Here is a 288,358-nt window from a genome sequence, read left to right on the forward strand (position 1 = left end):
GCCCGGCTCTCTGTCGGGACCTTCCTGACGCCACGGTCCCGGCCGGCTCCTGCTGCTACAATGAAAACGGACTCTTAGAAAATGGCTGCCCCCATACTGCAGACAGAAAACTGTCTGCAGTATGGGGGCAGCCATTTTCCAATTGTCAGTTTTCATTGCAGCAGGAGCCGGCCGGGACCGTGACATCAGGAAGGTCCCGACAGAGAGCCGGGCGAGACGCAGACCGCGGGTAACTATAGCCCCGCAGCCCCCCTGGCGGCGCCCCCAATTTCTCTGCGCCCCCCCGACACCGCGGGGGCTGCGGAGCTATAGTTACGCCACTGAATGGGCCCCTAACAATGCCTACTTCTAGAAACACTGAAAAAATATTACATACTAGTTACCAGCCTGTCAAAATGATGGAACAACATAACAGTAATGTCAGCGTCAGCGAGCACAACACTTAATTCCCCTCATAGAGGTGAGGAGCAGCGTAAGCCTTTTACTATATATTATATAGGATATATAACAAAAAGCTATACCGTGTTTTTGCACTTAAAAAGCCCCAGTTGGTCCTGGGTACAACTTACGCTACAACTATTGCAAGATGCGAGCAAAATCAACAATCGCTATAAGGTGTAAAAAAAACCTTTCTGCAATACAGCTATAAATCTCCGTCTCATGTAGTATAAACATAATACATTTAGCTAAAACATGTAAACCCAATAAGATTTAAAAGATTAATGAAGAAGAACAAAATAATGTGGCAGAAAGCTTATTTCCGTGTTCTTTTAAAGCTAAATTTAGCCATACACATAAGAGAAGGAAAGGCTATGCTTCTGTGTTCTGGCATTATGTATCCCACAACACCACATGAAGAATGCAAATTATAATGAGCATTGAATTGGTTTAACTCTTTGAGTGCCAATGCTGCTGCGATAGACGTGCAAAATATCCGCTAAAAATGCCAGGGCGGTAATCTGGGAATATGAATCCCTTTAGTTATTGCTGAACAAATCATCTGACGTCACTTAATTGAAATTTAGTTAAAGATTGTGCCCAAAACAGTCGCTGTGACCAAGGCTGGCATTTTTAGCAGAACATTACCACTCAAAGGGTTAAATAATCTATCATTCCAGTTGTTAATAATATTAATAATAGATGAACGATGAATTACCTTCCATCCAAAGCAATAAAATATGTCAATAGTGAAATAATCCCATTGATTTAGTGCAGCCCATGTTTCCTGCACTAAAATAGTATTTTCAGTTGGCCGGTATTCTGTAGGATCTGATGGTGGTAGACTGGGGAAAGGAGATAAAGCATCGGTTCCAACATCATTATTTTAGGTACTTCATGGATTTTTAATTATTTTCCTAAATTATTAAATGTGTAAATTATTAAATGTGTAACCATTTGTATTTCTTTTTATAGAAAGTATACAACAGAAGTTATGGCCAAGGGCGTAACTACCATAGGTGCAGGGGGTGCAGCTGCTATGGGGCACACGAATATCTAGGTACGCCTCTGGTTATGGCCGTGGTGAATTGTAATAACTGACAGAAACTCACAGAAGAAATGGCACAGAAGGAACAGTAATAAATGTGCTTCTAAACCCGGATCCCTGATCCTCTCTGGCATTGATACACTATTGTCTTGCGGATACCACTTATTCAAGGAAACAAAAAAAACGACAGTATTTATACACTTTTAAAATTGAGCCCCATATGGACTTTCCCTAATGACATAAACTTATTCCAAGCATGGATGATAGGATCAACAGCGGCTCATCTACCCAGAAGAGGGTCTAAGGCCCATACACACTGGGCGATATTGAGCTGAAAGCCGCTCAAACTTGGTGTTTTAAGCGGCTTTCAGTTAAAAGTCGCCCAGTGTGTATGGCCCAGCGATGAGCGCTGCTGTGCGCTCCTGCATCATTGTCGGCAAAGCTGTTCATCTGCTTGTATTACCAGCAGATGAGCGGCTTTGTGGACGGCTTTCCATAGCGCTGCGCTAAACAGAAGCCATCTTTGAAATAACTGTATTACTGGACACAGGTAAAAGCAGTAGCTGACCTTCTATTCCCCAACATAGACCAGTGCCGGAATAGCCCTGCCTATCATTGTGGTTATTGGTCGTTGCACCTTAAAGCATCCAGAAGCGCCCCTTGGGATAAATACTCTGCTTCATGAGAGGTTCCCTGTCCTGTGAATTCAGGTTCCTACCGGGGTTGTAATCTCTAGCAACTACAATGTGCAAGTGCTGAGACTCACAGGTTGTTACCTCTAGTGGCAGCTAGACCTATACTAATTGGAAGCTTTCCAGTCTGGACCATTACAATTCTACTTGTGAACATAACTTCCTAATAGGCACGGACATGAGAATATCAGTCCAGAGATCCAAATATTTTAACATTTTGGTGAATATTTTATCTATATTAGTGTGATTTATGCATGCAATCATTTGAACAGTAATATATTAAATATGTGTTTTTTTTTTACCTGAGACAGTAATTTGAATACTGCAATCACAGCCATCCTTTATTCCTGTGTGATGGGGGTGAGCTGCAGTCTCTTGTTTGAGGTTGACTGATGCCTGGAGAGTCTGGTGAGGAGTCGTGCTGTTTAACCAGCTGCCACTCACAGAGTAAAGGAGTAGTGCATCCCTGCATCAGAGCAAAGATTAGCACCATGAGTAGACCAGTAGAAGATTAGAAGCCAGAGAGGTCCTCTGATTGCCATTGAGCTATCCGAGAAACTGCCTGGCTATGGATAAGTCTACCGATAGAGGATCAGAGCCTCAAGAGAAGAAAGATCTGAGTGGCGGTTATGACAGAAGCAGCAGCTCAGCAGGAGGATTCCAACAACAGTCTCCCCAAGACAAGTCTGAAGTCTCAGTCCCCCCCCCGTCATCAGGCCTCGGAGTGAGTCAACCAAGACCTGAGAGTGAGGCTCCAGTTTAAGTCAATGCTGTATAGCATGTGTGCCCCAAGAATGACACACATGATGCTACACAGTGCTACTTCTAGAGAGTCCTCTGTTTCGAATTCTGCTGTTAAATTGTTTTAATTTGTTTTAAATTGTTATTAAAAATATACTGCACCATGATGATTTTCCATCCTTTTGAGTTACAACGTCTCTAAGGAGGAAGAAGGAGGAGCCTATTGGTGACAAAATTTGTCTCACAATCAAGCGCATTTGTCTTCCGTTAATGTAGACAAATATTATTGGAACAAGTCATTATCATTGTGGCTCTTGCTGTTGCTAATTTTAAAGTGTTACAGTGTTGCACTATTGCATATTTCTCTCTCTTTTTTCGTGTTACTACCTTGGAAACATTACCAAAAAAAATCACCACATCTAGCGCCCTGGGAACTCTCCAATATCTCTGTGGTATTGTATGTGTTACTTGAAGTGGTTCTTAATTTTTGGATGCTGGGACTAAGACTGCTTATTAGCACATAATATATTGGTCTGAAATCTGTTTATCAGGGGGGAAAAACTGCTGCAAATTCACACCCACTCATAGCAGATCAGAATCCATACATTGGGGGGCGCGGGGGGGGGGGAGTTCTATCACTTGGGAAAATTTACTAATGAATGGAAAATACTCATTTTTCTATCCGTATTTTGCTGAACTCTGCACGGTTCAGTCAGATCCATGCAGGCTTCTCTGTGTAAGAAATAGTATAGATAAATAATAAAAAAAACTGTCCAGCGTCATCCCCCACTAGTACAACCAACATTGGGCATACGCTGTCAGAGAGATCGCAGCGGCTACTATCCCAGCCGACTCACGCGCTGCCTTACCGGCAATAGAAGCTAACAGACAAGCCGCTAAACCAGCTTACATGGTACCCTGCAGCAGTATACACTATTTACTTAGCTGACTGATATTATGTGTAACCACTGATATACACTCCAAAGATTTTACAATAGGTATACAGTAGCAATAATAAATGCCAAAACACAAAGATATTTGGCAACGTTTCGGACGCAATGCCCTTTATCAAGACATAAAAATAAGTGAACGGTACTTACATGTATACAGTGAAAGGAACACCTCATGCGACCAGTACCTGACCAGCTCCCGGCGTGTAACTGATGACGTTATCGGCACGGTGAGCGCTCACTGTGCCGGGACTGTACTGTTCACTTATTTTTATGTCTTGATAAAGGGCATTGCGCCCGAAACGTTAGCAAATATCTTTGTGTTTTGGCATTTATTATTGTTACTCTACACCTATTGTAAAATCTTTAGAGTGCCACCTCCGATATTTCTGTATATTTTTCCCTTTGGAGAACTGTCGGGCACCTGGCGTATCTGCTGCTTCCCATGTGAGTGCCGGGACCAATACCTTGTATATGTATATGTGTATTTGTGTGTGTGTATGTGTGTGTATATATATATATATATATATATATATATATATATATATACTGTAATCATCACCTTTTCAGATGAGGGCATTTTATAAATTGCTGGGTTAATTCTCTGGCATCTTACTGTTTTACTAATTGTATTACAGACACCACGCCCACTTTTTGAATAGGACACACCCATTTATGAGGCCACACCCACTTTTCAGGAGCGCGCGCTTTCGGCGCAAGCTTTGGAATTGTAGGGGGTAGATCTCCAGGAATTCATGATGAGTGAGGTGGCAACCCTAGCTGTGACGCAGGACCCTTCTGTGCAATGATGGAGAACCCTGGACTCTTTCCTTCCCATCAGTATAGGAGAGCTGTGAGTGACATGTGAAGAGAAGAGGGCTTTGACAACAGGAGGGAAGAGGGCCCTGCTCGGAGGAGCTTACAATCTAGTAGAAAGGGGAGACAGACAGATTACATGAGGTGCAAGCAAGTGGGTGGTGGTTAGATAGCAGGATGTTAACAGGCAAGGGGTCGGAGAACCAGCCTCGGGGATAGTTTATGCAGGGGAAGGGTATTAGAGCAGAGACATGGGGAAAGCACTAAACTGGTAACATAAAATCAGGGCAAGAGGTGTCCAGGCAAACCCACCTAAGCCACATCAATGCACTGTTCAAGGGCTTCATTTGCCTTTATTTTTTGTAAATACAATTGTGAAGGCTTTTGACAGCCAGTCATTGTTAAAGAGATGTATATGTTATCGATCAGAGAAAAACTATTGATGTTAGTAATATTTTTTGCTTTAAAAATGTATTTTTAGGAAAATTATATCAAGTGTGAATTTTTAGTAACGGGGTAAATGGAGCTTATATAAAATGTAGATGTGTCTATCTATCTATCTATCTATCTATCTATCTATCTATCTATCTATCTATCTATCTTATCCCTGATTGCGTGTACCTTATCCATGTCAACCGATTTGGTAACATCCTCCTGTATGTTAAATATGAATGTATTAATGTTCTTCCCCTGCATCAGTTCTTTTCTCCCTTACTTGCGTTCAGTCTTTCTTTCCACATATGCTTCTCTCTGTTCCTACTTTCCCTTTTCATCCCTGTCTCTCCTTCACTCCCACTCTCTCTCTTTTTCACACTCTCCGGGTGTCTTCTGTAATTATGTTAATTTCAGGTCATTTTCGCCCCCACACACCAAAGTGAGAATAATAATAGAGCGAGAGCATAGAAGAAAAAGAGAGAGAAGGAGGGAGACAGGAACGAAAAGAGAGAAAACAGGAGAATGAGTGAAAAAAAAAAGGAAGGTCAGCAAAATGGAAGGAGACATAGGAAAGAGTGTGAGATTGTCCCCCCAGGATAGAGATCAGTGTCACAGCTTATGTATCTGTCATTTTTCACCTCCCCCCCAGCAAGTATTTGAAGAAAGGGACACCAGCTGCTCTTTCACATACATAAGTATAACCCGTGCCAGCATCCCTGCTGATGTACTGTACATTATATAGCCGTGCCGGCATCCCTGCTTACAGACTACTACACCATGATCACTACGCAGCTGATGTACTGTACATTATATAGCCCGTGCCGGCATCCCTGCTTACAGACTACTACACCATGATCACTACGCAGCTGATGTACTGTACATTATATAGCCCGTGCCGGCATCCCTGCTTACAGACTACTACACCACGATCACTACGCAGCTGATGTACTGTACATTATATAGCCCGTGCCGGCATCCCTGCTTACAGACTACTACACCATGATCACTACGCAGCTGATGTACTGTACATTATATAGCCCGTGCCGGCATCCCTGCTTACAGACTACTACACCACGATCACTACGCAGCTGATGTACTGTACATTATATAGCCCGTGCCGGCATCCCTGCTTACAGACTACTACACCGTGATCACTACGCAGCTGATGTACTGTACATTATATAGCCCGTGCCGGCATCCCTGCTTACAGACTACTACACCGTGATCACTACGCAGCTGATGTACTGTACATTATATAGCCCGTGCCGGCATCCCTGCTTACAGACTGCTACACCATGATCACTACGCAGCTGATGTACTGTACATTATATAGCCCGTGCCAGCATCCCTGCTTACAGACTACTACACCATGATCACTACGCAGCTGATGTACTGTACATTATATAGCCCGTGCCGGCATCCCTGCTTACAGACTGCTACACCACGATCACTACGCAGCTGATGTACTGTACATTATATAGCCCGTGTCGGCATCCCTGCTTACAGACTACTACACCACGATCACTACGCAGCTGATGTACTGTACATTATATAGCCCGTGCCGGCATCCCTGCTTACAGACTACTACACCACGGTCACTACGCAGCTGATGTACTGTACATTATATAGCCCGTGCCGGCATCCCTGCTTACAGACTACTACACCACGATCACTACGCAGCTGATGTACTGTACATTATATAGCCCGTGCCGGCATCCCTGCTTACAGACTACTACACCGTGATCACTACGCAGCTGATGTACTGTACATTATATAGCCCGTGCCGGCATCCCTGCTTACAGACTACTACACCACGATCACTACGCAGCTGATGTACTGTACATTATATAGCCCGTGCCGGCATCCCTGCTTACAGACTACTACACCACGATCACTACGCAGCTGATGTACTGTACATTATATAGCCCGTGCCGGCATCCCTGCTTACAGACTACTACACCGTGATCACTACGCAGCTGATGTACTGTACATTATATAGCCCGTGCCGGCGTCCCTGCTTACAGACTACTACACCACGATCACTACGCAGCTGATGTACTGTACATTATATAGCCCGTGCCGGCATCCCTGCTTACAGACTACTACACCATGATCACTACGCGGCTGATGTACTGTACATTATATAGCCCGTGCCGGCATCCCTGCTTACAGACTACTACACCACGATCACTACGCGGCTGATGTACTGTACATTATATAGCCCGTGCCGGCATCCCTGCTTACAGACTACTACACCACGATCACTACGCGGCTGATGTACTGTACATTATATAGCCCGTGCCGGCATCCCTGCTTACAGACTACTACACCACGATCTCTACGCAGCTGATGTATTGTACATTATATAGCCCGTGCCGGCATCCCTGCTTACAGACTACTACACCATGATCACTACGCAGCTGATGTACTGTACATTATGTAGCCCGTGCCGGCATCCCTGCTTACAGACTACTACACCACGATCACTACGCAGCTGATGTACTGTACATTATATAGCCCGTGCCGGCATCCCTGCTTACAGACTACTACACCGTGATCACTACGCAGCTGATGTACTGTACATTATATAGCCCGTGCCGGCATCCCTGCTTACAGACTAAGACCTGCTTACAGGATTTTAAATCCGCCCATAACAAAAATGAATGCCAGTTAATTAATTTTTATGGTATTCAACAGATACTTCCAAAATGTAGAAGTAATGATATAGAAAAACGTTTATCCAAGGTAGAAATGGAGTGGATCTTTAAATTAAAAACATTAACACCACTGGGACTGAACACCGATTTCGAATTAAAGTGTTTTTTAACTTGAATTGGCTGTCAGGTTTTATTCGTTTTTATTATGTCACTTTTTTCTTATGCAATTATTTGTTTCTTTTATTCACTTTGTAAGATCTAGTTATTCCTATGCTGCTATATTTATGAAACTGATACCCTTATTCTGAGTTCCAGATCGTTCTATACTTATTAAGAACATTGTGGGCAGATTTGCCCTTTTCCAAAATGGAGGATGCAATGTCACATTACAGACGTTTTTTTGAAATGGAACTTTTTGCAGTTATATTAAACTGACTTGGGGAATCAATCACCGGGCAACCACCTCCGCGAGTGACCACTTCCGGCCGGCAGGAATTAAGCCGGAAGCAGTGGTGAGTGCGGCAACTCCCGATGCCGACTCACAGTATAGGAACTAAGGATGCAGTGTCCGTGGGGAAGCCGTTCATGTGCACACCTGGCTACCCATAGTAACTGTGGTAAATGCCGGAGGACGCATTTTTATGACGGACACCCACTAGGACCAATATCCTGTTTCCTGCCATAAATATCGGCAGCATTATTCTAACAGCACACTTCTGAAGAAGGACCACTGGGGTCCGAAATGCATTGAGTGTTTGTGCTGAACGTTTGGATCCCTATTTGGCTCACTGGCAAGAACTCTCCCCCCTTCCAGGACTGGCTGAGGACCGATTCCGGAGTTGGACTCTGCTCAAACCTGGATTAAGGAACATTTGGGAACGTGTGAGCAGTGTTAGCCTTGGGTTACCATATCTTGCTTTTATATCGTCTACCTTTGTGAGTGTTTCATTCTATTAAAACTTTCATTTGTTGTTAACACTACACAATGATGTTTTTCTGATTTCTACCCCTTATGCAAGTCCCCATTTTCATGGTTGGACACACTAGGGGTATTTTCATTTCAGAGTGAACAATCTGCTGGGAATTATCTCCAGGAAAGTTATGTTATTTATGATTTATCACTCATTGGTGTGATTGTCAGTTATTGGGAAACATCCCTAAATAGCGCTATTTGATGTATGCCACTAGACACAGCAGAGTCGGAAGCCGGAACATTACACATTAGATGGTGCCGATGTATGCCACTAGACACAGCAGAGTCGGATTCATGCCGGTTCGACCCGGCAATTGGTGCTATGTGAAAGGGGTTACCGGATCCAGAAAACAGGTACACAGCAATATGAACCGGTAAAAACAAAGGGTTCTTACTGGTTCGTTGCCGTGTTGCTTTGCGGTGTGAATGGGTTATTCGAGTCGAGTGACCCTTTTCCCATTAGCACTATAGAGGAGGCAGCGCTTGGAGCAGTGCCAGTCATGACCCCCTTACTCACACAGGCTGTGGTTAACATTACAGCTACAGTAACTGACACACAGGGGACTGTTACTGAGAACCAGCTTGGCCCTGTTACACATGATGTAGCTGACATAAAACACAGCGTGAAAGAACTCACCTCTGACAACCAAATCTGGAATAAGATGGACGATATTAATAATCATTTGCAATGTAATAATATAAGGCTTGTGGGATTACCAGAATCAGTTATTCATCAGAAATACACTTCCTAACTTGGGATTTCTCAAGAATGTCAAGACCTAGAGATTGAACAGGGGCACAGGGTGGGCCCTGTCCCTACCCCAGGTGGGCCCTGTCCCTACCCAGAATAAACCAAGACCCCAGGTCACTTTGTTTAGATGCCTAAATTATCGCCACAAAATGGCGTTCTGGTCTGCTTAGAGACGCATTAAGGATATGAATTGGGAGGGCAATAATTTGTATATATATTCCAAAACTACTCCGTGGAACTGACTAGTGCCCGGAAAGCCTTCTCCTCTGTTGCTCCAAGCTTGTCGCTGAGGGCCGCAAAATTTGGTTTGCTCTACTTAGCTCGCCCTTTTTTGTCACCAAGAGATGACGAAGCCTATCTACGAGAATTATCACGCACCTCACCCTATGATATCAGCGATCCCAGCCCATCTACAACCTAATTCATAGGAATACTCTGTATGCTGACTCTGGTCGCCTGACCTTACAATAGCCCTGATTTCCTGTTTAACCCCCCCCCCCCCCCCTTCTCTATGCCAATTTACCGGATATGTCTTCCAGCTTCCCATTCCCCTTGACAGCTCACATATCAAAGACAGCCTCATGACTGTATGATATTGCATATTATACCAGATTTTAAATCACCACTGTACTTTGCTGACACTTTTATACAATATCCAATCTCCTGCCGCAACCCCCACCCCCTTCTCCTGTCAAGATGCTCTTTGTTGTATTTTAACCAGGATGTACAGTATCTACAAAATCATGCTGTACACTAGCTGGGATCTATTCCCCCTGCTCGCCTTCTCTCCCCTATTGTTATGCTTAGCAAAACTCCCCCTCCCCCCCCCCCTCCTTATGACATTATACCTGCCTTTTAAAAGGCCAAAGTTTACATATTGTATTATGTTTTATTTGTGGTTTGTCAGTGTGTTCTATGTATGTCTGTCCCTCCCCCCCTCCCCGTCCCCAACCCTTATGTAGAAAGATGAGAGATCCCAGTTTCTTACAACATCCTTTATGTCTGATGTAAAGATCGGTTCCTGGAACGTCAGAGGCTTCAATTCATTGGCTAAGAGAGGAAAGGTATAAAGTATATCTTAACAAACAAAATGTCGTTATTTCTCTCCTCCAAGAAACACAATTGATCCCTACCAAAGTGTCTAAACTGGCAATGTTAGGTTGGTCTGTTCTTGCTTCCAGTCCCTTTACCTCCAAGGCCTGTGGTGTGGTGATTTTGATTAAAGTCTCCATTCCCCACAAAGTACTCACTACACTAACTGACCCTGAGGGTCGTTATGTTGCAACCTCCCTAAAGTTTAAAGGTGTACCACTCCCCTTAGCCAATATATACGCCCCTAACTTTTATTCTAAGCAGTTCTTTCAAAACTCAACAGCCTTATTTACTCCCTGTGTAACAGGAGGTGACTCTAAGTTAATATCATCTGCAATACTAGACAGATCTACTTCCTCCGCCTCCTCCTGCTCCCTTCCTAAACTAGGCATCCCTTATTCCTACAACTTTTAGACATATGAAGGACCCACCGAAAAAGATTACACTTCCCGTCCACTATTCTCCTCTATCACTAACTCCACTAGAGAACCTATAGTTATTTAAGACAATGTATTGATTATGATCTCTCTGATGCTGAGATCCTCGCCCCCTGCACATAAACTATGGAGATTCCTCTCCTACCTAGCTAAATCCTCTTATTTCCCAGCGCTTTTGGAATCCACATAGTGCACACCTCAACTTGGACACTATGCTCTATTAGATGTCAGCAAAACGGTTCTCTGAGCTGTTATTATTTCTTTGGTTGCGCATTCCAAATGTAATTGTGCCACTCAATACCTATCACTCCAATCCACTCTCACTGAGGCCTTCTAACTCTATAAATCCTCCCCATGTCCTACTACTAAAACCCTTTACTTGCAGGAAAAAACACATTTTGAAGATTACAAGGCATCTTTGGACGACAGGCACATATTCTCTATTAATTACCACTTCCATAGATTCGGCAACAAAACAGGAAACCTTATTACCGATCTTCTCCAAGGTGTCCACCCTCCAGCGGCAGTTCATCCTCTTTGCACACCCTTACCACTTCTGATACAAATGGAGCATTATACTATGACCCTCCCTCACCCCGATCAACCCTGACTTCCAACCTCCTCATTCCTGACAATTTTTGGGATGCTCTTCCTTGCCCCCAATTGTTCTGCACTGATGCCTTGTGCCTCATTGCTCCAATAACCTTAGAGGAGGTGGAAAAGACGACCCATCCATCAAAATCTGACACTCTCAGCCCAGGATTCTTTAAAATACTACTCCCACACATTGGCCACAGTCTAGTTAAAGTTCTTAACTCTATTTTAACATAATTAATATCCCCACTCATTTCAATACTGCTTACCTTAAAGTTTTACCCAAACCAGATTGTGATCTCTCCCTACCTGGCTCTTACCGCCCAATCTCTTTCAACTGATTTATTGAAAAAAGAGAGGATTGGGAGGAGTGCGCCACTAACTGGCAGCTGGTACTGGGGTTGTCAGCCCTACTTTAAAGTGATACCAAAAAGAGTGCAAGTGTACCAGCGCCGGCTGTTAATAGTGAATGAATATACTCAATATATAAAATTCATTTTCATTTAATACAAAATAAATATAAAAATGGCATATGGAATTCCATTAGTACAGAGATATTAAATTAAAAGTAGGTAATATAGCATATTACCACTGAAGGTGCTTTTTGGATGGTAATTGGGATGTGTCTCCTTTAGATGTGTAGCGACAAATGATTGACCAGGTAGCCAGCAATTTCCAGTGGGTTATCGGTGGAGAAGTATCAGATGGTATTGTCCACGTCCCCAACTTGTGATGTTTTTGAGGTAAACCTGGATGAACAAGCAGTTCTTGGGTCGCCTCGGATCAGCCTCCGGATATAATTAGGTTTAGGAGATTATATTTGTATTCCCATTACAAAAGTGTTTCTTGTGGATAAAGATGGTATGTCCATATACATGTTCACCAGTTGGTTGGTAATTGCTCAAATAAAACTCTCAAAGGTGGCTCAACACGTTTCCCTGAGGTAGAATCCCTCAGCTTCTTCAGGAGCAGAATGAGGGCATGTAGTTGTGGAGGTGTATATATACCTCAGTAGATAATTGTAGACAAGGAACACCTGTACCTGTCTCCTGATTTAAAATGCATATTATTTATAGACACATATATATCTAAAATAATAGTAGGCAAACCTACATACTGTATATAAACACACTGGGAGGGAAAGAAAAAACAAATGTTACATTTTGCACACATTTGTAAGGATACTTTTTGTCAGATGTAAACCTGATTAATCAGGACCACGTGATCCAGTATTATCCCCATAACCCGTAAATGGGTATGTATCCTGGGTCCCGGACAATTGGGACTCCAGGACACATCGTTCGCCACGGCAGACTGACTCATCCACTTTGTGGTGGATTCTCATGAGAGGCGCACATAGCAGGAAGCCCTGGAAAGGGCGTTTAATAAATAGCACTTCTCAGTGATTCTGCGGTTGTCATGGTAATGATGACGTCCGTTTGTTGTCCAATCGCTATAGAAAGTGGATATCATGTCACTTCAGCGTGTTGGTCAATGGAGCCGTTTCTTTGTTTACAAACAATCGTCATGGTGATATAACAGTGGTCATTATAATGGTCTATATTATTTCAATGTATAGAGGTATTATATAGTATATACAGTAGGTTGTTTTGTTATAACAGAGAGGAGAGGTACTTATCAAATATATACATACATCAATATATTGATTTTATCGCAGAGTTTGTACATACAAATGTGGTAATATGCTCTATAACCTGCTTTTAATTTAATATCTCTGTACTAATGGAATTCCATGTGTCATTTTTATATTTATTTTTTATTAAATGATAATTAATTTTATATATTGAGTAAATTCATTCACTATTAACAACACTGCACCTATGCTTCCATATATCATTGTATGTGGGACTGCAGATACAGACGATTTTTTTCTGGTACAAACTTATGAACTACTTTAAACGTCAACTTAAAATCACTCTTGCTCCAGACCCCGCAGCATGTCCCTTAGCAGCCTTCACTCATTGGGATCTCCCCATTAATCACTCTCATAATAACTGTAGCAAAAAATATAATACAATCCCATTGGTTAGCCGAACGTCACCGTCACTTGGCCAACTTACAGATGGAGCACCTCTCGCTATTGCAGGGGATGGCGGAAGATTCGCCAGCCGCCATCCCCAGCCAGCCGCCGTAAGGGGACGCGCGCGCCCAAGATGTGCGCGCGGCGCCTTACAACACGGCTCCCCCCGGGTCCCCGCCGCCTCGCCGAGGGCCGCCCCGGGTCCCCGCCGCCTTGCCGCCCCCCCTAACCGTGTCCGTCTCCCTGAAGCGGAGACAGACAGGGTTCCCGTCCCCCCGCCAAGGGAAACTGAGACGCGCGTGCGTGTGAGACGCACGCGCGTCTCAGTCAGATGGGGCGCCTCTCCCTAACAAGTCAACAAGTCTAAAAGTTGGTATGAAAATGATTGAGGCAAGTTTTTTTGTGTCATTTTGTGTGTTTCACCATATACTGTAAGAGCTAAATTACTTCAAACATATACTCTCACGGGCTCCCTCTGCTTGCCACAATTCAGACAAGGTGCCACACTCATCAACAACAACAACAACAACAACAACAACAACAGAAGAATAGCAGCACTAATAAAAAATTCTATTAGAAAATTGGAAAGTCTTTACAATTTCAATACACTTAAAATGCACTAAACAATAAAATATCTGCACCTGCTGCTCCTGCACTCAGCACATTTTCCTATTCCCAATCATAGTCCATGTGGATGGTAAATAATGGAACCAGGACCGGAATCTCTAAAACCAGTAGGCTCAAGGGCCGGTCCTGGTTCCCAAAATATGGGGGATAAACTGACTAGGGTCCTTCATATTTTGAGACCCAGGACCGGGCCCAAACAGCCAGCAGGGTAATGCCACACATTAAAACAATGATGTATTGTTGTGGAGTCCCAGCAAGACTCCCCCGCATGCTGAGACTTGGAAAACCACAAGTCCCAGCATGTGGGGCATTAAGTGGCCCACTGAGTCTTGTAGTTCTACAACAGGGCAAATAGTTACAAACACACACACCCACACCAGTGCAGTACAACTTTATTACACACTAAATCACACATACTATATTGTCCACCGCAGGTAGGTCCCCTTCTCCAGTGGTGTCCGTTTGGGTACCTGTGGAAGGAGATATACAGTATACTCACCAAGCAGGCAGTGCAGGCTTGCTGGGATTCATAGTTCCATAGCAGAGCACTACAATCAGCCTGGTGCCCACCGTGGGCTTCAGGTCAGGCAGGGTTCATTATAGAGGAGGGACCCCTTCTTTGGATGGGTTCAATAACACCCATCCAACGCCGGCCGGCACACGGGAGTCTGTACTCCAAACCAGGATATGGTCCCGTAGTATCAAGGCACTCTGGTAACTACACTACAGCCATCATTTCAGTGTGACTGCAAACTAAATGGCAATACATTGAAAAAATACCAACTACGGGTTCACTACTTATAGAACAATTTAAATACAGTGGACTAACATTCAGGCTTTGTTAACCAGAAAATAACACGAAATACCTGCCTCTTTTTTCTTTTTTGAATGTTATTGTTTTTATACATTTTTTATTTTTTTCTATTTTTCTTGCTGTATCGGCCGGTACATAATTATATACCTATTAAATTTGTCATTGTTATTTTTATGTAAATTTATCTAATCAATTAATATAAATGTTATTGATTACATTACGTTTTACTGGCGTACATCATTTTTATTAATTACTGGTTGTTCCTAGCGCTATCTCCACTTGTTCCTGTGTATCACATATGGCTGGTTAGCAAATTAGGAATCACAATTCGAATGAATGGTGATTCCTATTTATATTCTATCAATGGCGTACACATTATTATTCCTGAATAGGAATACGCCTGTCAAAAGAATACAAATGGCATGTACCGGCCATAGTAAATTCAGAAAATATGAATTTACTGTTGTACACGGTGGGCTATGAATAGGCGTATTCGTAGCCATTTCTGCTTAGTAAATGTCCCCCAATGTGTAACACCAGACCTATAATGTTACCTGATATAAACTACATCAGTTCATAACATAAACTAGGGCATTACTATGATTCAGAAGATGTACAAACTGCTGTGGAGAGAAATCTCCCTAGAAGCAATGTGACAGGGGCCCCTTCATTATGTTGCTATGGGGCCAACAAAGTTTCTGGCTATGCCCCTGAACTCAAGTAATCAAATACAGCAGAAAAAAATGGGCAGACAGTGCGGATAATTCAAAGTACAGTCATTTATCAAAAGCTTTTTCATTTTACTCATTTGATTTTTCTGATTATTCACAGCACAAACTCCTCCCCGTGCTGCTAAAAATAAATCTGACATTCAGCCTTAGAATGGCAATCACATAGATTTGCTAAAATGTCTGATACAGTAAGTGAAGCCTTTACAAATGGCAACCGATCCTATGGTAGGTACAGTATCATTTTCTAAACACACTATAAATGTTAGTTAGAATCTGTTTTGTTGCTAATGGACAACACCTCAACTGTTTACATCTACCCCAGATATAGCATTGACATTCTTAGGAGTTTGATACCCCTTTCACATTGCACTTTTAAAACGGTATATTGCCGTTTTTTTCCATTTTAAACGTTTAAGGCTGCAATGTGAAGGTGCCAAAGTTGATATACCGGTTAAAGATAACCGGTATTTCAACACGGTTAAAAAGCAGAGTCCTACACGTTTTAAAGCCGTTTTTTAGGCAGTGTGAATAGCTCTATTTCAATGGCTTGAAACATGTCCCTTGGAGGTTAAACGGGTTGAATTTTGAATGGTATTAATGCTGCTTTCAGACCGCATAACTGGCTTTGACCCTGTATTTGGAAACGTTTCCAAAAACGGGTCTGCCAGATAAAACCCCTTTCACACCGCAGCACTTAAACGGTATATTACCGTTTAAGTGCCGATTTTTTGACACTGGCAGACCCGTTTTTTGAAACTTTCCAAATACAGGGTCAAAGCCAGTGCAGCCTTCAGCCCTCCCCTCCGTGCAGCTCCCCCCCCCCCCTCGCGTGTCGACCGAGAGCATGTCGACGCCCCCCCGCGCATGTCGACGCCCCCCGCGCATGTCGACGCCCCCCGCGCGTGTCGACGCCCCCCCACCCCACCCCGCGTGTCGGCGCCCCCCCCCCCCGTGTCGACTTACCCCGTGCCGGTACCTCCGTTGTGGACTGCAGCTCAGTATGCTCGGAAAGCACTTATGAAAAAAGTGTCTTCCAGAAAATGGCTGCCCCATAGGAAACCCTGTTTAAAAAAACTGTCTTCCGTATGGGGGGCAGCCATTTTCTGAAAGACACTTTTTTCATAAGTGCTTTCCGAGCATACTGAGCTGCAGTGCCGGGAACCACAACGGAGATACCGGCACGGGGTAAGTCGACACGGGGGGGGGGGGGCGCCGACACGCGCGGGCCCGTCGACACGCGCGGGGGGCGTCGACACGCGCGCGGGGGGTGTCGACACGCGCGGGGGGGGCTCCAGTGCTGTGAATACTTAATGAGCGCTCATTAAGTATTCACTGTGCTGAATTTAGGACCCAGCTCATTGGCTGGGTCCTAAATACCGTTTCTGAGCCGATTTTTGCGCTAAAATACCGGTTCAGAAACGGGTAGGACCCTGCATTTTAACCGGTTAGAAAAAACGGCATTTTCTAACCGGTTAAGTGGGACTGGACCTTTCAGACCGCACACATTACCGTTTTAAAACGGTAAAAAAACGGCAATTTACCGTTTTAAAAGTGCGGTCTGAAAGGGGCATATATGATTTTTAAAACGGTTTTCACCTGCAATGTGAAAGGTCTCAAGGCTCAGACCCGTTTTAAAGTCCCATTTAAGAATACCATGTCATTACCCATGTCTGCAATGTGAAAGCAGTATTAGAAAAAGTATCAGTCCCGAATTTCTACGCAATGTACACAAATTTGGAAGCTTTTATATAAAAAAAAAAAAAAAAAAGTAAAATAAATTTGTAGATTAGTAACCAGAACAAATGGGAAGCACTAATGTAGATGTGAGTGACAGAAAGTGTCAGGAGAGGGGAGGGGGGCTCTTCCCAGCATCCTCTAGCAATTGAAAGGTCAATGTATTGGCAAGGACTGTGAAAAGTAACCTTAAGCCTGCACGGGTCTGTGTAGAATTTCATGTCTTTTTGTACTGAGTAATGTAAGGGGACTTGTAGGAAATCCCTATCTACTCACATGTCATGTAACACATCACGATACACTGCTGCAGTATAATTAATAGCACTACAGAAAACCTTCCATTGGCTTCTCGGTCAGTATAATATATAGACATTTGTAGGGAAGAATATTATAGACTACACAAGGCAGACATAATGTACGGTAGCCGCTACTCAGCGGATATGACATTGTAGTGAAATTCTGTGGAACCTCTGATATGAGTAATGTTGGTTTTCTCTGAGGAGATCGGTCACATGTTTCTCCCACTCCACGCTGAGCAGTATACAGTATATGTTCCCAATCTGTAATGTGTGCAAGCATATGTTCGGTATACGCAGCAGTGTCCTCGGCCAAACGCTCACACAGAAATACACCTGGTGAATATATATATCCTTTATTGACAGTAAACTTCACAGATTTCTACAGAAATAAAGTCACAGACTTCAAACAGACAAATAAGAGCTGTAAGCCAGCAGCAGTCTAAAAATAGGGAAAGCCTGAAAAAAGGATAAGTGAATGGGGGGGCCGGACAGTGGTGGGGGGAGAAAGGAGAGAGGACATCGGTGGCAGAGGGAGAGAAAAGAAATCTACTACAAGTAGGCAGACTGGAGGAAGAATCTCCCCTCAGGTCTATCTCCATCTGCAAAGATCTTCATCCCTTTTCCACTTTTCCTTCTTCTTCCGGATTCAGTGTTTCGGACTGGCAAGATTCAAAAAGTGACGAGTGTGTAAATCATACTGAGAAAGATGGCAGGTACAGAGATGTAGAGGAATAAAACAAGAGCGGGGAAGAGAAGGGGCATTGCGGGAAAAGGAGACAGAGCGGTAAGAAAATAAAAGAACAGGCAACAGAAGAAGAGAGAACATCGGTTACAATTTAAGTAATTAAGATGTGGTAATAAAGGCACATTTATTATTTATTACATGGGATATCATGGGAGTATATATTACAAGGTATAATAACATTATAAATGTACTCTAGGGTATAGGGCTGTGTTCTACAGACTTACAGAATAATATGTTTCTAGGATTGAATATCAATATCAGCATGCAGAAAGGAGGAGTGGGGGCATGGGGGCGTGTATGGGGGCTAGGGGCTTTTCACTCACCAGCAGAGGCACGGCATCCTACAAGCTGACATAACGTACAGTGGCCCCCACCCTGCATGCGAGGAAGAAGTGGGATTAGTATGTATGCAGAACGGGAATTGTATAGGATGCTGTGTATTAAAAATACATTATTCAAATACTATCTATTTATCTATCTATATGCAAATATATGCAAAATTGTGTGTGAGACTGTATACAGTACATACTGTTTGTATACGTATCATGGCTTGACAAAAACTCAGATTATAACGTTGCTACTACCTGACCGTGTGGTGTTGATTCATTCCAGTAAGCAGACCAGAGTGCCGCTGTTATAACGGAGCGGCGACCTGCACTCATTCGGAGGCACCCGGCAAGGATCAACTTTATTACAGCAAATGCCAACATTTGAGAAGATATATATATATATATATATATATATATATATATATATATATAGATATATAGATATATAGATATATATATAGATTTGAGTCATGGTCCGGCACTCCTCTCTTTTGTGGGGCAACTGCTCCCGTTGTGGTCTAATCGATATATGCAGGATAGACAGTGGCACTCAGGAGTCTTTTTTTATCAAAAACAGTGTATTGGTACAAAACAAAAAATCAAACGACCATGTCCCCACGGGTCCATGGTGACATGGTAGTTTCATTTTTTGTTTTGTACCAATACACTGTTTTTGATAAAAAAAGACTCCTGAGTGCCACTGTCTATCCTGTATATATATATATATATATATATATATATATATATATATATATATATATATATATATATATATACATACATACGTACATACACACACACGCGTGAGAAAAAGCTCCTCCCTGCCATGTCACAGGCTGTTTTTGAAAAATGACAGATAGGAGCTGATTGATTGGTTGTTTATCACTCTCCATTTTATCACTTCTCAAGCTTAGTGCATCGTCCCCATAAACTTATAATACTAACTGCTTTATTATAAAATGCACTTTTCATTTTCAAGAAGGAAACAAACTACAGGACAATACAGCGCAGTCTGTAACAAGACGTACATATGGAGTAATAGCAGTGGTCTGATGAGGATAATTTGTCTCATATGAAGCACTGAATATTCTCTGAAACGCATTATGTGTCATGTGTCCTGAGTGTTATTGTAGTGGGTGTGCGGGATGAGCTGGAATAAGGGGGGGGATCACAGTGGACACTGAACCCTGGCCCCCCTTTGTCATGGAGTATGAAACATCACCAGCTCTCCCTCTTCTGCAGCAGCAGTAGGAAGAATCTGGGCAACCAGTACCTGAACAATAATGTGCACTGCAGGCAGAGACACAGGGGATGTGGGCAGCATCCTGGCGGCATTCAATATACAGATGCCAGCATCCCGTCAGAAGCACCAGAACCTCGGAAAGGTACAGGATGCCAACGAGGGAGTACCAACAGCCGGCATCCTGATGGGTGTCTATGCTGGGTGAGCAGGCATGTGGCTGGGGAAGGGGGATTATGTTTAGGCACTAGTCGGGGGTCTTTGGTTAGGCCGCAGCGATGGGAGAGTTAGGCTGTGGGGAGGGTGGTTAGGTTTGGGCATCTAGAACAGAAGAGGGTGCATAATATGCACTGGGGTCACTGTGTGGAATAATGTGAACGAGGACATTGTTATGGGGCAGAAGATAAACGGGCACTAATATGGGGCATAAAATAAACTCGAGAACTACTATGGAGCATAATCTCAACTAGGGCACTACGATGGGTCATAAAATGAACAATTGCAGAGGGAGGTGTCTCTCTATAAAGTGCCCATTTTGCATTAAATATTTGTGACTCTTTCCTTGAAAAACCACCGAATTTATGGCTGAGGGACATACATCTCTGGTATTTGCTATGATCCCTTCATTTGCCTCAACAGCCACAACCTTCATAGGTTTTTATTGGGGATGTGATGCTGTGAGATTTACCAAGCTCTGGAATGTAAAGCATTCCGGAGAATGGTCCCCACAGATAATTCCGTCTATGGAAAGTGTTAGCCAATTTTAGCCTATGGGCTACACCAGGGGTAGCTAACTCCAGTCCTCGAGAGCTACCAACAGCTCACATTTTCCAGCTCACCTCACAGGTGCACTCATTACTCACTGACACATTTTAAAAGATCCACAGGTGGAGCCAATTACTTCACTTGTGATTCTGTGAGGAGACCTGGAAACCGTTAACTGTTGGTAGCTCTCGAGGACTGGAGTTGGCTATCCCAGGGCTACACTTTGGAAACATTTCCAGGAGAGGGTTCCCCTGGAAACCATCCCTCGAAAAGGCTGCAGCGCATATGCATGTAAGTAAGTAAGTTTAATTTATATAGCGCACTTTCTCCAACAGGACTCAAAGCGCTTTACAGACATAAAAAAAATGCACATAATACCCTGTCCCCTACCACACCTGACCCCGCACACTCACCCTCTCACCTACCAGACCTGACCACGCACACTCACCCTGTCCCTAACCCTGTCCCCTACTAGACCTGTCCCTGCACACTCACCCTCTCACCTACCAGACCCGTCCAACACACTCACTCTCTCACCTACCAGACCCGTCCAGCACACTCACCCTCTCACCTACCAGACCGGTCCAACACACTCACCCTCTCACCTACCAGACCCGTCCAGCACACTCACCCTCTCACCTACCAGACCCGTCCCTGCACACTCACCCTCTCACCTACCAGACCCATCCCTGCACATTCACCATGTCACCTACCAGACCTGTCCCTGCACACTCACCCTCTCACCTACCAGACCCGTCCAGCACACTCACCCTCTCACCTACCAGACCCGTCCCTGCACACTCACCCTCTCACCTACCAGACCCATCCCTGCACACTCACCATGTCACCTACCAGACCTGTCCCTGCACACTCACCCTCTCACCTACCAGACCCGTCCAGCACACTCACCATGTCACCCACTAGACCTGTCCCTGCACACTCACCCTCCCACCTACCAGACCCGTCCAGCTCACTCACCCTCTCACCTACCAGACCTGTCCCAGCACACTCACCCTCTCCCCTACCAGACCTGTCCCTGCACACTCACCCTCTCACCTACCAGACCCGTCCAGCACACTCACCCTCTCACCTACCAGACCTGTCCCTGCACACTCACCCTCTCCCCTACCAGACCCGTCCAGCACACTCACCCTCTCACCTACCAGACCCGTCCAGCTCACTCACCCTGTCACCTACCAGACCCGTCCAGCACACTCACCTTCTCACCTACCAGACCCATCCAGCACACTCACCCTCTAACTACCAGACCCGTCCAGCACACTCACCCTCTCACCTACCAGACCCGTCCAGCACACTCACCCTCTAACTACCAGACCCGTCCAGCACACTCACCCTCTCACCTACCAGACCCGTCCAGCACACTCACCCTCTCACCTACCAGACCCGTCCAGCACACTCACCCTCTCACCTACCAGAACCGTCCAGCACACTCACCATGTCACCCACTAGACCTGTCCCTGTACACTCACCCTCTCACCTACCAGACCCGTCCAGCATACTCACCCTCTCACCTACCAGACCTGTCCCTGCACACTCACCCTCTCACCTACCAGACCCGTCCAGCACACTCACCCTCTCACCTACCAGACCTGTCCCTGCACACTCACCCTCTCACCTACCAGACCCGTCCAGCTCACTCACCCTCTCACCTACCAGACCCGTCCAGCACATTCACCCTCTCACCTACCAGACCCGTCCAGCACACTCACCATGTCACCTACCAGACCTGTCCCTGCACACTTACCCTCTCACCTACCAGATCCGTCCAGCACATTCACCATGTCACCCACTAGACCTGTCCCTGCACACTCACCCTCTCACCTACCAGACCCGTCCAGCTCACTCACCATGTCACCTACTAGACCTGTCCCTGCACACTCACCCTCTCACCTACCAGACCCGTCCAGCTCACTCACCCTCTCACCTACCAGACCCGTCCAGCAAATTCACCCTCTCACCTACCAGACCCGTCCAGCACACTCACCATGTCACCTACCAGACCCGTCCAGCAAATTCACCCTCTCACCTACCAGACCCGTCCAGCATACTCACCCTCTCACCTACCAGACCTGTCCCTTCACACTCACCCTCTCACCTACCAGACCCGTCCAGCACACTCACCCTCTCACCTACCAGACCTGTCCCTGCACACTCACCCTCTCACCTACCAGACCCGTCCAGCTCACTCACCCTCTCACCTACCAGACCCATCCAGCACATTCACCCTCTCACCTACCAGACCCGTCCAGCACACTCACCATGTCACCTACCAGACCTGTCCCTGCACACTTACCCTCTCACCTACCAGATCCGTCCAGCACATTCACCATGTCACCCACTAGACCTGTCCCTGCACACTCACCCTCTCACCTACCAGACCCGTCCAGCACACTCACCCTCTAACTACCAGACCTGTCCCTGCACACTCACCCTCTCACCTACCAGACCCGTCCAGCTCACTCACCCTCTCACCTACCAGACCTGTCCCTGCACACTCACCCTCTCACCTACCAGACCCGTCCAGCACATTCACCATGTAACCCACTAGACCTGTCCCTGCACACTCACCCTCTCACCTACCAGACCCGTCCAGCACACTCACCCTCTCACCTACCAGACCCATCCAGCACACTCACCCTCTCACCTACCAGACCCGTCCAGCTCACTCACCCTCTCACCCACTAGACCTGTCCCTGCACACTCACCCTCTCACCTACCAGACCCGTCCAGCGCACTCACCCTATCACCTACCAGACCCATCCAGCACACTCACCATGTCACCCACTAGACCTGTCCCTGCACACTCACCCTCTCACCTACCAGACCCATCCAGCACACTCACCCTCTCACCTACCAGACCTGTCCCTGCACACTCACCCTCTCACCTACCAGACCCGTCCAGCTCACTCACCCTCTCACCTACCAGACCCGTCCAGCACACTCACTATGTCACCCACTAGACCTGTACTCCATGCTCCACAAGCAATGACAATTAGCGTGTGACTTGAAGGGACAGCATTCCCTTTAAGACCACTACCCATGTTTTGTGGTCACACCCAAAGGCACGAGCAATATCACCCTCCACCCTGCCCACTTATTGTGGTGCCCCCCTGTCATATTTTCTGGCTCCGCCCATGTACTCCATCTCTGCCATACAGGTGAATCAGTTAGTTGTACAGTTTATAGGAATTTGTTCCACTCAATTGTATTTATAAATACACTTAAAAATGTCATTCCCCCAAAGGACGTAGGAAAAGGGGATTAAGAAAATGACATGGGACAAACTCTTCCATCTACACGGCTCAGTCCATTAGAACATTGCTGTAACTTACACACAGATATGAATACAGTCAGAAAATCTCATTAGAATGATCCTTATATCCCCAATTGCTGTAACTTGTTCTCTTGTCTGTCATGGGGGGGGGGGATCACGGGATCACGGCTGTCGTTCCCCGCCGACAGTCGTGATTCTACCCCATTTGCAGTCTGATCGACCGTAGAACGACAGGCGGGATTCAATGTCTCGCCTGCCGCTCGGCGCAAAGGGGTCGTGGCCATGAAAACAGACATGGATTGGCGATCTGTGGCCGGGATCCCGACAATCCATGGCCGTTATGGGCCCGTCCTGCCTTGATCCCGCTTCAATGCTCTCGTTAAAGACAGCATTGAATAGGGAGCCGCCGCTATTTCCCACATCGGAAATAGCGGTGGCACATTGCATACCCCCTAAGTCTCCTATTGTACATAACTGCTCACTGGCATTTCTCTATAGTTTGTGTACCATTCTTCCTGCTCCCCAGGGCTTATATGTAGCTTACCTGTACAGGTAATAAAAGAAGGACAGCAGGTAGAATGCCAGTTTACACCAAGCTTCCTTCTGGCAGTAATTCAGAATATCCACATTCATTATAGATACTGGGTCAAACATAGCTTCTGAACCATCCGCAGGTCGGTGGAAGTACCTGTGTAAAGAAACGCCAGATATTTACTACTGATCCATTGTCAGATTATAATACACTTTGTGCTCCTGTGAAATCTGTAACATGTACGCTGAAAGTCATTACTATCCTGATGCTCTCACACTGCGCAATGCTGGAGCGGAAGCTTGCAGAGCTAAAACGCTAGATGACTGTGTGGCCGGGGGGGGGGGGGTGGACAGCTGACTAAACCGAATGTCAGCTGCCCGCCCATATCCCTGGTTTTCTTCGCTCATATGTACGAGTGGTCCTGACGACTCATACACGGGCGAGCGCTTTCCACATTCGATAGTCGTCGACCATCGAATGATGGGGGAGGTTCCCACAGGCATGGGAATGGATGTGCACATAAAACATCTGTACGCATGCCGAGCACCTAAACTCGGCGTGCGAATGGGCGGTGCCGGCGATCCATTTGCTGGGCGGGGTTTGGTACATTCGCTTCGGCCCGTGCATGCGTGCGAGCGAAGGGATCTGAATAAGGGCCCCAGTAAAATTTTGGGGGCATGGCCTAAGAGCAGGAGGTGTGGCCACCTCCTGCGCTTAGGCCACGCCCCCAAAATGTTTAGAGGGGGGTGAAGAAAAACTCTCAAAACTCAGCAGCAGCAGCCCACACCTACAGCATGTGCTGTGCTGACAGCAGGCTCAGCATGACCTCTCCTGGTGTTAGACGCTCATGCTGAGCCTGCTGTCAGCACAGCACATGCTGTAGGTGTGGGCTGCTGCTGCTGCCCGGGAGGGACGGAGGGGGAAGGGGGGGATCAGACCAGGGCCCCCGCCGGGCCCCTCCAGCAAGCCCAGGCCCGGGTAATTAGTACTCCCCCCCCCCCCTATTGGCTGCCATGACTGTTTGGTGCAGCAGGAGTGGAGAAATGTTGTTTGTTTCTGAAAAGAAAGAGTTTCCATAACGACAAACCAGGGGGTATATTTACTAAAGGTGGATTTTCATTGATTTCAATCGATTTTAAATGGATCCACACAAATGTTGTGTTTCAGTGGTTAAAGAAAACAATTACTAACATTTTAAAATCAATATCAGCATCTGTTCGTAAATATCAACTACTGTTTGGAAAAAACTTATTCTGATTACTGACAAATGCCCAATAAACTAATTGCACTGCAAGATGAGGGGCCTGATTCAGAGTTAATTGTAGAAGTGTGGAAATTGCTATTCACGGACGAAGCCGATGCAACTGGGGTGCGGTGACTTACCATTTTGGGGGAGCAGTCCAGACAGCACAGGCATGTTTGAACCACTTAGGGGAGAGCCCGCCAGCTGTGTGATGTGATACAAACATGTCCGGACTGCGCTAGGCTGCGTAACCAGGGGGCAGTCGGAAATGTGCAATCACTTTTCTATGTAATGTACATCGCGGGGAGGGACCAAGCAAGCGTGACGGCCATGTCCTGCACTTCTCACCCCCCTACCACAATCATGCGACCTACAATTACAACTGTCTGAATCAGGCCCAGTGACGCAAATATACAATATAACTAGTATAACAACTTTTATGTATATGCTTTATAAAACTAAGCTAAACACAAGCGTAATATACCCAAGCTACACTACTCTTATGTACCCCTTATTAAGGGGTAAGATGTGGAAGTACTTACCTCCAGAGGTGGTAGAATAGTAACGGTATGTTGAGACCCAGAGTAACCCACTCAGCAGCACACATAAACATCAAACAGAAGAGGCCATGGATGCAATACTCTGGTACTACAAGCTGGAGGGGAAACAAAAGCATTGTGAGAAACAGGAGGGTGCAGCAGAAGAAAGACAAAATAAAGAGAAAATGATTCAGAAATGATGATTCCAATATTATATAGTGAAAACAATAATGCTTATCCAGGGATACTACCAGGCTTGCTTGTTGTCTAGAGTCCTTGAGTGGACAAGGAGGGGTACGCTGAAACAGTAGGTCCAGATTGAACAACAGGAGGTGCCTATGCCGTCTATTTGGCCCCATGGCTCCCCTCCTAGTCTGGAATACCCCACTATAGGGCCCACCCTGAATTCCTGGAAGTCTATGCGGAAATCCCCCACTACAGTATTTCATCTGGGTCCTCTCTGCATATGTCCTTTTTGACACACAGCTGCTTCCCCCCTGGGCTGGATCTCAAGGCCTATAGATGTTGGCTCAATGGGGGCCTCTTCCGGGTTGGACAGCTGGGGGACACATCATGTCCTTTGCAAAGTTTTTGGCAGACTGGAACCTATCTGATTCTGAATATTGCCGTTACCCGCAGGTCCGCCACTATCTCCAATCCATGGGCCCCTCCAGTGCTTTCTCTAAGCCCCTTACACCCTTTGAACACCTCTGTAATAACACATCCCCTCTCTCACATATGATCTCTATACTTTACAACCTCCTCTTGGACAACACCAGCAGCAAACTCCCCCACTTTACTGCCACTTGGGATCGGGAGTTGGGTGGGCAGGTCGGTGAAATCAATTGGGGAAAAAAATTCTGCCCGGCACAGACGTGCTCCCCTAGTGTGGGGGCGCGTGAGATTCAATACAAATTATTGTCCCGTTGGTACCAATGCCCAGATGTTCTCTCTAAGATGGGCACCGGGGTTCCCAATGTCTGCTGGCGATGCTCGGGGGCTCCCGGCAACCCGCTCCACATATGGTGGCAATGTCCCCTCATATTACCTTTCTGGTCTGAGATTTTTAAACTCTCTAGGTCTATACTGGGAGACCCGGTTCCTACAGACCCACTGTTCTGGTTCTTCCACCCTTCCCCTGCTCCTCTCTCAAGATAAAAAAAAATCCCTGCTATGCCACTTAAATAATGCCACTAAGTCAGTAATACCGGTGAGATGGCGATCCTCCTCTCCCCAACGATTAGGGACTGGTTTAGGAAAGTGGAAGATATCCTCTCCTCAGTGTACGATAGACACACCCAGTTCAGGGATACTTGGACCCGCTGGCTAGTCTTCCGAGACTCCAGGATTTATAAAGATGATATGGTATCCCAATCCATGTGAATCCTCCCTCTCCCTGTGCCTTGATAGTCCTCTTTCCCTCCGTTACAGTATATATTTGTTTATTTTCTTCCTGTGGCCTATATGTATTTGGTATACTCATTATTCACACCTAGAGGGATCTGGAGTATCCCTGCCCCTACCCCCTGCCCCCTTTCCCCTCCTTCTTCTCTATCTTTTCTCTCCTCTATACTTATTTTCAAATTATACTGGTACAATTTGGTACGCAGATATTCTGACTGTATGACAGTGAAACCAAAGAATGTTTATGTATTTGTATTTAAAATTAATAAAAATTTAATTTGCAAAAGAAAACAATAATTCATTTACCGTTATGATTTTGTGACCATCAGCACAGGACACAACATGTACATGGCAGATCATACAGTAGCTTTCGATGCAAAAGCTTTGAAAAGCTAGTCTGCTACCTTCTGTGTTTGTGCATGTGTGAGAAAGAGATGGGGTGAAATGTAATAGGATGAGAGATTCAGAAAGTGAGAGATTTGGTAAGAAATCAAAACCAGACTGGAAATACTGGAGATTTCTTACCAAAACTCTCACTTTCTGATTCTCTCATCCTATTACATTCCCCCCGTAGTTTTACTCACTGTCAACAAATGGCAGTGTTTCGGAAACAAACAGACACTAGACACATATATATATATATATATATATATATATATATACATATACATATATATATATATTGAGAAAACAGATTATTTTCTTGTTCTGATAAGGCCGATAGGACCAGCACTACCATAGGCAGCTGCGTTGGCTGCTGGTATATGGGTGGGGCGAGGGGAGGGGGTCTGCCTATCATAAAATTAGGGAAATCTATTTAGTGCAGGTGGAAGCTGTGTTACTTCTAAGATGCCACCTTCACAATTCCACTTGAAGGGCTGGAAAGTGTGTTTTGGTGACAGTGTGGGGTTGGGGGTAGCACGTTAAAGTTTTGCAGAAGGGGGGGGGCGGGGGCTACACTGGCCCTGAGGGCCAGCCTGTTTTTTCTGTGTTCATAACAAATACTACATGCAGCCAGTGAAAATGTTTAGAAAATCTAGAGCAGTGTTGACAGCGAAACGAAGAAAGTGGGTTTTGAGGGAATATACCTGTAGCTGCAGAATGGAGTGATCCAAAAAAGGTGAATCCCTTAGCACACACTGCTGTCACTTTTACCCAATAGACAAAGCACTATGTGCATGTAATCAATCATAAGCTAATAAATATAACATTACATTATATCATACTTGCCGACTTTTAACATAGCCTCTCTGGGAGCAGACCGGAGATGCCAGCCGATTCTCCTGGTCGGGGACAGGGCTTATGACTCAAAGCCCCGCCCCCAATCCATGCAAATGCCACGTTTTGCGGGTCCTTGAGTAGGGGGTGGGCTAAAATTATGCGAAAAGATGCAACTTGCGTCATTTTAGTCCGGCCCCTTGCCGCGGACCCGCAAATAACGGTAATTAGTGTAGCACAGAAGGAAGGTGTGGGGGCTGCCTGACAAATGCGGGAGGATTGCCAACCTCCTCAGGGGGGCTGGCAATTCTGGGAGGGTAGGCAAGCCTGCATTATAAAGGATAGAAAAACAGAAATCGGCATGAGCACTGTTTTAGTAGAATGTCACCTTACTAAAGGTTAAGGCTCCATCTACACATTGCGTTCTAGCCGGTTCCCATTTAGCTGCGGCAGCAGCCTCTCTCCTCCGCTCAGCACATGGCACTGAAGCAGTGCTTGGTTTCCCATGAGTACACATCCGGTTCTCTAAATCTATTATTGATGTTACATGGATCTTAGGGTTGACAGTACCCTCATCAAACTCCAAAAGTACAGAGTTCCTTCAGGCAGTCTTTGGCCCTATTTAAATCAATTATCTGATTTTCAGGGACATATCTATTTTTGTACAGTCCATTTTTTTGGGAACACAGTTCTCGCTATTTCAATCAGTATGATACTCTCCCTTCCAAGAAGTGCAAATTTGTCTTTCTAAATTCAATATTTCCAATGCCCCTGATGAAGTCACCTCATTCACGAAACGCGTTGGGCCTACTACTCCATTGGAAAGACTAAAATCCTTTTCTGAAAAGGTGTTGGAGGACTCACTCGTTTCAGTGTAATTCTGGTATAAACTCCTCCTCCCTTTTTCAAGTGCCCCGCCTTTTTCAAGGACCCTTACTAAAGGTTCATCGCCATAAGATCTCTATCTGAGATATTGAATTTTAAAGAAATACAAAGATTCTGGTATTGGTCTTAGACCAACATACTGCTCATTCTTGTGTACCCCTGAGGAAGTCTCTTCGGAGACAAAACGCGTCGGGTTTACACCAGCAGTACACAGGTGTGTTTCACCAGCAGTACACGGGTGTGTTTCACCAGCAGTCAATGCAGTAGTTGGTAACGATCTAACAGCGAGCAATCCACAAGCTACCGGTAGATCACGATCAAATTTTTTGCCACCCCTGGTTTAAACTTAAGGAATAGAATTAGGTCTTTTTTGGTTATGACAGTTAAAATATGTGATTTTCTAAACAAAAAATTGTGGGATGCACTAAAGACCCACCTTCGTGAGTAGAAGCCTAAGGGCTTCCACTGCAACCCACCGCTGCCCCGAACAGACCCCCACCGCCCCACACAGACCCCCGTCGAACCCCCTCACCTGTGTCCGGGCAGCACAGCGCTGTGCTGGCCGGACCAGTGACCTCATCCTCCCTGGAATGTAAATCCTCTTCCAGGTGCATTGAGGAGGAAGAGAGCCCTTCTGACTGCAGCAGCACTCGGCTAAGGTAAGAGAGGGAGGGGGGAACCGCCAGGACCCACAGCGCATCGCTGGCTCACCTCATAGGACAGCTCTTAACGCAAGAGCTGTCTGCGGTAGCCGTCGATGTGCGGGTGCAGAATCCCACCCTAGGTCCTGTAGAAATGAAGTACGTTATTCCTTGGTACATAAAACATAGAAGGAAATTACAATTTTGAGTGTAATGGGAAAGGATTAGAATAGGTTAAAGACTAAGAATCCTGGGCTAAAATATGACAGTTACTTTACATTGGATACTTTACTATAGTGTTCTAGATGACCTTGTGTCTGTCTGCTATGAGGACCGTGTGCGGAATTCCAAAGCATCTAATTTCCATGATACACAGAGCTAAATACCTTGAATAGTTGCATTGCATGCAGATTGTCTGTCCTACATATATCAAGATGCAATTAATAAGATAGATAAAAAAGCAGCACTAGAATAATCTATGTAGTGTAGCTGAGCAGCAGCAAACCAATACAATTTGATATAAATAACTTAGCAATTGAATACCATTCAAAGTATCTATCAAGACCTGTAACTACAGTAGAAATAAATAAATAAAAGGTACTTGTTTCCTAGCACGGCGCCCATCTTATGCCATCGCATACCACTAATTAAGGTATGCGATGGGACCTGATTTTCGGGTCCTAAGAGCCACACTGTACAATTTTAATATCGCGTTGCATCGCATGCCATTACAATGGAATGCGATGCGATTTGTAATTGTACAGGCACCCTTATGGGTGATTTCTATGTTAAATGCACCCCCATTGGTAACACCACCCCCACTATCAAAGCCAACCCGAAACGTGGCGAGCGCAGCGAGCCCACGAGGGGCGGCGGTATGCGTCCTCCGACCTTTTTTATACCCCCACTATCCACGTAGGCGTGGAGTTGTTTTTATATAGTGTGGCGAGTGCAGTGAGCCACCAAGCCCGAAGCGTAGCGAGCGGACGCGGATTACTTCACATGTATTCCGCTTGCCACGCTTCGGGCTCGGTGGCTTGCTGCGCTCACCACACTATATAAAATCAACTCAATGCCGACGATGCGATCAAAACAATGGCATAAGATTAAAATCGTGGGCGCCGTGCTAGGAAACAAGTACCAAATAAATATATATATATATACATACACACACACACAAACACTTGTGATATCGGCACTCCTTGTAATGCAATATTCAGCTGCGCCTGGTGCCTTCCTTACCCTGCTGGCTAGCGGGGAATGTATACTCGTATAGGTGGCGGCACTCACAGACGTCTTCCATAGAACAAGAACCACAGTACAAGACAACAGTGTACTGTGGTTCTTGTTCTATGGAAGACATCTGTGAGTGCTGCCAGCTATACGAGTATATATATATATATATATATATATAAGACAATAGTGTCTTCAGCGCCCTCTAGTTGTAATGTCCATACAGTATAAAATAATTTAAAAAGAATATAGTACACTTCAGGTAGTTCTTTTGAAGAAAGTTTTTCTTTTATTTATGAAAAACCGTGACCAGTCACCAACGCGTTTCACCTACGTGAGAGGCTTCATCAGGGGTTTGTGATCTAAAAACAGTATAATATACATACAAATTACATTCTGGACATTACACAGGTAAAACATTACATACTATGTAAAATTATATATACACAAGTACATGCAAATATACAGCAATAAACAAAGTAATTATATGGATGGGTGGAATATGAACAGACTGAGATAGATGGTTTCATTTTCTGGTCAATAATTGATTGTGACCTTAGAGATTTTTTTAAAAGGTACATACCCTGAGTTTGAAAATAGAACCCATCAGAGTCAGGTCAGGTAAATTGTATTCGGATATGTGTGTCTGAATTGACCCGGATTCTTCTGATGTCTATAAAACCTGGTTAGGACCTGATGGAAAGACAGTTCCATATAGGACTTCAGTTCAGCGATATGTGACATATGTGGCCACTCATTTTATTTAATTGTATTTATATTTTATAGGTACATACCTGATTTTAAATTATAGTATAAAATTTTTTTTTTTTCTTAGAAGAATGTCTATCGGGTAAAATGTGGGGTTCCTATGGGAAAGATTATAAGGAAAGGTGATTCCATGTGAATCCGGTACAAGGTATATATATATATATATATATATATATATATATATATATATATATATAGTCAGGCGGTTGGTAGCTCGGCACTCTGGATAAACCAACAAGGCAATTGCCAGGGTGCCTTCCACAAAAGATAATATAGCAATAGGGCGTCACACACTAGCCAAAGCGTATGTGAAACAACGAGGCAGCACTCCACGGACTTGTAGAAATTGGTGATAATTTATTAAAAAATTGTGTACATAGAAGATGACGACGTTTCAAGACCGGAGCGGTCTTTTCATCAGGTCAATGGTACAGAAGTGAACAATATACAACAGCGTCTTACCTGTGTGGCTATACTTATAGCAGTGCACGCGCTGGATCCCGGTGTACACAGGAGGTAGGGATTTCCGGGGTCTGAGCGCCGCCCCTAAGAAGGGTGTTTACTCTGTCCTCCTCTGTCCTCCCGTCTCCCTGGCAACCCGGATCAGAGAGTTGATAAGAAACCGTTGCTTCAAAAAATTCCATTTATAACCGATTACACTCCTGCAAGCCAATCTCTATCCAAGATCTCACGGACCCTCTGGCCGATAGTTGCCAAAGATAAGGAACTGGGCTGCTTTAAACATTCCCGGCTGATGCCGGCTTTCAAACGTGGACGCAGCATAAAGGACATATTGGTTAAAACCAATCTAACCCCAATATGCAACGAACCTACCCCAAGAAAATTGGGCAGCATTAAATGCGTGTCGTGCACCACATGTAATTATATGGAAGCCGGCCCTTACTTTAAAAATCCCCACACGGGACAACAGTATGTACACAATTTTTGAATAAATTATCACCAATTTCTACAAGTCCGTGGAGTGCTGCCTCGTTGTTTCACATACGCTTTGGCTAGTGTGTGACGCCCTATTGCTATATATATATATATATATATATATATATATATATATATATCATATTTATAGGATGAACAATTTTTTTATTATTTTATATTTCATACTGTTCCCATTACATACAGTACCTCCTAAGATTTATTTGGGGCAAATTCAGCAAAGGTTTCAATATTGCATATTTCGCAGATTAGCCCCCAAATATTGTGGTAATTCCTAACAGAAAAAAACAATATAATACACATTTATTCATTAGCTGATGCCATCCTTTGCAATCCTATGAGTTCAAGTCTATTTAGGTATAGCTTACCCTTTCTAGGGGGATATGTGTTCTCCTGAGGATCCAGCCAGCAAGTCAATGAGAGCTGTACCAGGACTGTGTATATATAGGCAGCTGTCTGTGACATCACTTCCCTTATTAATTATATATGTGAATTTATACATTTAATTAAGTGCTATTTTAATATAGTGATATATATATAATAAAATTATCTACATATCTTCTATTTAGTATTAATGAATAAGTGGGATTAACTAACAGTGTCATTTATTTAGTGCATTAAGAGAAAAGTGCATACTGAGAAATCGCCCCATAATGCATTGCGATTTTGTGATTTTATAGTGCTTAAATTTAGCCTTTGCAGGCATTTCTTATATTCCATATTATATACTGTATAGTGGTAAGTATATGTGTCAAGATTTAAATTGTGCATAGTCTATTATCTTGAAATATTTAGAAATGTTTTTTTTTGGTGTGTGTTCCAACCTAAGCGAGGTGGAATTCACCGCCATTTTCCCTGGAAGTAGACGCGGTCTTAACGTCTTGTATATTACTGTATTTTTGTTATGCGTTTCACCTTCATTAGGGTGAGGTGCACTGTCTGTTCTAACCAGGTATTTCCCTATGTGTATTAGCGATTATGCGCTCCACCTAATGTTAGGTGGAACGCTCCGCCATATTGTAATGAGATTCACGGGCGCGATAATGCGCTAATAACCACTATTAGTAGGATGCTCCTATTTCTTATTATCATATTAGTGCTAATTATATTTTGTGAATATAGATATGTGTATTAAAATACTATATACATATCGCATGCGCTAACTATAATAACTACTGTGTATTAACTCAGGTTTGCAGAACTATGGCTTCAGCTTTACAAATTGATACAATATTCAAACTGATACCCCTTTCACATTGCAGCTGTAACACGGTATATTGCCGTTTTTTGAGTGCTTTAAAACGGTTCCAGCAGCAATGTGAAAGCTACATTGTCAATTTACCGGTTACAGAAAACCGGTATTTTAACACGTGTTTAAAGCAGGATCCTACACGTTTCTGAGTGTTTTCCCTGCAGTCTGAACAGCTCAGAAACAGTATGAAATATAAAATAATAAAAAAATGGTCATCCTATAAATATGATATATATATATATATATATATATATATATATATATATATATATATATATATATATATATACCTTGTACCGGATTCACATGGAATCACCTTTCCTTATAATCTTTCCCATAGGAACCCCACATTTTACCCGATAGACATTCTTCTAAGAAAAATAAAAAAAATGTATACTATAATTTAAAATCAGGTATGTACCTATAAAATATAAATTAAATAAAATGAGTGGCCACATATGTCACATATCGCTGAACTGAAGTCCTATATGGAACTGTCTTTCCCTCAGGTCCTAACCAGGTTTTATAGACATCGGAAGAATCCGGGTCAGTTCAGACACACATATCCGAATACAATTTACCTGACCTGACTCTGATGGGTTCTATTTTCAAACACAAGGTATGTACCTTTTAAAAAAATCTCTAAGGTCACAATCAATTATTGACCAGAAAATTAAACCATCTATCTCAGTCTGTTCATATTCCATCCATCCATCCATATCATTGCTTTGTTCTTTTTATTGCTGTATATTTGCATGTACTTGTGTATCTATGGTTTTACATAGTATGTAATGTTTTATCTGTGTAATGTCCAGAATGTAATTTGTATGTATATTATACTGTTTTTATATCACAAACCCCTGATGAAGCCTCTCACGTAGGCGAAACGCGTTAGTACTGGTCACGGTTTTTGAAAAATAAAAGAAAAACTTTCTTCAAAAGAACTACCTGAAGTGTACTATATTCTTTTTAAATTATTTTATACTGTATGGACATTACAACTAGAGGGCGCTGAAGACACTATTGTTGGTGTGTTGAAGTATTTACAGTTCCAACTAGCAGGGGACTGAGTGTCAACAGCGACCAATACATGTTTTATAACGTAAAAGCGCAATTTTAGAGATTTTGTGTTGTATTTTATATATATATATTTTCACACAGCATGCTGTAGACTGACACTATTGCATATCATAAATGGGATACGGTCAATTGGTCTACAGCATGATGGTTGACAGTCATTAGGTTGAAACCATTAGGTCGACACAGGAAAAGGTCGACGTGGTTCTAGGTCGAAAGGTCATTAGTTTGACAGTTCATTAGTTGCCCCAGTGGATGGTAGGGCATGAAATACCATGCTACCTTTGATAAAGCTTTACAAGCGAAACACATTAGAAGTTGGATTCTAATCCTCAGTGGAGGTGGACTACAAGTCTCAGCAACATCCTGACCCCTCAGTAGCTGCCCGAACCAGCCTGGAAGGACCGGGACCTTATACAACTACCACCATCAATGGTGTGTACCACGTCTTATTGGATACAAAAGGGACTTTTTGGACCATAAAAAGGAACAATTTGCAACATAATTGGATCCAAGACCCCAGAATCCAAACGGTGGACGGTAAATATAATCACCCTCTAAAAACAACATAGAGTTGGTCCATATATTTTCTCCAGGTGATAATAGGAAGTGAGGATATCGGACACTATATGAGTAGTCCTGCCACAATATTTTTATATGCAATTTAAATTGCTTTGTTCTAAACTGTTTCTGAACGCAAGACCATATCTTTGCATTCAATTTTATTTTATTTTATTTAGAACTTTTATGTGATAGGTCCTATCCAATGGTTTATTAAATTGTTTTGCATTTTATGAATAGAAAAAACATATGTAAAGTCAATCCAACATATTTGTGATTTTTAAATCAGCGCTGCAAACCCACCTCCTGCATATTTGGGCATGAAATACCGCCTGTCGGCATATGTCGGCTCAAAAAACCTGTCAAACTAATGACCTGTCAAACTAACGACCTGTCAAACTAATGACCTTTCTACCTAGAACCATGTCAACCTTTTCCCATGTCGGCCCAATGGTGTCAACCTAATGACTGTCGACCATCATGCTGTAGACCAAATGATCCCAACCCCTCATAAACTGCTAAGAATCAGCAGTTGTTGCAGCTGCCAGTGTTTATAATCTGATAAATAGAAGAGTTATATCGTATCCCTCCCTCCACCCACTTTAGGTTGGGGTTACCCCAATACCTCAAATACCTCAAAACGGTACTTCTGTAGTTTCACGGCGCCAGTGAAACCCGGAAATAGCACGGCGCCATGCTGGCGCCGTGAAACTACAGAAGTACCCTCCAAACAGCTAAGTCAGCCTCGGCCCAACCCCTCCCCCTACCTCCTCCTGCACCAAAATGTACTGCCTATTGACTCCCCCTCCTCCAAATAAGTCCTAATGGCATCTAGCCAATGGCCTATAATCTCTGTCATGCAGGCAGGAAGCATTCAGTGTGGAGAATGTAATGTCCATGCGCTTGTAAAAGGGGGCGTGGCCTCATGGGCAAAGGGCCTGGCCTCACAATCCAAACCTGTGTATTATCACTGTGGAGATGGGGGCTGCCCCCCAGAGACCAATGTGACTGCAGTGTCATCTCATACATAGTTACAGGAGCCGAATGCCGCACACAATGGGCCTTATTCTGGTTGACTCGCTTGGATACACATTCGCACATATTCGAGTGCACGCCTCGCTCACTCGCTCAAAGAGCGAAAGCATGCCTATAAAGCCACCGCACACGTTTGGTCAGTCGCACAAGATACGGGGAGTGGCGTGCAAATGCACGTACGCTACCGTGCTCAGACGGATCTCATTCTTACCGCTCGGAGACTGGATAGCTATGACTGCAGGTAAGTTTATTTCTAATGCCTGCCTTCCGTGTGCGTGGGCTGCAGTGACTGAATGGGTTAATGAAAGTGAATGGGGTTAGTATTGTGTGCAGCCGGGAGTATTTTCGATACGGTGCGTGCTGATTGGCCAAGCGAATGCGGTGCTGCTTAACTGGGTGGGCTGCGAGGCATGAAACCCGCTTGTTTCCACCAAACGTTTTGGGGCTGTAGAAGCCCGATTGCTTGGTGAGCAGACCGAGGCCACCCCCCTGCAGTTTTGATCCACACCCATGTGTACGCCCCAATTTACGCCCAGTTTTTCCAAATTTTCAGACCGCGCCCAATGATACGCCCACATTATGCCCATATTGACCGGCCATGCTCGGTAGACAATTTTTATTCGCACCATTCCGTTGCACATGAGCATTGCATATGGTACGCAGCACACTCAGTAGAAAAACGCACTCCGACCAAATGTGTATACGAGCAAGTCAACCAGAATAAGGCCCAATGTGTCACTGCAGAGGGTTAAGCACTTTGGTGTCACCCCTAGGCAGATGACACCAAGGTATGCCCAGCACTGACCCATACACCCATTGTGATGCACCAGCAAGTGGCGTCCCCAGGCAAGTGCTGCTGATGCCTAGTGGAAAATAACTATTTAATCATTTATTACTGTTTTAAAATCTGTAGTATACAATTTTTACGTTATACATTGGCTGTGTGTAGTTATATTTATATGTAAATGATCTTGAATTATTAATAAATGACAATGCTTGTGTTACTGTCCTATTTGCTTAATACTTTTTTAGATTTCTCTGTTGGTTTCAGTAGCCGTAGTCACCACCCCTGACTAATTACGTGTTTTATGGTTTACTGGCGGATTTAGGAGATTTGCTTGTTACTAATAGCAAGCATTGGTGCTGTGAACCCTTTGAGTGCCAAGTGAATTTGTCAAAATAGGTGACAGGTTTATAAAGGGTTAGTGTAAAGCGGGTGTACTGTATTACATTTATATATTCATTCTAAATTCTTAGCCAAAGTGTAGTCTGGACAAACAATAACAAGTGTATAATAATCAGTTATCAATATCTAAACAACATAATATCAACCAAAATATATGTCACAAATAAAATTACATATACTGTGATTTAAAGGGGAAAAAAACAACCAAAAACTACGTACAGTACATCCAAAATAAATGTGAGTATTTGTATAGTGGGTCCACATATACGGTACATTTCTGATATGCCGGTTGGGCTGCCTTTTGAGTAAAATGTGAATATAATCACTTTAGAAAACCAATGCAAGCATTATATATAATATACATGTTAATGAAAAGTGACTGTGACACCAAAACACAAACAGCACAACAAAATAATGTAAATATGTGACTGACAACAACATATACACAGTACAATAATACACAGGATATATTGCTGACCTTTCTGAGCAAGCAGCAAATTCGTTCCACGTTCTTAACCCTCTCTCTCTGTAGAAAAGTTGAAAGGAAGAAAGAAAGTGGAATAGAGGGGGAACATTGAAAAGTAGAAGTGTTATGATGGAGCATACAAGAGGGAAAGAGTAAAAAGAGAGCGAGTGGTAAAGAGATGGAGGTGTATTGTGATGGGTAGGAAGAGGCATTGGACGAAACATGCAGAGAGATATCAAGAAGTTAGTGATAATCTGTGACACCCTACTGGGGCACCTGCTCTATCCCACAATTCAAAATCAGATACCCCAGGTAATAAGAAACACTTACCGCTCTGGATGGATTCCCCTGTTCAATAGGATTCTTAAAGTCTGTTCGAAGTTCATCAAAGGCAATAATCTGCACAGAGACAGACAGACAGTATTAGCATACAGGGGCAATGGATGGATATCAAATACATATGACAAAAGAGTAAGTAACAGATGTAAGCAAGCCAGGTAATATATACAACAATCTAGATGTAGGCCTGATTCTGGTTGGGTAGCAAAGTCCCGGAAATCTCATATCGTATCTTGGGAATCTGCGCATAAGCAAAACCGTGAATGGCGGTCGAGTTTAGAAAAACATGTGACTGCAGTTCATGGCGCGATAGGGGGTGGCAGCAGTGAGGCGATGTTGTGGAGCGTGGCGTCACCAGACCATTGTCCAGCCTGCGTCTGACTTTGGAACTAGTTTGCGCAGCCAGAGATGTGCAAGTAATTGGCTTTATAGCAACACACTCGCATTTTAGTGTTGCACCCGCTAAATGTTTCAGGTGTATCACGTAGAGGGATCCAGCGAGCAGGGCAGCCTTACAAAATGACAATTCATCCTGAATCTGCTTCGTAAAACTGATCTTCTAAAATCCATTTGTAAGTTTACATTTTGGGCTAGTTTAGTATATAGATTGAGAATGAAACCTTCTAGTGCTTCCAGTCTCACAAACTCCATTTACTTTTCTCACATCACCAATTCATTTTAATGAATGGACGCTGACAATTCTCTTCAGTTGTGTCTCTGCATTACTGTCGTGAAGGAAAAGAGCGAGTTGGGTGGGAAATTGGGATCATAAATGATGTTAATAAAGGATGGGAACAGAGGATAAATAAAGGAGCAGATAGGATGGGTAGAAAAATAGACAGGCCTCCACGAAGGCATTAAATATATAATATTAATAATAATAATAATAATAATAATAATAAACAATTGCTTGCAACTGCTGGCTCCTATACAACACTTTGAATGAAGAGCCATACACCCGGGGCTATGCGAGTCCTATGCTGAGCGAGGTGCTTAAGCACAGATTGCTCCTTACACATCCCTGCACACACGCGTTGCACCCGCAATGTGTGCTAAGCCATCTTGCTCCTCAGTTTGACATTATCAGCCTCATAGCTCTCTATGCACCTTCCCAGCTACGTTCTATCAGCAGAGGCACAGTATGGCTCCTGCCCATACACAGCCCCGTACATTCGCAGATCAGTAAAGATATTGTACATCAGTGAATCAGGCCTACAGGATGAGGTTCTAATTCAAAATAATCCTATTCACCCCATATTTATTTATTAATAGTTTCCTATACAGCGCACACATATTCCGCAGCGCTGTACAAAGAATAATTGAACATTAACATCAGTCCCTGCCCCAGTGGAGCTTACAATCTATATTCCCTACCACATGTACACGCACACAAAGAGATTTTAGGGTTAATTTTGTTGGGAGCCAAGGGACCTACCAGTATATTTTTGGGTCATGGGAGGAAACCGGAGTACCCGGAGGAAACCCACACAAGTACGGGGTCCGGGGAGAATATACAAACTCTGCACAGTTAGAGCCATTGTGGGTATTGAACCCATACACCTCAGTGCTGTGAGGCAGTAATGCTAACCATTACACCATCCATACTGCCCTGTATATATAACACATGGTGGGGATAGAACCTATGACCTCAGCGCTGTGAGGCAGTAATGTAACCATTACACCATCCATACTGCCCTGTATATATAACACATGGTGGGAATAGAACCCATGACCTCAGTGCTGTGAGGCAGTAATGTAACCATTACACCGTCCGTACTGCCCTGTATATATATAACACATGGTGGGTATAGAACCCATGACCTCAGTGCTGTGAGGCAGTAATATAACCATTACACCATCCGTACTGCCCTGTATATATAACACATGGTGGGGATAGAACCCATGACCTCAGTGCTGTGATGCAGTAATGCTAACCATTACACCATCTGTACTGCCCTGTATATATAACACATGGTGGGGATAGAACCCATGACCTCAGTGCTGTGAGGCAGTAATGTAACCATTACACCGTCCGTACTGCCCCGTATATATAACACATGGTGGGGATAGAACCCATGACCTCAGTGCTGTGAGGCAGTAATGCTAACCATTACACCGTCCGTACTGCCCTGTATATATAACACATGGTGGGAATAGAACCCATGACCTCAGTGCTGTGAGGCAGTAATGTAACCATTACACCATCCGTACTGCCCCTTATATATAACACATGGTGGGGATAGAACCCATGACCTCAGTGCTGTGAGGCAGTAATGCTAACCATTACACCGTCCGTACTGCCCAGTATATATATAACACATGGTGGGTATAGAACCCATTACCTCAGCGCTGTGAGGCAGTAATGTAACCATTACACCGTCCGTACTGCCCCATATATATAACACATGGTGAGGATAGAACCCATGACCTCAATGCTGTGAGGCAGTAATACTAACCATTACACCGTCCGTACTGCCCCATATTACATATTTGTGTAATTGCTTTAATGTCTCATATGGTGTCCAAGCCATAGTTCAGAATGAAGATTGGACTGAAAATAATCTGCCTTGGACTTCAGCCAGATGTTCCATTCCTTGTTATTGAAGACCATAGAGTAACAGGTCAGGCAATTGAATGTCACCAAAAGTAGTGCCAATGACAATTATGAACTGATTGGCTTAATAATTGTACAGTGCACAACCAAGCACCAATCATTGTAGTATAATGATTATAGTATCTTCCAGCATACACTAAGATGTGATCATACGTGCTTGAATACACTTACTATCAGGAAGTGAGGAAAACTGTCTGATGGTGTATGTTAATGTTAGATAGTTGATGTGTCCGTGACCAGGGGCGGATCCAGGATAAAATGACAGGGGGGGCACCAGGATAAAAGAGGGTTTGGGTGGGGGAGGGGCGGCGTTAGTGGTGCCAGTGTACATGCTAAGAGAGCGGCAGAGAGAGGGTGGGAATGGGATTAAAAATAGGCCCTGGCATTCAGGGGCGCTGGAACGTTTTTAGGTTGGGGGGGGCAAGATATAATCTCATTTTTGCGCCCCCTAAATTGCTATATGTTACCCCCAGGCACTATACACACTGGCAGCGGCATATACACGTGGGCATTATACACAGGGCAGCGGCATATATGCATGGGCATTATACACAGGGCAATACGGGCACAATGCTGGCAATACGGGGACACTGCTGGCAATACTGGGACACTGCTGGCAATACAGGCACAATGCTGGCAATAAGGGCACACTGCTGGCAATACGGGGACACTGCTGGCAATACGGGGACACTGCTGGCAATACGGGGACACTGCTGGCAATACGGGGACACTGCTGGCAATACGGGGACACTGCTGGCAATAAGAGCACAATGCTGGCAATAAGGGCACACTGCTGGCAATAAGGGCACACTGCTGGCAATAAGGGCACACTGCTGGCAATACGGGCACACTGCTGGCAATACGGGGACACTGCTGGCAATACTGGGACACTGCTGGCAATACAGGCACAATGCTGGCAATAAGGGCACACTGCTGGCAATACGGGGACACTGCTGGCAATACGGGGACACTGCTGGCAATACGGGGACACTGCTGGCAATACGGGGACACTGCTGGCAATACGGGGACACTGCTGGCAATAAGAGCACAATGCTGGCAATAAGGGCACACTGCTGGCAATAAGGGCACACTGCTGGCAATAAGGGCACACTGCTGGCAATACGGGCACAATGCTGGCACTACGGGGACACTGCTGGCAATACGGGGACACTGCTGGCAATACGGGGACACTGCTGGCAATACGGGCACAATGCTGCCAATACGGGCACAATGCTGCCAATACAGGGACAATGCTGGCAATACGGGCACACTGCTGGCAATACGGGCAATACGGGCACAATGCTGGCAATACGGGGACACTGCTGGCAATACGGGGACACTACTGGCAATACGGGGACACTGCTGGCAATACAGGCACAATGCTGGCAATACGGGCACAATGCTGCCAATACAGGGACAATGCTGCCAATACAGGGTCAATGCTGACAATACAGGGTCAATGCTGGCAATACAGGGACAATGCTGGAAATACAGGGCCAATGAAGGCTGGGCAGCTCCTTAATTTTGCTCACCTCTTTGGTGGGTGGTCGGGCGGCTCCTTGATTCTGCGGGCGGGAGGGCGGCTGGGCAGCGCCGGGTGGGAGGGCAGCCGGGCAGCGCCGGGCGGGAGGGAGGACAGCCGGGCAGCGCCGTGCGGGAGGGAGGGCGGCCGGGCAGCAGAGAGGACGGCCGGGCAGCGCCGGGCGGGAGGGAGGGCGGACGGGCTTGGCGCGCGCTGGCCGCATCGTCAGCCCCCGCCCACGTGAGCCGCGATGGGACGGTCACTAGTCAGGGGAAGGAGACGTCACGTCTCCTTCCCCTGGCTACCGCACTGGCGTCTGCTTTGGCGCCTCATGAATTTTGGGGGGGGCAAGCTGCCCCCTCGCCCCCCCCGTTCCGGCGCCACTGCTGGCATTTAAAGTACGCAGGCCCACCATGGTGACAAAAGTGAAGGATGTACAGTAGTTGTGCGCATGCCGAAGGTGCGCTCCAGAAAAGGGGGTGTGGCCACTCAACAGGGGGCGTGTCCTTGAGTGTAGTGTGCCACACTATATACAACTTCTACACATTATGCAACAAAATACTAAACCCCATTATACTTGCCCCTTACACATGATGCCAAATGGAATGAGCCAAAATTCACATAATGCCACATGGATTGAGCCAAAATTCAAATAATGCCACACGGATTGAGCCAAAATTCACATAATGCCACACGGATTGAGCCAAAATTCACATAATGCCACACAGTTTAACCCAAAATTCACAATACGCTTCATAAACAGGGGCATTGTCTGTTAAAGGCGCGCATTAAATATTTACACCATAATATCCATTACACGTTAAGTTACATGCCATTATGTCCAATATGTGTTATGCCAAACACCATAATGCCTATTAAATATTTTGCTACATAAGTGCTGCTTATCTACATGCTCATTGCCAAGGGTTCCATGCTCATTGCCAGAGGTTCCATGCTCGTTGCCATGTGGGATTACATATTACATGCTCATTGCCAAGGGGGAATACATGCTCATGGTAAATGGGGGACAGCCGCCGCCAGGCAGAAGTGATAGTCACTGACAGTTGCAGAGCCTGGCTGTATTCAGGTCCTGGCTATTTGAAATAATACCCCTTTCACACCAGAAAATGCATTCCCAGGTTGTCCCCTTTTACACCAGCCTAGTCCCTGCATTTTCTGGTGTGAGGGGGAGAGAAAACCACCCCTCCCCCCTTTAACCAGTTATCGCATTTAACCGGTTATATCTTCGTAACCAACTGACCCATTTACCTGAGACAAGTATCATATTGAAGAACTTTTGAGTGGGCTTTGAAGGATTTGGTCCAATGAAACTGGAAGGTTTTCTGTCCTCAAAGAACATGAACAGCCATGAAATTACATTTCAAAAATAAAAATAATCGGTTTATCCGCAATATCTCTGGAACCGATTGACCAATATGGACCAGCCTGGCATCATATTGAAGGGCTAGTGATTTGGAATTAAATGAGATCAACCAAGCTCCTGTGATGCCAGGGGAGGAACTGGCAGTCGTTGGAACCAGGTTGGGGTGGGAATTAAAGGGTCCCATAATATCTTATGGGGAAAAACGTTACAACTTTGCCAGGCGATATCTCCGGTTCTGGACAGAGAGGGTTGTGGGTTCTGCACTCATTTAGTTCTGCTTCATGCCCTGTATTGTCGGGCTTTTACCGCTATTTTAATTTTATGTAGCGGGAGTGCTATCCTGACCAACTGAGGGTCAGTGATCAAAAAAGGGGGGGAAGAAAAAAGGCAGTTGTTTGTGGATGCACTCCTGATCAACAAGGATCGATACTTATGTTACAATAAATTTTTCTTTTCAGATAAAACCGTGGGGACTCCTGTTGTCTTTATTAAATCGGTATTTGACAAGGAATTACCCACAAATTTGCGAAAATAAGAGGTTAAAATATCCCAACATACATACATACACAAAGTGAGGAAAGATAAAGATTGGTGTTGGAAAGAGTTTTTAAAACGTGAAGCAGATTCTAATAGGATGACGTTAATTTATAATATTTGGGTGATATTCCCTTGTAACGTGTGTCTTGCGGTTTGTGTGTCACACTGTTTATATAGATTAGGTCACTTTTATTTGCCCTGGGTTTAATTAGGAGGTATGTGGATTTTTCGAAAGATCGTAGTGGTATTGAGCTTGCGGTTTTATTCATACACTTTCATAAATTGGTCACTCATATGTTTTGGCCAAAATTTTGGCTCTATATCACACTCTGCTGTGAGTGTATGGTGTGTTCCCCATAGGTTGTTTTAATTTCCTATGGACTGTGCGATTTGGCCGCAGGTTCAGCTCTATGTCACACTTATTTTCAAGGTATATGCTGTATTCCCCACAGGTTACTATTGATGGTATTGTACCTGGGGATTTTATACCGCATATGGTACTGTGAGTGTACTTGTCAAATTCTGTCACATATACACATTCGGCTGTTTATCAACCTTAGATGGTGAATTAGGCGTGTGATAAGGCCTTATCACACGCCTAATTCACCATCTAAGGTTGATAAACAGCCGAATGTGTATATGTGACAGAATTTGACAAGTACACTCACAGTACCATATGCGGTATAAAATCCCCAGGTACAATACCATCAATAGTAACCTGTGGGGAATACAGCATATACCTTGAAAATAAGTGTGACATAGAGCTGAACCTGCGGCCAAATCGCACAGTCCATAGGAAATTAAAACAACCTATGGGGAACACACCATACACTCACAGCAGAGTGTGATATAGAGCCAAAATTTTGGCCAAAACATATGAGTGACCAATTTATGAAAGTGTATGAATAAAACCGCAAGCTCAATACCACTACGATCTTTCGAAAAATCCACATACCTCCTAATTAAACCCAGGGCAAATAAAAGTGACCTAATCTATATAAACAGTGTGACACACAAACCGCAAGACACACGTTACAAGGGAATATCACCCAAATATTATAAATTAACGTCATCCTATTAGAATCTGCTTCACGTTTTAAAAACTCTTTCCAACACCAATCTTTATCTTTCCTCACTTTGTGTATGTATGTATGTTGGGATATTTTAACCTCTTATTTTCGCAAATTTGTGGGTAATTCCTTGTCAAATACCGATTTAATAAAGACAACAGGAGTCCCCACGGTTTTATCTGAAAAGAAAAATTTATTGTAACATAAGTATCGATCCTTGTTGATCAGGAGTGCATCCACAAACAACTGCCTTTTTTCTTCCCCCCCTTTTTTGATCGATATCTCCGGTTCCCAGGGGCCTAGAGACACGGGGCTGGGCTCGTTGGAAAGCCCTTGTCCTCAGCTACAATTTTTTTTACAGGGGACACATGCCCGGGTGCCCCCCCCCCTGAATACGCCAATGTCCGTGACTGTCTGATGGTGTATGTCAATGTTAGATAGTTGATATGTCTGTGATTGTCTGATGGTGAACATGACACTCCTACAAGAGTCGTTCCATGCAGTCACATTTTTGCAGGACCTAAATGCCCCATTTGACGGAAAGACAGACCCAGTCAAGTTTTTTATGACTCAGAGGTATATGTTCCTTAGGGAGACATATAGGGGGAATTTTACTAAGATAAATTCGTGAAAAAAATCGTATTTTCATACAAAAATACGATTTTTGGGGGAGCATCCGTATTTTTGGCATTTACTATGCCAAAAATACGAATTTTCGTATTTGTATTGATGGGACATTCATATTTCTATTTACAAATACGAATGATTACACCATCGATAGAATACGACAGAAATCACCATTCGAAAGAATTGTGGTTCCTGCTTTACTAAGCTGTGACATTACCCTGCTGGCTAGTTTGGCCTGGGGCTGGTTCTTAAAATACGGGGGACCAGTGTTCCCTCTAAGCTGTGCGCGTGTGCGCGCGCACACAACTCGCCGAGCCCGCGCACAGACATTACAACTGAGCGCACAAAGGTTAAAATCTTGTTTTAGTGTGCCACGAGTTTAATAAGGTTGAAAATCACTGCTATAGTCTATATGTGTGTTGTGTGAAGTCTGTAAACATTCAAATTGCTTTATTAACTCAACAGAACTCAATATCTAGGCCTGTATACGTTATGTGACGCACAAAAATGTACATTTCCTTCCAAAGTTGCACAGCCAATATCTTTTTCTGCACAAAGCCTTCGTAAAATTAGAGGGAACATTGCGGGGGACCCCTACTCATTTTGTCCCCCGTATTTTGGGAACCAGCCCCGGACCTGGAGCTCTTTCAGCCTGGTGCCGTTTTTTAAATTTATTTATTTCTCTATTTTTTTACACTCTGCAGCCTGAATGATCTGACTGATATTATGGATCTGACTGATATGATGAATCTGACAGATATGATGGATCTAACTGATATGATGGATCTGACTGATATGATGGATCTGACTGATCCGCGTAGACTGCCTGCACGGCCGCGTATATACGACAAAGTATTTTTGTCCAAATGAAAAACCAATGTTGACCTTTTGAGGTCGACCTTCCCATTGTCGACCTAATGCTTGTGTTGACTTGACCTTAGCCATGTCAACCTTTTCCAAGTGTCGACATAAGCCCTGCTGACCTTCAGTGGTCGACCCAATGACCCTTACCCGTTTTGCGGTTGTGCGTGCACTCTATATGGGGTAGGGATTGCTGGTCTACATACACTCTGGGGGAAATTTACTAAGAAAATTCCGCACAAGAAATTTTTATTTGTATAGTAAAATACAATTTTTTTTAGGCGTATTCGTATTTCCAGGATTTACTATACTGAAAATATGATTCGTATTTATGGCACATTTGTATTTACAAATACGAATGTATACGCCATCGACAGAAACGATTAGGAATCATCATTTAAAAGATTGGTGATGCCTAATTTATTAGGCGGCCATAATTTAAATTTGGCCGCTAATTACCGGCAATTAGCAGGATACGGCCGCTAATTGCCGGCCAAATACACCAGGAAAATACGCTTCATGGCCTATTTGGCAGACGCCTGCACTGATCAGTCAGATCCGTACAGGCTTCAGTGTAAAAAAAAGAGAAAAATAAATAAATTTTATAAAAAAGTATAGTGTGGGTTAGGGTCCTCCTACCGAATGCCGGTATTGGCCGGAGGAGCTGCCGGAGGTAAACAAACATCCTCCAGTTACTTCTCCATAGTCCGGCTTGGTTCGGTAGACCGGTTTATTTTTGTGCCAAGTCCCAGGAGCCTACTTGGAAGAAAGAGGACTCGATCTACGGCGGAGGACCCTTGTAAGTATACTTTGCTTCCACAGGTACCCCCTGTATTTCTTCAGGAATGGACAGAAGGATGGACGGAGGGCTAATTACGGGCTCAAGATAGGTATCTGTATGAAAGGGCTCTGGGTGTAATAAAGCTTTATTTTTCTTGGGTGTCAGTGTGTTTAATTTACTATTTGTATTGCTGTGGAACTGCAAGTTCCAGCGGGCCCTTTAATGCCCCACATGCTGGGATTTGTGGTTCTCCAAGTCCCTGCATGTGGCGGAAGCTTGATGGGACTCATAGTTCCACAGCAATATACAATAGTATTAATCTATTTTTTACACTTTATCAGGCCGGTGGCCACCGCTCTGTGGCCACCAGGGACAGCCCCAGGCTTCAACCTGGGTAGGGAAATTCTGAAAGGGAGGGAGCCCTTCATTGGGGGCCCCACTCCCCCAGGACCTCTGCCCAGGCTTACCGGTCAGGGGGTAATGTTTTGGCTGCGGGGCCTTTTATAATAAGTGTCCCCTGGCTGTGACATTACCCTGCTGGCTGGTTGGGCCTGGTGCTGGTTCTTAAAATACAGGGGACCCCTAGTCATTTTGTCCCCTGTATTTTGGGAAACAGAACCGGCCCTTTTTAATATGCTTATCCTTAACCTCTTATAAAAAAATAAAAATAAAAAAACACATTAAATAAAACATTTATTTAAAAAATAAAAAATAAAATAATACTTTTTTTCACCACCCAAAACTCCGGTGAATAAAAAGACAAGAAAATGACCAAATTAGACGTCTATTAAAAAGTGTGAAAATTATCACCAAACATTTGAATAGGAAGTCAGGGAAGATTTGAATATCACACTAATATCACATCATATAAAAGTTGTTAAAAAAAAGGGAAAGTAAGCGTGCAAAAGGGAAAAACAACAATTGAGTAGCTCCCTATATGTCCTTTTACACTGAGGCAAAAACCCGGATTGGACCCGGGTCTGCTTCAGTGTAAAAGGGGTAGCTAAAAAAAAAGCCAGGTCCATTTCCCCACGAATCCTACCCTGGTCCTGAGGACCCGGGTGGGAGGCAGTGTAAATGGGTATGCTGGGTCATCCGATAGGGCTCCTATTTACAGCAATGAGGAATCCCAACCTCCGAACAGCAGCAGTCTGCAGTCAATATGGAGGTTGGGCTGGGGGAGCACACACAGCCCCCGCTGCTGTTTGCTGTACTGCGCAGACAGGAGCTGAGGCAGGGAGGAGGTGAATGAATGCCTGTGTGCGGTATCCAATCACCTCACCAATCACCTCACCTCACCACTTGGAGCAGATAGGAGAGTAAAAGGAGGATAGGGTAGCCAGTGGAGGAGTGAGGGGAATAAGGAGAGGAGAGTATGTGGGGAGAGGAAGCTGATTACTCAAGCTTTACCATCCAGGTCCCGCCACTGCCTGCCAGCGGTGTAGCTAGGTGCCATGGTGCCCGGAGCAAGGGCATATTTCGCGCCCCCCCCCCCCCCTGTAATGAATTGGGGCGTGGCTAACATGTGTTGGCATTTGAAAAGAAAAAACTTAAAAAATAAGACACTATGGGGGACATTTACCAAAATGGATTCGTAGAAAAAAGGTGTCTTCGTAGGGAGAAATACACCTTTTTTTTACGAATTTGTATTTTCGGGATTTACAATCCCAAAAATACAACAATTCGTATTCCTAAAGATGGAACATTCGTATTTGTATTTACAAATACGAATGTCTACACCAGGGCTGGGCAACACCGGCCCTCCAGATGTTAGTGAACTACACATCCCAGGATGCTTTGCATTAGTTTTGCTATGTGGCCATGCTGAAACTGATGCAAGGCATGCTGGGATGTGTTGTTCACTAACATCTGGAGGGCCGATGTTGCCCAGCCCTGGTCTACACCATCGATAGGATACGACAGAAATCACCATTCAAAAGAATGGTGGTTTCTGATTTACTAAGCAGCCGTACTGATAATACGGCTGCTTAGTGGTGTAAAACAGGCATGCAAATACGACAGGAAAATAGAACACCATTTTCCTGTTCTATTTGCTTTAAGCCTGCACGGATCAGTCAGATCCGTGCAGGCTTCAGTGTAAAAAAATAGAAAAATTTAATAAATAAAAAAAAAAAACCGGCGTGGGGTCCCCCCCACAGCCGAAACCAGCACCAGGCTGACAGAGCCTGGAGCCGGTAATTAAAAATCAGGGAACCCGACAAATAGGGGTTCCCTGATTTTTAACAACCAGCCCCAGGCTCCTGCTCTGGGGCTGGTTCCCAAAATACGGGGGACAAAATGACTAGGGGTCCCCCGTATTTTAAGAACCAGCCCCAGGCAAAACCAGCCAGCAGGGTAATGCCACAGCCGGGGGGAGACTTTTTATGCAAGTCCCCCCGGCCAAAGCATTAACCCTACCGACCAGTCAGTCTGGCCAGGGGCCCTGGGGGAGTGGGGACCCCCCCAATAAAGGGGTCCCCCCCCTCCAGGACTTACCTGACCAGGCTGAAGCCTGGTGCTGTCCTCGATGCCCCTGGGCGGTGGGCATCGAGCTGATAGTGATGTAAAAAAAATAGAACAAACTATTGTTTTTTACTGTGGCACTACAAGTGCCAGCAAGCCTCCCCAGCAAGCTGGGACTTGGAGAACCACAAGTCCCAGCCTGCTGGGCATTAAAGGGCCCGCTGGGTCTTGTAGTGCCACAGTAAAAAAAATAGTTAAATAAAACACACTGACACCCATTTTAAATAAAAGTTTAATACACACATTACACACATACTGATACTTACCTATCTTGATCCCGTTGGTAGGTCGCTGGCTCCGGTGTCGGCGGCTCCGTGTCGGCGGCTCCGGTATCGGCGGCTCCGGGGACGGCGTCCTGTCCGAGGATAATCCATGTTGGACCTGTGGAAGGAAATCCTACTTACCCAGGTCCTCCATGGATGGTCTTCTTTCTTCATCTGTCGACATCCAGGTCTTCTGGCAGCTGCTGACGACTTCCAGCAGCTGCCGGCATCTCCCTCGACGCTCCCCGGCTTTCAGAGCCGGAGAGATCCTTCCTCTTCGGCATCTGGGCTCAGAATGAATTCTGGCCAATCAGAAGCCGCCTAGCCGCCTAGCGGCCAATCAGGAAAGGTCAAACTCGGTTTTTCATATTAGTAAATTTCCCCCTATATAAGACATTGTAACGGAATCTGCTGCGCTATATAAGACACTGTAATGGAATCTGCTGCGCTATATAAGACACTGTAACGGAATCAGCTGCACTATATAAGACACTGTAACGGAATCTGCTGCGCTATATAAGACACTGTAACGGAATCTGCTGCGCTATGTAAGACACTGTAACGGAATCTGCTGCGCTATATAAGACGCTGTAGACACTGTAACGGAACCTGCTGCGCTATATAAGACGCTGTAACGGAACCTGCTGCGCTAAATAAGACGCTGTAACGGAATCTGCTGCGCTATATAAGACACTGTAACTGAATCTGCTGCGCTATATAAGACACTGTAATGGAATCTGCTGCGCTATATAAGACGCTGTAACAGAATCTGCTGCGCTATATAATACACTGTAACGGAATCTGCTGTGCTATATAAGATACTGTAACGGAATCTGCTGCGCTATATAAGACGCTGTAACGGAATCTGCTGCACTATATAAGACGCTGTACCGGAATCTGCTGCGCTATATAAGACACTGTAACGGAATCTGCTGCGCTATATAAGACACTGTAACGGAATCTGCTGAGCTATATAAGACACTGTAACGGAATCTGCTGCTATATAAGACACTGTAATGGAATATGCTGCGCTATATAAGACACTGTAACGGAATCTGCTGCGCTATATAAGACGCTGTAACGGAATCTGCTGCGCTATATAAGACACTGTAACGGAATCTGCTGCGCTATATAAGACGCTGTAACGGAATCTATATAAGATGCTGACAGCTGTAAATAAATATATATGCAGATAAAGAATAAAGACATATACAGCACAGCAGGGCCGGGGCGGCAGCAGAAGCCAGAGATATTCACCCCCCCCCCCCCCCCCCACCCCAAGTTTATTACTATGTTTAATATTAACATTAATTAGCTGTATAAATAAATAAAATAACAATTCACCTTGAATTACAGGGCGGCACGGGCAGCAGCAGAACACCTTGTCCTCCTCCAGGCTACAGCCAGCGCTTGGGATGGCTGATAATAACGCTGCTGTAGCCACGGAGGAGGGAGTGAGTCAGGTGACTCTGGGAGGAGTCTTTAGTTCTGCTACTATGCTGCGCTGCCCGGAAGCCGGACCGAGCAGCAGCAGCAATTTAGAGAAGAGAGAAGATTGTCCGCCCGCCGCCCGGCCACACCATCAGTGACGCTTGGCGGCAGGGACCGGGCGAGAATGGCAGGACGGAGGCAGACGCCGGCGCCGGGTAGGGCAGGCGCCGGGTAGGGCAGGGCAGACCCCGGCGCGCGGTGCCCGTTATTATACTTAACTTGTGCAGGGAATGGATAATTTGCGGAGGGGGGGCGGGCCGGCGGCGCCATTCCACCAATCTGCGCCCGGAGCATGAGCTCCGGTGGCTCCGCCCTCCCTACGCCAGGCAGTGCCTGCTGTAAAGCTGAGCCAACCCAAGGCTTGGCATGCATGAACCTAGACATACCTAGTTTGCTGATGCCTAGGGGCCAGCTGTGGGGGTGGTTGGGTACCAGTATCACACCCTACATGCTCCTCTAACTTAGATCTGCCTCATGCTGAATTTACACTACCTGCTGACAATTTTAACCCTCTAGAACATAAAGGCAAGGTCACAGAATGTTCAGATTCCAAACCGTCATTGAAAAAATAGATTTCCAAAAATGCTGAATTGTTCTATGTTTTCATCTAAAATAAATCTGTATTTGTTATTTTCTCTTATCAAAGATTATTTTGAGACTTTACAGTCTCAAAAGTGACCTTACATTATTGGTGTATGTTTATGTCAAACTGTAATTGAGATGTTTATTGTTAAATGCCCTGACAATACTTTTATAAATCTGTACAAGGTAAAGCACATTATGGTGAGTACACATTGGGGCTTACAAGGCTCACAAAGACCCAGATCTTTGCTTTGGCAGGAACTTAAGTTTCATTAAATATGCAGTTATACTCCTGTGTTTAATGATTATCAAGAGATCATAACAATAAAAACGAATACTGATAAACTGTAACACAGAAGGGGTCTGGAATTTAAAAGGGAACAGCTGGGTGCTACTAATCTAATGAGGGAACAGATATGTGTTACTGGCTAATCAGGCTGCCTTAATTGCACTGCAAACTTTTATCAACAAATGACTGTACCAGGCTTTTGAGAACAATAGAGGTGCAGTTTTTTTATCAACTAGTGGCAAACGCAGGATTTTTAGAGGGGGGTTTCCAAATGTAATCCAAAATATCCCACTCTGCAGGGCATTGAATTAAAGGGGTGTACACACAGAGCGATCCTTCTAAGCAATTTTTACTACATAGTCAAAATTACTAGAAGGTTAGTAAAGATCGCTGTCACGGTGACAAATCGCCCTATAATATCGCTTAGTAAAAAAGTTGCCATGCAGGAATTTTTTTTGACTAGATTACTGGCTGTCTAGTAAAAATCGCTGGTATTCGCTGCTGAGGGAGATATTTACTAGGCGATCTGCAATTATATACCAAACAAGTATGTTAATTCTAGTATAGTCAAAATCGCCCATAGACAAAATCGCCTAGTCAAAGTTGCTCTCTAGCAAAAATCTCTCTGTGTGTACACCATTTAGTACGCAAGTCCAGGAAGAGCAGTAACAGCCCCGAAAATATAGGTATATAGTATAGCATACCCTCCAACATGACCCATTCCATTCGGTACACAATGCTCTGTTCCTGGACGTCCCTGGTAATGTCCAGGAACAGAGCGATGTGTACCGAATGGAATGGGTCATGTTGGAGGGTATGGTATAGGCCTGGGGTAGCCAACCCGAGTCCTCGTGAGCTACCAACAGTGCATGTTTTGCAGGTCTCCTCACAGAATCACAAGTGAGCTAATTAGCTCCATCTGTGGATCTTTTAAAATGTGTCAGTGATTCATGAGTGCAGCTGTGGGCTAGGGTTGGCTACCACTGGTATAGGCTCTGTCAAACAGTTAAATAAGATAAGCATACTCTGCTGCTGGACTTCTCTCTTAATGTATAACTACCATCACCTGTGTTGAAAAGGGTAATTGCTAAGAACGTTCTTCCAACACAGGTGCTGGCAATCATACATTAAGAGAGAAGTCCAGGAGCAGAGCAATGTGTCCCCCTGGGGAGGGTCATGTTGGGAGGTATGGATAAGTAGTCAGGAAAATGTTAAACACAAAAATAAATACATACACAAACATAATAGAAACCCCACTTCATGGTAAGGCTCCTGTCTCTTCATCCTGGCAGCTACTCTCTGGTCCATTGTAAATGTGGTAGAAGAAGCTGGTACACTAGACATGTGCAGCAGCTCCGCTCTGTCTCTTACTAAATTACCGAAAACTGCTGCAAATATTAAGTATCACCTGAATATATCAGGAGGGATCTCAGCAGGAATCTGGCCCCAGGAGAGACGGTAGTGTTTTTTTAAAGGGAGCACTCCCCAAAAAAACTTGTCCAGTGGGGAGCGCTCCCTAAAAAAAAACACTGAAGGGGTTAATATATTTGGCCCTCTGTTCCTTATGCACACAATTTTTTGTATTATCCTCTTTCCCCAAAGAAAAGAAAATTATCGGGTTAAACATTTCTGCCTGGTAATTTGCCGTCCATTTCTTGTGTGAAAGGGTCAACCTGGTCCTTGGTCGAATTTCCCTGGTCTTCAACCCATTCTCAAGGGTTCAAGGCCCACAACATTTAAACAAGGTTAACCCTTTCACACAGGAGAAATAGCTGTGTTGAATCTGCAAATTATCAGTTATTAATGATTGAACAGGTAATTTATCTTTCTGTGTGAAAGGGGGTCAGGCTGGGACCTGCAAAACCACCTGTGGTACCCTGCAGTGTGGGCTAGATGCTCAACAAAGTGAAACTGAGGAAAACTCACTACAAGCGCAGTAAAAGAGTTCATTGAGAGCCCGGGTCCTTGATGATTGACATGTAATAGGAGAGACCCAACTGGCTGCTGGTACAGGGCTGTGGTAGGAGGGGTCAGAGGGATGAGAGACGGTGTGCAGAGGCAGGGCAGCATGGCGCGTGTGAGGAGACGCTGTATGGAAAGAGGTTTGGGAACAAGACGGCAGCTGTAAGAGTGATGTCGTTAGATGGCGTTGGGACCCCGCAACTGTCGGTAATAAGGAGCGGAAGTGGGAGGTGTGGAGACTAAGGGCCTGATTCTGGTTCACTCATAAAAGCAAATTCTATCTCTTATGGACAAAACCATGTGCACTGCAGGGGGGGGGGGGCAGATGTAACATGTGTAGAGAGAATTAGATGTGGGTGAGTTATTTTGTTTCTGTGCAGGGTAAATACTGGCTGCTTTTATACTGCAATATAGATATCAGTTTGAAGTACACCCCCCACCCAAATCTAATTCCCTCTGCACATGTTACATCTGCCCCCCTCCCCTCCCCGCAGTGCACATGGTTTTGTCCATTAAAGAGAGAATTTGCTTTTGCAAGTAAACCAGAATCAAGGCCTAAGTGGTCCAGAATGGTGATGCAGCCCAGAAGACCCAACCCGGCGGTGTGAACAATGAGTCAGACTTCTGTGTCCCAGACTGTAGTGGGGAAGACATTTCCAGGTAAAGCAAGACCACCAGGTACCCCACAGAAACACTGTTTATTGAAGGGGCAAAACCTGTATCTAAATACGCCAAACCACGCTAGAGACATTACTTATATATTACCCAAAGTTGAAGTATATAGAAAAAGCTCTCACACACCACATGTTAATCAGAGGGTGTTGCCACCACCCCTTCCACCCCTAATCTGGATTACACACAATTTATAGCCATTTAAGTACAAGCATCACGAGTTACAGTATATGGGATGATGATGTTGCTGCGTCCGAGGGAGAGACTGCTTGCGGGGGGGGGGGGGGGAGGGGGGCAGGATTACCCTCCAACCTTTGCCAAACCAGCAAATTATAGTGAGGCATCACCATCTTGTGACCGTGCTTGGATAACATCTCAGGTTCAGCCCACTTACCCAGCCTCAGGCCCTGTTTGGGCACTCTCCAATTTGAGTAAGGGGAACCAGGACCATTGTGGATAAACTTTCCTACTCTGAGCTCTAACCCTATAAAATACATATTCTGAAATTCCTGTGCACAGGTTGGGTCAAAGAGCCATTGGCTGGTCTTGGTGGTACCACTGTGTCATACCTAAAGGAGGTATACTGTAAATAAAAAACATGGGAAATTGTCCCAGTGTGATTCAGCGATACCACAAATATCGAAGGCATTGTGAAGTGAAATGTGTGTTAAAAGCAATTGTGTGCCATTTATTTAGTGATCTCAATGGGAAAAAAAAAGTTTCTTCGAGATTCGAATTCTAATAGCATAGACAAGTAGCCTCTTTGAGCCAAAAAAACGTACGCAGGCTCTGTATATTGATGACTGTGTGTCCCATTGTCCAGGAGGTGTCATAAAAAGTCATTTCAGCGCACAAATTGCAGGGGAAACGCGTCAGAGGCCAAGCCCTGGACATTGTCCCCAGCACTTTATTTCCTTTTGGATCCGGACCAGCCACCTCCAGCGACTACCTACCACGCACTCCAGCTATCCACCACCACCACTGGACCTGGCACTTTCACCCATTTGGGAGAGACATTGCTGCTATGCATTCCTAATGGAACTATTCCTCCTGGTGATCTAATTGTGGTAACTATAAACATCCACCCTCCTTCATCACACCGTCCACTGGTGTCCCCCATGTGGGGTTGATTTATCATTCTGGACTGCATTGGAGTCTATGTGGTAACTCTGGTGGCATATATAGGAACGGATCCTGCTGTCTTTATTTCAAGTGTTTTACATGATTTTATGTTATTAAATATTGTGAATGTTCATTGGCGTACTAGCGCTACTTTTTCTTCTTTTTACCCTATTTCTTAAGGGATTACTCACCCCTTTCTAGTAGCTGCTTCACAAACGCAACCCTAACCAGCGCCCAGTTTTTGTTTCTTTGCAACTCCTGTTTTGGTGTCCCTCAATGGGAAATGCATGTTTTGACAGAACAAGGGTGGGGTATATTAAAATACATCGCCGCCCTTCGCCGCCCGCCCGCCGCGATGCTACCGCATATGTACTAACCTGATACCAGTACTGTGGTGTGCGGGGGGTCTCCGTCACATTCCTGCTGCCTTCTGCTCCCCTTCAGCTAAGCAGTCTGTCCCCGGCGCCTCCTCCTCCCCACTGCAGCCGGAAGGACGTCCGGCTGCTTCACTAGGGGGAGGAGGGGTTTACCTTCTGGGGTCCAAGAGGACCTTTCAGGAAGGTAAGCCGAAGTGGGGGTCGGCGAGGCGGTGGGTTTGCGTCAGAGGCGGCGGGTGGCGAAAAGAAGCCCATAGGCTTCTGTAGGGTATCGCCACCCAAAGGTGGCGATACCTTACAATGCGGTATCGGTGCGGCCGGGTTTTGATACATAGGAAAATGCGGTAAAACCAGGGTTTTACCGCATTTTCAGTTTGATACATCTCGCCCCAAATGTTGAAATAATAGAGGTCTGTTACCTCCACAAGATTTCTATAACTTGTTGCTCTTTTGAGTATTAATAAAACTGACAGTTGAACATTGTTGTCCCTTCCAGTGTAAATGATTGCCGATTTAAAAAAATGGGAAACTCTCCCAAAATCTCCCACCTTCTGATTGTCACTCCCTACTACATTTTGCCCAACGACTTACATCAGACAGAGGTAAAGTAGGGTGTATTCCCCGGTCTCCGTGTATTACATAGCCAACACTCAAATGCTGAGTAGAAGTGGGATTTGGGGGCTATTCTGTGATATGAGATACATAGTTAATTAAGGAAAATGTAGCAAATATAGTGGAACCAGGGACGGATTGGGGAGAAAAACCAGCCCGGAACATTTCTGGGAGCAGCTATAAATGGGAGATAAGGTCTGTCAGGGGCAGCATTGGGTATGCTGGTCCCTGTAGATCGAAGACACAGAAAAAGTCAATGGCTGTCAGGGCTTTACTGTGACATGGAATTTCACAACTGCCACTATAGTGGAATTAAGATTTTAGAAATACCATTACCCCTGTATCAACCCCGATGCAAGAAAAAGTAGGTGTTATCAGGACAAAGCAGATTGGACCTACAGTAGGAGGGGGCTCACAATAAAGTGCAACAATAGGGCTGGACCAGTACCAAAAATGTCCCAGCATGATTGATAAATCAGACCAGGGCAGGGGTTTTTATCTCATGAACAAGTGGGATTGCTTTGATCAGTGGACCACTTCTCCCATCCCCTTTCCTATACACTAAGGGGGTCATTCGGGTTAGTTCGCTTCCCCATGCGTTCGCATGGAGGAGCAATGTTTTTATTCTGCGCATGAGCATAATGATTTATGTGCATGTGCAGGGTCCCTGGGTGAAAGGACTCAGTGACTTGAATAGTCGCCGATCCATTCACACGGACCGATGCGGGCGGGGGGTGTCGGAGTCAGATGTTGCCCATTAGAACGCCCAGCATTTCATGTATGTCCCCATGGAAATGCTGGGTGTTGCCATGGGATTGCAGGCAGGAGGAGGTGTGCCGGGGGTAGGCGGCTAATGTCACAGTGAGTAAGCATAAGCACCAGTTGGTGGTTCCCCCAACTAGTGGAATATTCCCTTCTTATAATACACACATAAGTGGAAGTAAAATGCCTAGATAGGTGTGTCCCATAGGAGACATTTCGTTTTATGTTGTATTGTCTTTTACCCTATGTGTGTCTTTAATATACCGGTATTAGCTGTAGAATCATTTTTTGGGGTAAATAATACTTTTTAATTTACAGTGTATTAGTTTTAGGAAATTGTATTAATTTGTAATCAATTAGCCCCCTTTAAAAAAATAAAAAAATACTGTTTTGAAATATACAGCTTATCAGGTTTATCATTATATGCCTTTATAGTAGATAAGAAGAATTAGGATATTATTATATTATAATCTGAAATATAATTTTGAGAAAATATACGAATGCGCTGAGAAGTATTACCCTCGTCCCATTGCAAAACTATTGTACAAGTCTGCAATGGAACATGCTGCGTTATATAAAATAATAACTCAGAGAATCACCGAATACAGAACTTGGAACGTTTCCTATTAATTATAAACACAGAACCCAAACTGAAAATATTTGAAAAAAGTACTGATGCAAGTATAATCCCTGTGGTATAATCCTTATAGCAACACATTTCCAGGAATAACACGATACCAATGTGGCTAAACAAACCGTATTAGAAGTGATTAGGTAAATACGATAAAAAGAGAATGGTTATGTTGTTAAAAATAGAAGGGAAACACAAGACATTATGTAAATACAGGGAAATATGATTGAAGAAGAAAATGGGATGCTCACAGCAGCAAATCTAATCCCAAAACTTTATTCAAGTACATAACAGCAAGATAAATAAAACTGATAATATTGCGACACCGAAGGATAAACAAGGAAGAATTACTGTAGCAGTTGAAGAAAAATCTGATCTCTTAATATGCTTGTTCTATGGGGGTTATTCTGATTCACTCGGAAAGGGACAATCACTCTCTAATGGACAAAACCATATGCACAGCAGGTGGGGCAAATGTAACATGTGCAGAGAGAGTTAGATTTGGCATGTACTTCAAACTGAGATCTATATTGCAGTGTAAAAATAAATCAGCCAGTATTTACCCTGCACAGAAACAATAAAACACCCAAATCTAACTCTCTGCATGTTACATCTGCCGCACCTGCAATTCGTATTCAGTGCTATGAATATGAATTGGCGGATTTTTGGCATAGTAAAAGCCAAAAATATGTATTTGCATACGACTGCCTATGAATATGCCTATTTGAGGCGTATTCGGCTTAATAAATGTCCCCCAATGATTTAAAATGTCCCATGTGGCCCGATTATGTACAGAGTACATTTGTGGCATAAAATGGGCTCATCAGGACCGACGAATATCATGCAGCACTCCTAATATTGGGAGCAGATCCAATGGGTTTGGGAAATACTGTTGGCTCAGGATGCTGCGTACACACTGCTCCACAATCAGTCTTGGCATCTGGGAATTGGCTGTTTTGTCCAATTATTGTACAGTGTGTACTTTAATGCTATACACACTGATCATTTTAAATCTTGTTTTCAATTAAAGAATAGCAGAAAAATGGAATAACAATTCTGGCAGACTAAAATGTAGTAATTAAAAATATAATTTCCTAATTCTAAGACTTGATATCCTTCACAGCAGCTGTAATTGTGGTAAATATGTAGATGGTAGGATGTTCTGTACAGAGAGACACCATAGTGTGTATTGTGGGCAGCATTCCTGGCTTACCAAGCTGTTCTCCATAGACACTCATTCTGAGCAGTAAAGGAGGCAGGAAAGCAACTGGGGGCACCCTTGGATCTCCATTAAAAACCATGTAAGTATGTAAGTTTCATTTGTGCTTTGGAATGGACAGGCCCAATCCACAAGGTATAATTATGCTTCTTCCCTTTATTTAACAGATTCAGATAACTGTAAGTTTTACATGGGGAATCCCCGGACTCTTAATCTGGCCATGTACGTATATGTATGATTTAAGCCCATTTCACCCGATACCGACTGATCGGGCCAAGAAATCGGGTGAAAAATGGCAAATTGTGTTTTGTCTCTGATACTGATCCGATGTGTGGTTCCGTGTACATCAGAGCCGGAGATCGCAGGTGTTGCACATAAGATCTGTCAGATCAGACAGCCTCTGGCAGCACTTGTTGGGGTCGCATATAATACATCCTATGTAAAAGGACTACATACAGTGTAACATATGCAATCCTGCCACCTGGGAAACTGCTGGGCAGTTCAGGGGGGGGGGGGGGGGGCTGTGCGCAACTTCTGCACTCGAAGATCTGAAGGGGAAATATTCAGAGTTTAGAGCTCCCACAATTGTTTTTCTGTTACCCCACCGCCATAGGCAAATCTAGAAATATGGAAATGGGTGGTCCCAGACTCAATTACTTAGTATGTATGACTATTGCGTGGCGAAGCCCTGCCGGCGATATTCCCAGTGGAGTTATTTCCTGGCCTTGTGCAAGTTCAGCCTGCTTCTGTTCTGCTCCGGAGTTCTGGCAGTCTTCTCCAGTCCATCCCAGCCTGCTTCTTTCCATCCACAGCTGCTGGAAATCTCCTGGTCCATTGGAGCCTTGTTCTGTCTCTTTCTTTCTTCTTGTTATCTGGCAAGCAGCCAATTACTTTTGTTGTTCTCACTTACTGTATTTGGAATTATCCTTGTTCAGTCCTCCCCGGCTTGGCGGGCGCGTGATATTCCTTTGTTTTGGTACCGGTTTATCTTTATTGGTTAGCTGTATTTCAGGCATAAGTATTGCTGGATGTACCCCAGTTCTTTTGTCTGAGGTGTCTGCGACTAGGTCGCATTACCTTTCCTAGGCCTGGTGCCATTAGGCAGGTTGTTTTCCTAGGCAGGCCCCTGTAGTTAGATCTCCTCTGACGATCGCCGATACCTTGTCACCACCTAAGATCTGGTCGCACCGGAGTTGGGGCGGACCTAATTTGCCCCTCCAAATGTGGCGATTATAGGTAAAGCTTTAGTACCTGCAGGTATCGGTCATCAGTCAGAGGGGGTCAACAGAGGTAGGGCAGGGTGCGCCATAGCCATCCTAAACAGCGGTCCCAGCTGTGGGTTCATGCCCAAAACCAAACATATTACCAGTCTTTGTGACACTGCAGTCCTTAAATGCATACCTCATAACTTTTCAGTCCTGCACTGCATAGCCATGCACGTTGCCAAAGGGGGCATGGCCTATGTCAGAGGGGGTGTGGCCTTGTGGGTGCTGTGGCACCAAGCCACACCTATGTTTTTCATCACTATGGAGGCATGGCCTGTGCTGTGTAAACTACTGGCCATGCTTCACTGAATAATCATGTGCACAGCGTCTATTCTCTAATTCCTGCCCCCCTCCACGGGACACTGCCGTCCAGGAGCGGAATGCAGGACAGTCCCAAAAATGACAGTCCGGAGGTTTGTTAAATGTGAAGGGAATGCTCATGTAAGGAAGGTATTTTCAAATGCATAAACAATAACAAGGAAATCATTTCTGACACGGATCATTCACTTGCAAATGCAGAAGGATAAACAGTCCAAAACATCCCCCACAGTTTGCACAGTGTCTCTTTAAGGCCCTGACATTACTTAACCTTATGCTTTCAATTATCTGATAAAGTGTGATTAATCCAATCATGGCAGATGATACTGTGAATGTCTGCAAATGAAACAGATATCAGGGTCCTATTACAGAGGAGTTCAACATTATGAATAGTGCTCTAATGACTGTATCCATACTGTATACATACTGTATAACGACTGTATCCATACTGTATAACGACTGTATCCATACTGTATACATACTGTATAATGACTGTATCCATACTGTATACATACTGTATAACGACTGTATCCATACTGTATAACGACTGTATCCATACTGTATAATGACTGTATCCATATTTGGGATAATCATCGCAGTCCTCTGACAGCGAGGATTCCACCGGAACATTGAGTATGGTAAGCACCCGGCACGGGAATTGAACGTCGAGGGTCACTTGTTTTGAGCGGTCCTCGCTGTTTAACCGCCTCGCCGGCCACATTGCATATGGCCCCATGACAGTACCCTGTGTAGAACTACTTACTAACAATGGCTGTACACTTGGGGCTGGTTGGCACTGCAGAGCTAAACATGGGGTTAAATGTAATAGGTAGAACATTTTCAGACCAAGCCAATAATCACTTGTGATTTTTGGTGATTTTTTAGTAACAGGAATGTGAGATTTTTAATAAGGTGTGCTTTTAGTAACGGGAATATGCGATTTATTTAGTAACAGTAGTGTGCAATTATTTTGGGTATAATTATAAAAAATGGCGTGGGGTTGTCATGACTCCCCTCCGCCCACACCCAACCCAGCCCTGGGTTCTTATTTCCCCCAAATACAGGGGGAAAAGTGATAGGGTACCCCCATTTAAGAAATCGGTCCTAATTCCAGAAATAGGGGTGAAAAAAAGAATAGGGATCCCCCATATTTTGGAACCAGCACCAGGCTCCAACAGCTAGCAATGTAAGCGCACAGCCGGTGGGACCCTTTTAACTCAAATATGGGGTCCCTGGGGGAGTGGGGACCCTACAATAGCCTGGGGCTGTCCTCACCACCCTTTGACTGTGTGTGGCGGGCTGATAATTTGGTAAAATAACATTGGGTTGTGCTGTCAAACTAGTCCCAGCAAGCCTCCCCGCATGCAGAGATTTAGAGAACCACACATCCCAGCACATGCACACACGGATTCAAACACGCAAACATACATATACTCACCTCTCCCAGGTCTCCTGAAGATCTGTCATCTTCTCCAGTACCATTCAGGTGCTTAAAAAGATGAGCAAGATCAACCCAAACCGTAGGAGCTGCCTGTGTCATAGGTGGCTCCTCCCGTCAACTGAATTCCCGCACCCAATCAGGGCTGACCTCCAGGAGAGTTCCCCACCTGATTGGATGTAGCCGTCTCCATGCAGATGGCTACACCCTATCAGGGCTGAGCTCAGCCTTGATTGCATGTCTACACTTTATAATGTGTACTGTATGTAATATTAGTAGAGTATACAGGATATTATTTATATTTGCCACAAACGTAAACGACAGCGAGTTCCTAGAGGCAGATAACTTGCATGTTATACTTATATCAGTGAAATAAAATACAAAGATCCCTGAGATTATAAGAATTATCTGTTTGACACATTATTTAGATTGTTTGCTAATTTAAGCATCTTCTTCGTACTGGGATTTAGGTTCAGGCTCATTAAACTGAGTAAATTAACAATTACTGTGCATGTTACTCTAATAATACGAGATGTGATGTCTTTGGCACTGGTACCTAACTATAGGGATTACTACAGGCCCCGTATACTGATTATCAGTGAGGGCACTGACTGCAAAGCTTTCTTTTTTCTGCAAGGTGTTTGGGAAAAATTGCCAAGATGCACAAATTTTATACTTCGCTCTCTTTAATGAATTGTTCCTGTGGGTTCTTATTCCAAGGTCTGGTGACCTTAATAAGACATAATGACTTCCTGCTGCTGTGTACTACACTATTGTTCTATATGCACATACCTCCCAACTTTCCGGCTGCAGAAATAGGGCGAGCGCCCAAAAGGGGGTGCGGTTTATGCAAACGAGGGGCGCGGCTTATTCAAATGAGCCGTGTCCCCGTTTTCGGCCGCGAATAGACGCTGTGCGCATGCGCACAGCGTCTATTTTGTCAAATTGGGGGGCTCCGAACTGCCCCCCCCCCCCCCGCAGCGGGACACCTCCAGCCGCGGGTGGGACAGCGGGACAGGACCCGGTAATCGGGACTGTCCCCCTGAAATATCGGGATTGTTGGGAGGTATGTATGCACAATAAATGGAACTTGAAGCATATATCGTATGCCTATATGTACCCATTTACACATTGTTACTCTGCGGTACAAAAGCTCTACTATAGGTGCTGAAAGCCCTACTAACTAACTAGGTGTTTTGGGGGAGATTCTCTAAAACAGAAATGCGATTTAATATGCAGCAAAACCCGCACCCGGGTTTTCGCTGCAGGGGGGGGGGGGGGTATCGGCAGCAAAAGCTGGCGATAACCCATAGAAGCCTATGGGCTCCTTAACGCGACCCACGCCGCCCCGCACCGACCACCGCCGACTCGCGCCGACCCCCCTCACCTGTGTCCGGGCAGCACAGCACTGTGCTGCCTGGACTTGTGACCTCCACCTCCCTGCACTGAAAATCATCTCCCGGGTGCAGGGAGGAGGAGAGCCTGCCCCTCCTGCAGTAGCAGCAAAATTAGCTGGGAGGGAGGAAGGGGGGAGCCGCCGGGACCCGCCGCGCATTGCCGGCTCACCGCAAAAGACAGCTCTTAACGCAAGAGCTGTCTTTTGCCATAATTATCGCACATTTAGAGCCTATAGATAATTATGTTAGCGGTAGCCGGCGATGTGCGGCGGTAAGGGGGCGCGGATGTAAGAGCATCCCCCCAAAAATGTGTTATCATTACATGGTCTAGACCTGAGAATCACGTCATCTGCTATAGATAAAAATACTTTCTTGTGCACCAGTTTTCAGACATAAATACTTACATGTTACTTAATCATATTTGCTCTTTAGGGCAGACTCATCATATATCTAACATTGCCCTGTAAAATATATTATATTTCCAGCTGTCCAGAATACTGAAGACACCACAGTAACCAACAACTACTGAATTGGTGGATGTAAACGTAATAAGTAGGGCTGAGCGGGTTTGGATTTCGGAAATCCAAATACACTCGATCCGAGTATAGACCCAAGAACTGTTCAGGGATTCCTGCCAGGCTCGGGTCTCAGGACTCGCCAAAACGTCATCATCCCACTGTCGGATCTGAAGATCTGGACTCGATATAAGTACCACGCTGTCAGCTCCATCTTCACTCCGGCATTGGAGAGGGTAGTGGGTGGATGTGCTCTGGTGCAGTGGGGGTCTGTGGGGGCGGCGACCTGGTGTATATAAGTCCTTGTAAGGATTCTGGGAGTATCCCCGGTACCCTAACTCTGTTGCCTCTGACTGGAATCGACGGACGTGTGCGGTGCTAGGCTTCACCTGGGCCCGTCTCGGCTGAAGGGCGAATTAGGTCCGCCCCACTCCGCTACAGGCAGGTCTTAAGAAATGACAACACGTCCGCCGAGGCCAGGAGAGGGCAAGGGGAACCGCTAGCTAAGTCCCTATACCGGGGAACTCCCAGAAGCCCAGAAAGAGGTAATAAGACCGGGCAGGAGTCACTGACTGACAGTAGTGCCCGTGAGCTATAATACCATACAACGGCAACAATGCTAATGAGATGTTAAATAATGAAATGGCAACAATGCTAAAGAGATGTTATATAAGGATAATGGCAACAATGCGAATAAGATGTTATATAAGAATAATGGCAACAATGCGAATGAGATGTAATATAAAGAGATGAGGATAATGCCCAGTGACACCGTGTGTCAAAAACTGCGTAAGAGCAAGACAGGGTACCCCTGACTTATCTGAGAAGATGACGGAGTCCCAGACAAGCGCTTTGCAGATCTCTTGGGCAGATGAGTGTACAGCGGAGCAGAAGCTGAATCTCCGGCACAGCAGGACAAACCCAGGAAAGGCAGGACAGGCGTGGAACCGCAGGAGAACCAGGAACACACTCTGACATGGACTGACAGAACGCTATAACCGGCGTCTGTCTGAGGGAGACGCCGGGTTATATTTCAAATTTGCCGCCCCCTGCGTGACGTCACTTCCGGTCCGTCCTACAGAGTCTTCCCCCTGCAGAGACGGCCGCGGCGGAAGTTCGGGACGTTGCCTAGCAACGTCCCCGACGCCCTCCAGCAACGCATCCCCGGAAGATGGCCGCGGTCCTAGCAGCGCTGATGCTGCTAACGGACCAGGACGGCGGCGGTGCCTGGGACGGCGCCTAACAGTCCTGTCCTGCCTAATTGCCATAAGTCCATTGGTGCATGGTCCACTGGTATAGATCCAGTCCAGTGATACTGTTGTATAATTCCAGTCCTGTGGGAGATGGATGCTGCTGCAAATTTTAAATCCCGTTACTGACGAGTGACGACACACTGGACAGTTATCCAGGCATTGTGGGGAGGGATGGTGCTGTATTAGATATTAAATTACAATGAAGAATAGACACTCTGGAGTAAAACAAAAATGTAGTTTGTGCAAGGTTCAACTGAAATACTGCATCTTTTTCCTGCCATTATGGGGGACATTTACCAAAATGGATTCGTAGAAAAAAGGTGTATTCGTAGGGAGAAATACACCTTTTTTTTACGAATTTGTATTTTCGGGATTTACAATCCCAAAAATACAACAATTCGTAGTCCTAAAGATGGAACATTCGTATTTGTAGTTACAAATACGAATGTCTACACCATCGATAGGATACGACAGAAATCACCATTCAAAAGAATGGTGGTTTCTGATTTACTAAGCAGCCGTACTGACAATACGGCTGCTTAGTGGTGTGAAACACCCACGCAAATACGACAGGAAAATAGAACACCATTTTCCTGTTCTATTTGCGTTTTAGCCTGCACGGATCAGTCAGATCCGTGCAGGCTGCAGTGTAAAAAAATAGAAAAAATAAATAAATTAAAAAAAAAAACGGCGTGGGGTCCCCCCCACAGCCGAAACCAGCACCAGGCTGAAGGAGCCGGGGCCGGTAATTAAAAATCAGGGAGCCCGACAAATAGGGGTTCCCCGATTTTTAACAACCAGCCCCAGGCTCCAGGTCCGGGGCTGGTTCCCAAAATACGGGGGACAAAATGAGTAGGGGTCCCCCGTATTTTAAGAACCAGCCCCAGGCACAACCAGCCGGCAGGGTAATGTCACAGCCGGGGGACACTTATAATATAAGGTCCCGCGGCCAAAACATTCTCCCTACCGACCAGTCAGCCTGGCCAGGGGCCCTGGGGGAGTGGGGACCCCCCCAATAAAGGGGTCCCCCCCCTCCAGGACTTACCTGACCAGGCTGAAGCCTGGTGCTGTCCCCGGTGACCCTGGAGCGGTGGTCACCGGGCTGATGGTATTGTGTAAAAAATAGATAAACCATTGTTTTTTACTGTGGCACTACAAGTGCCAGCAAGCCTCCCCAGCAAGCTGGGACTTGGAGAACCACAAGTCCCAGCCTGCTGGGCATTAAAGGGCCCGCTGGCACTTGTAGTTCTACAGTTAAAAAAATAGTGCACAAAACACACTGACACACTTTTAAAATAAAACTTTATTACACACAAAGCCCACACATACTGATACTTACCTATCTTCTTCCCATAGGTCGCCCTGATGTCCTGTGTCGTCTTCGGGATCCATGTCGACGTCCTTCTTCATGTCGACGTCGCTGTCGGCGATGGTGTCCCCGTCCGGATCCGAAGAAATCCATTTGGGAAGCTGTGGAAGGAAACCATACTCACCTGTCCCAGCGCGACGTAGTCCAGGTAAGGGTCTTTGCAAAAAAACAAACCGACAGCCCCGAAACCAAACCGGACACGACGGAGACACACGGTGTGTTTACATCGTGCGGCTCCGCCTCCCGAATGCCGCTATTGGCCGCCTTGCGGCCTAGCGGCCAATCAGGAGCCGCTAGGCCGCAAGGCGGCCAATAGCGGCATTCGGGAGGCGGAGCCGCACGATGTAAACAAACACACGTGCGTCTCCGTCAGAGTCCGGTTTGGTTTCGGGGCTGTCGGTTTGTTTTTTTGCAAAGACCCTTACCTGGACTACGTCGCGCTGGGACAGGTGAGTATGGTTTCCTTCCACAGCTTCCCAAATGGATTTCTTCGGATCCGGACGGGGACACCATCGCCGACAGCGACGTCGACATGAAGAAGGACGTCGACATGGATCCCGAAGACGACACAGGACATCAGGGCGACCTATGGGAAGAAGATAGGTAAGTATCAGTATGTGTGGGCTTTGTGTGTAATAAAGTTTTATTTTAAAAGTGTGTCAGTGTGTTTTGTGCACTATTTTTTTAACTGTAGAACTACAAGTGCCAGCGGGCCCTTTAATGCCCAGCAGGCTGGGACTTGTGGTTCTCCAAGTCCCAGCTTGCTGGGGAGGCTTGCTGGCACTTGTAGTGCCACAGTAAAAAACAATGGTTTATCTATTTTTTACACAATACCATCAGCCCGGTGACCACCGCTCCAGGGTCACCGGGGACAGCACCAGGCTTCAGCCTGGTCAGGTAAGTCCTGGAGGGGGGGGACCCCTTTATTGGGGGGGTCCCCACTCCCCCAGGGCCCCTGGCCAGGCTGACTGGTCGGTAGGGAGAATGTTTTGGCCGCGGGACCTTATATTATAAGTGTCCCCCGGCTGTGACATTACCCTGCCGGCTGGTTGTGCCTGGGGCTGGTTCTTAAAATACGGGGGACCCCTACTCATTTTGTCCCCCGTATTTTGGGAACCAGCCCCGGACCTGGAGCCTGGGGCTGGTTGTTAAAAATCGGGGAACCCCTATTTGTCGGGCTCCCTGATTTTTAATTACCGGCCCCGGCTCCTTCAGCCTGGTGCTGGTTTCGGCTGTGGGGGGGACCCCACGCCGTTTTTTTTTTTATTTATTTATTTTTCTATTTTTTTTTACACCTTGCAGCCTGCACGGATCTGACTTGATCCGTGCAGACTGCTAGAAATAATTCGTATTAGCGGCCGTATATACGGCCGCTAATACGAATCATTACACCATCGGAGGGTTACAAAGCAGTCGTATCTGACTGCTTTGTAAATCCCCCTCCGGAACACGACTTTGCATACGACTTAAACAGTCGTATGCAGTCGTAGGGAAACAACCAATACGAAAAACTAGGTTTTTCATATTGGTAAATTTCCCCCTATATTACATGATTGTAAGCTTGCATGCAAGGCCCTCCTACCTCTATATCGATCTGTTACTTGTACTACCCAGTTTGTTTTATCACTGTTGTTCCAATAGTAATGTGCAATGGAATATGCTGCGCTATATAAGAAACTATAAATAATAATAAATGGACTGTCTGATATGCCTACTTGGATACTGCCACTGAAAAAATAAATAATCCTCCACCATTCTTTCAATGGAGACCGCATCATATGCAGTGACAGTAGACATGTCTGTCATTGTAGCCAGTGTGTTTAGAAAATGTTGTTTTCTCCTGCAGTTTTCAAAAAAATTAAAGAAGGAGATGTTGCCATGTCATGTCATGAGCTGACCTTTTTCTCAACAACAGCTCTTTGCACCTCTGCAGATTTGTGTATATCAGAAACAAATATACAGGTTTACTATACCTGGGATTATGTACATTGGCCAAAACGCAGTGATCTGATTTCAACAGATTGACCACCATTTTCGGGCCGCCGACATCATCTCCTACATGCCCCTGTCATTTTATGGAATAAAATTAGCCTCCACTATGAAATAAATTGTGTCAGAAAAACATGGACATTTTTTTTAGTTATTTGTCTCACAACATAAATTATCCCTACAATGAATGTGTTTGCGTACAATAATATATGTGGTAAGGGAATACCGATAATAAACTCAACTTTGTCATGTCCACATAAGTGGGTACAACTGCATTTTAGTGAGGACACTAATTACACATTTTTAAAATGTCCCTTGTACAGTCTGGGAATTGCTTATGTGGTGATGTTGAAACAAGAGTGGGCACACAGTACATCAATTAACTGTGTAACTCCCATTGCACTAATGCTGGAGACTGGATGCACGTCTAACACCAGCATATTAGATGTCTGGTCTCCTGAAAGACCCTTGCATCTTTCATCCAGTGCTGCACTGACGTGTCTGGATTCTGAGTCATGGTGGAAGCAAAAGAATTGTCAAAGGATCTGCGGGAAAGGTATTTGAACTGTATAAAACAGGAAAGGGATATAAAAAGATATCAAAGCAATTGAGAATGCCAATCAGCAGTGTTCAAACTCTAATTAAGAAGTGGAAAATGAGGGATTTTGTAGTAACCAAATCACGTTCAGGTAGACTAACAAAAATTTCAGCCACAACTACCAGGAAAATTGTTCGGGATGCAAAGGAAAATCCACAAATAACTTCAGCTGAAATACAGGACTGTGGTTGTGTGGTTGTTTTAAGATGAACAATAAGGAGGCATTTGAAGAAAAATGGGCTGTATGGTTGAGTCGCCAGAAGAAAGCCATTACTACGCAAATGCCTCAAAGCATCCCTCTTACACTACTCCAAACGGCACCGAGACAAGCCTCAACACTTCTGGAACAAAGTCATTTGGAGTGATGAGACCAAAATGTAACGTTTTGGCCACAACCATAAACGTTACATTTGGAGAGGAGTCAACAAGGCCTATGATGAAAGGTACACCATTCCTACTGTGAAACACGGAGGTGGACCGCTGATGTTTTGGGGATGTGTGAGCTACAAAGGCACTGGAAACTTGGGCAAAACTGATAGCAAGATGAATGCAGGATGTTATCAGAAAATACTGGAGGAAAATCTGCACTCATCAGCCCGGAAGCTGCGCATTGGACGTACTTGGATCTTCCAACATGACAATGATCCAAAACACAAGGCCAAGTCGACCTGTCATTGGCTACAGCAGAATAAAGTGAAGGTTCTGGAGTGGCCATCTCAGTCTCCTGACCTCAATATCATTGAGCCACTCTGGGGAGATCTCACAGTGCAGTTCATGCAAGACCACCCAAGAACTTACAGGAACTGGGGGCTGTTTGCCAAGAAGAATGGGCAGCTTTACCATCTGAGGAAATATAGAGCCTCATCCACCACTACCACAAAAGGCTTCAAGCGGTCATTGATGTTAAAGGGGGCAATACACGGTATTAAGAACTGGGGTATGTAAACTTTTGATCTGGGTCATTTGGGTAGTTTCTGTTGTCATTAGGATTTAAAAAGAGTAAACACAGATGTGTGACAATAAATGGCGTCACCCAACCACTGACCATGAGTGACAGAAAAGTGTGTGAGTTATCATTCATATTCCCTGACAAATGGCCAGAAAATCACACATTCTGCTAGGGCATGTAAACTTATGAACACAGCTGTATATGGAGCCAATGGTCAGGACTGGATGCTACATACCACTACAACATTATTGCCCCTTTGACAGATACAGCCATTTTGAGTGGAGAATTGCATAGTGTGTACCCATCTAGTAAGGTAGTGCGTCACACGCGAGACCAAATGGTGCTATATCTCATTTATGGCAAACAGCGCATGCCCTATAGCTAATATGTGCATCTTACAGCAGCCATGAATGGGTCTGAGTTGTAAACATATCTGTGATTTCTCACAAATGACTAAATGAGCTTTAGTGGATGAGAACTGGTTAGGAATGGGGCAAGCACACAAATTGTGTTTACGGCGTGTCCACACCCTTTTCAGTCACATCTGCTGCACCACGCATGGGTTAGGTGTAAGTGCCATTATTAGTGATGACAACCAGAGGTGTAACTATGGCTGTTCGTGCGCAGGTCAAATGAAAAATGGCGCCTTGGTCTTTCCCCAAGCGAGAGACATGAGAGAGAGAAACAGGGAGACAGAGACTGGTGAAAGTCACCCGCTAGACCAGCTCATCCTCTGAACCCGATTGCAGACAAGTTGTGCCCTGGCTGACTCACTGAAAAATGCACTCCAGTTCCAGCTGGAGCTCTTTAACGCTCTACCTATTCCTGTCACACAGAAAAGTGGAGTGGGATGACAGTGTTCAGGAGCTGCAGTGGGATGACAGTGTGCAGGAGTGTGCAGGAGCTGCAGTGGGATGACAGTGTGCAGGAGTGTGCAGGAGCTGCAGTGGGATGACAGTGTGCAGGAGCTGCAGTGGGATGACAGTGTGCAGGAGTGTGCAGGAGCTGCAGTGGGATGACAGTGTGCAGTAGGGTGGCCAATCCCGGGATCGGGATCGGCGGGATCCCGGGATTTGGCCTAAAAAACGCCGGGATTTGAATCCCGGGATTGGATCTTCCAATCCCGGGATTTCGGGATTATATGCGCATGCGCATATCTAATGCCGGGCAGCGTCTGAGCGAGTGCTCAGACGCTACCCAGGAGTTCCTGATCCCCAGACTGCAGTCTGGAGCTGGTATGGGCAGTCCGACCTGCGCAGCGTGACCTCTGACCATCACGCTGCGCAGGTCGGATTGCCCATACCTGCTCCAGAATCATCTCTGACCTGGACAGCGTCGGCCGCCCGCTCTGCTGCCCGCCCGCTGGACCGGACCTGGCAGCGTCGGCTGCCCGCTGGACCGGACCTGGCAGCATCAGCCGTCGGCTCTGCTGCTGCTGCTACCACCGCCGACGCCTCCCGCTCCTGTCTTCCCTGCTCCCGGCCGCTGGTGTAAGTAAATGAATGTGCGGGGCGGCTGGAGGGGGGGGGGACGACGACGACTGGGACTGGGCTTCTTATTTTATTGTTTTTTGGCCTAAACTGACTTAGAGATGCCAATCCCGGGATCCCGGGAATCCCGGGATTGAGCATTTTTCAATCCCAATTCCCGGGATTGAAAAAATGCCCCAGGATTGGCATCCCTAGTGTGCAGGAGTGTGCAGGAGCTGTGGAGCTCCACTGAGTGGAAGCCGTGTAATGGCCAAGAGATGGAGAGGGATGGGGCGCATCTCTGCAGTCTCAGCGGATGGGAGCAGCCCGATGAAAGTCCTGTAATAGTGAATGGGAGCTGGTGACCGGTGCAGAAGAGAGACACAGATCTAGTGCAGAGCGGAGTGGGGGAACAGCGAGCAGGCTAGAAGTGGCCCTGTGTTTCTGTGCAGTCCCTTACAACAGATCCCTTAGTACTTGGTGTAAGTTAGGTTCTGACCTATTATTCCCTTTATATTTTTAGGAGATTTCTATGTACTGTATTTCCTGTCTGTTTGTAACTGTTTTGTAATCATACCTTGGAATATTATGTTTGAATTAAAAGATAAAAGATAATTGTAGCGTATTCTCTGTGTCCTTAACAAATCTATGCGCCTGTGAGGCCAAACACTATTGTGGCAGTCCACCCCTGGTGTACTCTTGTGCCCCCAAAGAGATTTTAATTGCAGCCAATGCTGCTCAGAGGAAAACCTCCTTTGCTTGTGGAAGCTGCAGGTCTGTGAGGGGTTAACAGACTCAGTGTCCCAGCTTCCCTGGACATGAGAAAGGAAGCTGGGAGGTCAGAGGTGATCCCAGCAGCTGTGTGTGAGAGAGAGAGAAAGTGTGCAGAGGGGAGAAGAGCTTGTATCCTGAGCCAGGAAGCATGCAGACAGAGATGCTTTGCAGAGAGAAGCACACACCTGAGACCAGGCACTGGAGCAAGGACCCAGCAGTGAATGACAGCCAGCACTGCTGACCAGACGAAGGGGTAAGCAGCATGTGAAGGGAGATAGAGCCCTGTAGGAGTGACTGCAGAGACCTACAGCACGGAACTAGGCAGAGAGGGACATTGCAGCCCATCTGGGAGTCACCCAGAGGACCACACAGCACCCAAGACAGGCAGTGGCCAGCCAGGAGTCGTGACCAGTAGGAGCTGGCAACTGCAGCTGAGTCTCCAGGTATTGTGTGCTCCCCACTGCTGGCCTGGAAGCTATATGCCCCTTGGCCCCACCTGTGCCCCCTTCTAATGTACCCAGACACCGCAGAGAGTCCTTCTCCCCTGCCTAGAGGACAACTGTTATTGGGGTGCTGATCACCCTGCGACATTAGCAGCCAAGAGACACCTGCAACGCCCCTCTGGCTGCATGCCAGATTTGCCACCCCGCCAAGCCTATATCTACAGCCTGTGTTGTATATCTAGCAGGGAGTTGCCCTAGGTAACGGGGACTCGCCTATACCCCGTTATAGGGGACCATTAATATTTTCTGGCCTTTATATAGTAGTGTGCACACTAAGGTAGGGATTACCGTTTACTTGTGAGGATTACCATCGTGGGACCATTATTTGAATGTAATAACTGTGTGGTTTGCACCAGGGACTACCGTGCAGCATATAGGGTGCATAGCGCCACCTGGCGGACTTATTGTGTTGAAGCGTCATATGTGTAGCAAGTGCCGTAGTGACGTAGTTATTTGTGATTTGAATGTTTTGCTCTTTTTCGTATTGGTATTGATGTTCTACTGCTTTAAGTACTAAATAGTATTAAGTGACTGTTTTGCATTTAGCCGTGAATGTCTTGCAGCAACCGGTTTTCATATATTTTCTAAATAAATATTTGTTGCTGCTAACTGTAGTAGCCTTGTCTTTTGTGGGTTCTCCTTGGGTTGTGCCGTTCCCTGCCACAGGTTCTCCAGCAGAAGCCGCGAAGAATCCAGAAGCCGCTGCCGTCACCAGCTCCAGATTAAGGTACGCCATCTTGCCGTACAGGGGCACTGTCACACTATGCAAGCAAATTTTGCAATTGGTAAGCCTGGATACAGAAAACTGTAAAAGGAGTATCTGATATTGTTATTCATTTTCCTTTTACTGGTGGCATTGGCACTTGCTGGAGTACCCATAAGTCTCTGTGGCGATTCTCAGATTGAGGTATCTGGAGATTCGGTTGTTCAGAGTGTGACCCAGACCTCTACTACCTGGTACCTCTTTGCTGAGCCTCCTCTGCTGAGTGAGAGGCGCCGGCCTTGGCCATAAAGTCTGGTTCTCTAAAAGGAATCTGAATATCAGTTACATTTAATGGACTTTCCAAGTGGGTACATGTCTCCCAAATTACTTCAAATAATTGATTCATATCATGCCAACAAGCCTGGTGTTCTTAATGCCACTGAGTGATTATCAGCCAAGCGATTTCAGCGATCATTGCTGTCCATACACGTTGGGAAAAATTGCCCAGTGTGTATGGACCTTTAGCATACTGCTCATATTTGCCAACCCTAATGGCAGGAATTATTATTAGAAAAAGATCACTGTAAATGCAGCCATTCGCTGTGAAAGCAGAAAGCGCCTACATTCATTGTATATTCATTGTGCCCACGTTCCGATCATTGTGCCCACGTTCCGATCATTGTGCCCACGTTTCGATATACGCTTAAGATCAGATTTATGTAGTGATCATGTTCTAAGTAATGTTTCAGTATTTTTTTGCACAACCAATGATTTTAAAGTGAAAAAGATTTCTCTGGCCATAACTAATTTATCAACTGGGGTAACATACGGTATGTATTCATTCACAATGGTGACAGACATTCACAGTGGTGACAATGACAGAATATCTATATGAAGCAGATTTCCACTACAGTAAGAAATGCGTCCCATTCGCATCTGCAGTATAGTGAACACAGTATGTATATGCCTGATACAAGATGTAGCATCTGCACCAGCTCTAGCTGATGATAGACAGCTGCATAACCTTATTGATTGTCATTGGATGATCAGTGAGTCACTGACACCATTGATAATACTGCTTTCATTAAGCACACGTACAGCTGATAATACTGCTTTCATTAAGCACACGTACAGCTGATAATACTGCTTTCATTAAGCACACGTACAGCTGATAATACTGCTTTCATTAAGCACACGTACAGCTGATAATACTGCTTTCATTAAGCACACGTACAGCTGATAATACTGCTTTCATTAAGCACACGTACAGCTGATAATACTGCTTTCATTAAGCACACATACAGCTGATAATACTGCTTTCATTAAGCACACGTATAGCTGATAATACTGCTTTCATTAAGCACACTTATAGCTGATAATACTGCTTTCATTAAGCACACTTATAGCTGATAATACTGCTTTCATTAAGCACACTTACAGCTGATAATACTGCTTTCATTAAGCACACATACAGCTGATAATACTGCTTTCATTAAGCACACTTATAGCTGATAATACTGCTTTCATTAAGCACACTTACAGCTGATAATACTGCTTTCATTAAGCACACGTACAGCTGATAATACTGCTTTTATTAAGCACACGTATAGCTGATAATACTGCTTTCATTAAGCACACTTATAGCTGATAATACTGCTTTCATTAAGCACACTTACAGCTGATAATACTGCTTTCATTAAGCACACATACAGCTGATAATACTGCTTTCATTAAGCACACTTATAGCTGATAATACTGCTTTCATTAAGCACACTTACAGCTGATAATACTGCTTTCATTAAGCACACATACAGCTGATAATACTGCTTTCATTAAGCACACTTATAGCTGATAATACTGCTTTCATTAAGCACACTTACAGCTGATAATACTGCTTTCATTAAGCACACGTACAGCTGATAATACTGCTTTTATTAAGCACACGTATAGCTGATAATACTGCTTTCATTAAGCACACTTATAGCTGATAATACTGCTTTCATTAAGCACACTTACAGCTGATAATACTGCTTTCATTAAGCACACATACAGCTGATAATACTGCTTTCATTAAGCACACGTACAGCTGATAATACTGCTTTCATTAAGCACACATACAGCTGATAATACTGCTTTCATTAAGCACACGTATAGCTGATTATTGATTGAATGATTGCTTGTTTGTGTGACTTTCTGCAGTGGCAGAAGCTTTCTGACAGGCGTGCGATGTATTTCCCATTGTTTATGCTCATGCGCCTGTCTTGCAAGCTGAGCAATTGCCTTCAAATTGTCCGCAAGCAATTGTACAAAGATATACATAATTAGCAATTACATTGTCAACTTATCTTGCACTACTTGATAGATACTATTGATTATGGGCCTAATTCAGGATGAGTTGTAGTTTTGCGAGTAATTGCAGAACAACAACTCCTTACATAGGGTTACCGCCCATCTGGGATTACTCCGGACAGTCCAGTTATTAAGATTGGAGCGGTAGCGTTCCCGGACTATACCTTGTCCAGGACTAGGCATCCGGTCTTAATTATCGGACTGCCCGGAGTAATCCCGGACGGGTGGTGGTAACCCTACTGGCACCCGATGTGTCCGGATTAAAAGAGGTTCCGGACTATCAGTTGTACCTGTATTTTATGAACCATCATAGTTCACTAGTTTACATGATGTCTCATTGTTATGCTGACAGTATACATTATACATTGTAAGGCTGACAGTATACATTATACATTGTAAGACTGACAGTATACATTATACATTGTAAGGCTGACAGTATACATTATACATTGTAAGGCTGACAGTATATATTATATGACACATTATAGTGTCCTCTGTTCACACTGGGCTATATTAGAGGGCCCTCCAGTCCAAATGATTTCACGTCACAGTACCCCAGTACATATTAGGCACATTATAATTTCATATTGTGCTCCAGTTCTTATTTTTATAACATAGTCCCCTCCATAATAAGATTAGATTATGCCACATTACATTTCCCCTTACCTTTATAACATCCACTACACTCTCCTCTCACGTACAATGTAATGTAGTGGGTAGGGGAAGGACAGCGATGTGCACCACTCTGCATAAGGACATCTGCACACAATGCACAAGCAATTATGGACAAACTAGTTAAAAGCCTGTCAAAATAATGGCCATAAGGCCCATACACACTGGGCGACTTCTAGCTGAGAGCCGCTCAAAACTGCAGGTTTGAGCAGCTTTCAGCTCAAAGCCGGCCAGTGTGTATGGCCCGGCGATGAGCGGTGAGTGCTGCTGCGCGCTCCCGCATCATCACCGGTAATACCAGCAGATGAGCGGCTTTGAGGACGGCTTTGCATATCTCTGCGCTATGCAAAGCTGTCCTCTCCCCGCTGATGGCGCCGGACAGGGGGAAAGCCCCCCCAGCGATGAACGTGATCATCACTGTCCATACACTATGGGCATAGTCACCAAGTGTGTATGGACCTTTACTCCCTATCTGCTTCTACCTTCAATCTCTGTCTTCACCGATCTCTCTGTCCATAACCAGCAAGTTTGAAACAGATCATTTTAGTTTCTGGAGGTACTTCACCTCGGAGGTGAGGAGCATCTAGCCTTATACAGTAGATAGATAGATGCATCGCTACGACACGGCTATAAGATTACCAGTTTTGCTCGGCTACTCAATATCGCTACAAATTAACTGGTTCTTATTTCATCCTACTTCAAATCACCAACCTCGTTATAAAATGAATCGTGTTTTGGGCCTCATTCAGTACCGTTCCCTAAGCAGCGGTCATTTGCTGCTTAGGCTGCTGGGGGAATGTTCGCCCACTCCCTGCTGCCCCGCGAATCCCCTTGACACCATGCTAAGGGATGTATGCAAACACAACCCCCTGCAGCCGGTCATCGCCAACCAACGGATGATTTCTCCTCCCTGACTTCACAGATGAACACTCAGCGTTTCATGGGGATACTTATATAACACGGGACGTTCCACTTCAGCAGCTCCCTGCCCCCCCCCCCCCCCCCTACCCGTACCAATGCACATGCAACAGGCTTAATCCCCCTCTGTATTCGCATGGAACATTTTCGGACGTTCCTCCAAATACAGGTTGAGTATCCCGTATCCAAAACGCTCGGGACCAGATGAATTTTGGATAACGGATTATTCCATATTTCGTAATATTTTTATATTCCAGTGATGTATCAAACACGCAAATATATTTTATTTGTGCATGAAACAAGGCTTCAAAACATGAAACAAAGTTTGTGTCCTATCTCAGGTACTGAATGTGAATGCCAAGCAATCATTTTCTTGCACATATATAGTGCCAGTTACACATCATGTCCCCAGTAGTGCCAGTTACACATCATGTCCCCAGCAGTGCCAGTTACATATCATGTCCCCAGTAGTGCCAGTTACATATCATGCCCCCAGTAGTGGCAGTTACATATCATGTCCCCAGTAGTGCCAGTTACATATCATGTCCCCAGTAGTGCCAGTTACATATCATGCCCCCAGTAGTGCCAGTTACATATCATGTCCCCAGTAGTGCCAGTTACATATCATGTCCCCAGTAGTGCCAGTTACATATCATGTCCCCAGTAGTGCCAGTTACATATCATGTCCCCAGTAGTGCCAGTTACATATCATGTCCCCAGTAGTGCCAGTTACATATCATGCCCCCAGTAGTGCCAGTTACATATCATGCCCCCAGTAGTGCCAGTTACATATCATGCCCCCAGTAGTGCCAGTTACATATCATGCCCCCAGTAGTGACAGTTACAGATGTACCCAGTATATGTTTTTAGCAAGAAAAAATCACTTTCTGGACTGTATTGTTTTTGGAATAATTTGGATAATGGATATTTGGATAAGGGATACTCAACCTGTATATGTTAAATCTGTATGCATAAACAATTTTGTAACCTTTTTAGTATCTTTTATTTATTGGTTACAGTATATAAATGAAGCTGATTTGGTATGTTTTGTTTTTGAGCTAAGAAAGAAGCCGACATCTTAGGCAGTTTCTGAATACACTTTTCGCTGCCGTAGCTTTGTGTTCAACAAGGGTCTAATTTACTGCACAATGGAAAGTGTTCTTTCACTCCCATGTTCTAAGTGCCATGCTGATTCAAGGTGTTCTGGGGGAAGCTACCGGCTGCACAGCCGAATTTGTTAACACTTGCACTAGCACAGCTTTGTCTCATGGCACTTGGCATGCAGTATGCGCACTGTGTGTTCTATCAGACATTATTGATCACGATTAACAAAATAGTATGAGGTAAAAAAAATAGTTTTGATAGTAAACATATTTATAGGATTTATAAATGGTAAGGGAATATATATAACCCTATATAAATATATATATATTTAGATGCAATCAGTTTTCTTCGTGGGTTAAAGATCAAATAACAGCTTTAGTGAAAAGGGAAAAAGGAAAATACTGTAGCCAATCATTGGGCTTAGGGGGCGTCAGACAGAATCACTCAGGTCCAAATTCACCCACGGTCCCGATGGTGGAGGTTTGTGCATACGCATGTGCAAGTGTGTGGAGTCAACACCTTTGGTGAGCCACACACCCGCCGGCAGGGCTATTTTTGTGCAGGCTCCAGCAGGAACTGTGGCCCTTATTCTAGTTCACTCTTTCTGACAAAATATTTCTTAGATGGACAAAACCATTTGCACTGCAGGTGAGGCAGGTGTGAAACCCCACCCAAATCTAATTATCTCTGCACAAGTAACACCTGCCTCTCCTGCAGTGCACATGGTTTTGTCCATCTAAGAAATATTTTGTCAGAAAGAGTGAACTAGAATAAGGGCCACAGTTCCTGCTGGAGCCTGCACAAAAATAGCCCTGCCCGCCGGGGTGGTCGCAACAGGATGGGCAGGAAAGGGGTGGGCATGGGGTGGATGCATGGGGCGGTCCAGCATTTTATGTGAGTGCCCACAAAAACAGTGGGTGTGCCCATGAAAATGCTGGGCATACCCAAGCAAACACAGGCGTGCCCATGCATCCTTTGGGGTGGGCGACTCAAGTCACATGATCTCAGCGCCCACCCCCAATTCAGCGCATAGTGTACACACCTATGTGCAGCGGCAGGGTCCATGTTGCAGGCAGCGGGGTCCTTGCAGTGGGGGTTTAGTGGGTCCTTGTGGTGGGCGGGTGGGTTGCGGGTCCTTGCGGCGGCTGGGAACTAAGTAGCAACATTTGCTGCCAGGCGGCAGGGCGGGAAGTGGCCGCTGAATATAAAAACATATTTTGAAAAGACTGGCCAGATGCTGATTGGCTACAAGAATTTTCTCAGCCAATCAGATGGAAAGCGCTGATCATCCTCACCTGTGATCTGTTTGTTTGTAATCAGTGTTTGTGTATAAAAGGTCAGTGAGTTTCTGGTCTCCTGAAAGATCCTTGCATCTTTCATCCAGTGCTGCACTGACGTGTCTGGTAACTGAACTGTATAAAACAGGAAAGGAATATAAAAAGATATCCAAGCAATTGAGAATGCCAATCATCAGTGTTTAAACTCTAATTAAGAAGTGGAAAATGAGGGCTTCTGTGGAAACCAAATCACGGTCAGCTAAACCAACAAAACTTTCAGCCACAACTGCCAGGGAACTTGTTGGGGATGCACAAATAACTTCAGCTGAAAAACAGGACACTCTGAAAAAAAATTGGTGTGTTAGATTTAAGATGCACAATAAGGAGGCATTTGAAGAAAAATGGGCTGAGTCGCCAGAAGAAAGCCATTACTACGCAAATGCCACAAAGCATCCCGCTTACAATACTTCAAACAGCACAGAGACAAGCCTCAAAACTTCTGGAACAAAGTCATTTGGAGTGATGAGACCAAAATTTATCTTTTTGGACACAACCATAAACGTTACATCTGGAGAGGAGTCAACAAGGCCTATGATGAAAGGTACACCGTTCCTACTGTGAAACACGGAGGTGGATTGCTGATTTTTAGGGATGTGTGAGCTACAAAGGCACTGGAAACTTGGTCAAAATTAATGGCAAGATGAATGCAGCATGTTATCAGAAAATACTGGAGGAAAATTTGCAGGATGCATGGTACGTACTTGGACGTTCCAATATAACAATGATCCAAAACACAAGGCCAAGTCGACCTGTCATTGGCTACAGCAGAATAATTTTACGAAGGCTGTGTGCGGCTAAAGATTTTGGCTGTGCAACTTTGGAATGAAATTTACATTTTTGTGCGTCACTTATATATAACTGGAAAATGACGTTCAGCATATGTGTTAACTTTACTTCAAAATGATATTAAACATTTAAACATTCAAAATAGAGTACACAATGTAGTTAATGGGTGAAACACACATTAATTGAGTCCACAACTGCAAAAAGGACCACTGCTGCTTTGTGCGCTCAGTTGTAATGTCTGTGCGCACACTCATCGAGGTGTGTGCGCGCGCACGTGCGCACAGCTTAGAGGGAACACTGGTTGTGTGACAATAAATGGCTTCATCCAACCACTGACCATGAGTGACAGAAACGGGTTTGTGAGTTATCATTCATATTACTGACAAATGGCCAGAAAAATCTGCTAGGCGGGTATGTAAACTTATGAACACAACTGTAGGTCATTTATAGATGTTTATTGATTGATTCATTGTGGTTTGGTGTGTTCTTTGCCACCATTATTCAAGCTATTTACAGATATTTTAGTTTAGAGTTTATTTACATAAATCGGCTAACATTCCCTGCCAAATTAAGTCTCTGTGTCTTTATTTTAGTTTAGGTTATAAAGTTTATGATTTGATTCTTGGACATGGTCATTCTCAGCTGTCATAATAAATACAGGTGCAGTGGAACAGAAACCAAACATAGCGACTGATTCAAATTCCCCACACCCTTCTGTTTATTTTGCTAATAATAATAGTTGTCCTCAAGATGATCAGTTCTTACTGACCAGGGCACATGGCACCATATTAAACATGCAATCATCATCTTGTTTCACTTATATACAATAAAAAATAATATAGGTAGCATTGTAATCCTTGTATTTGTGGGTAAGAAGGACCCTGGGCGCACATCTTTCTTACCCACAAATACAGCAAATACAAACAGGTAACACCAAGAAGGACCCGGGCAGCACAAAGTGACAACTTCACTGCATCAAAATAGCAATTGAATACTTTTTACAAGCATACATTTTGCTTGCAACATCATTTGTGACAACATTATTTATTGCGATACACAATAAGCGTTGGGAACGAAAACCTGACCGAAGAGGGTCCAGTAAGTTGTGCGAGTTAAGAAAGTGTGTAAGGCGAGTGTAGGCAAGTCAGTAGTTTGAGAGAGAGCTTTGGTCAGAATTGTGTCTCTTGTAATATGGTTTGGGTCATTTACAGTAATGTGCAGTGTCCCATGATATGCTGCAACAAGTATAGCTCATATGCAGTGACCACGATATAATGGGGTGTGGCGCAAATGTGTGTGTGTGTGTGTGTGTGTGAGGGGTGCAATTTATTGTGGGTGGGGACATGGGTAATGTGAGGTACTGAATCATGTGTGTGATTATGTGTGTGGGAGGCCGCTCTTGTCCACCCTCAACAGATTACAAGTGGGAGGATAGAGCAGGTTACGATGGCATGATTCAAGCTAAATGGCATAATTGTAGCCCCTCCCCTGCTACAAAGTGCCTGCATTTTTGGCACTGTATAGCGGAGACAGAACCACAATGAAAAGATCATGAAGCCATGCTCCTGGACAGCACACATTGCACCAGCCATGCCCCTTATGTGCCAACCAAGCTAAGAAGGGGGATGCAGAGTAGGCAGGAATGACTTGAGCCCAGGTTGAATATGTTATAATCATTATAATTATTTGTTCTCTTGATAATATCACATATTTTATGTCCCATCAGTCTGTTACTGTATGTAGAAAACACATTAATTGCACAGATTGATCTAGCTTGACACCTAGACTACTGTGAATCTAGGCAATGTGAGTCTGGCTTAGAGGGAGTGTGATGCGGTATGGTGACTGGTACACACAGCGCTGCCGATCCCCAGGGAACCCAGCACATATATTACATGTATATAATGTGCTAAGCAGTCCCCCCATACCCCCTCCATGCACTATGTGGTTGGCGTTGCAGCCATGGCTGGTCCTCTTGGTGTGCCAGGACCTGTCCAACTCAGATGCATGAAGCATGTCTTTACCTAAAAATGTGCATCTTATTCATATAAAACCCATACAAGCAACAAAACTACTGTACATTGCTAGCTTACACTGATTTGGTTTGTCTGCAACATTTGTACATCTGCGCGAGAGTGAATATATATAAGGGGCTCGGATATGAGTGGTTGTAGCTTTTCCTCACTCTAAGTTCCATTGAAATTCATCTGCTACTTTGTGCACTGGGAGCGGAAGTTGGTCGTGTCTGCAATGTACTGTAACTTCAATGCAAATTTGAAATAAAAATACGGTAAACTCCTCCGCTTCGAGCATCTCAGTGGCGCCATATCGCATATGGAAAACTAGTACAGTATGCGAGGACACAATTGTAGGTGACACAGCTTATTCCTCATGATTGTTCTTTGTTAGTACAATAATTTGTTTCTAAGAAAAAATATAATTTTTTGTCTACAATTAATCAACATACTTTATAAAAAAAATAAAAACGTGTGGTGCGCAAATAACAGCAGCCGGCACTAGGGGTAGTCAATCCCCTAAAATGGTAGGAATATAAATAGTTTTTTTGTGCCAGAGCTGGCTGATAGATACACACACAATGGTATATACATTTATATTTTTTACTTAATAAAATATATCACAATATAAAAGAATAACAAAAAAATGACACAATTGCAATTTAAAAGAGATGAGTTCTTATATGTGGCTCAGTCTCTCAATTTGTGTTAAAGAGTGGTAAAGATAAAAAGTCATATATCAGTTGAACGTTGATATATAAACATTGCCATCCTTGGTCCTCCTCATAGGTATTGTAGAGGGAATTGTATTCCAAGGAACTTGGTTATTAGACCAGCATTTCCCAGTGCTCTATGATTTCAAGAGCTCAAGACTCCCATATTGTGGCTCACCCTGATATCCGATTAAATTAGGGATCGTGTTTTTATCCCACAGCCTCAGCGTTTCTCAGATACGGTTAAGCGTGGTGTGCTCTAAGTTGGGAGAAGTGGGTAGGTCTCCAAAGAAGATGGTCCCCGTCTAAGGTGCTCAACGCGTTTTCCCAGATTAATGGATGTCCACAGTGCCTGATTTTATACCACAGCAAGGATTTGTCTCACCTGTGTGAGTACCACCCATTAACACCATGGGTCTTCAAACTGTGGCCCTACAGATGTTGTGGAACTACATGTCCCAGCATGTCCTAACAGTTTTGACATGCTCTTTTAGGAAAAAATGTGGCAATGCATGTTGGAACATGTAGTTTCACAACATCTGGAGGGCCGCAGTTTGAAGACCCATGCATTAACACAATAAAACCGTATTTGTCGTCTTGTAAAGCACATTTCACTATATAAGTATAGAAGGAGGCAGTCCTATTTATTAGTAATTGTTTGTTGCATCATGAAAAAACATTTATCAAATAATTGAGTAACTTAAAAAAACTTATCACATCTGTGGTGTCATCTTTCTAATGGGTCATGTGACCCGGAAATGCTGAATAACATATTGTGTTGGTAAGCATCGGGTATTATAAGTGAAGAAACATTCGCATTGGTAATCATTATTTACCTTACAGGGCTCCGGGTCGCAGGGAACCAGAACGCCCGCTGCTGATTGCCGGTATAGGCGGTTAGGGCGGCAGGATCACCGGAGTAAGTGTCTCTCCTGTTGCCCGGCGACAAGGTCCGGTCACGTGACTAATCACGCGACCCGGAAATGCGCCAGAGCATAGGAGAGTTTTACCCGCGTTACCTGGTAACTATCCGTCGCGTGATAATCATGGGATTGACCCGAGTCATGTGACTGTGGGCGGAACAGGGATCCAGACTTAACAGTAACACTGACAGCCTCCCTAGTGTTGCATAGCAATACTCGGGTTAGATATACATTGTGTTGTTAGTGTATTAGAATGCTTAATATTTGTAGACACTCCCTTACTAATATGTGTAAGCCTGAATCTTCGGTGATGTCCCTAGGACCAGGGGAATGCTGGGAAGTGGGTGGTCCTGAGGCAGTGTCTGGAGTTGGATGGAATAAAACAGCCCAGCAGTGAACTCACAAGTCTCTCTGTCCTTATGACTGGATTTACAAACATACGAACAAAACATATATACCGCTCAGATGCTCATATTTTATATAGATATAATTATACATAAATTACTATGTTTATTGTGCAAAGATTACCGTAGTCTCATATCAGAATATATTTGACACAATTAAAATTAAAATAGCGCAAGAGAACAAGAGATGAATAATGGATTCATTAGGAGAGATAGAATATAATATATAGTGATCTCATAATGACCATAAATCAAATATAACATTAGCACAGTTAGTCTACTAGCACAGTTCGATCTCATAATAATATCCCATACTGATATTGTACATAGATAATAAAGAATAAAAATATTATTATTAATAAATAAATAAATTAAAAGAAAAAAAGGAGCAGCCAGGAAGACACATAATACATAGGTGAGGAGAGGAATCCTATAAAACTGCATTCAGTTCAATGGTCTCATTCAGACCATCGGGATGGAGTCAGTTAAATATAGGAGTCCAGAAAACCTCTCTCTACATACAGTAACAAGTTAAATCTGTCCTCTCCTCTTGGGGTTTGTGATATTTGTTCTAAACCCACTATTGTAAGATAGGCCGGGTCACATTGGTGTTGTAGTTTATAATGTCAAAAAATTCTGATTATCTATGCAATTGCCTGATTATATAGATGACTTAATTATAATTTGGGATGGGGATCTTCATTCAGCCACACAATTTGTTAATTCACTTAATTGTAATAATGATAATTTATCTTTCACCCACACTTATGATTTGGAGTCTGTGAACTTCCTGGACATGACCCTTCAGGTCAAAGATGATATGATTATATCATCTAATTATGTTAAACCGGTCAACACCAATTCAGAACCAGGCAACCCAAATGTTAGATTCCTTTACGGAAAGGGACTATCCGGATGACGAAGGCACTCTCAGATGTACTCCAAATGGAGAGGACTGATCTTTGTAAACCTAAAATTTGGTACTTGTTTCCTAGCACGGCCACAAAGATCATGATCGTGGGCATCGTGAGGAAAAATCGGGGGCATCGCGGCCATCGCAGGCACTAAAAAATCGGGTGCGATGGCCGCGACGCGATGCCCGCGATTTCCCCATAGGGAACAATGTTAAATGCCTCAATTTAGCCGCGATGCCCCCGATTTCCCATAGGAAACAATGTTAAATGGGTCAATTTACCCAAATCATCATAGGGAACAATGTTAAATGGGCCATAAACCCCCCAAAACACCCCTGAACAGTGAAATGTCCCCCCAAAAGTATTTTGCGCCACCCCACGATCAACGCGAACCCGAATCGTGGTGAGCGCAGCGAGCCCGCGAGGGGCGGCGGTACGCGTCCTACGACCTTTTCATACCCCCACTATCCACGTCGGCGTGCAGTTGAGAATAGAATAGTGTGGCGAGCGCAGCGAGCCACCGAGCCTGAAGCGTGGCGAGCGCACAATGAGGGTACATTGAGCCATTTAACATTGTTTCCTATGGGGAAATCGGGGGCATCGCGTCTGGACCATTTAAGCCTTTTTTAGCCGCATACGACGCGACCGACCCGACTTTGACAGTTTTCAATGCATTTCAATGGGAAAATCGGGGGCATCGCGTCGGTCGCGTCGTATACCACTAAAAATGACACCCGATGCCCGCGATTGTGGCCGTGCTAGGAAACAAGTACCTAAAATTCTCCATGAGAAAGAAAAAGTGCCTAAGCCCAATCGTGAGATGGCCTTCATCAGCAAATGTTATAATTGTGCACATAATATAAAAACTATTATAACACGTAATTATAGGGCACTACAACAAGACAAGGTGCTATCAGAAATAATTCCAAAGAAGCCGTTGGCTCCCTAAAAAACAAATGTTTTTTTTAGATTTGGCAAAACAAGGTGTACAATGTATACAGGTTGAGTATCCCATATCCGGGCATCCCGTATCCAAATTATTCAAAAAAACGTGTGTTTTTTTGGAATAATTGGATTTTTTTTTACCCCCCCCCAACCCTTTTTTTAATACTTACCAAGTCCCCCGGCGTCCATGGCAGGCCTTCAGCATCCTCTCCGTCATTTCCAGCGGTCCCAGGAGGGCATTGCGCGAGTGTGTGACGTTACCGACGCGCCTGGGAACTCGCGCAATGCACTCTGGGACCGCTGGAGACGCCGGAGATGAAGCTGAAGGCCTGCCAAGAACACCAGAGGACCCCATGGCCCCCGAGGAACCATCGGGGCACCACCAGGGGACAGGTTAGTATGTTTTAAAAATTATTCCAAAATCCGGAAAAATCCCTTATCCGGAATGCTCGTGGTCCCGAGCATTTCGGATAAGGGATACTCAACCTGTACATACATTCGGAGACGCAATTTATCAGTGAATATATCATCCCAAGAACCCCCTTACTATCTCAAATCATTTATAAACTGTGATTCTGAGTATATAATTTACTTACTAAGATGTGGATGTAACTTACCATATATAGGAAGACCTACAAGAGCACTGAATACCAGATTATGGCACATCGCAGGAATATACAAAAAGGCTATATGAAACATAGTGTGTCCAGACATTATAAATTACAACACCAATGTGACCCAGCCTGTCTTAGAACAAATATCACAAACCCCAAGAGGAGGGGACAGATTTAACTTGTTATGTAAGAGATTTTCTGGACTCTTAAATTTAACTGACTCCATCCCGATGGTCTGAATGAGACCATTGAACTGAATGCAGTTTTATAGGATTCCTCTCCTCACCTATGTATTATGTGTCTTCCTGGCTGCTCCTTTTTTCTTTTCATTTATTTATTATTAATAATATTTCTATTCTTTATTATTTATATTTGATATATGGTCATTATGAGATCACTATATATTATGTTCTATCTCTACTAATGAATCCATTATTCATCTCTTGTTCTCTTGCGTTATTTTAATTTTAATTGTGTCAAATATATTCTGATATGAGACTAATCTTTGCACAATAAACATAGTAATTTATGTATAATTATATCTATATAAAATATGAGCATCTGAGCGGTATATATGTTTTGTTCATATGTTTGTAAATCCAGTCATAAGGACACAGAGACGTGAGTTCACTGCTGTGCTGTTTTACTCCATCCAACTCCAGACACTGCCTCAGGACCACCCACTTCCCAGCATTCCCCTGGTCCTAGGGACATCACCGAAGATTCAGGCTTACACATATTAGTAAGGGAGTGTCTACAAATATTAAGCATTCTAATACACTAACAACACAATGTATATCTAACCCGAATGTAGCTATGCAACACTAGGGACGCTGTCAGTGTTACTGTTAAGTCCCGAACCCTGTTCCGCCCACAGTCACATGACTTAGGGCCATCCCATCTATGGAGTCCGGACCCTTTCAGTGCATGTGACACGTCTCCTTTGATGCCTGGCTGACATTTCCACCGCATGATTATCACACAACGGATAGTTACCAGGTAACGCGGGTAACACTCTCCTATGCTCTGGCACATTTCCGGGTCACGTGATTAGTCACGTGACCGGACCTTGTCGCCGGGCAACAGGAGATACACTGACTCGGGTGATCGTGGGTATCCTGCCGCCCAAACCGCCTATACCGGCGGCGGGCATTTGGGCTCCCTACAACCGGGAGCCGAGTAAGGTAAATAATGATTACCAATGCGAATATTTCTTCACATATAATACCCGATGCTTACCAACATAATTTGTTATTTAGAATTTCCGGGTCACATGACCCATAAGAAAGATGACACCACAGATGTGATGTTTTTTAAGTTACTCAATTATTTTATAAATGTTTTTTCATGATGCAACAAACCATTATTAATAAATAGGACTGCCTCCTTCTATACTTATATAGTGAAATGTGCTTTACAAGACGACAAATACGGTTTTATTGTGTTAATGGGTGGTACCCCATTCACACAATAATGTTTTTTGTTCGTCCACCCACCTCATTTTAGCCTGTTAACTCCCTCCTTCCTCACGTACCTCACCAGTGCTCCTGCCCTGTTCTTCCCTTCCTCTACTTCATCTTCAGTCTCCTCGACAATTTCCACACCTACTTCAGAACTGATGCGGATTTTAGTTCTACAGCTATACCCCAATTTATGCTGTATTTTATCAACACACCCTGTACGTTACCTTGTAACTTGTTTTTTGTTTGCTATGTATGGCGCTGCGGACACTTTGTGGCACCTTAGAAATAAACAAACTACTACTACTGGTACTCACACAGGTGAGACAATTTAGCAAATCCTTGCAGTGGTATAAAATCAGGCACTGTGGACATCCATTAATCCAGGGAAATGCGTTGAGCACCTTAAATTATCGGTTCACGGGGACCATCTTCTTTAAAGACCTACCCACTTCTCCCAACTTAGAGCACACCACGCTGACCATTATCTGAGAAACGATGAGGCTGTGGGATAAAAGCACGATTCCTAATTTAATCGGATATCGGGGTGAGCCACAATATGGGAGTCTTGAGCTCTTGAAATCATAGAGCACTGGGAAATGCTGGTCTAATAACCAAGTTCCTTGGAATACAATTCCCTCTACAATACCTATGATGAGGACCAAGGATGGTAATGTTTATATATCAATGTTCAACTTATATATGACTTTTTATCTTTACCACTCAAACAAATTCATAGACTGAGCCACATACAGTAGAAGAAGTAATCTCTTTTAAATTGCAATTGTGTAATTTTTTTGTTATTCTTTTATATTGTGATATATTTTATTAATTAAAAATTATTTATTGATTTATCGTCTTGTGTATACTTTATAAAGTAACTGCCTAATATAAATTTTCTTTCTCTGTCGTCCATCCTGGTGACACAGCTAACCATGGGACTATTTACATTAGAAAAGAGACGTTTAAGGGGGGACATGCTCAACATGTACAAGTATATCAAGGGCCAATATAAGGAACTGTCACACACCCTATTTTCTACTAGAAAGGAATCTAGGACGCGAGGGCATGAGTATAGATTAGAAGAAAAAAGATTTCATTCAGCTAGTAGAAAGAATTTCTTTACGGTCAGAACAGTCAAACTCTGGAACTCTCTTCCCAGAGAGGTGGTAATGGCTGGCTCATTAAATGCGTTCAAGGCAAAGTTGGACAAACATTTACTGGAGAAAAACATCCATGGGTACAAATAAGAAATATAATTTGTCTGTAAAATACCAGAACCTACCAAATCAGCAATGGATATCTATACCAGGTTGAACTAGATGGACGCAAGTCTTTTTTCAGCCTTACCTACTATGTAACTATGTAACTATGTAAAAGGGCCCGCGTCAGAGGCAGACTCCTCCCTTCCCTCTGTTTCCTATGATTGCTCGGGTCCTCAAGAGAGTGAGGACACAGGCGGTGCAAATCATATTGATTGCTCAGGATTGGTCCAGGAGGTCTTGGTATCCAGACATACTGAGGTTGTCAATGGAATCCTGGCGTCTTCCTCTTCGGTCAGACCTACTCAAACAAGGACCGTTTCTACACCAGGACCTAGCTCGCTTTGAAACCTCCTTATTGAGGAAGAAAGGTTTCTCAGATGCTGTTATCCAAACCATGCTTAGGGCTCACAAGCCTGTATCAGCAGCTAATTACCATAGGGTTTGGAAAATTATATTAGGTGGTGTGAACGTCAGAAGGTGCACACCTCTAGGTTCAAGGTCACTAGACTTTTGGAGTTTCTCCAAGACGGTTTTTCAGCGGGGATTAACCTGCAGTCTTTAAAGCTGCTGTCTGCTTTATCCATATTCTTTCAGAAAAGAATGGCTGAGTTGATTTTCTTACAGGGAGTTATGAGACTTAAACCTCCATATAGGCAGCCGGTGGCGCCTTGGGACCTGTCTCTGGTATTGTCGGTTGTACAAAAACCTCCATTTGAGCCCTTAAGGTCGGCTGATCTTAAATATCTTTCTTGGAAACATACTTTTCTGTTAGCTATAGCCTTGGCTAGGAGGGTTTCAGAATTGGGGGCCTTGTCTTGCAAGTCTCTGTTTCTGGTTTTTCATGATGACAGGGCTGTTCTTAGAACAGTGCCGAAGTTTCTACTTAAGGTAGTGTCAAATTTCCATTTTTTTTTTAAATATAATCTTTATTAAGTTTTTCTTCCTTTTTTTTTTTTCTTTACATTTCATACAATCAAGCTTAGTAATAACAAAAAGATATACAATACAGATAGTACATTTACATCCATTTACTTACTTCTTATACAATACTAACATACCAACATGAACACAACCTGCTTTCCTCCGCCATTGGACTATATATATATTTCGTAAAAAATTCAAAGAGCTGTACCACTACTGTGTAAGGTGGGTATACATATCACTGGAAATCTGGAACCAGACAGTCCGTATTACTGGTTTGTTTCATCTTAATGAGGTAAGGGTTAATCTTATTCAAAGGCATTTAACCAATGGGAACTCAACAAATCTTATTCAAAGGCATTTAACTAATGGAAACTCGTCATATCTCCTACTCTGGAGGGGATTATGGCAGTGTTTTACACAATTAACAAGAAAAATTATGTTTTATCAATCGTTGGTGAGAAAGCATACAGCTAGCCCTATATATTTTTCTTCTCCCCTCCCCCTTCCCCCCCTTTAGTGTTATATACTTATATTCTTCCTTATTTTTATAAGTGATTTATTTATTACCAAAAAGGGTGAACAAGCAGGGATCCAAATATGTTTGTGTCCTACTTCTAATTTTATAGTGTGTGCTTTTTTTTTTTTTTAAATGTGGAAACTATAGAAAATTTATTTTGTCTTTATATTTATAATAAATTATCTTTCGTCCCCTTTAACCTTTACCAGTTTATATTTAAGTGTTTTCGTGTATAGGAGCCCAAGTGGGCATATTTTTATTTTTTATAGTATTTAGTCACAAACCAACCCTCCCATGTTTAAAAAAAAATTTTTGTGGTTTTACGTGTAAGGCTAATGTATCTCTCATGTTCACAAGTTAGATTCACCAGATTGATCCACGTTCTCACTTCTGGGCCAGTCTTTGCCATCCAGGAAAGTGCAATATTTACTTTGGCCATGGAGCTCAGGTGTATAGCTCAAATTTCCATTTAGAATTAGAACCAGGAGATTGTGCTCCCAGTGTTTTGTCCTCCAGAGGTAAACCTGACGAAATTGGATGTGGTTCACGCATTTTTGTGGACAGAGTGAAGGATTTTCGCAAAACTGATTTTCCATTGGTACTATATGATGTACATAAGACAGGGTGGCCTGCTTCCAAGCAGACCATTGCCAGATGGTTAAGGTCGGTGATTGCCTTTGCATACACTAAGTTAGGCAGACCGATTCCCTCCAGGATTAGTGCCCATACCACCAGGTCAGTTGCTTCCTCTTGGGCTGTGCGTCATAGGGCTACAGGTTCCATGAGTTTGCGTCAGAGGATGCTTCATTTGGGCGAGCAGTGATGAGAACTGTCAGTCTGAGTGTACCCTCCCAAAGGACCGGCTCTTGAACGTCCCATGGTTAGCTGTGTCACCAGGATGGACGACAGAGAAAAGGGGAATTTTGTAAGAAGTTACCATTTTAATCCCTTTCTCTGAGTCCATCCTGGTGACACAGCGATCCCTCCCTTACGCTCAGTAAGTTTATACCATTCATGTATTGTCATGTTATTTGGTAATTTTTGAATTGTGCATATTAATATGTTCAGGCGTTGTGCTGAGTAATGTATCCTAGTGTGCTTTAGAAGTTGAACTGAGGAATGCTGGGATACAGAAGGGAGGAGCCTGCCTCTCAAACAAGGTAGCATAGATGCCTTGCTCCTGCGGACCCTCCTACATCCCATGGTTAGCTGTGTCACCAGGATGGACTCAGAGAAAGGGATTCGAACAGTAAGTTCTTACAAAAATCCCCTTTTTACTAGCTGTTATTGTACTTTAAAAAATAATTCAGATTAGACTTGAAATCTGCATTTCAGACCATTTTTCAGCTTCAGTCTAACATTATTAGATTTTTTACACATGCACCATTAATTTCCATAATTAATTTTAGTACTTAAAAATTCATTTAATTCCCTTATTACCTAATATACTTTTTATTTAACCAGATTGATTGCATTTGTTCTAAAAATGTCACCATTTTAAAAATTGGTGACATTTAGGAGTAAAAGCAATCCACAAGTACAGTATCAATACTTATATGAAATGATTACACTTTGCTCTTTTCAGTTCACATATAGATGTTGCCCCCTCACTTTGCATTAGATACAATACTGCAAGTCCTGAAATGACATCCCCAAAATAAGCATAATTATCGGGTTGTGGCTGATCTACACTTCTATTACTGCATATTCCATAGACAGCTATTTAATACAGTCAGCATTTAACTACTAATTACAACCCTCTGTCTCATAAAAAAACAAACCTTAATCGTAATAAAACCCATTAAATATTTAACTACTTCAACATTTTCTTAGTATTTCCTACAGTAAACTATACCCAACCACCCACCCCACCAATACCCTAAATTAACTGTCGGAGGCCTTTTTGGCTGAATGTGTTCCTCTCTTATTGCTGCCTCTCAACAGTGCCCATGGGCCGCGAAGCACCTGCCTGTCAGAGAGGTCCTCCTGCTGTTAATGAGGAGATCCACAACAGACAAGATGGTAATGGAGGCTGCTGTAGAGCATGGTCTCTGGGAGTGTCAGGGTCGTAGGAGTTTGTGTTTCTGGATTTGTACTCTGATCAGGAGCAGGTGTGGAAGCCAAGTGTAAGAAAGTGAGTAGTCTTCTTACACTATAGAGTACTGGACTTGGACTAGCTATACTGAGTGCCAGATGGGAAAGAGTTATACTAGGTACTAGGCTTGATGCCAGGCTGAGATTGGCTATGCTGGATGTGGATCATTGACTGTCTATACTGGGTAATTGGATGGACTGACTACACTCAATTCTAGGCTGGGACTAGCTATGCTGGATGCCAGGCTAGTGCCAGCTGAGCAGGATGTCTGGTGAGCAAGTTACAGCTGGAACCAGACAGAAGTATAACAAAAGAACAATTTGCCAGTGCTTCAGGAAACACTTTTATAGGGACTGCCAGGCTCTGATTGGTAGTTGGAGTCATGTGGCCCTGACTAGGCCTACCTTTGGCTAAGCTGCGTTCAGGTGACACTTTCAAAAATGGCAGCACCAAAGAGTGGGAGAAGACAATAGGACTAAATGCGGTGACCAGCAGAAGTACAGTGGACACATCAGAAAACCTCTCAAGAGATGTGCGGATCAGCGGAGAGATAAGTACCGGGGACTTGATAGAAGGAAAAACAGTGTGCTGACCCTGCCCCATCCAGCTCTACTGCAAATCTCACCTGTGAAACACACCCTACTCCAGCTACGCCCCTGCCCAGTGTACAGAACTATCATTGGCTTAAAAATATTTTTAGCACACATTCCTTCAATATATGTTGCACAGAATCAGGTCTCTCCCGGTAAATCTGGAAAGTTTTGACATACGCTAGGGGTAACCCTACTTTTCCATAAATGTCCTCTAATTTGTAGACATAGCTACATTCTGAATATAAAAAGTCCTCATTGAAGGGTTTTCTTTTTTCTTTGTCAAATATTTTACCTCATTGGAAAAATTCCAAATTATTCAAATAGATACAAAAAAAATGAAGCTCTAGTGATCAAATAATGAAATCCTGTTTGTAATTGTCTGTTATATCTCCTCTGAGCAGTAACACTTCCACACCAAGTGCAAAAATACATTTTCTAGCTATATACTGTATTTTGTACTTCCAATTTCCCTCTCTGAGCCCAGAATGTTATTAGCAGGAATATACTGTATAGCAAAATAATTTGTACTAAAGATTCACACCTATTTGACATTATTTTAATATCACCTGAATATACTAATTAGTTCCAAGCCTTAAAATTTGCATTTATTTTAGTAATCAGATAAATTCCCATTTGCCCAATTATACTGAAATTGAATTAAAAAAACTCTGTCGGAAGCCCCGAGATAATACAGTATCTTCAAATAGAATAATTGGGGTACCTTATGGGTCCTCTACTGCTACATAGCTTTCCCTGCATGCCTGTGATCAGCCTGTGATCAGCCTGTGATCAGCCCGTGATCAGCCATGTGTGTCTAATACACCACAGGTTGATCACTATGGAAAAAAAAAAGTTCGAAAAAAAATGTAACAGATATCTGCACGAAGGGACTAGTGATTGGTGATTGGTGATCTGGGGCCTTATTTTGGTTCACTCTTTCTGACAAAATACTTCTTAGATGGACAAAACCATGTGCACTGCAGGGGGGCAGATGTAACATGTGCAGAGAGAATTAGATTTGGGTGAGTAATTTTGTTTCTGTGCAGGGAAAATACTGACTGCTTTATTTTTACACTGCAATATAGATCTCCCTTTGAAGTAAAACCCCACCCAAATCTAACTCTCTCTGCACATTTTGCATATGCTCCCCTGCAGTGCACATGGTTTTGTCCATCTAAGAAGGATTTTGTCAGAAAGAGTGAAGCAAAATAAGGCCCCTGGTGAGGGCAGACGGTCAATTGTCGCTGTGATCACGTTTGTGATCCCCGATGCAGTAAAGTGGTTGCAAATAGCTGCAGTTTCTGCCTGTATGCATAGTCAGACAGATTTAGGTGGCAGCATTTAAAATGGGTGCAGCTTTTTGCTCCGGAGTCCCAAACTGGCAGCAGCAGCATTGCTGAAATCATCGGAAAGATGCCTACCGCCTAGTCTAGTGCTCTGGATCTAACGTATATCGCTGAGTGGTTCCTAGCAGAGAGGAGGGGGCCCGGATGAAGGAAGCTGTAAATAGGCCTCCTTCTCTCTTGAAATGGTACCATCCCCACACACCTGCTTGTAAGAGCAGCCATCATTGCTATCAGCTCATTGTTCCAGCCCTATTCTGGGTGCAGGAGATACAACTGAAATTGCCCGATCATTATCTCTGGATATATCATAATACAGAGGTTGGTACTTGTTTCCTAGCAAGGCGCCCGCCGGGTCCCATCGCATACCTTAACTTAACTTAAGTTGATGTTATATAATGTGGCGATCGCAGCGAGCCACCGAGCCAGAAGCGTGGTGAGCCCCGCGAGGGGACACGTAATACGTATGAAGTAATGCGCGTCCCCTCGCGGGGCGCGCTGCGCTCGCCACACTACTGTATATAACATCAACTCCACGCCGACGTGGATAGTGGGGGTATGAAAAGGTCGGAGGACGCGTACCGCCGCCCCTCGAGGGCTCGCTGAGCTCGCCATGCTTCGGGTTGACATTGATCGTGGCGAGGCGTTAACAATGGGGGGGGGCATTTCACATAGTAATTACCCATCAGGGTGGGTATAAAATGAAAAATGGGTTCTGGGGAGCATTTAACATTGGGGCCAATGTAAAAATCGGGTTGTCGCATCGCATGCAATTTGGTCGCATGCGATGCGATCGACCCGATTTTTGCGACCCGATTTCATACAATTAAAATCGGTGGTGCCCTGCTAGGAAACAAGTAGGTTTCAAGTCGTTCCAAAACTGTGTGCCGTAACTCCCTGGGGTGCCTCGGGACACTTGCAGGGGTGCCTTGGGATACTTGCAGGGGTGCCTTGGATTAGTGGTCTAGAGGCAATTTAAATTATTTATGGTCATTGTAAAAGGCAAAAACATTGCTGGTGGGCTACCAATAATAAAATATGTGGACAAACAGAAGCTGTGCTCTGTACATGGAGCCGTCCGACTCAATCAGAATAAGGGCCAATGTGGAAATACTCCAAGCTAGAGTGCTGTAAGGAAGATAAGTGCATTACACAAAATAGCAACACTGTTTATACATATAACAGTCAAACCCTCATTTACATTTTGGAACTATACAAAAAAAAAGTTGATAGTGCCCCATATGAAGCCCAGTCAGTGACACACAATTATTTCACCTCCTCACAGTCCTTCCTATGAAAACATTAGAAAAAGTATTTCCGATCAATCACTGACTAACTGGTAACTGACAACAAATCACAACTGCAGAAAGAAAAGCTGTCAGCTAAAAGCTGTTCAGCCAATCAGCGCAGAGGTTTCCATGGTAACTACATTTCAATGCCTTGTAATAAAGCTCAAATCTATTTTTCTAGTGAGATTTTCTACTTATTTCAGGGCTGAGATTTATCTGATGCACAGAGTGAAAGAACCCAGTGTGTATGTCAATATTTTGTTAAGGCTAAAACAAAAAGACTGAAATATTACAGACTGAGACATACTGTACCCAGTGAGACCCAGTGAGACCCTGAATAGCTGATATGTCATGAGAATATGGTGTAATATTCACTCACTGATCTCTGAGGCCTAGGGGGGCTGTATCAAACCTTCTAAACCGCATATGTGAAACAGTTGCCAATAGCAACCTATACATCATTTATTAATAACATTGTATAAAATGTAAAAAAGTGCAGCTTTTCGGATGTTCTCTTTGGAAGGTTTAATACATTGAGGGGGAAATTCTCTAAGCTAAAAATGCGGTAAAAACCCCGTTGTCAGGGTTTTTACCGCATTTTGGGATGCAGAAAAAATCTGGCGATGCCCCATAGAAGCCCTCCGCCACCCACCGCCGCCCCGCACGGACCCCCGCCGCCCCGAATCACCCCCCCCTCTAACCTGTGTCCGGGCAGCACAGAGCTGTGCTGCCCGGACCTGTGACCTCCTCCTCCCCGCACTCATCCTCTTCCGGGTGCATGGAGGAGGAGAGCCCGGCGCAGCAGCAGCAGTGCTGGGTAAGGGAGGGAGGGTAGAGCTGCTGGGTCCCCATGGGACCCGCTGACTCTATCGCAAAGGACAGCTCTTAACGCAAGAGCTGTCCTTTGCCATAATTATCGCATATGTTACTGCATATGCGATAATTATGCAGGTGATGGGCGGCGATGGGCGGCGGAGCTGGGGAGCGGATGTTAGAGCATCCCCCCTGAATCTTTAGTATACACATTAAGTGGCATGCCTGCTTTGCTGCCGTTCCGCTCCATTAAAATCCCGCCTTGCTAATTAATGTGCTCGCTGTGCGAATGGTTGTGTATGCCGCCAACAGGGGGGTGCTATGGGCACGACTCTCCCGGGCCCGGTCGCTCTGACAGAGGGTAGAGCCTGGGGAGCCCGACAGATGACTGGTGGAGAGCGCACATCGGATCAGAATCGTACTGAAGGTCAAAATCAGGGGATTGGAGTCCAAATCGTCCTGGTGTGAACCCAGCATAACACTCATATAACTAGCAGAGTCTCAATCGCCAGGCCACTTACAAAGATATATCTATGCACTATCAGATGCACCATTCCTGGGTCACCTTCTGAGAATGGCCTCCTGTGTAGTGTTTGTGTGTCACACCTCCTCCCAGGAGGAACGCCCACTGAATTCCACACACTGCGCATCCGATGATGTGCTGTAACAATCGGGACACGTGCACAGTGCTACTAAGGTGTATATACAAATATAAACCTTGGCCAACTGTGTGTGACATCAACACTGTGCAGCTCACAATTACACCCAGTACATCTACATGACATTTGTGCTGTATTTCTGGGGATTCCGCCGATTTGTGATCCACACAACAGGACAAGTAATTCTTCCTCCTGCAGAGCAAACTGGAAAGTCTCATGAAAACCACAAGGGAAATAAAGGGCAAACGTTGGTGTTTCAATAATAAAACACACATTACCTAACCCCCTAGGAAAGATATCCCATTCCCATTATATAATGAGCAGTAGTTTATTAAATAAACAATAGTACTCCTGGAAAAGTTCATCTTCAGGACACACACAGGATTATAGTACTGTACATACATTGCAGACAAACTCTTTATATTCTATGTCATGGGTCCTCAAACTGCGGCCCTCCAGATGTTGTGAAACTACAAATCCCAGCATGCTTTGCCACCGTTTTGCTATAAGGGAGTGTTAAAACTGGCAAGGCATGCTGGGATTTGTAGTTTCACAACATCTGGAGGGCCGCAGTTTGAGAACCCATGTTCTATGTAGTATTCGCCATGTTAGTGACTGACATACAATACAGAAAGCATACTCATGACCTCTAACCATTGCCAGCCCATAACGAACGAAGTAATGCCCTCCCAAGCACAATAAGACTCTCCTTCAGTCTCCAAACCTATAAGCCATGGGTGGGAAACCTCAGGCCCGGGGGCCGTATGCGGCCCCCGTAGCCGGTCTGAGTGGCCTTCCCAACCGCCCAGCGGCTTTGCCGGGAGTCAAGTACAGGGGAATTCTCGCGATTGGTCCGTAGTTCTCACAAGATTCCTCTTAATCAACAGCAGCCGGAGACTGTCAGTCTTATTCAGTGGCAGCCACCGGAGCGTGGGACAGCTAAAGCAGGACAATTTTGTATGAGAAATTTTTACATATGGCCCCCAGAGGATTTTTTCCCCATACAAACGGCCCTTGGCACAAAAAAGGTTCCCCACCCCTGCTATAAGCGTTCCCTAAAAACTCCTCTCTTCAGGCACGCTTATCAAATTCCAGAACCAGTCATAGAACCTTGTATTCTGGTGGAATCGATGCAATAAAGAATACAGTATCTATCCTTATGTATCAATGCCGATTTCCCTATAGATTGTAAGCTTGTAAGCTACATTTTGACTGTCTGTAAATACCCAGTTTGTTGTATCTGTCTCCTTTGGAAAGCGCAATGGAATATGCTGCGCTATATAAGAAACTGTAAATAAATACATAAGTAATATACACTACAATTTATATACCAAGGTCAATGGCCAGATGTATCAAGCTTCAAAAAGTGATAAAATAGAGAGTGATAAACAGCCAGCCAGTCAGCCCCTAACTGTCATGTTACAGAGTGGGTTTGAAAAATGACAAGTAGGAGCTGTTGAGCATCTCTCCACCCTTATCACTTTTTGAAGCTTGATCCATCTGGCCCTAAATCACTGACAAGCAAACAATGAAAAAGTCTTAAAAGAATATTTGAAATACATTTGCATATTGTACTATTCTAAGTCAATATCTCCAAGGGAGATTAAGATAAAGCATTCTGGGAGTTTCCTTTTGGTAGTCAGAATATTTTAATTATAATTGTACTATTTCAGTTACGCTTGCCATAATATCCCTTTAATCTGGGACATCTATGATTTACACAAATTCTGTGGCTTTCTAGCATTTTTCCTGGTTTTAACCAGCCATAGAATCATCGATGTCCCATGGAAAAAAGATCTTACGGCAAGCCTAATTATAGTATTTTCTACCAGAAATTCTAGGCCTTGCAGGTATTTTTTTTGCACAGTGATCTGCAGTATTAGAGGAGAACCGGTACTTATATATTATCTGGGCGCCCGATTTTTTCATTGCATGCCACTACTTAAGGCATGCGATGCGATGCGATTTTTCATTGTAAAGACCCGATTTTTAATTCACCCATGGGTGATTTCATACCCCCACTATCCAACTACGCATGGAGTTGATTTTATATAGTGTGGCGAGCGGACGCGGATTACTTTACATGTATTCTGCGTCCCCTCGCGGGGCTCACTGCGCTCGCCACGCTTCGGGCTCGGTGGCACGCTGCGCTCGCCACACTATATAAAATCAACTCCATGCGTAGTTGGATAGTGGGGGTATGAAATCACCCATGGGTGACTATACAATTAAAAATCGGGTCTTTACAATGAAAAATCGCATCGCATGAATTGTATGCCACTATATTGCATGCGATGCGATGCAATACAATAAAAAAAAATTGGGCGCCCAGATATTACACAATTACCGGAGAACCTTTGCCGACCACAACTGATTCAGAGGACAATACTCATTCAAATCTGTAAATATCAGCATTGCATAAGCAAAACAGAAACAGTGACTCACAGCTGAATATAATAGAGGACAAGTACAGGGTACATAACCATAGCTGCATCAGCAGAGGACACTGACATAAGTATCAGGGGGCAGAGAACAAGGGATCTGCAGCACCCTATTACACAGTATATAACCCAGGAGACAGTGACTGACAGCTGTATACAATAAAGGACAAGTACAGGGCACATAACTATAGCTGCATCAACAGAGGACACTGACATAAGTATCAGGGGGCAGAGAACAAGGGATCCGCAGCGCCCTATTACAGAGTACATAACCCTGGAGACAGTGACTGACAGCTGTATACAATAGAGGACAAGTACAGGGCACATAACCATAGCTGCATCAGCAGACGGCACTGACATAAGTATCAGGGGGCAGAGAACAAGGGATCTGTGGTGCCCTATTACACAGTATATAACCCAGGAGACAGTGACTGACAGCTGTATACAATAAAGGACAAGTACAGGGCACATAACTATAGCTGCATCAGCAGGCGGCACTGACATAAGTATCAGGGGGCAGAGAACAAGGGATCCGCAGCACCCTATTACAGAGTATATAACCCAGGAGACAGTGACTTACAGCTGAATACAATAGAGGACAAGTACAGGGCATATAACCATAGCTGCATCAGCAGAGGACACTGACATAAGTATCAGGGACAGAGAACAAGGGATCCGCATCACCCTATTACAGAGATATAACCCAGGAGACAGTGACTTACAGCTGTATACAATAGAGGACATGTACAGTGTATATAACCATAGCTGTATCAGCAGGCGACACTGACATAAGTATCAGGGCAGAGAACAAGGGATCCGCAGCGCCCTATTACAGAGTATATAACCCAGGAGACAGTAACTGACAGCTAGATACAATAGAGGACAAGTACATGGCACATAACCATAGCTGTATCAGCAGGTGGCACTGACATAAGTATCAGGGGGCAGAGAACAAGGGATCCACAGCACCCTATTACAGAGTATATAACCCAGGAGACAGTGACTTACAGCTGAATACAATAGAGGACAAGTACAGGGCACATAACCATAGCTGCATCAGCAGAGGACACTGACATAAGTATCAGGGGGCAGAGAACAAGGGATCCGCAGCACCCTATTACAGAGTATATAACGCAGGAGACAGTGACTTACAGCTGAATACAATAGAGGACAAGTACAGGGCACATAACCATAGCTGTATCGGCAGGGGACACTGACATAAGTATCAGGGGGCAGAGAACAAGGGATCCGCAGCGCCCTATTACACAGTATATAACGCAGGAGACAGTGACTTACAGCTGAATACAATAGAGGACAAGTACAGGGCACATAACCATAGCTGTATCAGCAGGCGACACTGACATAAGTATCAGGGGGCAGAGAACAAGGGCTCTGCATCGCCCTATTACAGAGTATATAACCCAGGAGACAGTGACTTACAGCTGAATACAATAGAGGACAAGTATAGGGCACATAACCATAGCTGCATCAGCAGAGGACACTGACATAAGTATCAGGGGGCAGAGAACAAGGGATCCGCAGCACCCTATTACTGAGTATATAACCCAGGAGACAGTGACTTACAGCTGTATACTATAGAGGACAAGTACAGGACACATAACCATAGCTGTATCAGCAGGCGGCACTGACATAAGTATCAGGGGGCAGAGAACAAGGGATCCGCAGCGCCCTATTACACAGTATATAACGCAGGAGACAGTGACTTACAGCTGAATACAATAGAGGACAAGTACAGGGCACATAACCATAGCTGCATCAGCAGAGGACACTGACATAAGTATCAGGGGGCAGAGAACAAGGGATCCGCAGCGCCCTATTACACAGTATATAACGCAGGAGACAGTGACTTACAGCTGAATACAATAGAGGACAAGTACAGGGCACATAACCATAGCTGCATCAGCAGAGGACACTGACATAAGTATCAGGGGGCAGAGAACAAGGGATCCGCAGCGCCCTATTACACAGTATATAACGCAGGAGACAGTGACTTACAGCTGAATACAATAGAGGACAAGTACAGGGCACATAACCATAGCTGCATCAGCAGGGGATACTGACATAAGTATCAGAAGGCAGAGAACAAGGGATCCGCAGCACCCTATTACATAGTATATAACCCAGGAGACAGTGACTTACAGCTGAATACAATAGAGGACAAGTACAGGGCACATAACCATAGCTGCATCAGCAGAGGGCACTGACATAAGTATCAGGAGGCAGAGAACAAGGGATCTGTGGTGCCCTATTACAGAGTATATAACCCAGGAGTCAGTGACTTACAGCTGAATACAATATGGATTCCACATCGGAGGAGATTACAGTAATGCAGTCTGGAGAAGACCGGAGTGTGGATAAGGTTCAAAGGAAAGTGGAACTCAGATCACCCTGCGCTCCCCTAGGTGCTGCCCAAGTGTTTCTTGGTGTTTCCCAAAAACACCTGAAATGAATGGCTAGAGAGGATGGATAAGAGACACTTTGGGCGCAGATAGGTGAAAGTACATTTATTTTATGAAAAAACAATCGGTATAAAAACAGAACAATGATAAAATGACAGTGATAAAATGGATGATCCTCCCTTACCCAGCGATGGGGGTGGAGCCTAGGGAGGGTAAACAGAGTGTTCCAGATGACAAAGAAGGGGACACCCTGTTGGCTCCACAGGTCTCTCTGGATAGGGTCCTTGTAAGGCAATCCTTGGTGGCCGGAGTGTGGATAAGGGTCTTGGTAGCATTCTGGGTTAGAAAGGGTCTGATACTGGTTTAGGTAAAGGATTACTTTAAGAAAGCGCAATTGGGGGCTAGAGGTAATAGTAGTGCCATCAAAAGACAATGAGATTGTGGGAAGTGAGTTTGTGCTGGAGGCTGGGAAGATTAATGAATGTTAGCCCCAGTCGCTGCCTCTCTGCCACACTATTTATATAATGAATATCAGCCGTAGTTACTGACCTACTTCCCATTCTTGTATATTTATTGAATAACTGCTCCATTCACTATGGGTCTTCTCACATAGGGGGTTATTCTGATTGAGTCAGACGGCTGCGTGTGCAGACGGACAGCCGATGTTTTGTATTTGCGCATGTGCAGAGGTGCTTCTGTGCACGTGCGAACGCCTCGCATGTCCGAACACTGCGTGAATTCCGTGCGGAAAATGATCACATCTGAGCAGGGGGTGGAGAGGGGTGTGAAGGGCTATTTGGGCTCAGTACCATATGCGCACGCCCCGAGTTCCATGGGCGTTCCCATGAAAACGCAGGGCGTGCGTATGGTAATGAGGCCATGACGCACGTGTGGGGGGCACTGACATAGATGGATGCCAGCTGCCCGCCCATATCCCTGCTTTCATACGGAAAACTGTCCGAGTGGTCTGGAGCACTCGGAGCTGTCTGACCGCTGGGTCCATCATTAGATGGTCAGCGACCATCGGAGGATGTGGGAGGTTCCCACAGATGGGGGAGGTGTTCACATGAAACATCCACTCACGGTCCATTCTCTTGGTGTCCTACAGCATTCGGATGGTGTGAGCGATCCGTACGATAGGCGGGGCTAAGAACACTCGTGCCCATCCGAAATACACAACCGTCTGACTCAATCAGAATAAGGGCCATAGAGAGATTGCCCAGCCCCGGTAAAATTGAGGCATGTCCTAAAAATAGAGGTTTGTCCGTGCCCCCTTAAGAAAAAAAGGGAAAACATGACTATTTGTAATCTGCTTGGCATCTAACACGGGCAGTACTAAATCTAATGGACACCTGGCTTTGTAAATGAGGCATTACCAGAAGAAAACATACTGACCTATGCACAGCAGCACTCTTAAGGGGCATACACACGTAGAGATGTGTGCTAAGCTATTGAGCGTAGGCGATTTCCTGGTGTCCGGATCTCCCATGGGGAGCACATACACACGTAGAGATGTGTGCTAAGCTATTGAGGGTAAGCGATTTCCTGGTGTCCAGATTTCCCATGGGGAGCACATACACATGCAGAGATTTGTGCTGAGTGATAAGGCCGGGTAATGGTTCAGAATGAGAGATTGTGATCAGTATCTCTCATTCTGTACACACAGAGAGATTTGCAGTCACTTGTTTAGCAATTTGACTAGATTGTGACTGCATGCACTGACTTAGTTGGCAGGAGATAATTAATCACTCGGGGCATACACACAGAGAGATCTGTGCTTACTTTCTAAGCAATCTGGTCAGATTGGTTAGAAAATAGCACAAATTCGCTCCGTGTGTATGCCCCTTTAGGTTCTAACAATAGACAATCTTAATCTCTGATTTTATCATTGATAAATAGACCCATAAATGCCTTTATTTACCCTGTTCTGAATGAGGGTTAATTACAGGGTGTAAGTAAGGAATAATACTGTACATTGTAAGGTGGTTGAAAGAGGGTGGACAAAGCTGAATCATTTACAGTGTGAGCATCTTATCATGTTTTCAAGGTTTCGTAATCATTTGCAGGTGAGTTAATCTCTTTTGCTAAGTCAGTAAAGCTGTGTACACACGGCAGCAATATGGGCTATAATCGCTGGAAATATGGACGCTGGCGACCATATTGCCAGTGATGGGAGTGTGCCCTGGCGATAAATCGCCGGGTGCGTGCTCCCGTTTTCAGCACCCTTGTTATCGCTGGTCGCAGGACCAGCTGATTACCTCTGTGGCTCCCCCAGCAGAGGTTCCCTTTCATCAACAACCATCTCTGGTCGCTGATGAAAAGGAGACAATGAGCAATATATCTCCCCGTGTGTACGCACCTTAAGTATTCCAAAGACAGAAATTCTGAAAACATGGCCAGATGGAATTACAGAGGAATGGAGATGAAAACCTGTGTGGTGTGTAGTATGATGGGTGGTGGAATTACGGACATTACTTTATATCTTTCCCAGTAATTCCTACATCCCCAATTGACTGTTAATTAACATTTATTTAAAGTGCGTACACATTAGGCAATATTTTGAACAATATTACTCATTTTGGACCTTCTGAGCGATAGTGTTCATAATATCTGTCAGTCTGAATGCACGGAGCGGTGCGCGCTCCAGCAGGTCGTTAGCGAGGGTTCTTGTCATCTGCATATGCAGCTCAATTCTGGCTATTATTACACTCTGGCTAGAATGTTCATAGGCCCTTATTCAGATCTGATTGCAGTACAAATTTGGGTACTTGTGTAGTTTCACAGCGGTAGGGAAATCGCATCGCAGCGAGCCCCGCAAGGGGACAAGTAATCGCGTCCCCTCGCCACGCTTCGGGCTCGTTTTCAGTGTTCCCTCGTGGAGCTCGCCACGCTTCGATTCCATGCAGATGTGGATAGTGGGGTTATGAACAGGTCGGGAGGACGCGTACCGCTGCGCTCGCCATGCTTCGGGTGGCGTGGATAGTGGGGGTGTGCTAAATGTGCAAAATCGCATCGCATGTGATTTGCATGCAATGCGATCCGTGGGCAGGGCATAAAGTGGTCATGCAGAGGTGGGGGAACTGATGCCCCCTAATTACACCCCCTCCCCCCATTAGGCAGAGACAGGGCCAGGGGTAGGGTTTTGGAATCTCCCCTGCAAACTAGAATGCAGGTCTGTGAGAATTACTGTGCAGGGCCAATGTGGAGGTTAAAATGTTCCACCTCACCATTAGAGGTGGTGGAACTCAGTTCCACCCCGTTCCCCCTCACTTTAACCCCTGTTCGCAGGCAGGGGAAACTGGAAACTACAAAAGTACCATTGCATCGCCCGCGACCGCATGCAATGCGATTTCTCTGCTGCCGTGAAACTACACAAGTACCCAAATTTGTTCTCAAAATGGGTAAAACCATGTGCACTGCAGGTGGGGCAGATGTAACATGTGCAGAGAGAATTCAATGTGGGTGTGGTGTCCCGAAACTGAACTGTAAATTGCAGTGTAAAAATAAAGCAGTCAGTATTTACCCTGCACAGAAACAAAATAACTCATACAAATCTAACTCTCTCTGCACAAGTTACATCTGCCTCACCTGCAGTGCACATGGTTTTATCCATTTTGATCAGATCTGAATAAGGGCCATTATTCGGCGTATCGTTCAGTGTGTATGCACAATATCATTTGTCCAGGACAAGTTCAAGGGAAATTTGTTCAACAAAACTTTACTTCTAACCCTGTTCCCTTGTATTGCACCTCAGTTACCATTGATAACCTGGTTTTGGTGTTCTCTGTGTTTCAGGTTCATTTACACAAGTATCTCCCTCTTCTATTTTTCTGTCACTGTATTTGTGGAATGAGGTTTCTGCTATTTCTCTTGGTTTTATATCAGGGTTGCCGACCCTCCCGGAATTTGCGGGAGTCTCCCGAAAATCGGGTCCTTCCTCCCGGCCCCCGGAAGGGTGGGCAACCCTCCCGGAATCAGGGGGACCCCCACTGAGCCCCCCGATCGCGGCATTTATATGCCGCAATCCGCGGGTCTCAGGGGAGGGGGCGGAGCTAAAACGGCACAATCGTGACGTTTTAGCCCCGCCCCCTCCATGGATATCAGTTATTTAGTCTATTTCCCGTAATGGGGGCGGGGCTTAATGACGTCATGGTTAAGCCCCGCCCCCAAAAAGCCTCATGAAAGCTTCCTCTCCGGGCTTCTCCCGGAGAGGATTTTCTGAAAGTCGGCAACCCTGTTTTATATTTTTCAGGAACTGTACTGAACCCAGAAACTAGCTCCAACAGACAGTGCAATCAGAAAGCTATGAGTATTCATAGGTGTGTATTACTGCACAGAGATCCGAACTGCAAACACTGTAATTATGTACACAGCAGTGAGATTACAAGGCTGGGAATAATTGGATGGATAACAGAAGCCTTGGGTGTCTGATACCTACTGTACATGGCTAAGCACCGATGTTACCTGGCTATAGGGCTTCTTCTGAAGTCTTTTAAGAATTGTTAATAAAAATAAATTCTATGTACAGTTGTTGGAAAACTATGATGAATTAGCAATAACTAACAAATGGAAGATTCTAAAGTATTTATCCAAATTTAGAAAATATTTTTTCTTAGAAATATTGCAATTGAGAAAACATCTGGGAATGTAAATTCTTAGTAATTAAGGACCTTATTCTAGTTCACTCTTTCTGACAAATTCCTTCTTAGATGGACAAAACCATGTGCACTGCAGGTGGGGCAGATGTAAAATGTGCAGAGAGAATTAGATTACACTGCAATATAGATCTCACTTTGAAGTAAAACCCCACCCAAATCTAATTCTCTCTGCACATGTTACATCTGCCCCACCTGCAGTGCACATGGTTTTGTCCATCTAAGAAGGATTTTGTCAGAAAGAGTGAACTAGAATAAGGCCCTAAATGTATGTTTGTCATTAAAGTCCAAAATTAGTTGTAGAGTCAAAGCTTACGAAATGATTGTATAAACTGATTGCATTGACTCATTACCAGATAATATGAAATGAGAGTTGATTCTGCTTATTTCTTAATATATTTAACCCTTTGAGTGCCAACGTTGCCGTGAGCGAACCTCAAAATATCCGCTATAAATGCCAACATCACAGCGACTATAAATAAATACAGATACAGCCGAGTCAATTCATTGAAGTTTAGTTAAATATTACACCCCAAAAAAGAACAGTCGCTGCGAGCACCTCTGGCATTTTTAACGGATATTTTGAGGTCACAGCAGCGTTGGCGCTCAAATGGTTTAATAATAAGGTTTGACAATTTTCACACCTATTTTGACAAATTCCCTTGGCACTCAAAGGGTTAATAGATAAATATATTTTCAATAACAAATGAAAACTGACCCTGCTGGCACTAAGCATTTGTGTCTGAGGAATTGCGCAGTGATGTAGCTTCTACACTTTGTAACATAGGAATCTAAGCACAGTAGGTAATTCCTGCTAGTCAGCTCTGTGCTTAGGAACGGCGGTGGAATGCGCTCAATGTAATGGTAGTTGGAGTCATAGGCAAACGCATGGGGGTTACGTTTGTGTATTTATCATATGTTTATCATTTTCCTGACCACTTATCTGACTTAAATGTTTAAAACAGCCTTTACTATAGACCAGGCATGTCCAACCTGCGGCCCTCCAGATGTGCTAAAACTACACATCCCAGCATGCATTGCCATCATTCTAGCATTCCCTAATAGCCAAATTGTGGCAAGGCATGCTGGGATGTGTAGTTTTAGCACATCTGGAGGGCCGCAGGTTGGACATGCCTGCTATAGACCATCTGTACTATTAAATATTAATATTGTATTTCATGCAGTATCCAGTGTATAAAAAAGACCAATTTTCAGGGCTGTTACCGCTCCCCAGACTCCCGTACTTACTGCAATGTGCTGCAGAATGGGAGATTTTGGATCACAGTTGGAAACCCCCCTCTACAAATCCTGCGTTTGCCACTGGGAGTTCAGTGCCTTATGCGCCCAGTTACAGTACTGACAGTAATCCTAGCTCTAAACCCAATGAATGCTGTAGATGGTGCCAGAGTGACAATACGCCAGGATGTAATGGCACAAAGCACCTTGGTGCCACGGCCCTAAGGGCTGTCCAGCCATACTTGTCTGATTAGAGGAGACATTTCTGAACTGATCAGTAGTTACCTGCTCCTAGATGCCGCACTGTTCAGGCTTACAGAACTTATTATCACCCAAACCCCAAACCTATATCTACCTACTGTAAGTGTGGTACTAAGTCATGGATCCACACCGTACGACAAAGTATTGCCAGAGATTAATAAATGATTGACTAACCCCCATTTGACACTGATCATTCAAGGAGCACAGAGGATTTCCATCTCATCTAATGCATACGTAACACTGGATTGTATATTCAATTGGACAATCTCAGTAATACATTACCAGGTCATTGCAGAAAACTGAGTATTCTTAGCTATGGGTTTAGCAGAACTTGCCTCCTGAATAAATCATCCTCATTGATTCAGACTGAACATAAGGGAACAGTCTTATATTCATAAGGATTGCACACAAATTGCAGGCAGAGAATGATATTATGAGATCACACAGTTAACACTTCTAGGGATATATGTTTTTGGCTGCTATTCCCATCCTATGTATGTTTTCTTATAGTTGGAATAGCTGTCAGAATAAATGATTACACATGTCCCTTAGGTATATCATATCTGATGATAAAAATAACATGTAATAGATTTCTATCTGTATATTGAAATATCCAGAGAATTACAGAAAATATCTATGCACAATATATGGAAGAGGGAGAGGAGAATGGAGATCAGGATGGAAAGGACGAGATATCAAGACAGGTGACTGACGCTAACAGGAGCCAATAGGACATATCGATAAACCTAAAATATGAGACATTTGGTGGATGTGGGGTTGCTTATAGCAAATTGATGGCTGGATTTGAATTGTACAGAGGGCATGGTTACTTCTTTGGGTACCCCTTTATAAACATATGCAGTTTCCATGGATACAAGATCAGTCTCCACAGCAACAGAGAGAAGCAGAAACATAAAGGATGAACACATGGGGGAGGGTGGGGGCTAATAAAATGTGGCACACTCAATTACACACACACACATTGTGACACAGGGATACTGATACATTTAGACACATATATTGGGAGAGAAACTGAGACATATTTGCATTTATTAATCAACACAGAAAACGAGGCGAGCTACATTGATTTACAGCGGCAACAGTGTTAAACAGAGTACACAATGAAATGTATATATGGCACACTCCAAGGATGGTTTATGAATCACAGAAAAATCAGCGTGACTGTGATTAGCTACATAAAGGAAACACAGAACTGCACTGAGATTACACCATGCAGAGGTCGATGGAATATACAGTATGGCCAGTTCATTAGAAGGATATACTGGATACTATTACTGGATACTATATACAGAGGAGAGATCGAGTATACGGTATACACATATTTGTTACTGAGCAAACAGACTCAGGAACAAACATTTCTACAATCATTCATATAAACTGTTAAATCAGCAGTTTGATTAGTAGATAATACACAACATAACATTCTGGGGAATCCAAATACCAAAGCGGCACTTTATACTGTACACACCCATCCTCTTATTCCCCTACATAGTTCCGAACTATATTACTGTATTATATATTTATACACACACTATACAAAAAGTATACTATTGCATGAAGCAATTTAAAGCAAATACTGCAGAAGCCATTTTTGCAAAGAGCTTCACAGATCTGCCTCTTGCAACCAAAGGCGCAACATTGGTCGCACATTGGGAAAATCCTTTGCGCCATCGGACCACTGAGCAACCCCATGGTTTCTCCGAATGCTGTTAGAATGGATACGCCAAGGCCTGGAAGATGCAGTCGCTGGCTGTGACACGCCCCACAAAATGTTCATGACGCACCTGTTTTTTAGTAGCCACTCCCCATTACCTCCACCAAACAGTCGCTGGCTATCAATAAAACTGCATCTAAACACTGCAACTGCCGACGCAAAACCATCGTGCCACATGTGCAGTGTATCTCAGACACACTTGCTGTATAAAATAAATATTATCCATCTGCAAAAGAACTAAAATGTGTCCATCTCTGATCCAGGCCTGGGGTCATTTGTTAGTGCTTTGCACTGTCCTTAGCCATGTTGTTACACAACCTATTGTTACAAATCCTGTTGCACATTGTCTTTCACACTATATATCATTGTGATGCAAACAATGGAGAACACTACTATTAATCATTTATGCTAACAAGACATTTCCAAGTAAAGAAATCATTGTATTCATAGTTACACAGACATTATTTCACAGGACTATATCATCATTATTGGGAAGGTTACACAGTGACTCACGCATAGTGTTAATAACTTGATAGAGCACAAGGACAGCTGTGACTTGGGCAGTGGAGTATACAGAGGTACACCTGAGACCTGCACACATTACATACTGTACATATCTGCAGGCACAAAGATAACTAGCTATATACAGTATATATACAAAACAAGTCTACGGCTTCACAGAACACTCATTGTATCAGCAGATAGATTGTCAGAACACTATTCCCACCCAATATTCCCATACCAACAGTCCTCTCACTCTATATTCCCATACTAACAGTCCTCTCACTCTATATTACCATACTAACAGTCCTCTCACTCTATATTACCATACTAACAGTCCTCTCACTCTATATTTCTATACTAACAGTCTTCTCACTCTATATTCCCATACCAACAGCCCTCTCACACTATATTCCCATACTAACATTCCTCTCACTCAATATTCCCATACTAACAGTCCTCTCACTCTATATTCCCATACTAACAGTCCTCTCACTCTATATTCCCATACCAACAGTCCTATAACTCTATATTCCCATACTAACAGTCCTCTCACACTATATTCCCATACCAACAGTCCTCTCACTCTATATTCCTATACTAACAGTCCTCTCACTCTATATTCCCATACTAACAGTCCTCTCACACTATATTACCATACTAACAGTCCTCTCACACTATATTACCATACTAACAGTCCTCTCACTCTATATTACCATACTAACAGTCCTCTCACACTATATTCCCATACCAACAGTCCTCTCACTCTATATTCCCATACCAACAGTCCTCTCACTCTATATTCCCATACCAACAGTCCTCTCACTCTATATTACCATACTAACAGTCCTCTCACTCTATATTACCATACTAACAGTCCTCTCACTCTATATTTCTATACTAACAGTCCTCTCACTCTATATTTCTATACTAACAGTCTTCTCATTCTATATTCCCATACCAACAGTCCTCTCACTCTATATTCCCATACCAACAGTCCTCTCACTCTATATTCCTATACTAACAGTCCTCGCACTCTATATTCCCATACCAACAGTCCTCGCACTCTATATTCCCATACTAACAGTCCTCTCACTCTATATTCCCATACTAACAGTCCTCTCACTCTATATTCCTATACCAACAGTCCTCTCACTCTGTATTACCATACTAACAGTCCTCTCACACTATATTCCCATACCAACAGTCCTCTCACTCTATATTCCCATACTAACAGTCCTCTCACTCTACATTACCATACTAACAGTCCTCTCACTCTTTATTACCATTCTAACAGTCCTCTCACTCTATATTCCCATACCAACAGTCCTCTCACTCTATATTACCATACTAACAGTCCTCTCACTCTATATTCCCATACTAACAGTCCTCGCACTCTATATTCCTATACCAACAGTCCTCTCACTCTATATTCCTATAACAACAGTCCTATCACACTATATTCCCATACTAACAGTTCTCTCACTCTATATTGCCATACTAACAGTCCTCTCACACTATATTCCCATACCAACAGTCCTCTCACTCTATATTACCATACCAACAGTCCTCTCACTCTATATTCCCATACCAACAGTCCTCTCACACTATATTCCCATACCAACAGTCCTCTCACACTATATTCCCATACCAACAGTCCTCTCACTCTATATTCCCATACTAACAGTCCTCTCTCTCTATATTCCCATACTAACAGTCCTCTCACTCTATATTTCTATACTAACAGTCTTCTCACTCTATATTCCCATACCAACAGTCCTCTCACTCTATATTCCCATACCAACAGTCCTCTCACACTATATTCCCATACCAACAGTCCTCTCACTCTATATTCCCATACTAACAGTCCTCTCTCTCTATATTCCCATACTAACAGTCCTCTCACTCTATATTCCCATACTAACAGTCCAATCACTCTATATTACCATACTAACAGTCCTCTCACTCTATATTCCCATACTAACAGTCCTCTCACTCAATATTCCCATACTAACAGTCCTCTCACTCTATATTCCTATACTAACAGTCCTATCACTCTATATTCCCATACCAACAGTCCTCTCACTCTATATTCCCATACCAACAGTCCTCTCACTCTATATTCCCATACCAACAGTCATATCACTCTATATTCTAATACTAACAGTCCTCTCACTCTATATTCCCATACTAACAGTCCTCTCACTCTATATTCCCATACTAACAGTCCTCTCACTTTATATTCCCATACCAACAGACCTCTCACTTTATATTCCCATACCAACAGACCTCTCACTCTATATTTCCATACCAAGTCATATCACTCTATATTCCCATACCAACAGTCCTCTCACTCTATATTCCCATACTAACAGTCCTCTCACTCTATATTGCCATACTAACAGTCCTATCACTCTATATTCCCATACTAACACTCCTATCACTCTATACTCCCATATTAACAGTCTTATCACTCTATATTGCCATACTAACAGTCCTCTCACTCTATATTGCCATACTAACAGTCATCTCACTCTATATTCCCATACTAACAGTAATCTCACTCTATATTCCCATACTAACAGTAATCTCACTCTATATTGCCATACTAACAGTCCTCTCACTCTATATTCCCATACTAACAGTCCTCTCACTCTATATTCCCATACAAACAGTCCTCTCACTCTATATTGCCATACTAACAGTCCTATCACTCTATATTGCCATACTAACAGTCCTCTCACTCTATATTGTCATACTATCAGTCCTATCACTCTATATTGCCATACTAACAGTCACATCACTCTATATTCCCATACTAACAGTCCTCTCACTCTATATTGCCATAGTAACAGTCCTCTCACTCTATATTACCATACTAACAGTCCTATCACTCTATATTGCCATACGAACAGTCCTCTCACTCTATATTGTCATACTAACAGTCCTATCACTCTATATTGCCATAGTAACAGTCCTATCACTCTATATTCCCATACTAACAGTCCTATCACTCTATATTGCCATAGTAACAGTCCTATCACTCTATATTCCCATACTAACAGTCCTATCACTCTATATTGTCATAGGCCATCATATCTATTTCTTTTTTTGCCCCTGGTCAAGCTGCTTCCATTTAATCCTCTTCAACCTACCCCAAACACTTGCTGTAAAACATATTGTTCACTAGGTGTATCTTCTTCATATTGTTCATGATTATTCTCTATGCCCTTATTTGTGTCAGTTGGTGTGGTCTCAGCACACAACCCCTGAGATACTAATTCCCTTCTCACTGTACACCCCCTTCCACCCCTGTAGTTGTGAAACTCACGTGCCAGATGATGAAAAAGATGAGAGAAGCACAGAGGACGAGTGTCAGCATGTAACAGAACGCAGCAAAGGTGAACGCCATCTCTGGTTGAGAGACTGTTGAAAGCGATTTCGTTCTGAGAGACTACTCTTCAAGTAGGCGGAAAGAGAGGCCACTTTTTTGAGTGTGTCACCACAGAGTGCTCAAAGAGGCTTCCTTTAAATAGTCCAAATGCTGTGCATACAAGTCCATCTGATCAGCAGGGGATAATAGATTTAGCTGTATAGTGTTGGAGCTTCCGGAGTGTGCCGATAAAGGATTCACAGAGGACAGTCAATGAGTTGAGCCCTAAGAGACTGTTAAAGAACCTCCTTGTGACAGTCTCCGAATATTGTTCGAGTACTGATAAATAAATGAGGTAGCTGAGGGCAGGCTGGAAAGTACTAGCAGGGATGGAAATGATATAGCAGCTAGTGATGGAGACTGTAGGTACAGTAATGATGTATCTGCCTGGCAATACCTCTACATTAGGAAAACAGTTATTTGGTCAATGAGATTGTGCCTTAAAAGAGAGAATTGCTAAAATAGAAAGACCTCAGTTTTATGGGAAAGAGTTTTTCATCTGTTCCATGCATCTCTCATTGTGTGGGTGTTCGTGGCATTTCACATGCCAGTGTAATCAGCGAGTCTTCATGTGTGTGTGTGTGTGTGTGTGTCTTTGTACATATCATTAGTTTCCTTTCAACGTCCTTTCTCTTCTTCCTCGGTCTATTTTGCACCTGTATTCTTTTGTCTGTCACACTCAATGTCTCTCACCTCTTTGTTGCATTTTTCTTCTTTTCCAACGCCTCTCCTCCTAAATGAGCTGCTTTCCTCGCCTCCCTGTGTGCCCCACTGTCTGTGCTGTAAGTGAAGCCCAATGTAAAGTCACAGATGAGACCAGCACCTCTTGGTCACACTCTGATCCCTGTTCTGCCCTCTCAGCCTCCCTGTCTGCTAATTCTCTCCAATACCTCGCACTCCTCTAGCTTGCTTCATTCTCCCTCCCTCCCTCACTCCCAAGTTCAATCTCTCCCTCCCTCTCTCTGTCATACCCCTCCCTTGTTCCTGAATTCCTTCTTTACCTGCTCTCAAATTCCCTATTCTAAACTATCATTTATTTATTCAGTATCTGTATTTCTCACATCATCTTTTTTCAGCATTTTTTACTTTTCACTTTTTGTTTCAATTTTATTTTTGTGGAAGAACAATATTGGAATACACTTTGGGGGTTATTCTAGTTCACTCGCAAAGGCACAATCACTCTCTAATGGACAAAACCATATGCACTGATGTTACATTTGGGTGGGGGGTGTACTTCAAACTGATATCTATATTGCAGTGTAAAAATAAAGCAGCCAGTATTTACCCTGCACAGAAACAATAAAACAACCCAAATCTAACTCTCTCTGCACATGTTACATCTGCCCCACCTGCAGTGCATATGGTTTTGTCCATTAGAGAGTGATTGTGCCTTTGCGAGTGAACCAGAATAACCCCCTTTAAGTAGGAGATAAAGTGGGGAGAGACGATCAACTAAACAACTTCTGTCATTTTACTGGTTGTGCACTCATTTTATGCCATGCACACAAAACACCTTGATTTTGCGGATGCCCCGATATGGTTTGCTCAGCACATATGAAGGCGCAGGCACAACCTTCTGCCGCTTAAGAAGAACCGGTCCTTTCATCAAATGATACATTTCTCCTAAAAACTGTTGTTTAATAGAGCCGCCGAGACTTCTGATGGGCATGGATAGAGGGGATGCGGTCATTTAGTCTACAGCATGATGGTCGACAGTCATTAGGTCGACATGGGAAAAGGTCAACATGGGTCTAGGTCGACAAGGGAAAAGGTCAACATGGGAAAAGTTTGACATGGTTCTAGGTCGAAAGGTCATTAGTTCGACAGGTCATTAGTTCGACAGTGTCTAGGTCGACAGTTAAAAGGTCGACATTGGGGTTTTCAATGGGTTTTTTTTTGAGCCGACATGTGCCGACAGGCGGTATTTCATGCCCTTCCATACACTAGGGAATGGCGCGAGAATAAAATAGTGTGCCCGACGCATTGCGAGTGCAGCGAGCGATGCGAGGAGATGCAGTGCACTTTAAACTGTGTCCATGTCGACTGTGTTGACATTCAGGTAAAAAAAACATCATGCTGTAGACCCAATGATCCCAACCCAGATGGAGACGGGCATGGCCATAGAAGCGTCAGTAGCATTCCTTGTTCTCTACATTCCTAAGGTGTGTACTGCCACAAAGAGCTCATGGGGGGCGTGGCCTTGGCTCCATAAGGGGTCCTTATGCCTCACTGCACTCCTGGGTCCTAACAGAAACCTGGTCCTGGGTAATCCACACCCCTCCTCTCCCAGCAGTGCGCACGGCCTCATGTGGCTATTGTCACACTGTGAAGTGAAGGCGATGAGAAAAAAAGGTACTTGTGTAATATCTAGGCGCCCGATCAATCAACTCCACGCCGACGTAGATAGTGCTGGTATGAAAAGGTCGGAGGACACGTACTGCCGCCCCTCACAGTTGGGCGGCCAATAGCGGCATTCGGGAGGCGGAGGCGCACGATGTAAACACCGTGTGGCTCCCTGCTTGTCCGGCTGGATTCGGGTGTTCGTTTTGTTTTTTTGCCAAGACACTTACCTGGACTACGTCGCGCTGGGACAGGTGAGTATGGTTTCCTTCCACAGCTTCCCAAATGGATTTCGTCGGATCCGGACGGCGACAGCGACGGTCGACATGGAGGAAGAAGACGACACAGGACCAGAAGACGCCGACACAGGACATCAGGGCTACCTACGGAAAGAAGATAGGTAAGTATTAGTATGTGTGGGCTTTGTATGTAATAAAGTTTTATTTTAAAAGTGTATCAGTGTGTTTTGTGCACTATTTTTTTAACTGTAGAACTAAAAGTGCCAGCGGGCCCTTTAATGCCCAGCAGGCTGGGACTTGTGGTTCTCCAAGTCCCAGCTTGCTGGGGAGGCTTGCTGGCACTTGTAGTGCCACAGTAAAAAACAATAGTTTATCTATTTTTTTACACCATTTATCAGCTCGATGCCCACCGCCCAGGGGCATCGAGGACAGCACCAGGCTTCAGCCTGGTCAGGTTAGTCCTGGAGGGGGGGGACCCCTTCATTGGGGGGGTCCCCACTCCCCCAGGGCCCCTGGCCAGGCTGACTGGTCGGTAGGGAGAATGTTTTGGCCGCGGGACCTTATATTATAAGCAGTGTTCCCTCTAAGCTGTGCGCACGTGCGCGCGCACACAACTCGACGAGCGTGCGCACAGACATTACAACAGAGCGCACAAAGCAGCAGTGGTCCCTTTTTGCAGTTGTGGACTCAATTAATGTGTGTTTCACCCATTAATTACATTGTGTGCTGTGTTTTTAATGTTTAAATGTTTAATATCATTTTGAAGTAAAGTTAACACAAATGCTGAACGTCATTTTCCAGTTATATATAAGTGACGCACAAACATTTAAATTTCCTTCCAAAGTTGCACAGCCAAAATCTTTTGCCGCACACAGCCTTCGTAAAATTAGAGGGAACATTGATTATAAGTGTCCCCCGGCTGTGACATTACCCTGCTGGCTGGTTTTGCCTGGGGCTGGTTCTTAAAATACGGGGGACCCCTAGTCATTTTGTCCCCCGTATTTTGGGAACCAGCCCCGGACCTGGGGCCTGGGGCTGGTTGTTAAAAATCGGGGAACCCCTATTTGTCGGGTTCCCTGATTTTTAATTACCGGCCCCGGCTCCTTCAGCCTGGTGCTGGTTATGGCTGTGGGGGGGACCCCACGCCGGTTTTTTTATTTATTTATTTTTCTATTTTTTTTACACTGTAGCCTGCACGGATCTGACTGAAAAGGTCAACATGGGAAAAGTTTGACATGGTTCTAGGTCGAAAGGTCATTAGTTCGACAGGTCATTAGTTCGACAGTGTCTAGGTCGACAGTTAAAAGGTCGACATTGGGGTTTTCAATGGGTTTTTTTTGAGCCGACATGTGCCGACAGGCGGTATTTCATGCCCTTCCATACACTAGGGAATGGCGCGAGAATAAAATAGTGTGCCCGACGCATTGCGAGTGCAGCGAGCGATGCGAGGAGATGCAGTGCACTTTAAACTGTGTCCATGTCGACTGTGTTGACATTCAGGTAAAAAAAACATCATGCTGTAGACCCAATGATCCCAACCCAGATGGAGACGGGCATGGCCATAGAAGCGTCAGTAGCATTCCTTGTTCTCTACATTCCTAAGGTGTGTACTGCCACAAAGAGCTCATGGGGGGCGTGGCCTTGGCTCCATAAGGGGTCCTTATGCCTCACTGCACTCCTGGGTCCTAACAGAAACCTGGTCCTGGGTAATCCACACCCCTCCTCTCCCAGCAGTGCGCACGGCCTCATGTGGCTATTGTCACACTGTGAAGTGAAGGCGATGAGAAAAAAAGGTACTTGTGTAATATCTAGGCGCCCGATCAATCAACTCCACGCCGACGTAGATAGTGCTGGTATGAAAAGGTCGGAGGACACGTACTGCCGCCCCTCACAGTTGGGCGGCCAATAGCGGCATTCGGGAGGCGGAGGCGCACGATGTAAACACCGTGTGGCTCCCTGCTTGTCCGGCTGGATTCGGGTGTTCGTTTTGTTTTTTTGCCAAGACACTTACCTGGACTACGTCGCGCTGGGACAGGTGAGTATGGTTTCCTTCCACAGCTTCCCAAATGGATTTCGTCGGATCCGGACGGCGACAGCGACGGTCGACATGGAGGAAGAAGACGACACAGGACCAGAAGACGCCGACACAGGACATCAGGGCTACCTACGGAAAGAAGATAGGTAAGTATTAGTATGTGTGGGCTTTGTATGTAATAAAGTTTTATTTTAAAAGTGTATCAGTGTGTTTTGTGCACTATTTTTTTAACTGTAGAACTAAAAGTGCCAGCGGGCCCTTTAATGCCCAGCAGGCTGGGACTTGTGGTTCTCCAAGTCCCAGCTTGCTGGGGAGGCTTGCTGGCACTTGTAGTGCCACAGTAAAAAACAATAGTTTATCTATTTTTTTACACCATTTATCAGCTCGATGCCCACCGCCCAGGGGCATCGAGGACAGCACCAGGCTTCAGCCTGGTCAGGTTAGTCCTGGAGGGGGGGGACCCCTTCATTGGGGGGGTCCCCACTCCCCCAGGGCCCCTGGCCAGGCTGACTGGTCGGTAGGGAGAATGTTTTGGCCGCGGGACCTTATATTATAAGTGTCCCCCGGCTGTGACATTACCCTGCTGGCTAGTCATTTTGTCCCCCGTATTTTGTCCCCCGTATTTTGGGAACCAGCCCCGGACCTGGGGCCTGGGGCTGGTTGTTAAAAATCGGGGAACCCCTATTTGTCGGGTTCCCTGATTTTTAATTACCGGCCCCGGCTCCTTCAGCCTGGTGCTGGTTATGGCTGTGGGGGGGACCCCACGCCGGTTTTTTTATTTATTTATTTTTCTATTTTTTTTACACTGTAGCCTGCACGGATCTGACTGATCCGTGCAGGCTAAAACGCAAATAGAACAGGAAAATGGTGTTCTATTTTCCTGTCGTATTTGCGTGGGTGTTTTACACCACTAAGCAGCCGTATTATCAGTACGGCTGCTTAGTAAATCAGAAACCACCATTCTTTTGAATGGTGATTTCTGTCGTATCCTATCGATGGTGTAGACATTCGTATTTGTAAATACAAATACGAATGTTCCATCTTTAGGACTACGAATTGTTGTATTTTTGGGATTGTAAATCCCAAAAATACAAATTCGTAAAAAAAAGGTGTATTTCTGCCTACGAATACACCTTTTTTCTACGAATCCATTTTGGTAAATGTCCCCCTTTATGTCCATTTTTCTGGGTTTGTGAGCAAATTGCTAATTGTCAACTAGTTGGATGGTTGGATAAAGTTGGAGTATGAGCAGCGAATGCTTCTGTGCTATTAAGGTACCATTTCCTCCAGAGAGGATTTTAGGATTTTTTGCTGCCTTTTTCTGTTTTGCTTTTGTAAATGATGTTTAATACCATCATTGACTCTATTGTAGCACATAATCCAGATTAGTACTGTAAATGAAAGGCAAAGAATGTGAGGGACATCTAGTGGATACAATTTGGCATTGCACCTAATATAGTAGTTGAGGTACATTTATCATACTGTACCACATGATTTCACACACAGGTGGCAGTGATATCTGTTCCTGCCACCTCATACACTGACACAAGCTAATGGATGTTACCATATTAGAAGACTGCCGGAAACCACAGATTATCATACTGTAAACACAACATGATAAAAAGGAACATATGTCTGAACACATCTGACTGATTATTTTAGCTTTTGGAAATCTCTATTCAAAGTTCCATGCCTTGGAGAAAATGGATAGAGTATATTTAGGTTATTCGAAATCATTCACAATAGGTCTCATTCAGGTCTGGTCCATATAGCTTTTGGATGCAGTGTACCGATGTTGGCAAGTTCAGTGGTGCAGCTGTATATCAGTCCAGTGGTGCAGCTGTATATCAGTCCAGTGGTGCAGCTGTATATAAATCCAGTGGTGCAGCTGTATATAAGTCCAGTGGTGCAGCTGTATATCAGTCCAGTGGTGCAGCTGTATATAAATCCAGTGGTGCTACTGTATATAAGTCCAGTGGTGCTCCTGTATATAAGTCCAGTGGTACTGCTGTATATAAGTCCAGTGGTGCTCCTGTATATAAATCCAGTGGTACTGCTGTGTATAAGTCCAGTGGTGCTCCTGTGTATAAGTCCAGTGCTGCAGCTGCATATAAGTCCAGTGGTGCTGCTGTATATCAGTTCAGTGGTGCTGTTGTATATTAGTCCAGTGCTTCTGCTGTATATTAGTCCAGTGGTGCTGCTGTATATTAGTCCAGTGGTGCTGCTGTATATTAGTCCAGTGCTTCTGCTGTATATTAGTCCAGTGGTGCTGCTGTATATTAGTCCAGTGGTGCTGCTGTATATTAGTCCAGTGGTGCTGCTGTATATTAGTCCAGTGGTGCAGCTGTATATAAGTCCAGTGGTGCTGCTGTATATCAGTCCAGTGGTGCTGCTGTATATTAGTCCAGTGGTGCTGCTGTATATTAGTCCAGTGGTGCAGCTGTATATAAGTCCAGTGGTGCTGCTGTATATCAGTCCAGTGGTGCTGCTGTATATTAGTCCAGTGCTTCTGCTGTATATTAGTCCAGTGGTACTGCTGTATATAAATCCAGTGGTACTGCTGTATATAAATCCAGTGGTACTGCTGTATATTAGTCCAGTGGTGCTGCTGTATATTAGTCCAGTGGTGCAGCTGCATATAAGTCCAGTGGTGCTGCTGTATATCAGTTCAGTGGTGCTGTTGTATATTAGTCCAGTGGTGCTGCTGCATATTAGTCCAGTGCTTCTGCTGTATATTAGTCCAGTGGTGCTGCTGTATATTAGTCCAGTGGTGCTGCTGTATATTAGTCCAGTGCTTTTGCCGTATATTAGTCTAGTGGTGCTGCTGTATATTAGTCCAGTGGTGCTGCTGTATATTAGTCCAGTGGTGCTGCTGTATATCATTCCAGTGGTGCTGCTGTATATTAGTCCAGTGGTGCTGCTGTATATTAGTCCAGTGGTGCAGCTGTATATAAGTCCAGTGGTGCTGCTGTATATAAGTCCAGTGGTGCTGCTGTATATTAGTCCAGTGGTGCTGCTGTATATTAGTCCAGTGCTTCTGCTGTATATTAGTCCAGTGCTGCTGCTGTATATAAGTCCAGTGGTGCTGCTATATATTAGTCCAGTGGTGCTGCTGTATATTAGTCCAGTGGTGCAGCTGTATATAAGTCCAGAGGTGCTGCTGTATATTATTCCAATGGTGCAGCTGTATATACATCCAGTGGTGCTGCTGTATATTAGTCCAGCGGTGCAGCTGTATATAAGTTCAGTGGTGCAGCTGCATATAAGTCCAGTGGTGCTGCTGTATATCAGTTCAGTGGTGCTGCTGTATATTAGTCCAGTGCTTCTGCTGTATATTAGTCCAGTGGTGCTGCTGTATATTAGTCCAGTGGTGCTGCTGTATATTAGTCCAGTGGTGCTGCTGTATATTAGTCCAGTGCTTCTGCTGTATATCAGTCCAGTGGTGCTGCTGTATATCAGTCCAGTAGTGCTGCTGTATATCAGTCCAGTGGTGCTGCTGTATATTAGTCCAGTGGTGCTGCTGTATATTAGTCCAGTGGTGCTGCTGTATATTAGTCCAGTGGTGCAGCTGTATATAAGTCCAGTGGTGCTGCTGTATATCAGTCCAGTGGTGCTGCTGTATATTAGTCCAGTGGTGCTGCTGTATATCATTCCAGTGGTGCTGCTGTATATTAGTCCAGTGGTGCTGCTGTATATTAGTCCAGTGGTGCAGCTGTATATAAGTCCAGTGGTGCTGCTGTATATAAGTCCAGTGGTGCTGCTGTATATTAGTCCAGTGGTGCTGCTGTATATTAGTCCAGTGTTTCTGCTGTATATTAGTCCAGTGCTGCTGCTGTATATAAGTCCAGTGGTGCTGCTATATATTAGTCCAGTGGTGCTGCTGTATATTAGTCCAGTGGTGCAGCTGTATATAAGTCCAGAGGTGCTGCTGTATATTATTCCAATGGTGCAGCTGTATATACATCCAGTGGTGCTGCTGTATATTAGTCCAGCGGTGCAGCTGTATATAAGTTCAGTGGTGCAGCTGCATATCAGTCCAGTGGTGCTGCTGTATATCAGTTCAGTGGTGCTGCTGTATATTAGTCCAGTGCTTCTGCTGTATATTAGTCCAGTGGTGATGCTGTATATTAGTCCAGTGGTGCTGCTGTATATTAGTCCAGTGGTGCTGCTGTATATTAGTCCAGTGCTTCTGCTGTATATCAGTCCAGTGGTGCTGCTGTATATCAGTCCAGTAGTGCTGCTGTATATCAGTCCAGTGGTGCTGCTGTATATTAGTCCAGTGGTGCTGCTGTATATTAGTCCAGTGGTGCTGCTGTATATTAGTCCAGTGGTGCTGCTGTATATTAGTCCAGTGGTGCAGCTGTATATAAGTCCAGTGGTGCTGCTGTATATCAGTCCAGTGGTGCTGCTGTATATTAGTCCAGTGGTGCTGCTGTATATTAGTCCAGTGCTTCTGCTGTATATTAGTCCAGTGCTGCTGCTGTATATAAGTCCAGTGGTACTGCTGTATATTAGTCCAGTGGTGCTGCTATATATTAGTCCAGTGGTGCTGCTGTATATTAGTTCAGTGGTGCAGCTGTATATAAGTCCAGAGGTGCTGCTGTATATTATTCCAATGGTGCAGCTGTATATACATCCAGTGGTGCTGCTGTATATTAGTCCAGCGGTGCAGCTGTATATAAGTTCAGTGGTGCAGCTGCATATAAGTCCAGTGGTGCTGCTGTATATCAGTTCAGTGGTGCTGCTGTATATTAGTCCAGTGGTGCTGCTGTATATTAGTCCAGTGGTGCTGCTGTATATTAGTCCAGTGGTGCTGCTGTATATTAGTCCAGTGCTTCTGCTGTATATCAGTCCAGTGGTGCTGCTGTATATCAGTCCAGTAGTGCTGCTGTATATCAGTCCAGTGGTGCTGCTGTATATTAGTCCAGTGGTGCTGCTGTATATTAGTCCAGTGGTGCAGCTGTATATAAGTCCAGTGGTGCTGCTGTATATCAGTCCAGTGGTGCTGCTGTATATTAGTCCAGTGGTGCTGCTGTATATCATTCCAGTGGTGCTGCTGTATATTAGTCCAGTGGTGCTGCTGTATATTAGTCCAGTGGTGCAGCTGTATATAAGTCCAGTGGTGCTGCTGTATATTAGTCCAGTGCTTCTGCTGTATATTAGTCCAGTGCTGCTGCTGTATATAAGTCCAGTGGTGCTGCTATATATTAGTCCAGTGGTGCTGCTGTATATAAGTCCAGTGGTGCAGCTGTATATAAGTCCAGAGGTGCTGCTGTATATTATTCCAATGGTGCAGCTGTATATACATCCAGTGGTGCTGCTGTATATTAGTCCAGCGGTGCAGCTGTATATAAGTTCAGTGGTGCAGCTGCATATAAGTCCAGTGGTGCTGCTGTATATCAGTTCAGTGGTGCTGCTGTATATTAGTCCAGTGCTTCTGCTGTATATTAGTCCAGTGGTGCTGCTGTATATTAGTCCAGTGGTGCTGCTGTATATTAGTCCAGTGGTGCTGCTGTATATTAGTCCAGTGCTTCTGCTGTATATCAGTCCAGTGGTGCTGCTGTATATCAGTCCAGTAGTGCTGCTGTATATCAGTCCAGTGGTGCTGCTGTATATTAGTCCAGTGGTGCTGCTGTATATTAGTCCAGTGGTGCTGCTGTATATTAGTCCAGTGGTGCAGCTGTATATAAGTCCAGTGGTGCTGCTGTATATCAGTCCAGTGGTGCTGCTGTATATTAGTCCAGTGGTGCTGCTGTATATTAGTCCAGTGCTTCTGCTGTATATTAGTCCAGTGCTGCTGCTGTATATAAGTCCAGTGGTACTGCTGTATATTAGTCCAGTGGTGCTGCTATATATTAGTCCAGTGGTGCTGCTGTATATTAGTCCAGTGGTGCAGCTGTATATAAGTCCAGAGGTGCTGCTGTATATTATTCCAATGGTGCAGCTGTATATACATCCAGTGGTGCTGCTGTATATTAGTCCAGCGGTGCAGCTGTATATAAGTTCAGTGGTGCAGCTGCATATAAGTCCAGTGGTGCTGCTGTATATCAGTTCAGTGGTGCTGCTGTATATTAGTCCAGTGCTTCTGCTGTATATTAGTCCAGTGGTGCTGCTGTATATTAGTCCAGTGGTGCTGCTGTATATTAGTCCAGTGGTGCTGCTGTATATTAGTCCAGTGCTTCTGCTGTATATCAGTCCAGTGGTGCTGCTGTATATCAGTCCAGTAGTGCTGCTGTATATCAGTCCAGTGGTGCTGCTGTATATTATTCCAGTGGTGCTGCTGTATATTAGTCCAGTGGTGCTGCTGTATATTAGTCCAGTGGTGCAGCTGTATATAAGTCCAGTGGTGCTGCTGTATATCAGTCCAGTGGTGCTGCTGTATATCAGTCCAGTGCTTCTGCTGTATATTAGTCCAGTGCTGCTGCTGTATATTATCCCAGTGGTGCTGCTTTATAATGTATACCCCTTTAGAGCCTCTGCAAGATCCTCAAGAAGGATGTATGAGACCTTGCAGCCAGACTAGATCTAGTGGCACTACTGAGGGGCCAGATGACCCCCCTGATCAAGCATATCCAGAGGTACAGCTGCAGGTATAGGTGGCTACATAGACTATGGTTGTTTTCACCTTCTAAGCTGATCCCCAGCTCTGTTCCCATTCCCATACAGTTAATACAGTATCTGATCACATCCTAATGTAGGTTCTTATACCCAATGATGCCAGCGGGAAGTGGTTGAAAGGTCTACAGTGTCTAGGGAGACAGTCAACAGGTTGATACCAAAAGGTCAACACAAGATTTTCACTTCTCAATTTTTTGGACCTTCATCCTCTACAATTCTCAATTGTAGTACACGTGGATGGTAAAGTGCTGACCTATGCCATGCTAGGTTACGTTCTAAATTTGGGGTCCACACACAAAAGGTTGACACATGAAAAGGTCAACATGAGCTTTTCACAGTTTTTTGTGTTGACATTTTGTCACCATCTGTGCCGTATAAATCCAGGGGTGCCTCATGTGTGCCCCGTATCAGTCCAGGGGTTCCGCCATCTGTGCCGTATGACTCCATGTATGCTGTATCAGGTCAGGGGTTACGCCATCTGTGCCGTATAATTCCATGTATGCTGTATCAGGTCAGGGGTTACGCCATCTGTGCCGTATAGTTCCATGTATGCTGTATCAGGTCAGGGGTTACGCCATCTGTGCCGTATAATTCCATGTGTGCCACCATCTGTGCCGAATAATTCCTGGGTTGAGCAAAGTCTGCCATATAATTCTTGGGGTGAGCCAAGTCTGACGTATCAGTCCAGGAGTGATGCTAAGTGTGCGTTATCTGTCCAGGGGTGATGCTAAGTGTGTCAGATCAGTCCAGGGGTGCTACTAAGTGTGCCGTAACAGTCTAGGGGTGAAGCTAAGTGTGTCAGATCAGTCCAGGGGTGCCTACTAAGTGTGCCGTAACAGTCCAGGAGTGATGCTAAGTGTGCGTTATCTGTCAAGGGGTGATGCTAAGTGTGTCAGATCAGTCCAGGGGTGCTACTAAGTGTACCGTATCAGTCCAGAGTCTGTGTGTTACAGCGGAACCTTTCAATCAGAAGGGGCCATGAATACTCTGTCTTTAAAAGTCAGGCCAGTCTCAAACGTTTAGAGATTTCTCATTCCATAGAGCGACCAGATTTGTGTAGACATCAATATAGGGCAGTGGTGCTCAAACTGTGGGTCATGACCCCAAAGTGGGTCTCGCCCATCTCTGCGTGGGGTCGCGACTCCATATTGTTGACCATCAGGCTGATGACTTCTCTAATCACTCATCCAAGTAGTTTGAAAAATCAGTTGAATTGTCGGTTACTTCAGACTCCTCCCATCATTAGGTGCCTCCACCATACTGTCATGTATGTGCTGTCTGCTGACCACAAGTGTGTGTGACCATTCTGTGGTAACTTGCTGGGGTCCCATAATAATTTTTATTGTCCTGATCGGGTCCCAGAGCAAAATAGTTTGATATAGGGGATAGTCAGAAAAACAGGGTCAGATTTACTAGATAGGTTAAACAAAGAAAATTGGTGGTTTGCCATAGCAACCAGATTCTGGATAGGATGGCAATAATCTGGATTTGCTATTGGCAACAGCACTTTTCATTGCTGCTTTATAAATCTATCCCAGGGTATTTCCCTGTCCAAGAAATCAAAGTTGTTAATGCCAATACCTAATATAGAAGCATGCTTGGAAGCCAGAAATTAACTATGGACCACAATACGGTCAGCTTACAGACTTGGGCCATGGAAGCACCAAATGTCAGTGGCTAGAGATAAATATATGTTAATTGGGGTCACCTTTGTGGTTTCCCCCAATTAACTTTGCAGGCAGAATGGTTCTGTTATGCACTGTGGGCCTAATTTAGGTGCAACTGCTAAAATCTCGTGAAGTACCAATAGCCGAGACTTGTGCATGCGCTGGGCCCATACTGCACATGTACAGTACCGATCCTGCGCTGTAGGACACAGTATGGCTGCACACGTCAAGTGATTGACAGTCTGCAACTGTTTAGGACTAGGGATGGGGTGGCAACAACAGCTGTTTCACAAAATGGAGGCAAGTCGGAGGCATGCCTCGTGGACAGAACTGCAGTAGCCAGCTAACGTGAACTCATGGGACACGTAACGGCCAATGGAGTACAGATTTAGCCGCCACGCCAATCACCATGTGTTACATCTGTGGCAATACACTCTTATAGCTTAGAAAAACACGCTGATTGGCAATGGCGGGAGAGGCCATATCACAGCAATGATGAGCACAGCTACATCTGTATCACCGAAAATACATTTTGGGGTTTTGAAAATTAGCGCTTACCCCTTGGAGTGATATGATATAAATCCTATCTTATCTTTTTTACTATACAGAATTACGGACACAGCATGTTGCAATCAAACTGTATTTCTTAAGGGCCCCATAAATCTGTGATAAATTGGGGCAATTCTCCGTTCTAGAGAGGACATGAGAGATTTAAAATTTCTCATGGAAAGGCGACTTCCAGGGAATAAAAAAAAAGTATTCAAATTTAAATAATGGGTTAGAATAAAGCCTGGGGAAGTGTCACCTTTATTTTTCTATAATGTAAAAATAAATAATGTAAAAAAAAATGGCGTGGGGTCCCCCCCTCCCCGCATGAGAATGACCAGCCCCGGGCTTTATGAGCCAGTCCTGGTTTCTCGAATATTGGGGAAAAAAATAAATAAGGTCCCATATATTCAAGAAACCAGTACCAGGCTCTTGGACTGGAAAAATAGAGTATGGGTCCCCATATTTTGGGTACCAGCACCAGGCTCCACTAGCAGGGGGTGTAATGCCATAGCCCAGGGACACGCTTGACGGGATCCCGGGCCAAAGCATTACCCACCCTTACTAGTCAGCCCAAACCAGGAGTTTGGGGGGGAGGTGCACCCCTGTCGGTAATATTAAAGGATATTAAAGGATAATAATATTGTCCTTTGCAAGCCTGCACCACATGCTGGTAGTTGGGAGAACCACAGGTATCAGCATGTCAGGCATTAAAGGCCTGCCGGTACCTATAACCCCACTGTAAATGAATAATTAAAATAAAAACACAAACAGGTTTAAAAATATTAAAGCTCCTCTGCATGGCCGCCACCTGCCAGGGCTTGTTCTTCAGGTGCTAATCTCTGCTCCTCCTCCACCGTCGGGCTGCCTGTCCCCGGTCTCAAGCTGGATAATATAGCCAGCTATAGGGGGCGGGGCGATGACGTGGCAAGCCGTGATTGGCTGGCTGCAGCCATTTTTTTTTCCAGCTGCCGCTGATAGATGACAGGAGGACTTGGACTGCCACCCCTGGAGACCCGCCGCTGAGAGGGTGTGTGGAGTCGGGGTGCCGTGAGTGAGGGGCGATCGGGGGTGCCGCGGGTGGGGTCGGGGTGCCGCGGGATCGGGAGGTCGAAGGTGCCGTGGGTTGGGGGGATGCCACATCACCCGCTCAGAAGGCCCTGCTCATCTGCCCGCGCCACACATGCGGGAGATGTGCAGGACCTTCTGAGCGATTGCACTAAATTATCCGACTGGACAGATTCAGAATGGCGTGGCCACGCAGCGATTTACATGCGTTTTCAGGCATTTTCTGAGTTATTTAGTAAAATCGCTCAGAAAATGCCTGAATGACTATCTTATCATCGAATGTGGCTGAACACTGTGCGATTAAATAGTCAAAAACAATAGCCAGCATTGCACTGTGTCGCCAAAGCTTAAGTGTCACTTATTTCATGCGCATTTCATGCCTAAACCAGCTTTTTGCCAAGCAAAATACACATGGGTAATATGCAAATGCCCCCTCCTCCTTTATTGAATTCAGGTGTCAAATTTGTATCCCAAGACTCGTTATCCAAAATGCAGCTACTTATTCAAAATAGTAAATTATGGTGATAAGGTGCCCAGATTGCCAGCGTACTTTATGCCCAAACTATTGTTGGGCAAGGCAAAACACATATGGGTCATATGCAAGTAACCCCTCTCTGTTGAGTTTTGGTGTCAAATTTGTTGTCCAAGACTCGTTAACCCTTGCAAAACAGCAGAAACTTATTCAAAGTGGTAAATTATGGTATTAAGGTGCCCACTTTGCCAGCATACTTCATGTCCAAAGCAACGTTGGGCAAGGTAAAATACATGCGAGCCATATGCTATTGACCCCCTCTGTTGATTTCAGGTGTCAATTGTTTTGCCCAAGACTCTTTAACCCTTGTAAAACTCCACTTCTTTACTAATATAATAATAGTACATCATTCATTCTACAAAGATTTTAGTGAAAGTACATTTGCAGCTGCAACCACTAAAAGTCCCCTCTATCCAGTCTTACGCAGTGTGGCTGGACTCTATGGCACATGGGAGGCCTCCTAATAATCTCTGTCAGCAATCGTTTACATGTCACAATAATGTACATCTATAGCCGCCAATTCTGATAACGACAATGCGAGCGGCCATGTCCGGAGGAAGGACTACTCCAGTGACCAGAGATCATACCTAACCCTGTCCCTTAACAAACATGGCGCAGTGACAAGCCCCGACTCTACTTCCGGTTCCGCCTCTGTCAGCAGTCGCTCTCTGTGACGTACGAATCTCGCGACTCCAGCCTCGCAGACGAGCGCAGCGGAAACATGGCGGACATCGCGGAGGGTCAGTACGTTGTGATGTGTTTATGATCCCCACCACACGGTGCATGGCGTCAGTGGCACAGGCCTGTGGGCATATAACAGAGGGCAGGGATTGGAGCTGGTTCATGCTGCCGTCCATCTGTGTGCAGGGGGGATACAGAGATCTGCCACTGGCCGATGTGCCCTCGTCATTACGTATAATACTTGTTTATCGTTCTATGTGGACGTGTTGTGCAGAGTGTTTTACTCCATACTCAGAATTAAACCTACTTCTAAGGTGACTGGCTGCCAACAATCTGCATTTTAGTGGGAAACTGTTTTATTTGCACTAAAATACATTTTCTGGCATCCACAAGAATTCTTAGAAGAATTCCTCATTTCCATCTTCACTACTATTTTGTTGAAGTGTTATTAAAGGGTATATTTAAACCGAAGAAGAGGACTCTTGTGTGGGGGCACTCTTAAGATGTGTATGTGTGTGTGTGTATGTATATATATATATATATATATATATATATATATATATATATATATATATATATATATATATATATATACACATATATATACACACACACACACACAATCAGGGTTGCTTACTCTCCCGAAATGGCCAGGAGTCTCCCGAAAATCTGCCCCCCGTGCCCCCGATCGCGGCATTTAAATGCCGCAATCCGCGGATCTCAGGAGTGGGCGGAGCTAAAATGGCAAAATCTTTGTCCCAAGTCTGAATATTTTCTGTCAAGAAAAGTGGTATTATTTTTAAACTTAACTTTTAATAATCACACTAATATAAATGGTATACAAAATAGTTAATAAACAAAAATGCACTGCACCCCTGACTGTAGACAAGTGTTCACTCCTAGGATTGTCCAGTCAGTAAATTTGCTCTTTATTTAAATGATTTAGATATCTGAACACTTGAAAAGCTCATACAGACATAAGGGGAGATTCTCTAAGCAAAAAATGCGGTAAAAACCCTGTTGTCTGGGTTTTTACCGCATTTTGGGATGCTCTAAGCATCCGCGGCGGGGGGAAGCCTATGGGCTTCTAACGCAAACCCGCCACTGCACCGACCTACCACCACCCCGCACGGACCACCGCTGCCCCGCATTGACTCCCCCTTACCTGTGTCGGGGCAGCACAGAGCTGTGCTGCCCGGACCTGTGACCTCCTCCTCCCTGCACTAAAATCCTCTTCCGGGTGCAGGGAGGAGGAGAGCCCGGCGCAGCAGCAGCGCCGGGTAAGGGAGGGAGGGGGGAGCCGCCGGGACCTGGCGACTCTCACCGCAAAGGACAGCTCTTAACGCAAGAACTGTCCTTTGCCATGTTAGAACATATGCGATAATTATGTATGCGAAGGGGGGCGGAGCTGAGCAGCGATTTTTAGAGAATCTCCCCCATAAACCGCTGTATAATAAAATTCACAGAGAAAGCTCACCTCCCAGTGCCGGCACCAAGGTAAGCTGCTGGGCTGCCCCCTGCTCCCATGCACCTCCCCGTCCGCAAGGTGAATGGATGTCGCACACAGGCATCCATTCTCCTCCCTGCCTCCGCTGCTGTCTGCAGAGTACAGCACACAGCATCGGAGGCTCAAACTCCATACTGACCGCAGCCGCTGCGGTCCGCAGATTGTGCTTCCCCCATTGATGTAAACGGGAGCCGAGTTGGATGACCTGGTGTACACTGCCCTCTACCCAGGTCCTGCCCGTGTTCTATCCTGGTCAGAACCTGGGTAGAAGTCCTGTGTAAAGGGACACGGGTTGGCCCCTTTTACAACGCTGCTGATCCGGGTCACAAGGGAAAAACCTGTGTTTTTGCGGCGGTGTAAAAGGGGTATTATAGTGCCTGCACTGCCTTGCTTTGGTTTAGGATATTATTTAAGTCAGTGCTTTATATTTTTCTCCTTCATGCATATGTTTAGGACCTTGTGTTTTATATACAAAGATAAAGGGCTGAAAATTTGTTTTAAGTAGCTATTTATTCACCGGGTAATAAATCGACATTATATGAAACAAGTGTCGGAGCACCAATTTACCATTCGTGAAGTATTTGTTATACTGCTGAACTTTTTGAAGCATGTTTACCTACTATACGTTTGGCCAAATTCAGGGGCAGATTTATGAAGCTCAGAGAAGTGATAAAATGTTTGGTTTTTATCACCAGCCAATCTGCTCCTACCTGTCATTCTTCAAACCAAGCCTGTAACTTCACAGGTAGGAGCTGATTGGCTGGAGATAAAAACAGACATTTTATTACTTCACCGAGCTTAATAAATCTGCCCCTCAGTTAGTTGTAGAAGTTGCCTTAATGGGTTCTGTCAGCTTAACCTGTTGCGTCTCCGAAGGCTGAACCTGCTCACAGCCTATGGAGGTGCAGGCAGAACCAGCAGTTTATGGTTTATGAACCCAGGCCTTTGATATAGAAGAAAATATGTGTAAAGTACAAAATTATTAGTAAATGGTTTGCATTCACATCTGTATTGTCAAGTTTGGAATTGCTCAATTTCTGATTGTGAATCCTAGTAATATATTCAGCATGGAGTTTATGAAGATTTACGTTTAATTATCTACTTTCATGTATATGGTGCGTTCTTTTTATTTATGCATACAATGTTGTCTCTTGCAGGTAGCATGGAGGATTCGATTGAATACACTGCAGCGCAGGTAAGGTGGAACAAAGATAATGGGTTATATCAGTGGTTCCCAAGGACCCCGCCAGTTCTAGGGGGCCTTTGTGCTGGACAGATTGGGTTATGGGCATCTGCCTCCTTATCTGCATGGTCATTCTGATTGTGAATCACACACACAGAGGAGGACCCAGGTAGCATCGTCTTCCTGCAGCCAGACAGTGAAAGGCTATCAGCATGCTGATTGGTGAATGTCTTGAGTACAGAGTGCTGCGGGGAGCTGGCATGGGACCACTGGAGGGGCGTGTTATGTTTGTTGGTTTTTTACATTATTTCCTGTAACTGGGTGTGGCCCCAAATGCATTGCTTTGCCTGTGGACTACAATGTTAAGACATCCCTGCATATTGTCAATGCTCATTTTCTTTACATTTCAGGATTATTGCAATTGGCTAATATTAAAGGGGTTGGATGATAGTTTCCAAATCAATCTATCTTTGCAGGTCTCGGTTTTGTAGTTTACAGGGAGCACATTTCCTATCATGGAACTAGACTTCAAATACGTTTTCAGTGTTCGTTTTTCATACTTGCAGGCCGGTGGCATCTTGTGTCATATATCCAATGACTCTGCGCTTTCCTTGTGTGCCACGTCACCAATGGGGGCATGCCCGGGCCGCCGTGTCACTGAAGGGGTTGTGCCCGGGGCGCCGCGTCACTGAAGGGGGCGTGCCCGGGCCGCCGCGTCACTGAAGGGGGCGTGCCCGGGCCGCCGCGTCACTGAAGGGGGCGTGCCCGGGCCGCCGCGTCACTGAAGGGGGCGTGCCCGGGCCGCCGCGTCACTGAAGGGGCGTGCCCGGGCCGCCACGTCACTGAAGGTGGCTTGCCCGGCCATGACTACGTCCCTGAGCTACCGGGAAAGCGCCGTGCACCGCGATCTACGGCGGCGCTGGGCTTCACCGGTGCACTCAGGCGGGACAGGCAGCAGGCTGTTTTAGCGGGGTGCTGCTAGAGGGGCAGGGCACATTTTGCCCTTTAAAAATCGGGCTGGGTGCAGCGCCCCGCTAAAACAGCCGAGCGGGAACACTAATGGTGACTGAGGGCGCATCTGTATGTCCATCTCAGCTTCAGATAAACATTGTGGTTCCATCTCTTATGTTGATAATGTTTGTTTTTAGGCTCATGATGATGGGGACATTTCCTCTACAAATGCGAGACTGGCGCAGGTAAAGATGTCATTGAAACTATATATAATTTCCCCAAGTATAGAGGTTACAGCTTCTTTTATTGTACTCTTTCTTCTTTATTACTTCATGGGAAGGAGGGGATTGGACTCTTTTTCTCTTGAATAATGTTTACAGTAACTTACCATTTTCCCTTAATACGCTGATTGAGAATTTTGTGTAAGCTGCCATATATCTGGCACCTGGCTAATAGCTGATTCCTGAGGCCAACTGTAATAGGGCATGAAAATCAGAAAGTGCGAGATTTTGGGAGAGTTTTTCCATTTTTTTATTAAAGCGGCAATCAGTTACATGGCAAAATCAGTCTGGCTTTTTCATTGTAAATGATTGCCACTTAAATGAGAAAGGTCTCTCCCTTTGTTTTTCAGACCCTATTACGTTTAGCCCATGATGTTTAGCATATAAACACCTCATTTTATAAGGCATATTCTGTGTGTGCTAAGTACAGAAATCCTCAAAATATGACTTGCTGGAAGTTGCATTGAGAAGCCTTTTTTATTTTATCCTTACAGTGATACTTATCTTTCACATATGGCATACTTAACCTTTATATAACATTCTTATCCAATCACATCCCCACTGTACAGACCACACATATCCTCTCCTATCCAATAACATCCCACTGTACAGGCCACACATATCCTCTCCTATCCAATCACATCTCCACTGTACAGGCCACACATATCCTCTCCTATCCGATCACATCCCCACTGTACAGGCCACACATATCCTCTCCTATCCAATCACATCTCCACTGTACAGGCCACACATATCCTCTCCTATCCAATCACATCTCCACTGTACAGGCCACACATATCCTTTACTATCCAATCACATCTCCACTGTACAGGCCACACATATCCTCTCCTATCCAATCACATCCCCACTGTACAGGCCACACATATCCTCTCCTATCCAATCACATCTCCACTGTACAGGCCACACATATCCTCTCCTATCCAATCACATCCCACTGTACAGGCCACACACATTCTCTGTCCTATCCAATCACATCTCCACTGTACAGGCCACACATATCCTCTCCTATCCAATCACATCCCCACTGTACAGGCCACACACATCCTCTCCTATCCAATCACATCCCACTGTACAGGCCACACACATCCTCTGTCCTATCCAATCACATCCCACTGTACAGTCCACACATATCCTCTGTTTTCTTCACATTTTCCATCCTCCTGACCCCTGGCCATATTGCTGGGTCACCGTATCATACAGCATACCAGGAACCTTTGCATTCTGGTGGAACTAATGCATTACAGAATATCTATTCTTGTGTATCAATGCCCATTTCCCTATAGATTGTAAGCTTGCGAGCAGGGCCCACATACCTTTTGACTGTAAATTCCCAGTTTATTTTATCATTGTCTCCTTTGTAAAGCGCAATGGAATATGCTGCGCTATATAGTGGTGTAGCTAGGTGCCACGGTGCCCGGAGCAAGGGCATGTTTCGTGCCCCTCACCCGAGTTGTAGTAGGTGGGGCTCTTGCGAAGCAAAAAGGGGTGGGCCTAACAGGGGAAGCCGGTGGCAGGGTGCATGGCTCCCGGTGATAATTCGGCGCCTGGAGCTTGTGCTCCACCGGCTCTGCCCTAGCTCCGCTCTGGCACCATATAAGAAACTGTTAATAAATAATAAATACATTTGTGTTAAGAACATAGACTATTTTCCAGATGTGCTGATTATGGGCTTTGATAAATAAAACCTGATGGGATACCTTTTTCTCCATTCTTTTTATGTTTTTATTCTTTATATATTTTGTTTAGATGGCTGGAATGCCCCTACCCAAACTACAAGGACCCCCGCCACATTCCATGGGGATGGGCTTCCCTCATGGTTTGAACACAGAAGGCAATAAACCACAACATAATGACGGACGTCCCATGGTTAGCGGCCTTGTCTTATGTCGTGATAGCAATATGCTGGATTTTATAGCTTGTTCTTTCTTCATTTCATAAATAACCCTCAATTCCTGTGTGTTTTTTAGGCATCTCTCATGGACCAAGATCCCTCGAACCCAAGGTCCCACCTTCTTCCCAGAGGTACTGAGCTTTCCTTGGGGATTCCCAGTTATGTCTTTTGTGCACTTTAGTAAACTACTCTTCTGTGTAACTGTAGGTAACCTTCCTATTGCTACCGCTATTCCTCCACCCTCCATCAGCCGACAACGTGTTCTCAATCAACTATCAGGAGATGATTCCAGAGAGGTACAATATTCCTATGTCATCTAGTATTTTACAACTGTGCATTAGGGATATTATGTATTTGTGTCTTTAATCTGAGCCCTTCATGGTGCACATTATGCTGTATTGTTTCGCATCTTGATTTATTGTGGGGTAGAGTGGCTGTATATTTATTGCTGTCATTTTGTTTTAACATAGTAATTAAGGTTGAAATAAAAGACGTTAGTTCATCGAGTTCGATCTATTTGACTGTGACTCTGTATTCTAGTGATTCAAGACCTTTGACTAGCTTAGTCGCCCTTCTCTGTACCTGTTCCAAATCATTTCTGTCAGGCATGTCCAAACTGTGGCCCTCCAGCTGTAGTGAAATTACACATCCCAGCATGCATTACCATAGTTTTAGAATTCCCTAATGGCAAGGCATGATGGGACTTGTAGTTTCACAACAGCTGGAGGGCCGAAGTTTGGACATGCCCGATTTATGTCCTTTTTAAGGTGCGGTGCCCAAAACTGAACACCATATTCTAAGTGTGGTCTCACCAATGCCTTGTAAAGAGGCACTATCACATTGGCATCCCTTGAATCCATGCCCCCTTTAATGCATGCCAGTGTCCGGTTTGCTTTTGCTGCTGCACTTGAGCAGTGTGCACTATTACCCAATTTTTCATCTATGATGATCCCCAAGTCCTTCTCTGCAGCAGAATTCCCTATAATAACTCCATTTAGCCTATAAGTAGCTTGTTCAGTTTTGTTCCCATAATTAATTAATTTACATTTATCAATGTTAAACTGCATTTTCCACCTTTCCGTCCATCTTTCCAGTTTAATTAAGTCACTTTGTAGTGTATCCACATCCTCTCCTAGTTAATTTCCTTACTCAATTTTGTGTCATCTGCAAATATTGCAATTTTACTCACTATGTCACTTCCTATATCATTAATGACTATATTAAACAAGGTGGGCCCCAATATTGAACCTTGCGGGACTCCACTTTGGACCTTAACCCAGCTGGAATGTATGCCATTTACCACCACTCCCCGATTGTGCAACCAGTTTTTAATCTAATTACAAATTTTATCTCCTAACCCTAATTTATCTAGTTTTCTTAATTTTCTTTTATGTGGCACCGTGTCAGAAGCTTTAGCAAAATCAAACCGATTCCCCTGATTCCAACCCCCAACTGAATTCCTCATAGAAGCTATATAATAGTATATAATGATATAATGGTAGTGCCATGACAGAACTCAATTCTTTTAGTATCCTAGGGTGTATTTAGTCCGGGCCAGGACATTTGTTACTATTTAGGTTCTGTGATCTATTTTTGACTATTGCCTCACTCAAAAATACAATGTGGGAGCAAACAAGAGCCGAGCATTTAATCTGTGGGAGACCTTCTGAAGATTCTTCCCTTGTAAATACTGAAACAAAAAATTAATTGAATAATTCTGCTTTCTCTTTTTCTTCTATTACCAGGGTACCCTGCTTATTTTTTAGTGGCCCAATATTTTCCTTCCTTAAGTTTCCCGTTTATATAACTGTGGAATTTTTGTGATTAGATTTGCTATTTTCCGCTATTTTACGCTCAGTCTCTACTTTGCCATCTTGATTGTATTTTTAGAACACATTCTTTATATGTGGCAAAGGATTTGGGTATCCATCTTGTTTAAACGCTTTGAATGCCCTCCTTTTTTTTTTTTTTTTAGCTTTTTCAAATTTGACTTTGCTGTTAAGCCACATAGGTTTCCTATTGACATTGTGTTCTTTTATTTACCCTAGGAATACATTTATCAGTGCCCTCCTGCTGTTTTGGTCTATTAAATACTGTTTTGTTTTACCTGCATTTCTGTAAGTTATATCTGCTTTGACTTTTAGATGGACGACTTAACCATGGGTCCAAAGATTCCCCAAGTTCTTGAGAAAATCCTTCAGCTTAAGGAGATCAGACAAGAAGAGATGATAGTGCCAGTAGCTACAGGTAAAGTATTTTTTTTTTACAATTATAATAACTTTTTTTGGGAAGACTTATTGGTGAATAAAATTTAAAAATAGAAAATGCTGAGTTTATCAATGATACCACTAGGATGTGGACAAGCCGGCACAGGGGTGTGGGTGCAGCAGGCGTGGGCATGATAAAGAGGCGTGACACCCCATTGTCACTAATGAGGGCAGGGTGGCCACATCGGTGTGTCTGGCCAACGACGTCGCTGATGGGGGCAATGCCTGCACCAGGTGCTGGGCTTCACCCAAGCTCTCCACTTAATGTGAATAGATGCTTTGCGCATATGCATGGCATCTATTTACACCGTGGTACTGCATGGGCAGGCTGTTTTACCAGGGTGACCTCTAATACTGCCTTCTTGCTGTCGGGGACTACCAGAGCTAGGCAGATTAGGTGGTTGTCCCTTTGACTTTATTAGTGTCTGGAGCTCTACCACAACTGACTCGTGGGTGCTAGAAATTGTCTCACATGGGTATGCCCTCTCCTTTTTGGAGGCGTCCCCTGAGGCAATTCTTCACCTCTGGTCTGCCAGCAGATGCCACCAAGACTTCTGCCCTCGCCACTCTATTACAAGAGTCGGTAATATCCCCAGTGCCTGCCCCTCAAAAGTGAAGGGGCTTTTATTCCAACCTATTCTTGGTCAAGAAGCCCAACGGATCCTTCAGACCCATTCTCAACCTCCTACAGTTGAATCTGTTCTTGCGTGTGCTGAGCTTCAGAATGGATTGTCTCTGATCTATACTCCAATCATTGGAACTGGTTGACTTCATGGCATCTCTGGATATACAGGAAGCCTACCTCCGCGTTCTGATCCACCAGGCTCCTCAGCAATTTCTTCAATTTGCGGAGTAGTTTTCAGTTCCAGGCTTTTCCATTCCATGAAGGTGATGGGGGTCATGGCGGCAATGCTTCATAAGCGGTGAGTTCGCATTAACGCTTACTTGGACAACCTTCTGCTATCCAAGTACCAGGAGGCCCTTCAGTCGCTTCTGACCTCCCATTGTTGGATGATCAACTGGAAAAAATCCAGCATTGTTCCATCCACCTCCATGCTCTATCTGGGAGCCCCGTTGGACAAATTGGCCCGGAGAGTCTTCCTACCAGAGGACAAGAGGTTGGAACTTGGACAGTCCTTCTTCAAACACAGCAGAGTCTCCGTTCATCTCTGTACGAGGCTTTTAGGGAAACTAGTTTCCTCATTCGAGATGGTGGAATTCGTCCGTTCCATTCCAGACAGCTGCATTTGGAGCTACTATGCCAGTGGAATTGCTTGCACCTCCTCTAGTCGCAGACAGTCACCTGGTCACACGAGGTTCCCCCCTCCCTCCTGTGGTGGCTCACCCCACCCCACCTAAGCATGGGCTGCTCCTTTGCCGCTCACGGTTGGGTTCTGTTGACAGTAGATGCCAGCCTCCAATGCTGGGGAACAGTGGTACAGGGCAAGTCCTTTCAGGGTCAGTGGATGGCTCTGGAATCCCATCTGTCCATCAAAGTTCTCGACCTATGGGAGATCTTCAGGTCTCTCTGCCAAATTGGAACGATGTGCTCCAGCTGGCCCGTAAAGGTTCACACAGCAGTCGCGTAAATCAACTACCAGGGCGGCACAAGAGCTGGGATAGGACCTAAACTCTTAAAATACTGACCACTAGTCTAGCCCTGTAGGTGAAGGGAGCAATAGGTAAACTGTTTACTTTTTGGAGCCGCTGATCGCAAAGTAGCAGTTGTAGCAGCTGCCACAGTAGTGACAATCTCTTTATAAAGCTCTGGGCCAAAGAAGACCTCATTAGATACTGACAGGGCCTCCATGGCCGCCTTGGAATTATCAGCATGGCAAGAGTGTTGCCAAAAGAAACGGCTTGCATCGACAGATGAGGCATAGATCTAAGGCTAGTGTACCTGAATCAAGGGATGCGTTATCTATATATCTACCGGCCTTCCTGATGTTTTCCACAATGTAGAGGCGATCAGATCATGAGCACACAAGTGGAGTCTGCTCCGCTGCCCACAGCCTTGGCCCCCTGTGTCTAAGGCTGGGTGCATTGCCGATACTGTTCCAATTTCCTGTCCCTCGGGTCCTTAAGAGATGTGATGTCAGGAATCGGTAGGGTAGTGGATTTAGCTAAACACTAATTCTGGCATTACCTGGCACTGGTGCTTCCCACTTGTTTGGTTTCCCTTTAGCAAAAAGGTAGACGGAGATGTTTTGTCACAAAAAAAAATTAATAAGGGATTAATGTGGAAGGAGGAAAAACAGATGGATCCTTTTCCTCTTAAAGAGGGTGCTCCCGATGCCTTAACTGGAGCTATTGACCTATGTCATGATAACCCTTTGCAATATCTCACACATTGATAGAAGAGAAGAGAGATGCCACAATGGCAACAACTACCAAAACCATAGCGGTGAGGAAGGGGATAATTGTAATCTGGTATCAGAACAGAGAGGTACTTTGTAGGAAGGCAGAAAGTCCCCTCTCCATGTAGGCCGCTGGACTATGGATTATGGGATGAGAGAGGAAAACCCAGAGCTGGACCAGCCAAGGAGGTTAGGGGCGAAGAGACCAGCAACCCCTGCGCACTATACGTTCCTGGTGTGCTAGCAGGGACACAATAAGAGACTGCACAGCGCTGTCCAGGATTGGTACCGCTCGCGGGAGTGTGTCACTTTGGTGCTGGCTGCTTACTTGTCCGCTTTCTTCTGCATGGCCACGGATCTCCCTTTGTGCCCCGGAGACAGCGGATGATCTTTGCTGTAAGGTCAATGCGCCTGCCCCAGCAAGAAGTGATTTGTTGTCAAGTCCAGTGCTCTACTGTCCTAGTGTCCACATGCAGAGGAAAGAAAAACATAGGATTTAATCAGGAAATAGAACCATTGTTCCAGTGGAGCGTTAGGATTTAATCAGGAAATAGAACCGTTCTTCCAGTGGAGTGTTAGGATTTAATCAGGAAATAGAACCGTTCTTCCAGTGCAGTGTTAGGATTTAATCAGGAAATAGAACCATTCTTCCAGTGTACTGTTAGGATTTAATCAGGAAATAGAACCGTTCTTCCAGTGCAGTGTTAGGATTTAATCAGGAAATAGAACCGTTCTTCCAGTGGAGTGTTAGGATTTAATCAGGAAATAGAACCGTTCTTCCAGTGCAGTGTTAGGATTTAATCAGGAAATAGAACCATTCTTCCAGTGTACTGTTAGGATTTAATCAGGAAATAGAACCGTTCTTCCAGTGGAGTGTTGGGATTTAATCAGGAAATAGAACCGTTCTTCCAGTGGAGTGTTGGGATTTAATCAGGAAATAGAACCGTTCTTCCAGTGGAGTGTTGGGATTTAATCAGGAAATAGAACCGTTCTTCCAGTGCAGTGTTAGTATTTAATCAGGAAATAGAACCGTTCTTCCAGTGTTAGGATTTAATCAGGAAATAGAACCGTTCTTCCAGTGGAGTGTTGGGATTTAATCAGGAAATAGAACCGTTCTTCCAGTGCAGTGTTAGGATTTAATCAGGAAATAGAACCGTTCTTCCAGTGCAGTGTTAGGATTTAATCAGGAAATAGAACCGTTCTTCCAGTGGAGTGTTAGGATTTAATCAGGAAATAGAACCATTCTTCCAGTGTACTGTTAGGATTTAATCAGGAAATAGAACCGTTCTTCCAGTGGAGTGTTAGGATTTAATCAGGAAATAGAACCGTTCTTCCAGTGCAGTGTTGGGATTTAATCAGGAAATAGAACTGTTCTTCCAGTGGAGTGTTGGGATTTAATCAGGAAATAGAACCGTTCTTCCAGTGTTGGGATTTAATCAGGAAATAGAACCGTTCTTCCAGTGCAGTGTTGGGATTTAATCAGGAAATAGAACCGTTCTTCCAGTGCAGTGTTAGGATTTAATCAGGAAATAGAACCGTTCTTCCAGTGTTAGGATTTAATCAGGAAATAGAACCGTTCTTCCAGTGTTAGGATTTAATCAGGAAATAGAACCGTTCTTCCAGTGCAGTGTTAGGATTTAATCAGGAAATAGAACCGTTCTTCCAGTGGACTGTTTTAGTTTTCAGTTTAACAATGCTTGTATTATAGCTTCTTAGTTCACCTGCTCTGCGTCACAGGGCTACTTTCTATGTGCGATGTGCACTGTGTAGGTTTAGTATTCTGAGAGGGAGAGGAGTTTTTATCGTGCTAAATTTTGTTTCATGGAAATGTATACTTACAAGTTTAACTTTAAAATTTTAGAAGAGGAAGATTATGATAATGATCCTCGACAGGCTTACACTGCGTCTGAGACAGAAGAGGAGACCACTGGGCAAAAGAAGGAGGTATGAGGATTACACGGAAAGGAATATGGGGATTATTAGCTCTAAAATACCACCCTACAGGCTATGCCAGGGCTGGGCAACATCGGCCCTCCAGATGTTAGTGAACTACACATCCCAGGATGCTTTGCATTAGTTTTTCTATGTGGCCATGCTGAAACTGATGCAAGGCATGCTGGGATGTGTAGTTCATCAACATCTGGAGGGCCGGTGTTAGCCAGCCCTGGGCTATGCGAAATGAGTACAGTTGTGTAAGCTAGAACACCATGCAGGTTACTGGTTTCTATCTACAATGTATGATCATTTGTTTAAATGCTTTTCTCTGTTTTGGTTTGACGGTTTTATTTTTTACTTTAAATCTTGCACCAATATTTCTCATTATTCCTGTGCCTGCTGCTTGCATCTTTGGGTGTGTGTGATATGAACTGCAGTTATCCAGTCAAAACAATCCACTTTTTTTGTTATCTGAGCTCCAAATCCATAAAATGCTTGTTTATTGCTCAAATAAATTTGGGATTGTTTACTTAATATATAGAGTAATTGCACTCAAAACAATGTCAGAACAAAAAGTTCGAAGCTTGATCCAAATACTCATCTCTCAAATTTTCAAAAAGAAAAATACTTTTTGTAAAGGAAAACAAACAGAAAACCGGTATTGAAAGGCGGAAGGAAATGTGATGGAGGAGGAGGGGGGGGGGGGCACAGAAGGTAAGAGAAACAGAAAGGGAGCAGAAGGCCTATTAATACTCAAATTGATTACAAGAAAAAACGGATAACGTACAGAGTTCGATGAGGAGGACTCCAGAACCGCACCATGGGTGCAACACATAGAACCAGTAGGTCAGTGTGCATTCTCTAGTGTTGGTTGTGTAAAATAACCAGGGACTTTCAATCTCTAGCAAATAGGGATTTACCTGCAGATAGTTTGTTGGGAGGGGGGGTCTACATTTTGAAATTGACGAGCAAGCAGAAAACACCCATAGCTCCAAGGAGAGCGGAAGACCTTAGAGTGATTCAAACATCAAGCACCTTGTTCCAGAATGGAGAAGTTTATCTATGACCATAGTGCCACCAACAAACATGAATGGAGGAGGAAAACCTTTTCGATAGCTTGTCAGAGGTATAATACAATCTGTAAAAGAGTTACGAAGAGGTTTCCCTAATTTGGGTAGAGATAGATCTTTCCCACTCCCTTTCATGCTGGATCAACATGATATAAATAGAGGAAGTATTGCCTCTGCGGAGACGGTTCCCTAGTACAAATATGCTCAAAAGCACTGAGGGCACAAAGGACATCGGGGTGCGGAAGAGCGAAAAAAAATGGCGGACATAAAAATATTAGGAAAAGTGGGTACTTATGTAGTAACTGGGCTGCCGAGTTTGAAATCGGGTCCATCGCATCGCACCCGACCATATCGCATACGATGCGATGCCCCGATTTTTCCATAGGATTCAATGTTAAAATGGACTGAGTCCATTTTAACATGGAATTCAATGGGAAAAAGGGGTCCTTTTCATACCCCTACTATCCAAGTGGGCATGGAGTTGGATATAAACCTGTGGCGAGCGTAGCGAGCCACCGAGCCCGAAGCGTGGCGAGCGGACACAGAATACCGTCCCCTCGCAGGGCTCGCTTCGCTCCCCACGCTTCGGGCTAGGTGGCTCGCTACACTCGCCACAGGTTTATATCCAACTCCATGCCCACTTGGATAGTAGGGGTATGAAAAGGACCCCTTTTTCCCATTGAATTCCATGTTAAAATGGACTCAGTCCATTTTAACATTGAATCCTATGGAAAAATCGGGTCATCGCATCGCATCGCATCTGATTGTATGCCTTAACTTAAGGCATACAATCAAAAAATCGGCAGCCCAGATACTACATAAGTACCGAAAAGTGTGATATTATTATTATTATTATTATTATTACCAGTTATTTATATAGCTCACACACATTCTGCAGTGATAGAGCTGGAAATATAGCATCTAATATCATCTATAGAGGCCTTAAGTCCTTTGGCTGCTAAGCCCTGACACAAATCTGATACCTATCTGTTATCCCATAGTGAAAAATAGAATTTAAGGGAAGGGAGAAGGTTAGAAGGGAGTATCTATGAGCCTTGCTTAGACCTCACGTAGAGGACAGGAAGCAGACGCCTAAAATTATGGCCTCCAAGTCCGTCCAAGAGAGAGAGCCAGGAGAAGCAGAGGTGGCAGCAATCTGGCTTAAATGGCTTGCCAAATAAATATAATTTAACATCAGGAGATCCCCTCTCACCCTCCGATCTGGGGAATTTGAGGATGTTAAAAGCCAAACAAAACAGGACTGAATATCTATGAGAACTTTGTTTGGAACCTTAACAGGCAAAGTTTGAAAAAGATATAGGAGCTGGGGCATCAAATTCATTTTAAGTGCTATAATCCTACGTAGCCAGGAGATAATGTAAGTTCCACGTTGTAAGTTTGGTTAAGAGGTGAGGAAAGTTTTTGTGTTTTGGTCAGTAAAAAGAGTCTGGAAGCTCAGATTGGACAGATAAATTGCACCTGTTAGTTCTTTGCCCAGAGTCGTGTAACAATGGTATACATTCATATAAAAGTAAAGTTCATTTTAATAGAAGTACATAGTTCTGAATCCTATATGCTGGAGGCAGGTCCCCAGTGTAGCCGGTAAGATGGTAGTCCCATCAGGCTGCGGGTTCTCAGGAATGTATAACTGAAAACTGTATTATTAGCCTGAAGTTGGTCTCATTGTTTTCATGGTTCCTAAAACCAAACTAAAAAGGTAAGTGTATCATGTAACTAAACTTCTTTCTTTGTCACAGAAAAGTCGCAGGAGAAGAAACCGAAAGAAAAGAACACGCAGGAGACCAGCTACCGCCGCTACCGCTGCCGCCACCACCATTGTGGCAGATGAGCTGAATGAGGCAGCAGAGGCTGACACAATAGGAGGGAAAGTGGAAATAGAATATGTGACAGAGGAGCCCGACATCTACGACCCTAACTTTATTTTCTTCAAAAGAATCTTCCAGGCATTTAAGGTGCTTTGTTGTCCTGTCATATGTGTGTTCTGTTGGACTTTCTGCCTTTGCAAGTGTTTGGATGGTTTAGGAGTTGATCCCTGTTGTGAAACATCAGAACCAGTTAGTTGGCCAGGTATACTTGATTTGGATTAATATGCACAGCCGGGTAGGTAACAAGTAAACCGTGGCAGTAGATATATGTAACACATACAGATATACACTAGATGCACCCTGGGGAGGGTGGTGGACAAGGACAGGGGAGACCCGGGGGACATATTATGGCTGAGCACTGCACCCAGGCAGCCGTCAGCTACGCCACTTGGTCATTGCACAGCCAGGTAGGTAACAGGTAAACAGTGACCGTACAGATCTATAGACGACTGGGAACCTACTAGGCTGAGCTGCACAGCTCGTACTCAGCCACCAGTGGCACCATTTTGGTCATGGTTTCTTTCATGTCAGCAGCAGGCCATCCCCTGGCAAACGTGACCATTAAGTAGTCAGTGTGTAAGATGAGAGACCTGGGTGTTAAATAAAATCTACATTAATGGAGAAAATGCTATATTTGGCATGGATTAATCAAAACGGTTTAATTGTATTGTACAATAACATTGTGGTTAGAACTGTAAAAATGTGATAAAGTATGGAAGGTTGTTTTTGGCAAAGTTGAAGGCCCTTTCTATCCTTTGTCCATTAATAGAGTCCATACTTGTTCTGTGCGCGATTCGTATTTATGTACAAATGATGATTTGCTTTGTGAACAGACATGATGAACTTTCTAGTCCTACATATGAGTTTTTGTTAATTTGCAGCTGACAGACGATGTAAAGCGAGAAAAAGAAAAAGAGCCAGAAAAAGTGGAGAAGGTGGAGCCTGTTGTCCCCAGGAAACGGTTCGAAGAAGAGCTAATGGATAGTGACAGTGACAGCGATGCTGATGTAAGAATTCAAAATGGAGTATAAACCTTGGACTTCTAAGTACTTGTTTTGGCCAGTTAATGATTCTTTACATTTAGAGAATTTTCCTACCAGAGCTTTGCATTCATAGTCTCTTTATTTTTATGTACTTCACATACTTAATCTATGCCCGCTGTTCTCAGTGCATCTTTCGTCTACACTTATTCCTATGTCTACGTCTCTTACTTACAGGATAAAAGGAACGATCAAGCAAAACTGTCTAAGAAGAAGATGAGGCGAATGAATCGGTTCACTGTGGCAGAACTGAAACAGGTAACAGCACAGAAGATCCTGGAGGGATAGATGGGATGAAAGAATGGATGTTGTAGTTGTGGATGTGTGTGGGCTATGGCATAAGTGATGAATTACCGGCTTATGTTGTACTGTGCTTAGTTTGAATAGTACAGGGGTTCTCTAACTCTGTCCTCAGGACCCCATACAGTTCACATTTTCTGGGTCCCCTGGCAGGTGCACTCATTACTGACTGACACATTTTAAAAGATCCACAAGTGGAGCGAATTATTTCACTTGATTCTGTCAGGAGACCTGGAAAACATGTTCTGTGTGGGGTCCTGAGGAACGACTTTGAGAACCTGTGGAATAGAAGGAAGAGTCTTGACATGAGTGGTAATCTTTCCAAACCGCTTATAAAAGAAGTGACTCTGTTGATTGATCTTTAAGTGAATGATTTGAGCCGGTATCACTGTTCTTAATTGTATTGTCTTATATCCTCTGTTCAGCTGGTATCCCGTCCGGATGTGGTGGAGATGCATGATGTCACTGCTCAAGACCCCAAACTTCTTGTACACTTGAAAGGGACCAGGAACTCTGTCCCTGTTCCCCGTCACTGGTGCTTTAAGCGCAAATACCTACAGGGCAAGAGAGGAATTGAAAAACCACCTTTCCAACTCCCAGACTTTATTAAAAGGACAGGAATCCAGGAAATGAGGGAAGCGCTGCAAGAAAAGGTAAAGATAGAAACCACAGTAACAAAGTAATTGTATATCTTAGTTTATTGTCATAGCTGGTCTGGAGGTGGACACTTCACGTTTCATATTGTGCTTGTTGGAAGGGTATGGGTCATTGGGTCGACCTTAGATGGTCGACATGGCTAAGGTCAACAAAGTTGGAAAGTCGACTCAAGCATTAGGTCAACAATGGCTAGATCGACAGTTTCCTAATTACATCTGTAACTGCTTTTATTGACAGGAGGAGCAAAAGACCATGAAGTCCAAAATGAGAGAGAAGGTCCGGCCCAAGATGGGAAAAATAGACATAGATTACCAGAAGCTCCACGATGCATTCTTCAAATGGCAAAGCAAGCCAAAACTGACCATCCATGGAGACCTGTACTATGAGGTGAGGAGCAGGTATCTGAAGACATTGGTGTTATTTCTATAGGCATCCATATTTTCTGGACAATATTATATGAAGGCATACCGATACACGAAATCCAGCCGTGACCACATAATGCTGCCCAGTTGTGAGGACCGGACCGACACATCCACACCAAATCAGTCGCTATGTTGACACGTGTCAGCATTGTGTGCGCACAGCCTAACCCTTCGCAAAAGATGTCTTAAGGCCCCCATACACCATGCGAATGAAACCGTGATATCGGCTCAAATCAAATGGGTATGACATCCGATCCGCTGCACATTCCCTTGCACATCGGACCTAGGTCGGAGGTCGGATGTGTTGCACGACTATGACCCCCTCCCAGCAGCAGGGAACGAGAATCGCATGCGATCTTGCCGCTCGGTTGGTTGAGCTTTTATACTGATGGTGTCAGTGCCCCCACTGGACTAGATCCCCAAAGGTTTTAACAGAAGTACAAAATATAACAGATCCCTCCACTCTATAATGGTATAGTCCTTTTACAGTCCTTGATAAATGCATAGAACATTTTTCAGATCTTGTTAACACTTAGGGGGGTATTCAATCTCCGGCAACCATCTCCCCACGGGGGACCTGGCCGCCGGGCACTATGCAATGCTGTCTTCCTCCACAGCATTGAGCAGGGTATATCGTCAGAACGAGCCAGACTTCACAAGCTGTCGGGCTCGTTCCGCAGAGACCAGCCGGGAAGTGACGAGCTGCCGGCTGCAGCTCGCCTCTTCCCATCCGCAGCTTGCGGCCCCCTCCCTTCTCATCCCGCTGCAGACGGGACATTGAATCCCGCTGCAGACGGGACATTGAATCCCGCCTGCGTGTTCTTGGTCAAGCTCATCGATAATCGGACTGGGTCACAGCGGTCGGACAAGCTCGACCGCCGTGACCCCCAGATTTAATACCCCCATAATATGTAGAGACAATATTTTTGTACTGCATGACCCTTCCATAAGATCAGTCCTATTGATGCTCATGTTCTGTTTATTCCGTGAAAGCCACAAAATGTGACCCGTATTTTCCCCTTTCCTGATACCAGGGAAAAGAATTTGAAACCCGTTTGAAGGAGAAGAAGCCAGGCGACTTATCGGATGAGTTGAGGATAACTCTGGGAATGCCCGTGGGACTGGTGAGTTTGCCTGCCGTTACAAGAACATGGTTGGCAAATACATAGCAATGCACAAAAATAATGTTTTGTACATTTCCCCTTTGCTAGTTTAGAGGGCATTTTAGTAAAATACCAGTGAGGAGCATCCGTATAACAAAGGCGTTCATGTATGTCCTATAAATGCATTGGGGAGACGGCCGCAGTACGCGCACTGTAAATAGAGATCAGTGATTTCATGCATCCGTCTTTCCTCCTTTCACCTTTTAGGAAACAATAGTTGTATTCAGCAGATGTCCGTGCGGAGATGTAATATTGTGTTTTTAATATGTGTGTTGATTCGGTCATCCTTCATATGTGATCTGTGTGTGTGTAGTCATTTTCATTTTTGTGTTTTCTCTTTGCAGAACTCTCATAAGGTTCCCCCTCCATGGCTTATTGCAATGCAGAGATATGGGCCTCCCCCTTCATATCCCAATCTTAAAATCCCAGGTCTGAATTCTCCAATTCCTGAGGTAAGCTGCTCCTTCTTTCTCCAGTCGCCTTTATATACGTACTGTAGGCAGCGCCTTGTTGCTCTTGTCTGATTGTTCTGCTGGTCCGTACTTGTGCTGCTGCCTCTCCTGCACTCCCTTATTTACTTCTTATTTCACTGTTTTTAGGGCTGTTCGTTTGGCTACCATGCAGGTGGCTGGGGAAAGCCTCCAGTAGATGAAATGGGAAAACCCCTTTATGGAGATGTCTTTGGGACAAATGCGTCTGATTTTCAGGTAAACTTGTGTTCCATTATTATATAACATATTTAATTTTGGCTGCCTTGTGGTCCTATACACGCACCTATAATGGTCTTCTGTTGAAATGAGAGACTAACACATAAAGTTGGAGGAGGATGTTCTTTCCATTGCGTCATTTCAGAGACAATGCGAGGACACTGCTTTCAGCAGCAATACAACGTACCAGGTATGAACAGTCTGCCCTGAGCCAGCCCAGACACAATACCTCTACAGCAGGGATGGGGAACCTTCGGCCCTCCAGCTGTTGTTGAACAACACATCCCAGAATGCTTTGCTACAGTTTTAGCATGGCGAAATAGCAAAACTGTAGCCGTGCATGCTGGGATGTGTAGTTCAGCAAAAGTTTGGATGGCCAAAGGTTCCACATCCCGTCTCTACAGCATAGTTCTTCAATGGGAATAGATCTGTAAAGTTGGTCCTCTCTTTTTTGCCATCTGTACTGAGCACATTAACACTTTGGACTGAATCCGTAATGGGGCACAGAAAACACGTATTTCTGCTCTAGTTCTTCTCTACATCTGATTGGATGACGTTTTGTCCTCTTTTCTATCGGAAATTGGAACCCTATAAAGCTTTAATTACATCTGTATGTATTTTATTTTTCTATAGAGTAAGAATGAAGAAGAAGATATAGACCGGACCCCATGGGGAGAGCTGGAACTGTCTGATGATGAATCATCATCCGAGGAAGAAGAGGAGGAGAGTGATGAAGATAAACCAGATGAGACTGGATTCATTACCCCTGCTGATAGGTATGTGGCATGAGATCAGATAATCGCTGGTTGCATCATTTGTCATAATTACATTAGGAACTTAGAATCCTCTTAGTGTATGTATATAATATAAATATCATTGTTTATTAATGTGCTTTTACTCCATTGTAGTGGTCTAATTACCCCCGGAGGGTTCTCCTCGGTTCCTGCTGGCATGGAAACACCAGAACTTATTGAGTTGCGAAAGAAGAAGAACGAGGAGGCCATGGATGGGTAAGAGATTTCCGTAGGTCAAGCAGTGTCATCACACGTATGCTTCCCCGTCACTGAACTGTCAATGTCCATATGTCTTGTGGATGGATTCATATGTGGATGGATTTGTGTACATGTCTGTTTTGTATTATCCCATTTAATATGCATTCCTGGATGACTGACCATATCAAGGGTGTAAAAAACCCATGTAAAGGGCCTTATGTAGAGATGGATGCTCATCACACAACTGCTGTGTGAATAAACGCACATTTAGTGTGTGGGGTCCAATGTTCAGATGCCCACTGCCGATATCTACAATCTGAGGTGTAACATTGGACATATGCTCGGCCCTTTGGTTGTTTAGGATTTCTGCTGAATTAATGCAGTGGGGGTCAATCAAGCTGTGGCCACTAGGTTCCGCACATAACTGGACTGACCCACCTGATTTCTGTAATGGTGCACCACCACACCCGCAAATGGCTGCAGACTCTCATTCACCTGACCTCTTCGGTTTAACTGCATCCGTATTTGCTATTCTTGATCACGCCTAGACTACTGCAATGCTCTCTACCTGGGTCTCCCAGCAAAAGAATTGCACCGCTTGCAGCTGGTACAAAATGCAGCCGCCAGACTATTAACTAGCCAGCCCCACAACTCCCATTCTCTACGCCCTTCACTGGCTGCCTGTAAAATGGCGAATCGTTTTCAAGATTGACTTACTCACTTTCAAGGCCCTACATGACCAGGGCCCATGGTACCTGCAGCAGCTGCTGATCCCTTAATGTCCTACTCGATTACTACGATCCACTGAAGGAGGACTAACAGTACCCAGAATCTCCCAGAATTCATCTGGGGGTCTAGCTCTCAACTTTGTTGCTCCAACGCTATGGAACTCTCTTCCTCGTACAGTGCGAGAAGCCCCCACTGCAGAATCCTTTAAAAATAGACTAAAGCATTTTACTGATATCTACTGTTAAGCTTGTTGTGTATTGTGAGCTGTAAAGACAATGGTGAAGCACTTTGAGTCCTATTGGTAGAAAAGTGCTATATAAATATCATTATTATTATTATATCTGATAATGTGCGGCTCGGAAGTAACCAGAAGACTGGAAAATAACAGTCTGGCATCCACCTTTAAATATGGCAAACACCAATGTTGTCCTCTCCACATATTTGATTTTGGCTTGTTTTTTATTTTATGTTCTACAGTACAGAGACACCACTGCTTTTTACCGTGCTTCCAGAGAAAAGGACCGCTTCTGTTGGTGGTGCCATAATGGGATCCACTCACATCTATGAGATGTCCTCGGTGAGTTGGGAAGTGTGCAAGGAACAGTGAAATACAGTAGGGCTTACAATGGACTACTGGGAAAGAGTGTGAAATAAAAAGTAGATCTATTTAATATCAATCTGCAGCTTAATGTTTGAGCCTTAGAATGGTCCTAGACACACTAGACAGAGCAGAATGTTTTCTGTTAAACCTTCCTTCCCCGCCTGTCTGAATTGTTCTCCGATTTGAAGTTTGTGGAAATAAAACCACTTTCTAGCACAGATCAATGTGTTGATCTTGTGGGGGACACAGACCTATACATTGGCTGATATGATGGGAGGAAGGGAACGGAGACACAAAGGAAGCCACAGGTAGATGCTCCCTATTGTAATGACAGGACCAGTGTTCTCCGGTGGGAACACCGGCCCTGGCTGGCGGTCTGACTAGATTTATCATACATGCTGGATCATAATTGCCTTATGATCACTTAAGTTTACTGGGATTAAATGAAGAGAATAGTTTAAAGCTTTGAAGCCATCTGTTAAGGGATTGACTGTAATCATATAATTTATTTGATCACCTGCTATGTAGTTTATAAGTTAAAGGGAAATACATTTTAAGACTTGAACACGTCTCCCTCCACCCCTCCCCAGGCCCTGTCCCGTAGAGGTGCACCCACAGAGCCACAAGGAGTAGAGGTGGCGCTGGCACCTGAAGAGCTTGAAATGGATCCATCTGCCATGACACAGAAATATGAAGAGCGAGTCCGGGAAGCGCAGGAACAAGTACAAAAAGAGGACTTCAGTGACATGGTGGCTGAACACGCCGCTAAGCAGAAGGTTTGTCTTTACATATGCACCATCTTTATTGTATTTAACGAGCATTTTACGAAGTTTAGTAATTACTATTACTGCAGCTAATTAGAAGTAATTGCTAGTTATTTGGTCTCCTTCGGGGGTCATTTTGGCTTTTCTAACATGTTTACATTTTATGAAGACACCGATACTTTCTGATGCGTGTTTTATGTCATAGGCAGTCCTCAAATCATTGTTATTTATTCTATTCTAATCCTATATATCTGTATGGGGGGTCTGTAGTATTGTGCATGCCTGCGGCCACTAGATGACACCCAACTGGGTAATTCTAATGTTGCGCCATTCGGGCACACACAAACTGCTGGTGCGGTGCCATTACTGTCATGCTGGACTGGTAACTAGTGTCATATATTCACTTTTTCTTCACTTTGTTTGCACAGCAAAAGAAAAGGAAGGGACAACCGCAAGACTCTCGCTCAGGAGGCAAAAAATACAAGGAGTTCAAGTTCTGAGGACACAAGCTCCTTTTTGTTTCATTCCTTGTCGATGACCGTTTTTGGTTTTTTTTTCCCGTTCATTTTGTAATAAAACCTGTTTATCTGTCTTACAATTCTTCATTAATTTTTGCATATATCAGTCATCAGAGAATAAAGATCATGTGCACTTGGCAGACAGGGCTAAGATGTGCAGAACATGTTCCTCTGCCATCATTTTAGGAGAGCTTGAACTTCGGATAATGTTGCGTCCGTGTTCACCACCTAGCGATAATGCCATATATATGTGCGTATACCATTCATGCTCAGAGCGATTTGTGCACATTCATATACAGTGTTAGCATTTTAATTTTTATTTCTTTCGTAAAGCATTTGCCAATTTTGGGGCAGATGTATTAAGCCTTAACAAGAGATAAATGCAAGGGTGATAAGGAGAGATAAACCACCAGCCAATCAACTGCCAACTGCCATGTTACAGGCTGTTTGAAAAAAGTTGGTAAGGAGCTGATTGGCTGGACGTTTATCTCTCTATCACCCTTGCATTTATCTCTTGTTAAGGCTTAATACATCTGCCCCTTTATTCTTTATGTACTCCTCAATTCCTTGTAGGGTATTCAGCAAAGTAGTGCACCTTATTACATGAAAAGTGCTTTAACCCAGGAATTTGTCCTCCGTCACATAACCCCAATGATTGTATTCAAGGCATATGTGTTCAGAACTGACTCATTATTTATGTTGATAACTTTCTAGTAACTTTCTAGTTGGACATTTATCATAGGATAAGCCTTTACAAACGGAAAATGTTATATTCATTTGTTCTCAACAATGCACCTGTTTTAATTATTATTGTTATTTTTTTTCCCCCCAATTTCAAAACTGCCGTGTGCTGTATGTGCTGGTCTTTGTATCCTCACTTCCTGGTAACTGGATCCCGCGCAATCGGCCATATTGTGTTGTTAGTAACTCTGTAACCGTTTATCCTTCTTGTACAGGGCATTTAGGATGATCTGTATCTCCAATCTTATATATTCCAGTATCAGAAGTGGTATTTCACCTCTGCAATACAGTCATTACCTCCGATTGCTAGGATTTAGGTTTCTCACCATCCGTAGGAATCTTTTTTTTTTTTTATGATAAAAAATACTGCAAAAAAATCAATATAAGGGGCGGGATGCTATATAGCAGAAATGCGGTAAAAACCCCGTTTTCGGGGTTTCTACCGCATTTCTATATGCTATATGCCCCCTCCGCAGTGTCAGCGCTGCGGAGGGAATCGCCAGCTAAAGCTGGCGAATCCCTGCAGAAGCCTATGGGCTTCTTACCGCAGCGCTGTTTGAGGGATCCGTCACGGATCCCTCCCAGCGTGCCCTGCGGCCGGCGCGTCAGTCTGCGCATGCGCAGACGGACTCCCGGGTCATAGACCCGGAAGTCCAGCAACGGCGCCGCATCGCAAGGGACAGCTCTTACCGCAAGAGCTGTCCCTTGCATGAATAACGGCATATGTTATAGCATATGCCGTTATTAATAATGCGGTAGCCGGCGAAGGGGGCCGCGGATGTTACAACATCCCGCCCCAAGGAGAGACCTGTTATAATGTTTCTAATAAATCTTTGGACTCCAAACAAATATTTTTCATGGCATTTTATATTGTGTATATATTTCCATAGTCAGATTGACATAAAGCTGCCTTCATTATATGTACTGTAGCGTTACCCTTGACGTACTACAAGTAACAGGCACCGTAAGCAAACCCAGTCATTTACAGGGTGTAATATGTATCCACTTCACCTATTATAAACCGTTCTAATTTGGAGGTGCGCTTGTGGCCCCCACAAATCCATATACATTAAAGTACTTTCAGACTTTTATTCTCTAGTATATGATCATGTTTTTCTAAATCATAGAATGTTTCCTCAGGAAAACGTATAGAACTCAAAGGTACATTGGTGCTTGGTAAGGAATTCACAGCTGACAAATAGTAATCTGATTGTAGACCAATCATTTCTGATATCGGACCTTTAATTCTAACCTGATCCCTGATCTGCAGAACACTGCGAGCACATAGTTACCTCCCAAAGAGAAAGAAAACCTGCCCTGTGCAAATCGGAGAATGACAAATCACAGCCATCCGCAAATACATAGACAATTCACGAACATCAATGATTTGTCCAGTCTGCAAATATACCTGTAATCTGCTACAGAGCCAGGCCGATGAAGGCTAGCACTGGTATCGCAGACCATCACGTTAAATGCCTGGTCAGGCCTGCAGTTTTCGGACACCAGAGATGATCAGGTTAAACAAGCAATTAGTAGGACTCCTCTTCCACATATTTCTTAAGACTGCAGAAGCCAAGCCCCACTCATTCACCACAGCAGTAATCGTGGGAAAAGAGAATCTCTCACTCCCCATTACATAACAATGCGAAAAAGAAAAATGGGGTGTGGAAATTTAGGTTAAAAAAAATCATGGAATCCATGTCAACATAACCTATACAGATATAAGCAGTATGCAATGGGGTCAATGTATACAACTGGACCATATTTATTAGCCAGCAGGGACTGACTCCATGTCCAGCTGTGTACCCTGTCACATATGACTAGTTATGGCCGTGTCCTTCAGTAGGTTTACAGACAAGTAGTTTTAGAATCCTCATCATCAAGATCCCTAACGGTTTACGTTTTCAAGGTTACTTAGCTGGAGAGATGGCCCTAGGTAAGATATTGGCGGGTGCACCCTAGCACCACTTCTAGTTCCACCTCTTACCCAGCCCCCCTCTCATAGTGCAGCAAACAGGAGCACAGATCACCCCTCACCCATACATCTCATTTGGGTGTCCTGTGCCAACAAGAGCATTGTGCCCCTCCCTATAAAAAATGTTTCAAATAGGGAACATGTGCGAACCAAGAAGGGGAATGTTCTTTCTGGGAAGAGGAATTGCCACACAACAATACTCCCCAATTGAAAAAATGATGCCACACAGTAGTATTATATAATACAATGGTCTTCCTCACATGGCCTGGATATAAACAAAGGCCCTTATTCAGATCTGATCGCAGTACAAATTTGTTCTCAAAATGGGCAAAACCATGTGCACTGCAGGTGGGGCAGATGTAACATGTATAGAGAGAGTTAGATTTGTGTGCGTTACAGTATTTTGTTTCTATGCAGGGTAAATACTGGCTGCATTATTTTTACACTGCAATTTAGATTTCAGTTTCAACACACCCCACCCAAATTGAACTGTCTCTGCACATGTTACATCTGCCCCACCTGCAGTTCACATGGTTTTGCCCATTTTGAGAACAAATGTGTACTGCGATCAGATCTGAACAAAGGCCAAAGTCTGGTTCTTTGTTAGTAGCAGGTAGACAGCATACCAGGATAACAGCTTGGCAATTCTTTGGTTACACTCAGAGATTCACAAACTTTTTTGATTCACGGCACCCTAGAGCATCAAAGTGTTTTCTAGGCACCCCTAGGCCAAATGTTTCTAATGGAGAAATTTCAGAACAAGGTATTAAATTTCATTACATTGTGTTTATATATCAGTTATGTGATGAGGGACAGGATTTGCTTTTGTTGGTCCACATGTGTAATGATTTACAGTCACCAGCACTGGTTTTGCCAGTTACATTGCCCATACATAATATAAAATGATCCTGGTCCCCAAGGCACCCCCTGCAAGCGCCTAGGCACACAGGTTGCGAACCACTTACAGCAATGGTAGGTTTCAGCAGGCAACACACAGGCTTCACAATAGGAGTTCTCCAGGGATCCCCGAACCTAATCACATTCCCCCAGCCCATTGCCGAGCTGCTAAAAGGTATTGGGAATACTGACCCTCTGCTCTGGACAAACATATAACCGGAAGTAACAGGTGTTAATTAGACAGTGATTTACAATACATCTGAAAACCAGGACCGGATCTCACTAGCCCTGCTGTTGCTGCTCTAAATCCTGGGTTTGCATCTTTAACATTCACCTCATGTGGAAGTATGATGTCCCTGCCACACTCCTCCCCTTTAGCTTTGACCAATCCTCAGACAAGCTCTCTGCCTCACCCACCTCTAATTGTGTCATCTGCCCAGATACACAGCCATCTGCCACTTTCCATAGGTCACTTACCTCGCCCTATTCCTCTTCCCCTAGCTTCACCATAGTTGCTTGGAGGATCAGGACCTACAAACCTTCTGGAAAGGGCATCTGCACTGAGGTGCTGTTTCCCTGGATGATGCCTCACCTCAAACTTAAATGGCAGCTCTAGACAATGGGCTGGTCTGTCTAGTCTGGCCATGCACACTGTTGCACCTGAGCTGTGCTATTGTCTGTATATATCTAGGTCCCATTACGCAGCTTCTCCAGTATACCTTTTGGTCTGTTTTAACTTGTCTAACATACTGTACATATGATAGAATAATGTAGCTGTGGCACCTCACTATCTGTCTGCTTATGTCTATGTCTGTATTTTCTATATGTATGTGTTGTCCACTTTTAGACCCTTAAACATTCAGTTATTGGAACCGCTCCAGTGACAAAATCCCGTAAGAACCTGCGTTAATACCTGACCAGACCAAGAGATGTCCTCAGTTATGACTTACATTTAGGTTTAGACCATGTGCGGACTGCTTCTACCTTACTAGGCTGAGGTTTAACTTGTCCTCTGCCTACAATGTACCCCAAATACTTTGCCTCCACCATACCAATGCACACTTCTCAGGGTTGGCGATAAATCCCGTAGGGACTTTAATATTTCCTCTACCATCAGTAGGTGTGACTCCCAGTCAGAGCTAAAGATGACGATCTCATCTAAATATACAGCCGCATATTCCCTGTGATGCCACATCAACTTATTCATAGCTCTCCGCAATGTTGCTGGGGCACCATGTATACCAAATACTGTATACTGAAATAAGCCCTAGAGAAGACTGTTTTTGCTTTAGCAGCTTCAGTCAACCGAATCTACCAATACCCATTTGTTAAATCAAGAGTGGTAAATACTCTTTGCTAAATTTTCCACTAGCTCATCAACCCAGGGCATAGGGTAAGTGAGAAACTTGATTTACGTTATGAAAGTCATTGCAGAATCCTAAAGCATCCAAAGACTTAGGTACAAAGATAATGGGGTTATCCCGCTCGCTGGTTGATCTCTCTATGGGTATCATCTCCTCCACCTCTTGCTTTACCGAAGTCCACTTTGCCTCAGGTATGCAATATGGCCTTTGTTTAATGACCACCCTGGGTGGAGTCACAACATCATGGTGGATGATCTGTGTCTTTCCTGTAATGGCAGCCACCAACTTTGCCACCTCCTATTTCTGACAAGTATTAAGGGTGACTTCAATGGGTAACTGGCATTCTGGGACCTTTTTCTGTCACCGAAGAGGGCTGACTGGCACTTTACTTCCAAGGTGTTAACAATTACATGGTAGATATGTACCTCGTTCCTTCAACTCTCCAGCTGAACCTTGTAAGTGACTGGCCCCACTGCCTCTATGATCTCATATGGGCCCTGCCGTTGAGCATACATATTGCTTTCAGTAGTGGGCACAGGCACTAGCACCTTGTCTCTTTGTTTAAAAGACCAGTTGCCTGCGGTGATGTCATAACTATGTTTTTGATGCTGCTGAGCCATTTTCATATGTTCATTCAGGAGTGGCACAATCTGCTTTAAGCTGGGTACACATCTATACAATCCCTGTTTTCTTGTGACCATTCGACCGACCATAGACACAACGGACCGCCCACAAACAACAGCCGATACGCACGTACACACCTGTACAATTTTACTTGCGATGTCCGATGTACTCCCGTCTAAACAGTCGCAAGAAAAAGATTGTACCACTGTACACACTCTCTCGATTTGGGCTATTGACACGATATATATATATAAACAAAATTATCATAATGGGCCGGGTTAAGGGCATACCAAAACAAAGAGGCATGAGCACAGAACCTAAACAAAAGTCGGGGTACGTGTCTACAGTCAGCCGGCAGGGTGACTATGGACAGATACGGCAAACTGCTATTAAGACGGGGTACGCGACTACAGTCAGCCGGCAGGGTGACTCTGGACAGATACGGCAAACTGCTATAAAGACGGGGTACCCGACTACAGTTAGTTTGTGGTATCTGTCCATAGACACCCTGCTGGCTGACTGTAGTCGCGTACCCCGTATTTATAGCAGTTTGCCGTATCTGTCCATAGTCACCCTGCCGGCTGACTGCAGGAATCATATATAATCAGCACTCCATTCACTGCAGGACATCATATCTCTTTGTAGTAAGTGTCCTTTTGTAGGAACTTTGATCCAAAAGGCCCAATACCGAGACAAGGTGCACCAGGTTGCTGATTGAGAGCAACGCTGGGAGAGATAAAAGTACACCATAAAGTCTCAGTTCCCCTTGTGTGTATATATTTTTTCAGCTAACATGTTATTAATACTACATCTAGAAGACTCTTGGAGGAGCTTGATATACATGCATTCGAATAAAGATACAAAGTTATATCCTGTACAAATAGTGATACAATAACTTGACACATTATTATAAAGCAGTTTATTGCAGAAATAATAGTAATACACTGAGTGTCAAGCCTGGTATATGGGAGCCTGGCCCTATATTTGTCCAATAAACACAAATGAATGATCCCATTACAAATCTTTTCTTTCCTTGCTCTGTCCATAGTCACCCTGTAGTCGCATACCCCATCTTTATAGCAGCCGGCAGGGTGACTAGGGACAGATACGGCGACCTGCTACAAAGATGGGGTTCATGTATATTATTATTTCTTTAAATATACATGGGGAGAGGTGCACGCCTCTTGTGCTGTAGGAGAGATCATGCAGCTATGGAACGCCCACATGGGCGTTCCAGCTTTGGGAGTATAGTCGCAAGAACGGCCAGCATATCGATGGAACGTTAGTACACACTGCACTTTTGTTCCGATATGGGCCCGTTTGGCCGGATGAATATTAAACAGCACTGAACCTTCCACCGACCGAGTATGAACGTACAAGACCATTTTTTTCCTTTATCGATTGTACAGAGGGAGTCGGGACAGCATACACACCTATACAATCGAACCGCCGTCCAACCCAGAACGGAAGAAAGGCCCGACGATTGTATATATGTGTACCCAGCTTTAGTCTGCCATACAATTGGGACACAAACTGAATGATGTTAGGTTCTTGGCATGGTTGTTGCTCCTACCCTTCCTTTTACAGATCCAGAATCCATCTGGGCTGTCTCCCATCCCGCTCTCTCCTGGTCATGTACGGCAGTCCTGCCATACATGACCAGGCGCACCACATTCAAAGCATACAGGAGTAATATAGGAGAAATAGCAGAAGATGGTAAAGAAGGGAAATAGCAAGAGAAGGAATAATTTGAGTAAGTAGTGAGGATAAAGGAAAGGGGAGAGAGCTGTAACCTATACAGAGCATTGAGAAGGGAGCAAGGTACTTGGCTGCAGCTGCCCTGCTTCCTGCATAATGGCCTCATATCTTGGCACAAAGCAGTCTGGTCCTGACACAAGCCAACCAATTTTTTAATATAGTTCAGTCAGACTATATTTAAGTGCTTTTGAAGCTAGCCCGACCAGGGGATACTCAGTGCGCAGGTACACTCCCAGTATCTATTATCTGGTCCTGACACAAGCCAACCACTGTGACAGCATGGTCTTACTCATGGGTCTTCAAACTGTGGCCCTCCAGATGTTGTGAAACTACAAATCCTAGCATGCCTTGCCACAGTTTTGCTATATGGGAGTGTTAAAACTGTTGCAAGGCATGCTGGGATTTGTAGTTTCACAACATCTGGAAGGCCACAGTTTGAAGACCCATGGTCTTACTCAACATCAAGCATACCAACAGAAGAAGCATAGGCACCACCACGTCAAGCAGATAAACGGTAGGAGGCAAAGAGGGACAGGCCACATCTGGGGAAGAGATCCACAGGAGCGGCTATTGGGAAGGAGGTCCAAGGACAATGGGGAGAAAAGTGAAATAAACACTGCAAGGGAAGCAGAAACACCTAGCAGGAGGATAGTGTGGGGGCTGCAGCAGACCAGGAAAAGGTGGTAATAACAGGGTCAGCCATGTTGGTAGGGGAGCTTCCCAAAGGTAGGCAGCCAAAGCAAGGGTCACACTGAGACTGCAGAGGTGCACGATGAGAGAGGGTGAGAAGCTGCAACCCCCTGGAATCATCAAGGCCAGCAGGGTCATTCACAATAGATAGAAGTAGAGGATGAATACAAGAATACAGCCTGGGATCAATGCTAGTGCAAGGAAGGCAGAGTGTAAGTCCAGGGTGTAAGTCCAGGGGGGCTTTCACTAGGAGGAGTGGTAGCAGCCATGTGGGACGGGGGGAGGCACCAGTCAGGCTGAGACAAGAAGAGGCTATAACACAGGAGGAGAGGAAGGGCAAACAAAAGTGGATACAGGAGGGGAAAAAGGACAAATGACAATAAAAACAAGTCATTACTCTGGTGACCAGACCACAGTCCTGAATAGCAGTCCTCCATGCACGGCTCCTTGGACCTAGTTTGATTACATGGAAGGGGCAGGCTGCTGCAAAGGCTCAGGGTTGCTATTGCAGCCAGAGTCTGGTGCTGAAGTCCATCCGCCTACCCACTGCCTCAGGGTGCGCTCGCCCCACTGTCTGAGTCCGGCCAGTCGGGATCCTGACGTCAGGCTAATGACAGTCAGGATCCCGACTGTAGGGACCATATACCAAACCCCTGCCTCTGATCCCTAGCCTTCTGCAGCAGATTGGGGAATGGAAGGAGGCAAATCCAGAGCATGTCTCCCTGGTGAGCCAGCGAGACGCAGATTTGGTGCTGACTCTCTCCACCCACTCCATTAGGTTTACTACTACCAGCGTCAGCCCGATTAGAGCAACATCTTTGTTATATGCAGCCAATCTCTGTGCTGCTTTGCACCCTCTGACTTTCCTACCGCTGCAGGCTCAGCTTAATAAACTGTCCTGCCAGCAGCTGCCGGCACTCAGCTCTGGCAGCTCAAGAACAGACCCGCCAGCAGAGCCCCAAAAACCACCACTGTGAATTTGAGCTGGGCAGGTGCGTATTGGGAATAGTTGGCCTACAAATTATTTTAGAAGTGGCCTCATGTGAGCAGCACCAAATGTAGGTGGGGCCACCACCAAAATAGGTGGGATTAATACATCACTACACCTGTATGCAAACCATTGGTTTCAATATGCTTAGCAGACTAGTGGCCCCCAGACCTATATGATATTGTGACAAACCACCACGTCACATAATACTCCACCTTCCCCCACTGAGACTGAACACAGACCCCAAAACCTGTATCAAGCAGACAAATAACTCATTACCATAATCCCCTGAATAGCGTAAGTATCCCCACTCCTCCCCCAATGCAGCACCCCAGACATTGTTACATATGCTGCAGATATACTATACTTTGTGTATGCCTAGGGCTGGCTTTGCCTTTCTGGGAATAGGTGTATGTCACATTTTAAAGATCCACAGGAGAATTGGAAAATGTGAGCTGTTCTGGTGCTGCTGGTGACTGATACACTCAGTGTTACTGATGCTCATTCTGGTCCTGAGAAAAAAGATTGATACCCACTGCTATTGAGGTTCCCTGTCAATAAAACCTCAAGTTTAAGTTTGCAGCAAGGGCGTAACTACCATAGGTGCAGCAGCTATGGCGCCCAGAGCTGAAGGGGGCCCATCTTTACTGTGACCTTGTGACTGTCGACCATATGATTGTCTATGATGGGTCTGTCTATGAACTACTCGGTGCATACGCTGTTTTAATTTGAAGACGCTTAAGAGCAGCAAGTGCTGCAGAGCATTGGAAGGCTGGAGATCCGCAGTGTCACATCAAGTTGGCGAAGATGACAGCGATACAAGCGTGCACATCTGCGGTTCACACATTAGAAGTACTATTTAATTAATACCTGCGCTGATATGACACTTGCCCTGTATCACCGTTACCGTGGGTCCTGCATCGGGGAATAATAGATCAGGAAATGCGCTATACCCTGACATAACGTGCAGGGATAGCGCATATACCCCTAATTGTCCATTCATCTACCCCTAAATTACTGTTAACAGTTCATAGAGAATAGTTTTTTTCTTTCTTTCAGAAACACAGGGCCTGATCCCAGGGGTAGATGTATGAAGCAGTGATAAGGGAGGAGAAGTGATAAAGTGTCTGGTACTTTATCACCGCCCAATCAGTTCCCAACTGTAACTGAACAGTCAGGAGCTGATTGGCTGGCGATAAAGTACTAGGCACTTTATCACTTCTCCTCCCTTATCATTGCTTCATACATCTACCCCTCTGTCACCTGCAATCCAACGGTCATGCCGATTATATGCAATTGAGCAGGCACAAAACATCCTTAAAATCCGTCATCAGGAATGACGTTCCGGAATATGCTCCAGGCCAACAGCAAAATGTATCCCACAGCCGCCTGCTGCCGCCAGCCTAGGAAACACATCGCTGCGGCGGCCTTGCACCTCTGATCATCTAAATCGGTCCCAGCCATGCATTGTGCCGGTGCATGGGTGACATCACCGGTATTGAGGATCTCCTGTAGGATTGCGTCCTGATGAAGGGGGTTACACACAGAAAGCTTGATCTTGTGTGAATACACATATGGCATTTTTGTCTCATTCTGATTGGCATAATGTCAATTTTAGCTCATACCGTGTGGTGTAATGTGAATTATGGCTCATTCCGTGTGGTATAATGTGTAATTGGCATATTGCACTGGGAGGGGAATATTTTCCAGCTGCCACTATTCCTGTCCCTCCCTCTGCCAGTCCTCCTCTATCCTCCTCTGCCAGTACCACAGTACCCTCTCTGCCAGTCCTCCTCTATCCCTCTCTGCCAGTCCTCCTCTATCCCCCTCTGCCAGTCCTCCTCTACCCCCCTCTGCCAGCACCACAGTACCCGTCTCTGCTAGTCCTCCTCTATCCCCCTCTGCCAGTACCACAGTACCCTCTCTGCGAGTCCTTCTCTATCCCCCTCTGCCAGTCCTCCTCTATCCCCCTCTGCCAGTACCCCTCTCTGCGAGTCCTCCTCTATCCCCCTCTGCCAGTCCTCCTCTATCCCCATCTGCCAGTATCACAGTACCCTCTTTGCCAGTCCTCCTCTACCCTCCTCTGCCAGTACCACAGTACCCCTCTCTGCCAGTCCTCCTCTATCCCCCTCTGCCAGTCCTCCTCTATCCCCCTCTGCCAGTACCACAGTACCCTCTTTGCCAGTCCTTCTCTATCCCCCTCTGCCAGTACCACAGTACCTCTCTCTGCGAGTCCTCCTCTATCCCCCTCTGCCAGTACCACAGTACCCCTCTCTGCGAGTCCTCCTCTATCCCCCTCTGCCAGTACCACAGTACCTCTCTCTGCGAGTCCTCCTCTATCCCCCTCTGCCAGTACCACAGTACCCCTCTCTGCGAGTCCTCCTCTATCCCCCTCTGCCAATACCACAGTACCCTCTCTGCCAGTCCTCCTCTATCCCCCTCTGCCATTACCACAGTACCCTCTCTGCGAGTCTTCCTCTATCCCCCTCTGCCAGTCCTCCTCTATCCCCCTCTGCTAGTACCCCCCTCTGCCAGTCCTTCTCTATCCCCCTCTGCCAGTACCACAGTACCCCTCTCTGCCAGACCTCCTCTATCCCCCTCTGCCAGTACCACAGTACCCCTCTCTGCGAGTCCTCCTCTATCCCCCTCTGCCAGTACCACAGTACCCCTCTCTGCCAGTCCTCCTCTATCCCCCTCTGCCAGTCCTCCTCTATCCCCTCTGCCAGTACCACAGTACCCTCTCTGCCAGTCCTCCTCTATCCCCCTCTGCAAGTACCACAGTACCCCTCTCTGCCAGTCCTCCTCTACCCCCCTCTGCCAGTACCACAGTACCCTCTCTGTGAGTCCTCCTCTATCCCCCTCTGCCAGTACCACAGTACCCCTCTCTGCCAGTCCTCCTCTATCCCCCTCTGCCAGTACCACAGTACCCTCTCTGCCAGTCCTCCTCTATCCCCCTCTACCAGTCCTCCTCTATCCCTCTCTGCCAGTCCTCCTCTATCCCCCCTGCCAGTACCACAGTACCCTCTCTGCCAGTCCTCCTCTATCCCCCTCTGCCATTACCATAGTATCCCTCTCTGCCAGTCCTCCTCTATCCCCCTCTGCCAGTACCACAGTACCCCTCTCTGCCAGTCCTTCTCTATCCCCCTCTGCCAGTACCCCTCTATCCCTCTCTGCCAGTCCTCCTCTATCCCCTCTGCCAGTACCACAGTACCCCTCTCTGCCAGTCCTCCTCTATCCCCCTCTACCAGTCCTCCTCTATCCCTCTCTGCCAGTCCTCCTCTATCCCCCCTGCCAGTACCACAGTACCCTCTCTGCCAGTCCTCCTCTATCCCCCCTGCCAGTACCACAGTACCCTCTCTGCCAGTCCTCCTCTATCCCCCCTGCCAGTACCACAGTACCCTCTCTGCCAGTCCTCCTCTATCCCCCCTGCCAGTACCACAGTACCCTCTCTGCCAGTCCTCCTCTATCCCCCTCTGCCAGTACCACAGTACCCTCTCTGTGAGTCTTACTTGACATTTAAAATTTTTTTTTGTAAAATTCAATGCATCAATTTCAAGCCCCACACCCACAAAAGCTCCGCCCATATCCCCGCCCACTCTGCTCCTTCCCAGATTTCCTGTCCTGACCCTATTGGCTACACAATAGCACTGCGTACACGAGTGTCTGCATACAAATACTGCTGCGATCGGTGTCGGGAAGGTGCCGGGCGTTCCTGGTGGTGGCGGCCATGTACACAGATGCACAGCCGCCAGCATAGATAAGGGACTGCGCCTGCTCCAGTATTGGCGCTAAATGCGGGCACCTGTAAACAAGGAAAGGTCAGACAGCCGCCTCTGACCCCACGGCGTATTATACCGGCGCCACACACCGCTCAGGATGCGGCACTGCAGCGCACCATCTACAACACACGGTTCCGGTCACCGATTCTGACTGCAACAACAAACTACCAGCCTGCACCCTGATTGGTCAGCACAGCGATGACGTCAAGGAAGGAAGCCTCGCCCGTAAACATCTCCAGGCAGCGCTGATTGGTGGCAAGGAGAGAGGGCGCGTGTTACAAGGCACGCTCATCTGTGATTGGTCGCGTCCCGCCCCTCCACGAGCGCTCCTCCTCCGCCCGTGATTGGCCGCTGCTTCAGTCTCCTCTGCGCTCACTCTCTTCGCCATGTCCGAGCGCTCCGTGAGTACGGGGCCCTCGGGGGCCACCGTCATCTCCACACCGGGGGGGTCCTCCCTCAGCGGTGACGTTCCCGTTACAGGCCCCGCCCCGGCCGCAGGAGGCCCTGTTCGCATGAACTTATACGCGACCTGGGAGACAGACAGAGGCAGTGCGGCCTGCGTACCCAGGTGTGACGTAAGCACGTACTGTGATGTCATTCACACCTGCAGCGGAATAGGCGGGAGGAGTTGGGGAAATCATTGCATTCATGTACGACTGAGTTACAGTGTGTGGAGGGGATGAGGATGGATGGACAGGGCATAGTCAGAGCAGCTGCATACAATGGCACCGGATCCATGCTTGCCTACCTGACCCTCTCCAGGGGGACACAATGCTCTCTCTGTTCCTGGGCTTCCCTGGTAATGTAGGATTGCCAGCACCTGTGGGGAGCTAGGTAACTGATAAGAGAGGTGTCACCACAGGTGCTGGCAATCATACATTACCAGGGAAGCCCAGAAACAGAGCATTGTGTCCTCCTGGAGAGGGGCATGCTGGGAGGTATGGATAATGTAGGATTGCCAGCACCTGTGGGGAGCTAGGTAACTGATAAGAGAGGTGTCACCACAGGTGCTGGCAATCATACATTACCAGGGAAGCCCAGGAGCAGAGCATTGTGTCCTCCTGGAGAGGGGCATGCTGGGAGGTATGGATAATGTAGGATTGCCAGCACCTGTGGGGAGCTAGGCAACTGATAAGAAAGGTATCACCACAGGTGCTGGCAATCCTACATTACCAGGGAAGCCCAGGAGCAGAGCATTGTGTCCTCCTGGGGAGGGGCATGCTGGGAGGTATGGATAATGTATGATTGCCAGCACCTGTGCGGAGCTAGGTCACTGATAAGAAAGGTGTCACCACAGGTGCTTGCAATCATACATTACCAGGGAAGCCCAGGAACAGAGCATTGTGTCCTCCTGGAGAGGGGCATGCTGGGAGGTATGGATAATGTAGGATTGCCAGCAGCTGTGGGGAGCTAGGTAATGCTGCTTTCAGACCGCATAACTGGCTTTGACCCTGTATTTGGAAACGTTTCCAAAAACGGGTCTGCCAGATAAAACCCCTTTCAGACCGCAGCACTTAAACGGTATATTACCGTTTAAGTGCCGATTTTTTGACACTGGCAGACCCGTTTTTGGAAGCTTTCCAAATACAGGGTTAAAGCCAGTGCAGCCTTCAGCACTCCCCTCCGTGCAGCTCCCCCCCCCCCTCGCGTGTCGACCGAGCGCATGTCGACGCCCCCCGCGCGTGTCGACGCCCCCCGCGCGTGTCGACGCCCCCCCCACCCCCCCGCATGTCGGCGCCCCCCCCCGTGTCGACTTACCCCGTGCCGGTACCTCCGTTGTGGACTGCAGCTCAGTATGCTCGGAAAGCACTTATGAAAAAAGTGTCTTCCAGAAAATGGCTGCCCCATAGGAAACCCAGTTTAAAAAAACTGTCTTCCGTATGGGGGCAGCCATTTTCTGAAAGACACTTTTTTCATAAGTGCTTTCCGAGCATACTGAGCTGCAGTGCCGGGAACCACAACGGAGATACCGGCACGGGGTAAGTCGACACGGGGGGGCCGTCGACACGCGCGGGGGGGGTCGACACGCGGGGGGGGCGCCGACACGCGCGGGGGGCGTCGACACGCGCGCGGGGGGTGTCGACACGCGCGGGGGGGGGGGCTCCAGTGCTGTGAATACTTAATGAGCGCTCATTAAGTATTCACTGTGCTGAATTTAGGACCCAGCTCATTGGCTGGGTCCTAAATACCGTTTCTGAGCCGATTTTTTGGCTAAAATACCGGTTCAGAAACGGGTAGGACCCTGCATTTTAACCGGTTAGAAAAAACTGCATTTTCTAACCGGTTAAGTGGGACTGGACCTTTCAGACCGCACACATTACCGTTTTAAAACGGTAAAAAAACGGCAATTTACCGTTTTAAAAGTGCGGTCTGAAAGGGGCATAACTGATAAGAAATGTGTCACCACAGGTGCTGGCAATCATACATTACCAGGGAAGCCCAGGAGCAGAGCATTGTGTCCTCCTGGAGAGGGGCATGCTGGGAGGTATGGATAATGTAGGATTGCCAGCACCTGTGGGGAGCTAGGCAACTGATAAGAAAGGTGTAACCACAGGTGATGGCAATCCTACATTACCAGGGAAGCCCAGGAGCAGAGCATTGTGTCCTCCTGGAGAGGGGCATGCTGGGAGATATGGATAATGTATGATTGCCAGCACCTGTGGGGAGCTAGGTCACTGATAAGAAAGGTGTCACCACAGGTGCTGGCAATCATACATTACCAGGGAAGCCCAGGAACAGAGCATTGTGTCCTCCTGGAGAGGGGCATGCTGGGACGTATGGATAATGTAGGATTGCCAGCACCTGTGGGGAGCTAGGTCACTGATAAGAAAGGTGTCACCACAGGTGCTGGCAATCATACATTACCAGGGAAGCCCAGGAACAGAGCATTGTGTCCTCCTGGAGAGGGGCATGCTGGGAGGTATGGATAATGTATGATTGCCATCACCTGTGGGGAGCTAGGTAACTGATAAGAAAGGTGTCACCACAGGTGCTGGCAATCATACATTACCAGGGAAGCCCAGGAACAGAGCATTGTGTCCTCCTGGAGAGGGGCATGCTGGGAGGTATGGATAATGTATGATTGCCAGCACCTGTGGGGAGCTAGGTAACTGATAAAAAAGGTGTCACCACAGGTGCTGGCAATCTTACAGTTGGAAGAATGTGGAGAGTGTGGGCTGTTAATAGCAATATTGAAGTCACCCAGGATGATGGTGGAGATGTCAGAGGATAAGAAGAGGGGAAGCCAGGGAGAGAAATCTTCCAGAAATTTAGGTTTGGGAAGCCCAGGTGGGCGATAGATAGCAGCAATATGCAGAGAGAAAGGGGAAAAAACCATAATAGAGTGAACTTCAAATGATGCGAATGTGTATATAGTATAATTATAAACATTCTATTCAAATTGCTGTAATATATGTAACACATGGCACAAGCTGGTAATTGCATAGTTGGTTTGTTGTGGACATAAAGATTAATATCACACACATTATCCCAACATAAATCTTCCCACAACAGTCAGCTGACTAGGGCGATCAGTAAGCCAGCAGATTCCTAAACATTGCAGATAATTATCATGAGCACTTTTATCGAAATGTAAGTAGCGTCGGGGACAAACTGTTACAGGGGCATGGTCTGGACGATTGGTGTCCGGGCTGGCTGTGCTCTGTGCTGGACGGCCCCCGGGTTAATAATAATCAACACTCTTCCTTGCAGGACAATCAGATGGTTCTTTCTGGTGCCGACTCAATTGAAATCCCTGAATATTAATATCCAGGTCCCCAAAGTTAAAATGGAGTGTGGCTGGTTCAGTCAGCATTCCCTGGAACCGGGAACTTCCTTGCACCTGAAGGTCAGGGATTCATAACTTCATATGCCAGTTTTGGTGGAAAACCTGAAGTTTCTGTAATTCGTTGTCCTCTTGGACCACTTCCCATGTAGGGCATTGGGTAGTTGACAGCTCCTTGGGTGTTCCCCAATGTGATGTTTGTGATGGAAGTTGGCCTACAGCTTCATGGTCTACAGAATATTCCATACTTGTACAATCTTTTCCTGGCAACAAAATTGGAAGTCACTCTGAAAGAACATCGTTCGCTAATGATTCAGCTACTTCAATCGGGTGGATCACCAACTGGCACATGTCCAGCTGTTTTACTGGGCGCACCGGTTCAACACGTTTTCTTTCCTGGAACAAGAATTGTGCGGCTACAGACATTGATTCAATCCTTCCATTAACCGAGAGTCTCTGTGCATCCATGAATTAAAGTTCTAGGGAAGATGTTGTCCACTTTCTACATGGTAGATTTTACCCAGTTCCATTTCCAGGACTTCCAAGTTGAATTTCATGCCGAGTGTAATACTCTCCCCTTCAAGTCAGGGGGCTTATGTAATGCTCTGCAAGGCTTGTGGAGATTCCAGCAAGTCTGCCTTTATTTTAAAGCAGCAATCATTTAAAAGTAAAACCCAACATGGTTTTGCATTTTAAATGATTCCCGCTTTACGGGGTATATTCAATGCGGCCGGCGAGGTTTTGTTATGGCGAGGATGGCTTGTGTTCAGCGAGGATTGCCAAAGCAAGCCATCCTCGCTGTTTAACACCCTTACCGGCCACTCGGAACAGCGAGTGCAGGGAGTGGGTTGAATACTGATGGCGGGCTATGAAGGTGAGCAATAGGCACTGCTCACCATCATAGCTTGCCGGTATGGCATTGAATATACCCCTAAAAATACAGGTGAACTCCCGAAGTGTTATGGAGAATCTCTTAAATGTAGTGTTGATTTCCATGAATTCAATCTTTCTGAGGCTGGACTAAAGAACAATGTATTGGTAATCTGTGCACGCTCTTTCTGTGGCCATTGTGAAAAAAAAAAAAAACTATTTACCTCCTATCACATTTGCACTGTACTTCCATTACTTACTGTTAAATAACATGGAAAACAAAGAAACATCAGAGCTGTGATAATAATTTGAATGTAGGCCAAGTTTCTGACAGCACTCAGATGTAGCAGTGCACGCCCTCTTCACGCCCTCTTCAGTACCGCTAGCAGAGGTGTTGCATTCCCAATCTCACTGAAATACTGTCTCAAAATAAGACCAGTGCTCTATAATGTATAGTAATCTGAATTATTACATCTAGTAAAGACCAATACATTTTAAGGAAAACTAAGAAACCATTCAAACTGTTCTTCCACAGCATTCTTACACTAGTAAGGATGTACCATTGTACATTGCCTTATGGCAGCTCCTGAGGACTTCATAGGAAATAAACTTTTCTGGGGGTACAATCGGCTAGCAGTAAAAGTACGGTAGAAGTTGGTTTAATGTCAATGTATTTTTACTTTCCAGGCTTTTTTCTCTGACTCTACGGAAACTTATTATGTTGAAAGACCTAGATAAAGACTTGCCATCCGTTGTTATTGCCGTAAAGCTTCAGGTGAATATGATAAACCTTTTACTGTATGCGCTGATTATATTATTTATAACAAGGGCACTAGTTATCATATTACTTATAATATAGGACTTAGCATTTTATTTATAATCGGGCAGTAATACAGGTTTGGTATCCCGTATCCACAATGCTGGACCAGGAGAAATTTGGATGACGGATTATTCAGTATTTCGGAATATTTTAATATTTCAATGATGTACTTTGAAGTATCTTGCATTTATGCTGTATAAACACATCAAACACCTGAAATACACACAAATATATTTTATTTGTTCAAAAAACAAGGTTTCAAAACATGAAACAAAATTTGTGTCCTATCTCAGGTACTGAATGTGAATGCCAAGCAATCATTGTCTTGCACATATATAGTGCCAGTTACATATCATGTCCTCAGTAGTGTCGGTTACATATCATGTTCCCAGTAGTGCCAGTTACATATCATGTCCCCAAAAGTGCCAGTTACATACAGTATCATGTCCCCAGTAGTGCCAGCTACATATCATGTCCCCAGTAGTGCCAGTTACACATCATGTCCTCAGTAGTGCCAGTTACATATCATGTCCTCAGTAGTGCCAGTTACATATCATGTCCCCAGTAGTGCCAGTTACATATCATGTCCTCAGTAGTGCCAGTTACATATCATGTCCCCAGTAGTGCCAGTTACATATCATGTCCCCAAAAGTGCCAGTTACATACAGTATCATGTCCCCAGTAGTGCCAGCTACATATCATGTCCCCAGTAGTGCCAGTTACATATCATGTCCTCAGTAGTGCCAGTTACATATCATGTCCCCAGTAGTGCCAGTTACATATCATGTCCCCAGTAGTGCCAGTTACATATCATGTCCTCAGTAGTGCCAGTTACATATCATGTCCCCAGTAGTGCCAGTTACATATCATGTCCCCAAAAGGGCCAGTTACATACAGTATCATGTCCCCAGTAGTGCCCAGTTACATATCATGTCCCCAGTAGTGCCCAGTTACATATCATGTCCTCAGTAGTGCCAGTTACACTTTATGTCCTCAGTAGTGCCAGTTACATATCGTGTCCCCAGTAGTGCCAGTTACACATCGTGTCCCCGGTAGTGCCCAGTTACACATCGTGTCCCCGGTAGTGCCCAGTTACACATCATGTCCCCAGTAGTGCCAGTTACATATCGTGTCCCCAGTAGTGCCCAGTTACATATCGTGTCCCCAGTAGTGCCCAGTTACACATCGTGTCCTCAGTAGTGCCAGTTACACATCATGTCCCCAGTGGTGACAGTTACGTATCATGTCCCCAGTACTGCGGTTACAAATGTCCCCCAGTGAGTTTTTAGCAAAAAAAAATTTTTTTTGTCACTTTCTGGAATGTATGGTGTTCGGAATAATTCGGATATGGGATACTCAACCTGTAATTTGATTACTTAGGGGCACTAAATGACTGTGTGATGTCCATCATCCAGGGTGATGCTGAGGGTCATATTCAGCATTGGGCCTGATACTCCTTTGCTTAGAACATGCCCCTATATCGCCCCGTGTGTAGGGACATAGCAATAGCGATGTGTGGCCCAGTGTACTGGATAAATCAAGTTAATCGCTGGGGTTAGGGCCATTGGAGAACACTGGCCCTGACAGATCATTTGTCACACAGTGCTGGCACATAGCTGTGTGCTGAGTGATCTTGCTCAGCGTTATGAGCAATCAGAACGCTCAGCAGGGGCGCTACGTGTATAGGCCCATGAGGAAAAAGGTATTATTCTAAATGTATGTATTGCTGACAGGCAGAATAGCTCAAACAGAACAGAATCTGGTTAACTCACATATCAGAACTATGTTTAAAACCCCCTGCCTTTTTTCTGGCTTTGTTGTTCTATATTGAATTAATAGTAAGATATAATCAATGAAAAAAAATATTTTTATTAAAAACCTGTTCAGTGTTCTGAAATCAGTGCATGCTAGTGTCCTGGCTGACAAATAATCCCTCTTCATTTACAGGGCTCAAAAAGAATTTTGCGATCAAATGAGATATCTCTGCCGGCTAGTGCGGTTTCTGAGACTGAACTGCAGCTAACATTCTCTCTGCAGGTAACGCAATGCCTTCCCTTCCTTCCCCTTTCTGACATGCAATGTAAATGTGCTTATTGTTATCTTATCTTTACCCTTCTCTTTTGTTTCATGGTAAAAAAAAATTGTCTCCTGCTTGACAAAAGTCCTTATCTCTGAATGCAGAACATTAGTGCAACATCTTTCACAAACCACAATAAGCCATGATTCCTTCATGCTATTATTATCAATGTCTGCATGTTAAAGTATGTTTTATTCTTATATTTATTTTTTTTGGGGGGGGAGGGGGGGCGGGGTTGTTTCTGGACTGAACACTCTAATTCTAACCATAATAAGAAGTGCCGGTATGCTGAGACTTGGTGCACACTCTATACACTATAAACACTAGTAATCCAAACAATTGTAACAAGCTGTAACTTTACATAGAGTGAAACTGAGGGTCTTTGTTTACCAGATAATATGGGCCCTCCTTGTACCCTTGTACACCCTCATCTGGTGGGCTACTAACATTTCTAAAGTTCAAGTCCAAAGCATGGGACTACTAGGACTACACCTACGATTTTGGGGTGATTTCATCCGCTTATCGGCCCAAAGTGCCGAAATCGGATGAAATCATCCCAAAATCGTATAGTGTATGGGGGCCTTTAGCATTCATAGGGGTGTATGTACTAAGCCTTGGGGAGAGATAAAGCGCCAGCACACAGAACAGGATGTTATTGTGTGCAGGATGCCGGCTGAGCTTTTTTTAAAGATGCAATCATTTATAAGGCAAAGCCATGCTTATACATGATTGCCCCTTTAAAAACCCCTCAGGCCTGAATCCCACCCGCCTCCGATCTCACAACACAGCCTGTAACATGGCAGGTAGGAGCTTATTAGCTGGTACTTTAACATCTGTTTCATTTGTCTCTTCCCAACTTTCTCTGCACATGTTACATCTGCCCCACCTGCAATGAACATGGTTTTGTCCGTTAAAGATGGAGTTTGCTTTTGAAAACCAACCAGAATCACCCCCTTAGTACATAGATCCGATGGTGCCCCAAGGGCATCTGGAAGGGGTGGTAGTCCAAGCTGAATGAGTTTCCGTCTGCATACAATATAGAATATGTGTGTTTATGTGTGTGTGTGTGTTATTTTGTGTGTGTGTGTGTGTGTTTGTTTGTATTTAAAATAATAGGAGAAGATTCCATATTGGCAAATGTGTGTCCCTAAGAATTGACTTATGCGTTTCTCCTGTCCCTCTTCCATCTATAGTATCCGCACTTCTTAAAGCGGAATGCTAATCGCTTACAGATCATGTTGCAAAGAAGAAAAAGATACAAGAACCGAACTATCCTGGGGTATAAGAGCCTGGCTGTAGGAGTAATTAATATGGCAGAGGTGAGACCAGAACAATGACAGATATGTGACAATATTCACCACCATTTATTGCTGAACTAGATTAGTGTAAATAATGCAAAGTGACATCCACAAGGGTATTTATTATTTGTTATATTATGCTAATAATAATAGTTATCTTTATTATCATCATTATTTTATATAGCAGCACCAGGTTACACACTGTTACGGATAATATATGTAATTCGTCAGTTCCTGTCCCATTGAGTTCACAGCCTTAATTCCCTAATAACGCAGTGCAAATAAACAGACACTAGAGATTACTTGGTCAGATCTTTCCCAGTACATGGCAATCCCATACCAGAACTTGGTTCTATTAATCATTTGCAGTCCTCTCATTGTAGGCTATGAACAATTCTGTTTAGTTCTTGGCGGTGAATGTTTGCTATTTGTTTATAAATGAGAATGCTTCTATATCGTCTAATGAGATCCAAGCTAAATCCTATCCAAGTGGTCTGTCTACTTCATATTACAAATCTTATTCTCTCTGCACAAGTTACATCTGCCCCCCTGCAGTGCACATGGTTTGCGAGTGAACCAGAATAAGGGCCCATGTGCAGTGCTAATGTATGATCGACCCCTTGCCTATTTTGAAGCAGAGCCTTTGCCATTTGTAAATCTTGTTCGCTGACCGGTTAATCCAGACTGCTGATTACATTGCATCTACAGAAGTATTTCTGATGACTTTGTACCTTTCACTGTACGTCTTCCTGCATCTCTGACACATGACACAAACTTCCTTGTTTTTTCAGTGCTAATTTAATTATAATGTGGAGCATAGGTGGAAGTAGATAGTAAAAATGTATACAGCAAACGTTGTAGGAGACTATGCACATGCTAACACAATACTTATTGTCTCCGGAAGAGAGCATGTGACCGGACAGGCCCTCGCTGCCCTCCCCAATCTATCACACATTCCTAACACACCTACTGACAGGCGTTATTTGACCCCCACTGGTCATTGACCATTAACCAGGCGTTGTAGCGTACCAAAGGTGGCTGGGCTCCAACCAGATCGGCCCTTCGCTTGTGCTATTCCTGGAAGTCGTAAGTTAAGAAACCGTTGACTTGAAGGCAAGATGTTTATTTGATTAAAAAGACTAAGGGGGGTATTCAATGTCAGGGTCACGGCAGTCGAGCTTGCTCGACCGCCGTGACCCAGTCCCGTTCTTGGTCAGCTCGACCGAGAACATGCAGGTGGGATTCAATGTCCCGTCCGCTGGGGAGCGAGAAGGGGGCGTGGCCGCGAGTTGCGGCCGGGAAGAGGCGAGCTCAAGCCGGCTGTTCTCGGCAGAATGAGCCTGACAGCTTGTGATGTCGGGCTCGTTCTGCCGAGATACCCTGCTCAATGCTGTCGGGGAGGACAGCATTGAATAGGGCAGGGCGGGCATCTCCCCGATGGGAGGTGCTCGCCGGAGATTGAATATCCCCCTTAGTCTGTCACTAAACGTGCTAGGGACATTTCATAACATAGAGATGGAGCCGCTCTCATTAGCGTTGGAATCGCCATGCGGAGTGCGACAGAATGGGGAGCGCTCGCACGAGACACTCGCACGCCCCATTCTGACGGAAGCCCTGCAGTGTGGAGGAAGGGGGAGGGTGTCACCCCCAAAGAGGTTAATGTGATTATGTCTGATTATGATAATCAGACATAATCACATAAACCTGTTTGGGGGTGAATCCAGGGGTAAATGACAACCCCTGGATCTGTCAATCACTGGGGAGGGGAGGGTTAGAGGAGCGGCATTTACCTTTTTAAGTTTATACTGATTTAGCTGCGGCAGCACAGCGTGATGGCTGCTGCGGCCGCTGTACAGCCTCTGACAGACTTTGAACTCCAATGCTCCCGCCCATACAGTGCATGGCGGGCGCATCTCAAACTTCGCGAGTCCCCCTCCCTACAGCCCGCATCACGCCCGCCAATCACTGTCGGCGCATCACTTCCACAGCCAATGTGATTGGCGGGCGCGTCCTCCTCACGTCTCCCCGGCGGCAGCAGCAGCAGCCGTCCAGATTATCCGTGCGGGCGGCTGGTTCAGTATGTGATATAGGCGGGCTGGCGGCTGATAAATTAGTGCGGGTGGCTGTACTTTACAGTACTATAGACGGGCGGGCCGGACATACTGGGTGCGGGGGCCGTATCCGGCCCGCGGGTCGGAGGTTCCCCACCCCTGGCATACAGTATGTGAGCGTGTCCCATGAACTGCCCCAACCACTGCATACAGTATGTGAGCGTGTCCCATGTACTGCCCCAACCACTGCATGCAGTATGTGAGCGTGTCCCATGAACTGCCCCAACCACTGCATGCAGTATGTGAGCGTGTCCCATGAACTGCCCCAACCACTGCATGCAGTATGTGAGCGTGTCCCATGTACTGCCCCAACCACTGCATACAGTATGTGAGCGTGTCCCATGAACTGCCCCAACCACTGCATACAGTATGTGAGCGTGTCCCATGTACTGCCCCAACCACTGCATACAGTATGTGAGCGTGTCCCATGTACTGCCCCAACCACTGCATAGAGTATGTGAGCGTGTCCCATGTACTGCCCCAACCACTGCATACAGTATGTCAGCGTGTCCCATGTACTGCCCCAACCACTGCATACAGTATGTCAGCGTGTCCCATGTACTGCCCCAACCACTGCATACGGTATGTCAGCGTGTCCCATGTACTGCCCCAACCACTGCATACGGTATGTGAGCGTGTCCCAGGAACTGCCTCAACCACTGCATACAGTATGTGAGCGTGTCCCAGGAACTGCCCCAACCACTGCAAACAGTATGTGAGCGTGTCCCAGGAACTGCCTCAACCACTGCATACAGTATGTGAGCGTGTCCCATGTACTGCCCCGACCACTGCATACAGTATGTGAGCGTGTCCCATGTACTGCCCCGACCACTGCATACAGTATGTGAGCGTGTCCCATGTACTGCCCCAACCACTGCATAGAGTATGTGAGCGTGTCCCAGGAACTGCCTCAACCACTGCATACAGTATGTGAGCGTGTCCCAGGAACTGCCCCAACCACTGCAAACAGTATGTGAGCGTGTCCCAGGAACTGCCTCAACCACTGCATACAGTATGTGAGCGTGTCCCATGTACTGCCCCGACCACTGCATACAGTATGTGAGCGTGTCCCATGTACTGCCCCGACCACTGCATACAGTATGTGAGCGTGTCCCATGTACTGCCCCAACCACTGCATACAGTATGTGAGCGTGTCCCAGGAACTGCCCCATCCACTGCATACAGTATGTGAGCGTGTCCCAGGTACTGCCCCAACCACTGCATACAGTATGTGAGCGTGTCCCATGTACTGCCCCAACCACTGCATACAGTATGTGAGCGTGTCCCATGTACTGCCCCAACCACTGCATACAGTATGTGAGCGTGTCCAATGTACTGCCCCAACCACTGCATACAGTATGTCAGCGTGTCCCATGTACTGCCCCAACCACTGCATACAGTATGTCAGCGTGTCCCATGTACTGCCCCAACCACTGCATACAGTATGTGAGCGTGTCCCATGTACTGCCCCAACCACTGCATACGGTATGTGAGCGTGTCCCATGTACTGCCCCAACCACTGCATACGGTATGTGAGCGTGTCCCAGGAACTGCCTCAACCACTGCATACGGTATGTGAGCGTGTCCCAGGAACTGCCCCAACCACTGCATACGGTATGTGAGCGTGTCCCATGAACTGCCCCAACCACTGCAAACAGTATGTGAGCGTGTCCCAGGAACTGCCTCAACCACTGCATACAGTATGTGAGCGTGTCCCAGGAACTGCCCCAACCACTGCAAACAGTATGTGAGCGTGTCCCAGGAACTGCCTCAACCACTGCATACAGTATGTGAGCGTGTCCCAGGAACTGCCCCAACCACTGCATACAGTATGTGAGCGTGTCCCATGTACTGCCCCAACCACTGCATACGGTATGTGAGCGTGTCCCAGGAACTGCCTCAACCACTGCATACGGTATGTGAGCGTGTCCCAGGAACTGCCCCAACCACTGCATACGGTATGTGAGCGTGTCCCATGAACTGCCCCAACCACTGCAAACAGTATGTGAGCGTGTCCCAGGAACTGCCTCAACCACTGCATACAGTATGTGAGCGTGTCCCAGGAACTGCCCCAACCACTGCAAACAGTATGTGAGCGTGTCCCAGGAACTGACTCAACCACTGCATACAGTATGTGAGCGTGTCCCAGGAACTGCCCCAACCACTGCATTTTATAACCAGAATAACTTTTCTAGAACGCGCCTCATCCATGCATTATTTAAATGTGCAATTCTCCAACCATATACTGAGCAGTGTATATAGCATGTTATAACACACTAACCTCTGTACACTTACAGTATATTGCATCTAGCGCTGATGGCTCAGGGTGATTCCAAACAGGGTGAATGTTCTACAAATGTATATAGAGTCATTATTACATCGGTCGGTGTGAATTTGTTATATACTGTTTATGCTCAGTCTACCACTTCTACCTGCTTATGTCTGCATAGGTCGGACATTGTAGCGTAGACCGAGAATGGCTTGTTCTCACAATTACAGAACAGGTGGACAAGACATATAGGCCCTAATTCAGTAGCACTGGGAATGCTGCAAATTCGGTCCTGTTCCGATGTTTGAGGGTCCTCTCATGCTCAAGCGTGTATTTGCGCATGTGCAGACCATGGCAACGAATGACCTCGGCGAGCTACACACTCACCGGGCCCTAGGTTGCAGGGAGGGAGGGAGGGCCAAGGCAGATAAGAGGCGGTGAAGTCGCTGGACCATGTGAACGCGGCCGGGCCCATGTTTGCCGGGGGCGGGTGGCTGACGTCAGACGCCTGCCCAGTCTTTGTCGTTGCGGTCGGGATTATTTGCAGTAGATACAAAATGGGGAGTTGTTTAAATGCATTTGTTTTATTAATGCATAATATTATGTATCTTGGACATAAGAGAATTTGTCTAAAACATGGGCACAAGTGTGACGTAGGTGTCTGGTGTGGCAAACATAATAAGAATAATGGTTCTGGTGTTCTACTTAATTAAAAATCTATATCTGTATTAAAAAAATGTTTTAACAATATCTAAACAGTTGATCGTCTAATCAAGTGATGGAGAACCTTGGCACATCCCAGCATGCCCTGCTACAGTTTTGCTATTTGGCAATGCTAAAACTGTTGCAGGGCATGCTGGGATGTGTAGTTCAATAACCGTTAGAAGTTCTCCATCACTGGCCTAGTCATATGATAGTATGGGATGCAGTCAATATGCCGGCGGTCGAAATACAGACGCCGGAATCCCGACCGCCGCAATGCCGGCACTTTGTACCTCCTATGGGTATCCACGACACCCATCGAGGGAGAATAAAATAGTGGCGAGCGCAGCGAGCCCACAAGGGGGGGTGCGATCCACGGCCTCCCCTTGTCGGCATTGCGGCGGTTGGGATTCCGGCGTCGGTATATCATACCGGACCCGATCGTATCAATATAAAGAATATATACACAGACCCATATAATATTGAAGTAATTATTTTGTGGCCACAGTTGATAAGAATGTGCACCCCCCCCCCCCCCATGCACTCGTTTGCATGTTAGTGCCCCCCCCATGCACTCGTTTGCATGTTAGTGCCCCCCCCCCATGCACTCGTTTGCATGTTAGTGTGCCCCCCCCCCCCATGCACTCGTTTGCATGTTAGTGTGTACGCACCTTCAGTACAGCTGTAATTGCAGCATGTTATTTCATCATATATTGTTAATTGATTTGCTTTGTTCGCGCTTTGTAAGCATCTGTTGTTCAATTATGAAAGAGGTTGTAAAGTTTTTATTTCCACTAATCAATCTTTTACTCTGAACAAGAGAAGGGATTTAATGAGGAAAATGTGGGGCGCCTAGTGACGCACAAAAATCTCTGCATTATAATCCTTTATCATTGAGGATTTCTATTTATATTGCAGAGAACTCAAGGTTCTGCACAGCAAGAACCCGTTTTAAATCAAAGGTCATTCTGCCTGCACATTAAGATGAATATTTAAGTTCCTCTTTAATTGATAACCCCCAGGAGGTATCCACTGTTATTTACAACGGTATTTATTTATTAGGGTTTGATATTTTCATTTTCATTGGTTTTATTACTGAGTATATTTTTTGTGCTTGATTTCAACAATAACTTTGTTTATTATAAGGTGTATTTGAGTGTCACTGGGCGCCCCACGTCTTCCTCATTACCTTCTTTGAACCTCATTCCTCCACCGTGGGGGCTGCCAGGTTACATGCCGCATCACTGCATTCCCTGGTGCTGTAGGGATTTGTTTTATCTCTCTCCCCTCTGTTCTCCTCAGGTCTTACAGTTTCCCAGTGAGAGTGGCCTCGTCTTGTCTCTTCATAGTCATGCCAAGGACGTCTCGTTGCCCGTTGCCGAGATAAACATCCATTCACTCTCTAGTCAGCCAATTGACCATGAGGGACCAAAAGCCAAATTGTCTGGTACAGTATGACTGATAACTTATCATTTGTGGTCATGGAGAAATATAGATATTTGTATTTGTTTATGTTCATTGCTTATTATCTAGTTTTTATTTATTTTAACATGGAAACGCATTAGGCTAGGGTCCCCAACCTCGATCTTCAAGTACCCCTAACAGTTCAGGATTTCCAAGTCATCCAGCCGGTGCACTGTGTATCACAAAATCCACATGTGACCGGGAGAATGGGAACTGGGGGGGGTAACTGAGAACCACTGGTGTAGGGACTCAATCCAATGATATGCTGCGTTCCAATGCCAGAAGCGGCACACAAGCTCCCACCCCCTGCAGCCTGACTTCTGCCTGAATGTTCGCAGTCCTATGGGGCAGCGAGCTCTTTTGCCAACATAAAGCGCAGCGGTACTCTTTACTTAGTTGGGTGCCCGTCGCGGTCATCGCGGGTACATTTATGTCTGGCCGCGACGCGACCGACGCGATGCCCGCGATTTCCCATTGAAACCCATGTTAAACATGGAAATCGTGTCAGTCGCGTCGCGGCCGGCCATAAATGAACCCGCGATGCCCGCGACGCGATGCTCCCGATTTACCATAGGAATCAATGTTAAAAGTCGCGATGGACCCGATTTTACTGTTAAATGGCTCAATGGACCCGATTTGGCCATAGGAATCAATGTTAAATGGGCCACAGAGCCCATTAACCCTTAAATGTCCCCCCAAATTTTTAACGCCACCACACGATCCACGCCAACCCGAAGCGTGGCGAGCGGCGGCGGTACGCGTCCTCCGACCTTTTCATGCCCTACTATCCACTAGGGCGTGGAGTGAGAATATAATAGTGTGGCGAGCGCAGCGAGCCACCGAGCCCGAAGCGTGGCGAGCGGACGCGGATACCTTCACAGTTATACGCGTCCCCTCGCGGGCTTCACAGGTGTCCGTGGCGACGCCGACACCTGTGAAGCCCGCGAGGGGACGCGTCTACCTGTGAAGGTATCCGCGTCCCCTCGCGGGGCTCGCTGCGCTCGCCACGCTTCGGGCTCGCTGCGCTCGCCACACTATTCTATTCTCACTCCACGCCCTAGTGGATAGTAGGGCATGAAAAGGTCGGAGGACGCGTACCGCCGCCCCTCGCGGCCTCGCTGCGCTCGCCACGCTTCGGGTTGGCGTGGATCGTGGGGTGGCGTTAAAAATTGGGGGGGACATTTAAGGGTTAATTGTGCCTATTTGGGCTCTGTGGCCCATTTAACATTGATTCCTATGGCCAAATCGGGTCCATTGAGGCATTTAACAGTAAAATCGCGGTCAATCAGCCTTTTTAACATTGTTCCCTATGGAAAAATCGCGGTCATCGCGGTCATCCCGATTTACCCGCGATGACCGATTTTTACCCCCGACGCCCGCGATTTCAATCGCTGGCGCCCATCTAGGTAAAGAGTACCAGCGCAGCTGCTGCCGCAATGAATGCGGATGTGAGAAAGTAATTCTAATCATATCGCCCTCCTCGTTTTTGTACAAGGCTATTATAGAGGTGTTCTCTGAACATGGCATCATCCAAATCATTCTCATTTCTTTCCCAAAAAGACACTTTAGTTCTTCTAATCAAGCAATCTTTGTAGGCATGAGAGGAGAGATTACTGCCCCGGGGGGCGAGATGAAGAATCCACAAAAAGAGAATAGATACTAAGAATTCCCAATACGTACCAGCACGCAGAGTCCTGTATTATTCATATATCAATCGTTCTAGGTTAGGGAAAATACAATAATGGCAATGTTGTCATTCACCATACGGGTTATAGAGTGCTAGCACTAACTGACCTGACTACACATATATATATATATATATATGTGTGTAATGGTTATGGTATAAAACATCTGCAGTGTCTACGTCTACAGTCATATGGTCGACATGAAAAAAGATTGACATGAGTTTTGGATGTTTTTAGGATGTCTATGCTAACAAAGGTCGACATGGACACCAAGTGTACCGTGTCCCCTCGCATGGCTCGCTGCGCTCGGCACACTATTTTATTCTCCCACCGTGACGTAGTGGATGGTAGAGGTGCTTACTCTAAGGGGTGGTATAATATGACCCCTAACTACTATAATTTCTGCTATAGTACCCCAATAAAGGGTCTATATACTAAATACTTGACTAGACCCACTCCTACTTTATCATCAATTATGTGTACATAAGCAGATTGATCCTCAGACCTTTGTAAAGGCTCAGTATTTACCCTGTCAAAGCGCTGTCCACTCCAGTATTTTCTGTGTCACCACATAGCACCGTGCCCAATATTTTAGCACTGGTAACTATACGTGGGATAGGTGCGCCCCCACAGTGTGGTCCCTTCATATGCAGGTTTACGGTGGGATACCCTGGCTAATAGCACACCCCATTGAGGGAATACTTTGATACTATAAAACCAGCACTAACTTTGGCCGCTCTGATACCAGCACAGTCTTAGTGCAGAGAGGTGAGGCTTGGCAAGTTACTTTGGATTGGACACACAGAAATATCATAAACTGAGAGGTTTATATGACCCTAAGTTACTGCAACTGATCTAGGGTTATTCTGCTCGAATACCCACAGATAGGGTTTCTATTACACACAAGCGTTGTGACACACACATACTCATTCATAAAGTATTATTCAGTGTGCTATTTGTCTGCCACCTTTGTTTTAATTGTGTGATTTTCACCACTGTTTGTCTATCTTTTTATATTTTCGCAGCTCTTAATCTAATAAAAGTTTATTTTTAACCCTAATAGGTGCACCTATATTAAAGGACATTACTTTCTTTTTCTTCTGCTCTAATCTCTTTCTGTCCATTGGTTGCACACCCCCATCCTGTGAATAATTATGGATACACAAGGGGTCCTCTACTCATGACCTCTGTCCTGTGCGACTGGCACAAACCCTCCCCTTTACCCTAAAATGGAGAGTGATAAACCACCAACCAATCATTTTTCAAACACAGTCTGTGACGTGGCAGTGAGGAGCTGATTGGGTGGTGGTTTATCACTCTCCATTTTATCACTTTTCAAGCTTAGTACATCTGGCTCAGACAGTCAAAAGGTCAATAGTCAATAAGTTGACACCATAGGATTGATAGGTACAATAGGTTAAAAGGTCATCTGAACCAAAGGTTGACAGGTACAGAAAGTCGGCATGATTCCGACTAGCCTATCCCTCCTCCTAACCTCTTTTGATCCTCCTATCCTGCCTCCGTTCCCCTCCGTTCCTACTTATCCTATTGTATTTCGTTCGTCCACCCGCCTATTTTTAGTATGTTACCTCTTATGAGTAGGGCCCTCCTTCCTCACGTACTCACCCTACCTCATTACCTCACCTGTGCTCCTGTCCTGTTCTTCCCTTCCTCTACTTCATCTTCAGTCTCCTCGACAATTTTGACACCTACTTCTGAACTGATGCTGATTTTAGTTCTACCAGCTATACCCCTATTCATACTGTATTTTTCAACACACCCTGTACATTACCTCGTATTTTTTTTGTTTGCTATGTACGGCGCTGCAGACACTTTGCGGCGCCTTATAAATAAACGTACTACTACTACTATAAGGTCAAAACAAAAATGATCAACACCGTTTTGATTTTTTGGGGTGTTTTTTTGTACAGTTTTCTTTCTTCAGTGCATGAAACTGTTGGGGAGGAGGATTTTTTGGTTAAGCTGTGTAGTGTACCCGCTTCCCTTAGACTACCCTTAGACCGTGAGGTTTGCTTCAAATGCAGCCAGTCCACTGCATTTTGTGGCGAGCCCTGCTGTTTTGATGACCCGAAGGGGTCGGCGTTCGGTGGTGAATACTCTTCACGGTGAGCTATCGGTACTGCTTGCCGTCATAGCGCGCTGGAAGGGGCATTGAATATGTACTAGTCACTTATGCTAACAACCTGAAAATCCAGAGTTTTAGTAAAAAATGGATAATTGGATAAGGGATACTCAACCTGTGTGTGTGTGTGTGTATATATATATATGTGTGTGTGTGTGTGTGTGTGTGTGTATATGTTACGAAGTAACACTGCAAATACGTGTTTAATGCAAACTTCAACGACGAAGGGGGACCAGCGCCCCGAAACGTTGAAGTTTGCATTAAACACGTATTTGCAGTGTTACTTCGTGTATCCAGTCTCTGAGTGCCGCTCGCAATATCTTTGTTTATATATATATATATTAGTGCCTTGTGGACTGTGTGTTCTTCAGCATTCTCTAAACTAATTGCTTGGTTCAAGTGTGGGAAAAACGGAAAACTCTTCCGTACTTCTGTAAATATAGAAATGATCAGATTTTAGGTTTAAGTAACATGTTTATTTTGTACTTAGATCGTTCCCCGGATATTGAAAATTATTCAGAAGATGAAGATGAAAGTTTCTCTTCAGAGCAGGAGGGAAGTGATGACCCATTGCATGGTCAGGTGAGAACCCTGTGTATTACATCAGTTTAGTGCCTCATCATGTGTCCCGATTTGGGCATCTGCACAGTGAGCGCAGTTTTACACAGCAAAATAAACTGTAACAATGAGATATTAGGCAGATGCGTGGATATGAGATAAATTGGCGGAGATTACATATTTGTTCCTGGGCTGTGATTTTTTCTCTCCTATTTATCCAGATAAAATAATATACAGAAAACAGATGTTTAGAATGTTTACAGCAGTACAGTGTATTACATGTTATGTGTATCCTAATGTGACGGGGTGGTATTGTGATATTGTGTAAGTGAGGACAAGCCTGCCTGTGTGGAGCATTGTTACATATTGTGGTGATGTAGCAGCAGTAAGTGCAGTCGCCATTTCCTGGTGGCCACTAGGAAGTGTAAGATACAAGCTTGGCACAAGCAGGACCTGGATGACCTGGGCCTACGGTACATCATGTAATGCTTAGCAGTAGGATGTACCTGAGACCTGATAAGTAAATATCAGCATTGGTAACGATCACATCCTAATGGGAAGACCGGTATAGCAGCGGAAGCTTAGCCAGGTACACACTAATGGAGGCATGGAGAGACAGTGGTGCGCCTAGTGACACAATACCAGAGACCACGTTAGCTAGCGTTACTCAGAGTCCATAAGGAATAGATGGATTGGGAGCATGGTGGACAGTATGTTGATGGATTGGGAGCATGGTGGACAGTATGTTGATGGATTGGGAGCATGGTGGTCAGTATGTTGATGGATTGGGAGCATGGTGGACAGTATGTTGATGGATTGGGAGCATGGTGGTCAGTATGTTGATGGATTGGGAGCATGGTGGACAGTATGTTGATGGATTGGGAGCATGGCAGACAGTATGTTGATGGATTGGGAGCATGGTGGACAGTATGTTGAACATGAGGCTGCGTAACAGGGAAAGAAAGAAACAACAAAAAAGGCGGCAGCGCTATAAAACCATTAAACAATGGGATTATCTTCACAAAATGTATTACAAAATAAAACAAATCACTGCTTAAAACATAAAATATTGCAGACTCACATCTGAATGATCTGATAGAAATATTCTATGGGAAACAGTCTGTTCCTTGTAGACCTCTGGGACCTTAAGGTGAGTTCCTTTAGAGCCAAATGAAATGGGGATGATATTTTACCAGTACTCTGTAGAAGTGCTAGTGACCAGATGACTGGGTCTATGGTTCCTGGTGTGGTTAATGCTCTGTAGCAATGGGCTTGCCAATGTCCACTGAGGAGAAATTTGCTGGCAGCCACAATGTTCCTGTTATTAGTCACAATCATCCAATAATCTTGTCCCAAAATGGCAATGAGGTCTGGAACGAGGCTGGTTCAGGCTGAGATAAGTTGAGCCAGGTTTCCAAAAGTGTGAGGTTTCCTTCTCTGTTGTTTCTTTCATTGTATACAGGCCCAGCTACCCTGTTTCGAGCACTCGATGGTGTCAGGCACTCTTCCAACATCTTTTCACGTGTTCTGCATCATACTAATGGTCTTCTGTGTGATCCAAACACCTCAAACTTCCATTTATATGTCCATAACTCATTTTTTCAATCTTCCTCTGTCCAATGTCTGTGTTATTTTTGCCCATATTAATCTTTTCCTTTTATTGGCCAGTCTCAGATATGGCTTTTTCTTTGCCACTCAGCATGTCCGAGTCACCTCTTCATTGTAGATGTAGTCACTGGTGGTTTGCGGGTACCATTTAATAAAGCTGCCAGTTGAGGACATGTTAGGCATCTATTTCTCAAACTAGAGACTCTTATGTAGTTGTCTTCTTGCTCAGTTGTGCACTGGGGCCTCCCACTTATCTTTTCTACTCTAGTTATAGCCTGTTTGTGCTCTTCTCTGAAGGGAGTAGTACACACCGTTGTAGGAAATGTCCAGTTTCTTGGCAATCTCTAGCTTGGAATAGCCTTAATTTCAAAGAACAAGAATAAACCGTTGAGTTTTGCATGAAAGTTCTCTTTTTCTGGCCATTTATAAGGATAATCTAACCCACAAATGTGATGCTCCAGATGCTCAACTAGCTCAAAAAAAGTCCAGTTTTAAAGCTTCTCTAACAAGCAAACCTGTTTTCAGCTGTGCTAACATAATTGCACAAGGGATTTCTAATCATCCATTAGTTTTCTAACCTGATTAGCAAACACAATGTACCATTAGAACACTGGAGTGATGGTTGCTGGAAATGAGCCTCTATACAGTGGTGGGTTTTTAATGGGGAGCGCTCCCTTTAAAAAAACACCACTGCCTCCCCGGGTCCGGACAGCGCCGCTGAACTGTCAATCAGCCGCTGCCCGCCCCGTCCCTGTCCCCGGCAGGCGGCTTGTCATAGGCCGGTGCCGGAGACTTGTATAGAAAAGCTGGAGGGGAGGAGGGAGGAGGAGGCACAGCGGAGGGGAGGGAGCCGGGCAGCACTGAAGCTGCCTGAGTTCAGCGATTTGAACTCAGCAGTGCTGCTTGGCTCTAAACAGTGGCAATCCCGAGAATTTTCCAGGCTTGCCAGACTGGGCACGGAGGCACAGCCCGGAAAATTCTTGGGATTGCCACTGAAGGGGTTAAAAACCAGAAGGTGGTTGCTCTAATAATTACAGATGCTAAAAAAGTCATATTGTCCCATTGGCTATCCAGAACATATCCATCACTCTCCCAAATGATGGACTTTGATAGGAAATCTGCTCTATATACAACAAACTCTGGTATATGTACCTTTTACAAGATATGGGCTCTGTATATACTACATTTAGACGCACCTACTCTGAGCTCCATCTTTGCCAGGTTTGACATCTCGGAAATGTCCCTTTGTGACCAATGTACCCTATGCCCCATGTGACACTACCACATATAACGCTGCCCCTGGTTTGTGACCAATGTACCCTATGCCCCATGTGACACTACACACATATAACGCTGCCCCTGGTTTGTGACCAATGTACCCTATGCCCCATGTGACACTACCACATATAACGCTGCCCCTGGTTTGCTATGGTTAATGTACATAATGCACTTTCTTTTTACATATTGTTTCCCTCCCTTATCTTTTCCTTATATGTTTTCCTCCCTTTGTCTGCGTCCCCACAGTTTTGTTTTCCTTGTTGGTTTATTTATATCCTTCTTACTTGTTGATGTGTATATATGATGATTCTGTATATGATCTGACTCTGCTTTCACTGCATCAGAAAGTCATCTTATAACTACTATCCAGGTATCTCGCTGTCATCTCCTGTTGTGATCGTTTCTGAGCCGTCAGACATTACTTACTAACCTCACATTTCTACTTCCTGTATGTGTTCCACTAACGGCAATCGAGGTATACACAAACTTGTTACAGGCTCTTGACACTGTCCACCTTTCTCATGTGTGGCCCTTCAGGGGTGGACCCAATGTATGTTGACCTTAATTTGGTTGACCCAATGACCCATATCCAAACTAGCATATTAATACAAACAACGTTGGATATATATTATTACATGACTTATGTGTCTTTCAGGATTTCTTCTACGAGGATGATGATGTCAGAAAGGTGAAGAAATCTCGAAGGAAAATCCAAGCCTCATCCGCCATAACTAGGGTGAGACAACGTTTTATTTTAAGTGTTGTCCTTTCTCTTACTGTTGGTCATCTTTTCATTTGCTTGTTTAATCATATTTTATTAAAGATAAAACCTTATCATACTATGTTCTATTTGGGGTAGGGACTGATTAAACATTCTGTCTGTAAAACATTGTATAGTATGGTAGCATTTATATTGTTGTTTATTTTTCACAGTGGCCAAAGATATGATCATTTTTAAGATAATAAAGTCCCCCCATCCACTAGAGCGAGGTATCGCATGTGGTACCTTGCATGCGATACCCGCCAACTCACCCAGCAACTGTCCGTTGGCAAGATCGCGTACGATACATTGTATGCAGTCATTTTGCGTATAATGTATCATGTGCAATCCCAGTAATGGCTACGTGCTGTGATGAATATTCATGGCAGCCTATTGATCCTGCGACTGCGTTACGAGGCACCACGGAAACGTGCCTTACATCATAGACGCAGGAAGATGACATGCAATGTCACATTTTATGCAATCCATCGCAGCAATGCGTCAGAATTGCATAAAAAGTGCCCATATCGCACTAGTCGATGGCGGCCTTAAGACTGTACAATCATGTTTCTGTTTGTTATTTCCAGTTTCTTTCTCTCATTACAGCAACCAAACATTAAGCAGAAGCTTAAGTCACTTCTGAATAGATTCAAAGTCTCAGAAGAGGTAAAGTTATATGATTTCTCATTTTCCTATTAAATCTAATTAATGGGGGGTATCCAGATAAGTGAAATAAAACATTGGGAGTGGGAAACATTTTTTTTCTTTCCCTGATGTTTGACCGATATTTTTTACGGGATATTCTAGTAAATACTTCTTCACATGAAAACAAACAGGTTCGGCAAAACCTGCTTTTTTTTTTTTGTGCTGGCACGGCCCAGAAAGCCAGCGCCTGAGGCAAGTGAAACAAAATCCCTGATAGCAGCGTCTCCTACCGGTTTGACAGGGTTGCTCCAGGGGAAGCGGTTAACCGTGATTAATGACTATGGGTAATTTGATTGTTGGATCCAACCTGCTAGACTGGAACATAATCAATATATTCTGCTGACATTGCAGGACCTTTATTTAGCATTGTGATGTTATCAAATGTTTCCTACTCCTTTGTTGAAGCAATTGAAACCTGAAGCTGGCATTACACCAGGGCCTGATAAAGACTCCATTCGGCCCGGGGTACTCAAAACAAGTGGGGGCCCCTAAGGACTAAATATAACATAATGTCATATTTCAAACACAGCTGATTGGCTGGTGAATTATCTCCTTCCACTTTATCGCTTCACCAGGCTTGAATGAGCCCACACACGGTGCGTTTTTCAGGTGCGATGCGCGCTCCCGCGCACGGCACAGAAAGTCTGTGCAGTCCATGCTTTAAGTACTACATTGCATCGTATCTAGTACAAAGGTTACGCTGCTGTAGCACATTGTATGCTCCATTATGCATAACTGTATATTTTGATCTCTGATTTCAGTGCATTCTAATATTTTTGTGTGAGACTTCTCACATTTAATTGGTTTTGTGATATAACAGAGGGCGTTTACGATGATAATGAATTTATGATGTCAGATCGTATTATTCCTTTCATGGATAGTATGTTGAACAAAGAAGGATCAGTGACCTTCCTTCTGGAACATGTGCGCAGACCTTGAATGGTTGAATAATTAGCTACCAAAAATCAATCTGCTGCTTGTCCAAAGGACTATTTCAGTAATACTACACAACTCCTCAACAAAAGGTACTCTTGATGGAAACAAGTAGGACATATTTGGGGGGTTATTTATGAAGTGTCGGGTTGTAAACCCCAGTGCTTCCAGTGGTGTGCGGTGAGGACAATGATTAGTGAGGCACGGCTGAGTGTGCTGCGAGCCCGGGCTGCGGGGCCGGGGGGATGTGCAGCCCGGGCCAGTGCAGGTGTGACCGAGGAGAACTGTTACCCAAACGGCAGCAGCGGATCTGGGGTTGAGGTGGACCATGCAACTGATCCGGCAGATCAGCACTTTCCCCTTCCCCAGGTGAGTGGATCTAATGCCCAAGCACATCTCCCTCAGTGACAGGGGAAGCCAGAAGCTAAAATTATCCAGAGAAACGCATTGAGCTATCTACAATTTAATCTTCACTGGGACACTATTATCCATCTGTCGTCCATATTCCATATTCTATCTCCTGAAGTCATAGAACCCCATCAGAAAACTGGTAAAGTGACTTACTATCTATCTGGGATATCTAGCCCAATCCCTAAGGCACACCAGAGGACAAGTGGCTGCCATCAGGAAATGTCATCATGTACAGAGACATTTCATTGGGAACGTCTTCCCTTTCTGCAAAAAATCAAAGGGACTGTACCTATTTCTGCAACTTTTCCAAACTATCAGAGGACCACATAAATGGTAATATGTCAACTTTCCTACACAGTTTTATTAATAAGTGACTTATTTCACTGAATTTTATACAAAATATACCACAGATGACATCTAACCATCGCTCTCAATTCATCAATGTTTTATCTTCATTCCTGGATTCATCTGCAACTACAGTAACGTACTCCGGTTTATTGAACTTAGCAGCCATTGCCACATTCAAGAACTGCATCAGTGTTTACACTGCACCATCCCTGCATCTACTGTTATTGTCTCATCAATAGCTGCCTGTGTGATTTACTTCACTGTTTATCCAAGTTGCCAAGCACAAGTCTTTCCACTGCTGTTAAAATCTACTAGTGTAAAGACTATACTTTTATTACCTGCATCTCCCATGCTGGTCACTCTTGTGGGTTAATGTCAAGTGCCATATCCTGGGTTCATGAGCAAGAGCTTAATTAATCCTGTCGGATTTATCCATCGGTAAGAATCTAAGCCTTATGCCTTTGTGAACTCGTCTCAGACCCCAGGTGTGACAGTAAGCACTAGCACCACCCTCCACCCGCTTGGACCAACAGTAAGTGGCTCAGGGTCAGGTGATTCATTGTCTGCAAGACCTCACCTCTAGGCTGGATAAAATCCAGACCACCTTGAGTGGCCCAGAGACTTCCCAAGTAGAATTTCCGCCTCAGGCTGCTGCAGCTTCTTTCCATTTTCACCTGCCAACATCCGCAGTTAGATGAATCCCCTAAAGCTTGTAGAGAATTCCTGAACCAGTACGAAATCCAAAATTGAGTTACAGCCCAGCAACTTTCCCACTGAGAGAACAAAAGTCGCCTATATTATTTCTCTTTTGTCTGGCTCAGCCTTGGATTGGGCATCACCCCTATGGGAAAGATCCGATGATCTTTTATCATAGAATAACTTTGTGTCAACTCTTCGACGAGCCTGGACAAGTAACATCTGCGGCTACTGACATTCTCACTCTGCCAAGGATCCCGTCCTGTTGGGCAGTACCTAGTTCAGTTCTAAATCCTAGCCCCTGAACTTTCCTGGAATGTCGAAGCTCTGTATGCGGCATTCTGGCACGGTCTATCTGACCGAATCAAAGACGAACTTGCTACTCGTGATTTACTAAGTGCAGTCTTCAAATGAATGTTCTTTGCACTTATTGGATGTTGTGTCCTATTGTATGTTAATAACATACTGGATATTTACTAAAAATATGAACTCTTGGTGCTCTGTGGTGCCCATGAGAGGGGTTGGCCTACAGAAGCAAAGTCCTAAATGGACAACTTTGGTAAATTGTCAGATTTACCTTATGCTGCCCATACACGCTGCTTTGTCAGCGTGCGTTCCGTGCTGTACTAGCACGGATCAAATCGCATTGCATTGTATGTGCACACGTTGTGCATGCAATGCGATGCGATTTGATGAGAACTAGGTACAAAAAGTATGTGCAAGCACATACGTTTTGTACTGTGCGATGAGGTGCGCGGGAGCGCGCACCTCAAAGCACACATCGGGTCAGCCCTTACAGCAGCGTGTATGGGCTGCTTTAGATACCTGCCCTAGATATATAAATAACGGCCCTTGCTACCAGATCATAGAACACTTCCTTGGTGGTACAGGTGAGCCGGATCTGAGCAGCTGTGTTGGACAGTCACCTGGTTCCTAGGTTATAGGTTCACAGATTACAGGTTTCATGTTCCTACAGCCTCAGATGGTAGAGCTACAGAAGGGCAAATAGCTTTACATTTAGTATATATATATATATATATATATATATATATATATATAAATAAAATTGATTGACATGCATTTTGTCTTTGCCTAATGGATTCAGAAAAATATACCTAATGTAAACACAAAAATCCTGTTTTTATTTTAATTTCCATGCTAATACTTTTTAGGTTGGATTTGGTCTGGATCATGTGTCTCGTGATGAGATTCGAGAAGAAGATCTTGATGATTTATATGACAGTCTAGAGATGTTTAACCCAAGTGACAGCTGCCCAGAGTTAGAGGAAAGTGAGAGTGTCTTGAGCACCCCTAAGCCAAAGCTTAGGTACAGTGACTTTCCCCTGTGCTGTATTTTTGTATCTGTCATACTATTGTTGGGTAGATGATGTTGGTCTGACCTACTATGTCTGTTTGGCTACCTAGACCATTCTTTGAGGGGGTTTCTCAGTCCAGTTCACAAACAGAAATTGGAAGTCTAAACAGCAAAGGAAGTCAAGGAAGAGACATCAGCAGCCCGGTGAGAACATTTTGGGTAAATTGCCATAACATGGCCAAAGAATTAAATGTTTGGATAAAATAAAATAACCACAGGATGCTTGAAATGTGATCGTGTACGTTTCAAAGATGGACTGTTTATGATTTCTATTTTCAGGGGGATCTTTCAGTTGAGGTGAAGATGTCTCGCCAGGAAGATTTGATGGACACAGAGAGTCAGGTGCAGGTCAACACTTATACTCGTGTCAACTAAAGTGTATTAACGCAATCCACGTTTTTATTATTGTTACATTCAGTATGGCAATTATTGTAACATCAGACATTAGTAGCGATCACAGTATCATCATTTAATATATTTACAATTATTTACATGGATTGCAGTGATGTCATTATGTTCACATGGGGCTATTAAAACACATCTAATTAATTGCTACAAACAATAACCCTGGACATTCCTAAATATGAAGACTGGAGCATAATATGAGACAGATATACAGAGACAGGCAATACAGAGAGTCGTTGCCTTACTAAATATCTAATGGAGGCCCAACAGCATTCAGGAATAATGTTACCAAACAACCGATATTGTTCACGTTTAAGATTTCCTGCTAGAATGTTTCTCCTGGACCTTACTGTAGACAAAAATGCGAAATCTTGCTCCATAAATAGAATTTAGCCATTGAAGATTTAATCTGCTGTGATGCTCTGCAGAACTATTCCAATACCGATTCTCCCTGTATTCTTGTTACAGGATGTATCTTTGGATATCTCGCAAGATGTAGACAGTCTCTCCGAAACACTAACATTTTCTGTCCCTGAAAAATCTAAATCTGTGAAAAGTCCAAAGTAAGTCAAAACTTTTCACCTTTTTTGTGATATATTATTGTTATTATATTTTTTTATGTTGTTATGAACCTTTATATAATCACCAACAGAGCAGGACTTTACAAAGAATATTTAGTTGAAAACACTATTACGGTGTCTACTACACAAACAGGCTAGCATTAACCTACCAGTATATAGGACTGCTGAAGAAACATGGGGAAACCATGAAAACTCCACACAGAAATGCTAGGCTCAGAATGGAATCCTTGGCCACAATGCTGTGAGGGAACAATACTGACCACTTTATCAAGCACTACCATGACCATTAAGATCTGTATACTTGCATCATGTTCTGATTTGATTCCTGGTGTCTTTCCAGTGTCACTCCTCAGGGTAAGAGAAGCGTCTCTCTGAAAGAGAAACCCCCTATCAAAGGACTTTCTGAAAGAACGCAAAGCACAGAAAGTGAGAGAACAGCAGACATAGGACTGAGCACACAGGTATAGAAGTTGAATGGATTTTACAAGACTTGATGTCATACTGTAAGTTACTTATATTACATTACTTGTATATGTAAAATGTTTTGATTTGACTTATTATTTATGTCACAGGTTCCCCGGAAGCTATTACTTGATCAGTTAAATCAGAACCTCTCAGATCCATCTCTTCCAGAAACTATTATTATTGTGCAGACTTCAGATTGGCAAGGACAGGTACAGCAATGCTTGATTTCCTGAATTTACATTGGTCTCTTTTCACTTTTCTTCTTCCCCTTTTCTCATGTTCGTCCAGGCAGCTTTGCCAAACCTAATCTCCGTTCATTCAGAACCGTCTGACACTTGTTCTGCCAGTGACATGAACAATATCTACATGTCATTGATTACCCATACATTGCATTACATGTAGGGTAGTATACAATGCTCCCAGTTCTCTGGTTTTTCCGGCGAGGATAGGTTTTTTTGTTGGAGAGAAGGACAGTCCTCTCGCCGCTTGGTCCTCGTCGTTGTTCGCCGTTGTTTTCTTATGGGAAATTTTGCGTACCTCACTGTTTGTGTATTGAATGGACTTTGAGGAGATGCACACAGCATTAGCAGTCTCCTGACTCGGAATAGTGTTTTTAGGCTAAATTGTGTTTTTCTGCATACTGTATCTCTGCAAAATTTGAACACTGCCCACTTACTCCTCGTACGCTGCATCGGTCAATGCTCACCATCAGGGGCGTCTAGCAACCTACACGTTGAATAGGATGACCCTCCCGCTCATCCTATTCAACGCGTAGGTTGCTAGACCCATGGTGACGGCTGGAAAAAACGGTGCATGTATGGCGAGTGCACGGGGAGTGTAAAATGGCATACACTGTGCTGCGCTCGCCGGAGCATTGAATACTGCCCTTAGTGTATGCTTAAAGGTGCTCGACGGTATCAGAAATGTTGTGGAACGTTATGGGTGATCTGGGGCAATGACTGGGAAGTGGCAAGTAGGGAGTCCAATCCCGGGTTCGTGATCATCAGGATTTTTTCCTAAAATTTACGGTATTTGATTTTCAGGATTAGAGTTTCTAATCCCAGGATTTTGGGATTAGTCGGCACATGCACAATTTAATATTTTCTAAATGTGCTGAGAACCTGCAGTGTATGACTCACATCCTGCGCGCCGGATCATGCCCTTGTGTGTGTGCGATGTGATGTCAGAGGTCGCGCTGTGCAGCCCGCCTGCAATACCACTCTTGCCCACCGTACTGCCACTGCCACACCTATTGCATGTCAACCTTTTTCATGTCAATCTTTTGACCCTGTCATCCTATTGCATGTCAACTTGTCTGAACACTGTGGGGGAGATTTATTAAGACAGCTGGTTACGGTCGATCACATGTACAACCCGGGATTGACCATAATCCACCGAAAATACAAATGGAGAATACAGCACATTTACTAAAACTGCCGTGTTCTCCGGACTCATCTTTTCCAATGGCAATGCCATTTGTGTTTGGCTGCCAAATCCGTATGATCCGGCAGAAATAGAAAAAGAAAGAAATAATTGAAACCCCCCCCGTCATGGGGGCTGTAACCGGTCCGGGCCTCATTGAGCTGGTCCTGGTTGCAAAATAAAAGGGGGAAATTAAATGGGGTCCCCTGTATTTCTATAACCAGCACCAGGCTCTTGGCCCGGTCCTGGTTCCCAAAATACAAGGGACAAATGGAGTAGGGGTCCCCCCGTAGTTTGGCATCCAGCACTGGGATCACACAGCTAGGGGGACATTTTTTACATAAGGTCCCCCGGCCAAAGCATGATCACCCTGGCCGGTTTTAGGGGAACCCCGGGATGAAGATGGGGCTGTCCCCGCCACCCCTGGCCTGTGGGGAATGTAGATGGTTTCCACTATTCTGTACTGATTGTACTAATCTTTGTATTCCAGTTTGTTTCAACTCTGTTCCAGCAACAGCATAAGCCATGTGTATGTGTAACCTGCTCATCAGATGTGCAGTGTGCTCTGACTGCCATACTGACTCGAATACAGAGACAGTGAGTAGAGGAACTTACACTTTTTGTACAGTGATATAAAATGGTCAAAATCCTGTCAACAGCAAATCTAGAGATCAATGATCCGGTTCTATATCATTGTGTTCTATTTTGTACACGAATGTTTTTGTTATAACAAAACGATAAAGGCTCTGTAGGACGTAGTAGTCCATTTCTATTAGAGTACCAGCTCTATGTAGGATCATATAAGGATTCCAGTAGCAGATAAGTACCGTACAATAGGAATGCATGAATGGTGCATGACTGGCATTGTGCAGTTAAAGGTTTTCTTTTTTGGTATAATCATTTGATGGGAAGAATCCCTTAGGCTTCTACAGGATTGTGGCAAATTGTAGGGATCCCCTACTTTTTGCTGTATACGATTGTTTTTCTTTATCTGAATTGATAATTTCTCCAAAAGTCCCTTGCATAGGGAACATGGTCGTGGTATGTACAGATCTAACCACACTTACCGTTGCCGCGTCAATCACCATGTGCATTTGTACTGTAGACAGTGGGAGGCCACGTACCGGTATATGCCCTCTATGTGCCACATCTGGCCCTGCTTAAGACCTTGTTACAGCTTGAACTAGAGGTCTACTATAATACCGGCACTAATTTACCTTGTGTGATAATTAGCCTGGAAGATGCTACTGGCGTCATTCACAGCCGGGATACAGTTGTGAAACATACATTTAGACTATGTCAATAATCTCATATTCCTATTATACAGTGGTATACTGATGACCATACTCCTATTGCAGAACAGGGAATGGACACTAAATGTATGATTCTATACTCCACTGCTATAAGTTATACATCGGGATTATATATATGTTGTCCCTGCTGCTTCTGCGCCCATTCTTCCACCACATAACCTGACTCTTGCACTGACTTCTCTGATGGCTTTCGCTAGCTGTATTGTCTGTGTACAAGCTGAGCTCTCCTTCTGGTTTGTGGTTTCTCCTGTGATTGTGTGGGAGACAAAGTGCAGGAATTGTCACAGATACAGACCAAGGAGGATTATGTTGTCATGGATTCTTCTCGTGTTACATTTTCAGGTGTTACCCAGTGTTGATTGTCTGTATCTTTTGCATGATCCCCCTATATGTGATTCCTCAGGGGGCAGCTCTACTATTCTGTTGTAATACAGGGAACATAGCACATGAGATACCTTATTCTCATTCTGTTCATGAGCTTCTGTAGACAAACCATACTCTTCACAAGACTGCTTGGCAGTTAGGAGCTGATTCAATGTTATTTCTTCTTCAGGTTCAATACTTCTGCCCACATGCATTACTATCAATGGCAACAATCAAATATATGTGTTTTACTAAATCATCTAAACTAAGATTACTAAAGATTAACTAGGATGAAATAAGATTATTTATATCCTCCTTAATACATCTGCTCCCTGTTAAGCACAATGGGAGAGATGTATGAACTAGCGTTTGCTGCAATAATGTTTGTTTACTGTGCGTTTTTTTTTCATGTAGAAAAAAAGGGGAGGGGGGAGGCTTTCTTTAAGACCCAGAGGATCAGAAAATAAAAAATGGGCACCTATATGTGTGTTGAGCCTAGCTGCTCTACTATGGGGGTGTCAAAACCCAATATTTATAGAAGAAGAAAAACAACAAGGGTGTGGAGCGTTAATGAGCTGATTGGATCAATAGAGTATTACAATATGATTTATTAATCTAAAAGATAAATAAAATATTAAGCAATTAAATATCAACAGTTGTACATAGAATTTTGGCCATAAATAATACAATATGATTCATGTAGGACAGGTGGTAATTATACACTTATACACTTTAGCGATCCCTCTGGTCTTTTTGCTTGTGTAATAATAGTAAGATCTCCTGGTGCAGTCCGTGCTTGGTTAATTATGGGAATCCATGAACCTTGCTGGATGATCTGTATTCGCTGGAGGGAATGGTATATCCTCAAGTTATTAGAGGTGTCCTCCCAATAGTGCGAGAGTCCATTCAAAAGATTAAGCAGGTGGTGGTATCCCAGTTGGTAATATTGTATTGGCCACGGCTGGTTGCCAGGTAAAAGCAAATATAGACCAGTGTAGCCAGGGGGATCCGGTCCAATCAGTATGCGGTTTAAAAAGTACTTAAAACAAGCTGGTGCTCCCTAACATGTTTCACTGTCATCTGACCGCTTTATCAAAGGTCAATAAATAGCTAAAGCGGTCAGATGACAGCGAAACATGTTAGGGAGCACCAGCTTGTTTTAAGTACTTTTTAAACCGCATACTGATTGGACCGGATCCCCCTGGCTACACTGGTCTATATTTGCCTTTACCTGGCAACCAGCTGTGACCAATACAATATTTCCAACTGGGATACCACCACCTGCTTAATCTCACGTATGCCCAGTACAACCAGCCATGCACTACATGCATAGTAGTAATGTGGGTGCTGATAAGGAGAGCTGAAGAGGCACCACATGACAGCTCTCTTTATCGTCTTTAGGCAGGATGATACAGTTGGGGGATATGGGTGCCTGCTTCTCCACGATATTGCAGTAGTAGTGGGACCCGATATTTACAAGACGGTAAATGCGTGATAATACATCTGTCCCAATGGGTCATAGTTGAGGCTAAAACTGTACTGACATTTACATCATTAATCAAGAATTGCTCTACATATTATTTATTTGCATATATTTTGAACAAAACCGTTTTATTAAAGGTTAAATAAGTACCTGATAATGTGCTCAATGTAGTAATGCAATTGAAAAGCGCAACAGAATATGCTGCGTTATATAAGAAATTGTAAATAAATAAATAAGGTATTGTGCTTTTGTTTTGCAGCTATCACACGGCACCAGGACCACCGCGGCCTCTAAAAGTTGTGTGTGCGGGAGGACACACATTTCTTAGTTTCCTGCTAGGAGCATATGTAACAAATTTGGCAGGAAGAACATCTGATTGGTTAGGCTACCTGCGCTTCCTATTAATCCCACTGGGTGAGACTAATCTTTTGAAGGTGCAACAGTAATAGAAAGAACACTGGTTTAGTCTACAGTGCTATTAAAAATGATCTTTAAAGAGGCAGTCATAGACATCTAGGAGTAGGGATCCCAATCCCGAGGCATTTCTTCAATCCTGGGAAACGGCATTGAAAAATGCTAAATCATCCCGGGATTGGCATCCCTAAAAGAAAATGTCACTGTGCCCTACACTGACTTACTTTTGGCTGCCTGAATTCCATCGGTAGTATGCAAGGGGATGTGTTCTCTCAGGTGCTCGCTAAGCAGAGGATGACTGCTGCTTAGCAAGCCAACCTGAATTAGGCCTTTTTATATGTTTAGTGTCTTGAATCCTATTGGAGAAAGAGTGATATATAAATAAATGTATTACTAATACTACTATTATTATTATTACTATTATTGCTATTATCATCATCACCAAACTCTAAACTGTACAAGTATTTGAAGTTTGGGAAATTCTACGTCTTGCATGGTTGCCAAGATTCCCCAGTTCCCTTTGTGTCTGTCTATTAGAAATAAATGTAACTTCTGTAACAATTAGAGGAGTACATCGCAACCATCACGCTACGATCTCGGGGAACATTGTGCCGCCTTACACTGACGCTCTTAGTAACGGATACAATGAAACTGTATCTAATGTATTTATGGTTTGAAGGAAAACTTGTTTGTACCTCGTATTGGTCTCCTATATTGGATGATAACTGACTGCATTTTTGGATACATTATTTTGAGGTTCAGTAAAATATATATTGGAATAAAAAACAAATGACTTGGTAGATTATAATATGTTTTTGTCTTGTTTTGCAGGATCTCATCCTGTATGTAAATATATTTCTTCCATGGACCCTCGTTATGCATCTCTATTCTTTGATGCTTCCTGGCGAGAGCTGTTCAATAGATCTGAGGCTCCAGTAACAGGTAAGACTTCTCTGTATTGGTTGATAAACGTATTAAGATCTAAACATGGTGAAACCAGGCGTTACAGGTTGAGTATCCCTTATCCGAAATGCTTGGGACCACGAGCATTTTGGATAAGGATTTTTGCGGATTTTGGAATTGTTTTTTCATACTTACCTGCTCCCCGACATCCACGGCGGCCTTCAGAATCCTCTTCAGCGGCATCTTGGGTCCCAAAGGTGCATTGTTTGAGTGCGCAATGCATCCTGGGGACCGGGGATGCCGCTGAAGAGGATTACGATGGCCACCGTGGACACAGGGGGACGAGATAAGTATGAAAAAAGAGGCAGGGGGTGAAGAACTAAGCAAAAAAACCCGAAATATTCTGAAAAACCATGGTTTTCGGAATATTACGGTTTTTGGAATACACGGATAAGGGAGACTCAACCTGTTTATGTTTTTATATTTAGTGGTGTATTTCAAAAATCTAATGTCTAGTTATCATTCATAGTAGGTCTGTTTTGTATTTAAATCTCTGTGTCCATGTATCTGTGCAGGACACTTGCAATCACCTAAGAATATCTCTTATGGCAAAATTATTTGGCCACACCTGTTAATTATTGGATTTCAGGGTTCCAATCAGACCCATTGTCATAGGTGTATAAATTGAATAATTAGCCACGCATTCTCCATTTGAAAACATTTGTTATAAAAAATTGGTCGCTCTGTAGAGCTCAATGACTGCAAGCATGGTACTGTCATAGGATGCACCTTGGCAATAAGTTCGGGAAATTTGCTCCTTGGTCCCCTGTAAGTGATATTATTAGTAAGTGGAACCATTTGGGAACAACAGTAACTCCGTCATGAAGTGGAAGACGTAAAATTACAGAGCAGGGTCAACAACGTCTAAGGCGCGTAGTGCATGAAAGTCACCAACACTCCCATTAATGTAGGCAGAATAACTGTGTGGAGCTTAATGGAATGGGTTTTGATGGCAGAGCAGCTGCAAGCAAGCCGCCCATCACCACGTTCAATGCCAAGTGCCGGATGGAACGGTGTAAAGCGCCAACACTGGACTGTGGAGCAGTAGAAATGTGTCCTGTCGAGTGACAAATCACCGGAAGTGACGCGAACTACTGCATCAGCGGTGCGGACCAGACTGCCGGCTATCGCATACTGTGAGGACGCCGGTGAAGACACGTGGAAGGACGCGGCAAGCATCCCCTGCCGGCAACAGAACCAGGTATCGGGTAAGTGAACGGTGCACCACCGGAGGGTAAGGGACGTTAGCCCACCGGTACCACCGGTCACTTTCCTTGACCACCCTAACTTTGTTCAACAGGAGACTTCCGCTGCCACCCAGCCTTACAAGTGCCCAATCACAGCTGCGGGCAGCCACCCCCACCACCCAAACCCACACAGCCCCATCCTCAATAGCAACCCTGTGCATTGCCCAACCACAGAGGTCTGCTAAGACAGGATACTTTAACCCAATTTGCGGAAGACACATAGTGAGATCTGCAAGATTGGAGGTCCATGAGACTTATCCAACCCTTACCCAGCACCCGCCTTCTTTTGAATACAACTTTTGTTCAAATATCAGAATAAAAACATTTGTTTAAAATAAATTACAGTGTGCAGTACATCATTATCACTAACTTCCAGCGGATAAAGTGTAACATAAGAGGTCCATTATAATTATCAACATAGCGAGTGCGCAATTCACCAGAAATTGCAAATACCTATTACCCCGGGCTCTACAGGCAGAAGAACCCAGAATCTGCCGCACCGCAAAATCCTTTAGCAGTGGAGCGCAGAACCAACCCCCCAGAACCAAAGAGTGACAAATCATGCTTCTGTGTTTGGGCAAGTCTGGGTTTGGCGGATGCCGGAGAGCGTTGCCTGTCGGACTACATTATGACAACTGGGAAGTCGGGTGGAGGAGGGATAATGGGACGACCACCAGAACACAGAACAGACTGCGCTACAATACGGATCTGAGTCTTACATTTTAATCAATACAAATGTATAACAATCACAAAATTATCACATGACAAGAAAAGAAACCAAACAATATACCAAATATATGTAAATAAAATAACAGTCAAAGGTGCATGGTATGTGGAAGTATTCCCATACCTACAATAATGCTGATGTTTGTAAAATGAGTAAAACTTTTTAAATCCTCATTTGGATGGTCCGTCTCCTGTTAGGGTCAGTATGTCAGCGAGAATGGATTAGTTATTCTCATAGGAAAGAGAGTCCAAGATAATGTTTTGTAGAATTAATGTCCTCTTTTTGTACTCAGTCAGTGGTTACATTTCCATCCTTCACAGTACTGGCCGTATTGTCTTTTATTATAATTTTGTGTGTGCATATTGTGTGTTTTTGTGATATTCGTGTAATAAATTGTTTTAGCGTACAGAAGGCGCCCACTGGTTCTTTTTTCCAGTAACTTTTTTGTGCAGTATTTTCAAGCACATGTGTAATATCTGTATTTTATCTAATGTTTAAATAAAAATAATAATAAAACGTATTCTAGTTTTACTTGGTCTTCCTTTAAAATATGTACAGTATGCTTACATTCTAGAGCACACTCGGTTAGAAATACATATTTCATCATTCATTTGAATTGTCTTAAACCATTCAATACTTTGTTTCTATAAAGAACCGTTTGATGTCATTGGTCGTATAATGCAGTACATGGGTGGAGCCAATAACTCTCACCAGCTACCAATCGCAGAAGCCATGTTAACCTGCAAACATAAACTGTGAGTAGCCAGAAGACCAGGGATAGATGGCACTATGGGTTTGAGATTTGGCTTGATAATAGAAATGACAAATGTATGGTTTGGTGAGACAAAGCAGATAAGCATTTTTATTTCTACATCATAAATAGTCATGTACAGATGTGTCCCAGCTCATCCTAAAATCTGATCAGGGCATACACAAGTCATTTGCCACGATTAGCGTGCCCGTGGGTGTGAACAAGCACCCGCGATCCATAGGATTGCATGGTGTATGCTTACGCTAACGGGCCTCCGTGCTGCAGCTAGTCATAATTGCATTGCGGCTGCTCACGAATAAGGTCAGTGGCCACATCTGTATATGCTACAATGGTATACAAGTCCAAGATTGTATTGCGAGGGGCATACCACAGATACATAGGGGGATTCAACATTCTCAAAACATGGATCTTTTTTACACTTACATTAGATTAATACAAAATAAGTTGTTTTTACCTTTAAAAGTCCTGTATATTTGCTAATACCAAGCCTAGATTGCATGATAACATGAGAACATAGAGCAGATGCTATGGCATGTCTGAGGCATTACACTTTCTCTTCCTTTCTTAGCCAGGAGGATGATTCTTACCAAAAGTTTATCCCGTTCATTGGGGTAAGTAGCACAGAGAGATTACTTCATTCAACTTGATGGATTTATTTTCAGGAAACTGCAAATTCCTTTATTTCTGAAGCTGTTTATCAAAACACCATTTGCAATCATCATATCTATAACCAATTTCATTATATACTCTCTTTTTAAAATCCTGAAAACAAATTGTTTATTTTTGTGTATTTATTTGAAAAATGACTATTGCATAAAATAAATAATGGGCTTGGTGTAGGCATAGTAGCATAGTAACATAATAACCTAGTAACATAGTAACATAATAACCTAGTAACATAGTAACATAATAACCTAGTAACATAATAACTTAGGGGGTTATTCTAGTTCACTCTTTCTGACAAAATCCTTCTTAGATGGACAAAACCATGTGCACTGCAGGTGGGGCAGATGTAACATGTGCAGAGAGAGTTAGATTTGGGTGGGGTTTTACTTCAGTGAGATCTATATTGCAGTGTAAAAATAAAGCAGTCCATATTTACCCTGCACAGAAACAAAATAACTCACCCAAATCTAATTCTCTCTGCACATTTTACATCTGCCCCCCTGCAGTGCACATGGTTTTGTCCATCTAAGAAGGATTTTGTCAGAAAGAGTGAACTAGAATAAGGCCCCTAGTAACATAATAACCTAGTAACATAATAACCTAGTAACATAGTAACCTAGTAACATAGTAACCTAGTAACATAGTAACCTAGTAACATAGTAACCTAGTAACATAATAACCTAGTAACCTAGTAACATAATAACCTAGTAACATAGTAACCTAGTAACATAGTAACCTAGTAACATAGTAACCTAGTAACATAATAACCTAGTAACCTAGTAACATAATAACCTAGTAACATAGTAACCTAGTAACATAATAACCTAGTAACCTAGTAACATAATAACCTAGTAACATAGTAACCTAGTAACATAATAACCTAGTAACATAATAACTTAGTAACATGGGGCCTTATTCTGGTCGGTGCGGCCGGATCCGATTATGCGGCCAGGACCGTGTGTGCGAAACCCCGCCTTCCATACGGATCGCCAACTCCGTCCGTACGCGGTAAGAAGCTGGCCGAACGGACCGCACGTGTATTTTACACGGAATACGCCTCCTCCATCTAAGGGAACCTCCCCCATCATTCGATGGTCGCAGACCATCGGATGCAGGACCGAGTGCTCCACCAGCTCCCGCAACCTCAGACCACACGGACATTTCTCCGTGCAAAAGCAGGGATCTGGGCGGGCAGCTGACATCCGGCGATGTCATATGTCCGCCCCCTACACGTGCGCCACGACCGCATTACCATACGTACGCCCAGCGTTTGCATTTGAACGCCCATGAAACGCGGGGCGTATGCATATGGTAATGAGCCCAAATAGCCCTTCACGCCCCTCTCCACCCCCTGTTCGGAGTGTTCACATATCATGCGGGATTTGGCCGTACGCCCCGCTCGCACATGCGCAGAGACGCCTCTGCACATGCGCAGACACAAAACATCGGCGGGCCGAACGCACGCTGATATATCCGCACCGACCAGAATAAGGCCCATAGTAACCTAGTAACATCGTAACCTAGTAACATAGTAACCTAGTAACATAGTAACATAATAACCTAGTAACATAGTAACCTAGTAACATAGTAACCTAGTAACATAGTAACCTAGTAACATAATAACCTAGTAACATAATAACCTAGTAACATAATAATTAAGGCTGAAAAAAAGTCGTCAGTCCATTGAGTTCAACCTATGTAACTTGTAACTAAGGGAATCCTATAGATATGACTTGAGTAAGTCATATCTATAGGATTCCCTTAGTGGCCAGAAACGCATCTAGTTTTAACTTAAATTCATTAACAATATTTGCTGTAACCACCGGCAATGAGTTCCAGAATGTTACTCCTCTAATGGTGAAGAATCCTCTTCTTAATTCAGTAGGGAATCTCTTTTCCTCGAGCCTCAGTACATGCCCGCGTGTCCTAAGTATAGGCCTGTTAGTGACCAATCATGTCCCAGTTCCATAGGATTCCCAGTCCTGTATGTGTACATAGTAATCATATCACCTCTCAGCCTCCGTTTCTCCAGTGAGAACATATTCAGCCTGGTATAACCTATCTTTGTATTCTAGTGATTCCAGACCTGTTACCAACTTAGTCGCCCTACTCTTTACCTGTTCCAATTCATTTATGTCCTTTTTAAGGTGCGGTGCCCAGAACTGAACACAATACTCCAAGTGTGGTCTCACCAATGCCTTGTAAAGAGACACTATCACATTGGCTTTCCCTGAATCCATACCCCTTTTAACATGCCAGTGTCCGGTTTGCTTTTGCTGCGGCACTTGAGCAGTGTGCACTATTACCCAATTGTTCATCTATAATGACCCCCAAGTCCTTCTCTACAGCAGAATTCCCTATAATAACTCCATTTAGCCTATAAGTAGCTTGTTCATTTTGGTGCCCATAATTAATGGTATCTGTATGCAGTACTGTATAGAAACATAGACTATGGGTAGTATTCAATGCGGCCGGTGAGGGGGTTAAACAGCAGGAATCACTGAAAACCAGCGATCCTCGCTGTTTAACTCCCTTGCCGGCCGCTCACCCTATTCCATGTTCCGGGGAAATCCATGTGGTCACAAGACAGCGAGGATTCTCCCAAACAGCGTTGCTCGTGGCATGTTTAAAAATCTGGTTTTATTGGAGTTTCATTTTTGTATGTGTGGGCATTCTAACAGGAAAAATCTGCCGATCGCTGAAACAAATGTGTGGGCAAGTCAAATAGATTGAAGAAACAGTTTATCTGGGGGGAAAAAATCACTGGATCTGAGAAGCAATTAATTGTGATTGCTGATGTATGGGGGCCAGAAGACCTATATTTAAGAGGATGCTTTTACACATTTTTTTATTCATTTTTTTTTTAAAGCTAACTGTGGTTTTTAATATTTTCTTGTAATACCTGAGCACTCTAGTAATACAACGGGCCCCGATGCCCAGAAAGTAATCAATACATCAACTCCAAAAAATGATGGCACTCCGGAGGCAGGAACAGCAGTTTAAAACAAGATAGCGTGTATTGAAGCTAAGCTTCTGGGGTTTGACCCCCTTCCTCAGAGCACAATCCCACAGAAAGTTTAGCTTCAATGCACGCAATCTTGTTTTAAACTGCTGTCACTGCCTGCAGAGTGCCATCATTTTTTTGGAGTTGAGATATATATATATATATATATATATATATATATATATATATATATATATATATATATATATATATATATATATATATATGTAACCAGAGTCCCGGAACTCATTCCAATATCCAATGCTGGTTAACACTGCTCCGGTGCCTCCTTGAACTGTAAAACCGCTTGTATATAGGACGATATAAAGTGGCACTCGTGAGACTTCTTTGCAGTAGAATTGTTGTTTAATCCAACATGTTTCTACTGCAAAGAAGTCTCACGAGTGCCACTCTATATAGTCATCTATATCGCTTCTAGGGTGGCACTCCAGGATATGTAGAGCTTTGATGGGGCTCACAGCTAATCAGGGGAGATCCGGTGCCTTCCAGAGAGAAGATGCGGGCACATACCTCCTATAGTATACAGGATAGGGGGCGGCGGCACTCAGAAATAAAAACAGGACTGCAGCGGCATAAGATACCAACGTTTCAACGCCCTAAGGCTTTTAATCAAGGTGCAGAAGAGAACGATTCTCATCTGTACCTTGATAAAAAAAGCCTTAGGGCTTTGAAACGTTGGGGGGGGGGGGGGGGGGGTGTTGATATTACAGTGACTAGAGATAATGCAAGTGAGCAACAGTCCTTCATGCGCACAGGTGTACACTAGGGAAGAACTTTGTGGCCACATTTGCAGAAACCAACCGATTGATGCAGCTAGAATTTCCTATGCGTCCATCGGAGGATCAGCTCCTAACTGTACTCTCTTTACATCTTTCCACTTTACTGACCTATTTTAATAAAATTTGTTATAAACATTATCTGCTGTTAAACCACTTTCTCCCAGCTGAATGTTTCATTCATTTCAGAGACGGTCTCTCATTCTCTTCCATTTCTCCCTTTCCTCTTGTCATATATTGAGATGTTTTTCCTTTTCTCCTTGTGCCTCCCTGTACCTTTTCCTTTGAGGTCTCCTTCCTCTCATTGCCCCTCATGTCCCCCTGCAGGTGGTGAAAGTCGGATTGGTGGAGACGTCCCCCCCAAATACTGGTATGTGAGGAAGAAGCACTCCCTAAACTGTACCACTCCTCCAATCCTAACATATACGTCTTTTTCTATTTAACTTTCCTTTACCCTCCCTCACTCTTCAATTCTATCATGTTTCACAGATGCAGAGGATTCTGTCTCCCTCGGGGTCGGTCTCCCTTCTACATCGCCCCCTGCTTCATCTGGGCTCCCACGAGACAGTTCAGCTACACCTCCATCTTCTCCATCACTCAGTGCTGGTCTCCAAGGAAGCACAGGGTAAGGTAGTACAGGGAAGAGATCAGAAGAGATCAACCTATGAAATTACGTCTGACAGGTCATAGCTGAGTAATGGCAAAAGGGTAAAGCAGAAGTGTTCAGTAGGTTATTCAGTTTGAACCCATTCCCATATAGAGTACATTAATAGCCAAGCCGATGCATGGGTAGCTGTATAGATGGAGACGGAGTCTGTGCTATTGGGTTAAGAAATGCCCAGAGTCAGTGCCCCACCTCTACTTATTGTGACCAGGACTGGTCATGAAGCTACCTGAATACTCGCACAGCGTCATTGGGAACTGATACACCAACCGATGCCTGCTGCATTCGCTAGAGGCCATTTCCAGTTGCCATCCAAGCGCTTGTGGTGCTTTCCTCCACCAGGACAATCCAGGAGCTTGATCATCCACCAAACAGTCCAGATTTGGCCCCAGCGACCACTTGTTGTTCCCACAAAGTAAATGCAAATGTGTGGGATTCATTTTTATACCCCTTTCAAATTGCAAACCCAGGTCGGAACCCAGGTCCGGTGCATTCACATTAACCACTTAGGTGTTATACCGGTACATTTTATGGGCTCAGTTGCGCTGCTACAGCGGGCTGTCCCAGAAAATTTCCGGCCATACCACCAGTATGTAGGTGTGTGCCAGGGGTGCATCACGCTGTGCACCACTGGCGTACCACCTCTAGGGAACCCCCCACCCCATCGTCGCTCCCCCCCCCCCCTCTGGCAATAGTACACCCGAGTTCCCCTGCCCCTGCCCCCACTGCCATTCGCTGCAGTGAGCGGGCGGCCCGCTCAGGAAAGTTTGGAACTGCTTAGGAGCGCTTGGAAGTTCAGATGCCCGAGTCCCCCTGAGCTGCCCCAAACTTCTCACAGCCTGCCGCCTGGTCAGTGCTGTGAATGGCGGCCAGCACAGCCCCAGAAAAACCCACCACTCAAGGGGTAAAACCCAGGTCGCCCGGCTAGAATTGCTGGGTTACAAGGTTTGGTTTGGTGCTTTCACACTGGGTTCACCTGGTAACAACTCGAGTTTGACCTGGGTTTTTTGCGATATGAAAAGCGTCACCAAAAAGTGCAGTGGGAGGCCTCATCTAGAATGTAGGAGACATATCCCCTCATTGATACGCCATTGGCACAGTGTATATGAATTCTTCTGTTTAAGGCATGTATGATTGGGGATCAGAGTCTGACACATGATTCCTTTCATACCATAGGCCCACCCCTGATGCACTGGGATTGGCACAGTGTATATGAATTCTTCTGTTTAAGGCATGTATGATTGGGGATCAGAGTCTGACACATGATTCCTTTCATACCATAGGCCCACCCCTGATGCACTGGGATTGGCACAGTGTATATGAATTCTTCTGTTTAAGGCATGTATGATGGGGGATCAGAGTCTGACACATGATTCCTTTCATACCATAGGCCCACCCCTAATGCACTGGGATTGGCACAGTGTATATGAATTCTTCTGTTTAAGGCATGTATGATTGGGGATCAGAGTCTGACACATGATTCCTTTCATACCATAGGCCCACCCCTGATGCACTGGGATTGGCACAGTGTATATGAATTCTTCTGTTTAAGGCATGTATGATTGGGGATCAGAGTCTGACACATGATTCCTTTCATACCATAGGCCCACCCCTGATGCACTGGGATTGGCACAGTGTATATGAATTCTTCTGTTTAAGGCATGTATGATTGGGGATCAGAGTCTGACACATGATTCCTTTCATACCATAGGCCCACCCCTGATGCACTGGGATTGGCACAGTGTATATGAATTCTTCTGTTTAAGGCATGTATGATTGGGGATCAGAGTCTGACACATGATTCCTTTCATACCATAGGCCCACCCCTGATGCACTGGGATTGGCACAGTGTATATGAATTCTTCTGTTTAAGGCATGTATGATTGGGGATCAGAGTCTGACACATGATTCCTTTCATACCATAGGCCCACCCCTGATGCACTGGGATTGGCACAGTGTATATGAATTCTTCTGTTTAAGGCATGTATGATTGGGGATCAGAGTCTGACACATGATTCCTTTCATACCATAGGCCCACCCCTGATGCACTGGGATTGGCACAGTGTATATGAATTCTTCTGTTTAAGAAATGTATGATTGGGGATCAGAGTCTGACACATGATTCCTTTCATACCATAGGCCCACCCCTGATGCACTGGGATTGCAGGTTGATTACTGGCTAAGCTGTGACAGAAGGAAAGAGAGAGAAGGTGGCGGGAAGAACACTCTCCGTAGCATTTTCCGTTCTGTTGTTGTGTCACGCCTACCGGGACCAGATACCCCACCTGGCAGCATGAGCCTAAGTGTAGTAACCACAGAGCACCGGAATAAGAAAGGTGATTTACATGTCGTTTACATACTGTATTGTGCTACAACATTCTAGATTATTTCTCTGTATCATGCTCAATTACATTGTGATGTTCCAAAGCTGACAGTACAGGGTTTACTTAGGAAACTGCTGCATAGATAAAGGTAACAATCCTCTTCAGATGAATGGAGTTTGGGAGAGCTGTGGAAAGGTTGTTCTTCCCAACTTCATTCACATCCAAATCACATAAACAGGGTGGAACAGAATAGGGAATAAAGAAAAGGGAGATTAAACGGAGCGCAAATAAAATATATGCAATCTGTGATATTAAAAAAAGGGATAAAATGGGCGTGGGGTTAAAGAAGGGGAATAAATTGGTGTGATAATTGAGACAACTACAGCAGATTAGATGTCTAAAGAAAAAACATTTGAATAGCAAACCGACCATCACCTCAAAAGATATCAGATGCGTGAATTTGAAAGTTGGGAAAAAAACCTGTTTTCTAGGCTGCGTGTATATACAGGTCTGAATTAGGCCTTGTGTTCTGTGAATTGTTATGGAAGAAATGCCGACCTTTCATGTGCTCCTTACATGGTTCATGTGGTCCATTGGAGCGTCAGATATTTTACTCACGAATTAGACATATTTCTAATGTTTTTATGTTTTTATATTTCAGTGCCAACTATTTTCTTAAGTAAAAAGCCAAAGGAAAAGGAAACTGATGCCAAAAGTCAAATAATAGAAGGAATAACCAGACTGATTTGTTCAGCACGACAGCAGCAGACGATGCTAAGAGGTAAGGGGGGGCTTTATTGAATTTAAAATAACATTTGGTTGGGCTCATCGGTATAATTACTTTACTAATCCGCATTCAAATACAAATTCTAAGTAATTCATTTAAAGATACTCAGGAAAGATACATAAGCAGCAGATAATAATCCAGTATGTAAAGACCACAGATGAACCGCAGCTCTCCTGCTGGTGTTCTATGGAAGAACATATGTTGGTTTGTTGCAATTACTAATCTCAGTCTCTGATTCACACTTGTAACATTTGTCTACAGTAATAATCTCTGATTCCAAAGAGATGAAGCATACTGTAGGTAGCCTTCAATTATAGGAACGGTACTTTGAATCGATTTATGTCCTTATATCTGTGCCACTGTTGAAACACAGCGGCTGATTCAGCCCCGTACGTAGGGCTGTGTGATTGCACATGTGCACAATAAGCTTCAGGCATGCGTGGGGTCCCCTTGTGAACAGACCATGCGTAGGCTAGCCTTTGCTGGCTGTACACAAAGTGATTGACAGGCGCCAGGTGTTTGGGGGTGGAATGTGCTGATGTCAGCAGCGGCCACCTCCCCATGGCCTTCGCAGCCTCCAAGTCAGTCTAAATCCCCTATGATATACAGTGCATCTCGAAAGTATTCACAGCACTTCACTTTTTCCACATTTGTTCTGCCTTATTCCCAAATGAAGCATCGGTGCACAGCCATTTTCAGATCTCTCCGGAGATGTTCAATAGGATTCACGTATGGGCTGTGGCTGGGCCACTCAGGGACATTCACAGAGTCTTCCTGAAGTCGCTCCTGTGATATCTTTGGAGCAGGTTTTCATCCAGGATGTCTCTGTACATTGCTGCATCCATCTTTCCCTCTGTCCTGACTAGTCTCCCAGTTCCTGCCGCTGATCCCCACAGCATGATGCTGCCACCACCAGGCTTCACTGTAGGGATGGTATTGGCTCAGTGATGAGCGGTGTCTAGTTTCCTCCAAACATGACCCTGGCATTCACGCCAAAGAGTTGATCTTTGTCTCATCAGACAGAGAATTTTGGTTTCTCATGATCTTAGAGACCTTCAGGTGCATTTTGGCAAACTCCAGGTGGGCTGCAATCTGCTATTTACTAAGGGTGACTTCTGTGTAGCCACTCTACCATACAGACCTGATTGGTGGATTGCTGCAGAGATGGTTGTCCTGCTGGAAGGTTCTCCTCTCTCCACAGAGAAATGCTGCAGCTCTGACAGAGTGACCATTGGTACCGGTGGATGCACACAGCTAGGTACTGGTGGATGCACACAGATAGGTACAGGTGGATGCACACAGATAGGTACCGGTGGATGCGCACACAGCTAGGTACCGGTGGCTGCGCACACAGCTAGGTACCGGTGGCTGCGCACACAGCTAGGTACCGGTGGCTGCGCACACAGCTAGGTACCGGTGGCTGCGCACACAGCTAGGTACCGGTGGCTGCGCACACAGCTAGGTACCGGTGGCTGCGCACACAGCTAGGTACCGGTGGCTGCGCACACAGCTAGGTACCGGTGGCTGCGCACACAGCTAGGTACCGGTGGACGCGCACAGCTAGGTACCGGTAGTTATGATCAGTACCTCCCATCACACCAGCTGCCTCTTTATTTATGTGGCCCTCTGCTTTATTTATGTGGCCCTCTGCTAGTCACATGTATTCTTACATTTGTTTTTGTGTTTTCCCTTCTTCACCAGCTGTTCTGCTCTCACAATCATCTTTTGTTTCTTATATCTTTCAGTCACAGTTGACGGACGTCTCTTCAGTGACGTGAAGTTTTTCCAGGTGGCATCTCAGTGGCCGACTCATGTCAAATATTTCCCTGTTGGCATTTTTAGCTCAGCTGGAAAACCATGAAGCCTAAAGAAATGTTGAGCTTTACACCCTAAACATTAATTTGTCCCCACAGCTCTCCCCCTTAGTGATCTGTGACACGTATTGTATGTCCATACATGCCAATGACATTTAGGTGCTGTAGTAACGACGCCACCTGTTACATCTCCATATAAATGTTATATATACATTATAGCATACCGAGGACAGTCATTTACTGTTACATAGTATAGATAGAAGCTGCTTATTGTATTGTGTCATGGAAATCTCTAGTGCCATTCATGGAAATGATTACAACATATAAGGTTCTTTTATAAGGGGCAAACTTCCACATGAGCATTCAGTCGTACATTCGCTCTGATTGGTCTAATGCCGAATAGCTAATTACAAATAAATCTGATTGCTGACTGACTACTACACTGAGCAGGACTGCCCTCAGTGTTAGCTAATGAGCGTCAAAGAAAGCAAGAACACTATATATGAGCAACATACTGTACAAATACTGATATATCACTGATGTGAGAAATGCAGACACCTCTGTCATTGGATCCTCCATTGATAAATCTCCCCTGCCTTACGCTAAGTACCATAATTATGCAGTTTGGGGGAATTACCCTTTTGATTGTTGCTTCATTTGAATTGTAGTGAAGTTGAACAGTGTTAATATTATCCATCGCTGTTACGTAGTATTAGCCAATTTCTGAGTTAAGGGAGACAATATATATATATATATCTATATAATACTGTGGATGTTATTTTGGGAATGGTGCATTATAACTTATATGTGAAATGGCGCACAAATCCCTGTCACACAATGTTACATTGGTTTCTCAAACCCTTTTATACACTGTTACATACTGTACGTTCTGATCCTTCTCATACACTGTAATATGGATACAAACAGCGCTGACCATATAATTCCGTGTGGGAATCCAATTAGCATATGAATGTTATCCTGTATGGAATATGTGTGCTGGTTGGTTCCCTCAGGATCGGGTACGCTGAGTGGATTTCCAGCTGTGCGGCACCAGGAAATCAACATAAAGTTTCACAAACTTCTAAATCCACCCACCAAATCCTGTGGAACTAGCCAATGGGAATCTGGGGGATGGGCTTAGAAGGAGTGTGTGAAGCCTTCATCGCACTCATCCCCCGGGGAACAATCAGCTACATACATTACATACATTACATACATGTTATCATCTATGTTTTAATGTGCTAAGTAGTTTCCCCGTGCACTGTACAGCCGGCACTGTAGCCACCACTACATCTTCATATACATGGTTACAAAGTCCTCATGTTACATGCCGGCAAATACCACCAATAATCCCAGTGTTACAGGCTTACACCTACCTGACACACACTTACCTGCTGTCAGATCCAGGATATGCAGTGTAATATTGGACAGGTATTTAATTGCATATGCAATAATAACTAATATCTGAACTTATCTGTCTACAGCAGGGATGGGGAACCTTCGGCCCTCCAGCTGTTGTTGAACTACACATCCCAGCATGTTTTGCTACAGTTTTGTTATTTGGCAATCCTAAAGCTATTGCAGGGCATGCTGGGATGTGTAGTTCAACAACAGCTGGAGAGCTGAAGGTTCCCCATCCCTGGTCTACCGTATAACACCCACAGAATTACAGTACATACCCTAAATGCCATGATATGTGCTCACAGATGTTTGACTTGGATATATCTGTCCTAAACTGTTACCATAAGCCAAACAACACAAACACATGCCACAAGCAAACACCTGGAACATGCAGCCATGTGTATATATATATATATATATATATATATATATATATATATATATATATATATACTCCCACTTGTAGTGTCCTTATACCCTGTGTGAGCCTGTACACTCCATAATCCTATATTTAAGCACTCCCTTCCTAACCCTTTAAACTTGGCTCATTCTTAATGTCTTAATATGTGTTAATGTATAGTATTTACAAAGCACAATGTAAGTCAGCCCCCAGTGGGTTCCGAACAACTCCTAGCCTTTAGTCCGTCGTCCCTTTTGTCCTCTTACCCCATTTGTCTGATGTTGCACAAATGTATATAATTTGCTTCAAGTTTCTTTTTATGTTTTGTATTGTTTTTAAAATTATTTTCATTAAAGTTTTTGTGGTTTATATAGTGAGGTGTTCTTGTGATTTGTGAGAGCAATCTATGCTCTATATTCCCAACATACTGTAATCACTGGACCCATTATCACACTTGTCTAGCAAACCGTTCATGAATGTATTGTGTAAGGAAAAGAGCTTAGTATGGAAGGTTTACTATCATTGTGTAACAGAAATCTACTCTGTATGATGCAAAATACTTCATTCAATTGTATTTTCCCTTCTGATCCCTAATGGGCTGATGCAGTCCTGAGCTTTATGCCTATTACTGGAGTATGGAATAGCATGTATATTACCATAATATACACATTCACAATGTACATTTTGTGTTCAGAATAATGGGGCAGATGTATTAAGCCTTACAAACAGATAAATGCGAGGGTGAAAAGGAGATATAAATGTCCAGCCAATCAGCTCCCAACTGTCATGTTATGGACTGTTTGAAAAATGGCAGTTAGAAACTGAATGGCTGGACATTAATCACTTTTTATCACCCTCGGGTTTATCTGTTTTTAAAGCTTAATGCATCTTCCCTGATATTGTTAACGGTATTGAGTATACGCAGTAAGCGATTTTTTACATGGTCCCTCAGAAGGGCCAAAATGACTGATATCTTATAAAAATCATCTAGTGTGTTTGGGAGTTCACACTCATTCTGACTAAAGTGTCCATCGCTGTTATTGTGCTGACCATGGTAAGCATCCATGAGTTGTACACTTTTCACACACAGGTCCACTTGCGATTGGAGGGACGGAACTGGGCTTTTTTACATTTGCAAAGTTCAGTGAAGGTGTATGGAAAGGACTGTGGGCTATGCAGATTAGGCTGTACATCCGTTTCCAGACTTTACTTGTGCTCCTAGTATAGGATAGCTGCAAATGTACACTGGTAATCATGACTATTAGTAAATCGGGCACACATGTACAGTATAACGAGGCGCTTAAAGGTTCACAATGTGCAGGAACGCAAATGAGCACTTTCCATCCTGCATTAAATCAGCCCCAATATTACTTGGCTCTAAATAAGAATCCTGAAAAATACATTTTTACAAGAACGTGCACTTGCAATATTTCATACAATATTAATATGTTTACATTAGACAAGTGCCCTGTAGTTCAGGAGATGCTTCTGTATTTTTTTTTAAATATGCTTATAACAATGCAGTAGTGTGATTTTTAGCTGAAAAATATAATAATACATGAACAATTCTATTGCTGTGTACACACAGTGAGATTTGATGTTAGATTTTGACTATATAGTCAAAATCGCATGCAGATCGCACAGGTTTTTTACCTTGCGATCACGATGCGAGGCCCCTGTGACAGCACAAATGGAAACCCAGATAGACAGGGCAGCAATGACTATATAGTGCAAATCTAATGCAGATTGTATGTAACTAGTACAGAGATAGCAGAGATTGCATAGCACTCTAATCTTAAGTCGAATAGCAAGGGAATCTCACCGGTGTACACACCATTATTCTGGCCATTTACACATTTACAATTTGGATGTACAGATTTGTCCACCTACATCTAGTCTCCTTGTTTATTAAAGACAAATACAATGAGAGTACTGAGTGTTGGCGCTCCGGGGTTGATGTAGATTGGCTGACGTTATAGCAGTTTTGTAGTGGTGGTAAAGGGATGATGGGGAGCTGGGAGCAATAACTGTAGGCTGAGTATTGCGAAGGTGTATGGACTGGGAGCAATAACTGTAGGCTGAGTATTGCGAAGGTGTATGGACTGGGAGAAATAACTGTAGGCTGAGTGTTAATGGTAGGGATCGGGAGGGGTGGATTTCCGACTGTGGGTGATGGTAAAGTAACCTGTCCCACGATGTGGCAATGCCTGATGTCTAATTGATTGATGAGGGTGTAGCAGTACCCGGATTCCTTCACATCAAGCCCATCAAGTGTGGGCCGCTAGGGGCTTCCTCTGAGCGCTGTGTAGATCTCCCTATTGTACAATTGTTTGTTAAAGAGCCCTTCTAGTTGCGTCATGCAATAGCACCGACCAGATTTGTGTGTCACTTTTTCCATTACATTCTTATTTGCAAAGTCATGATGAATATGATGCACAAGCATCTTCTGCTGATAATGTGCAATAATGAATAATGTGCAGTATGCCTACCATGGTTGTATCTGCATACGAAATGCTATATTACAGCATTTTCCAGAAAAACGCTAACATAGTATTTTGTAGGCAGATACACCCACAGTCACACATGCAATATAGGCAGAATCATACCATTTTATTCAGCAGCAGCTGTTTTGCATCATTTTACAAATACGATGCATTGTATCAAAGATGCTTGGTGCTACAGAGTCTTGTAGGAGAATAGATCTATGTGGATGACACATCTTTACAATATTTAATGCTCAAGACACATCCAATAACTCATATGGAACCCTATATGTTTAGAGGATTTTTTTCCTTTAATGCTTAAAGTAAAAAGCATTTTTTGTATTATTATTATTATTATTATGATCATTGTTACATGTATTGTATTGGTTACCGCCTCAGAACACATGTTAATAAAAACAGTTGAAAAAATATCCAATGTCAAAATGACGGCTCCCTGCATATGACGTTTTACGAGCTGGATATGATGTCTGATAAGCTGGATATGATGTATGACAAGCTGGGTATGATGTATGATAAGCTGAATATGATGTATGATGAGCTTGATATGACATATTATGAGCTGCATATTATGTATGGCTAGATGAATATAATTTATGACGAGCTGGATGTGATGTATGATAAGCTGGGTATGATGTATGACAAGCTGGATATGATGTATGACAAGCTGGATATGATGTATGACAAGCTGGGTATGATGTATGACAAGCTGGGTATGATGTATGACAAGCTGGATATGATGTATGACAAGCTGGGTATGATGTATGACAAGCTGGGATCCCATGTTAAATGCACCCCATTTTTTCATACCCTTACTATCCAACTACGCATGGAGTTGATTTTATATAGTGTGGCGAGCGCAGCGAGCCACCGTGCCCGAAGCGTGGCGAGCGCATGCAGTTTCATAAGAAAAACGGGAGCCTAGATATTACATAAGTACCCAATAATCAATGCGTGAGATGATGAGAGCATGGATTAGAGTTTTTGCAGTGTCTTGTGTAAGGTAAGGGTGAATTTTAAATATGTTTTTCAGGTGCATGTGGCATGATTTTGAGACCGATTGAATGTGGGGTACAAAGGAAAGTTCTGAGTCAAGGATAACACCTAGGCAGCGAGCTTGAGAGGTAGGAGTGATTGTCATCTTCTCAACAGCGATAGAGATATCAGGTTGGTAACTACTATTTAATGGCGGAAATATAATTAATTCTGTTTTTGAGATATTAAGTTTGAGGTGGCGAAATGACATCCAGGATGAAACAGCAGAAAGGCATTCAGAGACACGGTTCAATACAGATGGGGACAGGTCCGGGGAGGATAGGTAGAGCTGAGTATCATATGCATACAGATGATACTGAAATCCAAAGGAGCTGATTAGTTTGCCAAGAGATGAGGTATAGATTGAGAAAAGCAGGGGACCTAAAACTGAACCCTGAGGTACTCCAACTGAAAGAGGCAGCGAAGAGGAGGTAGAATCAGAGAAACGAACACTAAAGGAGCGGTTAGATAGGTAGGAGGAAAACCAAGAGAGCGCTGTGTCTTTAATACCTAGGGATTGTAGTGTTTGTATGAGAAGTGTGTGGTCAACAGTGTCAAAAGCAGCAGAGAGATCTAGAAGAATTAGTAGTGAGTAGTGGCCTTTAGACTTAGCAGTGACCAGATCATTCACAACTTTAGTCAGTGCTGTCTCTGTGGAGTGTTGGGCACGAAAGCCTGACTGATGCAGGTCCATAAAGTTGTGCGAGTTAAGAAAGCGTGTGAGGCGAGTATAGGCAAGTCTTTCAAGTAGTTTGGAGGTGCATGGAAGTTGAGAAATGGGACGGTAGTTTGAGAGAGAGCTTGGATCAGAATTCTGTTTTTTCAGAATCGGAGTAATAACTGCTTGTTTGAACAATGAAGGAAAGACACCAGTAGAGAAAGAGTGGTTACAGATTTTAGTTGAGATTGGGATGAGCACAGGAGACAGAGATTTACTTATTTGCGAGGGTATAGGGTCAAGAGGAGAGGTAGTAGAGTGGGAGGCAGAGAAAAGTGCAGATACTTCATCTTCATTTGTGGGATCAAATGAAGCAAATGCTTCAGAGGGCTCAGGTATGGAATTGAGCATATCACCAACTGAGTTGGAGCATACCAATTCATCTCTGATCTTGTCAATCTTATCCCTGAAGTAGGAAGCAAGATCTTGTGCATGGATAGTGGTTGGTGGCTTTGGTGAGGGATGGTTGAGAAGGGATTTAAATGTATTAAAAAGACGTTTTGGGTTAGAAGCCTGAGCAGAAATGAGAGTTTGGAAATATGTTTGTTTGACAGTTTCCAGGGCATAACTATAGTACTGGTAGATATTCGGTACTTATGAGTTATCCGGGCGCCCGATTTCTAAATCGGGTCGGATCGGGCACATCGCATCGCATGCGACCATCGGATGTGATGCGATGACCCGATTTTTCCATAGGAATCAATGTTAAAATGGACTGAGTCCATTTTAACATGGAATTCAATGGGAAAAAGGGGTCCATTTCATACCCCTACTATCCAAGTGGGCATGGAGTTGGATATAAACCTGTGGCGAGCGTAGCGAGCCACCGAGCCAGAAGCGTGGCGAGCGTAGCGAGCCCCGCGAGGGGACATAGAATACCGTCCCCTCGCGGGGCTCGCTTCGCTCGCCACGCTTCGGGCTCGGTGGCTCGCTACGCTCGCCACAGGTTTATATCCAACTCCATGCCCACTTGGATAGTAGGGGTATGAAATGGACCCCTTTTTCCCATTGAATTCCATGTTAAAATGGACTCAGTCCATTTTAACATTGATTCCTATGGAAAAATCGGGTCATCGCATCCGATGGTCGCATGCGATGCGATATCGCATCGCATCGCATCTGATTGTATGCCTTAACTTAAGGCATACAATCAAAAAATCGGGCGCCCAGATAACTCATAAGTACCAGATATTCTTATATGTAAAGAAATCCATTGGACTGTGAGATTTACGCCATTTACGCTCAGCTTTGCGTGAGATATTTTGTAGGTGTCTCGTTAATTTAGAGTGCTACGGTTGGCGTCTAGGCCTACGTGGAGTGTGGTGGGTAACTGGAGCCACTTCATCCAGGGCTGTTTTGAGGGTTAGGTTTAGGTGTGATACCGCAATCTCAGGAGTAGTGAATGCAGAAATAGGAGCAAGCTGTTGTTGCAGTGAGGAGGAGAGTACTTGAAAATTAATATCATTAATATTTCTGCGGGCTTGAGGTGGATTAAAGGATTTCTGTGTTTTTGAGTTAGAAGTACTAGAGGACAGCATGCAGGAGATAAGGTTGTGATCTGAGAGAGGGAAAGGAGAATTGGTGAATTCAGACACTGAGCACAGCTAAGTGAATATCAGATCAAGACAGTGGCCATCGCGATGAGTAGAGGAGTCAGTCCATTGGGAGAGGCCGAGAGAGAAGGTTAGAGAGAGTAGTTTGAAGGCATGAGCAGCAGATTTTGGGCTATCAATAGCAATTTTGAAGTCACCCATGATGATGGTTGAGATGTCAGTGGAAAGGAAGTGAGGGAGCCAGGCAGAAAAATCTTCCAGAAATCGTGATGGCTGCCCAGGTGGGCGATAGATAGCTGCAACACGCAGCAAGAAAGGAGTGTAAGTTCTGATGGAATGTACTTCAAATGATGTACTTCAAATGATGTGAATGTGAGTGATGGAACCTGTGATATAACTTTGTATGGGAAGGATTGGGATAGTAATATTCCAACCCCACCTCCTCTGCTGTCACCAGGCCTGGGTGTGTGTGTGAAGTGGAGAGCACCATGTGACAGGGCTGCAGGGGAGGCTGTGTCTGATTGTGAGAGCCATGTTTCTGTTATAGCCAGCAGGTTGAAGTTGTTTGAAATGAAGAGGTCGTTGATGGATGTTAATTTGTTGCCAACAGAGCGTGCGTTCCATAATGCACATTTTAGTGATTTGGGGGATGAAGGGAGGCATTTGATGTTTATGCGGTTAGCTGGATTACTATGTTCCTGAGAGTTAGGTGCCTGCGAGCTGGGAAAGCAGCTGGGACCTGGATTAAGTGAAATGTCACCAGCTAATAGAAGCAGTAGAGAGAGATAGGTGTAGCTGCAGGTGGTTTGTGAATGTTGTTTCTGGCGACAGTTTGTGGATGTTATTGTCAATGTAGAGAGATATGTCAAAATCTCATGAGTGTTAATAAGAGGGGTGTGGATAATGGAGGCAGAAATGTGTATATAGGGCTATATGATGTATGATAAGCTGGATATGACATATAACGTGCTGAATATGATGTATGACAAGCTGGGTATGATGTATGATAAGCTGGATATGATGTATGACAAGCTGGGTATGTTGTATGACAAGCTGGGTATGATGTATGACAAGCTGGGTATGATGTATGACAAGCTGGGTATGATGTATGACAAGCTGGATATGATGTATGCCAAGCTGGGTATGATGTATGACAAGCTGGGTATGATGTATGACAAGCTGGATGTGATGTATGATAAGCTGGATATGATGTATGATAAGCTGGATATGACATATAACGTGCTGAATATGACATATGACAAGCTGGGTATGATGTATGACAAGTAGTGATGGGAAATTTAGTTCGTTTTGGTGACTAGTTCATTATGATCTAGTTCACCCAAAAGATTAGATCAGAAGATTAGTTCATCTAGTTTATTTAGTTCATTATTCCATCACTGACTCAGAGACTGAGAGGAGTGCATGGATCTAGATGAACTAGACTAGATTATGACACACAGAGCAGGCATTGTAATACCAGCTCATTGTAGGAGTTTAGTCTTGTTAGAATGATTATATACTGTATGTTTAATAAATCAGATTATTTTCTAGTTTAGAAAAGCAATAAGTTATCCAGCACCCTTCTAGTGACATGCTTATTGTTTAGCTCTGCAATATTAATCCCATTGTCAATTTTTTTCTGCTTTTAAAATACAGTAATTAGAAAAAACATGTCCCCTTGTCCCAATTTAGCTGACATTAGAGAGAGATAAAGTAGAGACTTTGCAAAGTAACCAGTTGCTGATTGGTTGCTAGGGGCAACTGCTCCACTGTATGCATCATGAAGGTTCATACATATCCATCTCTGACTGTACTGTGGAGTAAACAGAGCTACTACAGTATACTGTATAACATGCAGCAGCCAGCACTGTGTGTGGCTGCATACACACAATACATATGTCTGAGCACAGCAGTGCCACACATGGTAGCTCACAGGTACTGCACAGTCTCATTATGGCTGTATAGTCAGAGATTAGTTCAGGGATCTGTATGATCAGTGAACTAATTGAACTACTGAACTATTTGCAGGACTCATGAGTCATCAGGACAATGTAGTTCATTTGGATCCGCAGAGTCCAGACCATGTGTGAGCTCAGCACTGCCATCTTTGGCAGCTACCATGTACTGCCTCCTGTGTATTGCATGAGAGCTGATAACATGGCTGCTGCAGAAGCACCTACACACACAGGTCCCAGCAGAAGATTTAGCCCAGCAGTATGCTCAGGACCCAGTACCAGAAGCAGCAGCAAGTGTTTGGACATCTGAACTAATCATATAATGATAGTATCACATAAAGGTGAGCAGCATGAGCACACATGCTCACTCACAGACACACCACACAACTTTGTCTAGGCAGAGCATATTTTTATTTTATTAGATCTGTATTTGCTGGGCTTTGTTGTACTTTTAACTTTAGATACAGGAAGGAAAGATCCAGTAAATGAGCCTTGGAGCTGCTGGGCTCTGTCTGTCTGTGTGTTACACTGGGCTCTGTCTGTCTGTGTGTTACACTGGGCTCTGTCTGTCTGTCTGTGTGTTACACTGGGCTCTGTCTGTCTGTGTTACACTTTCCACTTGCTTTACTTCCTGGTGAACTAAATGAACTAATCTTTGCCAGAGCAGTGATCTGAACGATTTAGTTCACTTTGAAGATTAGTTCATTTTGAACTAATCATTCACGAACTACCCATCACTAATGACAAGCTGGATAGGATGTATGGCAAGCTGGGTATGATGTATGACAAGCTGGATATGATGTATGACAAGCTGGGTAGGATGTATGATAAGCTGGATAGGATGTATGGCAAGCTGTGTATGATGTATGACAAGCTGGGTATGATGTATGACAAGCTGGATATGATGTATGGCAAGCTGGGTATGATGTATGGCAAGCTGGGTATGATGTATGATAAGCTGGATATGATGTATGACAAGCTGGGTATGATGTATGATGAGCTGGGTATGATGTATGACAAGCTGGGTATGTTGTATGACGAGCTGGGTATGTTGTATGACGAGCTGGGTATGTTGTATGACGAGCTGGGTATGTTGTATGACGAGCTGGGTATGATGTATGACGAGCTGGCTATTAATGTCAGGTTTCTGTGAGTATAACATATACCGAGAAGCACATGACTTTATTATCCAATCACAGCTCTCCTATATAAGCTGTGCACTTGGGAAGGAGGAGGAGTTCAGTCTGTCAGAGCGGCTGGGAAGTCCTGAACACTGGAACAAGCTTCCCAGCAGGTTTGCAGTAATGGTAAGAGAATCTCTCTGCTGAGTGCACTCTTACACGAGTATGTTCTTTGTTATATCCAAAGATAAGGGGCAGTGATTTCCTATCACATTAAATATATCAATTCAAATTTACATTTTATTTTTAATGTAAGAGTGCCGCCAGCAAAAGAAAAGTTCTCAGGGGAACACCTCCACCTGTTTGTCTAAGATATATCATCAAATTTGTGATTCACAATATACACCACAATCTTTCATGACCTAACTTGTGCAATTTTCCCTCCCCTTCCTTTGTGTATGGTATGTATGGGGGGGGGGGGGGGTTGGTGGGGGTGCTGCTTGTCAGGGGTGGGCAGAGAATCCACTGGGTGTGAGGGGGGGGTGTGAAATCGTGCCAAATGCCCACCGGGGGTCCCACTTAGAGATTTCAATGGGGGAGGGGGAGAGGGGGAGACTGGGCTGCTGGTATGATGCCCACAGGAGTAATAAAAAGTTGCCAGAATTTTTACAGCTGCAACACATGGCAGGCATTGTAGAAATGTGACACCTAGGGAGGGATATCGATGTTTTGTAACCATCGATTATTTTTTTTAATTTTTTTATGGTAGCGGATTTAGCATTCAAAGTGCCAATTGTTTCTTTAGCTTCTCAAAGCTGTCCTGGCCCTGGCTCCTCTGTGGGCATCAGGAACATAGTACTCTATATTTGTTGGAGGCTGTCTCTGTGAATTGGTCTGGCTCAGAGATGACTGTTATGATCCCTCCCCTCTCTAGGCTGTTGCTGCTAGGCAACCAGACACATTGCTAGCTCTGATTGGCTCACTGAGACAGTGATAACCAGAATCAGAGTCACCAAGTCACCTGAGCTCGTAGCTAGCACAACACCTGAAGAGGTGTTGATGTCGTTTCACTGAGCTAAGGTCACCCAGACCTCAGTGACAGGACAGGACATAAACACCTCTTCAGGAGCCATGGGCTTAATACTCCATGAAAAGCTTGGCCTCAGTAAGGTTTTCTGCAAGCTAGGTGCTCCGTCAGCTATCTTGAGAGCAGAAGAAGGCTCAGTTGACTTGGTGACATAACTGTTAGGACCCGGGGACCCGTACCTGTGCTTGCAGGCTCAGGCAGACACTTCCTCCAGCAGCAGGGTCAGGTCTCTGGTGGCTTCAGCCGCAAGCAGCAGGAGGACACGCTCTCGATTGTTGCTAGGGATGGCCATCGATGATTAGAAATCATCAATGGTTTATGGCCGATGTCGAATAGTTTTGCCATCGATGCGGGAGAACCAGATGGTTTCCCACCATCGATGTAAAGCTTAAACGAATAGTTTCGGTTTTGCTTTTTCCTCAAAGTGCCGGGACACGGAGCATAGCTCTGTCCCCGACACTCGCGAAGCCCCGCCCACGCATTTTGATTGGCCCACAGGCCACTCAATCGCAGAAAATGGATGACCATCGATATACAAAAACATCGATGGTCATCCATTGAATAGTTATACACTCTCGATGGCCAGTTGCACTTTTGCCATCGATGGCAAAGGCAATGATGGCCATCCCTAATTGTTGCTAGGCAATGGGTTTGGCGCGTCACTTCCGCCACCGGGTCTTCTCTACGGAAGGCAACCGAGGAGGCGGGGCAGTGTGGCTATTAGCCATGGCTGTTACTAAGCAGCCAGGATGCCACAGTCTGCCCGCCAAGCAGCAGGTGCTGCTATCAGTGGGCTGGGAGGCTGGTCTGCCTGGCCACTAGGGATTGGCCAGTAACTTCCTTTTATGGAAATCAGGCCTGGCTGCAGACGCTGGTGATGCTTCTGTTAGCTATTGCTACATGCCTTTTCCTGCTGCTGCCACCGGTCATCTTTACCTCGCCATTTGCTGGACCAATGTTTCCTTCCCTGTTGCTGGTGAATTCACCCACGACCTGTTCAGCAGTCTGAGAGTTACCCGTCTTCTGCATTGTGTAATTTGCTTGTATTGTGTGGTGCGCCTCTATTATTGTATTATGTGTTTACCTTGTGTATTGCGGGGTCTATGTCCCCTGAGATTATGCAGTGCGATTCCAGTTAATCTCTGGGGAAATGTATGATTGTCGCACTTGGTCCTGTATAACCATAATCTTTTTAATTGTCCCTTAGGGGTTAATTTAACTCTTTAACTCAGCAGTTGTGACAGCCATGTGTAAAGTAAATAAAGAGATGACAGCTGATAATGAATGAATTAAAGGTACATACTGTAAGAAGTAAACCCTGAATACACAAATACATCAGTGCTAACTTGTTAATTAAGCTGTCAATTATACACAAAGGACCAGATGGATCAAGCTTCAAAAAGTGATAAAATAAAAAGTGATAAACAGCCAGCCAGTCAGCTCCTAACTGCCATGTCACAGGCTGGGTTTGAAGAATGACAGGTAGGATCTGATTGACTGGATGTTTATCACTCTTAATTCTCTCCCCTGCATGCACATGGTTTGGTCCATCTAAGAAGGAATTTACCAGAAGGAGTGAAACAGAATAACCCCCATAGCCAGAATCAAGCACTTAATTCCCTCAGAAGACCTGCCTAGAGTCATACATGCATTTATATCATCACGCCTAGACTACTGCAATGCCCGACCTACCTGCCATCTCCCAGCAAAATCTCCAATCACTTGCAGCTGATACAAAATGCAGCCGCCAGACTATTAACTAACCAGCCCCACTCCAGCCACATAACTCCCATTCTCTACGCCCTTCACTGGCTACCTGTAAAATGGCGAATCGTTTTCAAGATTGGCTTACTCACTTTCAAGGCCCTACATGACCAGGGCCCAAGGTACCTGCAGCAGCTGCTGATCCCTTACTGTCCTACTCGATTACTACGATCCACTGAAGGACTACTAACAGTACCTAGAATCTCCCTGAATTCATCTGGGGGTCTAGCTCTCAACTTTGTTGCTCCAACTCTATGGAACTCTCTACCTCGCACAGTGCGAGAAGCCCCCACTGTAGAATCCTTTAAAAATAGACTAAAGCATTTTACTGATATCTACGGTTAAGCTTGTTGTGTATTGTTACCTGTAAAGACAATGGTACAGCACTTTGAGTCCTATTGGTAGAAAAGTGCTATATAAATATTATTATTATTATTATTTTATTTATTTATTTACAGTTTCTTATATAGCAGCTGATTCCGTTAGTGTCTTATATAGCGCAGCAGATTCCGTTACAGTTTCTTAAATAGCTCAGCAGATTCCGTTGCGCTTTACAATTGTAAACAGAGATAAACAAACTGGGTAACAACAGACAGACTTGGAGGTAGGAGGGCCCTGCTGCAAGCTTACAATCTATAGGGACATAGGAGGGAAGCACAAGGACAGGCACCAGTAATAGCATAGCTTGTAGGTCCAGAAGGGAAGCTATATAATACATAAGTGCCTCGGAGGGTTATGCATATGGAACTTAAATATTATAAGCTTGCCTGAAGAGGTGAGTTTTCAGGGAAAGCTTGAAAGTTCGGAGGCTAGTGGAGAGTCTTATTGTGCGTGGAAGGGCATTCCATAGGATGGGAGCAGCCCGATGAAAGTCCTGTAATAGTAAATGGGAGCTGGTGATCCGTGCAGAAGAGAGACGCAGATCTTGTGCAGAGCGGAGTGGTCGAGATGGGAGATATTTTGTGATAAGTAAAGAGATATATGCTGGTGTAGTATGGTTAATAGCTTTATATGCGAGTAGAAGTGTTTTATATTGAATATGGAGGGAATGGCAGAGCGGATCAGCAGACGATGAGCGTCTTCTTAGGAAGATCAGCCTAGCAGCAGATTTAAAATTGATTGCAGTGGTGAGAGTCTGTTCTTGGGAAGACCTGTTAGGAGACTACTGTATTGCAATAATCAATGCGGGATATAATGAGTGCATGGATAAGAGATTTAGTAGTACATTGTGTGAGATCGGGTCATATTTTGGATATGTTTTTTAAATGCATGTAACATGATTTGGAGACAGATTGAATGTGGGGAACAAAGGACAGTTCAGAGTTGAGGATGACCCCTAGGCAACGAGCTTGTGGGGTAGGGTAGATTGTCAAGTTGTCAACAGTGATGGAGATCTCAGGATAGTAACTGCTCGTAGCTGGTGGGGATATAAGTAATTCAGTTTTGGAAATATTGAGTTTGAGGTGGCGAGAAGACATCCAAAATGAGATGTCAGAGAGACATTCAGAGACTCGGCCCAAAACCAATGGTGACAACTCTGGGGTTGATAGATTTGAGTATCATCCGCATATAAATGATAAGGGAGGATGAGCGCTAATTAGAATAGATGAAGAGAAAATTAGATAAAAGAATAAAAGAGTGAAAAACACCTGAAAAAATAAATGGCAGGTTAATAATGTTTACAGCTCCTTTGGGCTGTTTTAAATTGTCCGTGGTGCGTTCCCCTTACTCTCCCTACCTCTAAGTCCCGGAGTCTGTTCAAGATGGTAATCGGAGACCCGTGCGTGCCTGTTGATAATAGCGCCGCACGTCTCCTCTCCAGACGTTGTGATGCCGGGACCGGGCTGGGGTCGGGTGAGGTAAATGGGAGTGAGCGCCGTGTGACTGCTGAAGTATCCGCACGTCTCTCCTCCGATACCGTCAGTCCGGACCTTCACTCTCTGCGGTAGCTGAAATAACGGCAGAGCGGAGATAAGATCTTCTTCTTCCCAAGGAGGGGGGCACGTAAGAGAATCACCGGATGAGCCAGTTCAACGCGTTTCATGCCTTTGGGCACTTTTTCAAGAATGGCTATTTGCGGTTTCCTTTGCGTTTTTTATTCATAAAAATTTAAAAAACTTTATTTCTAAAACGGAAATGGACACTTGGATTGAGTGGGAACCTCATGTTCCTTTCCAGGAAATTCTTATATAAAAATTCAATGACGTTTTGGACAGTAATGTCCTAAGAAAAAATAGGTGTTTATAGAAAATAAGGGAGAAATAGAAAAAGAAATTAGGGGGTGTAAGATTTGTATTTGAGGAAGATATAAATGGAAAAAATATATTTATAAAAGGGGAAAAAATAATATATAAAAATATATATTTTTGTATATATATAGGAAATGACACAAATGTGATAAGGCATTCAAAGGAATGCATTAAGCTCAAAGTCAATGTTCATGCCTAACGGTAAAAGTGTTTTCATTTCGTAGATCCACTTTGATTCTGTTTTTTTGAGGGATTTGATATAATCTCCTCCTCTCCAGTGTTGATCAACTTTTTTTATTGCCATGAACTGTAGTCCTGCTGGATCTTTATTATGAATTTGTAAAAAGTGGTTTGATACACTGTGCGTTGTGAGTCCTCTTCTGATATTATAAATGTGTTCGGAGAGTCTTATTTTTAGTTGCCTTTTTGTCTGTCCTATGTACTGTAGTTTACATGGGCAGCAAAGGAGATAGATGACTCCCTCCGTTTCACACGAGATATGTTCTTTTATATCATATTCCTTTTTTGTAACATTGGAAGAAAAGTTGATTATGGGTTTAGTTGTTGTGATATCTGAATTCTTGCATGCCTTGCACTTTAAGCAATGATGGAATCCCTTCGTCTGCTTCTTTCTCTGTGTTGTTGGTTTGATGAAACTAGATACTAGTTCTTGGCGCAGATTTCTTGCCTTTTTATATATTATTCTTGGTTTATCTGTTAGCAAAGGTTTTAGGTCATCGTCCAGTTGTAGTATGTGCCAATTTTTCTTCAGTATGTTTTCAAATATCTGATGTTCACTATTAAATTGGGTAATGAATGTTAGATTTCTGTCGTTGTTGGATTTTTTAGGTTGGTATTTTATTGTGTCTTTGCGGTCTAAATTTTTCACAGCTTCCAGTTGGTTATGCAGTGTGGTTGCCTTGTACCCTTTTTGTATGAATTTTTGTGTTAGTTCTTCAGTCTGTTCAAGAAAGATGGTATCTTCTGTGCAGTTTCTCCGAAGTCTTCTATATTGGCCCATTGGTATGTTCTTAATCCAGTTCCTGTGATGGTTACTTTGGACCGGAAGGATGTTATTTCCATCGACTGGTTTTGTGTAGGTCTTTGTATGAATTTTTCCTTCTTTAATTGAAATTTCCAGATCTAAGAACACAATTTTTTCTTTGCTGGTTATGGTGGTGAACTGGAGGTTTAATTGGTTGGCATTAAGATACTGGCAGAATTCTTTTAGTTCATCTTCACTTCCGCCCCATACGAAGATAATATCGTCGATAAATCTTTTCCACAGTATGATATTTTTTCTGTGTTTGGTATCTAGCCATATCCAGTCATCTTCCCATTTAGAGACAAATAAATTTGCATACGATGGGGCAAAAGGAGTCCCCATCGCAGTGCCACAGGTCTGGATGTAAAAATTTCCATCGTTCCAAAAATAGTTGTGGTGCAAGGTAAAATCGATACCTTCCATAATGAAATTGATTTTATTGTTCGGAATGTTCGTTTTAGTAAGGAAATGAAGAGAATGTTCGCAGCCTTCTTTATGTCGAATGGATGTATACAGGGAGGTTACATCACTTGTGCATAGTGTATAACTTTCTTCCCATTGTAAATTTTCCAAAATCTGTAGAATGTGAATGGTGTCTTTGAGATGGCTAGATTGATCAGAAACCAGGGGTTGCAGAAAAGAATCTAAAAAAACTGATAAATTGGATGAGATGGAGTTGATTCCGGAGACAATTGGACGACCAGGTGGATGTGTGGAGTTTTTATGTACCTTGGGTAAACAGTAAAAAGTCGGGATTTTTGGATGGCTGATTTTAATATACTTGTATTCATTTTGATTAATGATCCCCAATAATAATGCTTCATCTAGGATAGCGGTGAGTTTGTCCTGAAATTTGCTCGTTGGATCACCTGGAAGGATTCGGTATGTGGATGTGTCTGATAGAAGTCTTGTTACTTCATTTTCATACATTTTCTTGTCTTGGATTACGACTCCTCCGCCTTTGTCGGCTGGTTTGATGACAATGGAGTCGTCTTCCCTCAAAGCCTTTAGTGCTTTTCTTTCATCCAGAGTGAGGTTTATTTTGCTGTTGGTTTTTTTTGGAATATTATCGATGTCTCTCTCAACTGCTTTCTGAAAAGTCTCTATGTGTGAGCTTTTACAGAAGGTGGGGTTAAATGTTGATTTCGGTTTAAAATTAGTGGGTGTCTCATCTATTGGCTGTTCTGTCGCTGGTAAAGTGTTCTTGGCAAAAAACTTTTTTAAATTGAGTTTTCTAATGAATTTGTGGGTGTCGATATACAGGTTAAATTTGTCTGTTTTGGAATCTGGAGCGAATTTGAGTCCTTTTTGTAACAATGTTATCTCATCTTTGCATAGTTCCCTCTTGCTGAGGTTGAATATTGTTATTCTATCTTCAGGATTGTTTTTTCCTTTTACTTTGGATCCGCCTCTACAGCCTCTCTTTTTTCTTTTGAGCTTTTTTGTTTCTTGTTCAGGGGTGTCGTGTCTGGCGGTCTCTTGTGTCCCTGGATGTGGTCTAAAAAATATTCTTCCTCGCTTTCTTCTTCCGATTCTTCTACGAAGACCCTTTTCGCTTGGGATTTGCGTTTCACGACTAGTTCTTGTATTTGATCGCTTGAGATTTTTGTGAGTAGTGCTCTGAAATCTTTATTTTCTTCAGCTGCTGCGTCTCTTCTTCCTTGTTCAAATGAAGCTTTAGCTAATACGTTTGGATCAGTGTATGAGAAGTTTTTTTCATCATATGCTTGGTATGTTCTGCCTTGAGTCTTTGGTGGGTACTTGATCAATGGTTCTTTGTTCATATGGTGGTTGTAGTTTTTGTTTCGTTGGTTTCACTGTTGCCTTTGTTGATGTGTAAACACTGGTTGTTGAAATCTGTTATATTGATTGTAATGGTGTTGTATGGTTCTGCCTTGTTTCCCATTTTCTTTCTATTGTGGTATTTCTGTTCTGTGTTTTGCCCAGTGATTGTCTTTTTTCATTCAGTGGGTAAAGTTTGATCTCTTCTGTATCCCTTCTGAATTTTCTCTGTTTTGTTTGTATAAGTTCATCTTCGATTTTAGCAATTTTTTCATTGGTCATTTTAATGAGAGTTTTGAAGTCTTCCATTATTGTGAGTGCCTCAAACCTTTTTTCATAAACTGCAATGTTTTCTGTGATCAGAGACAGACTGTGCGTTCTATCTTCAATTATAAGTTTAATTAAGTCTTTTGAGCAGTTGTCCAATATCGTATTCCATTTAGCGTGGAATAGTGGTTGTGAGGGGTCAAACGTGACATTTTTGTGTATTCGTAAGCCTCTTGGGATTAGATTATTCTCCAAGTATTTTTTCATGGTGGTGATTTCCCACCATTGTCGTGCTTCCTGGGTATATAATTTTTCCAGTTTTAAAAATTGTGCTTGGAAGCCTTCTTCTTCATTAGGTACTTGCTGTACATTAGTATCTTTAGAGGGATTCTCTTTGGAAAAAATATTATCCAGGTCATTTCTTTTAATTTGATATGTAAGGTGAATTGATTTATATTGCTGTGTCATTTTTCCTGCAGCAGTGTTTTTTTGCAAGTTAAAATATATAAACGGGATTCACTGCGCTGGAGTAGGGAAAAAAAGCAGCTCAATATTTAATAAAAATTAAGAACGATAAGGGAGGATGAGCGCTAATTAGAATAGATGAAGAGAAAATTAGATAAAAGAATAAAAGAGTGAAAAACACCTGAAAAAATAAATGGCAGGTTAATAATGTTTACAGCTCCTTTGGGCTGTTTTAAATTGTCCGTGGTGCGTTCCCCTTACTCTCCCTACCTCTAAGTCCCGGAGTCTGTTCAAGATGGTAATCGGAGACCCGTGCGTGCCTGTTGATAATAGCGCCGCACGTCTCCTCTCCAGACGTTGTGATGCCGGGACCGGGCTGGGGTCGGGTGAGGTAAATGGGAGTGAGCGCCGTGTGACTGCTGAAGTATCCGCACGTCTCTCCTCCGATACCGTCAGTCCGGACCTTCACTCTCTGCGGTAGCTGAAATAACGGCAGAGCGGAGATAAGATCTTCTTCTTCCCAAGGAGGGGGGCACGTAAGAGAATCACCGGATGAGCCAGTTCAACGCGTTTCATGCCTTTGGGCACTTTTTCAAGAATGGCTATTTGCGGTTTCATCTATTCTAATTAGCGCTCATCCTCCCTTATCGCTCTTAATTTTTATTAAATATTGAGCTGCTTTTTTTCCCTACTCCAGCGCAGTGAATCCCGTTTATATATTTTAACTTGCAAAAAAACACTGCTGCAGGAAAAATGACACAGCAATATAAATCAATTCACCTTACATATCAAATTAAAAGAAATGACCTGGATAATATTTTTTCCAAAGAGAATCCCTCTAAAGATACTAATGTACAGCAAGTACCTAATGAAGAAGAAGGCTTCCAAGCACAATTTTTAAAACTGGAAAAATTATATACCCAGGAAGCACGACAATGGTGGGAAATCACCACCATGAAAAAATACTTGGAGAATAATCTAATCCCAAGAGGCTTACGAATACACAAAAATGTCACGTTTGACCCCTCACAACCACTATTCCACGCTAAATGGAATACGATATTGGACAACTGCTCAAAAGACTTAATTAAACTTATAATTGAAGATAGAACGCACAGTCTGTCTCTGATCACAGAAAACATTGCAGTTTATGAAAAAAGGTTTGAGGCACTCACAATAATGGAAGACTTCAAAACTCTCATTAAAATGACCAATGAAAAAATTGCTAAAATCGAAGATGAACTTATACAAACAAAACAGAGAAAATTCAGAAGGGATACAGAAGAGATCAAACTTTACCCACTGAATGAAAAAAGACAATCACTGGGCAAAACACAGAACAGAAATACCACAATAGAAAGAAAATGGGAAACAAGGCAGAACATACAACACCATTACAATCAATATAACAGATTTCAACAACCAGTGTTTACACATCAACAAAGGCAACAGTGGAACCAACGAAACAAAAACTACAACCACCATATGAACAAAGAACCATTGATCAAGTACCCACCAAAGACTCAAGGCAGAACATACCAAGCATATGACGAAAAAAACTTCTCATACACTGATCCAAACGTATTAGCTAAAGCTTCATTTGAACAAGGAAGAAGAGACGCAGCAGCTGAAGAAAATAAAGATTTCAGAGCACTACTCACAAAAATCTCAAGCGATCAAATACAAGAACCAGTCGTGAAGCGCAAATCCCAAGCGAAAAGGGTCTTCGTAGAAGAATCGGAAGAAGAAAGCGAGGAAGAATATTTTTTAGACCACATCCAGGGACACAAGAGACCACCAGACACGACACCCCTGAACAAGAAACAAAAAAGCTCAAAAGAAAAAAGAGAGGCTGTAGAGGCGGATCCAAAGTAAAAGGAAAAAACAATCCTGAAGATAGAATAACCAAAAAGCTTGGGCTATTCGCACAGGATCCTCATCTATGAGAGGCAGGAGGGTGGACCCCCAGTGGATACAGTAACTACAGGAATGTCAATTATTGTTGGAGGTGTGCTACCACTGGACATAAAGATTTAGAACATGTATAATAAAGAAAAGTATGTCCGTGTGTGATGCACCTACTAAAGCTCACACGTATAAAAAGTAACCTTTATTAGTCATATTTAAGAAAGCGAAATATAAAAAAACACATACAACAAATACACACTGTGTTAAAAAGCGGCGGCTCTCTGATCTCATAAGCGGTATAGTTATACCAAAGTTCAAATACAGGGATGGTAGGCCGTGTTACCCTTATAGTATGGTGAAGTACCACTATGTTGTGTGTAATCGGCCACAGTCCCTAGATAGAAGCGCACTGGTGGGTAATCCCAGAATAAATCCTAAACACGGTAGGATATGTTTTTAGGACAGATAGTGTTTCAAGTATTCAATAATGGTGTATTGAAGTCTGCCTAGACTGCTGTTAACCACAATAAATATGTCGACACAGATGTAATAGGTTAAAGGGATGTCTCCTCCCGAACAAATATGTAGGCTAGTAATAATACCAGTGTACTAGGTCTATAAGCACCTGTCACCGTTGAGCCTAGTAAGGGGTGACTCCTGTGTACCTCAATATCAGCTTATGCCGACACAAATGTCGTCACCTAAGGTGTGTCCCTTCCTAACAATATATATATATATATATAGAGGCTGGTGATTATTCCTGCGCACTATATATGTAGGCGCTTATCACCAGTAAGCCTAGTTGCGGGTGGGCACACAAGGTGTATATTGTCAGTGATAATTAAACACCTAGAGTAGCCAAAAAATCTCCTAAATTCTGACAGAGAATTAATGCTTAGTCTCTTAAATTACCCGCAAGTAACGGGAGTTATATATGGAGATTGACTGGTGAATATATCAACTGAAATGTCGACATTAAATGTCGGTAGTAGTACGACAGGTAAATAGTGGATATATATCCCGTAGTTGAATGGCATGTAGGTGGTTAACTTATATCCAAATAGATGGTAAGTAGTAGTCTGCCTGAAATACTGTGTGCCACAATTTATAATCCTGATAATTATAGACAAAGCAAGTAGTTACTTATAGGAATGTCGGCTTCCAAACAAATATTATTATCAGGCTGTTGAACCTCACATAGCGCTACATAGATATGCGCTGGTCACCAACAAGCCTAGTTTGGAGTAACAGCCTAAGATATGAGCTCCTGGTAGTGATTTGACTCAGGACCCCTTTAGAAGTAACAGAAAATTAACACAATTTTTCTCAATTACCCGAAAACGGGAAAAATGTAGAGACTGATGGTAGTAGTGTTATAGTAATCGCTCATGGGGATGAATCAAATTTCATCTCTAATAGTCAGGTAGTCTAGTAATCAGGTGTTTTGTGGACACAGTAGGCGAAAAATCGACACTGGGTGTCAGCAGTTTTATTGACAGACAGAAATTCTTTAATGGAGATTTAATAATTTTCACAGTAAATAAGAAACATTGAGTCCTGCATACCATTTAAAATAATATGACTGGTGCAAGATCGGTCCTAATGGTATAAAGACCAATATGCACGTGACATGTACACCATATATTGAGCTGTTACCGCAAGGAATGCAATCGCAATCGCTCAATGTAACAGCTCAATATATGGTGTACATGTCACGTGCATATTGGTCTTTATACCATTAGGACCGATCTTGCACCAGTCATATTATTTTAAATGGTATGCAGGACTCAATGTTTCTTATTTACTGTGAAAATTATTAAATCTCCATTAAAGAATTTCTGTCTGTCAATAAAACTGCTGACACCCAGTGTCGATTTTTCGCCTACTGTGTCCACAAAACACCTGATTACTAGACTACCTGACTATTAGAGATGAAATTTGATTCATCCCCATGAGCGATTACTATAACACTACTACCATCAGTCTCTACATTTTTCCCGTTTTCGGGTAATTGAGAAAAATTGTGTTAATTTTCTGTTACTTCTAAAGGGGTCCTGAGTCAAATCACTACCAGGAGCTCATATCTTAGGCTGTTACTCCAAACTAGGCTTGTTGGTGACCAGCGCATATCTATGTAGCGCTATGTGAGGTTCAACAGCCTGATAATAATATTTGTTTGGAAGCCGACATTCCTATAAGTAACTACTTGCTTTGTCTATAATTATCAGGATTATAAATTGTGGCACACAGTATTTCAGGCAGACTACTACTTACCATCTATTTGGATATAAGTTAACCACCTACATGCCATTCAACTACGGGATATATATCCACTATTTACCTGTCGTACTACTACCGACATTTAATGTCGACATTTCAGTTGATATATTCACCAGTCAATCTCCATATATAACTCCCGTTACTTGCGGGTAATTTAAGAGACTAAGCATTAATTCTCTGTCAGAATTTAGGAGATTTTTTGGCTACTCTAGGTGTTTAATTATCACTGACAATATACACCTTGTGTGCCCACCCGCAACTAGGCTTACTGGTGATAAGCGCCTACATATATAGTGCGCAGGAATAATCACCAGCCTCTATATATATATATATATATTGTTAGGAAGGGACACACCTTAGGTGACGACATTTGTGTCGGCATAAGCTGATATTGAGGTACACAGGAGTCACCCCTTACTAGGCTCAACGGTGACAGGTGCTTATAGACCTAGTACACTGGTATTATTACTAGCCTACATATTTGTTCGGGAGGAGACATCCCTTTAACCTATTACATCTGTGTCGACATATTTATTGTGGTTAACAGCAGTCTAGGCAGACTTCAATACACCATTATTGAATACTTGAAACACTATCTGTCCTAAAAACATATCCTACCGTGTTTAGGATTTATTCTGGGATTACCCACCAGTGCGCTTCTATCTAGGGACTGTGGCCGATTACACACAACATAGTGGTACTTCACCATACTATAAGGGTAACACGGCCTACCATCCCTGTATTTGAACTTTGGTATAACTATACCGCTTATGAGATCAGAGAGCCGCCGCTTTTTAACACAGTGTGTATTTGTTGTATGTGTTTTTTTATATTTCGCTTTCTTAAATATGACTAATAAAGGTTACTTTTTATACGTGTGAGCTTTAGTAGGTGCATCACACACGGACATACTTTTCTTTATTATACATGAAGATAGAATAACAATATTCAACCTCAGCAAGAGGGAACTATGCAAAGATGAGATAACATTGTTACAAAAAGGACTCAAATTCGCTCCAGATTCCAAAACAGACAAATTTAACCTGTATATCGACACCCACAAATTCATTAGAAAACTTAATTTAAAAAAGTTTTTTGCCAAGAACACTTTACCAGCGACAGAACAGCCAATAGATGAGACACCCACTAATTTTAAACCGAAATCAACATTTAACCCCACCTTCTGTAAAAGCTCACACATAGAGACTTTTCAGAAAGCAGTTGAGAGAGACATCGATAATATTCCAAAAAAAACCAACAGGAAAATAAACCTCACTCTGGATGAAAGAAAAGCACTAAAGGCTTTGAGGGAAGACGACTCCATTGTCATCAAACCAGCCGACAAAGGCGGAGGAGTCGTAATCCAAGACAAGAAAAATGTATGAAAATGAAGTAACAAGACTTCTATCAGACACATCCACATACCGAATCCTTCCAGGTGATCCAACGAGCAAATTTCAGGACAAACTCACCGCTATCCTAGATGAAGCATTATTATTGGGGATCATTAATCAAAATGAATACAAGTATATTAAAATCAGCCATCCAAAAATCCCGACTTTTTACTGTTTACCGAGGTACATAAAAACTCCACACATCCACCTGGTCGTCCAATTGTCTCCGGAATCAACTCCATCTCATCCAATTTATCAGTTTTTTTAGATTCTTTTCTGCAACCCCTGGTTTCTGATCAATCTAGCCATCTCAAAGACACCATTCACATTCTACAGATTTTGGAAAATTTACAATGGGAAGAAAGTTATACACTATGCACAAGTGATGTAACCTCCCTGTATACATCCATTCGACATAAAGAAGGCTGCGAACATTCTCTTCATTTCCTTACTAAAACGAACATTCCGAACAATAAAATCAATTTCATTATGGAAGGTATCGATTTTACCTTGCACCACAACTATTTTTGGAACGATGGAAATTTTTACATCCAGACCTGTGGCACTGCGATGGGGACTCCTTTTGCCCCATCGTATGCAAATTTATTTGTCTCTAAATGGGAAGATGACTGGATATGGCTAGATACCAAACACAGAAAAAATATCATACTGTGGAAAAGATTTATCGACGATATTATCTTCGTATGGGGCGGAAGTGAAGATGAACTAAAAGAATTCTGCCAGTATCTTAATGCCAACCAATTAAACCTCCAGTTCACCACCATAACCAGCAAAGAAAAAATTGTGTTCTTAGATCTGGAAATTTCAATTAAAGAAGGAAAAATTCATACAAAGACCTACACAAAACCAGTCGATGGAAATAACATCCTTCCGGTCCAAAGTAACCATCACAGGAACTGGATTAAGAACATACCAATGGGCCAATATAGAAGACTTCGGAGAAACTGCACAGAAGATACCATCTTTCTTGAACAGACTGAAGAACTAACACAAAAATTCATACAAAAAGGGTACAAGGCAACCACACTGCATAACCAACTGGAAGCTGTGAAAAATTTAGACCGCAAAGACACAATAAAATACCAACCTAAAAAATCCAACAACGACAGAAATCTAACATTCATTACCCAATTTAATAGTGAACATCAGATATTTGAAAACATACTGAAGAAGAATTGGCACATACTACAACTGGACGATGACCTAAAACCTTTGCTAACAGATAAACCAAGAATAATATATAAAAAGGCAAGAAATCTGCGCCAAGAACTAGTATCTAGTTTCATCAAACCAACAACACAGAGAAAGAAGCAGACGAAGGGATTCCATCATTGCTTAAAGTGCAAGGCATGCAAGAATTCAGATATCACAACAACTAAACCCATAATCAACTTTTCTTCCAATGTTACAAAAAAGGAATATGATATAAAAGAACATATCTCGTGTGAAACGGAGGGAGTCATCTATCTCCTTTGCTGCCCATGTAAACTACAGTACATAGGACAGACAAAAAGGCAACTAAAAATAAGACTCTCCGAACACATTTATAATATCAGAAGAGGACTCACAACGCACAGTGTATCAAACCACTTTTTACAAATTCATAATAAAGATCCAGCAGGACTACAGTTCATGGCAATAAAAAAGTTGATCAACACTGGAGAGGAGGAGATTATATCAAATCCCTCAAAAAAACAGAATCAAAGTGGATCTACGAAATGAAAACACTTTTACCGTTAGGCATGAACATTGACTTTGAGCTTAATGCATTCCTTTGAATGCCTTATCACATTTGTGTCATTTCCTATATATATACAAAAATATATATTTTTATATATTATTTTTTCCCCTTTTATAAATATATTTTTTCCATTTATATCTTCCTCAAATACAAATCTTACACCCCCTAATTTCTTTTTCTATTTCTCCCTTATTTTCTATTTTTTATAAACACCTATTTTTTCTTAGGACATTACTGTCCAAAACGTCATTGAATTTTTATATAAGAATTTCCTGGAAAGGAACATGAGGTTCCCACTCAATCCAAGTGTCCATTTCCGTTTTAGAAATAAAGTTTTTTAAATTTTTATGAATAAAAAACGCAAAGGAAACCGCAAATAGCCATTCTTGAAAAAGTGCCCAAAGGCATGAAACGCGTTGAACTGGCTCATCCGGTGATTCTCTTACGTGCCCCCCTCCTTGGGAAGAAGAAGATCTTATCTCCGCTCTGCCGTTATTTCAGCTACCGCAGAGAGTGAAGGTCCGGACTGACGGTATCGGAGGAGAGACGTGCGGATACTTCAGCAGTCACACGGCGCTCACTCCCATTTACCTCACCCGACCCCAGCCCGGTCCCGGCATCACAACGTCTGGAGAGGAGACGTGCGGCGCTATTATCAACAGGCACGCACGGGTCTCCGATTACCATCTTGAACAGACTCCGGGACTTAGAGGTAGGGAGAGTAAGGGGAACGCACCACGGACAATTTAAAACAGCCCAAAGGAGCTGTAAACATTATTAACCTGCCATTTATTTTTTCAGGTGTTTTTCACTCTTTTATTCTTTTATCTAATTTTCTCTTCATCTATTCTAATTAGCGCTCATCCTCCCTTATCGTTCTTAATTTTTATTAAATATATTGAGCTGCTTTTTTTCCCTACTCCAGCGCAGTGAATCCCGTTTATATATTTTAACTTGCAAAAAAACACTGCTGCAGGAAAAATGACACAGCAATATAAATCAATTCACCTTACATATCAAATTAAAAGAAATGACCTGGATAATATTTTTTCCAAAGAGAATCCCTCTAAAGATACTAATGTACAGCAAGTACCTAATGAAGAAGAAGGCTTCCAAGCACAATTTTTAAAACTGGAAAAATTATATACCCAGGAAGCACGACAATGGTGGGAAATCACCACCATGAAAAAATACTTGGAGAATAATCTAATCCCAAGAGGCTTACGAATACACAAAAATGTCACGTTTGACCCCTCACAACCACTATTCCACGCTAAATGGAATACGATATTGGACAACTGCTCAAAAGACTTAATTAAACTTATAATTGAAGATAGAACGCACAGTCTGTCTCTGATCACAGAAAACATTGCAGTTTATGAAAAAAGGTTTGAGGCACTCACAATAATGGAAGACTTCAAAACTCTCATTAAAATCACCAATGAAAAAATTGCTAAAATCGAAGATGAACTTATACAAACAAAACAGAGAAAATTCAGAAGGGATACAGAAGAGATCAAACTTTACCCACTGAATGAAAAAAGACAATCACTGGGCAAAACACAGAACAGAAATACCACAATAGAAAGAAAATGGGAAACAAGGCAGAACATACAACACCATTACAATCAATATAACAGATTTCAACAACCAGTGTTTACACATCAACAAAGGCAACAGTGGAACTAACGAAACAAAAACTACAACCACCATATGAACAAAGAACCATTGATCAAGTACCCACCAAAGACTCAAGGCAGAACATACCAAGCATATGATGAAAAAAACTTCTCATACACTGATCCAAACGTATTAGCTAAAGCTTCATTTGAACAAGGAAGAAGAGACGCAGCAGCTGAAGAAAATAAAGATTTCAGAGCACTACTCACAAAAATCTCAAGCGATCAAATACAAGAACCAGTCGTGAAACGCAAATCCCAAGCGAAAAGGGTCTTCGTAGAAGAATCGGAAGAAGAAAGCGAGGAAGAATATTTTTTAGACCACATCCAGGGACACAAGAGACCGCCAGACACGACACCCCTGAACAAGAAACAAAAAAGCTCAAAAGAAAAAAGAGAGGCTGTAGAGGCGGATCCAAAGTAAAAGGAAAAAACAATCCTGAAGATAGAATAACAATATTCAACCTCAGCAAGAGGGAACTATGCAAAGATGAGATAACATTGTTACAAAAAGGACTCAAATTCGCTCCAGATTCCAAAACAGACAAATTTAACCTGTATATCGACACCCACAAATTCATTAGAAAACTCAATTTAAAAAAGTTTTTTGCCAAGAACACTTTACCAGCGACAGAACAGCCAATAGATGAGACACCCACTAATTTTAAACCGAAATCAACATTTAACCCCACCTTCTGTAAAAGCTCACACATAGAGACTTTTCAGAAAGCAGTTGAGAGAGACATCGATAATATTCCAAAAAAAAACAACAGGAAAATAAACCTCACTCTGGATGAAAGAAAAGCACTAAAGGCTTTGAGGGAAGACGACTCCATTGTCATCAAACCAGCCGACAAAGGCGGAGGAGTCGTAATCCAAGACAAGAAAATGTATGAAAATGAAGTAACAAGACTTCTATCAGACACATCCACATACCGAATCCTTCCAGGTGATCCAACGAGCAAATTTCAGGACAAACTCACCGCTATCCTAGATGAAGCATTATTATTGGGGATCATTAATCAAAATGAATACAAGTATATTAAAATCAGCCATCCAAAAATCCCGACTTTTTACTGTTTACCCAAGGTACATAAAAACTCCACACATCCACCTGGTCGTCCAATTGTCTCCGGAATCAACTCCATCTCATCCAATTTATCAGTTTTTTTAGATTCTTTTCTGCAACCCCTGGTTTCTGATCAATCTAGCCATCTCAAAGACACCATTCACATTCTACAGATTTTGGAAAATTTACAATGGGAAGAAAGTTATACACTATGCACAAGTGATGTAACCTCCCTGTATACATCCATTCGACATAAAGAAGGCTGCGAACATTCTCTTCATTTCCTTACTAAAACGAACATTCCGAACAATAAAATCAATTTCATTATGGAAGGTATCGATTTTACCTTGCACCACAACTATTTTTGGAACGATGGAAATTTTTACATCCAGACCTGTGGCACTGCGATGGGGACTCCTTTTGCCCCATCGTATGCAAATTTATTTGTCTCTAAATGGGAAGATGACTGGATATGGCTAGATACCAAACACAGAAAAAATATCATACTGTGGAAAAGATTTATCGACGATATTATCTTCGTATGGGGCGGAAGTGAAGATGAACTAAAAGAATTCTGCCAGTATCTTAATGCCAACCAATTAAACCTCCAGTTCACCACCATAACCAGCAAAGAAAAAATTGTGTTCTTAGATCTGGAAATTTCAATTAAAGAAGGAAAAATTCATACAAAGACCTACACAAAACCAGTCGATGGAAATAACATCCTTCCGGTCCAAAGTAACCATCACAGGAACTGGATTAAGAACATACCAATGGGCCAATATAGAAGACTTCGGAGAAACTGCACAGAAGATACCATCTTTCTTGAACAGACTGAAGAACTAACACAAAAATTCATACAAAAAGGGTACAAGGCAACCACACTGCATAACCAACTGGAAGCTGTGAAAAATTTAGACCGCAAAGACACAATAAAATACCAACCTAAAAAATCCAACAACGACAGAAATCTAACATTCATTACCCAATTTAATAGTGAACATCAGATATTTGAAAACATACTGAAGAAAAATTGGCACATACTACAACTGGACGATGACCTAAAACCTTTGCTAACAGATAAACCAAGAATAATATATAAAAAGGCAAGAAATCTGCGCCAAGAACTAGTATCTAGTTTCATCAAACCAACAACACAGAGAAAGAAGCAGACGAAGGGATTCCATCATTGCTTAAAGTGCAAGGCATGCAAGAATTCAGATATCACAACAACTAAACCCATAATCAACTTTTCTTCCAATGTTACAAAAAAGGAATATGATATAAAAGAACATATCTCGTGTGAAACGGAGGGAGTCATCTATCTCCTTTGCTGCCCATGTAAACTACAGTACATAGGACAGACAAAAAGGCAACTAAAAATAAGACTCTCCGAACACATTTATAATATCAGAAGAGGACTCACAACGCACAGTGTATCAAACCACTTTTTACAAATTCATAATAAAGATCCAGCAGGACTACAGTTCATGGCAATAAAAAAAGTTGATCAACACTGGAGAGGAGGAGATTATATCAAATCCCTCAAAAAAACAGAATCAAAGTGGATCTACGAAATGAAAACACTTTTACCGTTAGGCATGAACATTGACTTTGAGCTTAATGCATTCCTTTGAATGCCTTATCACATTTGTGTCATTTCCTATATATATACAAAAATATATATTTTTATATATTATTTTTTCCCCTTTTATAAATATATTTTTTCCATTTATATCTTCCTCAAATACAAATCTTACACCCCCTAATTTCTTTTTCTATTTCTCCCTTATTTTCTATAAACACCTATTTTTTCTTAGGACATTACTGTCCAAAACGTCATTGAATTTTTATATAAGAATTTCCTGGAAAGGAACATGAGGTTCCCACTCAATCCAAGTGTCCATTTCCGTTTTAGAAATAAAGTTTTTTAAATTTTTATGAATAAAAAACGCAAAGGAAACCGCAAATAGCCATTCTTGAAAAAGTGCCCAAAGGCATGAAACGCGTTGAACTGGCTCATCCGGTGATTCTCTTACGTGCCCCCCTCCTTGGGAAGAAGAAGATCTTATCTCCGCTCTGCCGTTATTTCAGCTACCGCAGAGAGTGAAGGTCCGGACTGACGGTATCGGAGGAGAGACGTGCGGATACTTCAGCAGTCACACGGCGCTCACTCCCATTTACCTCACCCGACCCCAGCCCGGTCCCGGCATCACAACGTCTGGAGAGGAGACGTGCGGCGCTATTATCAACAGGCACGCACGGGTCTCCGATTACCATCTTGAACAGACTCCGGGACTTAGAGGTAGGGAGAGTAAGGGGAACGCACCACGGACAATTTAAAACAGCCCAAAGGAGCTGTAAACATTATTAACCTGCCATTTATTTTTTCAGGTGTTTTTCACTCTTTTATTCTTTTATCTAATTTTCTCTTCATCTATTCTAATTAGCGCTCATCCTCCCTTATCGTTCTTAATTTTTATTAAATATTGAGCTGCTTTTTTTCCCTACTCCAGCGCAGTGAATCCCGTTTGCATATAAATGATACTGAAAGCCGAAAGTGCTGATGAGTTTGCCAAGAGATGAGGTATAGATTGAGAAAAGCAGAGGACCTAAGACTGAGCCTTGCGGAACTCCGACTGACAAAGGTAGTAAAGAGGAGGTAGAGTCAGAGAAGCGAGGGCTGTATCATTAAGACCTAGGGAGTGCAGTGTTTGTAGGAGAAGAGTATGATCAACAGTGTCAAACGCAGCAGAAATATCTAGAAGAATAAGTAGTGAGTAATGGCCTTTAGACATGCCAGTTACCAGATCATTCACCACTTCAGTCAGTGCTGTCTCAATGGAGTGTTGGGAACGAAAGCCTGACTGAAGAGGGTCTAATAGGGTGTGATAGTCAAGAAAGTGTGTGAGGTGAGAGTAGACAAGTCTCTCCAGTAGCTTGGAGAGGCATGGGAGCTGAGAGATAGAACGGTAGTTAGAGAGAGAGTTAGGGTCAGAATTATGTTTTTTCAGAATGGGAGTAATCACTGCATGTTTGTGCAGAGATGGAAAAGTACCAGTAGCAAGAGAGAGATTGCAGATTTTAGTTAAGGTTGGGACAAGCACAGGAGATTATGGCCTTTATTCAGATCTGATCGCAGTACAAATTTGTTTGGAAAATGGGCAAAACCATGTGCACTGCAGGTGGGGCAGATGTAACATGTGCAGAGAGAGTTAGATTTGTGTGAGTTATTTTGTTTCTGTGCAGGGTAAATACTGACTGCATGATTTTTATACTGCAATTTAGATTTCAGTTTCAACACACCCCACCCAAATTTAACTCTCTCTGCACATGTTACATCTGCCCTCCCTGCAGTGCATATGCTTTTGCCCATTTTCCAAACAAATTTGTACTGCGATCAGATCTGAATAAGGGCCAATGTGTATGTGCTATATCATTTTTATGATTAAGATTAAAAGTTCTTTCTTTCTAATACTCTAAATCTAAAATACTTAATAATGTTTTCATTTAAAAAAAAAAATAGCCATGATTAATATATTTGGCCAATCAGTATAACTAATTAATAATATAACTAAAGACATAATTATGCTATTTCTGCATGTTACACTCAGGAGACAGATGCAAATCCACATGGGATTCTTTCCTTCCAGAGCAGGCACTATAAAATGTGGAAGCAAAACACATTACAAAGATAATAAGAAATACATAAGAAATAAGTAAGTCCCAGAACATCATTATGGAACAAATATAATATACAGTAATATAATAATGGGTACATTTTCTGTACGCTGTAATTAGAAAAACTTCTGTTTCTCAATAAATAGAGAATTGCAGAGAATTGTGCACAGTTTAGTAATATGTTTCATTCAGCATTGATTCCGATTTTTGTCACTCTACTATAAATCTTTGTGTTCATGGAACAATAGCCAGATGCATTTGATGATTGTGTCAATTACAGATGTAGCCACGGTCATCATAGCTACATTGCCCATTTGGTACAGCAAGTCACCCTCATGACTCGGAGTTCTGCGCTGCACTAGGCTGCTATCTAATGTATTTTCCATGAGCTGCGGGTGTGATTTCTATGCATGCACATGGTGGCAGGCGCACGTGTTTCACCACGGATGCCGCAACTGCAACATTGCAGAGAACCAATAATACGACTACACTTTGCCATGATTACTAAGTTCACTTGAAGAAATGACCATTTATCAGATATTCGTGTCAGACTGGCTATAAGCATTGGCATTACTAAATGTAATAACTAAATGTGATAACTGTACTGTCCCTGCTTATAATGTTACCTACCTGGCTGCTGCAATGACCAGTGGTGCCGCTGATGGCTGCCTAGGCGCTGTGCAGCTCGGCAGGTGTGTGTTCCCTGTGTAATAACTGTACTGTCCCTGCTTATATTGTTACCTACCTGGCTGCTGCAATGACCAGTGGTGCCGCTGATGGCTGCCTTGGTGCTGTGCAGCTCGGCAGATATGTGTTCCCTGTGTGATAACTGTACTGTCCCTGCTTATATTGTTACCTACCTGGCTGCTGCAATAACCAGTGGTGCCGCTGATGGCTGCCTAGGCACTGTGCAGCTCGGGGGTATGTGCTCCCTGTGTGATAACTGTACTGTCCCTGCTTATATTGTTACCTACCTGGCTGCTGCAATGACCAGTGGTGCCGCTGATGGCTGCCTAGGTGCTGTGCAGCTCGGTGGGTATGTGTTCCCTGTGTGACAACTGTACTGTCCCTGCTTATATTGTTACCTACCTGGCTGCTGCAATGACCAGTGGTGCCGCTGATGGCTGCCTAGGTGCTGTGCAGCTCGGCAGGTATGTGTTCTCTGTGCGATAACTATACTGTCCCTGCTTCTATTGTTACGTACCTGGCAGCTGCAATGACCAGTGGTGCCGCTGATGGCTGCCTAGGCGCTGTGCAGCTCAGTGAATATATATTCCCTGCATCTACAATCCCCAGGGCACATTGAGCATATACCTGTATGTGTTATGTACATCTATACTGTCACTGTTGAACTGTTACCTACCTGGCTGTTGCACCGCAATCCAAATCATATTCCTAGTATACGCAAGTATACCTGGCCAATAAAGTCGATTCTGATTCCTGGGAGCAGGGGAACGGCGCTACCCATATACATTATAGAAGTGGGGGTAGGAGTGAGGGGTCAGATGCTGCAGTCCTGTGGGCAGGAGGCCAGTGCCAGGGTGGGGAGCAGTTGACCAGGAAGGGGGGGAGGGGAGCAGGCCACCAGAATTACAATGGGAGGGAATTAGGAGTGGTAAAAAGTGATGCCTGTCACCCTTTCAATCTCCTGCTCTCTCTCCCCTTCCCTTACTCACCCCCCTTTCCTTACTCACCCCCCCTTCCCTTACTTACCACCTCACTCTCTCTCACCCCCCATTCCCCATCTTGGTCCTCTATTTTGTCCATCTCCACTCTCTTTACCCCCTCTCTTTCACAACCTCTCATTTCTCTATGTCCCCTTTTTCTCTACCTTGCACTGTCTTTCACTATCTGTCTCATCCCTTTCTCCGTCTGACACCCCCTTTCTCTCTCATTCTTTCCCTGACACCCACTTTCTCGCCCTGACACCTTCTCTCCCTCGCACTCTCTCTCTTTTCCTGACACCCCTCTCTCTCATGGTCTCTCTCCCTTTCTCGCCCTGACACCTTCTCTCTCTCTCTCTCTCTCTCTCTCTCTCTCTCTCACTCTCGTTCTCTTTCCCTGACACCCTCAGCTGTTGATGAACTACATATCTCAGCATGCCCTACTACAGTTTTACTATATGCTAAAACTGATGCAGGGCATGCAGGGATGTGTAGTTCAACAACAGCTGGAGTGTTAAGGTTAGCCATCACTCAATGCCCTATTTCATTCTCTCTCCTCCTGACACTTTTGTGCATCTCTCTCTCCCTCCCTGACATTCTCTCTCCTGATTGTATCCATCACTATCTCCCTCTCGCTCTCTCTCTCTCGCTCCTTACTCTCTTTCATTCAATCTTTCTCCAGAAGCCTCTGTTTCTCACTTTTCTCACTCTCTCTTTTAAGAGCCCCCCCCCCGGGGCATTTTAGGGTAGGGGGCCACCTTAAAAATGTTGCTATTGTTCCCACAACATTGTAGTTATGCCCTTGCTGTAACCTGCTGTTCAAAATGAACACATCAAAGTCTTCATCTGAGTCCCCGTGTATGTGATCCGTCTCACCGAAAAGAGAAAATATTTTGTTTGCACAATATAACCTGAAAAGGTTCGCAGTAGTGTGGGAAGGGATTGTGTATGATGAGGCCTATAAGGTAAAAATATTTGTATATAAATTGGATTTACTCTGTCTTGTAATCAGTGAGTTTTATAATAATAATAATAATAATAATTTGTACCATGTATGTGTTCTGAATATAAACAACATATATTTCAATTATGCTTCTTTCCCACTGCAGAAACGGGTAAAGACCCGGTATTGTTAAATGGGACTTTAAAACGGGTCTGAGCCGGAAACCCCTTTCACACTGCATGTTGTAAATGGTATATTACTGGTTAATTATCGTTTTTGTACCTTTCACATTGAACCCGTTTTGAAAGGTACAAAAACGCAATTCCCCAGTAATATACCACCCATTCCCTGGTACCTGGCCTGCGCCCCCCCCCTCCACTGGTACCTTGCAGCTGGTACCCCCGCTCCCCCCTCCCCTGGTACCTGGCAGCAAGTTAGGCAGAGTAGGCAGCGGCGTACCAGGGCTGCTAGTCGGCAGGTCCCCGACTGATGCATGATGCAGGAGGAGGCTGCAGCTGGTGCAGAGACAGCGCAGTGTGTAGCGGGGGCACTGGAGATCCGGGCAGCGCGGTCCGTGCTCAGGAGGAAGCGGAGGAAGCAGGTCCATTAGGAGATTGAGAAGTCATCTGTGGGGGTCCCTGCCATGGATGGGAACTAGCTATTTCCCATCCGAGGCAGGGACCCCCACCGATGACTTCATTAGGTTGACATGGTCTAGGTCAACATTCAAAAGGCCGACATGGGGTTATTTCTCAGGGACTGTTTGTACTCACATCCTTCCTCCTGACTTTCTCCGTCCCTCTTTTCATCCCAAAATTCACTAACTAAACTGGTAAATAATTACAGGGCTGTCAGATTGCCATGTCAGAAAACGTGTCCTCCTTGCTCTGCGAAGGTTCCAAGAATAATCAATCTTTGAGATCATAAAGTTTGGTATTTCTTTACTCCGTTAAATTGTATGGTTGTGTTTAGGGCAGAGGACATGAGTAGTTGTCCTGTTGATTTTGGTTTCACTGGCCTGATATTATCATTGCCTCTGGCCCACCATATAACTGGACAATGGCCTATATATAAAATATAGATAACTGAGGACGGGGTCATCCACTTCTAGCTGCTAGAGAAAGCCCTCGGCTTAGTGTGACAGTGCCCCTGTTCGGTGTGGTGCAAGATGGCGTACCTTAATCTGGAGCTGGTGACAGCGGCGGCTTCTGGATTCTTTGCAGCTTCTGCTGGAGAACCTGTGGCAGGGAACGGCACAACCCAAGGGACCCACAAAAGACAACGCTACTTCGGTTAGCAGCGACAAATATTTATTAAAGGAAAACAACTGCACTAGTCGCTGTGATATACTCGTACACATATGCAAACATCAATAAGAAAGATAAAAAAACACAAAGACAATGACATCAAAGAGAGCAATATTAAAGACAATAATATGACATCACTAGAATACTATACTGCACATATAACACTATACTGCACATATAACACTATACTGCACATATAACACTATACTGAACTATAGTCCCTGGTGCAAGGAAAACAGTCAATGAAGAAACGGTCCCACGAAGGAAGATCCTCACACGTACAAGGGTAGGCCCTACCTTAGTGTCACAAAAAAAATTTGGAATCAGACTTATCCAGCGCTTGGAATCTTGAATACACCAGGATCTCTCCGGTGACAATTTACATATAAATGAGAAAAAAAGTGTGCAATAGTGAAGTACGTTTTAAGGCACTTTCAATTTAATACATCTCTCATAAAAACATGGTTACTAAAACACACATATAAAATCTCAATACATAAAACAATAGGCACTATTTAAAGTGCATCAGTGAAATCACCGGGTGTTACATGCATATGGACTGAAGGAAGTGACTGACACCCGGGGATTTGTGACAGGACCTGGAGCCCAGCAGATTTACTCCATAAGGACTGCACTATCAAAGCTGATTTGGGACTGTTCTGTGTATCAGTTCCCACTCCACCCGGTAATTCTCAGTACTTTCTCAATTCTGGATTTCACTGATGCACTTTAAATAGTGCCTATTGTTTTATGTATTGAGATTTTATATGTGTGTTTTAGTAACCATGTTTTTATGAGAGATGTATTAAATTGAAAGTGCCTTAAAACGTACTTCACTATTGCACACTTTTTTTCTCATTTATATGTAAATTGTCACCGGAGAGATCCTGGTGTATTCAAGATTCCAAGCGCTGGATAAGTCTGATTCCAAATTTTTTTTGTGGTGTTGGTGAAGGTTTAGAGGGACCTTATTGTGGAATATTAGGCTTTTGGCTGCTGGATGCGCGATATACCTATCTATTAACCCATCCAAATATTGTATTTTCCTACCTTAGTGTGCACACTACTATATAAAGGCCAGAAAATATTAATGGTCCCCTATAACGGGGTACAGGCGAGTCCCCGTTACCTAGGGCAACTCCCTGCTAGACATAGAACACAGGCTGTAGATATAGGCTTGGCAGTGGTGGCAAATCTGGCATGCAGCCAGAGGGGCGTTGCAGGTGTCTCTGGGCTGGTAATGTCGCAGGGTGATCAGCACCCCAATAACAGTTGTCCCCTATGCAGTGGAGAGCCACTTCAATAGCTGGGTAAAGTGGGCCAATTTGGGGTGCAGGCCAGCCTGGGGGTAGGGGAGCTCCTGTACCTTAACTCTCAGCTGCAGATGCCAGCTCCTGCTGGTCATGACTCTTCAGGGTCTCTCACTCCTCTCTGGGTCTCACTCCTCTCTGGGTCTCACTCCTCTCTGGGTCTCACTCCTCTCTGAGTCTCACTCCTCTCTGAGTCTCACTCCTCTCTGGGTCTCACTCCTCTCTGGGTCTCACTCCTCTTCAGTGCAGGACAGGGGAACAGCTTCTCCATTCACTGCACCCACGCTGCTGGGCTTTCTCCTCTCTCTGCCTGAGTCTCAGCCTGCTCCCAGCACGTCTTCTCACTCTCTGCACACTTCCTCCCTCTCACCTTGCTGCTGGGATCACCTCTGACCTCTCAGTTTCCTGTCACAAGTGCAGGGGAGCTGGGACACTAGCTGTCTGTTAACCCCTCACAGCCCTGCTGTTTCTATAAAAATGCAGTTCTTTCTCTGAGCAGCATTAGCTGCAATTGACCTTCTTTGAGGGCACAGGGACACCTCTGGAGTGGACTGCCACACACCTCCCTGCTGGAAATTTGCCTGTCCGCAGGCAACTTACCCGGACCAATAAGTTCTTGACAAAGTCCTGTCAATGTCCATGACAACATTCAAACGCTAAATGAAAACAGGTGCGATCAATTATACATTCAATAACAACTATAAACATCACTACCTTCCTGCCACCTGATATCTAATGTGGGCTCCCCAGGTCAACCATCCCTCTGCCACAGGACCTCCATCCCTCCGCGGTCCAGCTTCTCCAAGGCTGTCAATGGATGGCGCCCACTCTCACGATGTACGCATCTTTAGGCATGTCTCACCTCTCGATCTTGCCTCTTCGACCTCTGTATCGCCTGCTGGATTCTGAGGGCGAATTCCTCTCCTGAGATGGTCGTATATTCACCACTTGTTACTGGCTTCCCACCGATGAAACAGATCTTGGCCTTGTCTTCTCTCTCTGGTGCTTCTACCTTGGCCTTGGATTCAGGCAGTGGCACAACTGGTTCTGCTGCTGACGGCTCCACTGTCTGTGTCACAGCCATGTGAACCACAATCTCTGGGCTTCTCTGCTGGTCTACCATTCCGACATTTCTCGGCCTTAGATTCGCCACCCGGTAATCGGCATCGTCCATCCTGGGCACATACTCCCGCGTTGGCTCCCGAAGTTGAGGCCTGGTCGCTTTTTGCCAGTTCTGATGGACTGCCTCACTCCGCACGACCGGTTTCTTGCTTGACCTCGTGATGTCAGGTTCTGGTGGGCGGGGCATCTGTCCTGGTCGAGGAGGGTTGGCATTAAATCGGTCACTCTTGCCATTTACTTCCCTCAGTTCAGCTCTACTTCCGCTGTGGCTGTACTCTTGCTGGTAGTACGGTTGGGGTTCTCTATGACTTGGATAGTGTGCTGGGGTGCGTCTGTTACGTAGCACCGGTGTTCCATTCGGTCCAGTCACGTTGGCGGCCTTGGTGCCTTTCTTCCCGCTTGTCAATTCAAATTCTACGGCCTCACCGTTGCTCAGGCTCCGGAAGCTGTTTTGGGGGTTGGCATGCTGGATGGCGGTATAGTGGACATACACGCTATGGCCAGTGTCTGCGCGCTTAATGAATCCATATCCGCGTGGCACATCAAACCACAGGACACGACCTGTGATCCTTCTTGGGCCGGTTTGCGGCCTATCAGTCATCTGCGTTACACCGGATGCTCTTGACGTGTTCTGGAACACTGCCGGTGGACCTCTTCTCCCATGCCATCTCTCAGTCTGTGGGCATACATCGGCTCGGTCACGGTGTAGTCGTTCCGACCTCCATTGGCGATTCTGTTGCCATCTATGCCTTCTGCCACCTTCACGTTGCTGTCTTTCCTTTTCATCCTCCGCCCATTCCTGACGCATCTCACGGATCATCCTGGTCATTTCGGTCATCGCTTCGATGATGGCCCCAATCGAGTTCTGATTGGCTTGGGCTGGTGGAGTGGCGGTTCTTCGCATCTCCAGTGGTTCTATGTACTGCGATCGCCACATCTTGCCGTTCACAGGGGTCTTGTGCAATCCTGTTCGTAGACGCCAAGTGTGACAGTGCCCCTGTTCGGTGTGGTGCAAGATGGCGTACCTTAATCTGGAGCTGGTGACCGCGGCGGCTTCTGGATTCTTTGCAGCTTCTGCTGGAGAACCTGTGGCAGGGAACGGCACAACCCAAGGGACCCACAAAAGACAACGCTACTTCGGTTAGCAGCGACAAATATTTATTAAAGGAAAACAACTGCACTAGTCGCTGTGATATACTCGTACACATATGCAAACATCAATAAGAAAGATAAAAAAACACAGACAATGACATCAAAGAGAGCAATATTAAAGACAATAATATGACATCACTAGAATACTATACTGTACATATAACACTATACTGCACATATAACACTATACTGCACATATAACACTATACTGAACTATAGTCCCTGGTGCAAGGAAAACAGTCAATGAAGAAACGGTCCCACGAAGGAAGATCCTCACACGTACAAGGGTAGGCCCTACCTTAGTGTGCACACTACTATATAAAGGCCAGAAAATATTAATGGTCCCCTATAACGGGGTACAGGCGAGTCCCCGTTACCTAGGGCAACTCCCTGCTAGACATACAACACAGACTGTAGATATAGGCTTGGCAGTGGTGGCAAATCTGGCATGCAGCCAGAGGGGCGTTGCAGGTGTCTCTGGGCTGGTAATGTCGCAGGGTGATCAGCACCCCAATAACAGTTGTCCCCTATGCAGTGGAGAGCCACTTCAATAGCTGGGTAAAGTGGGCCAATTTGGGGTGCAGGCCAGCCTGGGGGTAGGGGAGCTCCTGTACCTTAACTCTCAGCTGCAGATGCCAGCTCCTGCTGGTCATGACTCTTCAGGGTCTCTCACTCCTCTCTGGGTCTCACTCCTCTCTGGGTCTCACTCCTCTCTGAGTCTCACTCCTCTCTGGGTCTCACTCCTCTCTGGGTCTCACTCCTCTCTGGGTCTCACTCCTCTTCAGTGCAGGACAGGGGAACAGCTTCTCCATTCACTGCACCCACGCTGCTGGGCTTTCTCCTCTCTCCGCCTGAGTCTCAGCCTCAGGCACCCTGCTCCCAGCACGTCTTCTCACTCTCTGCACACTTCCTCCCTCTCACCTTGCTGCTGGGATCACCTCTGACCTCTCAGTTTCCTGTCACAAGTGCAGGGGAGCTGGGACACTAGCTGTCTGTTAACCCCTCACAGCCCTGCTGTTTCTATAAAAATGCAGTTCTTTCTCTGAGCAGCATTAGCTGCAATTGACCTTCTTTGAGGGCACAGGGACACCTCTGGGGTGGACTGCCACATTATTGTACCAGGTTTGTTCTCATGTTACCTAGAGTGTGTGGTTATGAGATGACGTAGGATAATTGTAATAAACCAGCATGATACATATTACGAAGTCATCTAAGCATTTCATTTGTGCATTCAAATTATTAAGCTGTCCCTACTGATACGTATATTTATCTATACTATACACTATGGTTGGAATCACCTTTCATTAATAATGGTATTAAACAATATCTCTGATAACATTCTATTTTATATAAAACAATTACCTATATGGCAACAGTATGTACATTCTCTGCAAGGTTATGTTATACAGTTAGGGTTAGGCTGGTGGGGGTGGTTAGGGGTAGGCACTAAGGTGGATGTGTTAGGGTTAGGCTGCAGATAGGGAGGGTATGCACAGTCTCTGCAAGGTTGTGTTATACAGTTAGGGTTAGGCTGCTGGGGGTGGTTAGGGGTAGGCACTAAGGGGGATGTGTTAGGGTTAGGCTGCAGATAGGAAGGGTATGCACAGTCTCTGCATGGTTGTGTTATACAGTTAGGGTTAGGCTGGTGGGGGTGGTTAGGGGTAGGCACTAAGGGGGATGTGTTAGGGTTAGGCTGCAGATAGGGAGGGTATGCACAGTCTCTGCATGGTTGTGTTATACAGTTAGGCTTAGGCTGCTGGGGGTGGTTAGGGGTAGGCACTAAGGGGGGTGTGTTAGGGTTAGGCTGCAGATAGCGAGGGTATGCACATTCTCTGCAAGGTTGTGTTATACAGTTAGGGTTAGGCTGCTGGGGGTGGTTAGGGGTAGGCACTAAGGGGGATGTGTTAGGGTTAGGCTGCAGATAGAGAGGGTATGCACATTCTCTGCAAGGTTGTGTTATACAGTTAGGGTTAGGCTGCTGGGGGTGGTTAGGGGTAGGCACTAAGGGGGATGTGTTAGGGTTAGGCTGCAGATAGAGAGGGTATGCACATTCTCTGCATGGTTGTGTTATACAGTTAGGGTTAGGCTGGTGGGGTGGGTAGGGGTAGGCACTAAGGGGGATGTGTTCGGGTTAGGCTGCAGATAGGGAGGGTACGCACATTCTCTGCAAGGTTGTGTTATACAGTTAGGGTTAGGCTGCTGGGGGTGGTTAGGGGTAGGCACTAAGGGGGGTGTGTTAGGGTTAGGCTGCAGATATGGAGGGTATGCACATTCTCTGCAAGGTTGTGTTATACAGTTAGGGTTAGGCTGCTGGGGGTGGTTAGGGGTAGGCACTAAGGAGGATGTGTTAGGGTTAGGCTGCAGATAGGGAGGGTATGCCCAGTCTCTGCATGGTTGTGTTATACAGTTAGGGTTAGGCTGCTGGGGGTGGTTAGGGGTAGGCACTAAGGGGGATGTGTTAGGGTTAGGCTGCAGATAGAGAGGGTATGCACATTCTCTGTAAGGTTGTGTTATACAGTTAGGGTTAGGCTGGTGGGGGTGGTTAGGGGTAGGCACTAAGGGGGTGTGTTAGGGGTAGGCTGCAGATAGGGAGGGTATGCACATTCTCTGCAAGGTTGTGTTATACAGTTAGGGTTAGGCTGCTGGGGGTGGTTAGGGGTAGGCACTAAGGGGGATGTGTTAGGGTTAGGCTGCAGATAGAGAGGGTATGCACATTCTCTGTAAGGTTGTGTTATACAGTTAGGGTTAGGCTGGTGGGGGTGGTTAGGGGTAGGCACTAAGGGGGTGTGTTAGGGGTAGGCTGCAGATAGGGAGGGTATGCACATTCTCTGCAAGGTTGTGTTATACAGTTAGGGTTAGGCTGCTGGGGGTGGTTAGGGGTAGGCAATAAGGGGGATGTGTTAGGGTTAGGCGGCAGATAGGAAGGGTACGCACAGTCTCTGCAAGGTTGTGTTATACAGTTAGGGTTAGGCTGCTGGGGGTGGTTAGGGGTAGGCACTAAGGGGGATGTGTTAGGGTTAGGCTGCTGGGGGTGATTAGGGGTAGGCACTAATGGGGTGTGTTAGGGTTAGGCTGCAGATAGGGAGGGTATGCACATTCTCTGCAAGGTTGTGTTATACAGTTTATCACTACAGTAACACCCTCCAACTCCTCTCCAGCTCCCGAGAAGTTACTTACCACAGCATTGTAGTATGTGTGGGGACAATCAGACAGCAGTTACTACATTCTATTTCCTTGGATTCATGAATGTGCAGCAAGTGAAATATTTCATTTTCATCTTCTTATTCATGCTTTACATTGCGATAATAACTGAGAACCTCCTGATCATCCTATTGGTGACAATCAGCCACAATCTCCACCACCCAATGTATTTTTTTCTTAAAAATCTTTCAATAACTGACATTGTTTCTACCTCCAATGTTGTTCCTCAGTTGCTTTTTGTCATAGTGAATGAAGGAGGGTCTATATCTCCATCGCTCTGCATCTTTCAGTACTATTTCCATTGCTTAACAGGATTTGCCCAGTCCTTCATTCTTACAGTTATGTCGTTGGACAGGTATTTAGCGATATGTTCTCCATTACGTTATTCCTCTATTATGACTACTAAGAACTGTATCTGCCTAGTCTGTTTCTGCTGGACACTGGCATTTTTTCTCATTTCAAGTGAAATTATTTTTATGTGTTTTTTGCAATTCTGTAGCTCAAATGTTATTGACCATTTTTTCTGTGACATTGCTCCAATCCTAGAACTTGCTGGTGATCCTCTGACAATAGTGTGGTATGATTTTGGGGTGTCCCTCATCACAGTATTTGTTCCATTTGTATTAGTTATTCTTTCCTATTTTTACATTTTCTTCACAATTCTCAAAATGTCTTCCAACAGGAGTAGACACAAAGCCTTCTCCACCTGCAGTTCTCATCTGTTTGTTGTTTCCATGTATTACGGGAGTCTGGGGACAACATATTTACTGCCAACTAATGGAGCAAATGAAAACAAATTGAAATCACTTCTTTATATTGTGATGACCCCGTTCATCAATCCTATAATATACAGTCTGCGGAGCCGTGAAATAATTGAAGCTATTAAAAGTATCATGCATAGGGTAAATCCATGAAAGTCATAGGATCTGGTTCTGATCTGACTGTTTCCTCTTTGGGTGCCAGACATTAAACATTATCAGCCATTACTAGTAACACACACATCATAAATGAGTACTAATAATGTTATTTACATCCTTTTATAAAGCTCTTTGCACATGTGAAATTGATGATTAGTGCTACAGTATGTAGAAGAAGACAGGCCTCAGAGTCCTTGGATTCTCTGGGTATGCAGACATGCTTGTGTTTAGATGGGTCCTGACACTGTGTGTAACTAATATTATTGATTGCCATGTTGTTGTGAGTGGTGGTTCTGCAACTGTCAGGTAGACAGAAGAGATGGAAATAGAACTAAAACTGGAAATCAGTGCTTAAAAACAATTAAGGCAGTAGAACAAACTGTGTGTACACAAATTTCAGAAATCCCTGAGGAGAGTCTAAGTCTGTCCACGAGTGCTGTGTGTGAGCCGGACCTTTCTGATACTGTTCTTGTAGAGAAGCCTCTTTTAACAATTTCTTCACCCATTGCAAATGTGTTAATGAGCAGCACAAATCAATATGCTGACATAGAAATTGAGGATGCTACTGTGAAAGTGTCACAAGATGAGCAGTAAATATTCCAGCACTAATGTAAAGGTAGATTATTTTTTTTGTACAGGAAGCAACAGTCAGACCACTTCTTAAAAAATCTAATTTAGACCCTGACTGCATGACCAACTACAGCCCAGTATCAAATCTTCCTTTTCTAGGAAAGGTTATTGAGAAACTCAAAAGAGACCCACCTGTCAGCCCATGACATTTATTATCCCTTCCAGTCAGGATTCAGGAGAAGACATAGCACAGAAACAGCTCTGGTATGTGTGGTCAATGATCTTCTGATGGCAAGGGATAGAGGAGACTGTTCATACCTAATCCTTCTGGACCTCTCTGCAGCACCTGACACCGTTGACCATGGGATTCTAATTGAGCACCTATTTCTGTGGTCTGGGTGGCACAGTCCTTAGTTAGTTCAAATAATTTCTCACTTTCAGGTCACAGAGATTGTCATCGGGAGTATACTCTTCACCACCAGTGCCGTTGTCTTGTGGTGTCCCACAGGGTTCTATACGATCTCCCATGCTTTTTGCAGTATAGATGCTTGAACTGAGTGACATAATCATACGTCATGGCCTGGTCTACCACTGCTATGCAGATGATACACAACTATACCTGTCCTTTGCTCCAGGCACATATAACACAAGAACAACCTTAAATGGCTGCCTAGCTGAGCTCCAGGAGTAGATGATGCCAGTTGGCTGAGACTGAACCCAGATAAAACAGAAGTCCTGATGATAAATCACAGGACAAGATGGCCACATAGCCAACGGACAGGTCTTACGCTGGGGGGCACAGCACTAAAAAACTCTGATCATGTGCGGAATCTTGGTGTTGTCCTGGATAGTGGCCTGACACTTAAACATCAGGTGTCAGCCACAATCAAATCCTCATTCTATCATCTAAGGAATATAGCCAGAATCAAGCACTTAATTCCCTCAGAAGACCTGCCTAAAGTCATACATGCATTTATATCATCACGCCTAGACTACTGCAATGCTCTCTACCTGGGTCTCCCAGCAAAAGAATTGCCCCGCTTGCAGGTGGTACAAAATGCAGCCGCCAGACTATAAACTAACCAGCCCCACTCCAGCCACATAACTCCCATTCTCTACGCCCTTCACTAGCTACCTGTAAAATGGCAAATCGTTTTCAAGATTGACTTACTCACTTTCAAGGCCCTACAGGGCCCAAGGTACCTGCAGCAGCTGCTGATCCCTTACTGTCCTACTCGATTACTACGATCCACTGAAGAAGGACTACTAACAGTACCCAGAATCTCCCTGATTCATCTGGGGGTCGAGCTTTCAACTTTGTTGCTCCAACTCTGTGGAACTCTCTACCTCGCACAGTGTGAGAAGCGCCCACTGCAGAATCCTTTAAAAATACACTTAAGTAGTTACCTATTTACTCAAGCATTTTACTTATATCTAATGATAAGCTTGTTTTTGTATTTGGAGCTGTAAACACAATGGTAAAGCACTTTGAGTCCTATTGGGAGAAAAGCGCTATATAAATATCATTATTATTATTATTATTATTATTATTATTATTATATTTACCCAACTCCTGACAACAGTTGTCAAACCACCTGTTGCATTTGTAAAGCCACATTAAACAGAGGTAGGGACATTAACTATCTAAGAACACCCTCACTGGTATTAAAACTTCTGCTTAGCAGTCTAGCACCAGCTATCTCTCTTCTCTCTGCTAGATCCCAGAACTTACATTTTCCTCTGTCAATGTCAGTACTCGATATCCTCAAAAAAAATGTGCCATACCCAATCAGGTTTTTTTAAAATTTCTACAATTATTTCACTTTCTTTTTGTAGACAATAGGTTGGCTTTGGCCAAGAGACCTTACCCTATATCAGAAACTCTGTGTTTCCCTCTCTTACATGTTATCTACCTTCTGCCAATTACTACAATACCGCCTGTACCTCCTTGGGCTAAATCGTGTGACTGAAAATTAAATATCACTCTCAGACTGGCAACATATTTCTCTAAAAAACATACTCAAGCTCTATCTCTGCTACAATATGAGACACAATATAAAATCCGGATGCATTTGTATAGACATCCTTCCCTACTCCACTCGATGTTCCCATCAATCTCTAATTTTGTTTGATATGTGGCCTAAAGTCATATTTGGTGAGACTGCACCCGCTTTTTAATATTTTGATCTGAGATTACTGATATATCCCAACAAATGCTGGGTATATCTCTACCCACAAACTACAAGATTTGGTTACTCAATCATTCTCAAACTTCACTAGAAGAATAAAAACAATCTCTATTTCATTACCTCAGTAACGCAGCTTGATTGGTCATCCCAGTTCATTGGAAGTCAACTAAACCTTTCCAAACATAAAGATTGGTTTACCAAGAATGATTACTTTATGTTAATGGTACTACCTTAGATAGGCCTTCCTATGTCTCCAATATTTGGTTGCCTATGGTAGCAAACAAGTCCTCAGGTGACTATAAAACCTATGGGCGAGATGTAATAGGGTGCAATTTATTTGGTCAAAAATGGCAAAATCTCACGTTTTGCCACAAATTGCACAATTGTAATAGTGTGCAATTTTCAGAAAAAAATCACATGTTTTGCCGTTAACAAAAAAATTGCTTTCAGATGTTTTCTCATTGATAATATCAAAATTGCCACAGCCGGGATGCTTTTTAATGCAAGGTCCCCCAGCTAAAACATTAACACATTGTCTGGTCACCCCTGGATGGGGTCCGTGGCACTCCTGGGCAGTGGGTGTAGGGCTGAAGAATAAAATAATAATATTGGATTGTTATTGCATACTAGCAAGGACCTGGAGATCCACAAGTGATCCGAGGCTGCATCTTTGAATGCAGCAGTGTATCATAGAAGCCCACAGGAGACGTCTATTACTATTATCCTGTATCAGAGTGGCAGAAAACAGCAGAGTTTGGTTCCATCAAAGATGGTTTACGTAATAGAAAGAAAAGCGCATGAGGGCCCTGCTCGTGAGAGCTTGCAATAAAAAAAAATCATGTCTGTTTAACAAGATGCCTCTCCTGAGGTACAATATTAACAAAGATACAGCTTAAGTGTCCATCTCTGAACCAGATCCCATATGGACAGATCATTGAAATCTGGAATAGATCATATTAACCAAACATTTAAATTCCAAACTACCCAGATTCGCTCTATTTTTTTCTCTATTTAATTTCATAGTCATGTACAGGCCAAATTCAAAGCCTATGACCATAAGATAAAACTAAGACCAATCATAAATCTTGAGGATTATTTTACCAGAAGATAAAATCATGGCTGCCATGTCTTCTCTTGAGCTCATGAAGAGAATGCTCATACATGTTCCTTCAGGTGCTTAACGAAAGTCAGTGATCATGATTCACTTACCACTGAAAATCTGGGTGGAAATAAGACAAGAGATAAATCCAAGGATGATAAAGAGATAAACGTCCAGCCAATCACCTGCTAACTGCTGTGTTTGAAAAAAGTCAGTAAGGAGCTGATTGGCTGGACGTTTATCTCTCCTTATCACCCTTGCATTTATCTCTTGTTAAGGCTTAATACATCTGCCCCATTGTATTTCCAAGACGTATCTTCAGTTTGCCCAATAATATGAAAGAGATGGTCTCGTGTTCTCAGCACTAGTGCACACAGTTCACCTGACTCACTGCAGTACACGGACCATTCATTATTGATCCTACAGTAAGTACTTTGTTGGAGGTTAGAACTGGTGAATTTTTAGCACCACCTTACTAGCTACAGTAGGTAATCTATAATAAGTAATGTTGCTGATTGTTCTCACTTAATCCCTATTGATTGGGACACTATATTAACTAATACACAGGTTTAAAGGAACTGTGACACCAGACATCATTACCAATAATTGCATGTATAAATTATTCCACTTACAGACTTGTGAAATTACTTAATCACAAACTACAGTGGATGGCTATAAATGATTCAGTCACATGTTTTGTAATTAATTTGTATTTATTTATTTATTACAGGTTGAGTATCCCTTATCCAAATATCCGTTATCCAAATGTAACCCTCCTAACACAGTGAGGGCAACTAAATTTATTGTGCCTCCACCCAAGTTTTAATAACGTATGTGAGGATCACTTGGGAAACCTAATTCTCTCTGTTTTTTTTATTTCTATTTATATAGATATCGGTGAATGGTTTCAAGGAAAACGTCTGCAACTCAGTAAGTATAACTTAGTATTAATTTAATATAGTATATACTTTAAGCATTAAATTCACAGTAAATATACGTGTACAATTTCATTAACATTCTAATCCCTTAAACTACCTATACAGGTAATATTATGCATGCAGTACAAAAATTACCATTTACTGGCCAGTAGCATAAAAATGATACGTTTCAATTAGCAACAGATAGCAATGCAATAATAGTATTTCGTTGGTGCACGTTGGGGCCCTTAAGTTTACTGAAGATGTAAATAGGTAAGTATATAAAATCAGGCTGCCTAAGAAATTAGTCTTTACGCTGGTCTTCACTAGGTATCCCTAGCATTGTAAGAAGTCTATATATCTGTCCCTTGGTTATACGATGCTACTTACACAATGTATTTAAGTTACTGGGTTTTGATACAATAGTCCTGCATTCCCTCATAGAACAGAAACTTGCTATCCTTTTTCTGCAATTGTTTGGCTGTATGCCCAGGAGCAATTATTGAAACATCTCTAAGCTAATACTTTCTCTCCTGTCTTGTGTAGCATAAAGTTTAGTTATTATACCAAGGCAGCTATCTCTTGGTGCAGATAATTTGAATGTCTAGGATTCCCTGTGGTGTAAGGTGCGTAATAAAAGGGGTAGTTTTTATCTCACCGATCTGGCCGCTCCAACTGGTCTAGCTATGCTACTGTCTCTTTCTGTCCTCCTCTTCCCTGCTCTTTCTCCTTGCTTGGTAAACTTTCCCTCTTTTATCTTTCTCTTTTTCTCTTTCTCTTCCTGCTTGACTAGGAACACCACTCCTGAAACACTCTGTGCAATATATTTTTATATATGCAATTTGCCTCCTCCCATCTCCCGTAGGTATTGCCCTTTTGCAAGCAGGCTATACCCAGGTGTAGAGGGGCACAGGTACAGTTCTGAATACCTGCCTATTGATTTAACAGCACAATGCTTTCAGTGGCTGGGCGGAGCTGTCAGTGGGCAGCAGTCAGCTACTGATGCGACTCCCTGCTGGGCGTTTCTCTAATCTTTATCCCACTGTCTGCGCCACCTCCCGTCTCCCGCTGGTGACCGCCTATGATGTGAGCGGCACCAGGGTGTAGAGGGGCGCAACAGGGGTGGCCTCTTCCTGGTACTGAACGGCCTCAATGTCTAGGTAGGCGAATGAAAGGCGGTCTTGTAGTAGTGGGCGGTGGCTTGATAGACAGGTGGGCGGCTCCTTCTCCCCGGCGGTTTGGCTCTGTAGAGGGAGCGACTTCTCCCTTTCTTTCTATTTGGCTGGGCAGACGTCACTGCTGTGGCTGGGGTCTGTCAATCACTGGCGCCACTCACCGATTGGGAAGCGCTGCTCAGATCCAGGCTTAGTTCTCCTCGGCGTCTCTCTGGTGTCTTCTCCTTTGTTTTCGCCTCCTCCCGTCTCCCGCAGAGCGCCTCTGTATATGCAGACAGGCTCTGGGTGTAGAGGGGCGTGATTGGGGCTGGCCTTCTATCGGCGTCCTCCTCCTCCAGTCAGCGTCGTCACCGGCTCTCAGAAACAGCTGATCCCGACGGCTCCTTCTTGGCTGTCTCTCTGCAGCGGCTGTACGCTGATGATAGGTGGTAGCTGGATGGAGGGAAAGCGGCTACCTTCAGCTGGCAGACGTCACCTCCTTCACTGAACACTTTGAGCGGCTCCCGGCTGCAGCTGATCTGTGTGCGGCGGTTTTCTCAGCTGGGCGACGTCACCTCCCTCGCTTGACCACAGCGAGGGGCTCCCGGCAGCAGTTGTAGACAGCAGCTTTGTCAGCTGGTACAGTTGCGCTCCTTCCCCGACTGGGCAGCTCTCTTTAGGGCAGGCAACCGTTACTCTTCATTGCTTCTCTCTGGCTGAGATGCACTCTATTTCTTCTTCCAAAGCCTCCTCCCGTCTCCCGCAGGCAGCGCTGCTGATGAGGCAAGCGTCACCAGGGTGTAGAGGGGCATGAATTGGACAGCTCTCTCTGCTGCTTCTCTATTTGTGAGGCAGAGACGCAGGCAGCATCTACTGTAATGACACAGATCTTCTCCAGCCAATATACTTGAAACTGGTGTGCAGCACGATCTCCTCCTCCATAAGCAGTATGTGAGCTCACTCCTCTGCTGGCTGTATAGCTATCTCTACAGTGTATGAACTCTGCACTGCTTTCCTATATTCTTCCAGTCAGTAGTCAGCGTACATTAGGAGCTCTTTCTCTGGCTCATAACCTCTCCTGCTGCAGCCAATGTTTACAGATCAGATTACAGCTTAGGGCCGGCAGCAGTGAGGTGAGCACACAAAAGAGGGAACTGCTTAACTAACTGGTTAGAGCTCTGACAGCTCTATTTATACTACTCCTGCAGGGTCAGCTGACCTTTACCTCAGGCCAGCTGAGCGGGAAAACACAGCTGTCCAGAGCTCCGGAGTTCTCCCGCTCAGATAATGATGATTGACAGCCAAGGCCATTACTTCAGGCATTACTAGTACAAATGTCCTTAAAACATGGCATTAACAACTGTATATCTAGAATTCCTTTACTATAGGTGATGTTGTAATCACAAGTCCATATCATACACTTTTATACACTTTTACAGCACAAGATACATTCGGGTTACTCGGTTAACATTGCCATATTTGAGAGAAAGTTCATAACAGTACATATAGTTCTGAGGCAAATGTCTCTGACAATCTGCATTTCAACACATTTTACATAAATAAATACATGTATGTGTTACATTCTTCCCCTGATGATACAAGACAACTAAGTGAACTTGGATCATCATAGTAGCCATTACATTTCTTTAGTATACCATTTCTGTATTCGCAAAGTAAGGCCATACGGTCATGCTGGCAGGGTATGTCACTCTTGGAATATAGGTGGGTACCCCTAACTGATCATAGGTAACAATGTTTGGGGGCCTACATGCTCTCTGAGGCCTAGTTGCAGTCACTTCCCCAAATGCTTCCCCATCCTCCGAAGTATAGTCATTGGGATAACTTTCTGTTACATCCCCCTCTCCCACAACCCATTCTTCAGGGACAGGACGGTCAGAGTCATCAATTGTAAAATCCCACTCAGGCAACACAGGGCTTGGTGAAGAGAGTTCATCAGTCTCTGGGTTACATTCACATATTTTATCAGTTTCTCGATCACAGTCTTTGTAGTAGCAACCCTGTCCAATCTCTTCCTCACCCTCTTCAGACTCTGTTTGATGCTGTACTTGACTTGTATTATCTGTGGTTATCTCTTCCCTGATGGGTTTTGTGCTTTTGTCTATAAGATCTTCCATGCGAGTATCTCTTCCTATTGGTAAGAGGTTCAGTCGATGATGAGTTAAGATGGCTCCCTCTCCATCTTCTCTTTGAATTTTGTAGACAGGTGAGTCTTTAAATTTTTCTAGCACTACATAAGGTTCTTCCTTCCACCTGTAGGCTATTTTGAACTTTTTAGGATGTCCTAACCGTTTCAGTAGTACTCTGTCTCCAGGATGGAGAATATGGTCACGCACAGTGCGGTCATAATTGGTTTTATTCTTCTTTCCTAACTTATCAGCAGTTTTTTCAGCCAGTTCATATGCTTCTTTGAGTTCTCTGCGAAGAGTCTGTATATACTTTAGATGGGACTGGTTCGACTGGTTGGGATCTGGGGTCCCAAAGCTGACGTCAATGGGGAGTTTCGCTTCACGCCCAAACATGAGGTAATATGGCGAATATCCTGTGGCGTCACAACGTGTACAGTTGTAAGCATGTACTAGCCGAGAGATCTGCTGTTTCCAACGACGCTTGTCTAATGGACTCAATGTCCCCAGCATGTCCAAAAGAGTACGATTAAATCTCTCAGGTTGTGGGTCGCCTTGCGGATGGTAGGGAGTTGTCCTGGATTTTTTTATCCCGCATCTTTGGCACATTTCCTTGATGAGCCTGCTCTCGAAGTCACGTCCTTGATCGGAATGTATTCTGTTGGGAAGGCCATAATGAACAAAATACTTCTCCCAGAGCACATTTGCGACTGTAAGGGCCTTTTGATTTGGGGTAACATACGCCTGTGCATAGCGAGTGAAATGGTCAGTGACTACTAGGATGTTACACTTGTTCCCTGGGTCTACTTCTAATGCCAAGAAATCTATGCACACTAAGTCCATGGGGCCTTGACTTTTCAAATTCATCAAAGGGGCCGTCCTCCCCGGGAGTGTCTTCCGGACAATACAATTTCCACATCTCTTGCAGTACATTTCCACATCTTTCCTCATATTAGGCCAGTAGAAACGGTCAGATATTAACTTCAAGGTCTTTTCCATTCCCACGTGACCATACTTGTCATGTAATGCCTTCATTACTGTTGCTCGATGTTTCTTAGGGAGCACAATCTGCCACCGGCCTTTCTCAGTTTCATGCTTCCTGTACATCACTCCCTTCTTAGTGATAAAGTTTTTTCTCTGTCGCCTCAACAATTCAGCTTCTCTTTTGATGTCTTGTGAAACATTCGGGTCAGACTTATTCGAGAAGGCATATTTCATACCGGGATCAGTTCGCTGGTCTTTTCTTAGTTGATCCTGTCTCACTCTCGGCAGTCCCTCCATCTCGACTTGACTGAGCCAGCAATATGATAATGGTAGGACTTGCGGCGGAGGCCCTAGACAATCCACGCATCTCTTTTCAGACTGCAGCTCTACTCCAATACTATGGCACATTCCTTTAATACAGCTGGCAGGCACTTCAATCCAGTCGTCTTCTACGCTGTTACTTAACTGTCCTGGAATGCGGGAGAGTGAATCGGCATCTGTATTGTTGACACCCGGACGGTATTTCAAGGAGAAGTCATAGAGAGCTAAGGCGGCCAGCCACCTGTGCCCGGTGGCATCAAGCTTGGCGGTACTCTGCACATAGGTGAGTGGATTGTTATCAGTGTGCACTATAAATGATGTCCCATACAGATATTCGTGAAACTTGTCGACAATGCACCACTTCAGAGCCAAAAATTCTAGCTTGTGCGTCGGGTACCGTCTTTCACTCTCACTAAGTCCTCTGCTGGCAAATGATACAGGCCGTAATTCATTCTCGTGCTCCTGGTATAGCACTCCCCCTAATCCATCTAGAGAGGCGTCGATGTGGAGGGTGTAGGTTCTGTCAGGGTTCGCATAGCTTAGTACTGGTGCTTCTGTCAAACATCTCTTCAGAGACAGAAAAGCTGCTTCGCACGCTGGTGTCCATCGGTCTCCAAAAGGCTCACCAACCTTATAACACTCTTTCTTGCTCTTAATTTTCTTGTTCGTCGAAGGGTACCCCTTTGTGAGGTCGGTTAGGGGCTTGGCCACACTGGAGTAGTTGGGAACAAATCTCCTGTAATATCCGCAGAAACCCAAGAATGACCGCAGTTCTTTCAATTTATTCGGCCTTGGCCATTTCTTCACCGCATCCACCTTCTCGGGGTCAGTAGCTACCCCATCCCGACTGACGATGTGGCCCAGATACTTGACTTTTGATTGACACAGCAGGCACTTGTCGATCGATAGTTTCAATTCACCTTCAATCAGTCTTTCCAGTACTTTTAAAAGGCGCTGATTGTGTTCTTGTAAAGTGGCTCCGAATACTATGATATCGTCGAGGTATACGACCACTTCTCTGTACGCCATATCCCCGACAATCTTTTCCATGGCCCGTTGGAAAGTTGCAGGGGCTCCCTTGATCCCTTGGGGCATGTTCAGGAATTCAAAGAATCCCAGGGGACATATAAAAGCAGTCTTTTCCCTGTCTTCTGGTTTCATAGGGATCTGATAGTAACCATTTCTAAGATCGAGCACCGAGAACCAGTTGCTCCCCTGCAAGCAGTCTAGAGCCTCATCCACTTTGGGCACGGTGTATTGGTCAGTGATAGTACGTTGGTTTAGCGTACGATAGTCTACGCACATTCTGATTTTGCCGCTTTTCTTTCGGGCCACCACTATGGGGGAAGCGTAAGGGCTCCGAGATTCAATAATTAGTTGGTTCTCAATCAATCCCTTCAAATGCTGTCGCACATCCTCGAAGTCAGCTGGGGCAATCCTTCGGGAGCGTTCTCTAAAAGGGGTCTCGTTGGTAAGTCGGATGCTGTGCTTAACTCCTTTTGCTGTGCCAAGGTCCCACTCTCCCTCGGAGAATGCCTGTTGGTATTTTTTAAGTTCAAAGATAAGTTCATCTTTATCACTTTTATGAATGTCGCTCCCCTCAAAGCAGACATGGAATTTATCTTCTTTAGGTTGAATGCAGAAAGAAGTCGTCTTGAACTGCTCACTCTCACCCTCCTGCCATTCTTGTAACAAGGAATACAACCGGGTATTTGTCCCCACAATCACTGGTGTCTCACCTCTCTCTTTCGATAAATCAGGGCACACCAAGGCAATTAAAGGGATCTCCAGAGTGTCACCTTCTTCTGATGATTCTTGATGGAATTTAAGAGTCACTTGTACATAGCCCGAATATGGGTATTTTTCTGCACTAAGTCCCCATATCACGAGCCCGCTGAGTGGTTTAAGGGGTACATCAGGCAAATTTTCTTGGTACCAATTTTCAAAGATTATGGACACTTGGGATCCGCTATCGAGGAGTATTCGGCATGGTTTGTCGTTGATGGTCGCATTCAAATGGCAGGAGGGCCCCACCAAACCTTCAGGCAATTCCCCATTCCACCATGAGTTTCCCATGGCACAGTAAGTGATTTCGAGGGAGTCTATGCGGGGTTCATAGGTCTCCCTCTCCCGTTTCCCTGATTCTGGTTTTCTGGTTGTTGCTCATCATTCTCAGTTCTTCTGCCAGGGTTTCTGTATGCATTTCTATTACATTCAAATGCTCGGTGTCCAAATCTTCCGCAATTGAAGCACCCTCTACCGCTTCCTCTGCCCAAGCCTCTCACTGGGGTATAGCTGTTCACATTAGGAGTCTTGGAGTTCTGTTGGGTCAAAAAACCTTCTATCTTTTTATTCTGTTCTTCTAACATCTTAAGCACCTTGCTCTCGAACTCACTGCTTTCTGTCGTAGGCTGGACCACCTTCACTTTCTTCACGGTCTTTTCCCTCATTTCGATCAGTGCTTCATCTTGCTTTATGTCTCTGAGTAAATCATTAAAGGTAGGAGGAGGTTCTTGCATTGTTGAGCACCTCAATTTCTGCGCTACAGGGTCACTGGTCAAAGCCCCCCTTAGGAGCTGCTTCATCCGCTGTTTATCGACATCCTTCTTTTCAATCCCTCCTTTGTCCACAATCTTGTACAGCAGCTTGTCTACACGAATTAGAAAGGTACTCAGCTTTTCTCCGGATTCTTGGAAAGTGTGGTATAAGCGGGATGTTAGGTCTCCGACGTCTTCCATGGTTCCAAAGGCATAATCGAGTGCCTCGAAGTAGGTGTCCAACGTAGCATTTGGGTTGCTACGCCGGGCAGCTTGTACTATCCCCATAGCTGGACCTCTCAGACTTTCAACGACTCTTTGCCTTTTGATTTTATCCGGACATTGCCATTCTTCGGCTTGTTGTATGGCAGCCTCCTTCCATGCTTCATAAGCCTCTTCTCCAGCGGGTACAGGGATAATCCCAGAGAAGATTCTTAATCTTCTATAGCTGCCCTCATAGTGCCAACGTTCCAACTGAGTGACTACTCTGCCTACCATAGTCTCAAATTGACTACCATTTAGGTTGGTATCATTTTCTTGAGTGGTTCTATCAGCATCACCCCTCTCATTTCCTTCTCCAGACCTGAATGCTGACGCATGCACACTTGCAGCCTCTTCTTCTGTTACTTTAGGCCACATAATGTGCCATCTCCTCCCCGTCTGCTTGTCAGCTATAATCATTAATGGTATTAACTCACTGTCTAAGTCCTCGTCAGTCTCAATTAATACAGCCACAACTTTCCCCAATTCTCCTCTCCAGTTATCTATCACTCTAGGTCTGACTACACCACATAGCCTATTTACTTGCTGTATTATTTTATCATCAGTAAATTCGGAAAAATTTCCTCCTACTGCAAAACATTTATCCTCATCTTTTCCTTTCCTTGAACACCATTCATAAATATCTTTCCCTGACATGATCTCCATTTTCTCCTGTTTGGTAAACAGGCGTATATCCTGTATTTCGTATCTCGGCCTGTGCCTCCAAATGTAACCCTCCTAACACAGTGAGGGCAACTAAATTTATTGTGCCTCCACCCAAGTTTTAATAACGTATGTGAGGATCACTTGGGAAACCTAATTCTCTCTGTTTTTTTTATTTCTATTTATATAGATATCGGTGAATGGTTTCAAGGAAAACGTCTGCAACTCAGTAAGTATAACTTAGTATTAATTTAATATAGTATATACTTTAAGCATTAAATTCACAGTAAATATACGTGTACAATTTCATTAACATTCTAATCCCTTAAACTACCTATACAGGTAATATTATGCATGCAGTACAAAAATTACCATTTACTGGCCAGTAGCATAAAAATGATACGTTTCAATTAGCAACAGATAGCAATGCAATAATAGTATTTCGTTGGGGCCCTTAAGTTTACTGAAGATGTAAATAGGTAAGTATATAAAATCAGGCTGCCTAAGAAATTAGTCTTTACGCTGGTCTTCACTAGGTATCCCTAGCATTGTAAGAAGTCTATATATCTGTCCCTTGGTTATACGATGCTACTTACACAATGTATTTAAGTTACTGGGTTTTGATACAATAGTCCTGCATTCCCTCATAGAACAGAAACTTGCTATCCTTTTTCTGCAATTGTTTGGCTGTATGCCCAGGAGCAATTATTGAAACATCTCTAAGCTAATACTTTTTCTCCTGTCTTGTGTAGCATAAAGTTTAGTTATTATACCAAGGCAGCTATCTCTTGGTGCAGATAATTTGAATGTCTAGGATTCCCTGTGGTGTAAGGTGCGTAATAAAAGGGGTAGTTTTTATCTCACCGATCTGGCCGCTCCAACTGGTCTAGCTATGCTACTGTCTCTTTCTGTCCTCCTCTTCCCTGCTCTTTCTCCTTGCTTGGTAAACTTTCCCTCTTTTATCTTTCTCTTTTTCTCTTTCTCTTCCTGCTTGACTAGGAACACCACTCCTGAAACACTCTGTGCAATATATTTTTATATATGCAATTTGCCTCCTCCCATCTCCCGTAGGTATTGCCCTTTTGCAAGCAGGCTATACCCAGGTGTAGAGGGGCACAGGTACAGTTCTGAATACCTGCCTATTGATTTAACAGCACAATGCTTTCAGTGGCTGGGCGGAGCTGTCAGTGGGCAGCAGTCAGCTACTGATGCGACTCCCTGCTGGGCGTTTCTCTAATCTTTATCCCACTGTCTGCGCCACCTCCCGTCTCCCGCTGGTGACCGCCTATGATGTGAGCGGCACCAGGGTGTAGAGGGGTGCAACAGGGGTGGCCTCTTCCTGGTACTGAACGGCCTCAATGTCTAGGTAGGCGAATGAAAGGCGGTCTTGTAGTAGTGGGCGGTGGCTTGATAGACAGGTGGGCGGCTCCTTCTCCCCGGCGGTTTGGCTCTGTAGAGGGAGCGACTTCTCCCTTTCTTTCTATTTGGCTGGGCAGACGTCACTGCTGTGGCTGGGGTCTGTCAATCACTGGCGCCACTCACCGATTGGGAAGCGCTGCTCAGATCCAGGCTTAGTTCTCCTCGGCGTCTCTCTGGTGTCTTCTCCTTTGTTTTCGCCTCCTCCCGTCTCCCGCAGAGCGCCTCTGTATATGCAGACAGGCTCTGGGTGTAGAGGGGCGTGATTGGGGCTGGCCTTCTATCGGCGTCCTCCTCCTCCAGTCAGCGTCGTCACCGGCTCTCAGAAACAGCTGATCCCGACGGCTCCTTCTTGGCTGTCTCTCTGCAGCGGCTGTACGCTGATGATAGGTGGTAGCTGGATGGAGGGAAAGCGGCTACCTTCAGCTGGCAGACGTCACCTCCTTCACTGAACACTTTGAGCGGCTCCCGGCTGCAGCTGATCTGTGTGCGGCGGTTTTCTCAGCTGGGCGACGTCACCTCCCTCGCTTGACCACAGCGAGGGGCTCCCGGCAGCAGTTGTAGACAGCAGCTTTGTCAGCTGGTACAGTTGCGCTCCTTCCCCGACTGGGCAGCTCTCTTTAGGGCAGGCAACCGTTACTCTTCATTGCTTCTCTCTGGCTGAGATGCACTCTATTTCTTCTTCCAAAGCCTCCTCCCGTCTCCCGCAGGCAGCGCTGCTGATGAGGCAAGCGTCACCAGGGTGTAGAGGGGCATGAATTGGACAGCTCTCTCTGCTGCTTCTCTATTTGTGAGGCAGAGACGCAGGCAGCATCTACTGTAATGACACAGATCTTCTCCAGCCAATATACTTGAAACTGGTGTGCAGCACGATCTCCTCCTCCATAAGCAGTATGTGAGCTCACTCCTCTGCTGGCTGTATAGCTATCTCTACAGTGTATGAACTCTGCACTGCTTTCCTATATTCTTCCAGTCAGTAGTCAGCGTACATTAGGAGCTCTTTCTCTGGCTCATAACCTCTCCTGCTGCAGCCAATGTTTACAGATCAGATTACAGCTTAGGGCCGGCAGCAGTGAGGTGAGCACACAAAAGAGGGAACTGCTTAACTAACTGGTTAGAGCTCTGACAGCTCTATTTATACTACTCCTGCAGGGTCAGCTGACCTTTACCTCAGGCCAGCTGAGCGGGAAAACACAGCTGTCCAGAGCTCCGGAGTTCTCCCGCTCAGATAATGATGATTGACAGCCAAGGCCATTACTTCAGGCATTACTAGTACAAATGTCCTTAAAACATGGCATTAACAACTGTATATCTAGAATTCCTTTACTATAGGTGATGTTATCACAAGTCCATATCATACACTTTTATACACTTTTACAGCACAAGATACATTCGGGTTACTCGGTTAACATTGCCATATTTGAGAGAAAGTTCATAACAGTACATATAGTTCTGAGGCAAATGTCTCTGACAATCTGCATTTCAACACATTTTACATAAATAAATACATGTATGTGTTACACAAATTAAACCATACATTCCAGAAAGTGAACACATTTTGTTTCTTGCTAAAAGCACTACTGGGGACATCTGTAACAGCACTACTGGGGACATGATATGTAACTGGCACTACTGGGGACATCTGTACCAGCACTACTGGGTACATGATATGTAACTGCCACTACTGGGGACATGATATGTAACTGGCACTACTGGGGACATGATATGTAACTGGCGCTACTGGGGACATGATATGTAACTGGCACTACTGAGGACATGATATGTAACAGCAATACTGGGGACATGATATGTAACTGTCACCACTGGGGACATGATATGTAACTGTCACCACTGAGGACATGATATGTAACAGCACTACTGGGGACATGATATGTAACTGGCACTACTGGGGACATGATATGTAACTGGCAATACTGGGGACATCTGTAACAGCACTACTGGGGACATGATATGTAACTGGCACTACTGGGGACATCTGTAACAGCACTACTGGGGACATGATATGTAACTGGCACTACTGGGGACATGATATGTAACTGGCACTACTGGGGACATGATATGTAACTGGCACTACTGGGGACATGATATGTAACTGGCACTACTGGGGACATGATATGTAACTTGCACTAAATATGTGCAAGAAAATGATTGCTTAGTATTCAAATTCAGTACCTGAGATAGTACACAAACTTAGTTTAATTTTCTTAATGCTTGTTTTATGCACAAATATAATATATGTGTGTGTATTTCATGTGTTTAATGTGTTTGTACAACATAAATGCAAGATACCTTAAGATACATCATTGAAGTATAAAAATATTCTGAAATATGGAATAATCCGTTATCCAAAATTCTTCTGGTCCTGAGCATTTTGGATAAGTGATACTGTATGCTGTATGTGACTTTTATCAGGTAAATTATTTGAACTCACAGGGCAGCATTCAATGAGGATAATTCGCCCTGTTTCACGGCGAATTTGTGCTATTTTCGCTTTGGAAGGTGATTTTTTGGGTCAGAAAGTGAATCACCCTATTCAACGCGCACTTCTTGCTGTCTTTCTAAGTGATTTTTGCCGTGTGTCGCCGTGTAGCAAATCTCCATCTTTTCATGGTGAAGTGGAAAGTGAACTTTTAAAATAAAGTTGTTGTTGTTTTACATTTGGTGTAAAAAAATCAGGAATTTTATTCTGTGAAGGGGCATGCTATTTTTATTCATGTGCTTATAGCACATGAATATATATTTAATTTAAAAATTATTATTATTTTTTTTACACAGAGCAGCCAGCAGGGGGCCGGGGGCCGGGAGCCGAGAGCCACTCATTAGATATTCATATATTCACTGCACCCGATCATTACATATGCACGATCGGGTGCAGTGAATACCTGGTCCCCTGCTGGCTCTCCCGGGGGGCAGCCTGTGCTGCCTGGCTCCCGGGGAGCCCACCTCCCCCCACATACGTTCTGGGGCAGGCAGGGAGACTTCCATCTCCCTGCCTGCCACCGTCCTCAGGCTCCCTGCGGTGTCCGCCGCAGGGGTTCACACTTGCCGTCAGGGGCAGCGAGCCCCTGCGACGTTGAATAGGGGGGACATCGAGGCTCCGGAACACGGCGGGCAGTGGCGTCTGTGCAGCGAATCCTAAACAGGATTCCCTGCACGCCGTGAATATTCTCAGTGAATACGGCCCACAGAGTTACCCACTGCACTGAAAGCCAAGACATGAATCGCTCATGGTTACCAGCTACTGACATAGAGACATGCATCACAATCAGTTACACATTCCAACATCATTTAACCGCACCATATTTAATGAAAAATTCACTGCTCGCTGCCACTGCCACCTCATCGCTCCCGCCACAGAGTTGTTGCAGCAGTCTCTGACTTCTGGCATCTCTAACAAACAGTGGGGCAGACCCTGAGTGCGGGAGCAGGTCTGCGGGCCCGGCCATGTGATGTCATGATGCAATGCACGCTACCTGGACCACAATGCACCACTGGTAACGGGTGCAATGGGCCAAATTCTTCACTACACCCACCGGACCAATCCACTGATCCAGCCGTTGCAAGCATCAACGAGTGCATTGATAATGGTTGGTCGATGGTCATGAGCGCTGCCTGTATTTGTTTGAATGTTACGAGTGTAAGAAGTTGAAGAATAAGACAATGGGCAGTATTCAATGTTTCACGGCGAATTTGGCCTATTTTCGCATTGGAAGGTGATTTTTTCTGTCAGAAAGTGAATCACCCTATTCAACCTGCACTTTTCGCCGTCTACGAACAGTGAATGACGGACAATTTGCTGTCTGATACTCTCCACAATTCGCTGTGTTTTTTATGGGTTTTTCAATGTGATTCGCAGTGTGTGTATTCAATGAGAAGATGGCGAATTACTCAGGGCCAGATTCTCTAAGCTTCAAAAGTGATAAAATGGAGAGTTTTATCAGCTCCTACCTGCCATGTCACAGACTGTGTTTGAAAAATGTCAGACAGGAGCTGATTGGCTGGCTGTTTATCACTCTCCATTTTATCACTTTGAAGCTTAGAGAATCTGGCCCTAAGTGATTTTCGCCATGTTTCACCGTGTAGCAATCGCCATCTTTTCATGGTGAAGTGGAATGTAAACTTTAAAAAAATTTTTTTTAAATTTGGTGTAAAAAAATCAGGAATTTTATTCTGTGAAGGGGCATGGTATTTTTATTCATGTGCTTACAGCACATGAATATATATTTAATTTAAAAAAAGATATATATATTTTTACACATAACAGCCAGCAGGGAACCGAGAGCCGCTTATTACATATTCATATATTCACTGCTCCCGATCATTACATATGCATGATCGGGAGCAGTGTTAGCGGCTCCTACCTGTTCCCCTGCTAGCTCTCCCAGGGGGCATCTTGTGCTGCCTGGGTCCCGGGGAGCTCTCCACCCACCCACATACATTCTGGGGCAGGCAAGGAGACTTCCATCTCCCTGCCTGCCGCCATCCCCCGGCTCCCTGCAGTGAGCCCCTGTGGCATTGAATACAGGGACAGGGAGGGCTGGCAGCGAAGGCTCCAGCCCTCCGGAACACGGCGACAGTGCAGCGAATCCTAAACAGGATTCGCTGCACATGCAAATTTGCTCATTGAATACTGCCCTAAGAAGAGATAAAGATTTGTCACAATAAAGTGAACAATTTACTCAATTAATCATGGAAAAAATATAGGTGTACATAGAAATACAATCAAGAAATGAAAGTAGGATTAAAGATAAGTTCTGATTTGTAAATGATAGCAATGCTCCGAGGATTGATGTATTGCTCACACCTGTTATTGTATACAATACACAACGCACAGTCTGATTTCTATATACATCTGAGTTTAGATAACTTTCATAATTAACCTCTCAGGAGCAATTGTAAAGTCTACAGATAAAGAAAGCGTGATTAAAGTAGATTTGGGTCCCTAGGTATATTAAAGAATGCCAGTGAATAATCGCCTAATCATCCAATTAATTATCACCTTATTTTGTTGGGCTGATGCAATCTGTGTGAGAAGTTGTTTCTCCTGAGGCAGATTCACAAACTTGTTATGAGAAACAATTATAATATCTATTGTTTCATGTGAAATTGCTTGAGGTCATGTTTATTGGCCTTCATACGTTATAAGTCTCATAAGAGAATCAATGACGACAACAAATGCAGAGGCCATAATTACCACAGGAAGGAAGTGGATATGTACAACGGACAGTATTACATTTGGTCAATGTTACTTTGGTATACACTCACTAGGTTGACAGTGAAAAGGTCGACATGCAGTAGGTCAACCACTGAAGTTCGACAGGCCTTAGGTTGACACAGTCAACATGGCTTTAGGTTGACAGGGGCATTAGGGCTACACAGTCAAAAGGTTGACATCGTTTTCTTTTCACTTTTTTTGAGCCGACGTGCCAGCAGGTGGTTTTTCACTATACACTAGAGCAGGGCTGGGCAATTGTGGCCCTCCAGATGTTGATGAACTACACATCCCAGCATGCCTTGCATCAGTTTTAGCATGGCCACATAGCAAAACTAATGCAAAGCATCCTGGGATGTGTAGTTCATCAACATCTGGAGGGACGCAATTGCCCAGCCTTGCACTAGAGAGTGGAGGGAGAATAGAATAGTGTGCCGAGCGTAGAGAGGCTCGGTGCCCGAAGCATAGTGAGCGCAGTGAGCCATGCAAGGGGATGTACTACACTTTTTGTCTGTCCAATTCAACTGTGTCGACATTTGGGACCAAAAAAAATTAAAACCCATGTCGTCCTTTTCACAGTTGACCTTCCCAATGTCGACCTACTGCTTGTATGTATCTAAAGCCATGTTGACCTTTTGAGTGTGTTGACCAAAGGCTGTCGACCTTTTAAGTGTGTTGACCCAAGGCATGTTGACCGTTCTGTAAGCCACACCCATTACTTTTTTGCAAACATTAAAACCACAATTGTTTCTGATCAAAATGTTGTGCATTTTATTAGATCTATTTGCCAATTGAAATACAGGTTGATGATCCCTTATCCGAAGTGCTCGGAACCACAAGCATTTTGGATAAGGTATTATTTTGGATTTTGGAATATTTTTTATTCATACTTCCCTCGGTGGTCCTCCGACGTCCACGGTGTCCCACGGCATCTCCGTTCCCAGGGGCGCGCCGGTGATGTCACCCCTGGCAATTTATCCCTGGAAGATGCCGCTGCAGAGAATTCTGAAGGCTGCCGTGGACATCGGGGGATGAGGTAAGTATGACAAAAAAGGGGCTGGGGTGAAACAAAAACAAAACCCCCCGAAATATTCAGAAAAACCACGGTTTTCAGAATATTTTGGTTTTCGGAATACACGGATAAGGGAGACCTGACCTGTGCTTAGAAATGTACTTACAGTATGGTCATCCTGTCATGACCCAGAGTATTAAGTACTTTTCTAACTTTACGATGCTTCTCCTGTATAGCATGACGGTCTACATTTATAGTGTGCTCACGTTGTTCGTGAGCAGCTCTAGGATTACATAGTTACATACAGGGGAGGATCCAGGAGAAAATGACAGGGGGGCACCATGATAGGAGAGGGTTTGGGAGCGAAAGGGTGTTAGTGGTGCCAGTGTACATGCTAAGGGAGCGGCAGAGAGAGGAGAGGCGTGTCCCTGAGTGGAGTGTACCACACCATATACAACTTCTACACATTATGCAACAAAATACTAGACCCCATTATATTTGCCCCCTTACACATGATGCCAAATGGAATGAGCAAAAATTCACATAATGCCACATGGATTGAGCCAAAATTCACATAATGCCACATGGATTGTGTCAAAATTCACATAATGCCTCATGGATTGAGCCAAAATTCACATAATGCCTCATGGATTGTGCCAAAATTCGCAAAATGACACATGGATTGTGCCAAAATTAACATAATGCCACACGAATAGAGCCAAAATTCACATACTTCCACAGAGATTAAATCAAAATTCACAATATGCTTCATAAACAGGGACATTGTGCGCCAAAGGCGCGCATTAAACATTTACACCATAATGCCCATTACATGTTAAGCCACACAGCATAATGTCCTTTATGTATTATGCCAAACACCATAATGCCTATTAACCCCTTCCCGACATTTGACGTACATTTACGTCATGGTCGGGAAGCACTTCCCGACACATGGCGTAAATGTACGTCATGGATTTAAACTGTCACCGCGTCTATAGACGCGGTGACAGTTTCAACATGTCTGCTGTCCCTGACAGCAGACATGTCCGTGCATGCCCCGGGGGGGCTGCGATGCCGCCCCCCCGTCGGCGATCGCTGTGATTGGCTGTTCAGTGTGAACAGCCATTCACAGCGTTTTCCTGTGTCACCGGCGAATAACGTTCGCCGGTGACACGGGATCAGAGGTGATTGGTGCTGTAAAGTACAGCACCAATCACCGCGGGGTGTAAGGGTGACACTGGTGTCACCCCACCTCACCCCGCCCGCCCCCAAAGGCCGTGATTGGTCCGTCGGACCGACGGACCAATCACAGCCAAGGAGGGAGATTTAAACTAACGGTGACTGCACTGCAGACGCCATTCCGGTCTGGAAAGCGTGCAGTGCGGTCACCGTACCCCCCTGCCGCCATACTGACCAGAAATACTTGCTGCAATACTTACCTGATCGCTGCTGATTGCTTCCTGGATCCTGTGCAATTATTGTGCCATACTGTGATATTGTGCTGCTGCACTGTATTAGTATTAGCTAGATAGATAGAGAGATAGATAGAGATAGATAGAGAGAGATAGAGAGAGATAGAGAGAGAGAGATAGAGAGAGATAGAGAGAGATAGAGAGAGATAGAGAGAGATAGAGAGAGAGATAGTGTCAGAGAGTGCTATATTTTGTGCTGCTGCAGTGTGATATAGTTATAGATAGAGAGAGAGAGATAGAGAGAGAGAGATAGAGAGAGAGGCCTACTGACAGAGTGCTATATTTTGTGCTGCTGCAGTGTGATAGTTATAGAGAGATAGAGAGAGATAGAGAGAGAGAGATAGAGAGAGATAGTGACAGATTGTGCTATATATTTTTTATATAACTGACTGCTGCCCCCTCCTTTTGTGCTGATCAGTATAAATTAACTGATCAGTAACTTTTTGGGGGCGCAGGTTTTTTTTTATATATAGATATACCTGTGAGTGCTGCTGCTGCAGTGTCATAGAGTGTTAGATAGTGTTAGATAGTGAGAGATAGAGAGATAGAGAGAGATAGTGATAGAGAGTGCTAAATTTTGTGTCTGCTGTCCCCGCCTTTTGTGCTGATCACTATATCTGAGGTGATCAGCAACTTTTTTGGGGGTACAGAGGTTTTTTTTTTTTTATATATACCTGTCAGTTGCACCAAAGGTTGTGCACCTGCTGCACCTCACTGGTAATCAGTGTCGCATCACTGATCACCTTTTTTTTTTGTGTGTGTGCTGTGGGGTATTTTTTTAATTTTTTTTTTTACACACACTGTGATTTTGTGGGTGTCCTGTGGCCGCTGTGCGCTGATCAGTGACGTACATCACTGATCATCTCTTTCGGCACAGGGTTGATCTATTTTTTTTTTTTTTTTTGATCAAATTCCTGTTGCCTTTGAGCGCTGTTCAGTGACAGACGTTACTGACCAACATCTGTGCTCAATTTTTGGCGCAGGACCTTTTTTTTTTTAACCCCTTCCTTTTTTTTTTAACCCCTTCATTTTTTTTTTTTTTTATTGGTATAAAGTATTTTTTTTTTTTTCTGCACCACATACACACTACACACTACATACCCCCCGGATTGAAATAAAGTTTGTGCCCCCCCCTACACTATACACGTGTTGAAACATTTCACTACCGGTAACACAAAAATAAAAATGGCATCCCAAATGTCCTCCCAAATGTCCTCCCAAATGTCCTCCCAATCATCCAGGAGAATGTATTCAGTGGAGGAGGCATATGCCATGCTTGCTTCTGACTCTGACACAGCCAGTGATGCAAGCGGGGAATTTGAAGGATTTGCCTTAAGCTCCTCTTCCTCCTCTGCTGATGAGGGACCCCCTCAAAGACGCCCCCGTAGATCAGCTGAGATTCCCCCCCCAATAATTGATCTAGTATGGACCCCACCACCAGACAATTTTGAGCCCCAGGTTCCTGAGTTTTTGGCCATGCCAGGAATCCAATTTGATTCCACAGGTCTCAGAGAAATTGACTTTTTCAAATTATTTTTCTCTGATGATTTTATAAATTTAATGGTGGACCAAACTAATTTATATGCCCAGCAGTTTATTGCTCAAAACCCCACGTCATCATTTGCTAGGTGGACCCCTGTAGATGCAGTAGAGATGATGACGTTTTGGGGTCTGGTGTTTCATATGGGCATAGTAAAAAAGCCAGAAATTAGGCAATATTGGAGTACAGATATTCTGTACAGTACTCCATTTTACCGTATGGCCATGCCCCGGACTCGATTTGAGACAATTCTTAAATTCATACATTACACCGATAATGCACAGTGCCCACCCAGAGATGATCCCACCTTTGACCGGCTATTCAAAGTCAGGCCGGTCATTGATCATTTCAGTGCCAAATTTGAAGAGGTGTACATCCCTGAAAAATTTATTTGTATCGACGAGTCCCTTATACATTTTAAAGGAAGGGTTAAATTCCGCCAGTACCTTCCCAGTAAGAGGGCAAGGTATGGCATAAAAATGTATAAACTGTGTGAAAGCACCTCAGGGTACACCCACAGGTTTAGGGTTTATGAAGGGAAGGATTCAAGAATTCAACCGCCAGAATGCCCCCCCTCCCTCGTAGGTGTTAGTGGGAAAATTGTCTGGGATTTAGTGCACCCCTTCCTGGATAAAGGTTATCACCTCTATGTGGATAACTTTTACACTAGCATCCCCCTGTTTAAGGCCCTTGGTTCAAGAGGTACAGCAGCTTGCGGTACTGTGCGCAAGAACCAAAGAGGCCTCCCAAAAACGCACATTGCCCAAGTAATGAGAAGGGGTGAAAGCAGGGGAATATGCACCGAAAATATGTTGTTGGTCAAATATAAGGACAAGAGGGATGTCCTTATACTGACAACAATTCACGGAGACAGTACCACCTCCGTCCCTGTACGAGGTACCAGTACCCACACCTCAAAACCTAATTGTATCCTGGATTACAATAGGTACATGGGCGGAGTGGATCTTTCAGATCAGGTACTGAAGCCGTACAGTGCCCTGCGGAAAACAAAAATCTGGTACAAGAAGGTGGCCGTGTATATCATCCAGATGGCACTGTATAACGCTTACGTGCTATTCCGTTCTACCGGCCAGAGGGGGACATTTATGCACTTTCAAGAGGAAGTCATAAAGGGCCTAATATTTGGGAACCAGCAGGCAGAGGGCCCCAGTACTTCTAGTACTGGCCCCCGTATTGTACCAGGGCAGCATTTTCCTGATGAAATCCCCTCCACTGGAAAAAAGGGCAGGACACAAAAAAGGTGCAAAGTTTGCTATAAAAAGGGAATAAGAAAGCAAACTATTTTCCAGTGTGACACTTGCCCCGACAAACCCGGCCTATGTATAAAGGAGTGTTTTAAATTATACCACACATCTATGGAATATTAGGTTCATAATTTCACCGTGCTTCGGGGGTCTTGCTAATGCCACATAGCACCCACCATTCATTCCACCAGAATCTGAGCCGCAAAATCCAAAAATCACTCCTTCCCTTCTGAGTCCTGCCATGCACCCAACTGGTATTTTTTGGTCACATGTGAGGCATTGCCGTACTCGGGAGATATTGGGGCACAGATTTTGGGGTGCTTTTTCTCCTTCATACCTTCTGAAAATGAAAAATTTTGAGCCAGAACTGCATTTTTGTGTAAAAAATGTAATTTTTCTTTTTCACTGCCCACTTGTATCAAAATTGGTGAAACCCCTGGGGGTTTTAAATGTACACTATACCCCTAGATGAATTCCCTGAGGGGTGTAGTTTTCAAAATGGGGTGACTTGTGGGGGGGTTCCACTGTATTGGTGCTTGGGGGGTCTTGCTAATGCGACATAGCACCCACCAAAATTCCACCAGAATTTGTGCTGCAAACTCCAAATATCACTCCTTCCCTTCTGAGTCCTGCCACTTTTTGGTCACACATGAGGCATTGCCGTACTCGGGAGAAATTGGGGCACAGATTTTGGGGTGCTTTGTCTCCTTCATTCCTTGTGAAAATGAAATATTTTGAGCCAGAACTGCATTTTTGTGTAAAAAAATGTAATTTTTCATTTTCACTGCCCACTTGTATCAAAATTGGTGAAACCCCTGGGGGTTTGAAATGTACACTATACCCCTAGATGAATTCCCTGAGGGGTGTAGTTTGCAAAATGGGGTGACTTGTGGGGGGGTTCCACTGTATTGGTGCAACATAGCACCCACCATTCATTCCACCAGAATCTGTGCTGCAAAATCCAAAAATCACTCCTTCCCTTCTGAGTCCTGCCATGCACCCAACTGGTATTTTTTGGTCACATGTGAGGCATTGCCGTACTCGGGAGAAATTGGGGCACAGATTTTGGGGTGCTTTTTCTCCTTCATACCTTCTGAAAATGAAAAATTTTGAGCCAGAACTGCATTTTTGTGTAAAAAATGTAATTTTTCTTTTTCACTGCCCACTTGTATCAAAATTGGTGAAACCCCTGGGGGTTTGAAATGTACACTATACCCCTAGATGAATTCCCTGAGGGGTGTAGTTTGCAAAATGGGGTCACTTGTGGGGGGGTTCCACTGTATTGGTGCTTGGGGGGTCTTGCTAATGCGACATAGCACCCACCAAAATTCCACCAGAATCTGAGCTGCAAAATCCAAAAATCACTCCTTCCCTTTTGAGTCCTGCCATGCACCCAACTGGTATTTTTTGGTCACATGTGAGGCATTGCCGTACTCGGGAGAAATTGGGGCACAGATTTTGGGGTGCTTTTTCTCCTTCATACCTTCTGAAAATGAAAAATTTTGAGCCAGAACTGCATTTTTGTGTAAAAAATGTAATTTTTCATGTTCACTGCCCACTTGTATCAAAATTGGTGAAACCCCTGGGGGTTTGAAATGTACACTATA

The 288,358-nt window shown here is 44.2% G+C and overlaps 4 protein-coding genes across 14 annotated transcripts; 2 read left to right on the top strand and 2 right to left on the bottom strand.

The window, feature by feature from the left end:
- Positions 1-18,207: 18,207 nt before the first annotated feature.
- Positions 18,208-132,973, bottom strand: CNIH2 (cornichon family AMPA receptor auxiliary protein 2). 6 transcript variants are annotated; one of them, XM_083164384.1, is made up of 9 exons: positions 132,821-132,971; positions 121,943-122,095; positions 119,923-120,075; positions 39,569-39,637; positions 39,251-39,298; positions 26,562-26,674; positions 24,789-24,932; positions 18,939-18,990; positions 18,208-18,529 (listed from the first exon to the last, which is right to left on the bottom strand). In XM_083164384.1, exons 1-8 carry the CDS (start codon positions 132,902-132,904, stop codon positions 18,957-18,959), a joined length of 798 nt encoding a protein of 265 aa, XP_083020510.1. In that variant the 5' UTR covers positions 132,905-132,971; the 3' UTR covers positions 18,208-18,529; positions 18,939-18,956. The 6 variants fall into 6 exon arrangements, with proteins under 6 accessions (XP_083020510.1, XP_083020509.1, XP_083020511.1 ...); XM_083164383.1 differs by having other exon boundaries at positions 18,208-18,567; positions 132,821-132,970; XM_083164385.1 differs by lacking the exon at positions 39,251-39,298 and having other exon boundaries at positions 18,208-18,567; positions 132,821-132,973.
- Positions 132,974-133,033: 60 nt separating this feature from the next.
- On the top strand, positions 133,034-156,394 carry SF3B2 (splicing factor 3b subunit 2). The gene is made up of 21 exons (XM_083164382.1): positions 133,034-133,137; positions 135,743-135,780; positions 136,917-136,964; positions 138,768-138,887; positions 138,989-139,043; positions 139,120-139,208; positions 141,057-141,159; positions 145,398-145,480; positions 148,299-148,514; positions 149,309-149,434; positions 149,645-149,725; positions 150,193-150,420; positions 150,662-150,811; positions 151,881-151,970; positions 152,354-152,461; positions 152,609-152,716; positions 153,350-153,492; positions 153,625-153,726; positions 154,915-155,014; positions 155,629-155,814; positions 156,231-156,394. The coding sequence occupies exons 1-21, from the start codon at positions 133,119-133,121 to the stop codon at positions 156,300-156,302; spliced, it is 2,265 nt and encodes a 754-aa protein (XP_083020508.1). The 5' UTR covers positions 133,034-133,118; the 3' UTR covers positions 156,303-156,394.
- Positions 156,395-169,031: 12,637 nt separating this feature from the next.
- PACS1 (phosphofurin acidic cluster sorting protein 1) lies at positions 169,032-219,412 on the top strand. 6 transcript variants are annotated; one of them, XM_083164183.1, is made up of 24 exons: positions 169,034-169,704; positions 174,478-174,565; positions 176,558-176,647; positions 177,881-178,006; positions 184,370-184,514; positions 188,850-188,941; positions 192,459-192,539; positions 193,170-193,229; positions 196,829-196,983; positions 197,082-197,190; positions 197,311-197,373; positions 197,905-197,999; positions 198,358-198,478; positions 198,590-198,691; positions 200,395-200,501; positions 203,323-203,477; positions 204,309-204,419; positions 207,067-207,169; positions 207,755-207,797; positions 211,981-212,023; positions 212,143-212,268; positions 214,456-214,653; positions 215,303-215,422; positions 217,174-219,412. In XM_083164183.1, exons 1-24 carry the CDS (start codon positions 169,523-169,525, stop codon positions 217,287-217,289), a joined length of 2,631 nt encoding a protein of 876 aa, XP_083020309.1. In that variant the 5' UTR covers positions 169,034-169,522; the 3' UTR covers positions 217,290-219,412. The 6 variants fall into 6 exon arrangements, with proteins under 6 accessions (XP_083020312.1, XP_083020313.1, XP_083020309.1 ...); XM_083164182.1 differs by having other exon boundaries at positions 169,035-169,704; positions 212,143-212,278; positions 214,457-214,653; XM_083164184.1 differs by having other exon boundaries at positions 169,036-169,704; positions 197,082-197,175; positions 212,143-212,278; positions 214,457-214,653.
- Positions 219,413-273,454: 54,042 nt separating this feature from the next.
- Positions 273,455-274,816, bottom strand: LOC146045952 (paraneoplastic antigen Ma1 homolog). The gene has a single exon (XM_083165105.1). It carries the CDS (start codon positions 274,814-274,816, stop codon positions 273,455-273,457), a length of 1,362 nt encoding a protein of 453 aa, XP_083021231.1.
- Positions 274,817-288,358: the final 13,542 nt, after the last annotated feature.

Source organism: Crinia signifera, chromosome 11 (assembly GCF_055691185.1).
Source record: "Crinia signifera chromosome 11, ASM5569118v1, whole genome shotgun sequence".
NCBI classification, from domain to species: domain Eukaryota; kingdom Metazoa; phylum Chordata; class Amphibia; order Anura; family Myobatrachidae; genus Crinia; species Crinia signifera.

Bases quoted from the DNA above. Each gene is read 5' to 3' on its own strand.
- CNIH2 (XM_083164384.1), bottom strand. From the start codon at position 132,904: ATGTACATTATTGTGACATGTAAACGATTGCTGACAGAGATTATTAGG. The intron at 122,096-132,820 runs GTAAGACTGGAT...TTCTTTCCGTAG, and splicing joins ATAGAGTCCAGCCACACTGC to GTAGCCCTGATGTCCTGTGT. The intron at 24,933-26,561 runs GTAAGTACTTCC...TTCTTTACACAG, and splicing joins CTATTCTACCACCTCTGGAG to GTACTTCCACCGACCTGCGG.
- PACS1 (XM_083164182.1), top strand. From the start codon at position 169,523: ATGTCCGAGCGCTCCGTGAGTACGGGGCCCTCGGGGGCCACCGTCATC. The intron at 197,191-197,310 runs GTAAATTGCCAT...TTCTATTTTCAG, and splicing joins GCCCGGTGAGAACATTTTGG to GGGGATCTTTCAGTTGAGGT. The intron at 198,692-200,394 runs GTACAGCAATGC...TTTGTATTCCAG, and splicing joins CTTCAGATTGGCAAGGACAG to TTTGTTTCAACTCTGTTCCA.
- LOC146045952 (XM_083165105.1), bottom strand. From the start codon at position 274,816: ATGGAGATCATGTCAGGGAAAGATATTTATGAATGGTGTTCAAGGAAA.
- SF3B2 (XM_083164382.1), top strand. The intron at 139,044-139,119 runs GTACTGAGCTTT...GTGTAACTGTAG, and splicing joins GTCCCACCTTCTTCCCAGAG to GTAACCTTCCTATTGCTACC. The intron at 148,515-149,308 runs GTGCTTTGTTGT...GTTAATTTGCAG, and splicing joins GAATCTTCCAGGCATTTAAG to CTGACAGACGATGTAAAGCG.